Source organism: Colias croceus, chromosome 22 (assembly GCF_905220415.1).
Source record: "Colias croceus chromosome 22, ilColCroc2.1".
Lineage (NCBI taxonomy): Eukaryota > Metazoa > Arthropoda > Insecta > Lepidoptera > Pieridae > Colias > Colias croceus.
The window spans coordinates 4,312,424-4,600,781 of NC_059558.1; the positions used below are offsets into that span (position 1 = coordinate 4,312,424).

At 33.4% G+C, this 288,358-nt stretch overlaps 21 protein-coding genes, 2 long non-coding RNA genes and 1 other non-coding gene across 35 annotated transcripts; 11 read left to right on the forward strand and 13 right to left on the reverse strand.

Moving 5' to 3' along the window:
- The first annotated feature begins 14,813 nt into the window (after positions 1-14,813).
- On the forward strand, positions 14,814-16,196 carry LOC123701713. Its single transcript, XR_006752773.1, has 2 exons — positions 14,814-14,912; positions 15,288-16,196. It is a non-coding gene; the product is annotated as an uncharacterized LOC123701713 (long non-coding RNA).
- A 2,396-nt stretch (positions 16,197-18,592) lies between these two features.
- On the forward strand, positions 18,593-40,633 carry LOC123701965. The gene is made up of 22 exons (XM_045649600.1): positions 18,593-18,665; positions 22,182-22,275; positions 23,398-23,592; positions 23,965-24,182; positions 27,136-27,317; positions 27,788-27,969; positions 28,052-28,280; positions 28,355-28,513; positions 28,601-29,716; positions 29,793-30,047; positions 30,126-30,987; positions 32,166-32,198; positions 32,882-32,984; positions 33,247-33,447; positions 34,671-34,888; positions 35,782-35,963; positions 36,914-37,095; positions 37,447-37,675; positions 37,797-37,955; positions 38,075-39,190; positions 39,410-39,664; positions 39,738-40,633. Exons 1-22 carry the CDS (start codon positions 18,656-18,658, stop codon positions 40,587-40,589), a joined length of 7,032 nt encoding a protein of 2,343 aa, XP_045505556.1. The 5' UTR covers positions 18,593-18,655; the 3' UTR covers positions 40,590-40,633.
- On the reverse strand, positions 24,707-26,778 carry LOC123701717 (dynein light chain roadblock-type 2-like). The gene is made up of 3 exons (XM_045649224.1): positions 26,696-26,778; positions 25,961-26,140; positions 24,707-24,877 (listed from the first exon to the last, which is right to left on the reverse strand). The coding sequence occupies exons 1-3, from the start codon at positions 26,717-26,719 to the stop codon at positions 24,773-24,775; spliced, it is 309 nt and encodes a 102-aa protein (XP_045505180.1). The 5' UTR covers positions 26,720-26,778; the 3' UTR covers positions 24,707-24,772.
- A 638-nt stretch (positions 40,634-41,271) lies between the features above and the next one.
- LOC123701716 (dynein light chain roadblock-type 1-like) lies at positions 41,272-47,637 on the forward strand. Of its 2 annotated transcripts, XM_045649222.1 has the most exons (8): positions 41,272-41,390; positions 42,207-42,288; positions 43,692-43,792; positions 44,037-44,192; positions 44,443-44,523; positions 44,836-44,923; positions 47,002-47,102; positions 47,443-47,637. In XM_045649222.1, exons 5-8 carry the CDS (start codon positions 44,467-44,469, stop codon positions 47,575-47,577), a joined length of 381 nt encoding a protein of 126 aa, XP_045505178.1. In that variant the 5' UTR covers positions 41,272-41,390; positions 42,207-42,288; positions 43,692-43,792; positions 44,037-44,192; positions 44,443-44,466; the 3' UTR covers positions 47,578-47,637. The 2 variants fall into 2 exon arrangements, with proteins under 2 accessions (XP_045505178.1, XP_045505179.1); XM_045649223.1 differs by lacking the exons at positions 44,443-44,523; positions 44,836-44,923; positions 47,002-47,102; positions 47,443-47,637 and having other exon boundaries at positions 44,037-44,182.
- Positions 47,638-49,573: 1,936 nt separating this feature from the next.
- LOC123701674 (KH domain-containing, RNA-binding, signal transduction-associated protein 2-like) lies at positions 49,574-57,715 on the forward strand. 4 transcript variants are annotated; one of them, XM_045649164.1, is made up of 9 exons: positions 49,574-49,942; positions 50,500-50,624; positions 51,009-51,118; positions 52,188-52,393; positions 53,220-53,330; positions 54,625-54,791; positions 55,078-55,161; positions 55,785-55,934; positions 56,144-57,715. In XM_045649164.1, exons 1-8 carry the CDS (start codon positions 49,741-49,743, stop codon positions 55,899-55,901), a joined length of 1,122 nt encoding a protein of 373 aa, XP_045505120.1. In that variant the 5' UTR covers positions 49,574-49,740; the 3' UTR covers positions 55,902-55,934; positions 56,144-57,715. The 4 variants fall into 4 exon arrangements, with proteins under 4 accessions (XP_045505120.1, XP_045505122.1, XP_045505121.1 ...); XM_045649166.1 differs by having other exon boundaries at positions 55,785-55,917; positions 57,218-57,715; XM_045649165.1 differs by having other exon boundaries at positions 49,575-49,942; positions 55,785-55,906; positions 57,218-57,715.
- Positions 57,716-60,207: 2,492 nt separating this feature from the next.
- Positions 60,208-64,899, reverse strand: LOC123701675 (dynein light chain roadblock-type 2-like). The gene is made up of 4 exons (XM_045649169.1): positions 64,810-64,899; positions 64,663-64,741; positions 64,451-64,551; positions 60,208-60,396 (listed from the first exon to the last, which is right to left on the reverse strand). Exons 1-4 carry the CDS (start codon positions 64,810-64,812, stop codon positions 60,286-60,288), a joined length of 294 nt encoding a protein of 97 aa, XP_045505125.1. The 5' UTR covers positions 64,813-64,899; the 3' UTR covers positions 60,208-60,285.
- Positions 64,900-65,499: 600 nt separating this feature from the next.
- On the forward strand, positions 65,500-72,754 carry LOC123701966 (SH3 domain-binding protein 5-like). Its single transcript, XM_045649601.1, has 9 exons — positions 65,500-65,698; positions 65,930-66,121; positions 66,704-66,889; positions 67,298-67,419; positions 69,056-69,237; positions 69,669-69,841; positions 71,227-71,443; positions 72,086-72,239; positions 72,625-72,754. Exons 1-9 carry the CDS (start codon positions 65,648-65,650, stop codon positions 72,752-72,754), a joined length of 1,407 nt encoding a protein of 468 aa, XP_045505557.1. The 5' UTR covers positions 65,500-65,647.
- A 16,585-nt stretch (positions 72,755-89,339) lies between these two features.
- On the forward strand, positions 89,340-92,554 carry LOC123701736 (plasminogen receptor (KT)). The gene is made up of 4 exons (XM_045649247.1): positions 89,340-89,549; positions 89,843-89,973; positions 90,699-90,808; positions 91,269-92,554. The coding sequence occupies exons 1-4, from the start codon at positions 89,469-89,471 to the stop codon at positions 91,400-91,402; spliced, it is 456 nt and encodes a 151-aa protein (XP_045505203.1). The 5' UTR covers positions 89,340-89,468; the 3' UTR covers positions 91,403-92,554.
- A 2,934-nt stretch (positions 92,555-95,488) lies between these two features.
- LOC123701737 (mitogen-activated protein kinase 15) lies at positions 95,489-103,650 on the forward strand. 2 transcript variants are annotated; one of them, XM_045649248.1, is made up of 8 exons: positions 95,489-95,655; positions 95,902-96,265; positions 98,340-98,546; positions 99,820-99,960; positions 100,580-100,719; positions 101,552-101,750; positions 102,201-102,359; positions 102,706-103,650. In XM_045649248.1, exons 2-8 carry the CDS (start codon positions 95,937-95,939, stop codon positions 103,187-103,189), a joined length of 1,659 nt encoding a protein of 552 aa, XP_045505204.1. In that variant the 5' UTR covers positions 95,489-95,655; positions 95,902-95,936; the 3' UTR covers positions 103,190-103,650. The 2 variants fall into 2 exon arrangements, with proteins under 2 accessions (XP_045505204.1, XP_045505205.1); XM_045649249.1 differs by having other exon boundaries at positions 95,917-96,265.
- Positions 103,651-105,442: 1,792 nt separating this feature from the next.
- Positions 105,443-115,617, forward strand: LOC123701968. The gene is made up of 14 exons (XM_045649602.1): positions 105,443-105,611; positions 106,231-106,426; positions 106,662-106,734; positions 107,009-107,136; positions 109,390-109,461; positions 109,922-110,005; positions 110,191-110,236; positions 110,741-110,910; positions 111,640-111,707; positions 112,208-112,343; positions 112,648-112,757; positions 113,197-113,290; positions 114,072-114,191; positions 115,550-115,617. The coding sequence occupies exons 1-14, from the start codon at positions 105,465-105,467 to the stop codon at positions 115,615-115,617; spliced, it is 1,512 nt and encodes a 503-aa protein (XP_045505558.1). The 5' UTR covers positions 105,443-105,464.
- A 1,170-nt stretch (positions 115,618-116,787) lies between these two features.
- LOC123701746 (GMP reductase 1-like) lies at positions 116,788-138,086 on the forward strand. The gene is made up of 8 exons (XM_045649263.1): positions 116,788-117,012; positions 131,153-131,272; positions 132,407-132,497; positions 132,905-133,071; positions 133,776-133,841; positions 134,310-134,432; positions 136,769-136,985; positions 137,246-138,086. Exons 1-8 carry the CDS (start codon positions 116,926-116,928, stop codon positions 137,413-137,415), a joined length of 1,041 nt encoding a protein of 346 aa, XP_045505219.1. The 5' UTR covers positions 116,788-116,925; the 3' UTR covers positions 137,416-138,086.
- Positions 134,997-135,115, reverse strand: LOC123702048. The gene has a single exon (XR_006752805.1). It is a non-coding gene; the product is annotated as a U5 spliceosomal RNA (small nuclear RNA).
- Positions 138,087-138,098: 12 nt separating the features above from the next.
- On the reverse strand, positions 138,099-140,155 carry LOC123701969. Its single transcript, XM_045649603.1, has 3 exons — positions 140,085-140,155; positions 139,671-139,817; positions 138,099-139,336 (listed from the first exon to the last, which is right to left on the reverse strand). The coding sequence occupies exons 1-3, from the start codon at positions 140,152-140,154 to the stop codon at positions 138,099-138,101; spliced, it is 1,455 nt and encodes a 484-aa protein (XP_045505559.1). The 5' UTR covers position 140,155.
- A 1,673-nt stretch (positions 140,156-141,828) lies between these two features.
- On the reverse strand, positions 141,829-144,925 carry LOC123701970 (usherin-like). The gene is made up of 5 exons (XM_045649605.1): positions 144,781-144,925; positions 142,799-144,711; positions 142,578-142,717; positions 142,272-142,399; positions 141,829-142,085 (listed from the first exon to the last, which is right to left on the reverse strand). Exons 1-5 carry the CDS (start codon positions 144,848-144,850, stop codon positions 141,829-141,831), a joined length of 2,508 nt encoding a protein of 835 aa, XP_045505561.1. The 5' UTR covers positions 144,851-144,925.
- A 352-nt stretch (positions 144,926-145,277) lies between these two features.
- On the reverse strand, positions 145,278-150,104 carry LOC123701971. The gene is made up of 7 exons (XM_045649606.1): positions 150,035-150,104; positions 149,183-149,326; positions 148,078-148,863; positions 147,441-147,806; positions 146,953-147,174; positions 146,152-146,371; positions 145,278-145,568 (listed from the first exon to the last, which is right to left on the reverse strand). Exons 1-7 carry the CDS (start codon positions 150,102-150,104, stop codon positions 145,439-145,441), a joined length of 1,938 nt encoding a protein of 645 aa, XP_045505562.1. The 3' UTR covers positions 145,278-145,438.
- Positions 150,105-151,329: 1,225 nt separating this feature from the next.
- LOC123701972 lies at positions 151,330-177,937 on the reverse strand. The gene is made up of 22 exons (XM_045649607.1): positions 177,795-177,937; positions 165,000-165,059; positions 164,574-164,735; positions 163,289-163,402; positions 162,589-162,735; positions 162,030-162,143; positions 161,545-161,588; positions 160,561-160,737; positions 159,912-160,103; positions 159,087-159,245; positions 157,446-157,610; positions 156,974-157,105; positions 156,470-156,496; positions 156,262-156,297; positions 156,005-156,031; positions 155,757-155,798; positions 155,397-155,423; positions 154,987-155,019; positions 154,672-154,725; positions 153,585-153,735; positions 153,135-153,284; positions 151,330-152,609 (listed from the first exon to the last, which is right to left on the reverse strand). The coding sequence occupies exons 1-22, from the start codon at positions 177,853-177,855 to the stop codon at positions 152,473-152,475; spliced, it is 2,211 nt and encodes a 736-aa protein (XP_045505563.1). The 5' UTR covers positions 177,856-177,937; the 3' UTR covers positions 151,330-152,472.
- A 5,338-nt stretch (positions 177,938-183,275) lies between these two features.
- Positions 183,276-188,276, forward strand: LOC123701874 (EARP and GARP complex-interacting protein 1). Of its 2 annotated transcripts, none has more exons than XM_045649461.1 (9): positions 183,276-183,429; positions 183,522-183,653; positions 184,328-184,474; positions 184,786-184,872; positions 185,619-185,807; positions 186,497-186,618; positions 186,876-186,977; positions 187,536-187,664; positions 188,090-188,276. In XM_045649461.1, the coding sequence occupies exons 1-9, from the start codon at positions 183,388-183,390 to the stop codon at positions 188,250-188,252; spliced, it is 1,113 nt and encodes a 370-aa protein (XP_045505417.1). In that variant the 5' UTR covers positions 183,276-183,387; the 3' UTR covers positions 188,253-188,276. The 2 variants fall into 2 exon arrangements, with proteins under 2 accessions (XP_045505417.1, XP_045505418.1); XM_045649462.1 differs by having other exon boundaries at positions 185,622-185,807.
- Positions 188,277-189,902: 1,626 nt separating this feature from the next.
- On the reverse strand, positions 189,903-192,125 carry LOC123701875 (RNA-binding protein pno1). Its single transcript, XM_045649463.1, has 3 exons — positions 191,767-192,125; positions 191,206-191,368; positions 189,903-190,269 (listed from the first exon to the last, which is right to left on the reverse strand). Exons 1-3 carry the CDS (start codon positions 192,000-192,002, stop codon positions 189,925-189,927), a joined length of 744 nt encoding a protein of 247 aa, XP_045505419.1. The 5' UTR covers positions 192,003-192,125; the 3' UTR covers positions 189,903-189,924.
- Positions 192,126-192,548: 423 nt separating this feature from the next.
- On the forward strand, positions 192,549-197,024 carry LOC123701800 (NADH dehydrogenase [ubiquinone] 1 alpha subcomplex subunit 10, mitochondrial). Of its 2 annotated transcripts, none has more exons than XM_045649359.1 (5): positions 192,549-192,685; positions 192,754-193,459; positions 194,336-194,509; positions 195,334-195,549; positions 196,863-197,024. In XM_045649359.1, exons 2-5 carry the CDS (start codon positions 192,758-192,760, stop codon positions 196,971-196,973), a joined length of 1,203 nt encoding a protein of 400 aa, XP_045505315.1. In that variant the 5' UTR covers positions 192,549-192,685; positions 192,754-192,757; the 3' UTR covers positions 196,974-197,024. The 2 variants fall into 2 exon arrangements, with proteins under 2 accessions (XP_045505315.1, XP_045505314.1); XM_045649358.1 differs by having other exon boundaries at positions 192,646-192,685; positions 192,739-193,459.
- A 7,692-nt stretch (positions 197,025-204,716) lies between these two features.
- On the reverse strand, positions 204,717-224,239 carry LOC123701681 (glutathione synthetase-like). 5 transcript variants are annotated; one of them, XM_045649181.1, is made up of 13 exons: positions 218,751-219,147; positions 218,210-218,305; positions 216,981-217,097; positions 216,526-216,675; positions 214,327-214,460; positions 211,699-211,741; positions 209,777-209,947; positions 209,341-209,408; positions 208,377-208,481; positions 207,506-207,712; positions 206,992-207,127; positions 206,245-206,336; positions 204,717-205,344 (listed from the first exon to the last, which is right to left on the reverse strand). In XM_045649181.1, exons 1-13 carry the CDS (start codon positions 218,895-218,897, stop codon positions 205,215-205,217), a joined length of 1,596 nt encoding a protein of 531 aa, XP_045505137.1. In that variant the 5' UTR covers positions 218,898-219,147; the 3' UTR covers positions 204,717-205,214. The 5 variants fall into 5 exon arrangements, with proteins under 5 accessions (XP_045505137.1, XP_045505134.1, XP_045505136.1 ...); XM_045649178.1 differs by lacking the exon at positions 214,327-214,460 and having other exon boundaries at positions 216,506-216,675; positions 218,751-218,952; positions 219,068-219,122; XM_045649180.1 differs by lacking the exons at positions 214,327-214,460; positions 218,751-219,147 and adding an exon at positions 223,968-224,239 and having other exon boundaries at positions 216,506-216,675.
- An 8,713-nt stretch (positions 224,240-232,952) lies between these two features.
- LOC123701973 lies at positions 232,953-236,222 on the reverse strand. Its single transcript, XM_045649608.1, has 3 exons — positions 235,786-236,222; positions 234,275-235,555; positions 232,953-233,203 (listed from the first exon to the last, which is right to left on the reverse strand). The coding sequence occupies exons 1-3, from the start codon at positions 235,871-235,873 to the stop codon at positions 232,953-232,955; spliced, it is 1,620 nt and encodes a 539-aa protein (XP_045505564.1). The 5' UTR covers positions 235,874-236,222.
- Positions 236,223-245,397: 9,175 nt separating this feature from the next.
- Positions 245,398-246,913, reverse strand: LOC123701974 (putative nuclease HARBI1). Its single transcript, XM_045649609.1, has 3 exons — positions 246,843-246,913; positions 245,649-245,917; positions 245,398-245,558 (listed from the first exon to the last, which is right to left on the reverse strand). The coding sequence occupies exons 1-3, from the start codon at positions 246,911-246,913 to the stop codon at positions 245,398-245,400; spliced, it is 501 nt and encodes a 166-aa protein (XP_045505565.1).
- Positions 246,914-254,329: 7,416 nt separating this feature from the next.
- Positions 254,330-255,236, reverse strand: LOC123701975 (the record flags this gene model as incomplete). The annotated part of the gene is made up of 1 exon (XM_045649610.1): positions 254,330-255,236. A coding segment is annotated over one exon (789 nt), but the record flags the coding sequence as incomplete, so codon positions are not given.
- A 4,414-nt stretch (positions 255,237-259,650) lies between these two features.
- LOC123701682 lies at positions 259,651-260,920 on the reverse strand. Its single transcript, XR_006752768.1, has 2 exons — positions 260,631-260,920; positions 259,651-260,204 (listed from the first exon to the last, which is right to left on the reverse strand). It is a non-coding gene; the product is annotated as an uncharacterized LOC123701682 (long non-coding RNA).
- Positions 260,921-288,358: the final 27,438 nt, after the last annotated feature.

A 288,358-nucleotide genomic window follows, 5' to 3' on the forward strand; every position in this document is an offset into this window, starting at 1 on the left:
CGATTTATGATTTTTATTTTTCCTTTTCCTATTTTTCCTATAACTCATACCTACTCCATTATTAAGCACCACATTGTATTTAGCAAACATAAGATCGAAAAGTTGTAGACTACAGGCCCATGTTGGAAAACACAGAACATATACATAGGTGACCTATCTAGAACGATATAAGAGCATAAAATAATAAGATTCAGCACTATGCCGTCACTTGTAAGCTGTCCAACTGAGTGCAGATGAGAATTCGACAGTACAGGTAGAGATTTTTTCCCCTTGTCTCCATGATTTTTGTCCGGCGTAGCGGAATAATGGATTAAAAGCAGTATTAAAATAGTGTAACACAGATGCCGTACAAAAATGGTGGTCCATAAAGTCAGAATTTATTTTTATTTTCATTTGATCCGCTCCCGTTGGTCTTAGCGTAATGATGATTTAAACTTCCTCGATAAATAGACCGAAAGAACTTTTCAAATCGGACCAGTAGCAGTAAAAACTCACTGTCACTGAAAATCAGTGCTGAGGTATTATGCCTCAGGTATCTTGAGTGGCTTCCTTTTTTAGCGCATGCAACCACACAAATATTTATGTTTTCTAAGTATTACATATAATTTAAAATTTACAATGTGTGTTGTGTGTGTTGGAATAAATGGTTTTTCTTTCTTTCTTTCTTTCAGTATATTGTATAATTTGCTATGCAAATATAGTCAAGTAAACGTAACCACGAGTCATTACTAGTCAATTAGTCAATATAGTATTAGAAAATAAATATGTATATTCAGAGGAAATAATTCGCGAAGTTTTGAAAATCGCTTGGGACTTTTAATATGATCATCTAGACGTCAAGGAAAAACTGTAGTGATTTTCAAAACTACACAAATTATTTCCGCTGATGATCCATTTTCGGCTTCCTTTTTTTTCAGGCATACTTCATCTTCCCCACTAAAAAAAAAAGAAGGCATACTTCATCACTAACTACTTAGTATAAAACAAAGTCGCTTTCTCTGTCCCTATGTCCCTTTGTATGCTTAAATCTTTAAAACTACGCAACGGATTTTGATTTAAATTTTAATATTAAAGCTCCGTCAATAGGTATGTTATTAGGCAAGTATAAAGGTGACTATTTGAAAAGTTAAATGAGAGAATGAGATTGTCTGTCGTGTGTAATATGAATACTGAATTAAGGTAAAATGACTTTAGTTTGAAACACTCGCAAACACTATTATAATAAGTGATCCCTTGTTACGCCTGTCACACGAATTGGATAGTAAATAGTTAATTAAAGTTATTTTCGGACCATTTGTTAAACTAGTTCTGGCGAAATATATATAAACTTAAGAAAAATCTGGCGTTCTACTTCCTACTAATACTATAAATGCTAAAATTTGTGAGGACGGGTGAATGTTTTTTTACTCCTTTAAGCAATGACTACTGAATCGATTACAATGAAATTGGTAGGTATGTAGGTAGCTGAAGGCTCAAAATAAGACATAGGCCACTTTTTATCCCGGAAATCCCACAGGTATGGGAACTATGCGTGGTTTTCTTAAAATAAGGGGGTGAATCCGTGGGCGGAAATCTATTCTACAATAAGTTAATATTATTTTAGTTATACATTAAGCATACACTTGTATACGTAATATTGGGTCCACAAGCCTCTGAAACTTATCAAAATATGACATAAGAACCAAGAAAATTAGTTTAAACGTATATTCAATTATTTAGCATGGCTTGATATTTTTTATACTTACGTTACAAAAAATCGTTACGTAAAGTATTTATATCATCGTTTACCTTTCAATAACATAATAATATCTAAATTGTTAACAAGGGACCCAAACTCATCCATTACAAATAACACCTGAGATATTTCTATTCTTATAAAGATTATGAAATTTTTACTTACAAAAAATATATTTTTCTCTCTCTTTATTGAGGAAAAATTTTCGGAGCTTGATAAATGAATAAAAACTGTTTAAATATGTATATTATAGAAAGTAGTGCTCTTCGTCGAGTTTAGTATAGTGTTAGTATCCGCCTATTAGGTACGAGTCCAACAAAGTATTTTTATTATCATTACAAAACAACTATTCATCCTACTAATCTAATCTAATCTAATATACATCTACACTAATATTTTATAGAGGAAAACTTTGTTTGTTTGTTTGTTTGTATGATTGTTACGAATAGGCTCATAAACTACTGGACCGATTTTGATGATATTTTTGACTGGGAACTATGCGGGTTTTTCTTTGCAAACGCGGGCGAAGCCGCGGGCGGAAATCTAGTATTATAAATGCGAAAGTTTGTGAGGATGCGTGTGTGTTTGTTACTCTTTCACGCAAATTCTACTGAACCGATTACAATGAAATTTAGCACACATATAGAGGGTAACTTTGATTAACACATAGGATAGTTTTTATCCCGGAAATCCCACAGGAACGGGAACTATGCGGGTTTTCCTTTGAAAACGCGGGCGAAGCGCGGGCGGAAATCTAGTTTATTAACTTGGACTTTGAGTATACCGGTAGTCAATATAATTTAAGCTAAAATTTGTCTAAAATCACGTCAATTTATCCATTTACCTGACTAGCACCTATATTCTCCGATATATTCTAAAATGCAGTGCAAAATATTATTTCTTGGTTAACGCGTGGCGATAAGGGCGTGTTCCGGTGCCGATATACCGGATGCCAACCTTATCTGTAATGTGACTGAAGTTAGCTCGGTTTATTTTGCTGCTAATAATATTATGCTGTTTACGTGCAAACTTGTCTGTTATTAAATTTATTCTATTTTTATTTATATACGTATAATAGCTGTGCCCCGTGGTATTTCTTTTTGAATTGAAACTTCTTTATCGGGGTTGGAAAAAGATTTAGTGTAAAATTTTTTCGTTACGCGTGATATCTTTCCGTTACGCGACATCTTTTTCTTATCCCTACCACGCGTGATTCGACGTATTTCTGTAAAGTTGCATATAGTAAATTATTTTTTGAAAAATAAAGTCATAAAGAAGTTTCACTTCTTACGTGTGTACACTAGTACACGCACACATTTATTTTATTTTTAAGCTATTGCATAGCTTCTATCGCGGGCCTTGAGCGCGGGGACCGAATCGAGAAATTCCGTAACGAAAAATCCTCACGCTCCCCACTCCGACGGGCGGAGGTGTGCCTTGAAGGCATAGCATGCAATAGCTTTACCGCGGCAGTCCCCGAGTGCCACACGTCGTTTTTATTTATATTATAATAGCTGTGGCCCGCGGTTTTACTTTTTGTGTACTGTCTGTTTTACATATTTGTAATGGTGTTAACAATAAAGCGTTTTTGTTCATTCATTGATACTAACATGCACCTCTGCTGTCTGCTTTCACTGTATCCTGAGGTTATCACTGATCCCATTCACCAGTAACGTTATTATAATAATAAAGTTATTAAAAATAAAAAAAGAGTCTGTGTACAGTCTGTACACGCGTTAGAAGTTATACTTCTTTGGCGTATGGAAAAAATACTAGAAAATAGTTTGGAAAATCCAAAAGTGCACGCCTCATAATCTCATCCTTTACAATAAAATTGATTATTTATAAAGAGTACACTATAAATATAAAAAAGAAATAAAATAAAACAGTTGGAAAAGTAAAGAAAGCGGTACCGTAATAATTGAGATATTTTTCTTGTGGCCCCACCTAGATGTGACTACCAACTTATTTTTTTAAACCTTGGCTTATAGTATAAAGAATCGAGTTTATAATGGTGAATTTTGAGTACACTATAAATATAAAAAAAAATAAAAATAAAGAATATATTTAAGTTATGGTTATAAAAAAAAATTATGGAGAACAGTCGATTTTTTTTTGTTTATTTAATAACAATTAAACCACATCGAATCAGACCCTGAAAAATGAAAGGGTTCTATTCCTGAGCATACTCAAGCGTAAGAGAAAAAAAAAGACTCGATTAGTAAAGTATTTCGGTCGCTATCGTGTTAACAAGAAAATCCTCCGCACATACAGACACACGGACGTCCAAGACAGAACTTTTTAAACTGTTTTTTAACTAGTTTAAATAACAAAAATGACATCAAAAATATCATGAATGTTAAAAATAGTGTTTTTTCTTAATATGTGTGTGTATGTATTATCTTACAAGTGCAATGTATGATACATAAAGACATTTTAAGCTTGAAAAATCAGATGTTTTGCGCGAAGTGACAGTAGTACCCACCTCAACGCTTCGCTTATGAGGCGTGCAATATACAACTTGAACATAGTAATCAATTTTCATACCACCTAGAACTAACTTCATGCTGTTAAATTTAGGTGTCGGTGTGCGCGCGCATCGTAAAAATTCACTCTCATCATTTTTCTCCATCGCGCCAAAAGAAGTATAACTTCAAAAAACACAAATCCTTACTGTTTATTATAATGATTAATTATTATATTATAATAATAACCAATAGAGCTCTAGCCTTTATCCATAATAATTAATCAATGAATATTGTCATTAATCAAATTCGCACTCAACATTTTGATAGAAACATGCCGATCTAGGGAGGTATTTACTGTTAATGATTCCCGATTCTAATGAATTAGTTATGTTAATACATAAATAAGTCCTATCCTACTTCCTACTTCACTACATAGTATAAAACAAAGTCGCTTTCTCTGTCCCTATATGTCCCTATGTCCCTTTGTATGCTTAAATCTTTAAAACTACGCAACGGATTTTGATGCGGTTTTTTTTAATAGATAGAGTGATTCAAGAGGAAGGTTTTAGTATATAATTTATTAGGTTTTAGACAAAACGGGCGAAGCCGCGGGCGGTAAGCTAGTATATTATAAATGCGAAAGTTTGTGATGATTGATGTATATTGTATATATGTGTATGAGTGTATGTTTGTTAATCATTCACACAAATACTACGAAACCGATTACAATGAAATTAAGCACACATATAGAGGGTAACTTGATAGGATGTATCGCAGAAATCCCACGGGAACGGGAACTATGCAGGATTTCTTTGAAAACGCGGACGTAGCCGCGGGCGGAAAGCTAATCGTGTATATTATTTCATTTTTATTTCGGGTAATTTAGTATTATATTATGAACAACAATAAAAACTAATAAGTAATTAAATACCTATTTACATAGCGTCTCTACTCTCCTTGGACCAACCCCTTTTATAATATAATTGACTATCTCAAATAAATAATAAATTGTATTCAATTCCTCACTCAGCTTTTATATTGTTTGATATTATCTATTTTTATACAACTATGATCGTTAGGATATTTTTGTTTAAAAACCTTATTGTTACAGTGGGAAAAATATCCCGATCAAAATATAATATTTCATCATTTCGCTAACGTACATCACATACATCGTGGCCATCAGAAATACTGGACCATCTTTGTTAAGGTGTGGGTACACTGAACGGTATTTTATTAAATAGATCTAATAATAATATAAATATAAACATCACCATTGACTTAACTAGGTATAAGAAATAGAAACAATGCAATTAGAGAAATGTTATAAAAATTTTGGACATAATAACAGCGCTACAGTTGAGCAAAAGCCTCGGCATCGTCCCTAGATTAGGCATCTCTAATACATAGGGTTTTCTAAAATCGTCCTAATTGATATAATTATTTTCATGTAGTTTGTAATTTGTGTAATATTAATATAGCGTTTTGTCATCTTCATCTTCGTGATAATATTTTTTTTATTCTTTACTAGCTTTCCGCCTGCGGCTTCGCCCGCGTTTTCAAAGAAAAAACCGCATAGTTCCCGTTCCCGTGGGATTTCCGGGATAAAACCTAGCCTATGTTACTCGTGGATAATGTAGCTTTCGAATGGTGAAAGAATTTTTAATATTGGTCCAGTAGTTTATGAGCCTATTCATTACAATCAAACAAACAAACAAAGTTTTCCTCTTTATAATATTAGTGTAGATAATGCATTTGAAGGCCATAAAAATAAAAAAATAAAATTCAACGTTGCTCTAGGTATATTTTTTAATGCATTACCAGTACTATATAGAGATAATTTGATAATTTTACAGCTATATATTAAAAAAAAAAAGTTTATTATGACTCCTTGATTATTTTGAAGAGTAGATAAAGAGAAACAGAATTTTTGCTTGCTTGAGCTCCCAGTGTGTCCACAGACTATATTTGACAAATAGAACAATACGTTGAACTGTGGAAACCAAGTGGAAACGAAATATAACTAACTCAAGCGATGCTAGATAATACCATTTCATCGTAATTGCCTATATGTCATGTTTGATGTCGTTACTTACCAACTGTCACAAATACCATAACTTATTTCATCAACTTTTACTAGTCTATCTCTATAAGGAAGATGTTACTTAGGCTGGTTGCAGAGCTTGACCGACCGTCAGTGCGTACCGTCGGTCCTGACGATACGCCTCAACAATAAAATTGTATGACTATGACACTTAATGCGCATGACAATACGCGTGCGTATGGTCGGTCTAGATATGAAAGGTTTTATGAATTTCCATACATAATATGACAAGCGCGACTGACGTACGCACTGACGGTCGGTCAAGCTCTGCAACCAGCCTTAGGTTCGATTCAATTATGATTTAAGCAATTAAAATATAATATGGACAAATGCAGCTTTAAATTGAACATATAAACACAAAGTTTATTTAAAAGGTTATTATCACATGATAATTAAACTCACGCAAAAGTTATATGAACTAACACAATAGTTTTATAATTACAACATGCCACCCGATTTTGTTTTTCATTCGAAAATACACAAATTAACTTTATAATAAATACATAACTTACATTTTATAACATACACTAGAGCAACATATCTTAATATAAAAAATCCAAACAGCTTTTTATACTAGCTATATCTGACCAAAGGCGTAGTTCCCATAATGTTCCCGCCATTCCCGTACCTCACATGACGTAGGCGTCAGGTACGCAACTTCAGGTCATTTAAAAATGCTTTACACGGCGCGGAACGCACGAACGTTTAGGAATCTATTCCGATGTGGAATTTAATAAACCGTCGGTATAAAACTTCAAATGACCAGCAATATCGGACCTAGGGTTCAGAGTATTGAATTAATATCTATTACATCTATTTCTAGACAGTGAAGCGAAGTAACTATAAGTTGGTAGAGATAGAGAACGTTAAAACAGTCTATAACCTACAGCGATTATGTTTATATCAATAATCAAAGACTGAATATACGTAGAAGGTTCCAGAGCTAGAATAAAATACAAGACATTGAAATAATATAACCTAATAAGTAGTCAAAATATGTCGCGATTATAATACATATGCAAATTTATATCATCTCATGTGTTACAATCAATAGTACCCTGTACCACCATAGGGTGGTATTCTTAAATTCCTTGTGTTGAAGACCAGTCTGAACTCTGAAATTACATTAAAAATATGTATCTATAATTATAGCAAAAGTGGAACTTCTAAAAACACTTTCAATTTTAAAATAGAACGCGGAATGAAAGTTACATTTCCACTTATCTACTTGAAATAAGATTAGGTACAGTATCGAGTAGGGAAATACGGTTTTGACCGCTGTAATAGTTTCTTGAAATTCCGACCACGTGCTGCTAGAAGCGATTGATACGTTTCATGAATAACATATATGTATCGAATGTATGTATAAATGATCAACTTTAAGCAGTTTTTCCTTCGAATGTCAGTGTTTAATTCTGTGTGTTTTATAGAGATGGACTTGCATCACGCGTGTTGAAGATTTACCACATAGAAAGGCAACTAAATTGTATACTTAGGGCTTTACTTTTAAATCTATGATAAGCTCTCACAAGCGTCGACTTTTAAATTATTTATACGTGCGCAAAATGATCACAATTTAGTTTTAGAGTAAGCAATTATTTTGGCAATGATTTCTGTAAAAAAATTGCTTACTGAAAAGATAAATGATTCTTAGACGGCAAATATAGTTAAAAATATACTAACGCTAATCATAATTATTAATTATTGTTTACATTAACTACTGCTTTAAAAGTATTATGAAATAAGCAATAATAAAATTAACTGCGTTAAAAACAACCGACTTCAAAAACGGAAAAGTAAAAAATAAAAAAGATTTGATATTATTAATTACTACATATTATTTAGATGTGCTATTTATTAAATAGGTTTGATGTCGGTGCACGGGCTTAATACTAAGTGCTTAGTGTTTGGCACCGACTTCAAACCTATTTAATAAATAGCACATCTAAATAATATGTAGTAATTAATAATATCAAATCTTTTTTATTTTTTACTTTTCCGTTTTTGAAGTCGGTTGTTTTTAACGCAGTTAATTTTATTTAATACTTTTTAGTGTAATTTTCAACACGAATCAAACGAGCCCAAACTCGATAAAGTTGAGTCAATATATTACTGAGTTCCTATGGCCACCTTCCGATTCCATCATCAAATCAGCTCTATGTCATGATAATGTTTCATCGCTATCCAATTTACACACTTATACAAAATTTCAGCTCAATCGGTTACCGGGAAGTGAATCAAAGTTACTTGCTACATTCCAAAGTACAGACAAAAATGCTCATAAAATAAAAACTACTGGGCCTAGCCGAATAAAATTTTTATGGGACCAATTCGACACCATCCTGCATCGAACAAAAAAAGAATCACGTAAATCGGTTCAGAAACCTCGGAGTAATCGGTGTACATACATAAAAAAAAAAAAAAAAAAAAAAATATACCGGCCGAATTGATAACCTCCTCCTTTTTTTTGAAGTCGGTTAAAAATACCAAAGATTTCGTATTCTAATACCATAATAGTTTTGATGATAGATCGCTCTGGAGCTTAAAAGTAAAATGGTGATATATTGTGATTGATGGGCGGTTGAAACGTGACACTTTTATTAAAATATATTGTTCGTTTCTTTTATCCAAATATAGGTAATAGAAAATAGCTTGCTACGACGTGAAATATACCTGTGAAGACTAGGTATTTGATTAAAAACAACATTATGTACCTAACAAGAACTACGTGATAAAAATAATACATACTTTTATCTTTTATATTATAGACGTAAATAAATGAATGGATTGTTCGCTTGTGTATACATATAATTAAAATACCAATCAAAAGCTCTCCAAGCCAGCGTTACCTACTTTAACACGTTAGCTGCGAAACAGGGCTTGAAACACCCTGTCCGTGTCTCGTCGTTATAGCGGTAGGAAAAAACGTAAACTTCTCTGTCGTGCGGGAGGCATAACTTCCATCTGGTTCAGTGTAGGAAAGTGATATCTATATATCTGAGATGTGCTATTGATTCCTAGTTCAATGGTATACCGACCTTAATACCGGGTTTCTAAGACCTCGTGCCGCACTGAACAAATAAAAATTCTAACACAGTGCGGAACGAGGTTGCGAACACCTCGTACCACCGCGCACCTCGTACCGCACCCTAAGCTAGCTCACGCGGTTAGTGTTGTGCACCGCATTTGAGACTATTTGTGGAACAACTTATTGAAGCTTTTACAAAGAATGACTTGAATGTAGATACAGGTAATTTACAAACATCCTAACTACTCGTTATAATAAATATCGTTAATAGAAACGTGAATGTGAAATGTTGAGTAACTTTCTTCAAATAGGTTGATAATCATGATTACTATTAGTGTGTTTGTTCATTGAATCAACTAGCGGCAAATCCAAAACACCCGGCAATCGGTGTATGGCTCATCAAAATTTAACTCTTGCCCAAGTCAACAAGCCAACAAACAAGGCACATCATCTCTTAAAGGGATCAAAGAAGAGGAGACGTGTAGGATGTTACTAAAAACTCCGCACCTTCTTAACAAGTCGTGAGGCTGACAAAAAAGTAAAGAAAATTCTCACAGAATGCACTGGTTGCAAACAATATTACCTATTGTTTGGCCTGTTTTAATGAAAAACATCCATAAGTTTGATAAATAAATACAATTAAATAAAATCGATATTTCTTTTCCCATCACTAAATTGTATGAAAAACTGCTATTGTTCAGTGCGGTATGGGGTACATCAGACCCCACATTTTATTTTACCCATAGAATCTAAACTAACTAATCTAACCACGGGCGGTGGTAGATTTAGGTCAATCAACTCATTGTTAATAATAATCAGGACAAAGACCGCACACTTTGTCTTATTTGGCGCCAAAAAAAGGATTTTGGTCTCCAACGGGCGGTGGGGTTTAATATGCCTCGTGCCGCCACAATCTCTGGTATAGGACAAGGTTTAAAACGACCCGTAACGCAGTAATGGAAAGTACAGCTATATCTGTGCCGCAGTGAACGTGTTAAAATGGGATAAATTTTTAATCTGTTGTAACAACGGCTTGTATATTCTATTTGCAATTTATATGTGACACCGTTTATTTCCTAATTTACTAGTGATATAACTATTTACTGACACATATAACTAAAGAATATTTAGCTTATCAATTTATGTTAAACCACGTTAAACGGTTCAAAAAACGTCATTACAAACCAAAACAAAACTCCATCACCCAAGGGCTGCGTTAGCTTCCAATTGAACAAAACCAAGTCTAAATACATTTCCAGATTGAGCAGCTACAGTGGCTTTTCATGAAATATAATTTAATCTAAGCTGTGCAGTGACCAGGAGCAGGGCAGATTATTATCTGAGCTTTGTATTATACAATACAACCCGCATCCGAGATTTTGATAAGGCGAAGCTTATTTTCAGTAACGTTTCAGTCTTCGTTAGATTAACAAATGTATTTTTTTATGAATGTGGGTGCTTTTATTCTTACCTCTATGATTATGTAGAAATAGAAGGCATAATAAATTAATAAATTAGATATTTAAACGGATTTTAAACGCGATTTATTAATTAAATTATTATCTCGACTGCTGCAAAGCAAAGTGTGCGAAGTGAAAATGACTACCTACACAAAGATGGATTGTATCCTCGACTTACTCTATATCATCTCTCTGAAAAACTTAAAACTAATAAATTGATCGTCATGTCACCACACTAAATGGTTATAACGTTCCCCTTAACAACTCAAGGTGAGCAGATTAATAAGCAGATTTATCTCTAATCTGTTGAAAGGTTAGCGAAATTAAATACCCTATGAATGGGTGTTTATCATGGGCGTAGCTAGCCATGGGCTCAGGGTGGGGCAACAATAATAAAAAAAATTTAACTAGCAACTTTATCCGAGGTATAATCCCGTTTAATTTTTAGGGCTTCGAGCCTCTAAAAGAAAAAAAACGAAGCTCATATTGGATCACTTTGTTGTCCGTCTGTCTGTCTATCTAAAAATATTTTTTTCTCAGGAACGCGTCGCGGTATCAAGCTGAAATTAATATTGAACACTAAAATCTACCGTCTCTTGAAGCTGTAAAAAAAATCAAACTTATATACCAACGCAATCAAAAAGATACAGCCGTTTATGTTGCAAATTTTCACATATTTTGACATTTGCAAGGGAATCAAAACCTAAACGGTTCGCACTTCGTCCTTTATCTGCGCTATAAGACGTTATTTCATTGAAAATTTCAAAATTCTGGGTACACGAAGAAACCTGTAGGATTTGATTCCTTGCGATCCTTGCGGATGTCGAAAATTTTCAGCAAAAACGGCTGTATCTTTTTGATTGGGTTGACTAGTAGTTTGATTTTTTCATAATTTCAGCATGATACCTCCATGCGTTTCAGAAAAAAATGGTCTTGACAGACAGACGGACAACAAAGTGATCCTATAAGGGTTCCGGTTTTTCTTTTTGTGGTTTGGAACCCTAAAAATATGGTTTGGCTACTATATTATATAGTTTATCTTTCTATAGATACATTAATGTGATGTATTAATTTCTTTTTACCATGAAATAAATAAACATGTCTATATAAATGGTAAATTAAACCATTTTAAATGGTAAACATATCCCAGTAATTAAAGCATATTTTAACCTCGCACTAAATTTCCGATGCAATTTCGTTTTTGTTTTAAAGTTTAGGGTCACTTACTGACCATAAAAACACAAATTGCTGATAGATCCAGGTGGTGCTTCGCTCGCAATCTTAAAGAAAAATTTTTGGGCGATATTTCGGAGACTATCCACTTTAGAGCCAAAGTTATTTTGCCTTTTTTATAGGAAGTAAAATTTCGCATCTTTTTTGTAAAACTTACCGTGTACGATTTATGGCCCATTTAATGAACCGGTTTATCGTTTTGGCTAATAACTTTTAAAATATTGGATTAATCAATAAAATGCATTTATCAATTTTTTAAGATCACTTCATTCTCTACAACTTTTGTTCAACTACTAAATACTTAAACTTTTCTAGTGCCCATACTTTTTGAGTTTGTCGGCGGCCGGCGCTCGGCGGGTGACGCGGCCTAAAAATTTTTTTTTTACGGATGTAATGAAGACGAAAAAGAGATATCCAATGCAAGTGGATTTTTGATAAAATTTTGATTTTTTTTTATAGAAAAATTAATTTATAACACATTTTTCTAAATATCCTCCTTTCGTTTACTTTTATTTTATTCTTGCATCCGAATATAAAATAATATAAATTATAATATGTACTCAATATTATTCAGTTTTACGAAATACAATACCTAACATAAAATATTTAAAAAGTCCATTAGGTACTATTGCAGGTGAGGAAATTAACTATTAATTTTGAAGAACTACCAGTACATAATTTTTAATTAGTTTCTTGAATTTGTAGCATTATATGGTATGCAATATGCATAGGTAATCCAAAACTTTAAAATTGCATTTATATAATTATATTTATGGCATTAGAAAAAAAACTTTTTAACAAAAGTTGTAGAGAATAAAGTGATCTTAAAAAATGGATAGATGTATTTTATTGATTAATCCAATATTTTAAGAGCAAAAAACGATAAACCAATTCATTTAATGGGCGATAAATAGTAAACGGTGAGTTTTCCAAAAAGAGTTTACAGGATATAAAAGATGCAAAATTTTACTTTCTACAAAAAGCCATAATACAACCTAAGACAATAACTTTTGCCCTAAAGTGGATAGTTTCCGTTAAGATTGCGATCGTGGCTATATGGATCTGCTTAGGCGCTGGGCGTATGACAATTTGTTAATCAGTAAAATTAGAGGTAAATAATTGCACATAGGAATAGTGACTCACACAGACAAACGAAAAACAAAAGGATTACGTTTGTTTACGCATCGGGTCAATCTTGCACAAACTTTCGAAAGTGAGTTTTCTTGCGGATATTAAGTTTTGTAGTCAGTAGTTAGATAATTTAATTTTTTAGATTTGGTTAGGTACCTTCCAGGCCAGAGCCAGGGTGGGGACTTATGATTCACGCTTCAATAATGTATAAATTATTTGAGAAAGTTGTATCTAAACATTGAAATTTAAAAAATCAACTGCGGAGTCAAAAACATAGTTTTAGCACTTCATTGTGAATCTTAATATTAAATTCTTAATATATTTTTGATGAATATTATTTTGTATTTTGGTTTCGATTCTTTATTATTAACAACATAAGCCCATCTCATAATTCAATAATTATAGATCGCAATGCCTTTAAATAGATAATATGTATTTGTTAAATGTAATGCAACCGAAAAGGTACATAAATTAGGTATTTTATGCACCTCGTTATATCATATAAATATATAGGCGTTAAAATTAACGCCTGCCACAATTTAATAGCTATGATGAAGATAGTAATATTTTTACACATTAACAACTTTTTAAAATAAAAAGTAAGGATTCAAAGATGAAGTTGAACTATTTAAATTAGAAAGTAGCTCGTAGCTTTCTCTCGGCACATATATATGTGAAAATTCATGAAATATTTGATGAGTTTCTCTGGTATAGATATATATTTCTAAAATTATAGAAATACTTACAGTTTACCCGACAAACAACCAACAAACGTTTTTTAGCCATATCAGTTATAGATAGATTATACAGGGTGTCCCAGCAACGGTATACTAAGCCCCAAGGAGGTTGTAGTTTTGCATACGTAAAAAATACTTATAAAATTCCAGACGAATTTTTTTTTGACAAAAAGATGTATTCTTAAAACTCTATGTGTACACCGTGGTGGACGAAAATATGGATTATTTTGTTATTTAAGTATTTTTTACGTGATCAGTGTATGCAAAACTAGCTCTTAGTATACCAATAGTGGGACACCCTGTATAACAATAGTTTCAGACCTACATTTATACGCAAAGAAAATATAATACACTAGCTGCTGTGCTCCGCGGTTTCACCCGCATTGCTCCGCTCCTGTTGGTCTTAGCGTGATAATATATTAATTAGTGCGACGGCGAGCCTTATATAGTCTTCCTCGATAAATCTATCTATCAAACACCGAAAGAATTTTTCAAATCAGAAGAGTAGTTCCTGTGATTAGCGCGTTCAAAAAAACAAACAAACACACTCTTCAGCTTTATAATATTAGTATAGACAATACAAGCTGTTTGAATTTTGAACCTATACGTTAACAATGCTATCGGAATCTCAAATATTTGACGTTTTAATGTACATACTATTGAAGATTCACTCAATACGGATTAGAAACAGAATAATTCAGAGAACCAATATGATATATAATCCACACAACCTCGACCATAAAACACAAGGTATTGTTAAAACTACCGCACGGTAAAGTCTACTCTAAAATGTAGGGGAGAGTTGGATAATACCGCGCGGTTGATAATTCCGCGCGTATGCGTAATTCCAAAACTATCCACTAGATCTGCGAATCAGTGGGTACACATCGAAGCCGGACATGCCTACACCCCTCCCCGCGCACCGCCATTACGGTTCACGCAACGACGGAGATAGTACGTGCCGTAGTTGTTTTTTTCGTTACTGCTTGTAATTTTTCGTGTACCTTCGGAAAGAAGTAAGTAATACTGTATTTATATTGTAATGCTTTGATACTATACATTTTTAATGCTTGTATTCTGTAGAATTCATATCAGAATACGTTTCTACGTACTACAATATCTTCCATATAATTTTGAGGTTAAAAAATAAAATGATCAAGTTTGATAATTCCGCGCCGAGGGCGCGGTATTATCAGTCGAGGGCGCGAAATTGTAAACTATGAAAATTATGTTTTATTTACATTAACTTGTTTTTACCTCAACAAAAGAGTTATGTATGACATGTCTGTATGTAAATCTGTTTGTGGTATTTTATATCCTAACCGATAAAACCGATTTTGATTGAATTTGAGTAATTTAAGATAAATAGTTGTGTGTGATATCTGTTTTAGATGGACCAATCTGTGCCAAAGAAAAAGAAGAAGTCATGGGATCCCACAAAAGAAAATAAAAATACAGCGACGTGTTAAAAAACTGCACTCCATTATTCTCACTTCAACACCATTAAAAGAGCAGTTAGAGGAAAAAGAAAGAAAACGACAAATGAAGATAGCAAAAGAAAATAATGTTGCAGAGAAGAAAGTTAAAGAAAAGAAACAAATTAAAGGAAAGTCTGTCAAGAGAAAAGTTTTGAACAGTAGCGAAAATACTGAGGATGAAGATAATAATATGAAAAGCAAGAAGCAGGTCAGGAAAGGAAAAAAGAAAGACAAAGGGAAGTCTAAGAAACGTATGTATGTAAGTATGGATGATGTGCCCCTAACTGACATAGAGAATAGGGATATTTGCGCCGTATGTGAAGAGTTTGGTCGTAATGGAGAGCTGTGGTTCCGTTGCTGTAGATGCTCGAATTGGATACACAAGGAATGTAGCGGAAAAGATTCTGCTGATAATTTTTTGTGTGATTTTTGCTGTGATTAATATAACTTGATATCTGATATTTAATTGATATTAGGTATTTTTGAGACTGACTAGTCCATATATAATTTAAAGATTTACAAAAACTTCTTGTTATAAAAAAATATTTACGTTTAAGTTGTCACAAAGAATTTAAGTTTTTGTTAATTTAATTTCTAGAAAAAGATTTGGGTTTTTTGGACTTTTTTACTTCTATTACTCACCTATTTGTGTGGGATTAAAGTGGGCACGATTTTGTCAACCCAGGGCACGATATTATCAGACCAGTTTGACAATATCGCGACTTTATATTTTTTTGGTAAATGGCAATAATTACTTTTTGTTTAAATTTTGTAAGTTTGTGTTATATGGTATGCGTACCTGAATAAATGTCCTACTAATTACGCAATTTTATTTTTTTTAACAACAATCAGTTTCCTAACTATAGGCCCAAGTCCTTAGGGGCTCGGTATTATCCAACTCTCCCCTACATAGTAAAGTCCGTTATACAATATGCAAGAACGCCGCGGTACATAAATTCAAGATCAAAATTTCTGTACAAAGCGACACTGGCCGTACATGTTTTATTGAATGAAAATTAGATGTTAGGCGCGGGTCACACTGGACGAGCAGAGATGAAAAATTTTAAGGCTCATCCACACGATTTATTCTTGCTCTAAGTTGCTTTAAGTAAAGAACTGATTCACTAATACTTATTAAGTACACAGATTATCTAATATCTAATATTTATCTAATATATAATATAAAGGCGAAAGTTTGTATGGATGTATGGATGTATGGATGTTTGTTACTCTTTCACGTAAAAACTACTAAACCGATTACAATGAAATTTAGCACACATATAGAGGGTAACTTGGATTAACACAAAGGATAGTTTTTATCCTGGAAATCCCACGGGAACGGGAACTATGCGGGTTTTCCTTTGCAAACGCGGGCGAAGCCGCGGGCGGAAATCTAGTATTACATAAACTTACATTTACCTTGTAAACATTACCCATAGGTACTAGACTGTACTGTGCTTTTAAACCACAGACCACAAATAAAAAAACGGACTTACATTTTTAATTACTCTACATTACAGAAAATATACAATTCTAGCTGCCCCGGCAGACGTTGTTCTGCCCTATTGCCCCTTTTTCGTGTTTTCTCTCCTTGTGAACCTTGCTTGTGCCTTACCAAAAACGTTTATAAAATTTGTGCCGAATTGGCCGATTCTTGGGTTTTGCGCTTAGCAACACATTTTGCGATTCAGTTATATATTAGGTACATAGCCTAGCGGTCCGCCTTGGCTTCGCGCGTGGCACATGTTTACGTTTTCTCTCCTTACGAGCCGTCCTCGTACATACTTCAAGGAATATTATAAAAAAATAATTAACAAAATCGGTTCAGCCGTTCTCAAGTTTTCCTCTTACCAACACATTTAGCGATTTATGTTTATTATGTAGAAGATCCATGTATAACATTATTCCACATTCCCAAATACCTCATAAAATTTACGAAAAATTATAATTCGTGACATAATTACTCTCAGCTTAATATTTTGTAAATATTTCATATACCAGCACCTGTATGACCCTAAGCCTTTAAAATGTACCCTTTTGAATTGTTACCCTGTTTTCAGTAATTAGTGCTAACGTGATTATAATTTTATAATGCTCGGAATTAGGTCCTTAATGAGTGTAGAAATTGTGAGATGAAATATTTTTTCATATAAACTGTACCAGAAAAAGGGACCAGGGACGGCCCCTGGTCCCATAATACGTTATGACCTCTTATTTCTAGACAGTTTACGCCGTGAATTGAACTGACTGGCATAATATAATATAATTATAATATATATAATTAACCATGGCTGGTTATTGCGTTTTGAAAGTCAGTTCAAAAAAATAACATATACGGCCCCAGTCATGATAAGTAGGTACTCCCATTTTTAATTTTAAAATATAAAGATTTTTATGACGATTATTAATAATATACTCGTGAGTCGTGGCTTTGCTGTATTTTGACTGTACATCGAATATCAAATATTGCGTCTAACTTTGAACCTTTATCTATTGCCAGGGTAAATTTTATCAAAATCTCTTCTCTCTCGAATAATCGAATGTATGAATATAATATAGCAAAATCGATGATAATTATTTGCATTTTTTTTTTCAAAATCGATTTAGTAGCCATAAGAATGCAATATATTATCTCAAATAAATGATAAATACATGACTTAAATTTCGCATTATATTTTAATATCTATGGAACTTTGATCGGATAGCCATCGAATAAGCAAGCCAATTCACATCTTTAAATTTAATGTACATTATTAACGCAAGTAAACGAAGATATAGGTCTTATCTTTAGATAACATGAAGTACGCGTAGAGTTACGAATTAACAGACATTCCAAATTTTAGGTATAGAGTCATAAAAAATCTTAAAATCTCGTTAATATCGTATTAAAGGATTATTATTTATTATTATACCACGCCTATATTTTTGATTGCTCAGTGTTTACTTGGCTGATGCTATCAATTGAGATGTCCCAGCCTCATAAAAAATTAAAAATTAAATCACTTTTAAATGATTACAAACTTCTTTTAAATGTAAAGCTAGCAAACAACTCGTTAAACGAAATTAACATAACTCTTGACGTAAGAAACTACTCCATCCTTTACCAAAATAAACAATCCAGTCTATATACCTTCCTAACCCTACAACCAAGGTTATACAGGAAATATTTATCGATAATACCATATCGACATCAATGAGCCAATACTAAAAACGCTAAAACGTTGCCGTCTCTTGAAGTTAATGCATACATTAGTGATAGTGGATGTGTTTATATTGTAATTATGGAGAGAGGTTCGTTAATCCTTGTTTGATTTTGCATAATATGTCAGTGAAGTGTTGAAAACACCTTTTTGAAGTGACTTCTATAAGCGCGTTGATATTCAAATTCCAAGGTCGCGTCATGGCAATACCTTCACGTCATGGACAAAGGCGAGGATTTTGGTTATAATCTTACCAAAGAAGTTTCACTTCTGACACGTGTGCTCTGCACATTCTTTTGTATGTGGAGAATGTATAACTGCATTCCCGTGATTTGGTAGAGGGTCTGGGCTATGTCTGACTCCTATTGCTAAAGTAGAAGTGATCCTTACCCCAAGATTTGTATCAAAGTACAAACTTTATAACAAATTTTAAAATCACTGAAAAGGTATAGCTAACAAAACATAAAAAATATTAAGAACGTTAAAAACATATATAGAAAAAAAGCGCAATTTTTGAAAAGTAAAATAATTACAATTGGTAACTTATATGTCCTTTAGCTACCAAGTCGATACAAAAAACTTAAGAAATCGTTATTTTCAATAAAATCGAATTTCTACCAAAATTTAAAAACCTAACATCAAGATGTGCAATCTACCATATATATTATTCTGTAATCAAAATAAGATCGATTCAAGTCCATTATTGTAATATTAATATTATTTTAATTGCCTAAGATAATGCGTTTTATATTATAACTAACCTACCTGACGAATATGTGACTTAATTGACATCAATTAAAATAATAACAATATAGAAAATAATTCCACACACTATAAAAATCATCTATTTAAAATCAGTTACCTATAAGTTTTTGTGTCTAAATTTACTACCTTTCCGCCCGCGCCCTCGCTTGCGTAGTCACAGGAAATGGGAATGTTTCCCCGCTGTTAAAAGTAGCCTATGTCACCGTCTAGCCTCATCACTACATAGTATAAAACAAAGTCGCTTTTTCTGTCCCTATGTCCCTTTGTATGCTTTAATCTTTAAACTACGCAACTAACTAAAACTAAGCTAGTAATTACTAAAACCAGATTCGAATATCATACTAGAAATCGCTCTATAATAATCAAGTGAAAGAAAGACAAATAAACAAACAGACTTTCGCATTTAAAATATTAGTATGGAATTAAGGAAAACAATCGCTTTAATTTAAAAAATAAAATAGTCAAAATTATTGACATCATTTCCATAAAGAAGTCATGAGCATCAATGCAAAGTAAATATTATGTACTTATTTATTTAATCTCAGTGATGCAATATGAGAACAATTTTTCTAATCTTTTTAAAAATTTACGATTGGGATACGGTATAAGCGAGAAAATTAGTTTAGTTTAAGTATTTATTACGTTGAGAATTGATATTAATTGAAATACCTACAATCTACATTCAAGAGATTTATCGTAAAAACTATAGATAAACTGTGGTCTGACTAATAGTCTAAGTTTCATAATATTTCTTGTCTATTTTATTACTTTTTATTACCTATATAATATATTAGAGTTCTAATACATGTTTCTGCCCGCGGCTTCGCTCGCGTTCACGTAATGCTCTCACTAAAATAGTTAGTATTATTAGGAAATAATTCGTGATATTGTTATCAATTTATATCTAATATTTTACACATATGCAACTAACCTCAAAAAAAAATTAAACACCAGTAAATTTTACTTTAACGTTAATGGAATCACATTTAAAAAATAACAAAGATCTTTAAAACATAACTAAACATCATAATGTATGTAAAGTCAATAGTTAAAACACCGGTTATTCTTATGTAGTTTTCTATTCTTAATTTCTTAATAATTCAAATAAAATTTAGTCACACGATAACCATAGAAGTGAATGTTTGTGCTTAAAAACCTCCAATACGTATAGTGCGAAAAAAAACAGTGAAATTATTTTTGTGAAACTATGAAAGAAAATAGTTAAAGTAGAAGGGTTTAAATATGAGTATCTAGTCTATGTTATAGATATAATTCTTGTTATAATAAATTATGTTGGGTAATTATTTATATCTATGGAATAAAAAGACGTGTGGCACTCGGGGACTGCCGCGGTAAAGCTATTGCATGCTATGCCTTCAAGCCACACCTCCGCCCGTCGGAGTGGGGAGCGTGAGGTTTTTTCGTTACGGAATTTCCCGATTCGGTCCCTGCGCTCCAGGCCCGCGTTAGAAGCTATGCAATAGCTTAATAAATAAATCTCTACATTAGAAATAATCCCTCTATATATATAATTGTATTAAGAATAAAATATTTTTGATCATAGCATGTTAAATATGCAATTATTACCAGGCAATTAGGATTTGTTCCTAACTTTAATTTCACATTAGGTAGATATAATTCCATCTCTACAAAAGTAGAGATTCAAACTTAGTACAAAATTATATTATAGAGGCTCTAAGTATAGAGGTGATATTTCTTTGATTGTTTCACTTAAAATGAATACTTTAAATTAAACAAACAAATACAATAAATAGGCGTAATATATATTCTTATTTATAGATATACTTGCATGTAAATAATGTTCCCAATTTAAAATCTAACTAGTTAAATGTAAACGAAATTAAACTCTATTATTTAATGAACAGTGATGTAATTCGTTTAATCTATGTAAGTTAATCCATTGTATTTACATAACAAATGAGTCAACATTATCTATTATAATAACTACAAGGTTTAACTTAGCAATCTCACATATCTAGACTTGTTGTTATACTTAAGATAACGATGAGTCATGTCTACTTATTGTAATCAAAAGTTTATTTTTATTTATTAGGCTATGCCGGTACTTATACTATACAATACAATACTATATAGTACTCAGGGATCACGTACATATCTACGGGTGAAAAAATTTTTAAATAGGTCCAGCAGTTACGGAGTTTAACCTGATCAAACAAACAAACACTTCAATTTTGTATTATGCAGTGAAAATTGATATTCAAAGCAAATCAAAGAAACAAAAATAATTATTTGTCGCAATTCTTCTGAATACAGGATAAGTTATAAGAAACTAGGTTTCCGCCCGCGGCTTCGCCCGCGCAGTCAAAGAAAAACCCGCGTAGTTCCCGTTCCCGTTGGATTTCCGGGATTACGTCATTTTCCCGGGATAAAAAGTAGCCTATGTCCTTTCTCGGGTATCCAAATATCTCCATACCAAATCACATGAAAATTGGTTCAGTAGTTTAGTCGTGATTGAGTAACAGACAGACAGAGTTACTTTCGCATTCATAATATTAGTATGGATGGCAGCAGGTAAGAGACGGTAAATATTTAATTACTGTACACGCACTTATAAATTGGCTCAACTTAATAAGCTATTAAAAAAAAGGAAAAGGAAAAGTGGAAAGTCCACCATTTTATACATAAACTACATAACTGCCAACGCAAACTCAAAATTATGTTTGTATTTGACCGAGGTCACTAAAATCCTCATAATTAAACACTGATCTATTTACCACGACCCGTTTATTCTAATCTAGTAGTATCAAGCTCAATATCTTTAGGATGAAAATAATTTGTACTATATAATATTATTTTCCAGATGTAGAGCAGGGTATACCTGAAAGCCCGGAAAACGAACCGTTACTGAATCCCGCAAATGGCCGACCACTTCCGCAGCAGCAGCCAGTCTTCAGGTAAAGAATCTTAACTTGTTATTAAGAAAGGAAAAAAGATACCATTTATTCCAACACACAACAATAGCATTATATAATTATTATTAAAAAAAATTGGTTGTCTGTAAAGTCGGTTTACTGACGATAGTTGAACGTGACAACGTACGATTGTGCTTCTTTGTCGTTCGTTCCGCGCTCTCGCTCGCACTTCAAGCCTTACATGGAACGCCTCAGAGCGAGGTAACGCCGCATGAGTCATGTTTTTTCGTGCGTGCAGGCGGCTCTATCGAATTATAAGACGTTGTCACGTCAAAAAGTAATAAAAACACAAATTTATGTGTCGTTGCGTGCGCTTAAAAAGGATGCCAAGCAAGACTCAGGATACCTATAATAATTGAAAGAAAAAATACATGTCTTTGAAAACTCCATGTGAACTCAAAGTCACTAATTCTGTGATCAACTTAACATTACCATAAAAAACCATACCACAGAAACATTTATCAAGACCATTCAATTTTAAAATAAGCATATTCATTTTCCTTTCTTCTGTTTCATAATCATATCCCTAAACCGCTTTCATAATCAGATTACCTAAACCGCAGATGTAACACTATATTAGGCCTCGAGTAAAAATAAACTGTTATATTTATTTCATCATCAGTTTAATTTCATTTAAACCATTCCAATCTCTCTAATACCTGTGCGATCTGTGAACTTCACAAACAAAGACCTGAGGCAAGCTGAAGCCAACGCTATATTGAATTACTTTAGTCAATATTTTTCCCCCTGTTTGATCTGGAAAACTAATCTTTAGTACTTTATTACCTTTTAAATACAAGTAATCCTTTATTTGATTATTTTACTATGGAAATTAGGAAGAAATAATCCCTATTAAATGCTAACTAAAATTTGCGTTGTCATTCGAAATTGTTAACTGAAACCATCCCAAATCTTATTCATTTTAAAGATAAATGTATAGATAGGTAGGTATTCTAAAACATTGGTACATTAAGATTACATTACGAGCACTCAAAATAAAGTGTAAATAGACATGGATCGAGCGCTACATCGTCAAAATACAGTCATGTAATACCACAGTTATACCCATATACCGCTAAGATTCTTCCAAAACCTTTTTTCCAGACGCCCATTGCATCCCACGTTACAAAAGCTGAACTTAGAACCAGAGTCAGTTACATCCACAGCGGAATCCACACCCGCGCTCGACACATCAGAGACTTGGCCGAAAAAATGGCGCCGGAGTGACCGAAGGCTGAGGAGACTTAACACAGAACTTCTGGAAGCTATAGATGCACATGATGTTGAAGAGGCTGAAAGGTATACCACTTCATACCTACTATATCAGCAATTAAGGATTAAGGATTGTGTCAGAAGGTTCCGCTCTTCCTTGACTATTATAGAAATTACATAATATGATTGATTAAAAAGCAAAAACATGAAAGAAAAACCGAATTTGATAAAATCTCTGTGAGTTATAAAAATAAAACCATAACATTGCTCCAGTGCGGATTTTAAATCCGAACGACGAACAAAAAAGTTATTTTAAGCATTTACTTTATTAGTAAGGATTCAGTTTAGGTTCCCACCTACTATTGAGAGTCGAGAATTTTAAATAAACACTTTTTACAAAATTTTTCGTCTCAATGAGTCCAAAAATAGGTAAACACCTACAGGACCTACATTTCTCAGGCTACTAAAATCTGGAGCCAATCCGAACGCGACATGCCGCTTGGACAACGTATCAGCTTGTCACATAGCTGCGTTAGTTGGCGGGGATGCCCTGGGTCTGTTGATCAAGTATGGTGCTGAGAAACACCGCCTGGACAAGTATGGAAGGACCCCGCTGCACCTTGCCGCGTATGCTGGCAACGCACGACAGATGGCCATCTTGCTTGGCCTGTCTGAAGGTACGTTTTAACCTACGTGTCAGATAAACATGATTATTCCAAGGATTATTCTTTCATCAACACAATACCTACTTTAAAAGATAAATAAATAACAAGGTTCCGACATAATTTTATTATTTACACAAAACATCAATTACCTTATTTATTATATGCACACTGCACAGTTGCATGTTTCAATATTTCTTTTAATTTTTTTTATATTTTTCAATCAAATGAAATGGAAATTCAATCTATAAACTGAACAGAATTATCATAATAGTGGAATAAATTCTACGAAATAAATAGCAAAATATCCGCGCACAAATATTTGCCTCAAGAACAAACAGCGTTTCCGCCGTGCCCAGAACTTTTCATATTAAAGCCGTTCTTGCAAAGGAAATTATACTATAGATTTAAATTCAAACAAACAAACGTTTCACTCCTTGATATTAATGAGTTTTAATATACGAAGCAAGAATACTATGAGCACGCGCTATTTACGTACAGTCAACAAAATAGTGTGAAAGAAAAAAATATCATTTCAATCCTTTATTAATTTTATAAAAAGCAATTTTAAGCTTTGAAAGTATTAATTACAGTTACATTAAGATCTAATTTCTCATAACAACAATAAGATGAAATTCATGGTCTGGAGCGACCACCGCTTCAGTTTTTTTGGAAACCAGCCGCAAAACCATGAGCTCGTCAGTCACATCCTAGAAAGAACAAATTAAAGTTAAACACATTCAAAATAATAGTTACAGTGAGGTGATTAAAGTTACAGAAAAGTTTCCAAATTTGTTTTCTGTTTCTCATGTTTAAAAGCAATTTATTTATTTATCTATGATAATAAAAAATGGAATGGGGCAGAAATTTCTTGATGCTTTATCACCATACTAAATTTTCGTCCGCGTTTTTGAAGAAAATGCGCAAAGTTCCCGTTCCTGTGGGATTTCCGGGATAACAAGTAGCCTATGTTTTATTCTGGGTCTTCAGCTACCTACATAGCAAATTTCATGGTATCGGTTCAGCAGTATTTGCGTGAATGAGTAACAAACATCCATCCAATCATCCAGTCTCAGAAACTTTCGCATTTATTATATTAGTAGGATAAACAGTGCCCAACCAGCAAAGATGTCCTAAAATACACCACAACACAAAAATTACGCTGGTATAATATATGTTATAAAACTTTAATGCTATAATATTTATATTTCAAGACCGTCTGGACCGATTTTTATGTCTTTGATTTATTAGATTTGTCTCCGTCCCGAATAGCGACATTACTTTTACAACATCCAAACCATTACAAACAACTAGTACCTATCTACATAAAATATGGTAGAATATTCTCTCTGGTAAATTTCATTATTTACTTTTTTTATTTGCACAATAATGATTCACACCTGTATTTTTTAATAAGTGATATAGATCTTCATTATTTTGCAGTCAACATCCAAAAAGGAAGAGGTTCTTTCGACTATATTTTTTTTGTGTTTGTTACGTCAGAACATTCAACTCGATTAACCGATTTAAATGTTTATTTATTTAAAAGGTATCCCCCGTATGATTCTATTGTATATAAAATTATTTCAATTTTAAGGCACTTTAGTTTTTGAATTTATATTTTTGGTTTTATGGCATTCAAATGCTTTATACGCCCCGGAATGGCGCGAAAGGATGCGGGTTCGAGCCCCGCCTCGTGATCGAATTTTTTCTATTCTTTATAAATTTATAGTTTAGTTTTTGTTAAAAATCATTATGCTACAAATTCAATAACAATATCTACTAATACTTACAATTTCCTTCAACGCATTGGACGCATGGTGCGACAAATTGCGCATATGCGTAGAATACGTGGCCGCCGTCAAACTGTCTAGGGTCGTGGTCTCCGGGAATCCCTCGCAGTTCACAATGATAGTACCAACTACGTTACCATTTTCATTTATTCGCGTCATTGTGTTGGTAGCGAGCGGCCCCTGTTAAAAGATTATTTTTTTCAATAGCTACTTAGCCGCTTAGTTGTTTATATAAACAGATTTATGTAAACAATACTTCAATATGGTCCGAGATGTTTATCCATTAAAATATTACATAGGTACTGAGATTTCTAAGAAATGTCGGAAGAAATAGTAAATATTTATGATGAAACGATTACTTAGACATACTATGCAAATTTCGCTTTAAAGGCAATAAGTTTTGATATGTTTAGACTACACCATGCAGTCTAGACGTAGAAATGTTCACTAAGCTATAATATTACAATCTACCGATTCCTTTTTAAATCGATACCACATTAATATATTATTGAATCATTCATTCTACGAGGAAACAAGAATATTTTCCCAACAACAATTCCTTGATTATTCATTCACATTTTCTTATCTTATTTACTTAAGTCTTAATTTAACATTTTATTTAACCATAGCACCTTCAGTACCACGAAGCTTGATGAATTGAGGTCACGAAATTGCATAATAAAATGTTTACGATACTTTTAATCGCTTCCAGTATTACCATTTTTGAGTACTTACCATAAAATTCTGCGCTATTTCCATGATTTAATACTAAAAAAACACCTCGGAGCTCAATAAAGCAACAAAGTTTAATAACTTACGAAAACGCTTTTGACTCTGTCAGATTTTATAATTAATTTCTTCTTTCATGCTGTATTTCATGTCAAATTAAGAAAAAAACATTCAACCAGGAATATTTAGAAATTTATGAGCAAAAAATAGAAAAGCCTTTTGTTGTAAATCAGAGAGAAAGAAAACTAGTTTATTTGCGCGTATATAGTCTAATTGCGCGTTTCCACCTGCAAGTAGACTTGCAAGTTGCTGTCAGACAGACTGTCGGACATTTCTCGCGGAAGTTTTCTTGCAGGTGGAAACGCGGCCTTAGATTCCAGCCACAGAACAATTCCAGCACACACATTTTAACTACAGAAAAAAAGTATCTAATTATTTATTTACAGATATTCAGCTCCGGGTCAGCAACGGTGATATGTCGTTAGAAGCAGAGGAAGATGTAAAGAAAACATGTCAAAAGACACGAGAGATGGCAAATATGCGATGCGACCTTGAAGAAGTTACAACGCCGCTGCCGAAGAATTGGAAAGATAACATCGACCACAATTGTTTGAGCATTAAAGGCAGTGTAGGTTAACAATAATTATAAGTACTTTTGCTTATTTTCAATTCAGATATACATCTAAACTTGGAGACTTGTATTTTTTTCTGAAGTTTATACTTTAAAGAGGACTCGATATTTTTCAATTGGGTCTATTCTGTGTTCTATTTTATCAAGGTAAGGTTTTGTTTCAAATGAAATACTCAAAAAAATAGCTTAGTACCAATCCAGAGTTATGTTTGACAAAATAATAGTTTGAATATAACTTCATACCAATCCCACCCGTCTTCCTTACAATAAAGATAATATAAACACGTGATATAAGCTTTAATATAGTACCTATTTTCTTTTTTTATTATTTAACGCGAGTATATTATATCCCCGTGACTTCGCTAACTGGAAAGTATGCGAAATGTTGTGATAATAATAATATTATACTGAATAAATCGCAATTAAAATCCGTTAATATCTTAATTTTGAATCCAATTTCCTTACAGTTACCACTTCTCCAACCCGGTTGGTCTCCTTTACACATAGCGGTGTCTTGTGCACGACGTCATTGCACACGACTCCTCTTGGCAGCTGGAGCGAACCCCAATATATGTGATGAGATTGGTCGCACCCCGTTTGACGTCGTGGGCTCAGCGTATTATCATAATGAAGAAATAAACTCGGAGTAGTAAGATATCTATTAAAAACTAACATTGAATATTTTTCACAAAAAGCAATTTATTTATTACTTTTCTATAAAATAATTTCAGTTTCACAGAAGTCATTAAAATGCTATTCCTTGCTGGGGGAAGACACAATACCATGAAACCTAATGGTTTAAACGGAATAGATACCCCTCTTCATGTAGCCGTTGAATTAGAAAATATAGAAAGCATTAAAGATCTAATCGGTAATGGAGCATCAGTCAATTGTTTGAATAATGATGGTCTAACTCCTTTACATCTGTGTGTTAAAAGACGATTAGAAGAACCGTTACAGGTAATACTTAAATACCCAAAGTTTGAATATCGAGATGTATATAGATTTATAAAATTTGGTTTGAATAATTCCAGATATTAGCTAACTATCCCTACATCGATGCCGATCCACTCTCTGCTCTTGTAGATGTAAAAGACAAAGATGGTCACACAGTATTACAGACTGCTGTAGAAGATGCTTGGGTCCCTGGTGTCTGCATTGCTCTAGAAGCTGGAGCAGATGTCACTCTTAGCGTATGGTTTTACTTCTGGAACAAATGTTAGCAGAATTTTTCAATATATTTGTTATTATAAAATATTCCAATTTACTTTTTTTTCCAGGCAAATGATGGAGAAACCCCACTCCACGCCGCTGCTGATTTAGGCAATCTAGACGTACTAATGGAAATTCTTAGCGTAGCAAAAAAGCAAAATATTGTCGATTGTCAAAATGAAGAAGGCGAAACCCCATTGTTTAAAGCAATTATAAACGGACATGCAGAATGTGTAAATGCATTGCTTGAACAAGGAGCCTCAATCAAAATAGAATTACCTGGCAATGTTAATGTTTTACATGTTGCAGCAGAATATAACCATTTTGAAATATTGAAATTATTATTAGAACATAACGATGGTGAGGCAATTGATATGATAAATTCATTAACAGCTGGTGACAGAAGAGGTTTTGGTCCGGTTCACTTTGCAGTCGCAAACAATAGCGTACCTTGTTTCGAATTATTATTAGGGAAAAACGCAGATATTCGGTTAAGAACTACAAGTAGTCCCCACTTCTCATCCACACCATTACATATAGCTGCGGTAAAAAATTTCATAGACATAGCAAGTTTTATTGTAAAATATGATAAAACAACTATTTTTGAAGTAAACTGTAAAGGGTGGTATCCTCTCCACACTGCAAGCCATCATGGAAGTAGAGACGTTATAGCTCTACTACTCCAAGAAGGAGCGGATTTATCAGGATATACGGATGGCCCTAAAAAGTATAGAAGAACGGCTATCGATATGATTTTAAATAATTTATCAAAGCCGACCGAATTTATGGAACAAGTTTTTGATTCGTATATCACTTCAAATTCCCAAAACTTCCAAGAAGCGAGTTGTGAAATCATCGTAGATTACAGAATATTAATGCCTACAATTTGTGAAATGAAACAGATGAAAGTTATCGAAGCTCTCCTCAAAACGGGAAACAGATATGGCCAAAGAAAGCTATTGCTTCACCCGCTTTTAGAAAGTTTCCTCTATTTAAAATGGAAAGCTCTGTTACCCTTTTTCTACACAATAATTGCAGTATATGCCTTTTTTGTTTTCTCACTCACTACTTTTTCGATTTCCATTTTCTTTTATAAAGACACGAAACAGCACCCACCTCAATTTCTCAATCCAGGAGTTTGGGAAAAAATTTTAATTTTCTCAGTTTGCTTGATAATAATACAGGTAAGATCGTGAGAGTAGACAGTTTTTTACAGATAATATACACATCTTGCTATAATTTTCAAATATATTTTTACAGGAATTGCTATACATTAACAAAAAAAGCACAAGATATTTTAATCAGGTGGAAACATGGAATAAAATTGGCTCCATAATCCTTGGTTTTATTCTTCCGCCGGCAAATCTTATTTCTGAAGGTGCCGACTGGTCAAGACATATTGCGACTTTGGCTTTACTTTTGTCTTGGATACAGCTTATGTTTTTGCTCTCAAGATTTCCAAATTGGGGCTACTACGTCCTCATGTTTGGAAAGGTCGCAGGGAATGTCATAAAGGTTAGTATTTACAATCAACTAAATACATGGATAATTTTGTATAACGAGGAAGATTATTGATATATTTTCTTTTTTCAGATTCTTTTGACTTTTGCCTTCTTGGTGATCGGATTTTCATTAAGTTTCATGATACAATTCCGTTCTCAAATACCATTTGAAAGTCCGTGGGCGTCTTTTGTCAAGACAGTAGTAATGATGACGTCAGAATTCGATTACGAAGCCTTGTTTGATAAGGAACATTCAGAAACATTAGCGACATCCTTTATAATAGTCCGCTTAATCTTCTTAGTATTTCTTATATTGGCCGCTATTGTTCTAATGAATTTAATGGTCGGTGTGGCCGTCAGTGATATAAATGATCTAGAAATATTAGGAAATATAAATAGGCTAGCAAAACAAGTAGATTTCCTTTCAACGTTAGACAATTTGGTATACAACAAATTCTTTACTTTTATTTTACCTACACGGCTGAACGAGAAAATAAGACAGAGAAGGAGAGTTATGAATATGTTCACCATACATCCTGGTAAGCCGAGGTGGAAATATTACAAAACATTACCTTCATATCTAAAAGATTCTATATTAAATATGGCGCAGAAACAAAAGAAAATCAAAGAGCAAGAAACAAATTTAGAAGAATTTAAAAATAAGATAAACGAAATGCACGATGCAATCACTAAGCTTGACAAGAAACAAAACGAACAAATCTATACTGTTAGATCGGAGAAAGCATTGTTCCCTAAAATGAAGTTCGACGAAGTTCTGAAGCGACTAGATGATTTAGATGAAGGTTTAGATAAAGTTAAGGAAAGAGTAACTGATAACACGGAGGCATCAAAACGTCCCATTGAAGAAATGACTATGAAAGTAGATCAACTCTCTTTCGAAATAGAAAATATCAAATTGTTTTTGATTCGACTAGAAAGTAAACTTGATAGATGAAACAATAAAAGTATTCTATTTTTTTCTTACGCTTTTTATTTCATTGTTTATTTTGGTAGCAACAATAATTGTAAGCAGCATACAATACTCAAGCTAGAAATTTAAATGTAATTACTTCACAAACTAAATAATGTAGGCAACTCAATGAAAATATACATAATATGTGTGTTGCGGAATTGAATATGTAATTAATAAACCAAGGAAGCTGTTGTACAGGGCGCAAAAATTAAATATCAAATTATTAATTGATATGGGTCGTGAACTAAACTGACCCATGAATTATATGTGCATATATTATCAATCAACATAGGTAAAGTCACTCTATAGAGAAATTGACCCATATAATATACTAGCTTACCGCCCGCGGCTTCGCCCGCTCTCTCTAAAACGATTTGAGATTTAAACTATCCTATCTCTCAAGTTGGATCGAACTGCACATGGTGTGCGAATTTTATTATAATCTGTTAAGTGGTTTAGGAGTCCATTGAGAACAAACATTGTGACACGAGATTTATATATATTAAGATTATATTATTAAAGAACAATAGAAAAGTATCATCAAAAGAAGAAAAATAATTACCACTATACCCAAACTATACCAATTACCAACCATAATCCGCAACAAATCTTACATTATCATCGTCACTACATAGTATCGCTTTCTCTGTCCCTATGTTCCTATGCATGCTTAAATCTTTAAAACTACGCAACGGAATTTGATGCGGTTTTTTTAATAGATACAGTACTTCAAGAGGAAGGTTTTACATATAATATGTATAATTTATTAGGTTTTAGACTAAGAATGCTAGTCGGAAATAAACCAAATTAGACGCAAGCTATTTAATTGTATAAAGGTTTTCAAAACCTGTAGACACATATTATAATGCCTTAGTAAGGCATAATATAATTGCTAAATATGACCTTCACTGTAACGATCTCGCACTCAGATTTTGTTTGCATTGTTAGTCAGAAGATAACCATCGCCGATATAAATCGTGTGATGAAATTATAAATAACTCAAACAATGTACGCATTTTTATCGTTATAACAGTGTTTTATGCAATTTTAATAGTATATATTTTTATCTGTTAAGTGATTGAGTGCCTTGTTGAGTGCTATTAAGGTGTGATTTGTAAACTGTTTTTGGTTAATATCATGTAATAACGTGAGTAATAGTAATCAAAATGTTTTCCTCGTTATTTTGTAAAGGCGAGTGTATTTCATTTATTATATTATTCAGTTGTAACTATTAAGTTTACTTTAATTTGAAACTTTTCGTCTTGATACTTTAGAACTTAAAATGAAGGTTTTTATTATTAGAGTCTAATATTGATTTTTACTCTCTTTCTTTTACTGAAGTAAGTAGTAGTAGTTTAGATCATGAGTAAATTGTAAAATGGAGTCTACAAAATTGTATGAAATGTGCATTTTAAAATATTCAAGACAAATATGTGAATTATTACTTAAGCGTTATTGATAAATACGTAAAATGATTTGGAATATTTATATATTATTACTAGATGAGGGAAAAAATATTTTTTTCATAAAATAATAAATTCACTTATAAAAATTCTGAGTAAATGTTTCCCACTTTACCGTTCTCCACGTGGTTGCCTGGCAGAGATCGCTGCTTAGAGATAAGTTCGCCAATTGTGCTACATCTTCCTGGTACCATATTTTTTTATTTTTTTTTTTTGTTTTCTTTATTTAATTATGGTGTGCAATAACGGGTAATAAAATAAATAGAGATCAAAATTATCCAAACCAATCCAGACATTTTCGAGCTTTAGCGAAACAAATGCACAGAACTTTCTACATTTAGTTATACATAATATTATTAAAGCACTAAGTATTAATATTACATAATATTAATGATTTTCTACATATTCCAGACGTAGAAAAAGGACTTCCCGAACAGGATATTTCTCCCTTACTAGTCGTTCCATCTCTTGAAGATGGAAGAGAATCGCATACACATAAAAATAATAAATACCGGTAATTTACAAGAATTTATGAATTTAGAACTTGCATTGTAAACTAGCTATTCACGTTTTTCGACTGTTTTTAGTTTTTTGCTTTGTTACATCTGAACTTTTTACTGGGTGAATCGATTTTGATAATTTTTTTCTTGAAAGCTGGTGCCTGCCATGTGGTCTTATTTTTTAGATATTATAACAATTTTAAGGAGGTTTTTAATTTATTATGATATTATATTTTTGTTACAATTCGAAGCAATATCATCTGAATTATATTACAGAAAAACCGACGACAACAACATGTTGCTAAAGCTGAAAATCCAATCACCAGAATTTGAAACATGTCTACCAGACATGACTCCAATACCAGACACTGCTGGATCCATAACGAAGAATATCAGAAGGAATGAGAGAAGGCTGTTAAGACTTAACACAGATTTACTGGAAGCGATAGAAGCTTATAATGTAGAGGAAGTTGAAAAGTAAGTAATTTGATATGTTTTGTTACCTACCCATAATATAAACCAATCAGGTTGTAGTCCTACTACATTAAAAAAAAGAAGAGTCAAAAGTTCTTGACATATTATTTTACTACATTGAAAAAAGTAGAACCTAGTAGTTTACACTAATACTACGTTCTAATTAGTAATTAGTATAGTTACATAGATCGATAAAAAGTTTGACATCATATGTATAACTACATATTTATTTTATAATTATTAAACTTAACTTTTAATACGTGATTATACATTTTCTATGAAACTTTTTTCGCAAATTTTCCACCTGAAACCTAACGCGCTACTACTTTCTGTTGACTGTCGTATATTTAACTTCGCGTCTAGTTTTTATAAACAAACATCACCACGTCTAAACAATCTCGCTAACGATCTCGCTAACGATCTCGATCTAAACCGATCTCGGAAACGCAACAATATCGTAGATACAAAAAGGTATATTTAGTTCATCATTTATCATGACCTCACAATTCTAATATACACATTAGTATTATTACTTTTTCACTTGTAGGTACATGTATATTAGATTGTATATTAGATACGTGTTATTATAACAAGGAAAATAAGGAAACAATTTTTTCTTTATTAAAAACTGTTATTAAATGCAATATCGAAGGAAGCAATTTTTGATATCGTCGTCATAGAATGAGGGGTAAAAAGTGTACATGCGTTCAATTGATTTTTCATTTCAAGTATGAGTTGAGGGGTAATCCATAAAAGTATAATATTATCGTTAAAATCATCCAAGTATTGATTAGGATAACACCCTGAATTTTCCAAGCCTAAAATTTACATCCATCATGCCTTGCTGGTACTATTGATTTTCATTCTTCTTATATTTTAAGGTTATAACGTCGCGTCGTTGTTCTTACTATAATACCTAACTAAAGTACATAACTATTATACAATATAGGTACATGACTCAACATGAATTCAACCAAGACAAGGAAAGTCAATGACCCTAACGTGTCAAAACGTGCCAAATATTATATTTTGCAAATTCAGCTTATAAAGAAATCCTTTTTACATTGAATTTAAATACAAACGATGTTTCTTGGATTAGATTATTTGTTTGCAAAAACACCTATGCGTCACAAAATATCGCAGAAAATGCTATCCTTAATTTTGTAAGTACTTACTACAAAAATATCACAGATTACTAAATAGTTATCTGCTAAAATAATCAACAGACTCCTCAAAGAAGGCGCCAATCCAAATGTAACCTGCCGTGCTGAACTGGTATCAGCCTGCCATCTAGCCGCATTAACTGGTGGTGATGCACTAAGCCTACTCAACAAATATGGTGCTGAGAAGAATAGACTGGATAAATATGGTAGAACACCCTTGCACCTGGCTGCATATGCGGGGAATGCACGACAAATGGCTATACTGCTGGACTTTCCTGAAGGTATTTTTAATATAGCTAATCGGTAATCTTCATATTATAGTATAGATAGAGAATTTATAGTAGATTTGTTTCATCAATTAAATAATTATGATATACTAGCTGTGCTCCGCGGTTTTACCCGCAGTGCTCCGTTCCTTTTGTTCTTAGTGAGATGATAATATTATATAGTCTTCCTCGATGAATCGGCTATCTAACACCGAAAGAATTTTTCAAATCGGACCAGTAGTTCCCGAGATTAACGCATTCAACAAACAAATAAACTCTTCAGCTTTATAATATTAGTATAGATTAATCTTGTAGTATCTAATAGAACCTCCTACATACCTTTTTTAAGCTACTTACATTTGCATGGATGAATGAACTTATGCTACTCAATCACGCCAAAACTACTGAATAGATTTTCATGAAAATGAAAATTGAGGTTATATGATGGAATAAAACATAGGCCATAAAAAATATTTAACCTTTGCACGTGGCACGAATTCAATTGATAATCTAAAAAAATCATGGACAGCAGCATACTACAGAACCTCAAGAATCATTTCATCTATAATATTTTGAAATCTACCATTGATCAAACAATTGCACCAATGTATAATTATAAACAAAATATCCGTTTAAACTTTATAACCGACGACCTTCAATCCATTTTAACTATGATAAATCTTTTACCATTGTTTACTTCAGTCCCAGTATTCAGTTAATTGCTTTTCAATGAGAAAAGATAATAAACATTTAAGATTTCATAAATCAATGTTTTAAAATCATTTTTACACTATTTTTACGTAATGAAAAAATCGAAAAAAGCAACATAAAAATTTGCTCCGTTTTGTAAATGGTATTAATGAAAGAAGAAAACAATGTTATTAAAGATGATAAATAAACCATTATAGATATACAAAGCCGGGTAGATACCGAAAGAATGTCGCCAAAAGCCGAAGAAGATGTTAAGAAGATAAGCCATAGCATTAACGACATGATTAACATGCGTTGCGATATTCACGAAGTAACTACAGAACTACCGAAAGCATGGAAAGACGACATCGACCATGATTGTATGAGCACCAAAAGGAGCGTAAGTTTACATACGTTATTAGTTTAGCGCTGCTAATCATTAAAAATGAGTATCTGGTCTATATTTTTGAGAAATATTTTTCGTCATGCTTATAATTTGTAGCAAGGCTTTGTTATACCATTCATACATTGTGAAATAAGTAACTTATTATTGAAATTGATCAATTAATAATGAAGGGAAGATAATTTATTAAAATATCACACATCTGAAAGAGTAAATTATTTACTTACGTAAAATTTATCTTGGTATTGGACAGTCGATTAATATGTTAATCAATAATAATGTTAATCAATTAGTCATTATGAGTTCATCAACAAACATTAAACTCATCTTTTGCTCATCTTAGATGTAGCTACGATACTTTCAATTAACTGGCTGTTCTATACTTAGGTACCTATTAATGTACAGAATATACAGGGTTACTTGTAAAACACCAGCAACCTCGCAGGACAAGATAGCTAACATCATAAGTAACAACATTTGTTCTACGACTTTTGGCATAACACAATAAATTATATTTAAATGATTTTTTAAGCTTTTATTGTACTCTCCTAACATTTGTAAGTCTATGTTCTATTCATTATCTATAGGACGACGCGACGCCCCCTTCCCCCTCTCGTTCGCTTCTTGTTTACGTAATTTTTTTTTGGGATGTGTAGAGTTTATAATATTCAAACGGAAAATTAAATGAATATTTATTTTTGTATGAAAATAAAATCTAACAAATTATCTAAAGTCGTAGAGCAAATGTTGTTACTTATGATGTTAGCTATCTTGTCCTGCGAGGTTGCTGGTGTTTTACAAGTAACCCTGTATACAGACCTATTAATAAAGAGATACACCTTTGAGCTTCGTATTCCAATACTGGTATAACTTTGCCTGTGAATCCTGTGATAGCTCTCTTACAAGAACAATCACACGATATCTTCAAATGATCCCATACCTTCCAGCTACCACTACTTCAACCAGGATGGACTCCTCTCCACGTAGCAGTCTCCTGTGCCCATCAACACTGTACTCGGTTATTGCTAGCTGCTGGCGCCAATCCCAATATACAAGATGTACTGGGCAGAACAGCACTTGACATTGTAGGATCTGCATACTATAATAAACTAGAAATTAATTCAGATAGGTACGTAAATGGCAAATGGAAAATGAAAACAGAAAAGCATAATACTTATAATATTAAGTAACGGTTTATTATATTTCGAATATTTAAGTGACGCATTTAGATGCAAATAAGGATCAAACGAACATAGAGCTAGAGCAAAAAAGAATTTTACATAGTGGGGTAACAATGCGCATTCACTCGTTTGATCTAAATACACCGTAACATGAAACAAATCGAAATAAGATAAAACAATGTGTGTGAATGCGTGTATTTTTTTTAATAGATGCTCTTTAATAGGATATTTAATAGGATCTTCTTATACTCGTAATCTGTTTCTCTGATTTTCATTTTATCAACTAAGTACGTCTATAGTTTTACAGAGATCATCAAAATGCTGATCAAATCTGGTGGCACGCATAATTCTATGAAAAGTAATGGCTTGGATAACATTGATACTCCTCTTCACACTGCGATAGAATTGAAGAATATTGCCAGTATACATGAGCTTCTAGGCATAGGAGCGTCTATCAATTGTTTAAATTCTTCCGGACTTACACCATTACATCTTTGTGTAAAACTTCAGTTAGAGGAACCTTTGCAGGTAAATATGATGTCATTTTTATCAAACTCAAACATTTATTTATTCACTTAAACTTCTTTCATGTGTTTACTTAATATATTATGTTACAAGTATTAAATGAATATAAAGCAGTATCTTGCAGGTTTTAGCAAATTACTCGTATGCCGATGATGATCCATTTCTGGCTATTATCGATGCAAAGGATAAAGATGGACATACAGTTTTGCAATTAGCCGTCGAAGAGGCTTGGGTTCCCGGTGTTTGCATTGCTTTAGAAGCTGGTGCAGATGTTACTCTTAAGGTACGAATCTACATACAAAAATATATTTTTTTAATGTATACTTATTGGATAAATAGATAAATTAGAAAGCTTTTTTGAGTCCTTACACGTATTTATTAAACGTTTTAATTAAATTTTAGGCAAATGACGGTGAAACGCCAATTCATTCGGCGGCAGCATTGGGAAATTTAGATGTCCTCACAGAAATTCTAAGCGTAACAAAACAACACGGAATCCTTGAAGTTCAAAATGAAGAAGGCGAAACCCCACTATTTAAAGCAATAAGAAATGGCCATCTTGAATGTGTTAAAATATTGCTAGAAGAAGGAGCTTCAATGAAAGTTAAATTACCCGGAAACGTTAATGTTTTACACGTAGCCGCAGAACATAGTCACGCAAAAATATTAAAACTTTTATTAGAACATCAACACGGTAAAGCGCTGGATATGATAAATTCACTCACAACATCAAATAAAAAGGGCTTTGGGCCCGTGCATTATGCTACATTCAATAACAACGTTGATTGCTTAGAAATTTTGCTAGAGTACGGCGCTGATATAAAATTAAGAACTACTGACACTCCTTTTTATGCATCGACATCGTTGCATATCGCTGCAGCATTCAACTTGTTAAAAATAGCTTATTTTATTACTACATTTGACAAGTCAACCATCTACGAGATAAATAACAAAGGCTTTAATCCACTGCACGCGGCAAGTCATCTTGGAAGTAGAGACGTTATATTACTGCTTCTTCAAGAAGGTGCAGATTTGTCTGGATATACCGACGGTACAGGAAAAACAAGACAAACCGCTATCCATCTTATTATGAACAGTTTATCGAAACCAACAGATTTTATGGAGGATGTTTTCGATTCATACATCTCATCTAGTTGCGAAAACTTTGAAGATGCGAATTGTGAAATTACAATTGATTATCGAATACTAATGCCTACAGTTTGCGAAATGGAGCAAATGAAAGTTATAGAAGCTCTCCTTGCAACTGGCAATAGATATGACCAAAAGAGGTTACTAGTCCATCCATTGGTAGAAAGTTTTCTACATTTAAAATGGAAAGCCTTATTGCCATTCTTTTACACAATCATAGTAGTGTATGCAATTTTTGTATCTTCGCTCACTGTGTTTATTATTTCTGTGTTCTTTTATAAAGATACTAATGATAGTCCACCATTATTTCTGGGTTCGACAGTTTGGAGTTATTTCATATATGCATCAGTCTGCCTTATTATTTTACAGGTATTAATTTTATCTTATTTTTGTCAATATAAGAAATGTACAATATTCAGGTATTTACTGCTTAATTAGATGCAACTTTTTACAAGAATAAATAAATGAAGACCGTGTAATTAATTAACATTTTAACGACATTATAGCTAGTATAAGTACTTGTTTTTATAGTATAGTTGATAATAATTACGCATGTAAATTGTGTGTAAAGTTAAAATTGATTTGCAGGAAATCCTATACATGAACGTTAAAAGTTCTCGACACTTTTATCAAATGGAGACGTGGATCAAATTCGGGTCTATTGTATTTGCTCTCATTCTGCCCAGTGCCATCGCCGTGTTCTCTGATATGGAATGGTCTAGACACATAGCAACATTAGCATTACTCCTCTCTTGGATAGAACTCATGTTTTTACTATCACGCTTTCCAAATTGGGGCTATTACGTTCTTATGTTTGGAAAGGTAGCCGCTAATGTAGTAAAAGTGAGTATCATGTTTATCATTTTTGTAAGGTTGTGTAAGCTTTAATATTAAATTGATTATTTGTTTGTTTCAGATTCTATTAACATTTGCTTTTCTAGTAATAGGATTTTCTCTTAGCTTCATGATACAATTTCACTCAAAAATACCATTTGATAGTCCATGGGCGTCATTTGTCAAAACAATGGTAATGATGACTTCAGAGTTTGACTACGAAGGCTTATTTGATGCAGAGCATTCTCAAGATCTTGCAACTTCCATCATAATAGTACGACTGATTTTCTTAGTATTTCTCGTGTTGGCAGCTATTGTGCTAATGAACTTGATGGTTGGTGTTGCCGTAAGCGATATAAATGATTTAGAAATACTTGGAAATATAAATAGGTTGGCTAAACGCGTGGAGTTTCTTTCAACATTGGACAATCTAGTATACAACAGATTCATAAGTACTATTCTGCCAGTAAAAATAAATGAAGGTATTAAAAATAAGCGCAGAGTTCCCGATAAGGTTATCATATGTCCTGGTAAACCAAGATGGAAGTATTACAAAGTATTACCAACGAACATTCGAGATGCTATATTAACCATTGCACAGCATCAAAAAGTTTTGAAGGATGAAGAAATGGATTCTAAAGAATTTCGAACAAAAATCAATGAAATGCACCAAGCAATGAAAAAATTAGAAGAGAAACAAAATGAGCAAAGTGAGATGATTAAACAAGAGATGCAACTTTTACAAAAACTGAAAATTGAAGAGACTCTCAAAGATTTAAATTTGATACAAGCGATAGAATTCAAAGAAATTAGTAAAGAGATGAGTAGTCCATTGGAAAAAATTAACGTAAAAGTCGATCAGTTATCTATAGAAATGGAATCTATAAAACAGACTTTATCTAGATTAGAAAGCAAACTAGGTAGTTTAAGATAAATATTTGTATAAATAATTGTTAAGAAAATAAATGATGAAACATATTAATGTATTTTATTGAAACATGATTTCTAGCTAATAATATTTTGTAATATCTTAGGTATTGTTTTAATTAAACTATTTTATGTATAAAGCTTTCAATGATGGTAGGTACCTATACGATAAAAAAACAACATATACCTAGGTACTTACTTTTTATAAATTTAAAGACCCGATTTGTTAAAAAGATGCAATCAGACAGAAAGCGATTTGCATAGTTCTTCACAACTCACACAATTTTTAACCGACTTCAAAAAAAAGGAGGAGGTTATCAATTCGGCCGGTATATTTTTTTTTTTATGTATGTACACCGATTACTCCGAGGTTTCTAAACCGATTTACGTGATTCTTTTTTTTGTTCGATGCGGGATGGTGTCGAATTGGTCCCATAAAAATTTTATTCGGATAGGCCCAGTAGTTTTTATTTTATGAGCATTTTTGTCTGTAGGTATATTTTGTAAATTTTGCAAGTGCAAGTTTGAAGTCGGTTGTTTTTAACGCAGTTATCACTTGTCATAACTGTTATAATAATAATTAATTAGTAATTACACTAATGTCCATTTATTATTTGTACGGCAATGGCAAGCTTTCATACATGGTAACTGCAATTATGAAAATTAAAATTCAGAGCCCACTTGATACTGTGATATTTCATGTCGTATACATTTTTGATTATTTATTTTGTATAATATTTTGTAAATATTTTACATTATTATGGATAATTTGTTTAAAAAGAGAATATCTGACAGGGATATGCCTTCTGTGAGTTCAATTATTATTTTGTCTTTCACTAAAAATTACTACTATACTTTTTACTCATCATCAAAACCAAAATAAAATATATCCGATATAGCCTACTGCAGTCAAGTCAAGTACAATATAAGTTTCTATCGGTGAAAGTCGAAAGAAATAAAAAAATTGGTTACATAGTCAGTATTATTAACTATTCCGTGACATAGTTTTTTTTTTTAATTGTACACACAAAGAAAATATAAATAATCGTCCTAATGTCACGAATATGGTTTGAAATTACTTATTACCCTCATTTTATTACTTAACATAGGCAGCATAGCAATTTAGTTCATATTGTCTATTTTAAACCTTACTAACTATACATATACCTATGCGATCGAAAATGTATGGAAATGAGGAAACCGAGCAACGTCGCGAGAACCAATTCGTGAATAGATCACAATTCACATCTATAAGTAACAGCTATAAAAAATGTCTACAAATAAAACCTGATTCTTGAAGTATATTAAATCTTTATAATATGAATGAGTTGGTACATACATAATACATATTCGATAAAAAAGACGCGTATTAAAATGAGGGAACCGAGCAACGTCGTGAGAATCATACATAATATAACTACTACTACATACGAATATAACTTTATCAAACGTCTACAAATAATCACCTGGTTCTTGAAGTATATTAAAGCTTTATAATATGAATGAGTTGGTACATACATAATAAATTCATATTCGTTCAAAAAGACGCGTATTAAAAAGAGGGAACCGAGCTACGCTGGCAAGCAGTTAGTAAATAGATCACATCATTTTCGCTTCGTTTCAGGAGTTTTCCACGCACACGATTAAAGTAATAAATCGTATTGAAGAGCGTCCAAACGTGATGGGAATTATGTATTTCCGAAATGGTAAGCTTTTAGTTAAATTCATATTCGCTGGGATTATGTTGAATGCACGATTCAGCGGTATATTATGATAACGATAGTTAAATGTGTATATATTTATATAGGTTTTGCATTTATTTGGACAATACATAATAGGTAGGTATTATAGACTTAATAAAAGGTCACAGAAAATATATTTAGCTAGTGAAAAATGTTAATTAGGTACATATTGTTATAGAAGTTTCATATAAAGTTATCCAAACATTCATATTATCTAATAATATCTACATGTTTACTATTTATATATTTATGTGGATTTGGACCATTGTTGTACTGACTAATGAGTTATATTATGTACTTATGTGGATATAGAAGCTCATAGAAGACATTTAAGCTCGATTCGCCCTATCGATAAAAACGCAAAGCTAAATAAATAAAACGTTTATCAACAATCATCTAAATGTAAAAGCAATGTTTACGTAATATGTACCTATTTAGATTATTTTGACAACTCAATGTATCATTATCAGTACATTTGGCCGATAACGTTCAGTTAACAGATAACACAGTTAACACAATAAACCGCACAGTCAATACAAAATTAAGCTTGCCATACGGAATTTTCACAAAGATCGTGTAACAGAGTCAAACGCTATTAGCAATTCGACGGTTCCGATCAACCTGTGGTTACATTAACATTGGGATTGTGTTCGAATACAAATCGTTCTCATTTTCGATTAAGTTTGATTTGCTGACTGGAGTTAACAATTTATGCTATTAAATTTAGTTAGGTACACATGTGTACTTGGCAATTTGATGTTTTATCTATACCTACTAATATTATAAAGCTGAAGAGTTTGTTTGATTGTTTGTTTGTTTGCTTGAACGCGGTAATCTCGGGAACTACTGGTCCGATTTGAAAAATTCTTTCGGTGTTAGATAGCCCACAATAAATGTATCGAGGAAGGCTATAAGCTATATATTATCAAGCTAAGACCAACAGGAGCGGAGCAATGCGGGTGAAACCGCGGGGAACAGCTAGTAAACGTTACGTTGCTGTCAAAGTATTGTTATTATGTAAGCATTTTGATGGACCTAATTCAATTACTTTGTGCATCTTCTTTAGTGCTTATCGAGTTTATTTTTATTCTCATGAAATATAGCTTATTAGGAACATATTAGAAATATTACACTATGAAAGGCGCAATAATTTTCTTATTAAACTAATCTATACTACTTATGTAAATAAAATTTTCAACGAATTATACATAAAAATATTAAATGTTAAAGTATTTTAAACCAAATCGTTTTATTATCCGTGAAATATACTACTAACGGGAGTAATAATAACATAAGGGCCTTGATTATTGAAATTCACAAATGTTATTTCGCCAAATATAGGTAATCCTTACACCACAATATTACAGATTTCCTACAGCTAGCCACAGTGCCTGAAAATATGGTTTATCCGCTATCTAATAAACTACCCGCGCTCTCCTCAATTTTCCGACGAGTTATAAGCGAAATCGTAAGTATTTTTGTGTGTTGGTACAATTTTGGTTGTTATTAGTACTTACTTGTTTTATTTTTGAAAAGATTAATATTAACTTCCTTGCTAACTACGTTATCCATTTATGAAAACAGAATGAAAATCAGTGCAGTACTTCTAGCGTTTATCGCGAACAGACAAACAGACGCGGCGGAATACTTGTTTAATAATATTATGTCTGTAATGAATAACAGATAATTTATCATTATTTCATGACCATCAGGACGTGTTAGACGAACTGATCGCATTTAGAATCGAGACCAACTTGATGGAGATTATTGTCACCGGTAGCAAAGAATTCTCAGCGTGTGTGGTGCAACAAGTTGCTAAGAAAAGCAAGAAACGTGGCAAGAAATAGATTACCTATTAATTAATAGAGGTATTATAATATTATGAGGGTGTTAATTATATCATTATCATGTTTATTGTAAAATAATTAGACACCAGTCATCATAAACCTTTTGTAGATACGGCAATATCTGAATATCGTCACTTTATAAAGTTGTGTTACCTAGTACCTATACATCTCCTATCTTCTATTATAATAAAGCATTTATAAGATACATCTTGAAACAGATTAAATTTTAATAGGATGGATAACTTAATTAAAAGTTTTCAACTTCTTACAGGTAGATCGTTAAATATTAATTAAAATGAAAATAATTTCCAACTTATTAAAGAATTTTCAAGACGAATGGCTCGTTCGAACGGTGAGAACTTGACAAGTTGTTCATATCTACCTAGGTACCTATAATATTATTTACGTTCATCTTACTATAGTAAGATAGATTAAGCTCTCAGTTATACATCCTTCCTCTATGGAATAAGCACAGTATATGGAAGAAAATTGCTCGTAAGAATGATGAGTTTTAAAAATATTCAATCGATTTTAAAAAACTACATGATTCCTAAACAACTCGATAATTGTTGAACATTGGACGTTTTTATCATTAAAAGAGCGGGAAACCGCGTTATTAGGCTATTACGTCACAAAATGACCAAAAAGGTTAAATTATTTGCAGACGGCCTCTTTAAATGAGATAAATCCTATAGTCGACAGGATCATGGAGGACGAATCAGTAGAGGGTGTGGTCATGACAAATCAAGAGGGTGAGCTATAAATCTACGCACAAAAATTCAGAACGTTTTTGTTGTAAGAATTTAATTAGTATTTTTTTTTTATTAGTCCTGATTTTAGACATTACACCATACGTATAGAATCTTAGATTACAAAATAAAAGACAGATGGAGCGTTGCCGAACTAAACCGAATAATTTATCGTCAATTTCAATAAAGCTATGTGTGCTGTCATTTCGCCGCTGCACTGTACGTACACGGTGCTTCTGTGTGCGTGTAATGTTGCCAGATATTGAAAAATTTCCCAAATTTTTCCCCGACTACGGAAAAAAGAGGGTTATGTTTTTTGAGTTTATGTATGTATGTATAATATTTCTTTGACACGCCCTGCAGTATAAACCGTTGGACCGATTTTGAGTTGTGAGGTTTCATTGCAATGATCTGAATTATTATGTTAGTGGCGGTAGTGACGTAGGCTATATACATAAATGAGAAGTCAAGTTTTAATTTTTAATTAAATTCTTTTATTACATAAAGACGTACCTGCCTACTAAAGTTATATTATATGGACAAAATAATTGTATTCAATTTTTTATTAAATAAATTACATAAAAAAAGTTTCAATATTAACTATAATAATTATATTATTTTTTATTTTTCAAAATATATATGAATACGAATAGCGGTAGTTTTTAGTCGAGAATACGGGACATTTTATTTTCATCATATCCATCATGGAGTTCACATAAATTAAATCGCTATCGAAAACGACTATGCGTTTTTAAGCTTTATAAAAGTAACAAAATAATGTATTATGCTTATTAAAATAATCTAATAATTATCATGAACCTTTAGTGCACTATACAAATAATCACATTCACGATCGAAAAATCCAACAGCATTACCCTGAAGATCTTTTAACCATTTTACCGTTTTACCAATAAAAATGGCAAATTCATTTTCAAAATACTGGCAACATACGTTGAAGTTTTGTATTCCTTCATATCTGTAAAATTATTATTCGTATTAAAGAAATAAATCAGCCAAATTATCTACAGAAAACCTGTGAAACGATGTTTTATCTTTTTTTTTTGTTTTCGGGAACAAATTTTACACCGTTTTATTATCACAAGACGGCATTTTTTTACTTAAATTGCAAACCCTTTTTGACGTATTGCATGACACTATAAGCGCTATAGCACTGGTGCAGCGACGTATTTGTTTTTGATTTCGTATTTTCTTTGACAAGGGCGACGGGCGGTTGTCATGCTCCATCTGTACTTTATTTTGTAATCTAAGTATAGAATATTGTAATTTGTATCATATCGAATTGTGTATTAGATGCTAAATAGAAAAACTATACTTACATACATTATTCCTTAGATTTCTTGTTTTTCCAATAACTGGTGCTGTTTAGATTATTTCTATGTTTTCAAAAACAAATAAGAGCATTTTTAATTTAATAGTTTAATTAATGATACGCTTCAATCTTGCTACACCATTACTATAATGCGGTAAAGAAAATGGCGCTACAAATAAAAATATTTTTGTGGGTAATTGATAATATTAAGATAAAGGTCAAGGTTGACACATAGGTACGTAGCGCCTACTTCCAACCTACTTCACATCGTATGACTTACAAATAAATTTCAAATTAACGTTATCAGAGTCAAAATTATACGGGAAAGGAGACTATTTTTTGTGGGCCCACCAAGACTCGGTAACGTATAGTAATAAAAAAAACGTGGTAGGTATTTTTTCGTGTAGATAATATTTTTACGTTGTAGCCGTTCTCTCTCTACGGTTGTAGCCACAGTTGTAGCCAGTTGTAGCATAGGCACAGGGTTGACTGTATGTAATAGTTAAATGCGGTAATAGGGTAGGTAATGATAATATTATGTATAATTAATATGCTTTAATATTATAAAGCTGAAGAGTTTCTTTGTTTGAACGCGCTAATCTCAGGAACTACAGACTGGTCCGATTTGAAAAATTAATTCGGTGTTAGATAGCCCATTCATCGAGGAAGGCTATAGGCATCATCACGCTAAGACCAACAGGTGCGGAGCCACACGGGTGAAGCTAGTCATTTATATGAATCCTTTTTGCAGGAGAACCAGTTCTAACAAATATTAATTTAATGAATGCAACTAACTACGGCATTGCTATGCGTCGTCTGGGTATTATGACACAAACCGCCATCAAAGAGCTGGTAAATTCATCTATCTATATATATATAAAACTCAAAGGTGACTGATATAGTGATCTATCAAACCACTGGACGTATCGGGCTGAAATTTAGCATGCAGGTAGATGTCATAACGTAGGCGTCTCCTAAGAAAGAATTTCCCGAAATTCTTGCGGGAACTGGGAAAAACGGGGATGCACGTACAAAGTCGTGGGCGGAAGCTAGTTTAAATATAAGTTTTATAATATTATGTAAATATTTACCTTTTAATAAGAAATATTGATACCTACGTAAATAATTTAATCTATGGTAAAAATGAATGAAATAAATAAATGAATTAAATGTAAATGTATTTTATTCACAGGATCCATTCGATGAAGTTCTCATATTGAGGTTAAATACAAAGAAAATAGAAATAATGACGGCTCCACATAAAGAATTCAGCATTACGGTTATGCAGCATTCAAGGATAAAATCAAAACAAAAGAAAAATGGATAGTTTAATTACCTATTGTGCTAATAAGTCATTTTAATCTATAGTTTTATTAATGTTAAACGATTTTTAATACCTATAGCTATAACTTTGTAATAATTAATCAAAACTGAGAAATAAAATATTAATAAAGATATTCAAAGAACTTTTAATCCATCAAATTATTAAACATTTTTCGTTCTTAATTTTTTTTACCTACCTACTTATTTCAATAATTGTATAGGTAGGTACTTACATTATTTATCTCAAAAACTAATTATTTCGATAGATTTGATTAAGTCCAAGAACATACAGACCAAAGCTACACAGAGCACAGTCCAAGAACCTGTGCCAAGAACATACAGACCAAAGGTACACAGAGCAAATCGTCTTAATATAACAATGTGATAGTGAATAAAATTACACTTGAATTAGTACACCTATATTATTTTTTAAAAACAAAATCCTTAGCAATTTATATTTTGCCATTTAATTTTCTATCCCTAGACGTCTGCCCCGACTTCGCCCGTGGTACATGTTTACGTTTACTCTCCCTAAGAACCATCCTCGTACTTCAAGGAATATTATAAAAAAAATTAGCGAAATTAGTTTATATAATATGTAAAGCAGTTCTCGAGTTTTGCCTAAGAGTTTTGCGCTTAGCATTTAGTCCTAGAGCATCTGTAACTTATCTGTGACATTTGAATTTTCTGTGGCTGTCACCAAGGCTGTGATTCCATTGGCTAGTTTCTCTCAAGCTTAGAGTATATATACTATCTATAGAGTGCGAACAACCAAGTGGGAACAGTAGGCACAGGTGGGAACAACACGACGCTCCCGCCGCGAGCGCTCGCAGTCGTGGTTGAGTGCTCACGAAGTGCGTTGCTCTGGATTTTTTTTCATATTTACGAATAAACATGGTGAAATGTGCAGTTCTATCTTGCAAAAACGATACTAGAAAATACACAAAATTGGAATCCACTATTACATTTCATCAGTAAGTCGATTGTTATACTTATTTTTATGAAAATAAATTTAGCATCGCGGGGGTGAAGGGGAGGTGGGAGGCGGACACGCGCAGGCTCGCTCGCGCGCTTCTCGCGCGCCTCACTACCGCCACGTGATCGTAGTGATGTGAACTGACCAACGCTGTACCTACTCGATATAAAGTTTACTAGAAGCACTAAATTTTATCAAATTATTATTTTAACTTTAAAATTATTAAAACTCTTTTAAAAATGTATTATAAATAAATTTGTGGTGTGTTTTGTATGATACACTTTCTTATATTATTATGAATGCGACTGTATTATAGTACCTATGTAATGTTACGATATATTTTCTGAATCGCTAAATTGATTTTGAAGATTTTGATAGTAGAATGGATAAAATTAAATAAAAAAAATATTAATATTATTTATTATATTATCATTTTAAATTATTAATTATTCCTTAATATTTTTTACCATTTTTAAAACATTATTATTATTGTTTGATTTATTACCTATTTAAAAAGTACTCACGTTTTTCTGATATTCCAATTAAACATATTTTTTTAAAGTACTTATAATTAATACAAGAAAATTTCTTATATAATATTTAATATTCAAATGGAATAAACAAACTTTATTCAGTTGGTAAACAAATTTAAAATTACATATTTATACTTTATTCATATATTTTTCCTTTAATAACTTATTGAACATAAAATTTACTTATGATACATATTTATTTACATAACTTATCGATAGTTCAACACGCAATTGATACCTACCCATCCCTATTCGTCACACACACATCTATATAGTATCTATAGCTCATCTGCCTACGATGCGCACTATGCAATTTGTGCAATACACTCGCTCTATACTATTGTAATATATACTCTAAGCTCTCAAGTTTCTCTGTCTACGGCTGTCACTAATGAAATTGAAATATCGATTCTGGCAACACCAATTGTCTGGTGGCGTCGATATAGTCTATGGTGGCGTCCACAGTGGCGTCAGGCGTCCGCGGTCCGATTCTGTCATCTGTGGTCATTGGCGATTGTTGAATGGTCATTGGCACAGAGTACATTATTTTTACGGGCATTGGATTTGACAACGCGTGTGTTTGTTTTTCCAAGCTTTATATATTCTCAATTGAAGAGTAAAATAATTAAAACTAAGCATATTTTTACAATCAAGTAAAATGGGTGACAAGTACGATAAGAATGGCAGTGATTTCAAAAGGAATTCAAATCAAGGCCCTCAAGGAGATGAACACGAACAAGATGGCGAAGATACTTCAAAACTAAATGAAAAAGCCGGCGAATATATGCGAGAATTGTTGAGTGAGAAAATAAAACTTAACAATTCTAAATTCCCTGTTTCAGCTAGACTTATTGACCAAGGTTTGTCCTATTCTATATTACGTTAATTCTTATAGAAACTTTGCGGCATTTTCGTGCCAAATGGCTTTATTTCTCTTAACATTTATAAATTAAATGCTATAGACTTGAAGTGGATCATTAAAATAATATCGCTAGCCGACAACACTACGAAAACAGCTTTCATTATTATGTAATACATATTTTTTTAGTTGTAATGCTGTAGGTCATTGCACTCCATCTAACTGTACATATAGAACTTTTTGTATTTTTATTATGTCCACGTGGTATTTACGGCTATTTTATTAAACCCCATAGGTAGGTACTTATAAAATGATATTAAACTATCAAGAAATACCATCATACTGTGAAGTTATTTAATCTTCTAATTCTAATTATTAATTTTGAGTATATTTTTTTCATGGAAATATTGTTGTTAACGTTTAAATATCTTTACACTAAGTCCACTCAATTCCTAAAACAAACAATCATGTTATCTATATTAAAATGATCTAATTATAAAGATAAGAATAACTCAACTCCGAAATAAATTATCTACTAACACTACACTTCTTTCGCAGAAGTAGTAAAGGTTCAAGCTTCCGGAAGAATCCCGAACAGAGATACCAAGTATCTCGATGTCTTCCGTGAGAAACCCATCAAGGTTACAGTCAAAGTGCTGGTGCCTATCAAGGAACACCCAAAGGTAATATTTCTTGGTTCATAATTTACTAGCTTTCCATGTACAGCTTTGTTTGCTTAGTATAATTATCAACAAATTATTATGAATTATTTTTATACTAAAACCTTTCTCTTGAATCTCTATACCTATTAAATAAAACTGCATAGTAACCTATTTTGAAATTTTAAAAATCTAAGCATTAGGAAAGATTGGCAAGCGACTTTGCTTTTTGTAAAAACAATATGTACTTCTAGATTATTATTATGAAGTCTCCATAATTCAGAGTTATCAAGAATGACCCAAATTTTCTTTCTTTTGCATTGAATAATATTCAGAATAACATTTAGTTTCGTAATTTAAAGAAAACCTTGACGTATTAGAAATACATAAAGAATTATTTTGTTCTAGTTCAATTTTGTGGGCAAACTCCTTGGACCTAAGGGAAATACAATGAAACAGTTACAAGAAGAGACCATGTGCAAAATGGCTATTCTCGGCAGAGGATCCATGAGGGACAGGTAATAAACATTCATAATTTTAAAACTATAACTAATGAATAAAACACTCGAGTTACATGCAGCTGTTAGAAACCATATATTTTTGGCATTACTTCAAAATTGGCAACGAAAACAAAGATAACATTTCTTAGAGAACTTTTTGTTTTTCATAGTCTTCTAATCAAATACAGTGTAAACTCTATATAACGACACTCCATTTAACGTCAAACTCCGTATAACGTCAAGATTTCTCGACTTTGGTTGGTTTATATTGTTGTCTATACAATAATACACTCCATATAGCATCACGCTCACTCTAATTAACGACCACAATAAGACATTACCAACTACTAGGAAGTACTGACTAAGTTGCCGAAATCAATGAAAATGTAGTTGTGTACATTCTTTTTTACTGACATACCGAAGATTCTAAGAAATGCAGTAGTTTGTTTGTTGTGTGAATGTACTTACACATGTTCACCTCAACTACTTGGCTTTAGTTAGTTACACGTTAAATAAAAAATTCTGCATACTGAAGAAGATGGACGATCTGCCAAAAAATTGAAGAAACCTCAATATGAAGACCTTGATCAAGTGATGATAACATGGTTTCATAGGCAATGTCAAAATAATATTCCTGTCTCGGGACCAATCATGCAATTTTCCCTTTCTTTCCATTTAACGACCACTCTCTATAACGTCGAAAAATGCACGGTCCCTTAAGTGACGTTATATAGAGTTTACACTGTAGTATATTATTCCAAGTTTCATAACGCACTAACCACTGTACTAAGCAGATTTTTTCCTATGTAGAATTATTAAGAAGGCCGTTTACAGTGCATTTAGATCAAACAAGCGAATGCTCATTTTAACCCCACTATGTCAAATTCTTTTGATGTATACAGGCATAGAGCTTTCTTTCGTTGTTAGTAGTGCATTTGAAAAGATTCTATGCAATGTTCTAATACTGAACAACCCTGAATACTAGTTTTCGTTCACACTAAAAGATCACGAAAGAATGCTCCTGCTCTAGCTCCATGTTCGTTTGGTCTAAACGCACTGTTACATGTACGCGTTATTATTTTCACAGGCAAAAAGAGGAAGAGCTTCGCAACTCGCTCGAGCCGAAATACGCGCATCTAACCGACGAGTTACACGTAGAGATATCAGCACTAGCCCCTCCCGCGGAAGCGCACGCTAGAATCGCGTACGCACTAGCTGAAGTGAAGAAGTATTTGCTGCCGGACTCGCATGATATGATACGGCACAATCCAATGAGGGATATGATTGATAGAGGTATGTTTATAATGATGGTCTTGTGTATGTATCATTTTTAGGTAAGGAAATGTATGTAATAGGAAAGTTGTAGTCGAAGTCTTATAACAAAAACTGCTGAATATGAACATTCCCGAAGGAATCGTTAATATATAATAATCATATCTCGGGACAGAAGATTAGCCTCCTAATAAGCTTTTTTTAACATTTTGTTTTTTTACCCTTCATGCATATTCACTTTATTTTAGTTATTTATAATACACAAATATTTACATCATTCACACTTACACCATAATTAAATTTAAAAATTTGGCACAAAACATGTTCCTAATTATTGTTTGTGCCAAAATTTTTGAATCACTTGTGTTTGCATGAGCAAGTAAAGTGGTAGGTAAACTAAATAACCAGATATTTGAAAATAACATGTTTACACATGCATGTTGTTCAAATACACTAATGCAGCAAACAGTAAAAATATCTAAACCTATTCCACCACTATTATAGTCCAACAAGATGAGAGACATAATAATTAAACATGGTAAAGCTTAACCCACTTATAAACAAGAAAAACAATCCATTCAAACTTACATAAGCAACTCAATTATCAACCCTCAACTAACGTCCCAAGTCCACTAATATTCGCTTCTCCAAGCACCAGGGGACAGAAAAGGCATGATTCACGCTAATCCATGCCGGAGCCGGAAAATAAATGAATCAATCCATACAAATTTCAACGCCGTGCCCCATCAGAACCACGATCAGGCATAAATCACTTCATGCTAAAAGTATATGAGTATACTTTTTGTATGTGCGTAAATCAGCCTTAACATGGCCTGTTTGTCATCAGATACAGCAAGTAGACCCCCTCTGCTACAATTGCCGGGCTACAGTAAGGCAATTGTTTACAATGCGTGCACGGTCACAAAACGATCACTATCCTATCAAGATCCTGTGCAAGGTTCGGTTTGTGCTTTATTGAAAACGACACATATATAATACTCGACTGCGTGAATATTTAATGTCACATTGCATTGAATGGGCCCTCTTCACCGTGAGCAGCGTTGGCCCAACAAATGATCGTCGATAAACATCGTGATTGCCTCTACTTGCCCAACACTGCACATTGTGAAGAATGCCCATTATAAGTTTTGATACTGTTTATTTTAATAATATGGTTTTGATCGAAACAAAAGCCTTATGTGTTTTTTTTTTATTTGTTTTGTTTTTAGTTAAATACTCAGTGTTAGTCAAAATTAAGCAGAATCTAAATATTCTAGTCATCTCACGCAGTCGGGTAATAATCATTTATAACATTGAGTGGTTTTAAATACAAAACATGTCTAACATTTTTGGTAGATTATACACTACTTGAAAGATTAATATGATACTGAGCACTATAAAAAAAAGGAAATCACACTTTTTGTTTAAGTTATGCATCATAATATTTTAATTTTGCTGCAATGGCGTACTTTTTACAGCGATTTAAGATAAAAACAAAAGAACCCGCAATTATTTATGTTTTTTTTTTTTCATAATAAACTTGAAATCTGATAATAAACTAAACCAGTTAACTAGAGGGATAATATAATTAGTATATTAAGTGCTTTAGTGTAAATAATTGTGAACAGCCAATGTCGTCCACGTAATAGGTACACACGTAGGAAATACTAATTTCAAAACCCGATATGTAATTTACAACTTAAAAAATGTGACACACAAAACAATAAATATATGCAAAATGCTCGTTAGATTGCTTTTCCACCAATACACATTCTTCGCTACACATCCTCGCACATAATTGGTGGAAAAGCACCCTAATAATTGCCGTAGCAACGAAGACACATTTTCGTTTCTTATGCACCAGCGCTCCATACACAACTAAACTCTATTTTGATAAATAACTCAGGCCCTGGAATCACAGACACAATAGAAAATCTATTGTATCGTGGACCGATCGGGCCGCTCGGGGCTCAATCGGTTAACGAGCACATACAATTTTTGTTTCTTTTTCTAACCAATCACTTCTATCCCAGCAACCACTTTGACATGACGTGTGCTCGGCACACACGCTTTTTCTGTTTATTTATTTTTTACAACCAGCCAGCACTATTTACTCGCGCAATATTTTTTTTTTTTTCATTTTCCATTTTTTTCCAACCAGCCAGCACTCTTCTCGCGCCATTATATATTTTTTTTTTCGTTTTTCCAACCAGCCAGTTCTATTACGCTATTTTATTTTTTTCGTTTTCCAGGAGCTCCCCCACCGCCGATGCCGCGGCCGGCGCCGCCGCGCATGCCGCCCTCGCGGCCGATGCAACCGGCCAAGTCGAAGGTGTTCAGCATACTGGATAGGGCGCGTTCCGCTATGGAGACGAGCTCGTATGGGTACGACGATCCCTATGGGATGCCTGAGCCGCCGGTATGTATTTGTTTATAGTTTACTAGCTTGCCCGCGGCTTCGCCCGCTTTGTCAAAAACCTAATAAATTATCTACTAAAACCTTTCTCTTGAATCTATCTATTAAAAAAGCATACAAAGGGACATAGGAACAGAGAAAGCGACTTTGTTTTATACTATCTAGTGATTAATTATGTGGAATATATTGTATTGTATTGCATTAACAGACAACATTCAACACAAAATTCACATGAATTGCATAAGTATTAATTAACTTTGTTTTTATTTAATTTTATTGGTTTATAAAGGCAAGGCCACCTCGCGCGGCCGAACCGGACTACTACTACGAGCGCAACGCACCTGACCGTTTCTATGAGGAGGAGTACTATAAGGTATGTAGCGTTGACTTAAACAAAAAAATATATAGAGTATTCACTTCAGAAAATGTCAAATAACTGCGTTAAAAACAACCGACGTCTAACTTGCACTTGCAACATTTACAAATACAGACAAAAATGGGTCATAAAATAAAAACCACTGGGCCTATCCGAATAAATTTTTATGGGACCAATTCGACACCATCCCGCATCGAACAAAAAAATGAATCACGTAAATCGGTTCAGAAACCTCGTTGTAATCGGTGTACATACATAAAAAATAAACATACCGGCCGAATTGATAACCTCCTCCTTTTTTGAAGTTGGTTAATTAACCGACGAATTTCTTCGAATTGGTCCCATAAAAATTTTATTCGGATAGGCCCAGTAGTTTTTATTTTATGACCCATTTTGTCTGTATTTGTAAATGTTGCAAGTGCAAGTTTGAAGTCGGTTGTTTTTAACGCAGTTATCACTTGTTAATACTTATCTGTCAAATGTCTCTATACATCAAATGTTGTATAGAGTATACTACATATTTACTGTGTTAACAGCCTTATTGTAATAAGTTCAACGAGATTGTATGCTTGATATTTGAATAAATATTTTTTACTTTTACTTTTACTTATCTTTATCAGGAGGAGCCACGCGAGTACAAGAACTCGTCGCGCGAGGTGGGCACGCGGCGGCCGGGCCCCGGGCCCGCGCCCGCGCGCCACTTCCCGCGCCCCGCGCCCTACCAGCGCCCCAAGTAGTGCGCGTACGTGCCGTGTGAGAACACTACACAGTTAGGCCGGTTGCAGAGCTTAACCGACCGTCAGTGCGTACGTCAGTCGCGCTTTTCATATGTATGGAAATTCATAAAACCGTTCATAGCTAGACCGACCATACGCACGCGTATTGTCATGCGCATTAGTGTCATAGTCATACAATTGTTGATGCGTATCGTCAGGACCGACGGTACGCACTGACGGTCGGTCAAGCTCTGCAACCAGCCTTACACTCAAAAATTTGTGTGCACATTATATTCATCACTAGACATAACTCACTAATTGACCAGTACATAAATAACACACTAGAATACACATAAGTAAATAGAGTGACGAACGCGACATGTGAATAAGCACTTATAGGCTACGCGCCCCGCGCCCTATCAGCGCCCCAAGTAGTTCGCGTACGTGCCGTGTGAGAACACTACACAGTTACACTCGAAAATTACTGTGCATATAATATACATCTCTAGACATTACTCACTAATTGACCAGTACAGTAATCCAAAAGTGATAATGCGCATAGAAATCTTCGTCACATTATTATTAACTGTCATATTCCCGGAGCTTCTGAAGGCAATGCATTTCCTTCATGCATAATTTAGTAAAATTTGTTTAGTGAAATGAAATACATTTTGGAAATACGACAATTAGCGAAGATTTGCATGCGCATTATTAATTTTGGAGTACTGTACATACATAACACACTAGAATACACATAAGTAAGTAGAGTTACGAACGCGACATGTGCAAAAGCACCTATACTACTACATAATGCAAAACAGTACATAAAAATTTGTGTCACTTCGCACTTCTCGCGCCCCAAGTAGTGTGCGTAATACAGCTCTGGTGGATAATATACGACGTACACATACTTCGTATTATAAAATACATAAATTTAACATTAGAATACATTACATACTAACTCGAACGCACATATACATATATATAAACATATAATCACCTCACAAAAACATACATTTAACATCATTCCCATAACAAAAATAATCAAACCATAGTTTGAGATTAACTTATTTTTTATTTACTCCAAACACATTTTCAATCCTGCTAACCTTATAACATACATACTGAATAAACAACTACCTCAAAAACACCTTAAAATAATATAGTCACATATTTACAACTCTAGTAAAATAAGCCAGTCTTGACATATATTTTTTTTTTTTATTATTATTATTTTGCTGTTCTTTCTTTCCTCTGTTTCATTTCAAACAATTTAATGCTTCTTTTTGCTCATGTAAAAAAAGCCAGTGTGTTATTTAATAATAAAATATTTACAGGCCCATTCTAAAGAAACGCTCACACTAAAAATGCCGAACGAAAAATGCAACTCGCCACAATAAAGGAAATAAAATGAACCACATAAAAAGAAGACAAATACAAAGGCAAAAATCGTGTGATAACAAAATTGCAGTTTACACAAAAATTATAAAATCAAAGCTAAACAAAATATTAATTGACCATGAAGAATACTTTTTCAAAGTGACTAATGTATTTAAACTCTTATCGATAGCGCATGACGCATTTATAATTAATAAAAAAATTAGACTTAAATCGTTCAATATTGAACAAAAATCTTTTAAATGTAATCGTAAAAGTATAGACTTTTAAACGTAATTTCAACATGTTTTGATGATAAAATAAAAATATGATCACAATTAAGACAAATCATAATATTATGATGGACATTGCATTATTTTGAAACATGTTGAATAAAACCTAGATGTAATAATGATTCTTGTGTGGAACTTAATAAATAAATACTCTAAAATATGAGATATATGGATTTTTAATATTAATTTGGAACCTAATTTTCCCCATTACATAAAAAGCTAATAATTTTTAAACATTGATTGAAATTTTAAAGAATTCGTAATATTGCATCATGATGAATAAACCAAGAATAGTAATTTTAAATGCCTTTTATAAAATATTTTATATAGAGAATAAAATACTCTATAACTAGTATAGTAAATAATCATTCAACAATAGTAATATGGAAGTGTTATATTTCAATACAATATGAAGAAAGAATTAATATAATGTCCTAAGACAATACAATTTTTATACTTTTTCAAATATAATTTATATATTTCTTATAAGTAATTATTATTCTTCAACCAAAGATACAATTTGAATTATGAATTTCTCATTTTTACATGAAAAAAAACAATGCCCTTTGAACTTTCAAATGTAAGCTTTCGTTACAAGAACATAAAGGCAATGACAAACTTTAATATAAAAAGAAGATAAAAAATCATATAAAAATGAAAAATAAATTTACTTTACAGCAGCTCCAATGGGTTCATCTTAATTTCAAATAATTTATATTTACCCTAATAATACAATGAAAAAGGTAAGTGACGCATATTTTTTTCAGATCATCAGTATAATTACTTGTTTCCTCAATAAAAAAGATACAAAAACGATTGTCTTCTTATTTTTCTTTCCTAAGAATCATTTGGATTTGCTTATAATATTATGATATGTGTAACATTCACAGGGCCTCTCTAAGTTAAATTTGAAATAATTGCCTACAATTCTATTGTATCGTACTTTTAGTAAAGTGCACGCCACGAAAGTCGTACCATCGGCCTCAGCGCCTCAAATAATGTTTTATTGTTTGTGATGAGTATACTTATTTATTTCAAGCAAAAGTATATAAAGAGGACGACAGCAATATTATTTTATGTATAAAGCTTTTCTATCAGATTTTAGCACCCAATATTAATTTGTAACTCATTGTGTGAATTGTCTAGGGCCTAGACAATTATTCATAAAAATCATTCATCATCTAATAAAAGCCTAGACAAGTCAATCTTGAGCCAAATGCCATTTTTCATTTTTGTAGTGTTCAGAGTTCAAACTAGTGGGCTGTGGGAGCAGTGTTGCCAACCCCAATTTTAGAAAATTAGTAGATTATGTGCCAAAAGTTGGTAGAAGTTGGTAGAATGTAAAATGCAAAATTGGTAGATCTACCTCCTCAATTTAGAAGATTTTTTGAGGTTAAAAATGCATGAACTGATCTTAAAATGTTAATTTTTTAAAATTATACATATTTTTATTAAAAAGTTTTAAATGTTCTGGCACTAGGCTGCCCATTGTTTGTTATAAATCTTTTAGTACGCAAAAATCCCTTTAGAGTATCCGTGCAAATTTTATTTCTCTGGAAGGTTTTCATATTATTAATAATTGCAGAAAACAATCTCACGTTTGCGCTACTATGTGGAAGTGTGAGTAATTTTCTCACGAATTCGCATAGCAGGGGAAACATTGGAGACTGGTCTCCTTTTTTAATGGACGAAACGTGCTGTCAGAATCCATTATATAAATAAATACATGCAACACAGAACAAACAGCAATCAGCACCGTTAATACGTAGTTATTTAGTTTTAACAACAAAACGACACAACACAGGAACAAATATTCAATTCACCATTGATTCCGCAACAAACCAACCAATCGGCGCCAATCGGTAATGGGCCATTGCCAAAAGACAGAAATTGGCGCGAACGAACCATGAACGAACGAACTGTTGCTGATTTTTTATGGTTTTTGGGGTTTTTGGCCTGGACTCTAGCTTGACGCATCGTCGCATGTTGCAACATATCGCAAAGTGGTGATATGTCAAACAATTTAAAAAGTTGGTAGATTTTAGGTCTAGGGTGGTAGATAGGTAGACTGAAGTGAAAATAGGAAAATCTACCTAAAAATTGGTAGAGTTGGCAACACTGTGTGGGAGGATGGCAACTCGTAGGTAACCTTTTTCTACAATATGGTTGACAGCTACCTGTCAAATTTTTGTTAATAGCCTCGCCGGGGTCTTCTTTCGTGGCGATCACTATGATTGCGAGTTCAATGTTTATATATTAAAATTCTATCAATATTAACATGAAAGCATGCAAAAACCACTGAACGGATTTAATGACACTTTTAGCTAACACAAAAAAGATTTGGCTACTTGTTACCCCAACTTAATATAAAATAGAATAAAACAAACTGTATTTAGTATATAATATTTAATAAATACATGCTTATCCAATAAAAAATTAAGCTTAAATATTATTTTACTTTAAATAGGCTGCATTTTGAGTGATTAATACATTTTTTTCAATTATGAAATACAATTTTGAAAACTATTGTTTGGTGCAAACCTCATTTACCGAAAACAATATTTTTGAACAAACTTTACTTATTGCTAAGTTTGCCATATTTTTAATTAACTTTTAATTACTGCATTTATACAAACAGATTAAAGACCTGCTAAAGAAACTGATTATAATGCTTCTTCGTCATAAATTATATATAAACTAAAACTTTTGCTTATATCCTAGTAAATAAATGTAGACTAGTCTGATGTATTCTGTATTACAATGAGAATGAACTCCCGATCTGGAGCGATGAGTATCTCATGCCTTCGGCTTCTTACTCTGAGAAACGTCAACTCATTAGTGGAATCCTGGAAAGAAAAAATAAATGCATAAAGTTTATGAAATGTGAGTAATTACGAATATGATATCGGGAATGTATGGGTGTATGTTTGTTGCTCTTTTACACAAAACTGATCAGAACCACTGTACGGATTTTGCTGATACTTGTCAGTATTGTAGCTTAGTATGTAGTTTTGTTTTTTTCTACACAACCATTACAACTAGTAATTAATATAGTACACAGTACACAACATGAGTATGTTTTGGATGTAAATAAAAATGTACAAAAGCTATGAAAAGGTGAAAAAGGTGAAACACTACGAAGAGTTGCTTTAGGCTAAGCGCGCACCACGACTTTATGCAGCGTGATTATTTTATCGCAGAAATACAACGTATGAGTTACTATGGCAATGCGCGCACATGCGTTTAAATAATCGCAGCGATTTTAAAATTGTGATTTGTCACATTTTGCTGCGACTGCTCGCGACGCGATTGTCGCCAAAATGAAATGCAGAATATGAAATTGTATGGTACCGCGCGCACTGCGATAATAAAATCGCACACTCGGGCCCGGCCGCCACTTCACTTGTGTTTCGTCTGTCCAACAGTCAACATCGTAATGGTATAGGTAGGTACTGTTTGGTAAACATAAACTCAGTAATCAGTCAAAGGTTTGAATTTATTTATTTATTTAACACTTTATTGTACAAGAAATAAAATAATATACATAAAGGTTACAACAATAAAAAAAAATAAAAAAGCACAAAGGGCGGCCTTTTGGCGGAATTTTCATTCTATAATAGCCAAAGAATTTTTTGGGATACATCCGAAGTTCATTGTATTTCTGACCCGCGGCATCGCCCGCGCAGTCAAAGAAAAACCCGCATAGTTCCCGTTCCCGTGGGATTTCCGGGATAAAACCGATCCTATGTCCTTTCTCGGGTATCAAAATATCTCTATACCAAATTTACAGACAGATAGAGTTACTTTCGCATTTATAATATTAGTATGGATAAAAGAAACCTTTGACAATTCTATCTGCTGTAAAAGAATGAGTCCAATATAGACGAATTTTCTTTTTTTTTTTCTTCTTATCCTCCGAAGTAGTAAATAAAGACAAGCAACTTGTACGAAATCCACGATGAAAGTGAGTAAGGATCACTATTAAATTATCGCTGTGCGCGCACCGTACTCTCTGCGATTTTCTACAGCGCGATTTTGAAATCGTGTCGCAAAAATTAAAATCGTGGTGCGCGCTTAGCCTTAAAAATATAATTATCCTTTTTAATAAAGATCTGAGTAATTACAAAGTCTCCATAGAGATTGGATATGGCAAAAATTTGAAGCTATTTTTTTATTACTAAAACACAAAAAGAGTATATTATCTTACATATGGATAAAAATATCAAATGAAAATGTTAAAATGTAGACAATATGTTGCTTCTAACAATATACAGGGTGGTCCGTTTTCAGTGGTCCAAAAATTTTTTTCAGCTTGAGAGCATCATGAGTAATCATTTAAAACAAACTTTAGTTAAGCGAAAACTTATGGTTTAGAAATTATGAATTTTTTTTTAAATAATCCGAAGTTTCAATCTTTTTGACACAAAACTACTCTGTTATGAAAACTACTGGACCGAGTTGAATGAAATTTGGTACAGGTATAGCGCAATAACCTACCTATCGCGCTATAAGCTCATCTTGTGTAAATAATTACACTGAATTTTTTTAATTTAACTTTTTCTGTAGTTTTTTGAATTTCTCGGCAAAATGTAGATTTTTCGAAAAAATCCTGTGAAAAAAAAATGTACCACCAAGGTTTTGCTGGTACTGCTAAAAACTTCCTTAACATAAGGTTATTCTTAACACAAAAAATCATAGTTGTCCTTCGATTGTAACATCTTCAAAAACAATATCATGTGCATTAACACATGAAAATCGAAAAATTACGAAATTTACCATAATTCAATTTTAATCATTTGGAACGGCCAATTTTTGGTTAAAGAACCATTTATTGCCATAAAAGTAATTGCCATCAGTATTCACATGGCTATAAAAGTTAAAATGAATGTAATAAATTTTTTACCTACTAGCCAAGATAACTTTACTTTATTCTAATGTCAATTTATAGAGTTTTTTTTTGTTATTTAGTTTTTAGGTTTAAATCTTAATAAAAGGTTTGGAGAATCAATAAAACAACATTAATATTAATTAACATATTGTTTATTTTTTACAAAAGGTTTTCGAAATGCCGTCCGCATTTCGCTAAACATAATCTGCATCTGCGTAAGAAATTTCTTCGCAGCCTATTAAATGGCTGCCGGCTTTCTTTAATGGCTGTTATAGCCATTTGAATTTATGCCTATAAATAACCATAAATTCACTATACATAGGTACATTTGTATACCAGTTTATGGTATTATACCATTTAATACCATAGGTTCATACCTATCCGGAGAGGAGGATCGGTCGCGGTGGCACCATCCACTGGCCAGCCTGTTCACCCGACTTGAACCCCGTTGATTTTTTCATTTGGGGATACATTAAGGAGATTGTGTACGCATGGGAGAGCACATCGGAGCAAGAATTGGAGGAAAATTCAAGTGGCTATAACAGCCATTAAAGAAAGCCGGCAGCCATTTAATAAGCTGCGAATAAATTTTCTTACGCAGATGCAGATTATGTTTAGCGAAAGGCGGACGGCATTTCGAAAACCTTTTGTAAAAAATAAACAATATGTTAATTAATATTTATGTTGTTTTATTGATTCTCCAAACCTTTTATTAAGATTTAAACCTAATAACTAAATAACAAAAAAAAACTCTATAAATTGACATTAGAATAAAGTAAAGTTATCTTGGCTAGTAGGTAAAAAATTTATTTCATTCATTTTAACTTTTATAGCCATGTGAATACTGATTTGTAACGACTTTTATGGCAATAAATGGTTCTTTAACCAAAAATTGGCCGTTCCAAATGATTAAAATTGAATTTTGGTAAATTTCGTAATTTTTCGATTTTCATGTGTTGAATGCACATGATATTGTTTTTGAAGATGTTACAATCGAAGGACAACTATGATTTTTTGTGTAAAGAATAACCTTATGTTAAGGAAGTTTTTAGCAGTACCAGCAAAACCTTGGTGGTACATTTTTTTTCACAGGATTTTTTCGAAAAATCGACATTTTGCCGAGAAATTAAAAAAACTACAGAAAAAGTTAAATTAAAAAAATTCAGTGTAATTATTTACACAAGATGAGCCTATAGCGCGATAGGTAGGTTATTGCGCTATACCTACACCAAATTTCATTCAATTCGGTCCAGTAGTTTTCATAACAGAGTAGTTTTGTGTCAAAAACATTGAAACTTCGGATTATTTAAAAAAAAATTCATAATTTCTAAACCATAAGTTTTCGCTTAACTAAAGTTTGTTTTAAATGATTACTCATGATGCTCTCAAGCTGAAAAAAATTTTTGGACCACTGTAAACGGGCCACCCTGTATAAGAACAATTCTAAAGCAACAATAAAAGTGAAAGTTATTATAACATAAGAGAATGCATAAAAAACTATTATCTAATAAATAAGTAGTGTGTGACTTCAGACATTATTGTTTGTCTTTATTTCAATGAATATACCCATATAAAAATAAAATTAACAAGTATTTATGTACATGAAGAATGCTAATATGAAACATAAGTTTTGCACTTTCTATCAACTACTTGCAACTCAGCCTGGATGGACATTGGACATTTTTGTAATTTTTTATCCAAATCCAGGTGTAGACAAATCTAACACAAATCATTAAAATACATTCAATATTTTTATATTATAAAAGTATACAACAATGAAGTTGCCAAAAGAATTGTAAAGTATTGTCTTATTTGTAACCTAGCAATATTGATCACTAATTGTTTACCCACTTATATTTTATTTTAATTCTATCCATTTTTTTAATATCATATGGGTTAAATCAATGAAACAAAGAATCTACAGTTTAAGACTGATGTTTGTAAACATCCACCTGTGTGTAGAGTAAATAATTTGTAAATGAAATTTCAAGCTAAAATTATTGATTAGTTACCATCTCACGGACGACATTCCTTGCTTTTTCAGTAAGTTGACCAATTAAACCAGCGTACAACACAGATGTGGCATTATCTAAAGAACTCTTGATTGGAATTCCTGTAAGAAAATAGTTTGCATTCGATAAACGATAAACTTTATAAAATGAAACTACGTACATGCTATAAAAAAGTTAAATTCACTATGGAAACAAGTTAAAATTGATCAAACCTTCGTGGTTTACGATGACGACACCCATAACACCCTTATGGGCTTGGATTCGTTTGATAGTTTCTTCAACTTCTGTCGCCTGTAACAGTAAACACAATTAACTTACGGTTCAAATGAAATATCACGCAAATTAAAACACTATCATACCATGATTCAATGTTTATTTGCAACTGTTTTCTTATTTATTTAAAACTGTGTTCAACAGAGACTCTCACTTCGTACGCGGTACGATGCCAATTTATTTCAATTTCATGTTCAGTTGACAGTTCAAGAGTTCATCGTTGACACCTGACATTGACATCAATTGACAATTAATGACATCTATTATCACCACTAAGTTACCATAAACAAAAAGCTCCGCAAGTGTCCGCAATAAAATTTATTATAAAAAAATCCTAGATTCGTGTTCGCTCACGTTTACAAAATATTCAATACTTGTACTTGCTCTGTGATTCACACCAATCCTGAAAGAAAGCTCCCTAATACGAACACGAATCTCAAGCTTCTGAACGGCAAATACTTAGATTATACACCGGCAAATATCTTAGAAAACCGTGCACTTTATGTATAATTAATAATTATAATATACATGCGTGTTCATTTTTCACCTCGCTAAGTACATATATAAACGAACCAACAAGATAAAATATTAAATAAGACATAAAAGTTACAATTAAGTACTTTATTTGGGTAAATTAATTTCTTGCACCTTCATAAAACTATTTTCTTCGCTGTGAATCTGTACTGTGAATTGATAATTGATATGTATCTGTGCATATTATGTTAAAATAAATGACAGATTCATTTCTTTGACATTTCTGTATAGGTAGCGGAAGGATTTGTGCTAATTTCGTGTTTTTCGCAGCCAATATTCGCTTTTTAGCGATGGCGAATTATTGTATTGATAAATAAGAATATAAAACAATTAATTCATGCTTTAATATAAATGTAAGATTGGTTAAAATGCGCTTATTTTGATAGAAAAATGAACGATAGCGCAGCTGAATGCTCAGAAACTCTAGATCCTCGAGTACAGGTACAGTAATCAATAAAGTATTAATAGTACGTGAACAATACAAATTAACTATTCCCACACTCAATATAATATTTTGTAAGATATGAGTACGTGTTATATTTATAACTTAGTTAATACATTTTTCTATAGAAGCGGTTCTTATAAAATTTTCCACTAAGATTCCTATAGAATTACAAAATTAATTACGATAATAAAATCACTAATTAATGATATAATTTTTATCAATTGCAGATTGAATTGGAAAGATTAAATACAGCTACCGATGAAATAAATCGGCTCGAAGTAGAGCTTGATGAAGCTCGACTCGCTTTCCGGCGGCTTTTGGCTGAGGGTCACTTACGAATACAACAACTGACTAAGAAACTAGGCACCAGTGTGCACAAAGCACGGCCTTACTATGAAGCTAGATTCAGAGCTAATATTGTAAGTAAAATCCATACTTAATATTATAAATGCGAAAGTAACTCTGTCTGTCTGTCTGTTACTCAATCACGCCTAAACTACTGAACCAATTTGCATGAAATTTGGTATGGAGATATTTTGATACCCGAGAAAGGACATAGGCTACCTTTTATTGCTTAATATGTACCACGGGCGAAGCCAGGGCGGACCGCTAGTATGAAATAATTATCAAAATTATTACTATAACAGTGACCTGCAACAGATTATTTTGTGAAACAAAATGTTGTCTTTTATTAATTTCCTGTAAATTAATATCAATAGAAGAAATTTTATAAAAAGATTGTAAATCCAATATTGTGCTCAACATATTATAATCAGCAAAATTAACTTACTTGTTTCCCATATTTCTGTCAACAACAAAATGATTTTAGTATCCTAATAAATTGAAAAAGAGGAGTGAATATTTATTTAGGAAAATTTTATGTAGTGGTTTGCTTGTACCACATTAATGAGGATACAGAAAAAATATACTTATATTGTAGCTATAATAAAAATATAATTTCACACCAAACTACCTACCAATTTAAAAAATACTCTTGACAGACGTCCCAAGAGCTGCACACAGCGAACCTTGCTTACGACAAAGCGAATAGCGCCCATTCAGCTGCAAGGGAGATGGTGTACCTTGCGGAGCAGGGCCTCGCGCGGCTCGCCGACGGCTCTGGCGGGCTCACGTTGGACCCGGCGTGGCAGGAGATGCTTAACCACGCAACTCATAGAGTTAATCAGGTATAATATTAAACTTATTATAGAGGTTTGTAAAAATTTGTTGTAAAGTTTTTAGCTAATTTACCATCTCAAAAAGTCGGCAATGCATCTGCAGAAGAGCCTGTAGATGAATATGGGCGGTGGGCTCGCTTAAGAACAGGCGCTCCAGAAGTCCATTTGCCCACCATTTGCATTTATCTAAACAGGCATTGTTATAACTTTAAAATTAAAAATAAACTTATTATCGTAACTACACTTCTCAAACTAGTGTCTTAGTTGTGCCACAAACGTTTTTCGATCACCTTACTACTTACTTTTTACCTACAATTATTTATAGTTTTCTCTGTTTTCTTGAAATAGGTTCTCAATTTGTGTTATTTTTCCTTTAACAAACTAAATACATGTTCAAACACGTGTTCCGATTTCCAGGCGGAAGCCGACCGCACCGCCGCTGCGGTGACGCAACGCACTAAAGCGGCGTCGCACCGCGCGGCCGCTGCGTTGGTGCAACAACTACAGAATAGCCTCAAACGACATATTACTAAGTCCAGGTGAGCGTATGGGCGAGTTGTAGGTTAAATTACTGTAAAAAAAGTCAAAACATTCGATTCTAATTATAATTTTTACTTTATTTGAAAAGTTCAGAACAAGTATTACTTTTAATGGGATCTCTTCACAATGTGCAGCATTTGGCGAGAAGAGACAATCGCGATAGTGTAGAGGACCTAAATGTCTATGATCGGCCGTCATTGTACATGTTTATTCGTAATCGCCGTAATGCGATGATCATTTGTTGGTTGGATGACTCACTAAGTGTTCATTGATTAGGATTCATTTAAAGTGCTAATTCATTAAGCATAGTAGCTATTAGCATCACTCTTATACATTGTTTGCGCATGATTCTTATTCCAGAGTTCTATCTAGTTTCATTCCAAAAAATGAATTATTTGAATATTATTATGTATGTCTTAATTAGATTCAAAAATAATATTTAAAGTGTATTTGCTAAAATTAGCGTTATTTTGTATAATACGTCATTGTAAGTCTTAATAATATTATTAGCTGAAATTTTATGAGATGAGAGGTAAAAATATATTTTTTGTGAACATAAAATATTGAATTATGCTTTTAGAAAGAAAAAATAACATAGGCTTTGAACAGAAACAGATAAATAATTTTTAAAGCCGCTCCAGTAGTCCATGCAAACGCGAACAAACCAACATACTCTTTATCCTTATATTATTAGTATTAAGATTAAATTCAGTTAAAATTTACCCTTAATATTTTTCATTATTATTTATTACCTTTAAATCTACCACTGTATGTGTGCGTCAACGTATAAATAAATAGTACGCACACACACATGCTTGAATTATTACTTCTTTCTTTGTATATTGCCTTCACTACTTTATTAGCTCGAGACACAAGCTAATATTATTACAAAAATGTACTACATTTCTTGTAGTTAAGCTTAGCACTAACGACTTCTGTAGAACAACTTATGCTTGATTAGTTTGCACAGAGTAATGTATCTTCCACAGGCCGCACGCAGCCGTCCGCAAGAGCATTCTAATATTTGGTACAAATTTTTTGTTCATTTATCTATGTTCTTTGCTTATGCATGTTACAAATAAATATTTTATAAGGATTTTTCGTTATGATATTGAGAAATGAGAACATCACAATATATTATGTCGTTTTGTTGTATCATTTTAAAGATAATTGGTAAATGAAATATGAAAAAGTTTATTGACTTTCAAAAGCATGGTAATTTTTAACATTTTGTAGATAAAAGTATATTTTTAACGAAAAATCCATGTATTCCAATAGTGCATGCACAAGCACACATGCTAAAATGTAGTCTTTGTATTCCAATTTAAAAAACTCCTTTATTTTCGTCTCTTCTCTGTTTTTCTATATGTTGTGAAATTATTCTATGTGTTTTACTTAATTACTAAGCAAAAAACACATTTTCACAAAAACATTTTCTAAATCCGATGTGTATTGTAAATAAAATATATTATTAACAAAGGTTTGGGACATAGCTTATTAACAAATTAATACCTATGTGTGTTTAATACGCCAAAGACAATTTAGATAAATTATAAGAAAAAGAACATTCAACATTATCAAAATTGTCTTTGGCCACTTGCAAATATGGTCCTTCGAGCTCAAAATGTCCTACAGGCCGTATTTCGAAGAGAAAGCACGGATCAACGCCGCGTTAGAAGCGCAAAAGGCTCGTATACAAACACTAGAGGAACAAGTTACTGATGCCAAGCAGAAATATTCGTCTGCGCTGCGAAATCTCGAGAGAATATCTGATGAAATACATAGACATCGTTCTAGACGACAGTCTACTAGGAATGGTAAGCTATATTTTATATATGTGAAACAATAGCACAAAATAGCAATATATGATAACATGTATTATAATTATTCGTCTTTCAAAAGCTTAGCAATGAATTTTTGTACTACATTAAGAATGTAACATTGCCTGACTTTTTTTAACATTACTTCTTACTTCTTATGCTCTGCAACCTAATCAGAGGTTCCTCGATCGCGCACAGTTTCTTGCCAGAACTTACTATTATCGAACTTTATCAACATTGATGCTTAACATTATTATATTCTTTGAACTATTCATGAAACCGAATTAAATCAATGGTTTTTAAGTTCCATTCTATCCGTGAAGCTAATTTAGAATAAAAAGAATTTCATAGCTAGGCATATTTCAAGCCTTCGACTTGTGTCTCGATAAATTTTATTGTCTCTCGATAAATTTCCTACATTTTCACAGACATAGATCAATCAACAATAACAGACACGGCAAGCGAATCCAACGCCAGTGAGAATCTCGAAGAGGTGTGTTCGAATAACGATGAAAATGTAAGGGAATGGCTGCGGAAAGTGGACAGACCCGACCCGGATACATGGACGGAAATCGACCTCGATTATTCTAGCCCGGAAGAGGTATTTTGAAAATGTTAATATTGACTTTGAAGAATTTTATTTTTTATCTGTAATTTGTCTGATTGAATTGATTAAGATTTTTGTGTAAATAGATAAACGGTGTGTTACATAATTGTTGTTGATTTTTATATCATAAGAATTTATAATATCTAATGTAGAAGCACACCCCGGACACTCCATACAAAATTATCGTTTTGACAGTCAAACTGTAGAGACTGCAAAAGTGTGTGTTAACGCTTTATGGTTGGCACATTTGTGACTAGCGTAAAAAAAATTCGCGTTTTTCTGATGAAATACATCCGTAAACAGCACAATATCTAACCATTTTCTACGAAAAACGATAATCACAAATCCAAAATAATAAAATTACTTTATAGTCGAGCCAATTTAATAGGCAACATTTGACGTCTATCAATTTTATCTTCGAAGAGAGGTAACCTGCTTAAAAACATCGATTAAAGTGAATTAATCGATACGGATTTGAAACATTTGTCAATCGAATTTATTAATTTATGATGATTTTTATTCACAAGTAATCAATGCATTCGATTCTAGATGTCAGATTTCGATTTTTAGAGTAACGTCTCTGGTATTTAAAAAGAAAAAAGGTTTATTGACACAAAATTGTAGCGACGTCAGTTCTTCAATTCAGAAATTATTTATTATGTTTAGTATGGTTTATCAGTAAAATGAAATCTTAAAATTACTTGTATCGGTCATTATTATTATAAATATGTAATCATAATTGAAAAAAATTAAGCAAATGTGCAGTTCTAACAAAACGAAATATCATGTTATTCTATGTCGTCGTTACTAGGTTACGTTGTTGAATTTTGTTGAACTGTCAAATGTTGCCTATTAAAATGGCTCTACTATAAGTCAATTTGATTAATGTTGTCAATCTTCGTTGCGTATCGTCCTTGCAGACGGACCATTTTCAGGCTGATCGTGCGGGGTGAGGTAAGTGTTTAATTTTGGCGGGAGGTGGAGAGTGTCCGTTCTGTAGCGTTTAGCTACTATTATGTATTCTGTGGTAGAAGCTAAAAAATCTAACCACTATATACAAACAGACTACATAGTTTCTTATCGGACTTCTTGTAGAAAAGGCTTTCCGTATCAAATTTTATATTTGGACAATTCAAAATTGCTTCTTATTTCGTCTATTCAAATTCAAAATTCAAATTCAAATTATTTCTACCTTTTACAATAGGTCCTTAAATAATTTGTGATTGGAACACTAGTAAGCAAATAAATGCTTGTGTCAGGAGGTTCCGCTCTTCCTTAACACTATTAGACACAGAAACAGAATTCTATAAGATTTCTATAAGAAAGTCTTCTGCCTGAAAAAATAACTATGTTTTGTATTTTTTACCTTTTCTCCATAGATAAGTTTCGAAAAGTGTTCCCTCCGACCGCGTTCAAGTCCCGACAAGTCCCCGCCAAGTCCGATGGAGTCTAAAGTATCGGCCGCTTCACCTAGACGCATTATTCGAGTCAGTGATCGTACCGCTTGCCTCAGAGCTGAGTTAGAGAGGGGACGGCGACAGAGCTTGGACACACTGCTGCACGATACGGGCGAGAAAGTGAAGGAGATGTTCCAGGGTGAGTGCGAACTTGTGCCGCCCGGTGTTCACGCTAAATCAAATCAAATATGTTTATTTGCTCGTGTATGGTAATTTAAAGGTGTTATATGTAAGCTGTTGCCCGCAGCTTTGCCTGCGTGGAAACGATAAACTTTCATCCCCTAGTTTTTCCCTTTAGGGGATGAATTTTCTAAAATCCTTTCTTAGGGGACGCCTACGTTATGACATCTACCTGCATGTCAAATTTCAGCCCGATACGTCCAGTGGTTTGGGCTGTGCGTTGATAAATCACTATATCAGTCACCTTTAAGTTTTATATAATATGTATATAGATTTTTCTCACTTATACTCTAAGATGTAATAGAGCTAGATGGAGAGAGACGGCGACAGAGTTGGGACACTTTGCTGCATGTTTTTGTCTTTTATCAAAGGAAATATAACATCTGTATTTAATATTTATTGTATTTTTTTTTTATAATAATTATCTTACTATCCAAATAGATACATAACTTAACGTTTTTATACTTTTCAACGTCACGTCATTAAATAAGGCGACGATTTTGGTACCTTTGTATTTTACCTAAGAAGTTTCACTTCTGACACGTGTGCTCGGCATACGCGCTATTTTTTACCTAAATGTCAAATATACCTGTTCTTCCAGGATTATCGCTCTTTGGTGAGAGGCGTGGCTCGGGCCCGGGCTCCGCCCCGCGCACTCCGCGCAGGGCTTCGCCCCGTTCTCGCCGCTCACCCGCACCCTCTGGAGCGTCTTCCGCGTCTGATGAAATATACTCTGATACTGATAGTCTTGCAAGGTAAATTAAACGACTCAAAAGCATTTTTGATTAAAAAAAAATAAAAACATATTTTATGAAAACTGTGTATATTAAATGTGCTAATAATAAAAATGGCGATATGCTTATAAAAATACATCTTTCCTAAGTAAATTTCCCATTAAGATATAAAATGTAAAAGGCAATTTTCAAATAGAGAGATGTCAAAAGTTCAAATTCCTATGTGAAATTAAATTATTTAACGTATTACTTAATTTTATTCGACGTATCTTATTTTATGTGATGAGAAATCATTTAAAACGATAATGGTACTGTTTTTGTATGACTTGCGTATCGTAAATTATGATATACGCTTTATAAATGAAATTTATTTATCTTAGTAATTAAATTTTATTTATCTTTTCAGTGTGGAAATGCTAACAGACGATCAAATAGCGTCGCTAATGCTGGACGCCCAATTGGAAGCGGTTTGTGAAAAATTAGCGGGCGTGGCCCGAGCACCTCGTTCGCCGCATTCACCAGAATCGCGATTATAAACCTTATCATGTAGGAAATATGGTCGTAAATTCAATACATTATTGTAGTACATCAGCTCGATTATAAACCTTATCACTTTCACAATACGGTCGTAAGTCAATACATTATTGTTTTAAATGAGTCGCGATAATAAACCTTACTCCATAGACAATACAGTTCTTAATAGGATACATCATTATACTGTACTACCAAAATCGCGATTATAAATAAACCCTATTCCATAGCAAATACAGTCGTAAATACAATAATTTATTGGTGTGAAGGATTTCCACAACTATTATTCATTAATAATTACATTAATGCTCAATGTAACGATTACAACGGAGATCTTATAACTTAATTTAGCATAAAACCTAACAGCCTTAAATTAAGTCTCATAAATATAACTTAAATGCGCTTCGTAAACTTCAAAAAATATTAGTGACGTCATTAAAAGTGGCAAAATAACATCAGTCTAATATTATACATGAATACGTAAATGTAATTTATATTTCAAAGGTAGGTGAATTTTATTTAGGCGACATGCAAATATCGACTTTAAGTCATAGAAGTTAAAGTGCACTTTCGTTTATACAAGAAGGTAAAAATTCCTTAATGATAAATTAATGGACAAAATACTGTCGTCCCTTTCTAATATAACATAATTCGTATAACTACATCTCTTTCGGCTTAATACATTGTTATGTATTTTAACTCTTAATGCCTTCATCATAAGGTGCATTTTCAATTGAAACGTCGACAAATATTTGCCTAATATGTGAGTTGCGTGTGATACATAATTTATTAAATTAGTTAATAAAAATAAATAATATTCGTAGACAAATCCCGGTAGATATTGCTAGAATACTGCCCTTAGAAATTAATTGTTAATCTGTGGTTTGAAGTTTGACGTTTTGGCGGTACAACGTAGTTTTTAAATTAGGTTATGTCACTTAGGTAAGTCCGATCTTTGCCTGAATAGAAATTGATTCTCACTTGTATAAGAGCTAGCGCGCAAGAGCAACTTTTGTCTCCGCAACTATTTTGTCTCTCCCATCAACTCTATGGGCTAGTAAGAAAGTGCGCGCACGTAGCGACGCAACTTCCTATAGAATTGATGCGAGAGACAAAATAGTTGCGGAGACAAAAGTTGCTCTTGCGCGCTCGCTCATAATGTTTATTTTTATTTTTACGAAATATGATTAAGTATAAGTGGCAATTACTATTCTACTAAACAGAGATATAAGCTTGGCTATAATTTTATTTATTTATATTCAATTTGTAGTTTATTTTAGTTTGTGATTTATATAACAAAATAAAGACGATCACATAGTATGAATGTTATTGTTACATTTTACTACTGCACTTTTTTCATAAAATACATTTCAATTTTCAATAGTTAAAAAAATAATATATTTACTCTTTCGCTTATATTTATGTTAGTTGTGTATCAGTTTTTGTGGTATTTCTCAAAGATTTTTCCATAACAGCCACATTCCTAATCTAACCTCAACTGGAAATTTGCTTTTTAATAATAAATAGTGATAATCTAAGTAAGTACAACTATTATGGCTAGTGATGCAATACAAAGCAATAATCACACTAATTAATTTAATTTTTGATAATTAAAAGTGATCTCATAATCAAATCATTAACTTTTAACACAAAAAAAGGTGAGAAATTTTGAAAAAAATGGAAAATAATTGATCACGAGGCGGGATTTGAACCTACGTCTTTTTGCCATACCGGGGCAACGCCTAGCCTCTCGGTCACCCGTGATCCAAGTGAAATTCTACTCTTTCGGTTTCACCTGCCTATACAGGGTTACTTGTAAAACACCAGCAAGCTGGCAGGACAAGATAGCTAACATCATAAGTAACAACATTTGTTCTACGACTTTTGGCATAACACAATAAATAATTTTTAAATGATTTTTTAAACTTTTATTGTACATACATATCGCTTCTTGTTTACGTAATTTTTGGGAGGCGTAGAGTTTATAATATTCAAACGGAAAATTAAATGAATATTTATTTTTGTATGAAAATAAAATCTAACAAATTATCAAAAGTCGTAGAACAATTAATGTTGTTGCTTATGATGTTAGCTATCTCGTCCTGCGGGGTTGCCGGTATTTTACAAGTAACCCTGTGTAAAAGACCATTTATTTCGATTCTTTCAAAATTTCTCATTTATAAAGCATTTAAATTCTATGACATTAAATATTAAAAAAGCTAAGGTGCATAAAAATAATTTTGGCTCATTTCGTATGAGCTAAAGTTTGATCAAATGATCTTAATCGTTTAAAACGTAAATAAATAATTGCAATGAAATGAAACGGACCCTCTTCACATTGGGCAGCGTTGGGCGAGCAGAGGCAATCGCGATAGTGTAGAGGGCCTAAATGTCTTTGATCGGCCGTCATTGTAGACGTCTCATATTCATAAACGCCGTAATGGTGGCAAACATCGACGATCATTTGTTGGGCCAAAGCTGCCTATTGTAAAGAGGGCCTAAAAGATTCCATAGTCTATATTTTTCATTGTTCAAATTGCGTGTCAATAGGCTTGATCAAGTAAATTATATCGCGTGGATGTCAATTAAATAAGTGCATTGAGAAGTGACAATCGATTTTCGACTCTATTATCATGATGTTACAACTTTTAATCGTCATTTATTGTACTTTTCTTCAATTTACATCATCTTTTTAATACTTGATAAATATAAATCTGTGTTCGAAAATCATTATTTTACATTATTAACTACGCATTTAACTATTATCAGTATATAATTAAATTTAATTATTTAATTTAGCCGTTTATTGCCCAATTTCTATCATGACAATTACTAGTCGTAGGTATTTTTCCTGTTTTTTTTTCAAATAAATTTAAAGTACATATTTATTATTTTTATAGTTCATTCTTATTTATCATAACACAGACTAATAATAATATACTACGTAATCATAATATGTTTCTATTTACACACGATAAGTTTTACATTATTTTGAATACTTTTTTTTTTTTTTTTTTTTTTTATTATATACTGCTTCATGGCAATCTGTTGATCACAACAATAAGCCACTTTTTTGTGTGATATTTATCTGTTGGGTTTTTTTTTTTTTTTTTTTTGCTTAGAAGGACACATCTCAAATGGATGTATCATTCCATCCTTACAAATCTGCCCTGTAGTGTTGGCACACTGTGTCTTTTTAGCCTTCTGTACTGAAGGCCTTGATCTCCGCTTAATTTAAAGGCTAGCTCATTTTTATGATTTGAAAGTCTTTTCTGGTAGGCGTCACTAAATTTAGTTATCTCCTGTTTGACAGTGGGTAGCTTTAAGTCTAAGTATATGATCCTATTACTGATGTATGATGGGATGTTAAATATAGTCCTTAAAGTTTTTGTTTGGAAGCGTTCCAGTATCTCTATATTACTATTACTAGCTGTGCCCCATAGTTGGATGCCATAGGTCCATATGGGTTTCAAGATGGCTTTATATACTGCTAATTTGCTTTCTGTCCTCATTTGTGAATGGCGTCCAATTAACCAGTAAAGACTACGAAGTTTCAAGTCCAGTTGCTTCCGTTTTGTCCAAATATGTTTTCGCCATGTTAGCCTTCTATCCAAGTGCATGCCTAAGTATTTAGCATTATCCTCTTGAGGAATGTAATCATTGTTCAATTTAACTGGTGGACATGTGTCTCTCCTGAGTGTGAATGTAACATGTTTTGATTTACTCTGATTTGCATGTATTCTCCAGTTTTTAAGCCATTCCTCTATTTTATAAATGTGATTTTGCAGGTGATCTGAGGCTATTATTGGATTTGAGTGAGTGGATAACAAGGCTGTGTCGTCCGCGTATGTTGCGACTATGGTGTTGTCTGAAGTTGGAAGGTCGGCTGTGTAAATAATGTAGAGAATCGGTCCCAGTATGCTTCCCTGTGGAACTCCTGATTTGATCTCATACAGTTCTGATGTCACTTCATGAAACTTTACTTCAAAACAACGTTTGTAGAGATAAGATTTGATAATGTGTAGGAATGAGTGAGGGAGCATCTTTTTAACTTTGAATAATAAACCGTCATGCCACACTTTATCAAAGGCCTGGCTAATATCTAGAAATACTGCTGAACAGTATTTCTTTTCCTCCAAAGATCTGCTTATAACGTCTACAATACGATGAATTTGCTCAATTGTTCCGTGATTCTCCCTGAATCCAAATTGGTGGTCCGGGGTGATGTCGTTAAGATGTACTTTCAACCTGTTTAGTATGATCTTTTCGAAAAGTTTACCCATTAACGGTAGAAGACTTATGGGCCGATATGATGCAACTTCATTTGGTATCTTATCAGGTTTGAGTAACATTATTATTTGTGCTATCTTCCAGTGACCTGGAAAGTAATTCAATCTTAAGCAGGCATTAAAGATGTTGACGATTGCTACTATACCCTTTTTTGGTAAGTTTTTCAAGAGAACGCTATCTATGCTATCGAATCCTGGTGATTTTCCATCCTTAAGGTTTCGTATTTCATCCGCTACTTCGGAAGGGCTAGTGTATTTTAATGGAGGACACATTTGATCTGCGCTTTCCAAATAACTACGTATCTCAGAGCTATGCTCCGGTCTCAATTCTGGAAATGGTTGAAAAACGTTGCACAAGTGTTCACCAAATATTGTAGCCTTTTCCTGGTCTGATCTCGCCCACATCCCATTGGCTTTTCTGATGGGAGGGATCTGTTTTCTAGGACGATTTAGTTTTTGTGTTGCTTTCCACAACGAATAGTCTGTGTCCGGACTCGGGGTTAGGTTAGATAAAAATTCTTGCAAATTATTGTTGGTATAACTTTTTATTAGTTCCTTGAGTTCGTTAGAAGATTTATTGAACACAGTTTTGTCTGAGGGATATCTGGTTCTATGCCATATTTTACGTAAATTACGGCGTTCGAGTATTTTGTCTCTAATGGCTTTTGGGTATTCGTTGTTCATCAGTGGTAACCTTTTTCGTTGTTTCGTGGATATCGCTGCTGCCTCATGAATTGTTTTATTGAGTTTTTCAATGGCTTCTTCTATGCTTTCAATAGTTTTGAACGGGTGTATGAGCTGAATTCTGCTAGTGATTGCGTCCTGGAACATCTTCCAGTTAGTTCTTTTGTTGTACAATCGTTCTGCTGGCTTCACCATCACTATTGTTGTATTAAAATTCAATGTTACTGGCGTATGGTCTGAAGATAGATCCGTGCAAGTTTCAACAGTCAAGTAATTGCGGCTTACACTTTTGGTTATATAAAAGTCGAGGAGATCAGGAATTCGATTGTAATCTGTTGGCCAATACGTCGGCTCCTGAGGGGCGATACACGCTAGTTTTAAATCCTGTATAGTACTATATAGTTGCCTTCCACGGTGTGTGATTAATCGAGAACCCCAGTGGGTATGTTTTGCGTTCCAATCCCCACCGCAAATAAATCTGGAGCCGAGATTGGAGAAATACTCTATGTAGTCATTCTTGGTTATCGTGTGTCTTGGTGGGCAATACACTGCAGAAAAAGTTGTTTCAGCTTTTTCACTGATCATAACATTTATTGAAGTTGCCTGTATCTTATCTGTACGGTATTGTTCTAGTTCGTAATGTTTGATGTTGTTTTTTATTATTACTGCAGTTCCGCCGTGACTATTACCTGACGGATGGTTAGTTGTGTATACTGTGTAGTTTGGTATTTTAAAGTAAGATTTTGCAGTGAATCTTGTTTCAGAAATTAATGCTATATCGATTTTTTCTGTTTTAAGAAATGCTTGAAATTCGCGACGGCGTTCAGTTAAGCCGTTGGCATTCCAAGTGACTATTCGGATGGAATTAATCATTTTGTTATTAGGCTTGACACTAGCTGGATCATACGATCCATCATATTGTCCATCATGCTAAGCATGATTTGTTGGAATTTAACGAACATTTGTTCTAGTCTGTCGGAAGGGTTTTCAATTTCAGATAAATTCTTGATTGGTCGATCTTTTGTTACATCTGCATAGCTTCTCTTCTGTCTGTAATTAAACTGTCTTGGATTAGGTCTTGGTTGTTCTTGTGTTTTTGTGTCAGTACTTGACTGGATTGGGATTTCTTTTATGTTTGATTTGGTTTTTAGTAGTCTTTCTTTATATTGTTTATATTTAATGCAGCCCTTATAGCTTGCAGGATGCTTTTCTTGACAATTCGCACAAGTGGGATCTGTTTCGGGTGTTTTAGTGCATACAGAAGTGGGATGTTCGTTGCCACATTTAACACATCTGAATGGTCTAAGGCACTGGTTTTTGGTATGTCCAAACCTTTGGCATCTTTTACATTGCATTATTTCATTTTTCTTATAGGGAGCTTCAAATGCAACTTTCATTTGGCATAAATATTTTAATTTGAATATTTCTTTATTATTTTTATTTGGTTCTAGGTCCACAAAAAATACAGGTAATGCTTTTTTGGTTGACCTATGCAAGATATTTACTATTTGTCTAACTTCATGTCCTTGCTCTCTTAATTCTTGCTTAATTAGAGAAATGTCTTCAGTAGCATGTAGTCCTCGTAATACAACTCTGTATGCTCTCTCACATTTTAATTTATAAGTGTAATGCGATATATTATTTTTGATGAAGTGTTCTCGGATAGCTTTGTAAGTTTGAACATCATTTGGCATTAACTTGATAATATGCCCTGATCTTAAAGTTGTCATGTTGTATGATTTGTTATCCACAATTGTATTTAAAGTAGCTTTTAATGCTGTGACATCCATGACTCCAGTCACGAAAATTGGTTCAGGCTTAGGTACATATTCCACGTCCTTGTCAGGTACTTCTGTTTCCTCATCAGTTAGAATGTCGTATTTGTTATGTGTAGGTACATTGATGATTGAAGACGTGTGCCTTGATTTCTTTATGTTCTCATTATCTATTGGGCTTGTTTCTTTTCGTTTTTGTCTTATGAGAGGTACTTTGTCATTCTGCCACTGAATCGAACTGATCACTGTACCTTCTCTAGTGTCTAATTTCTCATTTTCTATTTTATTGTCTCCAGTTTTATTTACTGTTGGTAAACTGTTACTACGATTTCTAAAGAAGATATTTTTATTTAATTTTTGCTGTATCATATTATTCTTAGGACTAGAATTTTTTTGGGTGGTTTCGCTCATATTGTTCCCACGAGTAAGGACGAACTAAGTAGTCACTTGAAGGGTGACGCCTATTCCTCCAAGAAGGCTCCATACAACAACGTTGGCCGGGTCCGTTGAGGTTGGCGCTATCAGCTTGCTACCTGCAAGCCATTCATCCTTTCGGCGCGTATCCCACCTTAGGATTAGGGTGAATTTTTAGAGAGGCTTTCTACCTCGTGACACGGGCGATTAAGCCAATGCCCCCGATCTCAGGACTAGACCATGAGATTGCGGGTTGAGGAGGTCATTTCCTACCCCCAACATAACTTGTTTCTTAGGCAGGTTGCATCGGGTTAGTTACCGCCGCCCGAGACTCGGCGTTGTTGCTCGTTTGGCACCACCCAGGGGAGACGTGTAGGGTGAGTCTAGGAATAGATGGTAAATCCTACGGACGCGAGCAACTTCCTCCCCCTTTTGAATACTATTAAAAAAGTAGTTTTTTTCCCATTTTTCAGTTTTTCATATAATTATTTCGTCTTCCAACATAAAATCACAATATACAGATACAACCAGTAGGAAAACTTAATACAACACGTGCGTAATGGCTCACGCACACAAGCAAGCGTGTTTACGAGAATCGTATGGGTATTCTTATATCTGCCAATTGTCATAATACGCTGAGGGTGGCCGTACTCCAACCGCTTCAAGCAGTTGAGACCGACGGCTTGAAGCCGCGACCGTGCGGTGAACTATAGACATTCATTCACTGCCGTACACATGACTGCTCGAGCAGTCGCGACCGCTTCAAGCCGTCAACGAAGCTCGTCGCCGTCAAAAAAGCTCTAGCAGTCAACGACCGACCGCTCGAGCAGTCCGTGTACTTCGCTCAGCCATTAACTGCTCGAGCCGCCCGTGTGCACCGCTTTTACAATTCTCGTAAACACGCTTGTTTGTGTGCGTGAGCCATTTCGAACGTGTTGTATGAAGTTTCCCTACTGGTTGTATCTGTATATTATGATAAAATCATACTATCCCTGTTGCGTCTCTAAATATTTATTTATACATAACTTTAGAATATGGGAAAGACATTTGTGAGCACATGTTCTCTTTCTTTTTTCTCTTTCGTTTTTAATACAATAGAATGAAAAAATAAATACGTTAAATAAATTATACTTACTCATACGGGGAGAAGACTAAATCTAAATTATCGTAGTATCATAAAAAAGACCTATGTATTTGATTAAAAATCTATTCAAATTAACTAAATCAAACAAACAAGTCTCAAATTTAACTAAATCAAACAAAAAAATAAAACGTTATACACACTATAACTAATAGTATATTTTAAAGTAAAGAATATGTGCTCCAATATGTTAAATCTTCTTATTAAGAAGATTTGGAAGGCATTGTTAACTATTAAAATAGATAGGTATTAAGGTTGTTAATATGCTTTTGTCCTTACAGTGATACGCTTGGTAGATGTTTGCATAGGCATAGCTACGAAACACTGTTTCAAATTTTCATGAACTACCCTCAGAAAATAAACTCGTTTATACTTTGTTGTGAACAATCTTGTGTTTTGAGGATTGAATATTGATAAAAAATCAGACGGAAAATGAAATTTGAATCTCTATGGTCATTTAAAAATTAGTTAACATTATCAATTAAAAATATTCAGAAAGCTAGCGGGCATTTTTCACATTTAATTTATTTATGATAGATGAGGATTTTATGTATGAGACTCTGTCGAGCTTATTTTCTTAAAATTATTTTTTACAAATTCGTAATTTTACTTTATACATCTTATTTTTTCATTAGCAGGAATAAAAACAGTTCATTGCATAATATACTGAAAAAATAATTAGTTTTACTGATCGCGGGTACAAAAATTTAGGAGAACGTCAATAGACATAAGATTGTTCGCAAATTAAATCCAAATTAACCTTACATTATGTACACCTATAATAATTCTTAATAAAACAATAGCAACGTCCTGCAAAATTATATTTTCAATATTATTCAGTAGGTACAAATTGCAACATCAGAAAAGTATTTTTGTAAATTTTCACCGTAAAGAAATAATTGTAAGTGTTATAATTCGCACAAAATAATGGATAGCCTTCCATGTTCAACAGATAAGTTATAAAGTAGTTGAGCACGCGTATTTCCTTTTTTTTTCACTTATGAGTTTCAGTGTTGTCAGAATATTAAGTGCAAAATCGTGATTTTACAATATTTATTGACTAGGCTATAATTAACTCGCTATTTGTATACCTTCGCATTTTACTTTGCAGTATTATTTGTCTTATTGTTTAACATAGATTATATTTCTAATTTTTATTTATGTCGTAATTTATGAAAATATCATAGAAAATTTTTCTTAGTTTTTAAGAACGGATATTATTGCAGTTATTTACTTTCTGTACCTTGCCATGTAATTTTGAAAATTCATTATTTTGGAGCAATAAATAGTGGAGCATAGATAGCTATGCTATTGACGAAAATTATACTTTTAAATCAATACTCAATTATTTAGGCGTATAATATAATAGTTTTATTTTGGAGTACCAACATTTTAACAGGCGATCTCATCAGATGTAATATCAGTAAAATAGAAACCATCAGTGATAATAATGGAAAAAGCAATATTCATGACATATTTGTATGTTATAAAATTAAGTAATGTTATAGCATAATAAAGACAAAGAAAACAATAGAGTATCTAGTTAATGTATTAACAGAGATATACGTAGTATAACAAAATTTATAATTGAACCGCTTTTAAATAAAAACCATATTAGTTACTAAAAAAATCATATTACTTCGAAGAGAGAGTGAGAAAAGAATATTCAAACATTCTATAGAACATTTTTTTTATAATGAACGTACATTAAAATATCCCAGGAATGATTTTGATTTAATCAGTTTTGTCAGATTTTTGCCTGTATTAAAATTGCTTTTTACGTACGTCCAACTTTTTTAAACTGCATCGTGTTGCAATCATTAAAATGCTCTCATTCGTCATTTATTACATAAGACAAATATGTGAAATAATAAACATTAGTTAAGCTTATTATATCAGCTCTGTAGCTTGATCAGAAAATGCAATATTTTGAATAGATTTTAATATAAGTATGCATTGTAATTTACACAATATGTCTTGTAATTTCAGTAATAACTAGGACTATATCGTTAAGTATGCAGTGATAGCTTTAAAACGATATTATTTTTGCCTGTTGTGATATTATTCTGTACAAACGTAGCCATAAAGGGTGGGTTACCAGTAAATCTTATAGCAGTACTTATTCCTGTGTGAGAAAGAGACAGCGCTAGCAGACCCGTCTAGCTCTGTCACTTCTATAATATATACCGGTAACCCCCTGCAATAGATAAGTATGTAAATACATACAGTGTTGAATGACTTGCCTTCGATAAATAAATATAAGTAGTTATGTATTGTTTCATTTTAACCCGATCCCTATTTTCCTTTTAGTCAAATTTATAAGGTGTCTTTATTTTTTATGTTATAAATCATACAATTTTAGAGTAGAAATAATGCAAGCCGCCTATCTATTTTTATTAGAGAAGTAGAAGGATTTTTTTTTTATAAACGGTTAACAACCGTGAAATATGCCCACAAGGGTATCTTTGCCCGAAGCTCAATAGTCAATTCATAAGAAAATTTTTAAATTGCAAAAATACCTTCATACTTTGGCAACATTAATAGTATTTGGTGTAAAATCCATACTAATATTATAAATGCGAGGGTAACTCTGTCTGTCTGTCTGTCTGTTACTCAATCACGCCTTAACTTCTGAACCAATTTGCATGAAATTTGGTATAGAGATATTTTGATACCCGAGAAAGGACATAGGATAGGTTTTATCCCGGAAATCCCACGGGAACGGGAACCATGCGGGTTTTTCTTTGATTGCGCGGGCGATGCCGCGGGTGGAAAGCTAGTAGGTTTATATGTCTGACAGCACTGCCTATTGTGTGTGTCGCTTTCGTATTTTGAAATTAAGAAATTTCATTCATGGGCAGAATGTAAATGATGTAATGGCAACTTTTTACAATTTACAACGTGTAGATGGCAACACTGGTCTAAATTCTGCAAGAAATGGACTTTTTGGCGGGAAGTCAAACTAAGCGGGAGGTTTAATTCTTACTGCGATTAAATTTTTCAACATTTTGTATAAATACTGTAAATAATTGTGTATATAGTTAATTAATACGCACCAAAATATATTTTAATATTATGGGAGTCGATTCTGACGGAGGCGAAAGCCCCGTTGAAAAAGAAACGAAAAAAAGAAAATTGACCACGACGAAGAAAGATCTAGATTTCAAAACTTTTACCAAACCGAATTATACGAGACAGTTTCCAGATAATCATAGCACAGACTGTGTAGTATACGTAGAATCTCTCGACAGTGAAAAAATTGGTAATAAAAATCCAATAGCGCTTACTAAACTCTTCACTGAGCATGTTAAAGGTGTTGCTGGTGTGCACAGAGTCAATGCTTATAAACTTGGTGTTACATTTAAAAAAGCAGTATCAGCTAACAATTTTTTAAAAATGGAGAAATTTCTTTTAAAAAATAAATTAAAAGCATTTGTGCCGGCGCACTTAACAGAATCCACTGGGGTCATAAGACATGTCCCCACAGATTTAACAAATGAAGAGATATACAAGATTATCACTTGTGATGCGGAAGTGATTTCAATAAAACGATTCCAGAGAAAAGTAGATGGAAAACTGACACCATTAGGTACTATTGCAGTAACCTTTGCGACTACGACACTGCCACAATATGCTTATATACAAATGTTCAGATACCCGATCCAGCTGTACATCCCACCCCTGTTACAATGTTATAAATGCCTTAAGTTTAATCACTCAGCAAAAGCTTGTAGAGGTACTCAAATGTGCTCTTCATGTGCTGGACAGCACTCATACAAGGAATGCGATGTTGAAGAAATTATATGCATCAACTGCAGCGGTCATCACTTAGCAATCTCGAGAGACTGCCCAGTAAAACAAAAAAAAATAGAAGAAAAGAAAAGTAAATACATGAACCTCAGTCGATCATATGCCACTGTGGTGAGTACCATACCCACTATCCCTGATAAAAGATTCCCAGCTCTTAATAAACCGGTTAAGCCGATTGACACAGCTACTGGCACTAATTCAAAATCACTCAACCTTGAGCAAATTGTAGATAATGAAATAATTATAAATGCATTAGTCAAGTCTCTCATAATGCTTGGTAATAGCAAAAACAGTACTCCAGTAACAAATAAAACAATTAAAGATATTTTATTAAGTAATTTAATAACATAATGGATACATATTTAAAGATTTTACAATTTAATATACAAAGCTTACAAAGCAAAAAAGCCTTATTAAAAACATTTCTCTCGGAGCATGATATAGATATTTGTTTATTGAACGAAACCTGGCTTAAAAGTACTAGTATTATTCCTAATTTTACACCATATAACTTTATATATAAAAACTCAGTAAATACGCATAATGGAGTAGGTATATTAATTAAACAAAATTTAAAATACAATATTGTACAAACAACTTTTTATGAAAGCATTCAAAACATTTGCATATCAATTGATACATCTATAGGTAAATTACATATTCTTTGTGTATATGCTCCTCCAAATAGTAACAGATTTGCCACCAACAAAATGAGAAAGGTCTTACTCGAAACTCCTAAGCCGTGTCTTGTCATGGGTGATTTAAATGCACATCACATTTTATTTGGATGTGCGACTAATAATAATAGAGGTAACAGTTTATATAATCTTATTGATGAATTTGATATGTGTATTCTAAATGATGGTCAGGCAACAACTGTTCAATATCCCAATAGAAATGCTTCTGCAATCGATTTATCCCTGGTCACTCCCTCATTGGCTCCTCTGTGTGAATGGCATGTCCACGATGATCCAATGGGTAGTTATCACTATCCAACTATGGTTGTTATGAATGTGAAACCATCTATATATGAAGTACGTCCTGTGGATGAAAAATATATTTATAGCAAGGCAGACTGGTCTAAATATCATGAATTATCAGAAAACTGTTTTTCAAATTTAGATATAGATAACACAGAACCAATTGATTTGTATAATAGTTTTGTAAATATTTTGTATGATATTAGAATGTCAACTGTTCCAAAACAAAAACCCCAACAATCTTTAAAAGTAATGAGGAAACCTGCACCTTGGTGGAATAATAAATGTGAGGATGCAGTCAAAAATTCTAAGTTAGCCCTTAGAGAATATAGACAGTCACCAAGTATTCCTAATTTTATTAAGTATAAAAAACTTGATGGTCAAAAGAAAAGGATATTAAAAGAGGAAAGTATTAATTCATGGCAAAACTTATGTACTAGTTTTAATAGAATGACACCTGTTTCTCAAATATGGAGTTATGTAAAAAGATTTAAAAGAATAGGTTCTTGCCATAATAGGAATTTCAATGATGACTGGATTCCAAGCTTTTTAGATAACATATCAGATTCAACACAGTTAAATGAAGATAGGTTATATGCCATTTTACATAAATCTGTTGAAAACTCTAAAAATGCATTTCTCAATAGCAAATTTACCATCAATGAACTGTACATTTCAATTAAAAGTAGGAAAGATACAACACCAGGGTTAGATAGTATTCCATACTTATTAATTAAAAAGTTACACCCCAATGCGCAAGAAATTTTATTAAATATATACAATAAACTTTGGTTAAATTTAGTAATACCAGACTCATGGAAAACTCAATGTGTAATCCCGATTTTAAAGCCAAATAAACCTGCGAACAATCCTCTATCATATAGACCTATTTCTCTGTCATCATGCTTGGGCAAACTTTTTGAAAATATGTTAAAATTACGTTTAGATTACTTTGCTGAGACACAGCAAAAATTACCAGACATACAGTTTGGATTCAGAAAAGGAAGAAGTTGCTCTGAAAGCTTTGTATCTCTTATATCAGACCTTAAAAAGGCAAAATTGAGTCACAGTAATGTTATATGTGTCTTTTTAGATGTTAAAGGTGCATTTGATAATGTTAATATTGAGAGCTTGATAAATGTATTGCAAGAGTTGGAATTACCAAGACATATTTTAAACTGGATTTTAAACTTTTTATATAAAAGAACTCTATTTGTAAAATACAACAATAAATTACATGGACCTAGAACTGTAAACAAAGGGACAATGCAGGGAGCAACATTATCACCTTTATTGTACAACTTATACACATCTCAGATCCTTAATTTTGTAGACACATCAGAAGTTAAAATATTGCAATTTGCTGATGACTTGCTTTTATATTGTGAAAATCAAAATCTTAATATAGCTGTTGAAAATATGAATACAGCATTAAGACAATTGCATTATTATTATAGTTACATATTAAAACTTCAAATAAGTTCGGAAAAAAGCAATGTTCTTATTTTTAGTAAAGATCCTTTTGCACACTCTACTGTAAATATTAAATATAATAATGAAATCATTCCTAGTACCAATCAACATAAATTTCTAGGTGTAATACTAGATGATAAATTGAAATTTGATAAGCATATTAATTACATATGTCAGAATGCTATGAGGGGCATAAATATCTTAAGAAGCTTAGCAGGAACTTTTTGGGGATCTGATCCAAAAACATTGAGTATGCTATATAAAAGTATAGTCAGAAGTCATTTTGATTATAGTTCTTTAGCTTATATGAATGTTAGTAATACATTATTAAGAAAATTGGATGTGATACAAAATATGGGTCTGAGAATAATTAGTGGAGCCATGCGCACCACTCCTATTAATTCTATGGAAATTGAGAATTGCATACCTCCATTGTGTCTTCGACGATTACAGCTGGCTGAGAGATTTTGTTTGAAGGTGTTATCTTGTAATAATAATATTGTTCTAAATAATATCATTCATCCAATTCTACAGTCAGCTGGTACTCTCAACATCACGGCTAATACAATTATCTCAGGTAATTTGCCTGAAATTATAACAATAGTGAATTATGTAAAAAATCTAACACAAGATATGTACATTAGCAACAAATGGCCAATTTACAAATTCCCTTATGATACATTACTTAATTTTCTAGATATAAAGTGTGATTTAGATTCTGTTAATAACAAGTTTGAATTCAGACAATATATATCCAATAAAACTGATTTTTACATTGTATATACCGATGGCTCTAAGAGTGATTGTCATGTTAAGGCTGCATTTTATGACCCACAAATGAAAGTAACTAAATGTTTCAGAATGCCAAATAGTTGTAGTATTTTCACAGCAGAAAGTTGGGCCATTCTGGCTGCTTTGACATATGTAAAATGTAATGTAATTAATTTAAATATTTTGATAGTTTCAGATTCCAAAAGTGTGTTATCTGCTTTATGTAATTGCAATTTTGTATATAAACAGAATTATATTTTGTATAGGATTAAGGATTTATTACGAATTATTGGCAAACATATAGAATTTGTATGGGTTCCCTCACACAGTGGCATAACTGGTAACGAAATTGTAGACGAGGCAACACGTCAGGAGCATGATGAAGACCTGACAGGATCTTTCAAAGTTCCTTTCACGGATTATTATCATCACTTTAAAACTTTAATGAAAAATATGTGGCAAGATTACTGGGATTTGACCACAGAAAACAAAGGAAAATGGTATGCAAATTTACAGAGAAACTTACCAGCAACACCTTGGTATAATGATTTCAGATACACTAGTCGAAAGTTTATAACGATCATCAACCGTTTGCGGTTTGGGCATTGCTTGGTTCCAGCGCATCTTTATAGGATGAAAATAATTACAGAAAACATTTGTACCCATTGTTCCCAGGAAAATGCAGACATAAACCATATTATTTTACAGTGTCGAACGTTTGGTATTCAAAGATTGACACTTGTCAGTGAAATAAGTGATATCGCCCAAGAACATTCAATTAGTGTTCCCCGCCGGGTCGAAGATTTATTATCTAACAAAGATTATTTCATTCCATTATATAATTACATTGTTAATACTGTAGAGAAAATTTAATTTCTAATATTGTTTTGAGAAACGATCGAATATATATGTATAATTGTATTGTAAAATTAGTAAATAAGTTAAAATATTAATGTTAGTTCTGTACATATCTTATTATAATTATTTTATTATTTTTTAATGTATGTTTTTATATTATATTGAAATGTATATAACTTTAAGATTGCGACTGAAGGACTTGTATCCATGGTTATGAATAAATTATTAAAAAAAAAAAAAATTCTGCAAGAAATTCTGCTGCATACAAATTACAATATTGTGTCAAGTGTGAAGTGTCAATTGTCATTTGCACTGTAAATACTAAATTGTAATTTGTCGTAAATTTGTACCTAATGTTTGTAATTTGTCAATGAATAAGGTTGTAATTTGTATTACATTTTTGTAATCAGTTATCACAACAGAATAACGTCAAAATATCTATTGTTTTATTATTATTCCTTGTATAATTCAGTTAGCATCATTGATTAATAATTAATTTTTAACAAGTGAATTAAGCAATTAAAATGGGCAACCTTATATCCATTAATTTAGAGGATCATTATAAAAATAATGAAAAGTTCTTACAAAGCTTAAATGAAATAGCGGTATGTATTATAATATTACTAGCTTACCGACCGCGGCTTCGCCCGCTTTGTATAAAACCTATTAAATTATATAGGTAGGTACCTACTAAAACCTTCCTCTTGAATCGCTCTATCTATCAAAAAAACCTGCATTAAAATCCGTTGCGTAGTTTTAAAGATTTAAGCATACAAAGGGACATAGGGACAGAGAAAGCGACTTTGTTTTATACTATGTAGTGATGTAGCTATAAATTATTATTTTTTGTTTTTGTAATAGCAGCTTATTAATTTCTATTGTATTAAACACTTTTTAGATTGAAAGACAAATTCAATTGCAAAATCAAATGGCTGAAAGGCAAAGGGCTACAGCAGTGGCGAAAAGCAGGGATATATTTCTTTGGCTCACAGCATTTCATATTACTGCTGCGACTGGTTTGTTTACTGGGTATGTTACAATAATTTTATATTTATTCTTCTTACTAACAATACTAACTAAAATTATTTAAAATATTTAATTGATGTTTTATGTGTATTCCTGTGAATATTATATAATATGCAAGTAAAAAGAATATTAAATGCATCCCAAATAAAATCATAGGAGTAGTCTGTATGAAATGAGACATGAAACTTATTAGTACACTAGTGTACGTAGTGTTCTACGCACATGTACATGATTTATGAAACTGTCTGCCGTTCAGTAATCTATACTAATATTATTAAGCTGAAGAGTTTGTTTGTTTGAATGCGTTAATCTCGGGAACTACTGGTCCGATTTGAAAAATTCTTTCGGTGTTAGATAGCCTATTTATCGAGAACGGTTATAGGCTATATATCATCACGCTACGACCAACAGGGGTGGAGCCACGGGGGTGAAACCGCGCGGAGCAGCTAGTCGTGTATATGTAGAAACAGTGTTATAAGTAAAAAACACAGTTTTATAGGTTCATTTCAATTAAGATTATTTTATAAAATTATTACAAGTTCTCATAGGCTTGTGCAGTATATTGAAATTAGATTATTTTGTTCTGAGTATATCCTATCAAATAGTACATAGTTTACATTGATATAATTTGTTTACTATTGACTTTCCTATCAGTAACTAATTATGTAATAAGTAAGTATATATACTCAACTTATACGATACATAATGACCTAAAATGTTGTTTCTAGGTTCCGAAGGACAAAAAGGGCATATTTCTTGTTTCCTCTTATTCCATTGACATTTGTGAATCTGTATTATTGGGATTTGGCATATGGCAACAAGTTACACAGGATTAGGAGTAAGTATGAATTTTTTATAAATAAAAGTGATAATGAAAAAATGAACATTGCACCCAAGAAAAAAACTATAGTCTTGCCATTTCTCTAATAAGATGTGTCTTGTTGAGTGTTGCCAGATTAGGAAACAAAATTAATTATTTATTTATATCTATTTATGATATCTATTGTATGTACTGAAGTATAATTCATGGGAAGTAACTACCATCTCTAAAGAATACAATGTAGTTGAATTGAGAATATTCCCCTTAGTTAAACACATGATTTGTAAACATTTTGATTAATAAGTACATTAAATTATTTCCTTAGAAATAGAACTCTTATATTGAACTGCTGAGACTTTTATGTACAATTGTTACTAAAGTTTTTGTATAGTGTGTTATAATATTACACAAACAATTTCAAATTTTTATTTTTTATTATTCCGTTTCTTAATAAATAAATTTTTCATTTAATGAATAGTGGAAGCTGAGCACATAATGACACATGAAGTAGACATGCTCAAAGTGCCTTGCGGACTACCAACACCATCCTCTATTGACCAAGGCAGAGAGGCAGAGGAAGAAACTAAGAAAATCCACCCTCCAATGCCTTAAATTGATAATTATGACTGCACTTTGAAGGTAAAATAGACCAAAGAGCTGCTGTATGGAAATAATGTTTGTGTTTTTTAATATGGCAATATGAAATATGAAGGTAAAATAGAGCAAAGATTGCTAAATTGAAATATATATATATTTTTTATTGCGGCAATATGAAATATTTTGTTGTCTATAAAGGAATAAGTAAGGTAAAAAGCTTTTGTCAATTAAGTATAATTTTGCTATATATCATGCATTTAGTATTGGCAATTTAAAACGCCTAATTTATACGTCATGCTAATTTCCTATATAAAAATACTAATGTATTAATAATAATAATATTCCAAAATATTGTCTGAATAGGTGTTTTTGCTTGAACAAATAAAAATTTTAGAATTTCAAAGTGCAGTATTTAATATAATGCACAAAGATGTTCACTTGATAGTTTTAATATCTTAAATTAATTATGGCTCATTCAATTTGAAAGTGTGCCTTCAAGGCTTTTAGATTAAAATGGGATTATTCAGTATAAGAATATAATATAATGTATTTTTTTTTATTGTGAATATGGAAGCACTTGACCACAATCTCTTCTGATGTTAAGCTGAGATGTGGTCTAAGATGGTACGCTCTTCCCTAGAAAATAACTGTTAACTCTATGCTGATGTTGATTTACGTAGTGTGTCCTTTTTTATATATATTTATTTAAAAAAACATACAATGGCATTGAAATAATATGAGTTTAGTCAATAATTTTTATAAATTATTTATGTAATTAATATTTATGAAAGTATTAAAAATTGTGATATTTTTCATAAACAACGAAACTAGTGATCATATTGAGGAATTGTGAAGAAATGATTTACATACTTGATTACTAGAGTGGCATAGGGACCCAAAGTGGGTCTGGGCCTCCGACAATAACAGCCAAAGTCTAGTAAAGTTTTTAAGGGGTTTTGTATGGTTTTAAATAAAAAAAATAGAGATTTCAAATAGTCTGATGTTTTTAAATATTAGGAATTGTTATGAGAGAGAGAATATATGATTTCATTGTTATTGAATGCATTTTTTCAAAGATTTACTGGTAATGAATAATCCCATTCATAGAATTTGCTAGTTCGCTTAGTTTTATTATATAAGGTGGATCTGTATTCTGTACTTTACACATTATACTTATATTTTAAACCTATTATTAAGGAATTATTATTATTTTTTAAATTTTATTTACTCTTATACCTATGTTTGCTTTTATATTATTTTTTTATGTGATAATTATTTAACATAGGTACTATATTATGCTATTATAAAAAATATGTTACTTTAAAAACGATGTAATCTTGATGCTTTAGTCTTTACACATGTTAATACAATTTTGTAAACATATTTTTGTTATATAATTTTTAAGTTTTATAAACAATATGATTGTTAAATGAAACACCATTGAAACAGCAATAATTTAGTGATTAAAATAGTGATGATTGTTATAATTTACATTTTACTAATACATATAATACATAGTATATTTAAGACACATTTTGTTATATATGTATCGTATTTAATTGATAAATGTGACAAAAATAATTCAAATATTCAATTGTTATTGGATATATAATTCTTAGGCCGCTTTTCCATCTGCAAGAAAACTTCCGCAAGAAATGTCCGACAGTCTGTCTGCAAGTCTACTTGCAGGTGGAAACGCGGCCATAGACTTGCAAGCTGCTGTCAGATGGACTGTCGGACATTTCTTGCGAAAGTTTTCTTGCAGATGAAAACGCTGCCTTAGATAATAATCATAGACATTTGTGCGTGTCCGGAAATAATTCATATGAATATGAATACTCATACTATTTCAATCTCAATTATCTAAATTCTAAACTAACTTTCTATTAAATAATATCTCAACATCTCGAAAGTAATCTTAGTTTTAAGCATCTAGCTATTAATTAAGTAGAATTTAGCATATCATGCTTAACTTATAATATGTATGGTTACTGTATATTATATTGACAACTTTTTATATTATTTTTTATTTATAAAAGTTGCTGTTTATTCTTTTCCAAGGATTTTTCATAAGTGTCACCAACTCCATATATGTATGTTCAATATTATTATATGAATGTACTTTTTGCAAATAATTGTTCTTAGGAATATTTACTTTTATATGCTTATCGTTAACATGACAAATTTATATTTTTTTTTATGTTATTAACACTGTTTTAGCAATCGTTATATTATTATCTGTATAATACATAAGTACATAAAGGTTTTTTTTTGTCAAAGCTTAATTTTAAGTATTCAAGTTTTGATTCTGATGTTAATCTTGTTTTGTTATTTGTATAACTTACAGTTACCATTCAAACCAAGAAACTTTAATTATATTGTTACTGTGATCACGTAGTTATATGTAACATCCACACAGAGCCAATGTGTGCACTTAAATAATAACTTGTAATCAATACATTGTACTTAATGTGACTATAAATTAGAAATAATTTTTTCGCTTTTGCAATCAGAAATAATTGTGTAATTTGTAAAATGCATTATGATAATGGTTTCAGAAATACGTAAAGAATGTTTTTGCATAGTTTTAAGGTTATAGTTAAGTTTAGTTATAAGTTATAGTTTTAAGGCACTTAAGTACTTATTATATTACTTATAATATTTTTTTCAACGCTTTTTTATTTTTTTTTATTTTATTTTATTCATAAAAGGTACCTTACAGCTGTTGATAAGATAAATTATACTAATTACATATAAAAACGCCAATTACAAGGCACACCGATAATAGTAAAATTGTGTGACAAAAAACGGCAAATTACAAAGGTACTAGTTATAATTGTTTTCTTTTACTTTAACAAACTTAACTTAACTTTAACAAAAAATTCTTGGTGAAACACAAAAAAATCATTTTACCCAAAAATCACGTTATTTTGGCTACATTTGTTACATAACCTTTGGCTCTGTGTGGACACACCATTAGTGTAAGCTCGGTAGTGGCAAATTAAACTTATAACTGCAATTAATGATTCCTACATTACATATTCGCATTTTAATATTGAGCATTGAATGCTTTTTCCTATTACAGTATTATTGTTTTAGTATTTAAGAGTGTTAATGTCAATAAATCTTAAAACATTATTCAAGTGAGTTTTTTTAAACTATCCCCTTATAGTTTATACATATGCTTATCTACACTAATATTATAAAGAGAAAAACTTTGTTTGTTTGATTGTAATGAATAGGCTCATAAACTACTGGATCGATTTTAAAAATTCTTTCACCATTCGAAAGCTACATTATCCACGAGTAATGTAGGCTAGGTTTTATCCCGGAAATCCCACGGGAACGGGAACTATGCGGGTTTTTCTTTGAAAACGCGGGCGAAGCCGCAGGCGGAAAGCTAGTAGTTTATACAAATGCTTAAATATTAAATAAATGTTTTATTAAAATGAAGATGAATTTTAATAAAACATTGTATTAAAAAATATTAACTACTTACTTATGAGATTTTTTTTCAACCGTTTTTAAGAGATTTTCTGACAATCGTTAGGTAATAATTGACCAACTAATTATATTATAGTTTTGAATCGAATGAGCATTTCATTTAAATAGAATATAATAAAAAATTGATTCACTTGATATCCAATAACAATAAACAAGGTACCTAATATAAATGTATTTGATTGAACTTGATTTAAGGAGAAGACTTATAAATATTTTAATACCGACTCGAGGAGTACTCTACATTTCTACTGTAGGTACATAGTTACATCCATGTTACATCACTTTGTGACTTTATTTTGAACTAGCTTTCCACCCGCTGCATCGCCCGCGCAGTCAAAGAAAAACCCGCATAGGTAGTTCCCGTTCCCGTGTGATTTCCGGGATAAAACCTATCCGATGTCCTTTCTCGGGTATCAAAATATCTCTATACTTACCAAATTTCATGCAAATTGGTTCAGTAGTTAAGGCGTGATTGAGTAACAGACAGACAGACAGAGTTACTTTCGCATTTATAATATTATAATAATAAGTATGGATAATCGATACAATATCAGCAGACTACACAAATAATTTATCAAACTATCAATATGAAAGTTGACAGTTACGTTACCATAGCAACCATCATGTTGTTTAGCCGCCGTAAACAAAATATGAATTTCGGCAAGTCAACCAAGAAACGTGCTCAGAGTCCACTGTAAAAATATTTAGAGAAACAAATTTGATAATAACCATGTTTTCAGTGGTATTAGTTTGTTATTTTCCACGTAAGTACATGTTTTATAGTAAACATATTACGACATAATAATTGTGGTAATGTTAATTATATGTATTTGTTCAAAATCGATCTTCGGTTGCTTAGTACAATCAATATAATTTAAAATTCATGTTTGTCATGCTTTGCTATTCAAATTACTTTCATTCAAATTATCGTAAACCTATTGGAGACGTTTGCGTTTTAGCGAAATAACCCTTTTACCCTTATGAGTTATGAATATTAACAAAGCCTTTAGGTTTGTGTTTTGTAGAGGCATAAAATATAAAAACAATGAGTCAAAACCAAGCGAATATAAAAAAGGATGAGCACAAAAAGAAAGAGAAAGAAAAAGATGGACAAAAGAAGAGTCCTGAAAAAAACATGTCAGAGATAGATGAACATATTCTAAAGAGGTTTGATATTAAAAAGAGACTTGGCAAAGGCGCTTATGGAATCGTGTGGAAGGCGGTTGATAAGAAAAGCAAAGATGTTGTGGCGATTAAAAAAATATTCGACGCGTTCCGAAATCAAACAGACGCGCAGAGGACTTTCAGGGAAATCATATTTTTGCAATCATTCAGGAATCATCCGAATATAGTCAAACTTCATAGCATTCACAGGTGAGGTCGTAGTTAATATTAAAGTACAATTATGTACTTTAATATTTTTAATTTAAATTTTATACGAGTTGAGTCAGGGTAAACGTGGCACTTGAAAATAATAAAAACTTTTCAAGCAAAATATTATTCGTGGCATCACAGGATCGCATGCCAGTTTTGAATAAATTTAAATATTTCAATATACTTAGCCATTATTAGATACACCTGCTTATAAATTATTATATCATGTTTGTAAATATTATAAAGAGATTTTACTGGATTACGGGGATGTAACCACGAAGCGCTGAGCGCAGCTATATTCCTGACAGATACATAATTCACGCACTTTTATATTTTTTCATTGACTCATACGATTAACTATTTAATACATTATTCCATCTCCATACTTTTCTACGTTATTTCTTTTTCCATTTATTTTTATTCCGCACGCAATTTCAATACATAATCCAACTGGATTATATTGTATTGACTTTTGTTTGTAACTACAAATTCAAAATATTGGCTACTACACATACTACATTACATACTAATTAAAAACAGTGTCCGTGCCGAGCACACGTGTCAGAAGTGAAACTTCTTTGGCAAGATTCAAAGATACTAAAATCTTTGCCTTACTCAATGACGTGGCGGTATTGCCTTGACGCGACCATCAAATTTTACTCTCCATGCGCCTTAACCCTAGAACACTAACCTTATTTTTCAACGTTTAATACTAACCTTCGTCGTTTCGACTACGCTGTTTATTGGAGGGGATTTAGGGGTTTAATTTAAAAAATATATTTGTAGTTATGTCTTTATTTTAAGGACAAGGTATTAATCTATATATAAAAATATAAAAATATTTATTTTAACATAGTTTTAATTCAAACAGTCATCAAAATGAGATCACAGTTTACACGCTTTTTGAACATTCTTAATTTTTTTGAAAAATTCCGTACAAATAATATATACCTCTAAATTGCTCGAAATAAAGTATTACTTACAAAAATAATATCTGGAAAATTAATTAAAAATATAATTTTGATAATAGCTTAGGATCTAAAACATTTGTGACACACATCAAGTTTGTGTTCCCCACACAACGATTTTTGCACCTAGTGCACCTATTTTTAGGTCTACCTTTGCTTTACGGAGGGACATAATATAGCATATTATATGTTTATTTTAGTTTGCTATGGAGGCACATTAGCAGCATTACTTTGCTCAGTCTCATTTATAACTTTCACATTATTTATTTCTGGCATGTTTAAAATTTATGTAATTGAGTCCCAAAGTGTATCAGTAATGTCACCAGTAATTATACCTGAAAAACATTGAAGAGGATCTAAAATATCTTGAAAAAAGCGTCACACACAGGTCCACGTGCTATGTATCTATGTTCTTTGAAGGTCTTCTGCTTTGTGGCCTTGACTGTTGTGATGACCATAATATGTGTTTGTCTTTCCCAAGAAGAATGGTATGCGATGGTCTTGTAATCGCTAGGGTCAGCTGAAGTGCTAGGTATCTCATCTTCAATAGAACGTGGGGAGATGTATTACTACTTGCCTCATAATCTTGATCTGGAAATTGCTCTTTATTTACAGTAGAAACTTCATCATCACCCTCCGTTTCATGCCTCTTCAGCCTCAATGTGGTCTTCAGGCTCTCTCGCAGATGAATTTTCCTCATCGCTTTCAACTTCTAAAACTAACATATGAATCGTATCTAAAAATAAAATAATAGGCACCATTATAAAACATAAAATAACGTAATTTTAACTTAACTAAATAGTACGAAAAGTTACGTTAATACTAACCTTCGTCGATGTGACGAGCCATGGTTGCTGGAACACCGCGTGTGGACCTTCCACGCACAAAGCACTACCGTCCATCGCAAGCGCAACGGGTTGGCTGAGATTAGCTGAAGTCAGAAAACCATACGGTCGCACGCGTAAAAGTTATAGCGATTTTTTTGGTGACGCGTCGTCGAATCGACGAAGGGTAGTAATCTAGGAAGTTTCACTTCAAAACTTCAAGAACTAATTCTGGCTCTGAATAAAAAAAAATCCAAAATTTAAAAAATATCGGTCATCCAGGGCCACGAACAACCGCGACATCTACCTAGGCTTCGAGTATATGGAGACGGATCTACACAACGTGATAAAACGCGGCAACATACTGAAGGATGTGCACAAGCGGTACATTATGTACCAAATGCTGAAGGCGACGAAATACATACATTCAGGCAACGTGATACATAGGGATCAGAAGCCGAGTAACGTGCTTATTGATAGCGCTTGCAGGTAAGTAGTTTAAATATATATTACTAGTGGTCCGCCCCGGCTTCGCCCGTGATACATATTTCGCAATAAAAGGTCCTGGTCAATGTCCTTTCTCGGGTATCAAAATATCTCCATACCAAATTTCATGCAAATTGGTTCAGTAGTATAGGCGTGATTGAGTAACAGACAGAGTTACTTTCGCATTTATAATATTAGTATGGATTAGTATGGATTGTTTTGATTATTTTTTAATGGTGATGGAAAAAACCTGTTTTTTACGTCAGAATTTTTTAAAAATTAAAAATAATAATTAATTTAATTTTTTAATTTAGGCGAATGCATTCTTACTACTTTCTCGTATTTAAGCTGGAGCTGCTGGTCACATTAAAATATAATTCATCCTAAGCAATGCGTATAGGCTTCTACTGCATTGATATACATATTTTGTTGTTATTATTTCATAATTTATATTAGTTTCACGTTTTTTTCCTACTTCAAAACGCCGAATTTATTTTAAACTTTTCTCAGTAGGTATCTACATATTAAAGAATCAATGATGATGATGAAATCATAATATTTTAACCATCTGTTTGTCTCCATTATGAACAATATTTTTCGGGCTTTGCGATTTCAAAGCTGAATAAAATGAAGCGTGCATTTTATCTGTTTTTTTTTAAATTATCCTTTTATGCTTGTTTTCTTTGCGTGACAAAGCTAAGTGATACTTTTTAACGGCAACGTTGTTTATTGCTATGAACCCCGCGATTCTTATACACGCATAAGTAATTGGAGTCGATTTAGGAAATGAAAAGTTTTAATGGAAATTCTATTGCCATTTGCAAACAACGGAATATTACAATATAATAATAATTAATTATGCTATACTTTTTCAAAAAATGTCAGGTCGGAAATTGATAATTTTTTGTTCAGTTTATTTATAAAGTTGATGGTCCAATAGATAGGCTTTAATGCATATTATAAAATAACTATATAATAGAAGATATGTTGGTAATCCATATATTCTCTAGGACCTAGGTGCCTGTTTTTCGGTTGTCGGTTAATCAAAACGACCATTTTGAATAATATGAGAGACCGGCATTAGAAGAGACAAATTCTTTCTTTTGAAGTGAAACTTCCTTACCGTTGAGAGTGAAAATTTCAAGGTCGCGGCATGGTAATACCGTTTGGTATTTTTTAATCTTGCCAAGGAAGTTTCACTTCTGACACATACTCTCTTTTTTTAGTTGAAATGTACAAATTTCGTATACAAATTGATATTTAAATTACTCAAAAGGGTGAAACTAGCGGATTTTGGCCTGGCTAGATCCGTATCATCCATGTACTCCGGAGGGGAGGAGGGCGCGGACCCTTGCTTGACTGACTACGTGGCTACGAGGTGGTATCGGGCACCAGAAATACTGATTGCTAGTAAGAAGTAAGTTTTTTGGTTATTTATTCTTAAGTCCTTTGCGAATTGCGTCTTTATTAAAGTGAAACTTTTATTACATCGTCTCAAACTTTTTGGTCTGTGTAGCGCATGTCGCGTGTATCGCGGCTGCCGAGTAGGTATACCTACTCGGCACGCGACATGCGCTACACAAAGCAGTGTTCGGAACCGTTCGAACAGTTTCACTTACCGTGGTTTCATAAAACCACACAACATTTTTATTCTTAGAAGTTGCATAACGTTACCATGAGATAGATAAATAATTATAATTGTAGGTATCAGAATCAATGAATAATTAATGGTAATAACAAGCCAGAAAACTAACTTAATTTACCAATTAAAAGTTGACGATTGTTCTTACCTACTACTAAAATTATAGTTGAAGTACTAAGATTGTGTATTTCATTGAATATCATAATATTATCTCCTACTATGACTGAATGTAATTTTTGTAAGTTCTAAGGTTATCTTTTATTTATCCCTGAAGCCTTTTTTACATCGCCGCACGTTATCGCTTCATATGTATGAAATATAATATTATATGCTGTCACATTTAGATCTGGTATTATAGATAAATGTAACAACCTGAATAATATCATGTCCACAGCTATACAAAAGGCATAGACATGTGGTCGCTGGGTTGTATCCTTGGTGAGATGTTAACGGGATCTCCACTTTTCCCGGGAACGTCCACCGTAAACCAGATTGAGAGAATAATGGCCGCTCTACCAAGGCCTTCGACGGAAGGTAAATACTATTTGCTTATATTATGTTATTCTACTTTATAAAATCTAGTTAAATTCAGCTATCTATGGTATTATTTTTTCTAAGAATTTAATTAAATAAATGTTAGGTAAATTTAAAAAAAAATTGAAATTTACTTCTTATTATCAGCCATATTATAATGATCATCATGCATCCTTTTATTATTTAAATTTAACAAATCTAAATAAGTATATTAAATACCATCTTAACGATGTATATAAATCTATAACGATTGGGCACGTGGGCCACGATTATAGCGCTACCGCGCTACGCACTAAAACAAAAGAGTCGTGATGATTTTTCGTAACGCTCGCATCAGGCGCGGTCCCAGCCTGACATTTTGGGGGGGGACACGCAGCTGGAAAGGTATGGAATCCCCCCCCAACCGTACTCGCCAAATATCGTATTCAAGTGAAGAAGAAGTGATAAGCAAAAACTTGAGAAAATCGTACTCGATAAAATAGAAAAAAATTCTTATACTGTACAATATATTATAAAAAAACCGGCCAAGTGCGAGTCGGAAGCCGTTAGCTGCAAATTTTCGCAAATTTCAACATTTGCAAGGGATTAAAAACAGGTTTAAACAGAACTTTAGATGTGCGAGTGACTCCGATTTGCACCAGTTTTTTATATATTGTACAGTATAAGAATTTTTTTCTATTTTATCGAGTACGATTTTGGGGGGGGTCATGTCCCCCGTGACCACCCCCCAGGGACCGCGCCTGGCTCGCATAGCCACCTTAGCCACCGTACCGCATGCTAAGGAACTTCGTTCCAATAAAGCATATAGCATAATTATATTTCCATGCGCCAGATATAACAGCAGTATGCACGGGCTACGGATCCTCTCTCATCCGCGAGCAAGCGTCTACCAAAGCGGGTGTGACGTCACTCCACAACATGCTCTCTTGCGCGCCGCGTGACGCAGCGGAATTGGTTCAGCATTTGCTGGTGTTCAACCCGGCGAAGCGGCTCAGCGCTGAGAGGGCGCTGCACCATGAATATGTCGCTAAGTGGGTTAATTGATTGTTAAAAAATATAAATTATGTTTAAAACATTTTTTCTTGATTTTTTTTAATTAGAGTTGTGTTTTTCTCGTTATTATTTTCACTTTTGCAGACTTAAATGGTGTTACCACAAAAAATTTAAACAGTCTAACTTTAAACCAGGGATCTGTCACTTTAATATTGAATGTCTGAACTTGTCTATGTGAAATACGACAAAACCAGATTAAAGAGAACCAGAGCTTGACCTACCCTGTCTAAATTTTTTTGTGGTAAGAAAGAAAATATCCTTTAGAGTTATATTTGACCGACGTTCAATGAAGCACGCCCTCATTTTTTTTTCTATGGATATCTATTGATACTTTTACAATAAATGCAACTGTTTTCATTTAATTAGGAACTTCTCTTACATACAAACAGTATATTGTTATACTAAATTATCTAATTATTTGGATTCAGGTTCCACAGAGAGCGAGACGAACCAACATTACCTTCAGACGTGCTCCTTCCGCTACGAGATGATAAGCAAATGTCGGTCGACGACTATAGAAACAAATTATACAGCATCATGGCTAAAGGCTTCCAGAACAGTCCACAATTACGGAAAAGTCATTCTAGGTTAGAAGATTAAAATTTATTTGGGTGGGGAAATGTATGTATATATGACGTATCAACTGATAAAGAACTGATGCAGAAATTAAAGCGAAAGATTTTATTTCTATTGTTTTAATTAATTCTTGTTAATTTCAAGGAACTTAATAAACTTTGAAGAAGGTTTACCTTACTGAATAAACTCGATTTTTCGCATCCTTTTTGCAAAAGTTTTTATAATATGTAAACAACTGAACGTTTTCCATCATTTTTTTTTACTAAGTATATGTCACCCCTCCTACTCACCTTTACAACACCTAAACGCTTAAAGAAAATGTTATGTCTGATTCAATAAAGTAACTTTGATTTACAGCGTAAAAACCCACACGCTCACAACGCCCATAAAAAGCAAGAGTTTCCAAGAGCAATCCGAAATAAAGCATCACAAGACGAAACTGACGTCATCAGCGGACACCAAGAGCAGACCAAAACTATCAAAAACCCTCGACAGACCCGTCAAAGAATTCAGATCGTATCAAACTATAAGCGAAAAGGAAAAGAAACCAGTTAAAGCGACAAGGCTTTTCGAACACCAAGATTGGTTGGGCGCGAACTGCAGGGGCGATTATTTGACAGATGTCAAAAATAGCGGCAAAAGTCCAGGAAATTTTACAAGGGACTTCTTTCAGCCAGTAAAACAGAGTTTGGACTCGAAGAAACATTTGCAGCAAAGGAGGAATTCTACGTCGTTTTCTACAATTACAATTGGTGATTCTGAACTGGATTATGGGAAGAATTCCAGGCATGGGGTGATTACGGCAAGCGCTCTGATGGATCTTAGGACTAGCATACGATAGTTTGGCGGTTTTGAGCATTTTTTTGATGATATTATATTTTGTGGTTTATTTGTTTGTGTTATGTGATTATGGTTTAAATTTGGTTCGACATAAGTAAGGTATATGGGATAGACACTCAATTATTTGTGAAAACCGTGGTACAGATATTTTCAATGGAAATTTAACACGGAGGACCTTTTTTGCGCAGAATAGTTATTTGAATTTTGGGTAGTTACTTGAATTTGTATTCTACAAACACACAGAGGGTCCTTAGCTGGAATGAGAGTAAAATATGTAAATAGATATAGAGAATGAATGTACCGCTTTACATTGTTTTTTTAACATGTGTGAAACCCCTTTATATTTTTTGCCATTTCAAGTTATTATAACCAGTTTAATAATATTGAGATCGTAAATAAATTATGCAAAGCCATCGATTCCTTATTACTATAAAGAATTTGCTTATTTATCTTTTACAAATGTGAAAGTATACCTACATATTATTATTATATAAATATTAGGTAGGTATACTATCTCGTTAAATTTAACGTATTTATTACCTACAAAGAATGTCCCTACTCTACTCAGATTACCATTTTGATTAGGCAGACATCTTTTAGAATATATTTACTGAAGTAGGAGAATTTACATATGGTTTTCTTCACTGAAATTATTTAGAGAAACAAGCTTTGATTACCTATATGAGGCGTCGACACGAGAAAACATACGGTTCTTTATGATTTTGTTAACTTTTGGCAAATTATACTTATATATATTTTTTTTTTCATTCTTCGAGTCAGTGTAATCAATATTGATATTTATTATCAAGGTCTGATTTTTAAAATACCAAGATATAACACTATGCAAATAAAATAATCATAATTAATAAAAATATACTAGCGAACTTAGTCAAAAAACCAAAGCAATCTAGTCTATAGATACTAGTCCTGAGATTAATATAGGTATCCTAGTCAATATTAGTGTTAAAGTTAATAGAATTATGTGCAATAACTATGATGCACAAATTTTCAGCTGTAGATGTCCTAAATGAGATAATATTGTGATACCTAAACACTGCCATAGACTTGTAACTTCTTTTGTAACTAACATTTTTCTCTCTTCAATTCAGAATGAACAGAATATTATAAACTATTGTATAGAGTGAATTTTTGGAAGTATTTGAAGAGATTTCATCCATAGATATAAATCTGACATACTTTATAATATCCACCCTGTATAATAGAAATAAATAAATAAAATAATAAATAATAGACATTAATAAAAAATTTACATAACATAGGTACATTTTACTTATTCTTGAAATAGGGAATTAATTTATACAGTAAATCGTGTTTGTACGTTTGTCAATAAAAATAGATATATCCAATGTATTGTGGAATAGCAATTATAAGTCATGTGGTGTTTTTGTTGGTGCATTTGGAAACTTACACTTAGTTACCGAAAATATTTTTAATTAAAATGACTACGATCGAAACAATGTATTTCTGAGCAATAAATAATTATGTTGTAGAGGGGTTGTGAACTCAAAGACGATACTGATCGTAATGATTTTATTTTGCACACAATATCCGTATTTATACAAAAATCGACCAAAAACAAAACCAATCAGAATTCTAATGTTGAAATTGAAATTTAGAATGCGCTCTGATTATGAAAAAGAATGCGCCGGCCTGTACACAATATGATACATATAAACTCTATGCATGTCTCCCATAATGTATTTATGAACTTTTTATAATATTAACAATTAGAAATTTTTGTTGCTATTAGGTTGTCTTAGGTTTGGTTGAAATAAAAGAGAAGCGAACTGTAATACAAGTGTTTTATTTTTCTTTGTTGTCTATGTTTAATATATTCAGTAAAAATGAAGTGGTATTGTGAGTGGTATGAATGCAGATTCTCAGACCCACGCCCACCCCATCCATATGTATATAGATGTGTATATAGATTTACACATAATTCGGTTCAGCCGTTTTGGAGGAGTTTGGTTACAAACATCGCAACACGAAATTTGATTGTATAATATACAAACTAATGTAATTAGTATGTTTAAAAATCGTAACGAACTACTACTCTATTACTATTCTCTATTATGTCTACATTACATTATAGAGAATCAGTTACCTATATAAAAAAACATAGAAAATACTTTTTTAAATATGATTGATTCTGAAAAAGATGGCAATATGCTGACAGTCTTCTTTCAAGAAAAATAAACTCCCGTCAAATTTTATTAGTGTCAAAGAGTTAACGAAAAAAATAATAAAAAATATAAATGGCTGCTCTACTTTCTTTAATGTTCTTTCAAGTTTTGATAGCATTTTTTACCGTAAATGCTAAGAGCATGGTTCCCGTTCTGTCTTTGGATCAAAAACCTCCGAATATAAAGAATTTAACCAATAAGCCGATAGAGGAATTAAAAGTAAGTTGATGTACAGTCTGGGTGGGTTCCCACGGCCTGATTTCTTCACAGATCCGACCGCGCCAGACCAGACCACAGGCCGTGGGTATCGGCGCATCCGATAATGCCTGTCGATGCTACGTATTACGTATTTAATTTAGTCTTAATATTATATTATGAAAAAATGTTGTGTGGTTTTATGAAACCACGGTAAAAGTGAAACTTTTTTTCACACTATAGTCATTTAACTAAAATTATCGTATTTGTACAATAATTATCGTACGTATCGTGCGTCACACGACATGCGCTACACAGACCAAAAAGTTTGAGACGATGTAATAAAAGTTTCACTTTAAAAACCCTTTCACCTTTGATAATAAGAAAAAGAAACACCAATTTTGCGCATAGACCAAAATGCAGTGCCCTAAAACATAGGTTGAAGTTTTTCGCTCGTGCATCTTTAAATTTCATAATCTTTCATAATATATTCTTTAACCTAATTTCTACGAAACTTTTCTTATTAGAGCAAGTTGTACCAACTTCTCACATCCAAGTTACAAGTAATACCTTGTTCATAGTATATTATATGAAATTTAATATACTAAGTACCTACGTGAGGTTTATATCTTTTAATTTGCAGTATCTCCCCTTCATAATGCTCATAGACAAAGACATGGACACGAGTGAATTTTGGCGGGAAACAGAAATATTGTCTCTGGTCAGAAACAACGTAATGGACATAGACTATGAGAAATGTGAACAGAGTAATCAAGAGAAGACTCTTGTTCAATTTCCGAGTCGACGCACTGTGAGACCAATTTGCAGACAAGCTTATGGTATTTCTATGTTTAATGATAATTTTATGTTGCTATCTAATCAATTTTATAACTAAAATTTATTTATAGTTTATGGTCCATAATTTATGATTGAATTCTACCCTTAAATACTTGTCTGAAACACGTAGGTTACTAGGTATATGATATACTACGCTGTAGAGTGTAGGCTGTGACGCAGTTAAAATAGAGTTCGTACACGTTTTAACTCTTACTAACGGAATATATTTTTATATAGATTATCAACTGTGTCCGCAGTGCCCACGCTTCAGTAACCATACTGAATGCGAACTGTTTCGAGATTCTTGCAGGTATCTGTAACTATCTAATAAATAGGTCGTTACTATACATACCAAATTTCAACTTAGTTTCCTCTCCATCCGTGTAAGTAGAGTTAGTTTAGAGAATTATGTGTTCTGTTGTAGATTTTATCAGCGCAGTACTTAAGTTGATTATTTTATAGTAGCTTACAATATGGAGTGCCTATGCATTTTAAATCATATACCTACGTAGAGAGTAGAGGTGTCTCTATAAAACATTTTATTTCAAAATATTCTTTTTTATTTTCCCTATTGTTCTATGCAGAGAAAGAAAAGTAAAGCCATCTGAATACAGAACATATTGCGACAAGAAATATGGAAAATGGCGGACTATGTTTATTCCGTCTGATTATTCACAATGCCGATGCTGTGACGAGTGCGTTTTCTATCGAGGTAAATTAATAATAATTAGTAATCATGTTTTATTTTACTTACTATAAAATTTGATAGGATGCATTTCAAATACAAATACTGATGCCTTATAAGTATCAGCTTTCCTCTGTACATAAAATGTAGAGTCGTTTGACTCTATGGATACCCATGTCTGTATTTATAGTTTATGGTCTATGTAGGTACTGTTAAATCATTAATATGAATATATTTATCCCACCAAAAACATAAATGTAAAAATTGGAGCCGAGTTCAATCGTTGACTTAATTTTCCAAAAAAAGAAATGAGATCTAAATGTGTGCCAAGTTCTGCAGACAGTCCAGAAATTTATTTACAAAGATGTATTAAGTTCTTAGGTTGACTGAAAACTCAATTGTTTTATTTTCCCAGAGAACAATGTTTATTCCAAAATATAACTTTTTTCATTTGAATAATATAATTATTTTCACAAAGCAAACAACTAATGACCTATTGAACCCCATAATTTGATGAGGCTAGTTTTTAGAACCTCACAAAATATAAACAGTATGTAAAACTAGCCTCATCAAATTATGGGGTTCAATAGGTCATTAGTTGTTTGCTTTGTGAAAATAATTATATTATTCAAATGAAAAAAGTTATATTTTGGAATAAACATTGTTCTCTGGGAAAATAAAACAATTGAGTTTTCAGTCAACCTAAGAACTAAATACATCTTTGTAAATAAATTTCTGGACTGTCTGCAGAACTTGGCACACATTTAGATCTCATTTCTTTTTTTGGAAAATTAAGTCAACGATTGAACTCGGCTCCAATTTTTACATTTATGTTTTTGGTGGGATATCATTACTTTTTGTACAGAAAATTACTCTGCAAATTTGATTTACTTTATAAATATAATACTTTTTAAATACGATTTTTTTTCTTGCGGTTTCTCTGTATGGTTTGTTTAGTATTATTTTCTATATTTTCTTGTATGTTATGAATGTCAGCGCACATTGCCCCGTCATTATCTGCAATTTTTTAAACTCGTTTTCTGTTTGAAAGATTACCACATGATTTTCTAAACATCCAGCGTGAATTTGTACACACACTATTACCAAGATGCAAAGATCGTTGTAGAAGAATCGTCGCCTTACTCCATGACGTTACGGTATTGCCATGACGCGATCTTGAAATTTTACTCTAAACGCGCCTAAAGATGTTTCACTCATATTAATATTACGCAAATTAAATCATTTCGACCTTCGACGAAGCCTTCTTCCATTACACCATTTATGGTAATTATTTTTGCATGCTTGTATTGGCTAAACATGTTTGTGCTTTATTAATATAATTGTATCACCATTGAATATCATGTTTAAAGCAAAATAAAGATTTTATTTATTTATTTACACTGAAATTAAAACTAAACTAAACACTCATAAATAAAGAATAAATAAATGTGAATATGTAAAATTATATATTATTTTTAACTGTATGAGCAATAAAGGCAATATTTTTATTACAATTTTCTTTTATTTTACGTTTAATAACAGTTTTGAATAAAGAAATCATGCAATCGAAGTAATCCGCCCTAGCGATACTAGCGCGAGTGAGTGTGATGTCAGAGGCGCTTCGAATCTACAGATGTTTCGTCCTAAAATATGTAAACTTCAATAATCTATATCTTGATGGATTTCAAAATTTTTTTCGGCCACTGATTAGTTTTGATCTATTTTTTAAGACTAGTAAGGTGAATATACTATTTTCTTTTTTTTTAAACTTTTCCATTTTTCCATACAAACAAAATTAATGTCATTGAAAAAAAAATTAAATACAAATAAATTCAGTATTTTCTGATTTTTTCCTTTGAACACTCACTATTACCTAGTTGATTACAAAATTTGAACTTTCTAGGTCATCTGGAAGTGGGTTAGGTTTTGTATATGTCTATAAGTCAGTCAGTCTTAAAAATTGCGATTTTTGGATATTAATATCTACGCAACTGTTTAATCTGTATTTATGAAATTTAAGGTTCTTGTTTATCTTGAGGTCCTCTTGATATGTACCAAATTTGGTTTATATAACTTAAATAGTTTTCGAGTTATAAGGGGGTGAAAAGTGGCTCGAAATGGTTCGTGTAAATATACACACGGCTGCTGCTCGCCAGTTCTCTTCGCTTGAACTCGGCTTGACACGCTGCCGCGTGTCTAGATATGCCTATGGGTAATAGATATGCTAGTCATTCCAGTAACTACCAACCAAAAAATTATAACAATAAATATACTTTACAGAACTCGACCAATCTTGCATTCAAGATGATTATGATTTTGATGCTGACGAATTTTTACCAGTCACCACTTTAGGTACAGTTATTATTTACCTACTTCATACATTAGCACTTTACTAGCGTTTTTACCATTCAGTACTTTATAATAAGGAAGTTCGATTTTGAAGCAGGTAAATGCTTATGCTTATGCTTTATGTCGACTTTTTACCTAATTCATTAAAATGAGACTACGTGTTTACTTACCAAGTACCGAAACATACGTATGTAGCTATTTTAAAACTGTTTCTATAACAGTGCATTTACATCGATTACAACGAGCGAATGCTCATTCTAACCATGCTCATTCTAAACATTCGTAGAGCATTCTTTCGTTGTTCTTGCAATGTTCTAATACTGAACAACACTGAATACGAGCTTTCGTTTACACTAAAAGATCACGAAATAATGCTCTTTAGTCTTGCTCTGGCTCTAATATCTATGTTAGGTTGATGTAAATGCACCGTAACACAAAGCTTTACAAAAACATTGATTTTCAGACTTCCGCGCCGGTTGCAACCCGTACTGGGGTCACCCAGAACAAGAGCTAAGAGCTCTACGATGCGACAATATTTTACGCCGATGTAAATATTAACTACCGTATTATATTTTCATAAATACATAAAGATATAATGCTTTATGCTGCATAATTTTATTAATTTTCCTTTAGAATATAGATAATTAAATTAGAATATAGAAAAACTAACGAACTTCGCTAATATGTTTATTGTTTAGAAGCCTCTGACTGAGAGAGTTTTACATTGTACAGGTGTTCCAGTCAACATACCACTATTGCCAAATGAGACATTAACAATGTAAGTAATATAACCATTGAGCTTATTTGAACCACATAAAACTTATAATAAGAGCTATAGTAATTTATAGTACCTATGTCACAATTTCAAGCATCGCGTCTACGAAAGAAATAGCGCAGGTATGAGGTACAACACCTATAGGTAGCTTCGTAAGCTAATTGTATTCAAATTATGAAACTGACCAATAGACTGATCTTCTATATTTTAAAAGGCAGTGTTAATTTTATCATATACTAGCTGTGCTTCGCGGTTTCATCCGCATTGCTCCTGTTGGTCTTAGCGTGATGATATACAGCCTTTCTCAATAAATAGGCTATCTAACACCGAAAGAATTTTTCAAATCGGACCAGTAATTCCTGAGATTAGCGCGTTCAAACAAACAAACAAACTCTTCAGCTTTATAATATTAATGTAGATTCGGAGGGAGAAGGCGTTCGCCTTCGTTCGCCATTTACTAATTAAGATCTTACTAACAGTAACTATTAATCTCAAATGTTTTGTCAGTCGTCGCAGTTTCCGCTACGATCCCCCCACGGGAGGGGGGGACTGTCCCGTATGGTGCCGTGGTTACGAGTGTCAAACAGGCATGGTGAAGGAGCAGGATTGCGCTCCGGGTGCCTTCCTGCCTGATAAGGATCAGTGCAATTGTTGTGGACGATGCAGTTCTTATCAACGTTAGTTTATATTTATACTAGCTGCGCTCCGCGGTTTCACCCGCGTGGCTCCGCTCCTGTTGGTCTTAGGGTGATGATATATAAAGCCTATAAGCTTTCCTCCATGAATACTATCACCTATCTATCTAACACCAAAATAGGTAATTTTTCAAATCGGACCAGTAATTCCTGAGATTAGCGCGTTCATACAAACAAACAAACTCTTCAGCTTTATATAGTGTAGATTTGTATGATGATATTTGTATATTAGGATGTTAGGTATTAGTTTCGTGTTATATTATATACCTAGGTTATATTATTATGTATCTAATATCTACCCATGTATGAAGCTTGTACCGATCAAGGGAAAAAATGTTTTGGTGTTCCATTTTGTAAGTTGTTGCGCAAGATTATTTTAAAGTTTATAATAATGGTAAGTATAGATAGATTTGTAGAGCAATAGTTCGACACTCTAACATGGAAATCTACTTCATGTTGTTGCCTGACTATTGGGATTAGGCAATATTTTAATGAAACTCTTGATAGATAACCATAGACCTACCTACTTCTACTACTATACTATATGTATTTCGTTGAGAACAATAATTAGCGCCTCTGGTGGTGGAAACGAAACTTTACAAAATGATATTTGCATTTATCAAACTTCTATTTTAGTAGGTTACTTTCGATGTAAAATATATACAAATACGCATAAAAAATTGATATATGAAATCTGTTTTATTTTCGCAGAACTTAATGAAAAATGTGCGGAATTCAAAAAAAGTGTTCACATGGTGAACGGATCAAAAGAGACTGAGGTAATAATTAATGTAGTAATTAAATATTTGATAACTTTAAACAACTAACTATATAATTATGTTATAAAAATATTGAAAGCTATTTATAGAAAATTAATTTTCATAACAAACGCTCTTCAAAATTGAGCTGCTATTCGATACAGTTTTGATTTGTTAACGTTAAACGTAAAGGTACTTAATTATAAAAATTATTAAAAAATATATTGATTATTGGTCTCACAAAATTAATCCTAAAGATGGAAAGATCCAGTATGATGCGTAAGTATTTGACTAAAACCAAATTATATAAATTCTTATACTTAAGTAGTACAAACTACCATGGACCAATAATATTGGTCCATGGTAGTACAGAAGGGTAAGTTATACCTAAGTACTACAATTTAATAAAGAGAAAGTTAGCCGAATCCGAATTACTCAATATTGTTTGTAAGGCTTATGATAAAGTTGCGCTAATAAAATTTATAAGTGACATTTCGCTAAAGGTACACAACATTTTTAAGGTAGAGGAAGAGTTTCTGGAGCCAGGCTGTGATGATGGTCTGGTCTGTAGACACGGCTTCTGTCAGGACATTCACACAGTTCAGACGTTTGCGGGCGGGAGACGGAGGCGGGACCAGACGTTGTATGAGGCTAATGGTAACTAGCCTCATATTTAATGTAAAAGTTACATATTTTATCGTATATTTTGTTGTTAGATTCTTAAATTCATTTCGTTTTAAAATATACTTGAAGTAAATATTTTCGGACACTTACAACGACACAAATAAAAGATTTACGAAATTACAATACCTGAACACCTACACTGGTTTTTCCTACTTGGATTCAGACGGTTTTAACCCAAGAAAACCTATCATTTGCTGTGTATATTTTATTATTATTTACATTTATCGTTCCATGCACATTTAAGAAATAAAGTAAATATTAATTTCCACTCTCCTAGAGCCATGTAAACGTGAACTGAAGAGTTTCAAGAAGAAGTACGGACAAGACGGTCACTTGCACTATAACGCGCCACAGTGTACGCCCCTCTGGTTATATGCACCTGTACAAGTAAATACATTTAAATATTTGAATTATTTTATTTTGATTAAAAAGTCTATTTCATAATTTACGAATATCTATATAGAAATGCGTGGAATAAGTCAGAAATTAAAGAAAGTTAGTTTATGGACAGCCAAAGAATTTAAATTACGTTTAATGTAGTAATAGTAATATATAAAATGACGTGCAAACCTAATTTCTTAAACTGGTAAACTACTACAAATGTATTATTCTTACTTAGCATTTTTAATTAATTTACTTAAAAATTGAGATGAAAAACTGAAAAACGACGATCGAACCGTACTTTTCTTAAATAAATTTGGTATGGTAACTACTCGTGGATATTATGCAAGTATAGTCACAGGCTGACGCATCTTATCTTTTATTTATTTATTATAATATAGGTATTCATTTATTTATAAATGCATAATTTTTACTAATTCACTAGTGTCGTCGTTTCGTTTGCTACTGCACTTTAGAAGACGGAACTTTTATCGAGGGTATAAAAGTGCCTCGCGTTGAAGTGTCCAATATGAACTGTGGTAAGAAATTATCTTATATTTATACAGATTATTTAAAACTAGCTTCCGCCCGCGACTCCGTCCGCGCGGAAAAATTAAGATTTATTTTTTTCTACGTATTTTTCCGGGATAAAAAGTATCCTATTTTATGCCCAGGATAATAAGGTATAATTATACCAAGTTTCATCGAAATCGAACCGTTAGTTTTCACGTGATGCCTGAACATACAGACAGACAGACAAAAATTTTTTTAATCACATATTTGGGTTTTGTATCGATCCAGTAACACCCCCTGGTATTTATTTTTTCAATATTTTCAATGTACAGAATTGACCCTTCTACAGATTTATTATATAATAGATAGAAGATATGTTTTTAAATCACATATGAAGATATGATAGTAATTTTAAGACTCCTTTAAGTAGAGTTATATAAATTCAGTTAAAAATATAAAACATCTCAATGTCTCTAAAAATTAAAAAAAAAAACTTTAAAGAGCTCTTTGTCCATGCGACTTCGGATTCGCACGTTCGTAAAATTTTAAGTAGGTAGGTAGACTGACGACTGTAAGAAATAATTAATTTCTAAGTGTAACGGTAAGGATACTTAACAAAATGCGCATGTGCAGCTTATAATTTATACTTACATATACATATACTTAACTATGTACCCTAAGTTATTTCACAACTGCCTTCGCTCGTAATTTCAGACCTGGCGCTATATTTTAAAACAACAATTTGCCCATTTCATAATATGGTATTAAAACTTTATTCCTCGTAAATATTTGTATGTTTTGTTAAAGATTGTGCTCGCGAAAAGTGTAGAACTGGCTCAGATATAGATTGCGACGGCTATGGCAACTATAAGGATGCTCTGTTTACATCTGCCTTTGAACAGTGGAAGGAGGAGGCTAATACCACAGGTTCGTAGATACCTAGTCGTAGATAGTCTACCACGTTAAATATGAACAAATATTTCTCAAAAAAATACATTTGAACAGGGTTGGCACGTTTAAATCATTTTGATTTGAATCATGATTTAAGTCATCCGGTTTTTTCAATAAAAGTCAATGATTAAAACAATACTTTCTTTCATAGAAATCAACATAAAACATGCATAAAACAGATTAAGATATCCTCATTCTCGCAACCACCTTGACCTTGAATTTCTTTCTTGCATTTGTTACATACCTATAGCCCGAAATCCAGTTTTGTTGGTAATATTTTTTTCTGTGAAATGTTCCCAAATTACTATCTCTTTGACGAGGCATTTTCATTACTTACAACAACTAACTGAACCAATAAATGATTGTAGGAATGAAAGCTGTTGCTGCGCGGGGATTCCCCTTTTGTTTGACATTCAATAGCACGTTAGACTAAAGGGAAATCCCCTGTCTGTCTCTTTAGGCTGGCGGGGCATTCAGTTTCGCACAAAAATACAGTTACATAAATACCTAATAAAATGAAAATATCAAAATAAACTAATAAACTGATCAACTTATTATTTAAATTCATTTTTATTTATTTATTATCTATTGTATTATTTATCTGTTTATTATCTATATTATTATGTTATTATAATATTATTATTATTATATTTATCTGTTTACTATCTATATTATGATTATTATATAGCAGTGGAAAGTCGAAAGCACACCCTCCAATCGGTCTTGACAGAATACCAGCGCTGTAGTCGCAGCTTGCTGCGACTATGGCAGAAAGCTGAGTCAAGACCCTTTTCTGGAAATGCAGTGCACACACAGTACGAAATTCTCAGCGAACATGATGTCTAATTTTATGTCTAATTTTATGTATCGTACTTTCTTTCTTGTTCTATTTTGTGTTTTCTTCTTGTGTGTGTGTACCTTTTTCTAGGAATAAATATTTTTTCTTTCTTTCTTTCTTTCTTTCAAAAATCATGATTTTTTCCAACTTTGAATTTGACCGCATTTGAATAACTTACATGCGAAATAGAATTTTTTTTAAATCACGTTATTTCGCTTAGGGAGTACGGTTAGCAAAATAAAAGTACAAAAATAACCAGACAGACGTAAAATGTACCCCTGAAGTTTAAATGGCAGTTACGTTTTCACATTTTTTTTTTAATTTGGAGAAAATTTCCCGAGATTTTATAGGAGCTTTCTCCTGGCAATAACGAATACATTACAATAAGAATTATTAAAATCTGTCCAGCCGTTAACGCGTGATGCTATGACCAAGGGAAATGGGATTTATTTTTATATAGTATACCTATGTATAGCAGAATAATTATCTCTTTCAGAGCCGTCAAAAGCAACAACCAAATTGCGCACGGGATACGAAGCAGCGCTGCCAACCGAATCTCATTAGAAACTGTTTAACTAAATTATTTTATTTTGAATAAAAAAATTTGCTCATTTATAATTTATTTTAATCTTTATTTACCATTAGCCAAAATACTCTAGGGATATGTGGATGACACACACAGCTCTAAAAAATAAACGGGTAGAATTTATGTAGGTACCTAATAGGTATTTTACCTAGTTTTATTATATTCATAATCGAGATTTATGGCTGGTTCACACTTTGATTAGTGCGAGTGCAGGTGATGAGTAGTACTACGTGTGGACAGCGACTGTTTAGTGCAAGTGTTTAGTAGGCTGTGTAGTAAAGTGAATAGAAGCGTGTTCTATTTTTTTGCGAGTGGACTGCGAGTAGCCACGTCCCGCGCGCCCTCCCTTCCCCCTCACTCGCAGTGTGCCTGCCTAAACACGTCTGGACACGAGTGTTTAGTGTTTAGTGTTTAGCGTAGTGTGTAGCGTCGCGAATTGCACCATTGACCTGCACTCCCACTAATCACCTGCACTCGCAGTTGAATTGGACACTACTCGCACTACACACCTGCACTCGCACTAATCACCTGCACTCACACTAATCAAAGTGTGAACCAGCCATTACCTTCCGCGCCTGCGCAGTGAAGACACCAAACAGCTGACTGTTATGTCAATAGTATGCGCCAAAAAATAACAGAAATGATTGCATGATTTTTATGAAACAAACCAGTATTCAATTTACAAAATAATTTTTTTTTGAGAAAGTTTGAATAGTGACCTTCACCTAGCGCTGCAAAACGATATTTCTGTACGTCCTTGTGATGTAATTTTCATGGCACAGTTGGTGTGTGTTACCAGTTATGTGAATTTTCCCTATTTTTACCCTTAATTTTCTTTTAAAAATGTAGAGTACAAGGTCCATCAGAATTGTATAAATATTTCAAAGTATGCACCAGGTATTAATAAAAATAATTAGAAATGTTTATTTTGGTTAGTAATGCAGTTCATTAAAATATTTTTAAAGCTCTAATACTTAATTAAAATGTTTGATGTGATGGATTCTATAAACTAACTTATCGGAAGCAAAATGGAAGAAGTTTCTATCACAAATATTTTCATTTGAATTGTGAGTGCTATGATAGCATTAGTTCACATTTAGGTTGACTATAATAGCAACACTGCTATTCATACTTTTCGTTGTCATAGCGCTGCAATATACGCCTGAACACGAGTCTTGAGTCTTGGCTCTTGAACGTTTAGTAGTCGATACGTCGCGCGGGAGGTGTCTCGCCCCATAGTTTTTATTTTAAGAAAAATAAATATAGGCTAAAGTCTTCACAATAAAATGCCGAACATTATAAACGAGGTTAAATTAGACTTCAAGGATGTGTTACTACGACCGAAAAGAAGCACGCTGAACAGCAGAAATGACGTGAGTACAACTTTTTAATTAACATAATGGACTGAAAACTGAAAGATCAAAGTTCAATCTGAAATGATCTCATCTTAAATGAAAATGTTTAGGATTTGGCGTGAAAATGTATGTACATATTGTAATTGTGACGTACTTAGGTATGGATAGAGCAAGAAGGTAACGCGTATGTAAACATATTGATCCGATGTTAATTTGGTGTTTGTGTCAGCTAATTGCAATGGCTAATTGTTAATTTAGTGTTAGAAGCGATATTGAGATCACTACATTATTATATCAATAAGTATTTACTATATATAAATAATGAAATATAATTAAGACTCGTTATTAGCCTGATTAATTATTTCCCAAGACCAGATGTTTACATAAAGGTAATATGAATCTTCGAGATAGTTATAGATAGGTTTTAAACCTTTTCGGAATTTAAAGAAAATGTATTTCCTATGTACATTTTTCCCTTATCTATTGAAATTCTTATGACACATGCTAACTATTCTAATAATATTGAATGCGTAAATAAACAAAAACAAATATAGGTGTCGTTAGGGGTCATCCATTAATCACGTGATGTTTTTTTTGGTATTTTTTGACCCCCCCCTCCCCCTTGGTGAGGTTTAAGACTACCCCTCCCCCCTCCCCCCTATATCACGTGTATTTCTTCGTACCTGCAAAGAATCAATTTTTTATTTATAAAAAAATACTGTTATAAATATCATCTAATTTTATTATAGTAAATTAAGACTACTATAATAAACGTTCAGAGTTAGACAGAAAGATTGTAGTTTGTTTTTGAATGACATAAAAATAATGAAAGATATGCGAAAAAGTTGTACGCGTTTGACTAAAAATAAATACATGTAACGCCGCTTTTCGGTTGAGTATCGTGCGCTTGTCGAAAAATAAATACACGTGATATATTACTTTACCCCCCCTCCCCCTTGTGATATTTCGTGATGTTTAGATGGACCCCTCCCCCCCCTTTCGAGCCTCACATGATTAATGGACAGCCCCTTACATAACACAACAAACGTATTGAAAACTGTAGGTATAAGAAAATTAAACTGACTTTTATTAAGCTATTGCATAGCTTCTATCGCGGGCCTTGAGCGCGGGGACCGAATCGAGAAATTCCGTAACGAAAAAACCTCACGGTCCCCACTCCGACGGGCTCGGAGGTGGGGCTTGAAGGCATGCTATGCAATAGCTTTACCGCGGCAGTCCCCGAGTGCCACACGTCTTTTTTATTTATTAAAGGAACTCTGTTTATTACTCTACATAATATTATCATGCTGTATAATTTGCTTCGGGATTTATATGAAGCTTTATTTTCTTCGCATAATTTTTATGCAAAACGAACAGTGCACTCAGTTTCCTTTCTGCTTTGAATTTTACTATTAGATTATGTAAACTTGTTCTTTTATTGGTATAGGTACGTATAAACAAATCCTTTTTTTTGATATCTTGCTGAGGAAAGAAGTGGAAAAGAATGAAGCACAAAAAAGAAATGTTAAATTTGATTTACCAGTAGGTACCTATATATGTTTGTGTGCACGACGTACCTAGGTACCTACCTAAATAAGATTTTGTATTTCATCCTAAATAATAAAGTAAAATTTTCTCTACACACTCTACCTACCTACATTACTTTTTGCGATCCGAATTTGAAAAATAATAAACATATTTTGCTGAAAATACCTAAATCAGAAGAAAATATACCTTGTGTACTTTTATGATTTTTTATGATTACATTATTTATATGAGTCCTAGATTCATAGGTAATAGAAGTAATCAAATAACAAGATAATATCCTACAGGCTATAATATTCCTAACCAGAATTGTGGTCGTAACTCGGAGCGAATTTTTATTTTATGCCTATTTATGTGTTTTATGAAGCATTCAGTGCGTAATTGTTTTCGAAGATAAAATTTTATGTGCCTAAAAGAACTCGAAAATATATTTTTTTACTATAAGCTATAGGTAAATTTATCTTTAATATTGCTGACTCCCCGTGGTTTTTCTCAATTAACTCTTATGATACCACCTGGACCAGATATACGTATAGATGAATTTGATCGCTCTAAGCAAAAAAAATTCGAAAAATAGTTCATACCTAGATGCACACATTTATATATCATACTAGCTTTCCGCCCGCGACTTCGCCCGCGTTTTCAAAGAAAAACCCGCATAGTTCCCGTCCCCGTGGGATTTCCGGGATAAGACCTACCCTATGTGTTAATCCAAGTTACCCCTATATGTGGGCTAAATTTCATTGTAATCGGTTCAGTACTATTTTCGTGAAAGAGTAACAAACACACACACACACACACACACACACACACACACACACACACACACACACACACGTCACACATCCTCACAAACTTTCGCATCTTTGCATTCGACTTGTAATCTTACACTTACAATTTGAAACATTGTTTGAAACTTTATCCTTTGCGTATGTTAACATCTTACAGGGTGTACAATTTAAAAAAAATAGAAAAAAATTAGATCAATTAATTGTAGAGCATTTGAATGTTATAAAAAGTAAATACCACCGTATAAGGTTGTCTAGGCCGTTGACACTATTATAAAGAGCTCAAGTACTCTCTAATTAAAGGAGGGTCTTTGTAATCCCTCCAGTTACGATAGAAACGGCATTACCCTTTCTAAAAATTTGCTTTGTGCCTGTATAGGTACTACACTTTGAAAATTATTTACAAAAAATAGAATAATCGATAATAATGTTTAAATTGTTAGTATAGGTTTTGGTTTTGTTCGGAAGGATATGTTCTTTAATAAATGAATGGTTAAGCTTGATTATATTCATACATATACTAAAATATAATATTTACATGTACATATAGATAGTTAGATCTCAATTTTTAATGCTGCTAAACAAAATAGACTAAACACGCAATCCTAAACCCTCGGTAGATTTATGAAGAAAGGTTGGAAAATAGTTTCAATTTTATAGTTTCCGTTGCGCGGCGTGCGCTGCATAATTTTTTTTTATATCATTTTAAAATCATTCATTTTCCTTACTATTGACAATATTGAGTGTGTTTTAGAATAATCTAATAATTATAATATATGAATAAATTAAACAGTGCATATTAAAAAGGCAAAAGTTCACATTCTGTTTTTCATAGAATATTTCGACGAACTGAAAAAAAAAAACAATAAGCATACGAATGGTACTTAACATGTGCTTCAAATAACGTCTTTGGATAACTTGAGTGTTTACAAAACGGGTATTCCCCTATCACAGATTACTAAATAGTCGACGTAACCTTTACTCTATAATTTTTCGCTATGATTCATCCAAGTCTAAACAAAATATCTTTATTGAATCACAAAATATTGAATATGTACTAAAGTTATCAGAAATCATATAAACACTAACTTCATTAATTTCGATCAGTTTTTATTGGATTTTATGTAGAGTTCAGACTCTGTTTTCGTTCAGAAATTCTTTTTTTTTTATCAATGTCGCGTAAACGGGCATGCACTGGATACATTAGTATGATTAGTTAGCTGTTATTACCTAAGTATTCTATTTTGCTACCGGTTACCGTGGCGATAGCCTATATTTTTTATATGTATAAGTACTTTTGAGTGATAAGGATCAACGTTTACTGGAAAAGTTTCTGGGCTATAGGTCTTCGTAATAAATTAGGATACACAGAACATTAAACACTACTTATAAAATTTATACAATGTAACAAATTAAAATAGGCAGTATGCTGCACAAAGCACCAATACAATTAGAATGCTGCACACATTGTTGAATTTACTCTATTTTCACGTCATAGTTGGTTTTCACGTCAATTATAAATGGACACACACTAAACACATGATTAAATATACATGTCATTATAATATCATCCAGTTTATGAGTCAGTGGAGTTCATTTGTCGACATGTGACTATCCTCCTATTTGATCATAATTACTACTAGAGTTAATTAATATGTATGCTTAAATCTTCAAAACTACGCAACGGATTTTGATGCGGTTTTTTTAATAGTCACAGTGACAGGCATAGAACTCGAATTAACAAGGGAAGGTTTTAGTACCTATATAATTTATTACGTTTTAGACAAAGCGGGCGTAGCCGCGGGCGGAAAGCTAGTTATGAAATACCTACATGATGTATTTTTTTTAGAATTATGAGTCGGTTATTACTTATTAGGTTACGACTGGTTACGACTTAACTAACAAACAAGAATAATTTATTAAAGAGACGAACACTATGATACCATAAAACTTAGCCACAAAATAATTAGTCTTCTCTATAAATTTACTTTCAGTTTGCCGCGATGTAATTCAAGCGAACCCAGACAAATTGCTATGAAACAAGTTCGTTCATTATCCTAGACCAAGCAATAGTGAATTTGTAAAAAAAGCGCATAATTTACTGCAGCTATTTATTACGGTGAAAATACATCAAACGAGCGAATGCGAAATATTCGAAAAGATTCTATGCAATGTTCTAATACTGAACAACACTGAATACGAGTTTTTGTTCACACTAAAAGATCATGAAAGAATGGTCTTACTCTAGCTCTATGTTCGTTTGATGTAAATGCACCGTTAGACCAAGCAATAAGATATTTTTACGCATAGGTACTTTTTTTACTGCAGTTTTTATTAAATAATGATTTCCATTGTTTTTATTTGTTAGTGGTGATGTTGATATCCACTAATTCATGAATAAATAAAGCTAAAGAGTTTTTTGTTTGCTTGAACTCGCTAATCTCGTTCGATTTGAAAATTTAGTTTAGTATTAGACAGCCCATTTATCGAGAAGTGCTATTATAGGCAATATATAGGGTTAAAATTAAATTAATCGTTATTAGAAACAATTCCATTATTTTTATATGAAATAAATATATTTTACACCAATAAAGAAAACAATAACTGAAAGGTTACAATCATTCTGAGAAACATAGAGCCTTTGCACTATGATCGTTCTGTCAACAAAGGGCCGATTTTTCAAGCCCTGGCTAAAACTTACCCGTCCAATAAAGTATTACATGATAATATTAAAATGTCACTTGTAATCTGTCAATTGCACGCACTAAGAATACATTTTGAAATGGTAGTTTAATATGTTATCCGACGAATAAGTTTCAACCGAGGATTGAAAAATCAGTCCAAAAAACAATAATGCATTTGCATTAGTCATGTGCATTAGTAGAAGGCATAAAAAATGATTAAATCAACTCTATAATATTTGTTTTGCTGTGGTGCATGTATTGTTGACGATAAAAAAAAATTATAACCCTTAGCTGGTATCGCCTTTTTTGGCAACACTACCGGTATCGTGGGTCAAATTCTACCCATACCAAACAATCTGTTGTAGAACGTAGATTTTTTATTATTTGTATAAAATATGGTTAGAAAAGAAATAAAAAAATATTTTTTTACAAAATAACCTTATTTAATATTAGAATATAAAAAAAAAATATCATGTTTTACACACATTTGTAAATAACCTTATTTTTTGGCACTTTTTGGTTAATGTGAACTTAATACATAAAAAAAAATTGAAATGTTAGAAAAACTTTAACTAAAATATATTTATGGCACTTCTAATATCTTTATTATAACAAAAAAACAAATTGCTTCTGAAATCAGCATAAAATAAAGAAAATGACAACCAAAACCAAAATGACTTCTACCATCAACTATCATCCTCATCTTCTTCACTCTCATCTCTCGTATTTTCGTTCCTCGTATATTTTCTATTATTCTCGTATCTCCTCTTCGTTTTCACTGTCGTCAGAACTTACTTCAAATACACTGTCTTCTAAGCAACTAACAGATTAGGGATTGTCTCGATCGCTGATGATTTCGTCGTCACAAAGTTGGTTTACATTTGGTATTCTTTCATTTTTCAATTCCAAATCATCACTTAAGTCGTTCATCAACTCCTCGATTTGTCTGTCGTTCAAAAAGCCCTCCAATGTAGTACAAATAAACAATAAAACCAAAAAAGTAAGTAATTACACTCAGTGAAAAAAGTTACTTATTTGGTATCGTGGGTCGAACGTGACCCAGAAAGCTACTTACCTCCGCTCCTAAGATAGTCACAGTTCTGCACATCAACACCCCGCTGCAGCTAGCGACGCACTGAGAATACTTAGAAGCGCACAGTCGTTGCATAAAATATTTAAAGAATTATAACCGAAAATGTTCGCTTCTGGGTCAAATTTGACCCACGATACCTGCTAAGGGTTAACGCGAATGTTTCTCGATCTGTTTGTAGGTAAATCTATCACGGATAAACAACAGCGCTGATTTAGATGAATACTGGAATAAAGATAGTTGGAAACCCAGGTCAAACACTATAGACACACACTTACATTTTTTGTCAAAAATCAAAATCAAAAAAAAACAAAAGGATTGAAATAAGGGTTACGTTTTGTCTATGTTTTTATTTTTTATTTTAGTTGTTTATAAAAATGTTAAATGCACGTAAAGTGTACGTACATATACGAATCTAGAGTTTGAAGAAAATAAAGATTTTATCTTATCACTAAGAGATTTAAACTAGTGATATCATGTAGAGCCTACGGACACATTTTGTCTAGCCTAATTATTGTTTTACTTTCATCATCCATAATGAAATGAATAAGTAACGAAAAATTTAGTCAAATAAAAAGCGAATCTGACTTGTTTAGACTTATTATTCGGTTGGTTGGTATGACGATGAATTTGATTTCTTGAATTCGATTTAAAAATTCACAAACGTAAACGAAATATCCCAAACGCGTTAGTTGTCTCCTTGTAGCTAATGTAGCTAAACAACTATTTGATGGATGGGTATGGTATTGAAAGATAACTTCAATACTCAGTGAAGAAGATACTTCTCACTTATTAGCTTAATATCTCCATTACTCTACCACTAAAAGAATACGTACCAAGATTGAGATATTTTTGATCGAGTGCTTTTCAGTTTCTCTGTTCCAAGTGACCTTCTGGGAAACCTTGACACATTTTTTAAAATACACCTCAGTGAACATAATGTATCTTATGTAACTGTTTGGCGAGAAACGGTCTTTTTTGTGCGAAAATCGTTGTTTGGTAACCTAAATATTATGTGTTGTTTCTATACTTCTCCCTTTAAATGTATAAATTATCAATTCTTTTTACGAGGAAAAACAACTTACTGTGAAAATAGTCTCTCAGATGCAACGGAACTCATTTGGAAACTAAAGCATTTTTTTTTCAAATTCGGGTATAAAACGTCATTGCGCCAGAAAACTAATGGATCGGCATCTCCCGATATATTGGGATAACTCAACAACACACTCACAAGCGCATGGTTTCCCCGAGCATAGTTCATGCCTCGTTTGCAACGGAATAGACGAGACAACACGCTCGATTACACTACATTTTTAAATTAAAAAGTATCGTTGAATCGGTTATAATAATATCGTCGATACCGATATATCGGCTAACCCGAAGTATCGCCGATATATCGGTATCGGTATCAGATGCACCCCTAATAAAAACATACGAATAAAGAACCACCTTCACGGTAATATGAAAGACTGTGATCGCGACTTTTAATATCTGACTGGGATTTCTTCAGGTGTTTAACGTAGGTAAAATAAATAAACAATCAAATATTTACATTCATAATATTAATATTATGTAACTAAGCGGCACTCACTAATCACTCACAAATTGCAATCGATATAATCTAAACAGCGGGCGAGATCGCGGTCAAATACTAGATAAAATGAAGTAAAATTGTATACCATATTAAAACATAAGTATACCCTTATCTACTATCTCGAATCTATTAATCATCTAATCTATTCATATTGTGCTAGACATCACAATTCACAGCTAGTCGTGTCTTTGTGACCCTGACCGAGGATGAAAAAAAATTGTTACCCGCGAGTTTCGCTCCTGTTGGTCTTAGCATGATGATATTATATTATTATAGCCTTACTCGATAAATGGGCTATCTAACACCTAAAGAATTCAAATCGGACCAGCAGTTCTTTAGAAAAAACAAAAATTAGTATAGATTTTACTTTCTCAAGAATATTTATAGCGGTCGTGTTTATGTTTTTTAAAACGGTTCTATTTGTTTTATATCAATATCGTTCACAATTTAAAACACCTCATTTTGAATGTTCATCACAAAAATGTACAATTGTTCTCTTTCTTCTTGCCTTTCCGCTCGGCAAATCATTTGTCAACTCTAATTAACAAAGTGAACCATTTGTCCATTTTACTGTTCCACTTTTGTCTGGCGAATACCATTACGTTCTAGTTTTTTTACGCCAACTTTATTTCATAAAATTAATCTATTGGACTGAGGTCAACCTATTGTAGCAAAGTAAGTAAGAGATATCTGGTATTTGTTGTGAAGAACTAAACACCAGAAACGTTAATTTATTGTTTAAAAATGGAATAAAAAGACATAATAAATAGTTTATAACTTTATAGTATCATAGTGTAGAAATCCAATTTATAGTTTGTAAGGTGAAACAAGAAAAGAATAAAACTGTTGATTCATATTCATAGCGCTGCCAAGCTACTTACCGTGTTCCGTGTCCGTGTCACAATCAAAATATTTACATCAAACGAACATAGAACTAGCTAGCTAGCTAGAGCATCTGAAAACTCGTATTCAGTGTTGTTCAGTAGAACATAGAATCTTTTCGAACGCACTAAGAACAACGAAATAATTTTTGATGTTAAACGTTTGACAAGAACCATATCCCTGACCTTGGTCTTGAGACGAAAGCTTATCGAAAATTCGTTAATCTGTGCTCGGTGATCGGTCAAATCATCACGGTTACATTATTTTATTGGCACTATGTACTGTGTATTTATATCTTAATTAAAGGCGACAATGACCGTCAAATCCCATTGCTATAGGCTGGCCGGTCGCCAGGAAAAAATAATCTTTCGTTATCAAACAATTCGACTTTCCTGTTGGTTTAGGTATTTTCCGAAACCTCTGATATAACAAACAGCTTCAATTTCACTACAATAAATAAAAGGGTATGGTATGAAAACAACAGCTTAATACGCATTAATCTAAAGCTTGTGTACAAGTGTGGTGTAGAAGCAGCAGATTTATATATATTTATTTATATAATATACGTAATTTACGTATACTATACGTATGTATTCTAAATAAAACCTGTACTGTGTCAATTCTTCAGAAAGATTACCCAATATGTATATAAACTTAGGAATTCGAGCTGAAATTGATAACAGGATATGCCACCCTGACAACGAACTACCTATTAGGTACAAATTTAAATATAAGTCCCATTTTCCCTGTACTTTTTCTATATTTTAATTGTTTTACTACATACTTAATACTGGTTAATGTAGCATAATTTTCTTAGCTAATTGACATTTTCGTAATATAAGAAAAATTTGAAAATATTGTTAATGTTTTAAGCTATTGCATAGCTTCTATCGCAGGCCTTGAGCGCGGGGACCAAATCTAGAAATTCCGTAACGAAAAAACCTCACGCTCCCCACTCCGACGGGCGGAGGTGTGGCTTTAAGGCATGCTATGCAATAGCTTTACTGCGGTAGTCCCCTAGTGCCACACGTTTTTTTTACTAGCTGTAGTTCTGTGACCATTCCAACATTATACAGAAGAAAACTTACAACTTTTCCTCTCTATAATTTTAACAATTCTCGAATTGAAAAGTTAGTTCGATATAACATTATTGATTGCGTGTTATAAAAGATATCATAAGCTATTACAGTAACATCAATCAACAAAAATTCAAGGACGAATAAGCTAAGAACCCCGAAGAGATATTAATCTTGGAGCTATAGCAATTTGTCAATATCGTAATGCCGTAGAAAAATTGGCCCTGACTGAACGACTACGCAATTTGGAAACGTTAAAATGTTGGAAATTGGCGAAAGATTTTATATAGGGTAATTGCGCCAGTTCGCGTCCACTTAGTGCAGTTGGAAAGTCTGAAGGAGAAAATAAAAATGTTCCAGAACAAATTTCAACGCAAAATTTATGTAACGTGTTCATTACATAGTCTATTTTAAGATTTACTTTCAATTGTGTTGGAAATATCATGTGGTTTTTATTTATCTAGACAAATAGCAGAATTTGGCGTTTTACCCAGTTCGCGTCCAAAAATGCCTTTTTGCGTCCACCCGTGGACCAGTTCGCGTCCACCAGCTTAGAAAAGGAATTAAGAATGTATTGGGTGATATTTTATCAGATAAATGCAAATAAAAATTAGATTTTAATAAATTATTTATTTACGAATACAGTTATTTAATAAAAACCGGCCAAATGCGAGTGGGACTCGCATACCGAGGGTTCCGTATTAACCTGTCTTTTTTTATATGTTTTAACTGTAAATGATTATTTTTTCAATGTTTCCCTTATTTGTGCTATAAGACGTTGCTTCGCACCAAACTTCAAGTGTCTGTGTTCACGTAAAGTACCCTGTAGGTTTTGATTCCCTTGCGAATGTCGAAATTTGCGAAAATTGGCAGCATAAACGGCTGTATCTTTTGATTGCTTTGGCTTATAAGTTTGATTTTTTCACTGCTTCAAGGGACCGTAGACTTGAGTATTCAAAATAAATTTCAGCTTTATACCTCTACGCGTTACTGAGAAAAAGGGTCTTGACAGAAAGACAGACCGGCAGACGGACATACAGATGGACGGATATCAAAGTGATCCTACAAGGATTCCGGTTTTTCCTTTCTAGGTTCGGAACTTCGGAACCCTAAAATCAACATTATTATTAATATAATTCACTGTGTAAGGAAACTGGAAAAACTTAATTATATTTATCTTCTCATCATTATTAGAACCAAAAATTAACAAAAAACAAAGTTACGTTATGTAAATAAATAATAATCAGTTCTATTAAGATTACCTACCTACCCTATTTTTTAGTTTCTAAAGAATTAAATTTCTCTTTTGTATATTATTTTCTTAACCACAGACTCTCATTCTCAAAAATACTAGTCTCATTCTTAGAATACCCATTTTAAAATGAAAAAATAGCATAAAAATTTGCTAATTTGAATGAAAATTTAAATTATCAACTTGTGGTCTTAGTCAAAAATTTACAATCTATTTTAAATTACATATTTTAACAAACAATTCATTGCTACGTAATGAAAAACAATGTGGACGCAATATGTTCTATTGTTATGCACTACAGGTATAGTTTGCGCCCACCGTGGACGCAAAATGGAAGTTGTACAAATTCGGTGTAGTAATTCGCGTCCACCTTATTTTAGCTATTAATTGTAAAAGAAATAAGCTTATTTATAATCCATACTATTCCATGTTTTGTTAGCAAAGCAAAGAAACAGTTACATATTCAAAAATTCACATTTAACAATAAGATGCTTACCGTCAAACGCGACCCTGCGCACTATTTTTTTCTCAAAATCCCGCGCGTTTTAGCTCTCTCGTTTAATAGCCAAAATTAAATATTTTTTTTAAATAGGATAGGCGGTGCGCAGGCATATTTTGAATATGTGTGCATGTCTCTTATACATTGAGGTATTATCGGAAATTTTTCTTATTACAATTTTACATAAAGTATACTTATTTTCGTGAATTTTCTAAAAGATATCTGCAAAATGGACGCGAATAGGCAGGTGGACGCGAACAGGCGCAATGACCCTAGGTAGTTGAAAATGTTGAATGTATCTACATCTAGGTATACCTTGAGGTTCACATCTATGTATTAGGGTATACTAGATCTATTGAGCCCAAAAATTGCGTAATTTTCTCTCGTTTAATTTTTTGGCGCAAATAATGTAATAATGCTATTTATTGGTTTACAAATGAAAAAAGTTACTGAATACAGCATCCAATGTATAAAATTCTCGTGTCGCGGTATAAAGTAAAACTCCTTCAAGTGGCATGATCGCATCTCATGAAATTTTGTGTGCATATCGAATAAGTCTGAGGGATCAGAGTAAGGCAGAACAAGATTTGCCGGGATAGGTACATAGTATTACAATAAAAAGCATCAAGCTTATTATTTTGGTGATTCCCCTTGTTAGTACCGATGTTAAATTACTATTATCTTTCGTATAAACAGAAAAAGCTTTAAGCTAAATCTCTTTATAACAAGCTTTGTAATGACAAAGTAATTTACTGCGAACATGCAATGAAATAAAACATTTTATATCATCGTCACACGAAGAAATAAAACAAAAGAAATGACAATACCACAGTTGACAGATATATACTACGTACATACAGTGGAAACTAAGCCCCTGCGATGAAATTATGACGTATAGCTATAGGGCTGTTACTTTTTGATATTTAACCGACTTGAAAAATAAAGGAGAAGATTATCAATTCAGCCTGTATATTTCTGTTTGCTTTTTTTCACAGTTGATTTTGTGGTAATTTGGAGATTAAAATCGATAAAAATCCAATAATTATAATATCTATCTTTTTCTTCCCTAATATTTACGTAATTATGCACATAAATTTAAACAAGATTTTTTTAAGGTTTCCTTTTTGTATATTTTCGTGCTCTTCTAGATTGCGTAAAAAATAGATGCGATCTTTAAACAGACTGGACTCCTAGTAGGTACTATTTGTAGCTATCATTTTGGTAGAAAATATGTCAACATAATTTAAAACTCATACTGCTATATCTATAGAAATTAAAAAATAGTCTCTTTTTAACTTGTAGTCAGATACGGTATTTACAAATATATTTATTGAAAGGGCTACAAACTGAAACAATCGATATTTATTTAATGTGAAATGACATCACTTTAAACTTTTTTCTATACTATGTATCTTTGTTATTCAAAATCTGTGGATGTGTCACCCGCTATTATCGATCCCCCTCAATACCCTCGTTATAAGCCTCGTATTAAACACGCTTGATGGGGGGGAGCCATTTCGAACATTTTGTATGAAGTTTCCCTGTATGTATCTGTATATTGTGACATAAATTAAATAATGATAGACGCACAATTATAATGGGTCATTTAACGCTAATATTTCATATTATTTTTCCTAACAATTATGATGACCTCGGTTTAAGCTGTTCGAAGGGCAACAGTATAAAATATTTACTATTTAGTACTTTATGGATTACATAGATTCTACAAAAAAAAAAATACCTACTTGTTCGTTCACGTGGAATTTAGCAATTACGAATGCTTTGATAATAAAAATACTCTTATGCCGGGTCCAGACTGGTGAAACGTAACATGCAATGTAACATTCTGCCTTTCATTGCATGTTCGCTGCTGGTGTGGACGCATAGCGCGCTCATAACGCGCATTCACTACGAACATCCCGCGTTCGTCTGTTTCCGCCATTCTGCCGCGAACATACACGTTTTTTTCGTGCGCGTCAAACCGGTAGATCACACGAAGCATGTAGTCCGAAGACCACGTTCTTGCTATGACGATTATCAGTACTTCATTATTAATAATACCAAACATAAATTAACCATTCAAAATATACCAAAATATACCAAACAAAAATTCCACGCAGTCTCGTCCTCCATGTTCGTTGCGTTCTCAAACGACCGTCCACATTGGCTGCTCTGCGCACACTACGCACCCCTTTGTGTTCGTCGAAAAACCGACAAATTTCGGATCGCTCCGCGCGCGGCTTGTAATGCTCGTAGCATGCGCGTGTAATGCACAATTCGCGCGCGCAAGACGTCCAAACTATGAGAAATTGTTACAAAGTGTGTTACCTTTCATGATACATTGCAGCAATGTGGACGGTGAATTCTTTCATTGCATGTTACATTGCATGTTACGTTTCACCAGTCTGGACCCGGCATTACGTTGGTAAAGCATGTTGTATATATATTTATTAAAAAACTAACTGTTCCCCGCGGTTTCACTCGCATTGCTCCACTCCTGTTGGTCTTAGCGTGATGATATACTTAATTATAGCCTATAGCCTTCGTCGATAAATTGGCTATCTTTATCTAACACTGAAAGAATTTTTCAAATCGGACCAGTAGGTATAGTTCCTGAGATTAGGGAGTTCAAACAAACAAACAAACAAACAAACTCTTCGGCTTTATAATATTAGTAGGTATAGATTGCTGAAATTTACCTACAATAAAAATTTAATTACTCTTCATGTATATTATTTTAATTTCCAGGTGGATTTATTCCGCGAGATCACATTCCGTAACTCCGGCCAGACATACCGGGGCGTTCCCGTGATGGCCAGCAACATGGATACCGTTGGAACGTTCGAGATGGCTCGGGAACTTTCTAAGGTAACTTTGAACATTTGTATTAGTACATAGTTAGTGACAGACAATTTTAGTAGTCTACTACTTATGTGACCGTTTGTATTTTGTTTTCATCAAGGAGATTATGTTTATTATAGGTCTGAATGTTTTAAAATATTTGTTTATTACCCTTCTATGAAAAAGGCTGTTATTGTTATCATTACATTTAAAACTTGACCAAGTGTTCGTGGAACTGTTTACAGGCACATTTCTTAGTATTGTTTATTTATAAGTAACAGGAAGGGTGGACAGTTAGGACACATTAAGTTTGACAGACCCTTATAAGAACTTCGTCGAGCCTCCTTTTAAACCCAGAATTCCACGTAGATTAAAAAAAAAAAACATAAAATAAAATCGCATTTATATTATACATAGTTTGTCTTAATTCGATTACAAGGTAATCTCGACAATTCCTCTGCATATTACATAACATCATATCCCGTCTTAACTAAAAAAAGCGTAATTTATTTATAATTCAAGAACAACGATATACAGGGTGTCCCATTATTGGTATACTAAGCGTGAAGGAACTTGTAGTTTTGCATACACTGATCACGTAAAAAATACTTAAACAAAAATTAAAAATTACGCCAAAAATTTTTTGCTGAATTACCTTAAAAATTTTTTTGCTGAATTTTTCCATGTTTTCGTCTCTATGTAGCTTCGCGCAGCCGGCATATACCTACCGCTTCGCTAATGTGAGCATTTTGTCTATGAAAACATAATCTTAAACGTAAACGGAAAAATACGAATCATCGGGATACGGACCCACTATATGTTTAAATACTTAGATTATATTATTTAGGAATAAAGCATTGAGATAATATTACTTCGTATGGAGGAGACACCACGAACAAAATCTGTGCGCCATTTTTTTGCTCTAACTAAGTTTTAAAAATTATTATCTAGTTAGGTACTTACCGATGGAAGTAATTCCTTTGCACTTTTCCGTATTATTTGTGCAATAATAACACACACGAAGGCTTATTTGATGCGTTTCACTTTAAAAAAAATAAAAAATGGCGTATGTTGAGCGGAACATAAGTGATGTAGGCGGTCTCGTCTCCATATGTATATCTTTAATGGAATAAAGACGTATAATTTATTTTCACTTTTCAGCATGGTCTTTTCACGTGTATCCACAAGTATTATACAGTAGATGAATGGAAGAAATTCGCTGAAGACCATCCGGAGTGTTTAGCACAAATGGGTAAGAATATTTGCTTATAGTGGTTTAGGAAAAATAATAATAATTGTAGTTAGCCTTACTAATCCATACTATAATATTATAAATGCAAAAGTAACTCTGTCTGTCTGTCTGTTACTCAATCACGCCTTAACTACTGAACCAATTTGCATGAAATTTGGTATAGAGATATTTTGATTCTCGAGAAAGGACATAGGCTACTTTTTATCCCGGAAATCCCACGGGATCGGGAACGGGAACTATGCGGGTTTTTCTTTGACTGCGCGGGCGAAGCTGCGGGCGGAAAGCTAGTTACATTATAAAATAGTGGTAATTAATATTTGTTTTACAGTTTGTTAATCAACCACACAATAACCCAAATACGTATTATGAAAAAAAAGAATTTCTCATTTGAAAATTTTAATTTTCAGCCGCAAGTTCAGGCACAGCGGAAGCCGACTTCGATAGACTAAGTGAGATTCTGAATAACGTAAAAGAGATAAAATTTGTCTGTCTGGATGTAGCCAATGGGTATTCGCAGCATTTTGTTGAATATGTCCGAAGAGTTCGGGCTGCGTACCCTAAACATACTATTATCGTGAGTATCTTTTGATAACAGAATTAATTAAAAAAAAATGTGTACGTGTACTAGTGAACACACGTGAGAACTAAGAAATGAAACTTCTTTATGGCCTTATTTTTAAAAAAATAATTCACTATAAGCAACTTTACAGAAATACGTCGAATCACGCGTGTTAGGGATAAGAAAAAGATGGCGCGTAACGAAAAAATGTCACGCATAACGAAAAAATGTTACACTAAATTTTTTTCCAACCCCGATAAAGAAGTTTCACTTCAAAAATCGATTAAAAAAATGACATTCTAATTTCTCTTTTATCTTTTTATTGTTTTTATTACAATCTGTCATACTACCTTTGCTCAACAAATGCCAGGTGATAAAAAAATGAAGACATAATTTGGCGCCAAATCTGCCATTAATTTTGAATCCAATTTAGTTCATTGTCCCATCTGTGGTCCTATCACAAATTAATCGTTTTCATTTTAATGAATAATTCGTTTATTTATTAATAATGTTATGTTCTGTTAATTTATAATCAACCTTAATTAATTTTTAATTGCCTATAACTTACCTATTATTTGTACCTACATATTATTATGCACTGACAACCTTGTTCCTACTTACAACTATTATATTCTAGAACTAGTAACTAGTTGAAGTATACGTATTAGTAGTAGATAGAAGTAGTAGAAGTCTAAAAATAATATTATTTCTTTTTTCAGGCTGGCAACGTCGTAACGGGTGAAATGGTTGAAGAACTTATTTTATCCGGCGCTGATATTATTAAGGTATTTTGGAATTAATTTATACTTTCCTATTTAATTATTCTTTCCTAAAAAACAAACAACTGGCTGAATTTTAGCCTAGAAAAGAATATTTTGCTGCTTACACAATAATATAAAAAACAATATTTTGATGTATATAGCACACATCTATACTAATATTATAAAGCTGAAGAGTTTGTTTGTTTGTTTGAACGCGCTAATCTCAAGAACTACTGGTCCGATTTGAAAAATTATTTCGGTGTTAGATAGACCATTCATCGAGGAAGGCTATTTCGCTAAGACCAACAGGAGCGGAGTGCTGCGGGGAAAACCGTGGATCACAGCTAGTAAACTAAAATTAATAAGTTGTCTAGTTAGATAGTAGTCAATTGATTAACTATAAGAGTAAATTATCTGTCTCAGTTTATTTATTTTCTCTTTCAAGTCAAAAGAAAGAAAACATTAAGAAAGCTTCATCTTATAACGTTTCAGGTGGGCATAGGTCCAGGATCTGTTTGCACGACTAGGATTAAAACTGGCGTGGGCTATCCACAACTATCTGCTGTCATTGAATGTGCAGATGCTGCTCATGGACTGAAGGGACATATTATATCGGTGAGTCGCAAAAAAGAAAAAAAATAGGTATATGTTTTTTATGTTATAGGGAGGCAAATGAGCACTGCCTGGTGGTTAGCAGATTGTGTCGCCCATCAGAGGTTATGAGTGTTGCAAAAATAAGATAAGGGGGAAGACAGAATTATATAAATATGTATATAGATAGCGGAAGCTATCTTTTATGTTTGGTTTTAATAGGAATAGACCGTATGTTTGTAGATTTTACCGTACCTTATGTTACAGTCGTGCCTTGGGTAAATTTTGAAAGCACGTACAGGATTATAATATAGAATTTTATGTACTTAAAGTTTTCTATGCTGGAAAATCCAAAGGAAAGCTTATATTAATGGAAACTAATTCATTTAAAATATTATTATATATCACATATTAAGCTGTAACATTGTGATTTGTGACTTATTAGGTATATACTTTTATATTTTATAAAAACAATGTGTGTAATGAAGTGTCAAATAAATAAATAAATAAATAAATTATTTTATGATAATATTACTAAGTATTTAGTGCTTAACTTAGTTCACTGAACTATGTTCATTCGAATTATTTACCCTGATTATAAACCAGGGCATTAAAAAATTGAGTTAGACTCATTTGAGTGTCCCCCTCCACGGAAATCTTTAGTAAAAGGCGAAAGATTTATACGTTTTGAAGGGAAACCAGAGTAACTGTAGGTAACTCACTAAAATATTATATGTGTTCCGTAAAAAACTTCAATAGCGCGAGTTAGAAATGAAAAGTGTCATCTAGTTAATACAAGGTAAAACTGTATATAAATTTTTCATTCAGTATTTCTATTCAAAAATAATATTATTACACAAAGTAGGTATATATTAAAATAAATACTTTAATTAGAAGTACAATATTGTTCGATATCTGACATTATTTAATAAAAGTATTATAGGTCTACCAGAATCTGATGGCATATTTATATTTAAGAAATAAAAGATTTTCATATGGCAATTTTATTTGACAACTATCAAAATGGTTGTCAAATTATTTGTCTTCTTTGCAATTCTTGAATAATTTTTAGGATTTTGTCTAAAAAATCTTCGAAGATGTCGAAAAAGCCGCTGCGATCACAAGCAAGAGGTGTTGTTTATAATGTGTATAGAAAAACATTCGATGAAGAAGGGTCAAACACATCACAATTTTCAATTTTGAATATTTTATTGGTAAATTGGACTTACCCGTTTTGATACTTAAAATTAAAAATATTATAAGTAGGTAACTAACTATAATATTGTTTTTTGATTACAATATAATTTTATGAAAACTTATTACAGGAGTTTCCAATACGGCTATGCGTCAAGTCCAAGCTGTCCAAGTCAATTTTATAATTATTTTTGTATCTGTTAATACTTACGAAAATAAACATAGTTTTATTTTATTTTATTGTTATTTTATTTTATAAAAAAAAAATATTAGCATTATCTAGTTTTGATCTGCATTATCATTACATCCATATTTTTACATGGCTTAATGATAATGAATATACAAATATAGGTATGTGTAAATAATAATATGTATTACATAGATAAAAGTAATATGTATATTATACATGTAAGTAGTACCTACAAAATATTAAGTGGATATCTCATTATTTGGTACAGTATTGTTCACTTATGTAATGTGACTAATGATGTTGAGGACAAAATAAAAAATAAGCAGTATCAAGATAGGTCAGTCCATTTTCCCTAGGGTTGCACACTCAAAATTTTGATTTCCCCAATTGCCATCAGATTCTGGTTTACCTATATTAGTATTTATTTGTATAAGCGACATCTATCGGAAATAGTTAACACTATACAAACATGAGACGTAGTGTCATTATTTCAATGCAGGTGTCGCCACTTGCACATATAAATTTTTTTCAGAAACTTTTACCAATTTTTTTTATTATTAAAGAACGGCTGATTAAATTGTAAATGATTGTTGGTTTGTTGTATTGTCAGTTTGCATTAGGATGCTACATAAAGGAACTATTTTCTTTTTTTAAAGAAATCTATAACATTTCTTCTCGTGTAGAACCGAGGCCAGAAGATAGTAAAAGATAATAAACTCCTTTTTCCCTCTCCATTGCCCTATTGTTTATGTTTTACCAATAAAAAAACTTTCTCAAAAGCGTGGAGCACAGTTTTATCAAATTCAAAAACACCTATGTACACGAGTTCTTGGCACATAAGTACTCCCTTTTTAAATTAAATTATACTGTATAGGTACTATCAATTATATTCTGTCGTTTCAATTTTATTGTAAGAATTTGGGAAACTCGAAAATAAGATATTTAGTGACATATAAGTAAAAACTCTTTTTCTCAGGACGGTGGTTGCACATGTCCAGGAGACGTAGCCAAGGCGTTTGGCGCGGGGGCTGACTTCGTAATGGCGGGTGGTATGTTTGCTGGCCACGACCAGTGTGGTGGGGAAGTGGTCACCAAACCTGATGGGAGGAAGGTTAAGCTGTTCTATGGCATGTCGTCTTCTACGGCCATGTTGAAACATTCTGGGGGTGTTGCGGAGTATAGATCTTCGGAAGGTAAGAAAGGTTCTGAAGTAGAATTTTGGGGCATTTTTTGCTTATAAAATAGTGTGGTCACGTCAGCGGCTTGATAGTAGGTTATCACCTATATCAAGCCGTTATTTGCCTTTGGAAGATTAGAATAATGCCTATAAATAGGAATTTTTAAGGAGGAATTTAATGCCTACATAAAGAAGACAGAAGCAGAGTACTTTTTGACTAAAATTCAATAAGTTTCTTCCATTAAAAAAATGTTTTTTCAATATCTTTTTTTTTAGGTAAAACTGTAGAAGTGGAATACAGAGGTGACGTAGGTGTAACAGTAAAGGATATTCTAGGCGGTCTAAGATCGACCTGTACCTATGTAGGTGCAGCTAAACTACGGGAATTGCCCCGACGGGCCACTTTCATCAGATGCTGTAGGCAAGTCAATGACACCTTCTCTTAAGTATGCGCGCCTGGTACTTTAAAACGCAGATTTTAAAATTTAAACGCATAAATTATTGTTTTTTTTTTGTTTTAGTGATTTACTATTAAGTTTTTTGGTTCCTATAGTAATAGTGATGTCTCAAATTTTTTAGTTTATTAATAATTGTATTCTATGCCTACAATAAACTTGATGTTATTTTTGGAAATGGTGCTAAATTATAACAATAGTTCGGTTATATTTGTTTATGTATACAATAGTTTAGTTTATTCTCTAGTTAACAAGACCTGCGATGTTTATTCTATAGGTACGCAATTATGGCAGCCTTTAAAATTGTTAAACATTATATTATATACTATACAGTATACACAATATTATACATATTGTATTGTAGAGCGTATTATATCTAAATGCTATGTAGGCCTAGAAATTTTAGATAGCTGAAATTTTCTAAAATTTAAATTTAATAATGTCCAATTTATTAAAATCGTCATAAACGTTCTGCTTTTAAATTACTTCTAGAACTTTATAATTTTTTTTTTTGAGATTCCTTTTTTGAACATTTTAAATCGTTTATTTTTTGATACTTTTTTCAAATGTTTAAGGCTATGCACAGTTACTTATTTTCGTTCAAATTAGTTGTTAAGTTATTTAAGAATATAAATGATCAATTAATAAACAAATTAAATTAACATGTCTTTTATTTATCTCCGTAAAACGGGGTACACCTTGAATTTTTCTTTCCTACAATCTGACGTAGTACACATAGAATTACCATTTGCTAAACAAAAACACATATTACACTTGAGATGGAATGATCGGCCTTTTGGACAGCGATTTCTGCTTCTCAATTTAACTGGTACTATATCTACGGATATTGGTTTTGTATTTTTACAAATTTTGGATGTACATACAACTGTCTCGCCATCCGCTAAACATCTACACTGGTTGCAATCATCCCGATATGTATGGAGCGGTTCACAATACCCATTTAGGCTTTTTACATCAGAACTAAGACTTTTAGGTGATACAGTACATGCCTTATCAGTAAAACATGACTGTATTTTCACACCGTCTCTTTCTATGCAAGAACATTGCATACATTTCCAAATAAATGTTGTGCCTACAACGCAATCATTTTTTATTCTTTCTAAATTGCTACTTGAGTTACATGGTCTAGCAGTACATTGTACTAACTTTTTATTGCCTAAAGTCATGCATTTACATGTATTACAATCGATGATGAACTTTGTCCCTGGTTCACAATCTTCGTAGTCTAAAGGTGCAGGCACTGTTCTATGTTTAATATGAGAAGTCTTCGTGTATTTTATAGTATCTTTACTAAGACATTTTCTTATTGTGCAAACTTTTCGCATATCCATATCGCAATAACACAAATTGCAACCATCTTTGAAGATCGATCTTGGACAGGTTGTTTGAGTTTCATTACCAATCAGTTTATGTTTTTCTTTGCATGGTTCGCAAATAAGTCTGTTATTTTTTAAACATTTACAAGTCTTGCAACCGAACGAATACATTACATTCGGTTTACATGTCGCGTATATTTCCAAATCATCACTTATATCCTTACTTCTTGGCATTGTCTCAGTATTGTCCAACTGTGGTTCCTGGTAACAAGTCGTATTGGTGCATAGATTAGGGTCGATATAGCCTTCAGCACAGAAACAGACATGGCATCCTACAAGATAAAGTTTCATTGGAGTACATGAATAGTTAGTATCTGGTTGGGATAGTTCTGTGACTTCTACGGGGTGGAGCATTCGAAGGGCATCTCTACAGACAGGGTTAGGCCAATTTCCATCTTCAGTGCAAACGCAGAGCATGTCTTCACGATGATATTGCACTCCAGGGGAACAAGCGGAAGGGGTGGAACGCCAGACTCCATGTCCTTCCATACCAACATTTATCGTTTGAATTGCATCTGGAAAATCAAGTAGGAGTAAGAAATAAATCTTGAAAGTAATTCTAGAACTTTATAATGTTTCTGTAGAATTATTGTGCGTATTTTGAAAGCCTTATTAATATAAGCTAGCTGTGCCTCGCGGTTTTACCCGCGTATCTCCGCTCCCGTTAGTCTTAGCGGGATGATGTATAGCCTATGGCCTTCCTCGATAAATGGTCTATCTAACACCGAAAGAATTTTTCAAATCGGACCAGTAGTTCCTGAGATTAGCGCGTTTAAATGTGCCTTTATAATATTATGGCCTTTATAATATTGCTGCCAATTTTGAAAAGTAAACTGAGAAAATCGATACCTTGAAAATGTCCAAACATATCAACTTCTGAGCAGACCCTGGCCTTGCAGCTGTAACGGTTGCTTTTATCGCACCAACACCAATTGCAGTCGTTTAAAGCAACGTCATGCTTCTTGCACTTCTCATCCCACAACGTTTTATGTAGGACTAGAAAGTTTTAAAATCTGTTTTCTATTTGGGTTTTATTGTTAATTTATAGTTATCTATATAGAATTTGATCAATGCTCGTAGCATTCTATTGAAATAGTAAATATTGAATATATGTACTTAAAGCGGTATGAAGCGACTTGTGTGTTTTTAAAATGATTTAAATATGGAATACGGACCACAATATTGAAAATTCCACTGATTTGCTAAAATTATCAGTTATGCCATGACAAATTATAAGAAAATATCCATTATTTTTTCACTTACATTTCTGATGCTGAAGCGTAAATACTAAAGCACAATCTACTAGAAAAATAAGCAATATATTTACTAACATTTTGAAAACTACTATTTATATTCTTATGACTAAAAAACTTATCATCGTTAGTTACTATAATGAAATAAAAATTGAAACAATAACTTTGGTTCATTAATATTTTAATCAACTACAACTCTTACTTGATTCAATTTACGCACGTAAAATTAATGCTTCTATAAGCAAAGTTGACTTGAGCAAAGAATTTTGCCATTTTTTAAGCAAAAACATTTCTTACAACCGCTACTATACGTAATTCCTGGTGTACATTGTTTATTTTCATCAATCGTCAACATTGATTTTCTCATTTTCAAATTTAAAAACTTATTCAGTATTTGCGGAAAATTAATTTCAGCCAACTCAGGTTCTTTAGTCTTTATATTATTTTGTAAACCTGCCAAAAGCTTATGTGAAAAATCGTTATCTAATATTGAATCTAGTCCTTCAACATCTGAAGCTAATTTAACATTTCTATTATATTCATCAGAGTCATCATAAGGTAACTCAGTGATACCTACTTCTCTTACAGAATTATATTCATCATCATCATCGTCATCATAATCAGTTTCTCTATAGTTACCATTACGTTCAATATTTTTATTTAGATTTATATCTTTGAATATATCTTCATAGATTTCATCAGTATGTATTCCTTTAGTAGTTGTAGTGGTCCGCACTTTTTTGTGCTTTATGTTCCTTGCAACTTTTCTACGCCGTTTCTTTTTATTTATATGTCTTGAATGTTTTCCTTCAGCAGCTAGTTCTGATAGTTCTTGCAATAAATTAGTACCGCATACTGTAAAATCGAATTTGCCTAGAAGGAGCTTCTGTGGATCGTTATTACTGTTGCATATTAATTTATTTTTAACTACGCAATAGCAAAATTGGCAAGGTTCAGTGGAATACCAGGTTCCTGGTTCACAACTTCCATTGACGCTGTATGTTCTTCTAGATTCTTCTATATTTACTCTTGTATTTTCACATATTCTTTTGGTGCACATTTCATGGTTTATATTGCCTTTATCATCACATCGGCAAACGTTACATCCAACGATAACATAGGAATTGGGTTCACATATTTTTCTTGAATTTTCTAAAAGTTAAATTATTATATCATGTACTAGTTTGTTAGCGAAACTTACGAAACCACATGTCAAATTATTTTAATAATTACCTGCTTTCCTATATGCTGATAAACATAATATCGTGAATATTATGAAACTCCTTCTTACCATCATGCACTAATTCATTCTGATCTTAGATTCTGATATTTTTGAAATTAGTTCACTTAATCAAATTTACGCTTCAATAAAATTTATATACTGCCACCATTCCTCGATTAATTAACTACTTATTGTGAACTAGAAACATTAGCTTTCGAGTAAACCAACTAAGATTCTTGCAAAGAAAACAATTCAAAATTAACTGTATATTTTACCGAAACACTATTTGATCACCTTTTCGAATAAAAACTTGCAGTGAATTAATTAAGTAATATATCACTACATAGTATAAAACAAAGCGGAAAGCTAGTTGTTTATAATTGGAGACGTTTTAGAAGTCTTATTTCGGGCTCAAAGATTACGTTTACGTTTGTCTTGAAAATCAGCAATATCAATCAATATAGGCAAATAAAATATTGTCTTAATATCCTCTATGTTTTTTTAATTATAATTTTAAAATAAAACAAAATTTTCAAAGAAATATAAGTTTATTGTCATGCAAAAAGTAGGGTTTCGGAACATCTGTGCAGTTATCATGTTCACTTTTAAAGCAATGTTCTTCTATCACGACGAGGCGATTATCACTCTCTTCACAATTACATATAAAGCATTTATCCATTATTTTGCCAACTATATCACATTGGTACATTGTGTGTTTGTGTGTTACTTCGAGTACTATTGTTTCATTTACTTTGTGTCCATTTGGTCCAGTATTGTTTGTATTATTTGCTGGAATAAGAAGTGCAAGTTTAAAAAATATTTTAAAATAGTGAACATTTAAGTACATTGCTAAATAATATAGGGGTAACAATAATTTTGAGTCACTAAAGCTACAAATAAAGCGAAATTAACTTAAGTTAAAAAATTCGCAGACTGGAGTCTGTATGTCATAATAAAGATACAGTAAAATCTTACCTTCATATCTTCGACCCATCGGTAAATAATTAAAACCAGGAAAAGCCTCTTCGCAATGAACATTGTTTGGTAATGGACGACAAAATTTATTTATGTTTCCCATGTACGGACAAATGCATTGTTTACATCTGCAAAAGATAACTTAATAATAACTACCACAGTATAAAAATATATATACCTATATTTAATATACCTATTAAAAAAACCTTTTTATTTAATTGTGTGTAGTTCACAACATGTTGTAGAAACTGCTTCTTGTGTTTAATAATTATTTATATGTACAAACAAAATGATAAATTAGAATACCGTATAAAGTACATGGAGCCAGGTGTGCAGTGTTTTCTCTCGGGAGCCATTTTTATCTTATACTCCATACATTGAGCTAACTCAAATCTTCTAACCCGGTTATGAGTGGCTGAATTTATATCACTATCTGAACCAGTTACCTGTTTGATAAATACCATGTTAATCGCTTAAACTGACAAAGTATTAACACTATCAGGATGTGTTCAAATGTTTTAAATTACCGATAGCTTATTGCCTAGATCAGCCGTTGGTAAAGTTTCTTGACCATTATCACAAGCGATGGCTTCATTCACCTCGCAAGAAGCGTACATTTTCAAACCCATGTCTGGACAAACACAAATTTTACAATCTTGAGTAAATTCTTCACCTGGAAAGCAGTGGTCTAGAGTCCTTACTTTTGCGTTATTAACTTTATTCTGCAGTAAGTTTTGGGGTAACTTGAATTGGTTCCAAGGAGCTACGCCACACGTATGCTCAGTACAAGCCTTGTCAGTTTTATCTCCGTTCGGTGGGCAAACGCAAACATTACAGACATCTGTAAAGAGATGACCGGGCGCACAGTCATTGGTTCTTAGGAAATTTTTCTCGCATTGATTCTTAGTACATTTTGCGACGTTCTTTATACCATCTCGGGGACAAAAGCAGATGTTACAATCGACTTCGTAATAAGCAAGTGGTTCACATGTAAATCTATCCATGCCTATTTTTTTATCTTCTTCCTCTTCTTCGTAGCAGTTATTTCTAGTACAAGCGCGTTCTCTCAGTATCCCGCTTTCGGGACAAATACAGAAATTACATTTAACCTTAGATATTGATCCGGGTATGCAAGTTCCATCAGAATATACGTTGGTCACGGGAAGGACACGAGTCTTATGAGCTGCCTGTATAGTTTTCTTAGCGATGCAATCATCATAAGTGCACCACTTGTAGTCTATTACACCGCTTTTAGAACAATAGCATACATTACAATCGAACTCAACGTATGTGCCTGGTTCACATTCTGTACTTTTATTTTTTTGATCGCGTGAACCATGTTCACTTCTAATATGTAATGCAGTTTCAATCTTATTGTAAGAAATGCATGATTGAGAATTTTTGTATCCAGTTTCGGGACACAGACAGTATTTGTTATCTTCATAATATACAAAATTTGGTATACAGTTTTCTTCATAATGTTCTTTATCCAATTCATTTACATCTGCAAGTTCGTATAAGCTTCCATTAACAATGTTATCAAGAATGTGTAATTTACTTTGATTACTACAATTGTTTCTGCAATAGCTGCTATTAATTAAACCATTTTGAGGACAGAAACATTCGATACAAATAGGAACGAATTCACCGGGACTACAGTTATCTCTCTTTTGATAATTCTGAAGTTTTGTGTTCTTTGAACAATCAAGTTCTATACATTTTCTTCCATTTACAGAACCGTTCATATTGCACTCACAATAAAGACATTTTGATTGAAATGAAAAAGGAGTACATGAACCATAGCTTTCTAAGCTTTGAAATATTGGTGTGTTTGGTTTGATTTTATTGCAAGAAATTTCGCTACATAGACGGTCATCACGATTGCCATTTTTAGAACATAAGCATATGCTACAGCCATTTCTGTAATATGTTCCTGGATTACACCTTTTAATTTGCTTTTTAGTTACTTGACATTTATCTACACATTTATCGATAACGAAAATTCCGTTCTCTGAACACAAACAATGAATGCAAGGGAAAATATACATCACATTTGGTATACAATAATTGTTCTTGACCATTTGAAAATTGGACGTATTTTCTAGAGGACAAGATGAGTCCTTTGTGCAATGTGCTTCTGCTGATATCCCAGAAGCTGGGCACGTACATAGACTACAGTTAATATAGTATGACCTGAACGGGGTACATTTCACGTCATATGCAAGTAAGCTCTGACTCTCCAAGCAATAGGCATTTGTGCACGAAAATTGACCATTTTCTAGACACACGCAGCGGTTACAACCATCTCGGAATACTTGGCCGATTTGGCAACTCAGCCGTCTCTGTATTTTAGTGCAGCTAGCATCATTCCATAAACCGATATTATTACAGTAGCATAAATAGTTATTCAGTATGAACTGCGTGTTTGGAACGCACGCACCTGAAGAAACAAATAAATAAGAAATAATAAAGAATATTACATGTGAGAAAGAAACAACCATGTACTTACGTAAAGTGGTTATTTGATATGGTAATCGTGATAATAAAGTTAAAAATGCCACAGACATACGTATTTTCATAATGTGTAGTGCAACACTTATAAATGGACTATGCAACGAGGATTTAAAATTAAAAACTATGGATTAATTTCACGCTTATAGGTAGATACTGTAAGATTAAAAAGTTCCATGCTTTATGTTCAGTTTTTTATTTTTCCGCATACCTGAGATATTACTTGGAAATTAATTGGCTAGAAAGGCTTTTTAAATCAAGCAGATGATTGAAATTGTTTGATAAGACTACACAATTAAGCATTGTTGCATTCCTTATTACAAATTGATTTCACTAAGCTATTCAACCCCTTTCTTTCTTTTCTCAGAGTCACATACTTATGTTTCCACAAATACTTAGGTGCTTTTTAAAGTCACTTTTTAATTATAGATATATATTAAAAAGTGGTGACGTAAGCCAGACCATTTTTTATTAAATTTCATTATCTGCGAGAGAACTTCGGCTGTTAATTAGGTAATGAAAGCTACCTATTTTAAATTTGCATCTACCATTAATAACATAAAATTAATATTCATTCATTCAATAACATAAACAGCACAATTAATATATTTATTACTAAATTATAATATTGTCATTATTAATAATTAAACGTAATATCACATTCCTTGTTGCTCTAATTCTGTTACTTGGTTATGAAGTTTGATGACTTGAGCGTAATTGAGACAGGCCTTTTGAGTACATCTCAATGTAGAATCCCGTTGGCAATAACATTGGTTGCATTGGACCCTGAAATGAAAGATAAGAAAATAATCATTCAAATAATCATCATCACCATTATCGTCATCACCATCATCATCATTACCTATAATTTTTTCTTACATCCTCATCATCATCATCATCATCACCTTAATCATCATCAGCCCATATATTTTCCCACAGCTGGGACACGGGTCTCTAATCAGGGTAAAAGCCATAATCCACAACATTGGCCAAGTTGCCGATATTATATTTAAATGCTAAACACTGACTAATTTTTTTGTTCCTTGAAAATATGTACTATTATTTAAAACTAGGTTTCCGCCCGCGGCTTCGCCCGCGCAGTCAAAGAAAAACCCGCATAGTTCCCGTTCCCGTGGGATTTACGGGATTGCGTCATTTTCCCGGGATAAAAAGTAGCCTATGTCCTTTCTCGAGTATCAAAATATCTCCATACCAAATTTCATGAAAATTGGTTCAGTAGTTTAGGCGTGATTGAGTAACAGACAGACAGACAGAGTTACTTTCGCATTTATAATATGTATTATAAACTTTTAAGTATGGATGTCTCATGGAATCTTTTAAATTGAATTTCAATTAGAAAACATCTTACGTATACATCATCCCCGGTGTACACTTTTCCTTCTGCAAATTGAGAGCTAATGGGATCTTGTGAGAATTCCCTGATAATCTCTCTCGTTCCTCACATTTTGGTATACTTTTACATTTAGTCATGTTATTCACACATTTGCAATGAATACATCCGCGTGTTTCGTCGTTATTGCATTTCTTGCCTGAAAATTGGAAAATGGCTGTTGCAACTTGCAATAAACCTATAAGTTTTGATATATAAAGAACTGATATTTCTGGTGATAATGAACTCTATACTTGTTCTGGTGATTACACCCAGAACACCACGTAACAATTTAATAAAGATAGGTATCATAAAATTAAATAAAACATTACATTAGTAATTTTATGATACCTATCTTTATTAAATTGATCCGTGGTTTTCTCTTTGAATTTAATTTAGTTTTGAATTAAGATCAGCTGATCTTAATGCCTAGATCAAGCTTATGCCTGTTTCATCACTATCTTGTCCTCCACAGATTAAAAATTTGCTCATAAGTTCGTTCTTTGGCCTACACTTAAGAGTTTTCATAAAACACCTATTAGTAGGAGAGCCCGTGGGAGGGGGTCATCAAAAGTATGAAGGTGATGAAAAAAAAATCGATAAAAGGTAATTTAATTAAAAATAGCCATGACCACTTTTCGATAGGCAAGCAATTATAGGCATATTTGTTTATAAAAAATATTTAATAAAAAATACGTCTCATCTGGTTATCAGATCGGTGAAGGACGATCTCCCACGGGCTCTTAGACCATAATTTATGTTCTTTCTATTGTCACTTACCAGAACGTTTCTTAGCATCAAGTTTTGACAAAGCCTCATGGGACACGCAGAGTTTATTCTCACATAAGAGATTATTTGCTTCACGGCACAGACATCCATTACAAGCGATACGGTACATTTTCCCAGGAACACATTTATCAGATAAATGCTTCATGACATCAAAGTTGTGGACATCTGCAGGCTTGAAGGGAAACTTTTTGACTGGGTATTTCGAGTTCTTTACTATAAAACAAGATATTAAATAACTAAGATATTGTAAATGCAAATATGGTTCTTTCGTCTTAAATATATTTTTTTTTATTAAAGAATAATAGGTAATTAGAATCACTATTAATTACAAAATAAAGTGCTTTACTTATTCTGTCTATATGTTCGCGATAAATTCAAAAACTTGTGCACCGATTTTCATTTTATTTTTAACTATTTTAATAAGTTTTTGAGAGACTTACAATATTTCATTATTAAATTCATAATTATATTATACTTACATGACTTCCTTTCATCACACGTGCCCGTACAATTTAAGCCCTTCTTGTCATTACAGAAGCACGTCTCACACGCCCTTTCATAGATCTTCCCAGGAACACAATCTCCATTCTCTACCACTTGTGGTAACTTTCCATGCAACGCACCACTTCTTCCAATCGCTTTAGCCCATTTGGCCTTATGTGTTGGATGTTTCTGTATATGATCCTTCATAGTTTCTGCGAAAGCGTCTTTAATACAGGCCATTTTCGTACAAAGCAGTGTGCTGTTCTCACTACATCGGCATGTGTTACAGTCAGACTTGTAAAGGTGACCAGGCACACAGCTTTGGAACTCGTGGATTTCGGGGAGATGTTGATTTAGTTTTGCTAAAATTAAAATTTTAATACGTGTGTATTTTTTTAATTACTAGTTGTAATGTCTGGATTAACACGACAGAATATAAATTTTAGGATGTTTTGAAGAATGTTCGTTCGCGAACAGATGGATGAATAAGGTTTTCTTTTCTTAAGTTATTTTATTTTTTAGGTTTTCGTCTCATATTCATAACAAAATAATTGCAATATATAACGCATATATAATTAAAGTACTTTATCTATGTACTAAAGAAAAACCACTTCCAAGATCAAATTGTTTATTTTCCAATTTCCAAAGTATCCTTTAACATTAAACTCCTGTTCAAAGCTACACCGTCCAATACATAATCTCCTAAACATATCATTGTAGTACACGACAATTCCTTATCTGGAGTACACAAACACGTATTACATTTCAATTTATATTTCTGTCCAGGAACACAAGTTTCATTCTCATGTTCAACCTCTGCTAATTCGGTACTTATTTCATTAGCACTTCTTAAATTGGCTTTGACTTCACAATTTTTCGTTGTACAAACCAATTTTCTATTATCATCGCAAATGCAATGGTTACAATCATTATAATACTCTTTGTGTGGAGTACATTTATCGTTCGAAGCGTATTTCATATTCGTTAACGCTTTAACCTTATCAGCTTTTATTTCTTGAATCAAATGACCATTTATTTTAGTACACAGTGTATCAATATAATAGTTAACATCACTACATACGCAGATTTCATCCTGTGTTCGTAAAACATCACCGAATTTACAGGCATCAGCTTTACTACCAATTCTACAATTACGATTTGTGCATTGTGATCCCAGAATGTACCCAGATTTATGACATTGGCATATATTGCAGTCCATTAAATATAACTTATTGGGTTTGCAAGTGACATTGGTCTTTAAGTAGCTGAAGATAAGGGCTTTGTAACTGTGAAGCGTCCCGAAGATTTTCCTACAGTTTTCTGCGATCCATCGTGATTTATTTGAACATTTGCAAATTGTGTGATCTTTCTTGTATGTCATGTTTGGTTTGCATTCCTTTTGAATATGTACCGGCTTTTCTGGAAAAATGAAAATAAATGCATTTCTATAATTTGTAAACAAAGTAGTTAAGCAATGAAGCTTTTTTGAAAAATGTATTGCATTTAACAGTATAGACTGACACAGTTTTATATAGGATTTTTATTGATCATCTTAAGATATAGAAAGTAAACAAGAAGAACTTGATTCTCAGTTTGACAAAGAACATAAGGCCTCTCTGCTGCTCATCATCTGCTTTGCAATTCGGATGTGTGTTCTATAGTTTATATTACCGATTAGAGTGCAATATTACTCTAATTATCTTATGTTTTAATAGAAAAAGAACAAGTAACTACATACCAGGTTTCACACACTTCACAGGACGACAAACGAAGATCCCATCAATATTACAGATGCAAACGAAACAATTGCCTCTAGCTGTATCACTTGGTACGCATTGTGTGGCTTTTGGTAACCAGGCGGAAGCTGATGTTAATGATTTAACTGTGAAATAATGTAATGAATTACCTACGAAAAATTTCAAAGGAATCTTATTTTGTTGATAAAGTAAAAAGATGAAATAAAGCTTTAATATAAAGATAGTTTAACTTTAAAAAGCTAGCAGAAGCTTGCTTGTAAGCTTTTGCGTTTTTTAGCTTTTAAAGGATGGTTCAAATCATTCCAATGACAACCTAATCCTCACTAATAATACTTAATAATTAATATAATTGATAAAGTGTGTTTGTTTGTTTGCCTTTTCTACATCTCGACGTAGCTTTTTTATAAGTTTTTGTGCGTCTGGAGATAGTGAGTAAGCTGTACGCTGTACAGATTACTGTGTCTCGTGGTTTCTAGCTGTTGGTCTTAGTGTGATGATATTATATATCCTTCGTCGATAAATGGGCTATCTAACACCGACATATTTTTTCAAATCGGACCAGTAGTTACTAAGATTAGCCCGTTCAAACAAACAAACTCTTCAGCTTTATAATATTAGTAGGTATCGATTATACAATTAGAAATTCAATATTTTAATGGATTTCAAAGCTATAGAGTAATTTTGACTGCTGTGAAAAATCTCATCATCATTGTGGAATCTGAATAGGTAAGTAAGTATACGAAAAAATGTATCGCTTTACTTTTATAGCCGTCTTAGGTCAAATCAAACAGAAAATCAGAACGATTACAATTAATAAATAAAAAAGCACTTACTTTTAGATTTATTGTGCGAAGTCCATCCTAAGGGCACTGGTGAAAAACAATTCTTATTTACCAAGCACATTTTTACAATTTAATAATTTATTAAATAATTTAATTAGCTATATCTCGAATCGAATGTAGCCAACATATTATAAGTTACGATTCGATTAATTTATGAATTTAATGCATTCATCAACGTCACAGTCACAGAACTAATAAAATGAATAGAACTAATAATTCACTAGAACTAATAAAGTCACAGAACTAATAATAATATAACAGCAGTGTTAAAATACAACTAATAAAATGAATTTTTTTTTAAATGTAAACGTTTTCGTAAGAAAATGAACCAACGCTGATTTTGCAAATTTTTATACTCCCCGAAGTAGTAACTATTACCTATAATGTTTTGTAGCATTAGATAAAACTCTATCAAGATTTACGCGTTAACAAAATATACAACAAAAAATAGTTTCGTTCAAACAATACTTACATAATATAGCCTGAACATAAATAATATAAAACACAACAAGTGTGAATAAAATCGAATTATACGCCATGTTATCGACTGTATCGTATTGAAGATTATCGTCTAAAATTGTTTCCCATAAAATAGCGCTGATTAAAAACCTTTTATTACGCATTTAATATCCTGAAATTATAGTTGCGTGTTTTTAAATGATCTTTATTTTAATAGTACTAATTGTAGACTTTAATTAGAGATTAAACTCAATTAAGGGTAATTAATTAGGCAGATTGGCTTCTATCAAAAATCATGGTACAAACTAAATATTATCTTCATACTGCATTTTAAATTTGAGTAAATGTTATGATTATTCGTATTTTTATTCGATAATTTCTTCTTTTTTTTACCAAAATATACAGAATACCTACCTAAATTGATCTTATTATTTTATTTTAATTATTATATATATATGGGATACTCGGGCTCCTTGAAATACTTCGGTTTAAATTTTGAATGAAGATTAAACATTTAGCTCTTCTAAAATATCTAATACTAACGGCATTTTAGGAAAGACCTTGGAAAAGCACATGCCTCATCGTCTTAATATTTTTTTCTCTGTAGGAAACAGTGAATAAAAATAAGTGAATATAGGTAGAGATATTTAAATTTAATTTGTGTTACTTGTGTAATAATGATATCTACCTACAACCTACCTCATATTATGTGTACTTCAATCAATGTTAAATAGGTAGGTACTTAATAAGGTAAAGAAACCAACATTCAGAAGAAACATAGGGAAATTAAAAGAAATATTAATAGAAGAAAATAAAACTCAAACATATTATTGTAATAGTTTATTCGTTCGATCATTTAACGTTAAGTATAATTACGTATTGAGTAATACAATGTTTGCATAAAAACGACCGAAAACCAATTCAAAAGAAAACAACTATTCGACATAAAGTAGAATTTCGTTAACAGTTAAACCAGTAAATTATCATCCAATAATTTAACTGATCAATTCCTATTTACCTTTGTTCTTACTTATTCAACAAAAAAACTATAAGGACATGTTTGTGTATGCAAAAAAATTCCTTACTTATAATTACCTCTATAAACTATTAAATAATTACGCATAAGTGTGGATAAATAAGTCCTTATTTAATATCGTTTGAAATACTATATGTAGCTATAAACTTGACAAACAAAACACACCATTCTTACGAACTAATACCATACATATAATAAACTATTACATGTATGCTAATACTTACAAAGAAACACTTTACAAGACAGCCGCATATCCATTGATAAGCAAATAAATCAATCAAAAACTTAAGGTGCCAAGGGACACCTGAATGGAACGAAGTTACTAATTTATCTGCCTTGCTTTATATGAGAGAGAGAGAGAGAGACAGACATTGAAACGCGCGCACGCCGCACGGCTTACAAAGTTACAACTATAACAAAAAGTGTCGTTACAACTTTTTGTCCTAATTCCGTCTAGCCCCCTTTTCGTAACGCGCGATAAGCAACTTCGTTCCAAAAGCTATAATAGATTCTTAAATCTTTTATTAAGTTTTAAGAGGCCCAGCCCTTTTAAATAAACAGATTATTGTTAAAGTATTATACAAATTAAAGACGCAAAATGAAACCTACTTAGCAAATAAAACATTACCTTGAATGTTTCTGCAACGGAAAAATGTAACTAAAGTTGACTATAACATAGTCGCTACAACAATGCAATAGATACAAATCAAAGATATTCTAGATTATATTTCATTATTTTTCAGAGGCCGTTTATGATAAGAAAGCATATTCAACTCACTGTCTCTTGAATATTTGACAAATATACCGTAAAACTCGCGGTATAAAATACGCGAAGCCCCAATAACAGTCATCTTCGTACAAAACACAAAACGTTAAATAAGTATTATTCTCAAAGCGACAGAGACAAATAAATGCATCTATTTTGTTGGAAAGGTTACAACGACGGACTCATGTCTTGGTCGCAAAGACGCAAAGTGCAAAACACGCTTTTGCCGTCAGCAGAACATGTACAATCTTTGCAACCACGCTTGAACTGTTCCCCCGGGTTGCAGCGAAAACTTGGGTCCGATTCTAGAACAAAGAAACAGCATTTTTATTTTAAACTTGACAACGAGGTAAAATTCTTAAATTTATATAGTACCAGATCCCACCGCAGGATTACTTCGTTCATAATCTTTTTGATGAAACCAAAATTTTATGTATATTTATAATTAGGAGAATATATATGGTTAGCCGTTTTTCATCTGGCCGCAAACCCTTCGAATACGCAAATGACGACATTCGCAAATACCTAACGTAACATTTGAAATTAATGTTTTTACACCTTTAAGAGCGCAAACATTCGTGTAATGTACGAACGTTTTACGCACGCAAATGAGTGACCCGAGTAAAAATACACAAAACAAATCATTTAAATTAATTAAAATAAAATAATTTAAAGACAAACAACACAGACATTTATTGTGAACAATTTTTTTGCGATATGAAAAAAAATGTTAAAATATGATGATTCATAAGGACTTCTGGAAGAACTTTAATTGATTATGTAAATGTTTGAGTTTGAGTTAGAGTTTTAAAAAGTCCTGTAATCCTCACCTGGTGCATTAATATCATTTTCTGTGCTCTCTTGACATATTTTCATAGTGCACGTAGCGTGGTTCCCATCTGATGTGCACCTGCATACATTGCACCCTTGTTCGAACACACTCCCGGGAGTGCAGTCCGTATGATTTAGTGATGTTACTTCTGGAAATAATTTAAAGAAAAAATATTAAGGGCTAAAAATATTGATTTATGTACGTAGTTAACTGAATTGGAATATATTAACTTATTAAATAAATAATTTTGATGTTATATCAAAACGCAATAGTTCTGGATTATAGAGACAATTCTTTTAAAACAAGTTTATAATTACTGTCTATTGCTAATAGGTACCTTTTTTAAATATCCTATAACAAAACTACTACTAGGTAGTAAAATTATCAAAATTAGTAGACTTATTATAATTACATTCAAAACTTTAAAAAAATAATTTTAAAATCAAACCTCGCTTAGCCCGGTCCCCTCCATTCCCGTTGCTGTTAATAGCGGCACAATCGTTCCTTGTACACGAGAAGTTCTGCCCCTCGTTGTCGCAGAGGCACTTATTGCAGTCCATCCTGAACTCGAGGCCGGGCTGGCAGGCCTTCGGCGTCCCCTACTGGATACACCACACGCGTTATATCTCGCTTTATATAGAAACTAGCTTTCCACCCGCGGCATCGCCCGCGCAGTCAAATAAAAACCCGCCTAGTTCCCGTTCCCGTGGGATTTCCGGGATAAAACCTATCCTATGTCCTTTCTCGGGTATCAAAAATATCTCTATACCAAATTTTATGCAAATTGGTGCAGTAGTTAAGGCGTGATTGAGTAACAGACAAACAGAGTTACTTTTGCATTTATAATATTAATTAGTAAGTATGGATTAAGCCGTTTCGACCATAACAGATTAGGACTACTCCACACCAAAGAAAATTAACAGTTTAGGCCACATTTTTATTATAGCGCAATATATAGGTACCTACATAGTTATACTATTCATAAAAGTGATTCCAGTCGACATAATGGATCTTCTAATGGGAATACCTTAAGATGTTTAACGCGGGAAAAAGTAGCTTATGTAAGTGCCCTCCTAAGAATCTCTAGACATAAAAATTATACCAAAAATCGACTCGACATAGACATGTTAATATGATAAGGATTTGCCGTCGTAGTTATGAAAATTTTTTCGCTGTCAACCATGTTAACAATAAATGTTGTTTAAACTATAAATATAAATTATATTGCAGTGTTTTGATTTGCGATTATTTATAATTTCGTGATACAGGCAAATCTATGCAGTGATTTTAAAAGTAATTGCTGGACTTTGTGTTTGAGTGCACGTGCCATCAAATAATAATAATTAATTTTAGTATTAGAAAGTGCTACAATTGAGTGAAAACGAATAATTTAAATTGAAAGAAGTGATTAAAGGCATAAGGAAGAATAGGCTAGTGTAGTTTTATATTATCTGTGTGTTTTAGGCAAGTAATAAATTATCTGTGCTTGAGTGTTGCCAGATACAAAAAGAAGACGCCTCAAAATTATGGCGTACCTTTATGATTGGAGCAACCCTTGATTGCGTTGTTTCATCTGGATTTGATTTTTGCTGTAACATTTATTTTACCATGGATTTGCTATTATTATAGTTAAATATATACATATTTAATTAGCTGCTCGTTACGCACGGGTGGACATTTTTGCAAGATTTTCAAATTGTTAACAGTTCCCATACGAAGAGGAAATAAATTGAAATAATAATTAATCTAACAAATCAAAATTTAATTATATCAGTTTAGCCGTTCTTGAGTAACTAACAGGACTTTTATTTATATAATGTATGAGATGTGTATAGTGATTTATTAATTACCTGCGAAGACGACCGCTTTCTCCTTAGTGGTACCTTAAAATATACAAAAGGAATGAATATAGCTTCTAACTTTTCAAAATAGCAGTTTATTTAGTTAGTTATGAGTAATCTATAGGTACTAATATTGTTTGTTTGAACGCGTTAATCTCAGGAACTATTGGTCCGATTTGAAAAATTCTTTCAGAGTTAGATAGCCCATTTATCGAGGAAGGCTATATGCATATAAAGCCTTCTAATGCTGTGAAACCGCGGAGCACAGCTAGTTGTTAATATAACAATAAATTTTCTGCGGATTTTTTTATCACAGATGAAAAAGATGGTCTAAACTCTAAATATTGCAAGAAACTCGCTTCTTAATAATGTACGATTTTCTGTTTAGAAATATAATAATAAATAAATTAAATTTTTACCTCTGTCATGTTCCGGCTTAAAATAAACTGAAAAAAATTAAGTAATTCTTGTTATGTCGTATAGAAGAACATTATCATGTACAGAAATATTATTAGCTACATATCTATACTAATATTATAAAACTGAAGAGTTTGTTGCTGTGTGTTTGTTTAAACTCGATAATGTCAGGAACTACTGGTCCAATTTGAAAAATTCTTCGGTTTTATACATAGCCCATTTATCGAGGAAGGCTATAGGCATATCATCACGCTAAGACTAACAGGAGCGGAGTAACGCGGGTAAAACCGCAGGGACACAGCTAGTAAATGATATAATCGATTATCTTTACAAAACTATACCTTAATCAATAATTTTAATACCTCTAGCTCTGTGCTGTTCCATCTAACAGGAAATTCCGATTTCTGAAATAAAAAAAAAATATGATTTATAAAAAATTTATTAAATTATTGCTTTTAGTAACTATATTAGAATGAAAAATATTAACTTTTTTTCCATAGCAACAAAACACTCATCGGATCTCATCTCAAAATCGTAAGCGCTTCTTGACATTAAAAAATTATTAAATAATAAGTTATCTTTAAAAAAATTATTAAAGTGATGTTCTTACCTCTGTAATGTTTGGCCTGAAAGGAAGCTGAAAAAATGAAAAATATTACTTAATAGTATTTTTAAGAACAATTATTTATATTATTTGGTATAAATCATATACTAATAAAAAAATAAAAAAAAACTCCGTCCGTGGGACAAAAGCGAGTCTAAAGGTTTCGGTTAGAACAAACAAACAGAAAAAGCGTGTTAAAAATACGTCTCTACAAAACTAAAAACTATCTATGCTGAGTATAAAACATTGGATAATTTAATTACCTCTGTGCCATTCCGTCTCAAAGAAAATTCTCGTATCTGAAATAATAAAAAAAAGTTATTAAAAAAAATATTTTTACCTCAGTATGTAAATAAATATCAAGATTTCTTCCAGACAACTGAGACGAAAAGTAATCAGCTTGATAAAATTTAAATAAATGCTTATTTATGTCAACAAATAAATAATTAATTAATAGTATTAAGTGATTACCTCTGTAAAGTTTCTTCTGATAGAACTCTGAAAATAAAAAATAAAAATTAAAGGATTTTTAATATAATTTCCATACAGTATCAATCAATCCACCACCTAAAAATTTAAATATAACAACAAGAATTATTATTTAAAATAAAATTCAGTGTCCTAAAACAATAATGATTATAGAAATAAAATTTATGGGCCCTCTTCACGATGGGCAGCGTTGGCCCGGCAAATCATCGTCCATTAGTTAATTGCTCCAAGGCCTGTGTCCAAGGCAATGACGGTCGATCATAGACATTTAGGCCCTCTATACGGCGGTATACAGTACTGTCACAGTATGTATTACAATATTTCCTAATATTTATTGTAATATACTGTGGTACTATCGCGATTGCCTCTACTCGCCCAACGGTGCCCATTATAAAGTCCAATAGTGAGTCTAAGCTAGAACGCAAGAAATTTTGCGTAGTCAAATTGTAAGTAAATCATTACCATTCAGATTGCTGTACAACAAACCTTTGTACTATCTTCGGGAAGGCATGCACGACGAGTACAGTGAGAAGACGTACCCGTGGAATCACAATAACATATATTGCAATTCATTTCATACACACTGTTTGGGCGACACTGTTTTTGTGTGGGCAAATTCTGTTCGATAATATGGTAACACAGTAATGACATGAAATGACATGTTAAATGAAAGATGAATGAATGAAATGAATGCGAATGACATGATGTAACTGAGGCGGATTTATTTTTCAGCTTTTCTAATTAATAAACAATGTTATGTTTTTAAGTTGGAACACCGACAATTATTATTCCAAGGATATTCCAAACCGAATTGCCAGAAATAATAAAACGTATGCTTTACTTTTTTTTGGATGGCAACATTTTATTTTCTGTAAAATATACTGTCAAAATTTGGCGCCTTTAATTTTTTTATTAATAAATCCGCTACGAATTCATTTATTATGTATGAAAACTATACCTCGATTTCCTTAAAACTTTTGTCCAACAGATTGACACAAGATTTCCTCGTACAATAGAAGCTTGTACCATCTTCGTTGCACCAACAAGTGTTACAGTCCTTAATGAACATGCGGTTTGCCGCGCAAATGACAGCCTTCGTTGTGTTGCCACTTGTTTTCAATATCTATAGAAATGTGTGGAATGATATGTTAGAATGTGAGTGAATTCATAACAGAGAAGTTCGCAATACATATTATTACTGTTAGGTATACGAAGGAAAAATATGAATGCATTTCAATTTTCAAGTGGTAACTAGTATTAGGAAATTTGTTAGTATATTATTGTAAATTGTTATTGTGGTAAATGGTAATAGTTCAGGATACATCGCCCATTTTTGCAAGTGACTACTATCAAGCTAATTTTCCGTTTGTAGCTTTATTTTGATGAGACGCCCAATAATTTCGTGTACGAAAGTCTCGATTGTGGTAGCTAACAGAGATAACAAGGATAAAAATTTTTGATTTGATGGTTTTCAAATATTTATTACTAACTGAACTTTTTTTTTTGTTCAATCTCAAGATAATTACCTAAATTATTCGAAAAAATATTTGTCCTACAAAATCTATGGTTGGATCAAAGAGTCCCCCTTTCCAAAGTGTATCGATAACGAGGTCATCATAAATGATTACTAACAAGCTAATTTTTTTGTTTTCACTTAGTTAATGTTTATATAATTCAACAGACATATTGTCCTACAAATTGCGTAATAAATATTTGAGAACCATCAAATCAAAAAATTTTATCCTTGTTATCTCTGTTAGCTACCACAATCGAGAGTTTCGTACACGAAATTATTCGGTGTCTCATCAAAATAAAGCTACAAACGGAAAATCAGCTTGATAGTAGTCACTTGCAAAAATGGGCGATGTATCCTGAACTATAATAAAAACGTTTAAATCATTAATCATTATTAGATATGTATGTCATTTAATGGAAACGATTGTATTTCTCTTGCACAATGATTCTTAGTAAATTAGAATGATTGTATCAAGTGTTATAAAAACATAGTAGGTACACGACACATGAAATGTAACTGAAACCTTAGAAAATGCGAGAGAGAAAAAAATATAATAAATAAAACATCCGATATGCATAATCATTTAATCAGAATAATATTAGATATCATTTTCGATCCTGTTCATTTATTTCTTATGGTATAATTGGCTTCATATCCTGGAACAATAATTTTAATACAGTTAACACAGATTCTTTAAAAAAAAAATTCAGAGGTGTCAAGTGACACTCAGATGGAACGAAGTTAGTAAAATAACTTGCTTGCTTTCTATGAGAGAGAGAGAGAGAGAGAGAGAGAGAGACAGACAGAGATACACGCACAGATCTATTGATACACGCGTAATCCGCACGGCTTACAACTTTAGCAAAAAATGTCGCTACAACTTTACGTCATAATCCGTGTAGCCCGCTTTCGCAACGCGTCCACTAAATTAAAGGAACAGGTAAGATTGTTTTTCAGTGGCTACAACACTGTGCTATTGGAAAGAGATTTTTTTTAAGAATAAGTGATTGATTTTTTTTCTTTAAAAATTTTTCATTTATAAATGTTATAAAATTTAATATCTTATGCAATCTTATCTTATACCTGCAATTCACTAAATATTTCCACATCATCAGGCAAAGGACATGGCTTGTTGGTGCAAGCGTAGTTGCTGCCGTCAACATTGCATCTACAAGTGTTACAACCCATATAGAAGATACCACGTGGTTTGCATACCGTTTGTCGCTCTATGTGGTCTGGACCCTGGATAATATTATATTTCTTATGTACTAGATTTCCGGTAGATTCAAGAAATTCATACTAATATTATCGGCTGAAATAGTGTGTGGTAAATTAGTTGGATCCCGCTTGTGCGCATGGTATCCGGGTAAAAGGCATTAGATAATAATTATCGCTTCAGATAATAATAATTATCGATCGATATACCAAATTTCATAAAAATCAGGTCAGCCGTTTTTTTCGTAAATTTAACAAACTTGTATACATTTATTAATTACAAATTTTTGCATTTCTCAATAGCAGTAGATGAGGGTAGCAGGGGGTAGGCTGTTTCACTTCTTTTGTCTCTAACATGTTTACCCGTTATTTCTCATACATAAAAAACTAACAGATAATATCTAGTAATCTAGAAAGTGACTAGACTGTAACAACAATAGCAGTCTGTTTGTTGTCAACAAAAAGACCCCGTTCCCTCGTTACAGTATTGTAATTATATTGTAATTTGTAATCTTAGAAATAATGTTTCATATTAGTTAAGATGGTTGTTTAATCATCTCAATACATGGCCTGGGGTATCTCTTAGCACAGAATAGTTAATAGTACAACAAAAAACCGAAAGAATAGAATATCAGTATGTTTTCTATTGAGTATCAGAGTCTCTCTGTCGAAACCAGCATCGAACAAACTTACCCCTTCAGCTTTAAAAACTTCAACGTCATCATTGATCACTCGTTTGTCACAATCTTCAGCGGTACAAGAATAGCTCTGACCATCGATCGCACAGGCACAGTCGTTGCAGTCAATCCTGAATTTGGCATTTGGTTTGCAAACTGCCCGTTTTTTGATTTTATGTGATGTCACGTTTTGGTCAGTTAAGCTTTTCTAGAATGGAAGTTGGATAAATAATATATGGAAAAAGTATCAAGATCATGCATAGATAACTAGCAAGACGTTTATAACTGGCATTCTAATTTCTAACAACCCACAAACTAACGCACTTAATATTTTTCATAGTCTATTTATTATGATAGTAGATATGTACCAGATCGAATTCGGTATATAAAAGATTTTTAGATGAATATATTGTATCCTATCAATTATGAGGGGCGTCAGCTAATGCTGTCAAAAACAACCCTGTTTTGGCCTAGACTTTCTTGTATGAACTATAAGTTATAACCAACTGTAATGTACTTTGTAATCTTATGAAATATGAGAAGCAATAAACGATTTTTTAACAATTTTTCGGTCTGTATGTCAGCAACGTATCAGGCCAAAATTGAAAATTCGACAATTTTGAATAACATGAAATATGACCCTATAATTTTTTTATTTTACTAACCTCATCCGTAGCATTTGCTTCTTTAGGTTTATGACAAAGTTTTAGAGTACAAGCAAAGTTTTCGCCATCAGCACTGCAGATACATGTATTGCAATCTTCTTCAAATGTTGTGTTTGGTTCACATCGAGAACGCTTTTTTATACTATGCTTGTGTTTATGAATGAATCTATTGTAAACCTGAAATTGTTAAACGTATTATAATTTAATACTTCTTCAATGAAGTAGTAATATTTTCACATACTTCAAGAAACTTAAAACTACTATTTTTATGATACTTCATACTTTTTTAATGGTCTGATAAATCAGAACATATAAAAAAATGAAACGTTAAATATTATTTTGATATTTAAGAACAATACAAACAGAAAGTAAATATTTTAAATTTATACTTACGTATCTTCACATATAAAGGTTTACCTTTACCGAGTGATTGTGTAGATTATCACAAATGTAAACAAAAAACATGAAAACCCATCACCGACTATGTCGAAAAAATCACGATAGATTTCTTATTACCACCAAAAGATGGATTGTTATTCACTTTATGCCAAAACAGAAAATATGAATCGTCCATTGACGCACACTAAACAATAAAACAGACTCACAATCCCGCTCAAAAATTGTCCAAAACAAGACACTGCCCACGCGTGTATTAGGCAGAGTTTTTGTAATGAGCTCTACAAATGACTTTGAACATTACGGCCTGAATTTAATGTGCAATTTTCAATGCATGATTTAAAAACGCCGCACGAACTTTTTAACGGATTGTGAGTCTAGTTTTTGTATGTCATATACTATCAAAGTAATGACGAATTAACACAAATGGGCGGTTAAAATGTATGATATTGTGCCGGTGCAACGAATATGTTATTTAAAGACTGGGATTATGAAAAAAAATAGATTTCATTAAAAACCGTATGAACCGTACAAACGTCGTATGAATAAAAAATGTGCTCAAAAAATTATATGACTTAAAATACTTACGGAGCCAATTCTTGGTTTCACTGGTTTCCCATTCCAATCTGTTACTGAAATTAATTTCAATATGTTAATTTAACTTCAACGTTACACTCAATTAAAAAAGGTTATTTATAAGCCGTATAATATAATCATTCCGTCTAGATTCAAATAATGAATATTATTGTCAGTTGCCTAAATCCAGACTAAAAACTTATCAAAACAGGAACTATGGGGGTTTTTCCTTCACTATGCGGGCGAAGCCGCGAGCAGAAAGTTAGTAGAGCATAAATATTTTATCCACTATTCCTTTCTCTTAATCTATATTAATATTATAAAGCTGAAGAGTTTGTTTGTTTGAACGTGCTAATCTCAGGAACTACTGGTCCGATTTGAAAAATTATTTCGGTGTTAGATAGCCCATTTATCGAGGAAGGCTATAGGCTATATCATCACGTTAAGACCAACAGGAGCGGAGCACAGCTAATAATTTGTATGATCATAAGACTTACCATTCATTATAGGACAGCCCATTCTTGTGCACATCGCTATTCCTTCAGAAGTGCACCAGCATGAGTTACAATCATCTTTCCACACTGATTCTGGCGCACAACGGAATTCTAGCTCTGAAAATCATATAAATAAACATTTGAATTTATTCGAATAACATATAAATAGGGTGAAGGGGGACTCCCTTGAGTTCTTTTAATTAAAAAGTGAGCGTGTGCCGAGCACACGTGTCGGAAGTGAAACTGCTTTGGCAAGATTCAAAGATACCAAAATCGTCGCCTTACTCCATGACGTGACGGTATTAACATGTCGTGGCCTTGAAATTTTACTCTCAACGCGCCTAAAGAAGTTTCGCCTTCAGTTGTTTTTAATTGCAAATTAAAATGTGTTCACATTCGTTTAATTTATACAATTGGACAATTCGATAAAGGCTTGAAAAATGTGTCCGTGAAGCCTATAAGTACTTACTGAAATCGAAGTACAATCTGCAGTTAACAGACAATTTTGTGCGTCAATGTAAACTCATTTTTTAAATAGCCTATTCATTGGTATAAAACTTACCATTTTCTTGTCCTGGACACTCATTGTGTGAACACCTTGGGTATCCCGTCTCTGAACACTTGCAGTCATTGCATCGGCTCATCCACATTGTTCCGGGTAAGCACTCCTTTCCGAATGCTTCCTTGGATTTTGTTATTATTGGTGTCCCTGTAATATTGTTTAAAGGAATCTATCAATGTGTTATTGTTAGACGTAACTTTTGATTTTTGTGGAAGAATAGTTATTAATATAGTTGGTGTATTCCTTTCAGAACATGCTAAGCTGTCGATTACTAAATGCCGCCTCAGACGTTATTTAAAAGTCGTATGACACAACTACCCTCAGTTTGTTGTATCAACTGACTACATCAATTAGGCAGTTGTGTAGAATCGCAGTCAATTCTTATTATATTTAAAATTATATTGAACCCAACCCAGTGTATATTTCTAAAATTATATTATTGTGGTGGGGAATTTCACAGGCTGTTTTGGTCAGGGTTGTATAGTTCATATTATATGGTGTTGTATATTATATTTACAATAATAAATAAAAAAAGCTAATATATTAAAAAATACCTGCAGGTCCGTGGGTTTCTTTTAATTAATGCTAGTAGACAACCCTCAATTTGTTTCTTTTCCTTTTTTTTGTATTCGTATTTCTCTTTTAGTACTTCAAATTGTAATGTTTCGAGAAAATAAATGACTTTAACAGTAAAACTTACTCGATATTTTCACACATTCCTTCATCGAGCAAAGGCCGACACCGTTATCAAGGCACATGCACGTGCCGCAGGCTCTTTTGAATGTTGTATGTGGTTTGCACCGTAATGGCTCATCTGAAATTTTAATACTTGGTTAAAATTTATCCGTCCAATAAAGCATTACACGAACATATTAAAATGTCACCTGTAAACTGTCATATAATACGGACAATTAGAATACATTTTTGAAATGGTAGTTTAATACGTTATTCGATGAATAAGTTTAACCAAGGATTGAAAAATCAGCCCTTATTTAAATAACATCATAATTTTTGCATAAAGCATAATTAAAAACGAAAGAGCGTAAATTTCTCTTGTACAAAAAAAATAGATACCAATACATTTAAAAAAAGACGTGTGGCACTCGGGGACTGCCGCGGTAAAGCTATTGCATGCTATGCCTTCAAGCCACACTTTCGCCCGTCGGAGTGGGGAGCGTGAGGTTTTTTCGTTACGGAATTTCTCGATTCGGTCCCCGCGCTCAAGGCCCGCGTAAGAAGCTATGCAATAGCTTAAAAAATGATTTATTGTAACTTGAAGACAAGAGAGAAGTTAAAGGTAATTTAACTAAGCAAAAAAAATTAATCTGAGCCTATCCTTTTTTATCGAACTCATGTACTATAAATTAAAAACTATATAACCTCAGATCGCTATATCATCCCTTTGCGAAGTAGGGACAAGCCAGTAAGGGCTAGTCAATTATTAAAGATAAGGATATATTTTAAACTAGCTTCCGCCCGCGACTCCGTCCGCGCGGATGTCGGTCTTTGCGTAGATGGTTTATTTCTCCATTTTGAGTAACTCGGACAATGACATCTTATAAATATCGATTGGACCCAAATACGGCTAGGTCTATAATAATACGCAACGTGTGTCCGCGGTACCTACTACAGAACAACGTCTATGGATAACTGAAAAATTGAGATTAATTTTTTTTCTACGTAGGTATTTTTTCAGGATAAAAAGTATCCTATTTTACGCCCAGGATAATAAGGTATAATTATACCAAGTTTCATCGAAATCGAACCGGTAGTTTTCACGTGATGTCTTCACATACAGACAGACAGAAAGACAGACAGACAAAAATTTTTTTTAATCACATATTTGGGTTTGGTATCGATCCAGTAACACCCCCTGCTAGTTATTTTTTCAATATTTTCAATGTACAGAATTGACCCTTCTACAGATTTATTATATGTACCTATAGATACTGCTTCTATGTAGACGATATATTAAATAAACTCACCATATTCCATATGACAGTTTTCTTGCCGTTTACAAACCGCCCGGCCCATCTCAGAGCAGCGGCAAAAGTGGCAGTTACTCTCCCATTCACTACCCCCTAAACATTCCACCTCAGGCCCAACCTCTATGTATGTTATTAAATCAGATGATTTTAACTCTGAAACAAAGGTTTATATTATGTGAAATTAATCATAAGTACCTAATATAAAGATTGTTGAAAAATGGGATGCTGGCAACTCTAGCAAAATAATTAAAGCACACAAAAAGGGTAAATAATAAAAAACAGAACCAACAACTAGAAACTCAGAATAAGAATAAAAAGATTAGGCAGTGAAAAATCCATAGTAAAAAATAACATTTCAAGACGCTCCAATCCATTTGGTATAAAATAAAATTGATATTGGTACAAATTAATTTTCTCTGTTACCTTGTTCTGAAGATTCTGACATACATGATTTATCATTGTCGCCTGGTTTACATCTTATGGCTGAAACAAATAATTAAAGACATAAATAAAATAAATAAATATAAATTTGAGGATTTAAAATTGCTTTTACATAGGAATCGGCACGGGGAATCGGTCAAGATGACATTTTCCCGCCTTTTATTATCTGTGTCAAAATTCACGTGCAATAGACAAAGAGTGGATAACATTTTTAAACATTACAAATTGGTAAGTAGTAGGTACATCTAAAGAACGTTCGTTTTTTGATCACTATGTATTTCTTTACTTAGTATTTAATATATTTTAATGAGCAATACTTAATATCCTTAAAAATTTAATTGTTTCATATCTTCTTGCAAGTCTAACACTGAGTCAGTTTTTATAGTATTTTCCTATACCGCAGACATTGAATAATCTAGCAAAATTTATTATAACGTACATTTTTTTTATATATTGCTTTGGATTATTCTCTATTTCAGCATCATTTTTGTACAGTCATAAAGAATGTGGACATGTGTTAAAATTTGACGATATATTTAATTTATGAATCTCAGTGAAAACATTGAGCCAATTTATCAGTGTTTTCAGATCTAGTCTGAGATTAAGTTTACCGTTGTCTATTCCACTAAGTTCATTGAAATTTATAAGCTTTAAGCAAATAACATTATCTTTATATCCAGCATGTTTAAACTCTTAATACAAGTACTGCATTTATGCGCTGGCTCTCCAGCTATAACATTTCGGGCGACGTCCAGAGCACGACTGATCATCAATTTGCCCTTTAGCCTTCGCAATTATTGCAGTTCTATTAATAGCGGGAAACAATTGTCTCGATAATTAGCCCCTGCGTTATCGCTTTGGCTGGAATACCCAAATAGTTGAAATGTTACAAATCACTTAACCGTTACCATGATGTCTTAAAACTGTTTTAATTGCAGTGTGGAATATACAGAGAATATAGGAAGAGAACAACTATGGAATTTCTTGCCGGTTCTTCTCTGAAGAAGCTGCTTTCCATTCATGTCATCCCTTCTTGCCAATCTGTGGTAATTGGTATAACTACATACTATGAAGATTCAAAAGTGCTTCTAGAAGAAATCTTATTGAATAGATAAATGTTTGAGTTTGAGTGTCATCACTCGTCCACTTTGGAAATAATACTGCTAAGAAACTAAGATACATGATGGCATCTTGATATCCCCCCTGATGATATTAATAATCGTTATAATCTACCCTCTTTTTATTTTTATGGCTGCAAAAATTTCACTTGTGTGCGATTTTTATTAGTCATGTTCAGTATTTTTACTATATCAAAACAAAAAATATTATTCCACGAATGTATAATGCTTTATTTATTTACTTTTTATTGATTTATTCTTTCGGTTATTAGCAAATTAACATAAAGTTGTAAATAAAATAAATGAAGCTTAGGTACTTACATAATATTATTATCATCTCTGAAAATGACATGATAAAAGCAGAAAGTAATCCAATATTTTGATTAATAATGCAACTTATCCTGTAAATTCTTTATCGTAGCCAACAGTTAAGTGCAAACAATAATAATAAAGCATTAATCTCATTATGCGTTTCGTAGTAAACACACACATACATACGGAAAATAAACGTCGATTCTAGTAAGTCGGGTCAAAGATAAGGAGCCGATAACCGCTTCATTCAACGCGCTTATGAATTAAAATAATTAGTTTTATGATTACTATAGGTATAATAAATTGTTCAAATAAACGTAATAAAAAGTGATGAGCCTATTAATTTGAGGAAATGTATATTTCAAATGTTATAACTGTTACAGTTAAATTCCGACTGGTTTATCTTAGTTTTGGCCATCAGGCAAACCCCGAAATTCATTTCAATTTCGACCTTTGACTGATGTATTTTTAGTCAATAACATGAAAATATAGTATTTGTAGTCCATAATATTATAGACAATTAAATAACTTTCATTCTAATAATAATTATCTAGGTAGTATTGTTCAAAATTTTTGTACATTTTCAATTAGAATTTAGAAATCTTAATTTAATAATCTTAAAATATCGTTAATTCCTCTTCATAATATTTTATATTTAGTATCTAATATATTTTTTTTTAATAGAAATGGTATACCTAATAGTAGAATACCCATGGCCATACCAAACGCATGATATCGGTAAACGTGTAGTTTGGTTAAATAATCTGGAATAGTATAGAATATTACAAGTATTACCTACCAAAAAAATTGGATAAAAAGTTGGGATAATATTCGCGAATTGTACACACATATAACATCAAAAGTTGAAGGATTTCTCCATGAAAACTTTTAACTCAAATTTAGAGCACTTATCGTCTCATAACGTCTATTTTAAAGTGGCTATTTTTAGGTCGCAATTGTCGGTAAAATTGTCGTACTGATTAATTGGCGGCGAGACTAACAGACGCCGCTCTATTAAGTGAAGGCAAACATATTAGTGGCACGGTACATCTTCAAATAAAGAGGTTTCAGAAATTACAACATTATGGAGAAGACTGTTGTGAATCAAAAAAACGCACCTTTTACTTTATGAGGGAAAGCAGAAAAGCGTTTCATTGACGTCCTACTACCTAATATTTTAAATTCGAAAGTTTGTATGTTTGTTACTCCTTCGCGTAAAAACTGCTAACCGATTTTCATGTAATCTGGCACTCACATAATATAGAGGGTAACTTGTATAAACACATAGGTTTTTATCCCGATAAACGCACAGGTACGGGAACTACGCAGTTTTTCCTTTGACTACGCGGTCGAAGCCGCGGGCGAAAAGATAGTTATATATAAAACAATGTCTGGATTAACCTCTTTTCTCGGAACTGAACCCTTAGCAGCACCGGATATGACGCACAGGGCAAGCAAATGGCGTATGACTTCATCCGTTATCGATTTACTTGTAAATTAATATTACTCGTTAATAAGGTTAAAGTGTAAGTTCTAAGATTGCGAATATTATGTTAGGTTTGCGCTTGTGTGCAATTATACGATAAAATGTGTTAAATGTTGTTTTAACTTGGATAATTAAAATTGCCAAAAAAAGAAGCCGTCATATAGCGGTGAGGTAAACGAAGTTGATCAAAGTATAAAGGATAACTCACAAACTAGTGCACAGCTTTTAATATAAATTAAAAAAGGAGGTGAGTTTCCGTGTGCTCTTATAGGCTATATCTGTTTCACTGATCCATTACCTATAAGGACAAGTAGATTATCAGCCTATAACCTGCCAGACCGAAATGTTTTTGGAACGAAGTTACTTATCGCGCGTTGTGAAAGGGGGCTAGACGGAAAAAATTCTTACGAAAAGTTGTCACGACACTTTTTGCTAGAGTTGTAAGCCGTGCGGTGTGCGCGTGGTTTTCTGTCTGTCTCTCACTTCGTTCCATCCGGATGTCCCTTGACATCGCTCAAGTTTTTTTTTTCTGTAAGTCCCACCGGTAATCGAAATCAGGAACTGTATTTGAATTTATTATGCGTGCCTGTATTACCATTATCATTTTGAGAAATTCTACCCTCAGTCCTACGAAATGTTCTAATTTTGATAGTTACTTGAATAAATTTTAAATATTAATCCATGTATTTATTTGCATTTTTTAATACAATTATTAAAATCAGATTTATGAATGAACCCTGTTTTAATATTGAATTTTCCAGATTAGCTCATTATTGATAAGATTTCAATGCGTCAAACGTAGAAAGTTTATTTATTTATTTATTTATTTTAAGGTCAGCCAACAGTTATTTACATCAATGCAAACATACAGAAAAAAAGATTACAAAATAACTTACATAAATGTAATAACTACTTATAGGCTAACACCACATGCGAAAACGGTTACATGTTATGACAATACAAGGATTAATTGGAAAAAAAAATAAAATAAAAATAAATAAAACTGTGATAGTATCTTACATCTAAATTATTTTTTTTTTTTTACGTTGAGATCTATGAGAAAACAAAAAAATATGTAAATATTTAACTTATAAATCTAAATTGACTAAACATTTTAAGTTTGTATAAGCTAAGCGATCCTAAATTAAATTAATATAGTGTTCTGAGATTTTGTTCACGAATATACTGAGGCTATCATAGTTTATATCTATTAAATCACTACACTCATTCAGAATTTTATACATTTTAAGAAGTGGTGAATTAGAACCAAGAACAGTTCGTCGTATTGGAGGGTAAAAAGGTGTGATACAGTTACGGGGATATCTATATGGCACGCGAAATCTGATTTGGCTCAATAAACTGGGGCAGTCAATTTTATTTCTTAGAAGTTTGTATAGAAACGATGCATCAATAATTTTGTAACGTATATATGCAAAGCACGTATTTTAAAATGGTTTAAGCGTGTTTTATATGTGGGTAGTTGTCTCAGCTTCCCTTCAGAAAAAGCTAAGTGCCATAGGAATCTTTTTTGTACCCAAAAAAGTTCACTAATGATGCTATAAAATATACGTAATAACATGTATAGGTAGGTACTATATTACTATTCCTATCGTATTCACAAGTAACATTAACGTAGTATGTTTATAGAATAATATTATAATTATATAAACAACGCTCGGAATGCGCAGGGTAATTTCATAATTGACGTAAACATAGATAAAAACGGCTTGTGCTGAACATTAATAATTTTTTTCTTATGAATTAAATAGTATCTAATTTTACCAACGAAAAGATCAAACAGAAACCTTGGTTTAAAAGTTTATAATGGCGAAAAGATGAATGGATTCGCTTGTAATTATAGACAAGATTCCACTGTGAATGAAAGGAGAGATTATTTTCAATACGGTGTTTAGTCTACCTTAGTAATAAGAGATACATTGACACGCGGGCTGGCTCCAGTGTCTTTATTAAATTCTACTAATATGATAAATGCAAAAGTTTGTGAGGATGTGTGTGTGTTTGTTACTCTTTCACGCAAATACTACTGAACCGATTACAATGAAATTTAGCACACATATAGAGGGTAACTTGAATTAACACGTAGGAAAGGTTTTATCCCGGAAATTCCACGGGAAATATGCGGGTTTTCCTTTGAATACGTACGCGAAGCCGCGGGCGGAAATCTAGTGTTCTCTAAATACGATTGTGTATTATGGTCGAGTCTGATTTTCTTACAGTTACTCAATTTGTTTTGTGATTTATTTATAAAATCTATTAATAGATGCAATTAGATTCGGTGTTAAATGTTAAAAATATGTTATAACTTATAATGATTCAAAAGCGCTTCTAGAAGTCGGAAAGCTCTTGCGAAGAAATAGAAATAATTAATATTCACTAAAGGGCGGCACTAAATATTCTATCTAAATAACTACATATTACATTATGAATATATTGAGCCGTACAAAATGGACGATAGAAAAATAATAAAACCTCAAGAATTTATCATACTACTAGCTTACCGCCCGCGGCTTCGCCCGCTTTCTCTAAAACGATTTGAGATTTAAACTATCCTATCTCTCAAGTTGGATCGAACTGCACATGGTGTGCGAATTTTATTATAATCGATTTAGTGGTTTAGGAGTCCATTGAGGACAAACATTGTGACACGAGATTTATATTATATATTATTAAGATGACAGTTAATGCATTGTAACAAAGACCGCATTCTCTGGATATGCTCTTCCTTATATTTTACTGTACATATATTAGCAAGGATGTGTCGCTTATTTACTTATTCTGTCTTATCTAAAGTTACTATCTGAATGTTAAATGACATCCCTATTTCCCTATGGTCATGGTCGTGCCGATGTTCACTAATTACTTTTCAGTGTATTTTTGATCAGGAAAACCGAAAAGGTTCTTCTGAGGAAAAATTAGTGACAAAGAATAAAACGTCTGTTAAGTATTTAAATAATATGTATATTTATTGATCACTATCTGTCCCAGCAGTCGTTGTATAACTTTTAATATTGTCTCCTTGCTTGTGCCTTAATAGAAACGTTAAAAAATATCCGAATTGATCGAGCCGTTCTCGAGTTTTAAGCTTATCAACACTTGGCGATTCGTATACCTATTTCGTACTAGCGTGCCCCGCGGTTTTACCCGCATTGCTCCGCTCTTGTTGGTCTTAGCGTGATGATACTATAGGTACTAGGTATAACTACTATACTACTATACTCTATAGCCATCTCCCATAAATGGGCTATCTAACACCGAAACAATTTTTCATATCGGGCCAGTAGATTAGGGCGTTCAAACAAACAAAATTCAGCTTTATAATATTAGTATAGATTCGTTATAAGTTGTCAGTGGCAACCCTACATAGAACAGATGCAAGGCGCAAGCTCGAACTTCTCGCACAGTTCTAACGGTAAAGTAGGATCCGCCTGACCAATGTAAACGTTCCAGTTTATTTGCATTTCTCTTACGGTTTTCCATATTAACTGTTAAACTATACGACTCGATAAATAAATAACGCATTATCATATTTTGCAAACACAAAACTGGTTTTATTTTTATAAGTAGGTACAGCTTTTATCTTTGGACACTTTTATGTTTGGATACGCATTTGTGGCGATATGCATGACTTGGAGATTACTTATAAATGTATGTGTCACTATTATAAATAAATTAGTTACTAAGTAGGTAGGTAGTAGATAAATAAAAAACCTTCTTACAACTCATTACCAATTTATGTATATTCCATTGAAACATTTGGGGTTGCATTTCTTAGAGGACGCAATTTTATTTTTTTGATGTGTAGAGGGGGTTAGTGTGAAGCTATCACCAAGTTTGTGGGGTCGCCACCCTTGTCCCACGGCCGCCATCTTGAAAATAGCGGAACATATGGTTTATACGATATATCTCTTAAACTGTTTATCTGATAAAAAAAATTCTTAACATTATTTGTTGCAAATTAAATTCTCTACAATTTTGGTCCAGTAACTTTTTGTCGTAGAACTATAAATAAAAAAGTTATAAGTGAAAATGTTCAGATAATAGAGATATTTATATTTTTCAATAAAACTTTTCTTTATCATTTTACGAAGAAATGATATCAGACCATTTTTGTAGATTTTTTTTCGAGGAACAACTTTTACATACAACATTTTTTCATAAAGTCAATAGCTAAGGTTTTAAAGCGCTCCGAAATTAGTACTATTTTTCAGTACTCTTAGCTATACATTATACATATAAAATGTGTGTACTAATAATTATTTGTCATCAGTAATTGTTTTTTTTTGTTATTATCTATAATATTTTTAATAATTAATTTTGCAATATTATTAATAATTAATTATTGACTCTTTTCCTCACCACCCAGGAGGTAGAGTCTGGAAGCACGTTTTTTTTTACGTCGAAAAGCAGGGCTGAAATGTTCTGTTCTTGCAGTGCTGCATGGGAAAAGAGCCAATAGCCAATATATGTATAGTTAAGAGTACTGAAAAATAGTACTCACTTCAGAGCGCTGTAAAACTTTAGCTATTGACGTAATGAAAAAATGTTGTATCTAAAGGTTGTTCCTCGAAAAACAATCTACTAAAATGGTCTGATATCATTTCTTCGTAAAATGATAAAAAAACAATTTTATCGAAACATTTAAATAGCTCTAATTTCTGAACATTTTCGCTTATAAATTTTTTATTTATAGTTCTACGACAAAAAGTTACTGGACCAAAGTTGTAGAGAAATTAATTTGCAACAAATAATGTTAACAAATTTTTTAACAGATAAATAGATTATGAGATATATCGTAAAAACCATTTCAACCACTATTTTCAAGATGGCGGCCGTGGGACAAGGGTGGCGACCCCACAAACTTGGTTTTAGCTTCACATTGAACCCCCCTACACATCCAAAAAATAAAATTGCGTCCTCTAAAAAATGCAAGGTTAGGCCAATAAAATGTAACATTTCAATGGACTATTAAGCAACTAGTTGCAATGCCTAGTTATAAAGTTAGGGCATTTCATGGTATATTTATTATGGCAATAAAATATTTTTTCCTTGTATTTAAAACATCTTAAAATAACGGATAAATAACGGATAAAATAACGTACCACAGTGTATGGCGTGATATCCAGAAGCACAAGTGTGGGCTACGTCACTCGTTATCAAAGTTCACGTATTCGTGTGATGTCACTGTTACGCTACTGTTCGAACTTCCTAAACAGATTTTCGATGATGGCGGCGATGAACTTTATAGTCACCGTCTGCCATAATTTTCAAATTTAATTTTGTAAAGGCAGACGTCCATAGTCCCCATAGACCCAATATACCAGTCCAACTAACACTCCCTTCCATAACCCAGTTTTATTCATTTCCATTTTTCTGCAATAGTCCTACATTGACCGCGGACTGCCCAGGGCTGTATCTCTATAGTGCAGTCATGGGCAGGCTGCGGCTGGTGTCCCACAACACATTAAATACTCTAAAGGGCCTCTGCGTGTTAGACCTGTGTCCCCACGTAAGCCTTCCAAAGGACCGGGTATCTTCCTTCTGGTAGTGCCCGTGTATTATGGAGAGAGACATATACTTAAGTGGATGCATTCAGTATAATTCATCACATATTCCAGTCATTTTATAGAATAAGAGGAGGAAAATGAGCAAACGGGTCATTCCACTACTAGGTTTTCGTTTTTTACAGAGACACAAATATCTAATAGAAATGAGGAAAATTATTTTAACTTAGAAATAAAACACGTTAAAAACGCGATTTACACATTATATTATAAGCCCGACGTTTCGCATTAGAACTTTACAGAGAGCGAAGTCAATAATAGCAAAAATAGTTTATTTTTTACATACGTGATAATTATACAGGACCTCCGTTTTAATTGTTACGTATTCTAATAAAAAAAAAAAATCTTGTATAATACGATGATTATTCTATATTTAATTGACATGATAATCTTCGCAATCAACGTTAACTAATATGAAAATTTAATTAAATAATGACATGTCATGTTGTGATGACACTAAATTATCTATGACTGAAGAAAGTATTCTATCCATAGACAATGCCCTCAAGGAAAACTTTGTTTTCCCACAGTTAATGGCCCTATTGTTGTTCCTTAATTGAAACCCCATAATTGCACTATTTAATATATTATTATGTTTAGTTTGTCGTTCTAATTTGTATAACCGGCAATGTATGATTAAATCATGCAATACATAGTAATGGAGGACATATTTTCTTAATTTTAATTAAATTAACCTATTGTTAATTGTTCTAAAACTATAGATTAAGTATTACGTCTTGATTTTTACCAGATACATACCTGGATAGTCTTCAGGAAGACTAATTGAATTGAAAGAAAGGAAGGATAATATAATTAAAATTAAGAAAATGTCTGGCATCATCATGTATACACCCATATCAACCGTACACCCATAACATATTATGTATATGGTTTATATACATCTAATCCCACCAGGTGATCCATTTTTTTCTATTCCTTAAAAATTATATTATCAAATTCAAACTCAAACATTTATTTTATTCAATTAGACTTCTTATAGAAGCACTTTTGAAACGTCATTACATATTTTCACATTTACCACCGATTCGGAAAGCAGTATCTACGGAGAAGAACCGGCAAGAAACTCTATAGTTGCTCTTTTAAATCATGTCAGTTTCACAATTTAATTTTACAAAATACATACCTATGTAACATCATATATTATAATAATCTTTCTTAACGTTCCACTTCAAAAGCTTATCGGCCGCAGAAAGCTTTTATATAATTTTCCTGGTCCATGTTTACGCCAAGCGTATTTAGCCTAGCAGACAATTTGGATGCATCCATCCAAATTGTCTGCTAGTCTATAATTTTACGATTATCGAATTGCATCTTAACGTCTCTAATTTCAAAATCTATATTTAACTTACTCAAGGTTATCTCGACCGCAGGATTGCAATTAAAATATTCATAAGCTCTTGTTAAACAATTACGTCGATTAAAGCCCTATAACACGCAAAAATGCAATTAGCGGAGCATGTTCCGTGATTGTTTTACTATATTTATATATGCTATGTTTACATTTACTTGGGGTAGTCCCATTTAGTAGGTAATTGACGGTCACGACCAGTTATTTACATAAAAATTATATTGTTTACCTATTTGGATACTACTAGATGGTTTAGTGCAATCCTAATCTGATTAGAATCAAAATTTACGTGTCTAGCAGAATTTTTAGAATGGGAATAAATTGAAAATCAAAACACCATTTAGTGATGATGTAGATGATGCCTTATGTTTTCAAAAGACCTTAAGAGATGGAGTAACAGCAATCGCTTGTAGATTTGGTATTCCAAATACAAATGTGGTCTACGAGCAATGTTCAATAATTAAATCTCATTTATTCTCATTTATATTACATATATGTTTTATAAGGAAACTTTTCTAAAATATTAACTGGTAACTACAGTGGTACCTACTCAGTCATTTATTTCTTCAACTATGCATTTTTGAAAAGTGTTTTTGTATCGTCAAATATTATACAGGGATTATTTACCAGAAGTTTAGAAAGCAATTTATAGCATTTCAGCAAACCACGTAAATTCAAGGCAATTTAATATAGTACATTAAATGTTACAATTTAAGGACCGAATTTACCTACATTTTAGAACGATGTGCCTTAGACAAAGTAACAATTACAAAACGATAACGAAGTTAGAAATCGCAAAAATGTATGGGATTGACATACGCCGCGTTAGATCACGTGGTCTATCTAATGTCAATCCCATACATTTTTGCGATTTCTAACTTCGTTATCGTTTTGTAATTGTTACTTTGTCTACAGGCTCAGGAGAGAGACGGAAGAAAATTAAAACAAAAATATGAGGTATTGTTAAAGTGGGTTCTACTACCTCTGTATGTTTTTATATTACTGAAGGATTTTAAGTCTGACGTTCTGTGGTTCTATATGTGTCCAGTGTAATGCATAGAATACAGACCATGCTAAACTCCGAGATTGTTTAAAAAAAAAGTAATTATATATTTATCGAAATTATGCCCTTGCCCTTGGGGATGCTAATCTTTATTTTTATATAATAAAAATGAATCGCTGAATGTGTTGATAAGCGTAAAGCTCAAGAACGTGTGAACCGATTTCGTAATTTCTTTTTTTATTATATTCCTTCTAGTACGAGGATGGTTCTTATGGAGAGAAAACGTAAAAATGTACCACAAGCCGGAGCGGATCGCTAGGCTAATATAAAAAAATAGTCGTGTTGACGTGTAGGTATATTGAAGACTAGTACCTCCCGTGTCGCATTTAAATTTGCTCTAGTTCTGACAATTTGAAAGCGATTTTGGTGAAATTCTATTGAGTGATATGGTATTTAGTGATGATATTAGTCGACAACTGCAGCAAAAAGCGCTTCGCAAAATGAAAGGAAATAAACCTATCATATTATATAATTGACTGCGGTCAAAATATGAAGTTATGATATTTTGTTCAAACGTTTAACGATTCAATATACCTACCAAAAATTTATTTTATAAGCTTTCGATTTATTGGAATATGTAGATAGCTTTTATTCTTCGTTATTATTTTAATGATAACTAGCAAACCGGGCGAACTCCGTTTCGCCACCAGAGACACCTTTTCTTTGCTATAAACCTCACGGAGCCCGAGACCTTTCCAACGAATGTAAAACCGTGGAAATCGGTTCGTGCATCCTGGAGTTATAGCGTCAGGAAGGAAATCCCCGACTTATTTTTATATAGTAGATATGGATTAGATAAATTAAATGGATTTATTAGTAACTGGAACCAGTTTTATATCCTACAGTATAATTTTTGAAATAAACATCTGTTGGTTTTATCTTGTTGTTATTATAATAACTTCCATTATTTCCATACTCCCATTTCCACGAATTTCAAACTACCTAGGTATCTCTTAAGTATCACAAAGACCGGTTCTATGAGACGTTAATGCAAACAAACATCCTTATAAAATCAGCATTAGTAATAATTAATGATTCGAGAAAGTAGATATAGCTGTATATTATAGTCTTAGATTATAGTGTTCTAGATATGATTTGATTTTATTAACATTTACATAAAGTCAAGTCCCATGTCCCCTAGTGGGGAAAGGTGCCCCTTTGATGCATTATACATTTTCACTGATCGATTTTCTTTAGGGACAAGAAGGTGATCAGCCTTCTGTGTCCTGCCAGACCGAGACATTTTTTTTTTCGTCTCCACCGGGAATCGAACTCAGGACCTCTCGGTATTACGCTGACGCGTCAACCACTGTACCACGGAGGCGGTCAAACTGAAAACATTTACATACTTGCGGCTAATCTTCGAAGTCAATTAGCTTTTGCAAAACCAGAATTCTGCGGGGATTTCTTATTGGAATTTATGTACAAGTTTTTGCAGTAAGTACTGTTTTCGTTGTTCGCTTTTCTGATTTATTAAATTAATTATTAAATTATTAAATTAAAGTTAAAAATAAATAAACTTCTTTACGGAAATTAATTTAATGTAATTATTTTAATTTTATTTGAATAGTTCAAAATGTATATATGATAAAAGATTTAAAGTTTGTAACTATATAAAATTACCTACTCCATTATATTTTGTTATTTTGCTGCTAGGTACATCATCCTTAATATATTTACTAAATCTGATGCTTCCCAACTAAGTCCAGCATCGATAAACCGTTAATAAATTAAAACAAATCGATTCTAATAACTATCAATTACACACAATTGAATGTAATACAGGTAATTATATTAAATTATTTTAAAATTGTGTGTTTGTTTGTCACACAAGTGGGTAGACTTACCGCTGCTCATGCTAAGCTCCGCGCAGCCGAGGAACAGGCCGAGTGCAAGAAACCACTTCATTTCACACAATCCTTAAACACACAACACAATAAATCCTGCAGCACGTCCACCTCCCACCACGGTTTTCTCACTACTGATCCTACTTTGCTTACAATTATACTGATCAAATACGCTTTGCTGCTTCCATTTTCGGAACATTCGCTCTAAAGTTAAGGGAGCGATGGACTATTTTCGTTCGACACGTTTTTGTTCAGCTGTATGTAAGTTTGCAAAGCTGTACGCTATAATTATGATAAAGTTAATAGTTCGAAACTCATGTAATGCGTTGTGGATCTGTAATCAAAAATACTGATGGGGCGGGATCACTATGAATGACCCCCGATGTGACTTCAATAATAATATTGTCAATTAGAACGCATGTTTACTTTCGAGCGATCAATTGATTGATTGCACACGCACTTTATTTTATTATTTTATTATTTACTTATTTTTATATCTGTGTTTATATCGAACAATATTTTGATCAACTTAGACCGGACTCTCAGTGGAGTTTCGTTTGCAAAAATAGCGGACCTAAATCTGACTTCTGATATATATTGTATAGATCCCAGACATCCTATAGACAGATGTTGCCAACCAGTTTTGTGGTCCCCCTCCCCCCACCCCGGTAATTAAATATGGCATACAAAGAAAAAAATTAAAATTTCCAAAACATGCCGTGTGGGGTATCAAATGAAAGAGCTTATTGAGTAGATCACGAATATATAGCATACTATAACATTTCTTACACTTTCTCTAAGATTTTTTAGAAAATTTACGAACATGCTCCATTTTTGAGTTCACTTTGAACCACTATAGATTGAAAACTCATGAATATATTTTTTAAATTCTTATATTAAATAATTAACAATAGTCCATTGTTTACGATTCAATAGTTCGTACAGTGAAATAGTTGCATGGGGGAGTGAGGGGAGAATTCAAATATGGCGAGTATATTTTCAAGTTTATGCCAAAAATAAAGGCCTAATACAAAAATATCGGTGTCAGGGCTTAGAATAATTATCTCTGCACTGTCGTTGTTTTTGACAGAATGAAAAATATGGCAGAACAATATTGAATCAGCCTCTGTGTGATTAGATTTCAAATCGGTAACTTCAGTGAAAGTTGCGCCTTGCAATTTAAAACATTTTGTGGGGTCATCGAATCCACCACATACATATAGCTCACTTATATTATATTACGAACTTGTTAATTATTTAAAATAATAATTTAAAAAATATATTCATGAGTTTTCAATCTATAGTGGTTTAAAGTTAACTCAAAAATGGAGCATTTTCGTAAATTTTCTAAAAAATCTTAGAGAAAGTGTAAGAAATGTTATAGTATGCTATATATTCGTGATCTACTCAATAAGCTCTTTCATTTGATACCACACACGACATGTTTTGGAAATTTTAATTTTTTTCTTTGTATGCCATATTTAATTACCGGGGTGGGGGGAGGGGGACCACAAAACTGGTTGGCAACATCTGTCTATAGGATGTCTGGGATCTATACAATATATATCAGAAGTCAGATTTAGGTCCGCTATTTTTGCAAACGAACATCTGCTTGGAGCCTGCTCTAACTATGCATTACGTACATTCGCTTTTTAAAAAATTTAAATTTAACTTTTTTTTAGTTAGTTACGTTTAAGAATTAATTTAAAATGTTTAGTGTTTACTTTTTAATTTGTTTGGTTACTGTGCATATTAATAAATGATTATACATTTTTGCATTTCTAAAAGTCTAACCGGTCGATGCGGTAAATAAAGCACATTATTTATTTATACCCTCAATTCTTGAAAACCGATCGCGCTTCTAAAAGCTTTCCAAAACTCTTTTTTATTATTTTTGGCGGGCTCTGGCTGGAAGCAGATTCAAACTTTTTAAAAAAGAAAAAATCCACAGTTAGCAACAGACTGGAAACTTTAAAACGACAAAGATTTGAAAATGCGAATTCTAAATTTAAACGGATACATTCCAAACAGAACAAGAACTGTAGTCGTAAAAAGCGCACTAAAGTTAAGCCTCCGTTTAAGCAGTACGACATTGCAAAGTTTTTCCAATTTTATTTGCCAGTAATTTAACAAAAAGATAATGAACTAAATAATGATTAAGTAAAATATTTATTAAGCAAAGATTAAAAAACGTGTCATTCACAAATAAAAAAAGGTTTGATTAGGTAATAAAATGTGTATAAAATAGTCGTATCGGATCCGTATCGTTAGTTTTAAATGATAACGAGCGCGGAGCCTTTGATAGCGTCCCACGCGGCGATCGAGAACCCGAGATAGGCATGCATCGTAAGAATAAAGCCAGATTAGTGAATATTTTAAAACTTAACTTGAAATTCCGAAAACATCCCCGTATTAAAAGCGATAACGCAAAAATAACACGACAAAGATGCCGCACCACGTTTCAAGATAAAGGATATTTATATGCGACGCGCGTCACTTCGTATGGGAATTTTCTAAAATTGTCTACAAAATGTACGAGACGGTTAATTATAGTCTGTCAGTGATTTACGTGTCTCTGGTTATTTAGACTCTGCCAAGGACTCTGCGCAAACCTATACTCGTTTGACATTTCGGAGAACGATTTAAAAAAAAGTATTTTAAATTGTCGTAAACTGTCGTAAAGGTATCTCCAAAACTGCAGATGATAATTTGTATGGCGCTGTAAAAAAAAGTCGTGGGTTTGAGAGCAGACCAGCTTAATAAAACGAAAGAGAAAGAAATTTTAGAGGTACATATAGTTATACCGTTTACCGTGTAAAAATGTGGGTCATATAATATTTTGTAGTCATTTCGAAAGCTCAGAGAAAAGATCTTAGGAAAAGATAATCTAAATAAAAAAAAATGTGTGCGTGTACTATAGTCAACTAGTGTACAGTGTACACACGTAAGAAGTGAAACTTCTCTATGACCTTATTTTCCAAAAAATAATTTACTATATGCAACTTTACAGAAATACGTCGAATCACGCGTGGTAGGGATAAGAAGAAGATGGCGCGTAACGGAAAAATGTCACGCGTAACGAAAAAATGTTACACTCAACTTTTTTCCAACCCGATAAAGAAGTTTCACTTCAATAACATGAAAGAAAAAATGTTTCCGAATACGCCATGTTGTGTTTCATTTAACTGTAATTTCGATAAACAACGAAACATTCGTCATGTATGCAGATAATAATTGGCTAATAAAGGACTACAATGATTACACTCCAATCTATACTAATATTATAAAGCTGAAGAGTTTGTTTGTTTGAACGCACTAATCTCGGGAACTAATGGTCCGATTTGAAAAATTCTTTCGGTGTTAGATAGCCCATTTATCGAGGAAGGTTATAGGCTATATTTCATCACGCTACGGGCAACAGGAGTGGAGTCACGGGGGTGAAACCGCGCGGAGCAGCTAGTATTATAATATGGCGCTAGCAATGCGTCAGTCCTGATAAGGAATTTCATAATAAACGTCTGCCGACCGAGGATGTTCCCATGACTATCGTGACCTCAAATTCCGGTGCCTTCTATCTCTTTATATCCGTTTTGTTTATCCTCGCTTTTTCAATTATTTATCTAATGGAAAACCTGACATTTGCCAGGTATATATACCGCCATGAAACTATGCCGCTATGAAACTGCTCTGTATGCAGTGAAATGATATCTAGAGTCTAAACTGACGACTGCGTGATTTTTTTTACATTATTTACATTATAATCTTAAATTGTTATTTCACCTAATTTATTAACGCAACTAAACAATACGACACTTTTTTAACCGACTTCAAAAAAAAGGAGGAGGTTATCAATTCGGCCGGTATTTTTTTTTTTTATGTATGTACACCGATTACTCCGAGGTTTCTGAACCGATTTACGTGATTCTTTTTTTGTTCGATGCGGGATGGTGTCGAATTGGTCCCATAAAAATTTTATTCGGATAGGCCCAGTAGTTTTTATTTTATGAGCATTTTTGTCTGTAGGTATTTGTAAATTTTGCAAGTGCAAGTTTGAAGTCGGTTGTTTTTAACGCAGTTATCACTTGTCGTAAGTAAATATACTTTAAAAATACAAATCTTTATATTCTTCCCGGTAATAATTATAATAATATCTATTACAAAATTCTTTTTTTGTTCGATGCGGGATGGTGTCGAATTGGTCCCATAAAAATTTTATTCGGATAGGCCCAGTAGTTTTTATTTTATGAGCATTTTTGTCTGTAGGTATTTGTAAATTTTGCAAGTGCAAGTTTGAAGTCGGTTGTTTTTAACGCAGTTATCACTTGTCGTAAGTAAATATACTTTAAAAATACAAATCTTTATATTCTTCCCGGTAATAATTATAATAATATCTATTACAAAATTTTAATCACCACAAAGTTATTTCAGAAAAATATTTCACTGTCTGTTAAAGGTTACCTCGCTAAATTTGGTAGTGAAGTTTGAAACGTTGAAATGAAAATAGTAGCCCATGCAATGCCGGAACAATCAATCAATATACCAAATAATTAATAAAGCAAGGCTACAGCTGTCTTTCAAATGTAAACAGTTAGCACATTATTTATGCATCCATGCTTTGTGCTTGATGTCACAAATAATACCGTTCTTGGTAATGTAGACGGTCATATCAATATTGTGGACGGAATATAAATGTGTATTGTTATGTAAATTTCGATTTGAAATGTTTATTTCTTGGTTAGCAACCCTTATTATATTACGTCTGTATAGATTTAGTAGTAGAGAGGATATTTAAATACATTATTGAGGTTCATTAAATATTGTGTATACATTTTACAACCATTTTTGAATATAGTTTTCAATACGACGTATTTTATTTTTACTAGGTTTCTGAACTCGGATAAACGAGGTTCAGACACAATTTTCTACTACATTTTTAAAACATTCTTCTACTAAAATGGCGAGAATATATTGATACAATTCCAATAAGTGAATAATTGGGATACAGATGTTTTTACACGTATTTTAGTGATCGAATTTTCTTTACGGACAACTGGGTTATCAACCTTCTGTGACTAATCTGAAGTACAGACTCTTCTCGTAGAATTGTCTAGATTAAATCAAGAACATCCAGATATTATTATGAATGCGAAAGTTTGTGAGGATGGATGTTTTTTACTCTTTCACGCAAATTCTACTGAACCAGTAGAATAGAATTTAGTAGTACCACCAATGGGCTAGTATGAAAGTGCGCGCACGTAGCGACATAACTCCCCAATTGATGGGAGAGACAAAATAGTTGCGGCTCTAAGTCTGCATACAAAAGTATGTTATAAATCAGCCTCAGCCCTATAATAAGCCTAAAATTTACTTGAATTCGTCCTCTTTTTCTAAATTCTACAATATTTGTTTATCTGTGCTTTTGGAAATGTCATTGTTACTCTGTATCGATTGACATTTGACAGTTGTTCACCAGTTGTTTTGCTATCTGTACATTCTAATTTTCATTTCAAATGTAAACAATTAAATTTGCATTTTGCAAATACATACATTACAGTATTTGTAAATTATATTAAAACTTAATAACTGCTTAAATATGGAGGAAGGGAATTCAATTATTTACGGCTTAGAACATCAGGTAACATCACACAATAAGATACCAAATCGATATATTTGTAAGAACCATTGCTAATGATTAAAAATATAATCTGAATTCTTAATTTTTTTCAGACAAGAGCCCTATCACCTCAATATGAGAGTGATGCTATAAGGTTCCTTATTGGTACTCAAAGTTTGAAGCCTCAGTCGAACCAAGTACATGTTGTAGAACTCGAAGAAGATACAGGAGCCCTGCATACTAAGGCAAGTTGTTATAATATATCTTAGTATTTTTTATACTACATGTATTGTATGCCAAATGGATCTTGTCAGATAAATATACATATGATAGATGTGTTCTTGTTAAATATAAAATACTAGCTTTCCGCCTGCGGCATCGCCCACTTTGGCTAAAACTTAATAAATTATATTCTAAAAACTTCCTCTTGAATCACCAATCAAAGATTTAAGCATATATAGGGACAGAGAAAGTGACTTTGATTATTCTATGTAGTGAAGTAAATATTAAAAAGCATTATTAACATAAACAGGTATTTTATTTTTTATATGAATCAACAAGTAGATAACTGCGTTAAAAACAACCGACTTCAAACTTGCACTTGCAACATTACAAATACAGACAAAAATGCTCATAAAATAAAAACTACTGGGCCTATCCGAATAAAATTTTTATGGGACCAATTCGACACCATCCCGCATCAAACAAAAAAGAATTACGTAAATCGGTTCAGAAATCTCGGAGTAATCGGAGTACTTACATTTAAAAAAAACATACCGGACGAATTGATAACCTCCTCCTTTTTTTTGAAGTCAGTTAATAATAAAGAAATACATTCTCCAAGCAGATATGATCATAATAAATAAAGGCAGAACACAACCAAAAAATACTATAATAATAATAAATATTGATTTTCTAGGTCTATAAGCACAATATTGGTGAAATCTGGCATCTCCGATGTTCTCCCCATGATGCGGCAACACTCATGACCACACACAATTCTTACGACCCAGACACTTCTCAGTGCACCATGGGTGTGTCTATATTTAAACTGCCTACTTTGGATGTGAGTATATTATTTATTTTATTTTATTTATACAGAAAACAACTCGATTGTTTACCTTGATTTTAAACATATGTTTTACCGGTTTATAAACTGGTTCCTTATCTGTTCATGAAAACATAAAACCATTGGGATAATAATGTAATGAATAAAATAAAAATAATCACATTAAAAGTCTTATAAAATCTCTCAATTTCTCATTTAAAAAAAATCTTGCCTGTTTATTTATGTCTATGTCGCAATCACGACTAAACCATAGCACCTAAAAATTAAATAAAATAAATAAATATAATTATTGTTTTTTTTAATTGAAGGTAATACCAAAAGATGTTGATGATCTCAGTGCTATTCAAGGCCGAAATGCAGAGGATATGGAACATCTCATCACCATCACTCCTGAGGTAAGTGAGTAAGTGGTAAGTGGTAATTGGTAACAATTAATAAATAAATAATATTAAGAATATGAAATGTTTGTTTGTTTGAACGCGCTAATCTCAAGAACTACGGGTCCGATTTGAAAAATTATTTCTGTGTTCCATAGCCCATTTATCAAGGTAGGCTTTAGGCTATACATCATCACACTAAGACTAATAAGAGCGGAGCAATGCGGGTACAACCATGGGGCACAGCTTGTAAATAATATGAATGTGGTATAGGGTTATTTTGGTAGGGTACATCTAGATGTACCCTACCAAAATAACCCTATACACATATATAAAAAGCCCTAGGGCTTTTACTATATCTTTAATATGTCAAATTGATTTGCTGTTTTCATTTAGGAATAACAAATCTTTATAACACTAAATGAATTTTCAATAACAGTGAGTAACAGTCTTATAAATATCTTAGAAATATTCAATTCAATTTTTATGTTATGGCAATTTTGCCTTTTAAAATTATGCCCGTGTGAAGTTGGGAAGATTATACACGCATCATCATGTTTAACTGAGTTATAAATCTACCTCGATTTAACATACAAATGCAATTTGTGAGTTAATTGAAATCTCTCTTCAATCATTTCTTCTTGTGTTTAAATTTATAGAATATTTTATGCAATCCTAAACAACAATGTAATTGTAATGCTTGTTTTATTGTATTATTGTAATAATTCTAAGAGCAATAAAGTATCAATAAATAATAATTCCAGAAGCCCGAAGACGAGATCCGCTGCGCCGAATGGCACCCCACAGACGCGAATCGTATCGGCATAGTGCTCGACGCTAGTGTGAGTGTGCGTGACGTCACCACGGGAAGTGTCGTCACGGGCTTCGTGCCGGAAGGGCGAGCTAGGCTTAAGTTCACGGGTGGGAAGTGGAGTCCGCAGGCTCAGTATCAGGTAATATACACTACGGCTCCTACGCCGGGGGCCGTGGGTATCTTTGGAAGATTTCCCCACTATAAAAAAAAACGGTAATATACACTAGGACTTCATACACACACACAAACACAGACAGACGCACACATACAACAACACAAGGGCTCGTACACACAAGACCAAGACATATACACACGCATACAAATATACGTGCAGACAACCCACGCACACATAGATATACATAAACATAATCTATATACTAATAATTAATATTATAAACCTGAAGAGTTTGTTTGTTTGTTTGAACACGCTAACATCAGGAACTACTGGTCCGATTTGAAAAATTATTTTGGTGTTAGATAGACCATTTATTGACCAAGGCTATAGGCAATATTATTATTATTATATCATCACGCTAAGACTGACAGGAGCGGAGCAACGCGGATGAAACCGCGGGGTACACTAGTATATAATAAATGTGCACATAGACCACTATTTCAAACATTTCTTCATTCTAATACTCTATCGCCGGGAACGCTTTTGAATCATCAAAATACATTATTAATATTTTAGAACCGGTTCCACCGGTTAGAAACTTCGGAAAGCAGATTAAGATAATAATATAGATGATAACCGGCAAGAAATTGGTAACAATAAGTAGGCAAAATAAATTTAGCCCGTATTATCCTACTAATATAAATCCTTTTTAGTTCGCAGTACTGCAAGACACGCATATAAAGTGCTTCGACACGAGGACGGACTGCAAGCCGGCGTGGAGCATAGACAACGCGCACAGACAACTGGCCAGAGACCTCGACTTTAATCCTAACAGGTAACACACTCTTTTTTTTTCTGTAACTTTATTTGCTTATTGACAGTTAACTTTTTCTTAAATCTTTGATTAAAACATATATTTCATTCCCTTTATAAATTTTTTGGTTTTCTCAAAGGTCAAATTTATATCAAAATTTTATCTAACGATTTTGCATGAAAACAGAATAATCTGTTTTGTAGGTATAAACCTACATACAGAAGATTAATATTAACATGTAAAATAATAAATAATATGTATTGAATACATTGTTACAGACAATTTCATTTGGCAAGTGCAGGAGACGACGCGGCGTTGAATATTTGGGACTACAGAAATGGGAAGGAACCAATTTTCAGCAGAACTGACCATTCTCATTGGTAATTATTTAATTTATTTTTTTATGAATATCTCATTTCTGCACTAGATATTTTTAACCGACTTAGAATAAAGGAGGTTTTAAATTCGACAGTATATAATTTGTTATCTCTAGGCTTTTGACAGGGACCAGGGTGAACAGAGTTTGATGACCTTTTTTTATTTAAAAAAGATGGTGTTTGGTCGGAATTTGGTCTGTTTTTAACAATTTGAAAGCGTTTAAGATTTTTAAAGTATATACATTGAAAAATTCGTATTGTAATTAGGGTTAAATTCATCAGTTATGAAGTTACCAGTTAAAATATCTTTTATCATATACTACCTGTGCCCCGCGGTTTCACTCGCATTGCTCCGCTCCTGTTGGTCTTAGCGTGATGATAAATAGCCTATATCCTTCCTCGATAAATGGGCTATCTAACACCGAAAGAATTTTTCAAATCGGTCCAGTAGTTCCTGAGATTAGCGCGTTCAAACAAAATCTTCAGCTTTATAATATTAATATAGATAAAATAATATAAAATCATTTATAAAAGTGTATATTTCACTAAATATTTTTCCAGGGTATGGACGGTACGATATAACACGTACCATGAACAACTGTTAGTGACCGGCAGTTCAGATGGAAGGGCTCTGCTCACAGCAGCAGCTAGTATATGTGATTCGGATGACGAGAAGAAACTCAGCCAAGTGTATGTTATTTTGTTTTTGAATCAAGTGAAATTTTACGAATTTTCATAATGTAACGCCGTTAGTACACCGACGCATTCGCGTGCGGCAAGCCAATAATTGTATGTTGTTTTTGAAGTGACACTTATTTAGGCGCGATGAGAGCAAAAATTTCAAGGTCGCGTCATGGCAATACCGTCCCGTCATGGAGTAAGGCGACGATTTTGGTATCTTAGAATCTTGCCAAAGAAGTTTCACTTCTGACACGTGTGCTCGACAGTCGGCAAACACGCTCTTTGTTGCTTTTGCATTTATAATAAAAAAGATAAATAACCACTTTTACTAGTTGCTTTGCTCAATTGTGGAAGAGTTAACTTTTTACTAGTGTTTTAGTTTATCCAAATTTTTTGAGACCCATGTTTAAATTAATTGTATTTTTTTATAACAGATTGGAAGATGGCGTGCTTCAATCGTACGAACAGCACGAGGACTCCGTTTACTGCGTGGAATGGAGCACAGCGGAGCCCTGGACCTTCGCCTCGCTCAGTTATGACGCTAGACTTGTCTTGTCTAGAGTCCCGAGACATTTTAAATATAAAATTCTGTTGTAGACTGTTTAAATTGGCATGCCTGTTTGTTATGTGTATTATGATTTTAAGAAATATAAATCCATTATTATTATATTTATTTATATTACAAAACAAGCTTTTTGTAGTAAAAGAAAAACCTGCATCGTTCCCATTCTCGTGGGCTTTTGCGATAAGAACTATCCTATGTGGTAATCCAACTTATTCTGTTTGTGCCAAATTTCATGATAATAGGTTCAGCAGTTTTTGCGTTAAGGATTAACAAAACAAACAAAGAATCTTTCGCAATATAATGTTAGTAGGAAAAAAAAGAACAACATTATAATATTACTATAATCTTTATAAATGTGTAAACTTGGATGGTAAGTTGCTTTAACCTTTTAACCACCCGACTTCAGAACAGTTGGCGTGTCCCTAGCGCCCGGCACAGTGAATCGAAAATTAAATACCTAAAAGAAAGAGGGATGTGCGATACTTAACATTGTGATGTCGATATTTCGTTTTAATAACGACATTTGCATTTGCGAGCATGGTTAACTAACAACTACATCTCACCAAGCTAAGTTTGCACCTCGCGTCGTTTACGTCACACTGAGACTTAGGTAGGTACGGGCTGTAAAAAATGATTCGCTATGACTAAAAGTAAACAAATGTTTGTTAGATTTTACTTTGCATTTGTTGTTTTTAACATTATATTATACGGGTACATGCCGCATTCCAGCGAGGTGTAAACTTAGCTTGGTAGAGATATAGGTACCTACCTACTTGAATACTACTTAGGTACCTTACGAAATTATTCGACATTTTTCGCAAGTCAGTAAAACAAAGTGTTTAAAAATTTGAACGATTTATTAATTATTTTCATCGCCTTCTAGAATTCGTATTAACTCTTCAGTAGTCGTCATGATACATTTCTATCATGTACATTTATCGACATACGAACGTAAAACTTCATGCACAAGCACAACACTGATGGAAAATTCCAGAAGTCGGCACTCGTTTATGACGTAAGAAGCGGTCGTCTTTATCAAAGAGTATAGTAATATAGAGGGAAGTCTTTATCCGACAGTAGCGCAGGGCGTACTAACAAAGTAAGTTTCGGAACATGTAGGCTAGGGATGGGCACCATCAATTGAATCGCTGACATTTCATATGTAAATTTACTTAATTAACTTAATTTTAAAGGAATTAAATGAAATACTCACAAATATTTGTAAACAAATGTTTTAATGACAATTGCTGTATTTGTTTTAAAGTTAATTAGTCAGTATAACGAGAAATATTTTGATTTATGTTTATTTTTGTATCGAAAAATCTTGGCATATGTCCCGTCACTCATGTCGGATTTTGTCGTCATGGGCGTTGCACATCAATACAATTTTCTAAAAATAATGTTAGTAATTCATCTAACTTTGGACATTATTTTTAGGACTTCTAATTAAGAGACTAAAGTGTATTAAACTGTAAATGATTACTTAGTTAACTATTTGCCTAATATAAACATATTTTTGACAGAATGCAGCGTAATTAAATAAAAAAGCTGATTAAACGAGCAGTGATATTTTGGTCGTAAATATACGACTCTGGCGAAATGGGCCCGAAAATATTTTTCGGATTAATCCGACGTAGGCGGTTAAAAGGTTAAAATATATTTTACAAATAAAAGAAAAAACATTTGGATAAATATATTTATTAGCTAAAATCTCTCCGCCACTCGCTTCGCAACATTCCTCAAATTTCCGTACACTTTCGAAGGAGGTGATCCCATGATAAGGTTGCATATAGCCCGTCTTGCCAGAGCGATGTTCTGATAACTGCCTAAAATGTGAATTTTTGAGTCTGCCAACACTATTCTTGTCTTTGTCACATTCTCTATGGTGAATTTGGTACGACCGGCCTTGCCTGCTAATCTACCTATAGCTCTGCCGAGGTGATCGCCTTGTAACGTTTTAACATCTTTAATTTCAAAGGTCTCTACAAATAAATCGTCAAGCCTGAGCAGTGCTAGTGCGTCTTCCACTTCAAACCCACAGACGAAAGCCTGAAACAGTAATAAAATACATTTAAATTTGTTGAACTATCCGTTTATAATGACATTGAAGGGGAATATCAAACACGTCATAATAAACAGACGTCATACAAAGCATTTTGTAGAAAATAAACAATCTCCTGTTTTTGTTAGTATTTAATACAGAGAAACAAAATAGAGATGCCTACACATTGAGACTCAAAAAAATAAAGTGTTGACGGATATCATAATTTTCCCAAACAGAAACTAGTGTTGAAAGTTTTTATTCATTTCGGTCAGTATAACCGGACAATTCATTAAAAATTGGTCACTAGAAACAAAGTCATTTTATCCGACTTTTATTAAGAATTTTTTATGAAAACCAAAACTTTGCTGTATAATACGTCATAATAAGCGGTTGCTCAATATAACCGGAGTCACAATAAAAGGATTCTACTGTAGTTGGATTAAGAGGTATTAATCTCCTATCTACAATATAAAACTTGATTGCATGAATTTCTTTACTGTATCTATTTATTTAAAACAATCTGATATATAATATTATTATAAAATCTATAAACCAAATTATTGCAATTATTTATTTCCATAAGGAAACTATGAAAAACAACTGTTTTGCTTTTTCTTAATCAATTTCTAAGTTTGCATTAATTTAATTATTTCTCAGTAAGATAAGGATAAAGGTAACTTCTTTAACTTTTCCAATTAGCTGAAGTTTATTACAACTAGAATTCTTTATGTAGCATGTAATAGCAAACCTTAAAAACGACGTGTGACACTCGGGGGCTGCCGCGGTAAAGCTATTGCATGCTATGCCTTCAAGCCACACTTCTGCCTGCCGGGATGGACCATGAGGTTCTTTCGTTACAGTATTTCTCGATTTGGTCTCCGCACTCTAGGCCCGCGATAGAAGCTATGCAATAGCTTAAAAAAGTATAACAAAATATATACCTTAACAAAATCTGCAGCTTTCTGTAGATTTGCAATATCTTTTGTTTCTGGCCCAATTTTAATTTCTACATTCCTCGTTTTTGTGTTGAATCTGACTTGTAAAAGCAGGTGCTCCACAATCGGTGTGAATATCTTCAACCAATTTTCTTTTAATGGTGTGTATCTATAAAAATAAACATAATCAAAAAAGTTTTAGGTACTCACAAATTTTATTCTTATTTTTATGTTAGTATCAATGTAAGTCCCTGTTTATTATTTAAAAAAAAGGTCTTAAACATTAAAATTTACCAGAACCGTAACCTTGTACTCAATAGAATTGAACTAATCTACACTAATATTATAAAGAGGAAAACTTTGTTTGTTTGTTTGATTGTAATGAATAGGCTCATAAACTACTGGACCGATTTTATAAATTCTTTCACCATTCGAAAGCTACATTATCCACGAGTAATATAGGCTATATATTATCACGCTAAGACCAACAGGAGCGGAGCCACGCGGGTGAAACCGCGCGGCACAGCTAGTCTAACATAAAATTAACAGCAAATTTCTAGGTTATACCTGTGAGCTGGAACTGCTACTTTTCGCATATTTACTTTAGTTTCATTGGGTTCTGCGCTCTTCTTCGGTCTCTTTGCTTTAGATCGCTTACGTTTTGTTTTAGTTTCAGCGCCATTCTGTTGTTCTACGTCCATACCATCACCGCCTTCAGAATCTGCGGGACGCTTGAGATTTTTCAGCTTTATCGGATTTTTTGCTGGTAGAAATTCATCTACATTAATATTTTCCACTTCCATTTTGAAAAACTATATTAAATATTGAACAAAAGATTAGAATATCGTGGTTTTTAATTTTATTTTGTTTTCAATTATTTATCCACATGGCTTTTGACATATGCCATCACTGAAAGGAAATCTGACATTTTACGTTTCGTTTAGGAATCGATTGTACCCACTGTACCATAGACTATACATAGGTTTATACTTTTGTTAGACTCAGTTTTAACATGGTCTCGTCCAAGTTATAAAATGCGCTTTGGAAAGAAAGTTAGAGATCAAGGCAGTAATTTCCTGTTTATAACACGCTTTTATAGTAAAACTTGTTTCTTTTCAAATTTACTAATCATAGTAAAAAGAACCTTTTTTAAGTCGCTTTTCAATGTTTTCGTCTCGTTTTCAATTAGAAATCACTAAAATTGCGGAAATAATTTTCACTTTGACACATCAACAACTCAGGTTTTATTGACAATTACGTAATTATAAGTGCTGCCATATAAATTTTCGAAATAAAAAGCCAGTCTCATCTTTCGTTAGCCAGACAATAACGACGAAAAATACGATAAACAAAAATTGAATACAGATAAAACGAAGTTATAGTATTGTCTATGAAACGAATGTCAATTGTCAAATTTAGAACTGTCATCAAACAGAGGTGTTATGTCACACTTCTAGTTCGATTTTTTATTATGAATTAATTTGAGGTAAGTAAATTAAATACACACCGTTCGAACTCAATGCATTGTAAAAAACACAGCCTTTAATTTCACAGCAATATGGCCACACTTATTCGAACTACATTTGTGAAGGTGATCAGCCCTGCTCAGGGTGGCAAGATCGCAGGATGTACCATCTTGCAAAAGCGGAATATCAGTGGAAAAACTTTGAGGGAATCTTTCCCCCCTCGTCCACCTAAGCCCGCACCATTCGATTATGTTAACAAAGACTACACTTGGTTACGTAGTCTTTTCGACAGAACTACTCATAGATTCGATGAGAACACCAAAGTAGTCGTCGTCGAGGGCCCAGTGGCGGCTGGCAAGACTGAATTTGCGGCCGCGCTTGCAGAAGACCTTGGTATGAAGCATTTCCCTGAAGCCAACATGGACATCCATTACATTCAACAGGGAGTCGATCTGCGGACCTTTAACAATAAGTTGCCAGAGGACGCTAGAAGCTTTGAGCACATAGAATTCAACATGACACCTAATCATCGCTTGGCTGGTAACTACCAAATCATGATGTACATGGCTAGATACAGCCAGTATATTGATGCGGTGGCTCATTTGTTGAACACTGGCCAGGGTGTGGTATTGGAGCGATCCCCTTACTCCGACTTTGTATTCTTGGAGGCAATGTTCTCCCAGAAGTACATCAGCAAGGGTGTCCGTTCTGTGTACTATGAACTGAGGAACACAACCATTGAAGATTTGCTGCGTCCTCATTTGGTCATCTATCTAGATATACCAGTAGATAAGGTATGAATTTCCAGCAGTTGTTTATATTATTAACTAGCTTCCGCCCGCGACTCCATCCGCGCGGAAAAATTAAGAAAAGTTTATTTTTTTTCTACGTATTTTTCCGGGATAAAAAGTATCCTATTTTATGCCCAGGATAATAAAGTATAATTATACCAAGTTTCATCGAAATCGAACCGTTAGTTTTCACGTGATGCCTGAACATACAGACAGACAGACAGACAGACAAAAAATTTTTTAATCACATATTTGGGTTTGGTATCGATCCAGTAACACCCCCTGCTATTTATTTTTTCAATATTTTCAATGTACAGAATTGAGCCTTCTACAGATTTATTATATGTATAGATTATTTCTTAGGTTGTTGAAATGTATTGATTACATTCTCATTGGAACATAATATTTAGTAATAAATTAGTGTAAATATATAAATTTGCTTCAGTTTGCTTGTGAAATAATTTGACTCAATATATTAAAAAGATGCATCAATATTTTTGTTGTGTACTTTTAAAGATTTATACTATTTAGTGATAATGTTTAGCTGTAATTAAGTCAGAAGCTATCAAAGATTGAATAAAAAGTAAATTTTGGTTTTAAACTTAACAAACATAATAAATTAAAATAATAAACCTGTTATTCACTTTTAAAGTCATACTGTCTTACCACGAAAAACTTTAGACAGGGTTTAACTTTAAGTGCGGGTTCTCTTTAATCTGGTTGTGTCATATTTCACACAGATAACTGTTAAAGTGACAGATACCTTAAAGTTAGACTGTGTTTTAATTGTTTTGTGGTAAGACCAATAAGTTTTGATTGTATCATACCTATTGTTATGACTATTGGCAGCTAGTGTTTATAATTAAATTAAAACCACAGGTTGTAGAAGCAGTAAAAAAGCGCGGCCACAAACACGAAGTCGAGGGCAAAGCGCTCACCGTGCCGTTCCTCCAAGAAATGGAGCGTCAATACAAGAACAAGTACTTGCGCGATATATCCACACACGCGGAACTGCTTGTGTACGACTGGACCGGCGGTGGTGAGGTTGAAGTGGTAAGTATTTATTTGAAAGAAAATCATTTATTTGACTCCACAATATTGACAAACACAATTAACACACAATACAATAATAAAATTAAAACAATACAACACAAAACAAAACAATACAAGTACAATAAATGCAAGACGAAGCCGAAAAGTGGAGCCAAATCAGGTAACCGCTCAGCATAACACACACAGTTATATTTTATTACTAGCTTACCGCCTGCGTCTTCGCCCGCTTGGACTTAAACCTAATAAATTATATACTAAAACCTTTCTCTTGAATCACTCTATCTATTAAAAAAAACCGCATCAAAATCGGTTGCGTAGTTTGAAAGATTTAAGCATACAAAGTGACAGAGAAAGTGACTTTGTTTTATACTATGTAGTGATAAAATTTCCGGCCCGCGGCTTCAACCACGTTTAGAAAGAAAAAACCCGTATAGCTTAAGTTCCTGTGGGATTTTCGGCTTAAAATGTAGCCTAAGTCTTATTATGGGTCTTCACTCTTCAGCTACCTAAATAACAAATTTTATTGTAATTGTAGCCTATAGTGTATAAAATAGTATTACAGTAGTATTTGTGTAAGATCACAAACTTCCTCACAAATTTTGCATTCATAATTTTAGTAGGATTTGATAACAGGATGGGATTCAAACCATCATTCGTTTAAAATGTCTATTCTTTAAAATGATGTTCAATACATTATTATCTCGACGTTTCATACACTTTGCAGCGAGCGTACGAAACGTCGGGATAATAATATAATGAATAAATCCGTTAAAATCTTTAATTTCTAAACCAAATAGCTAATTTATATTCTAAAATAATTCCAGGTTGTAGAAGACATTGAGCGTATAGACTTCGACCAATACACACACAGGGACGAGCCCAAACTGAAGGACTGGAGGCTGCCACGTGAAGTCGAATGGGCCGACCAGAGGATGATATTCACAAACAGCAAGCACATATTCATGAATCAGTTCAACATACCGAGAACTGATGTGCCCGAATTGATAACTAGTGCAGATGATATGCATGCGTATAACCAGGTAAAATATATAAAGAAACTACCTTTTCGCCCGCGTAGTCAAAGAAAATTCACATAGTTCCCGTTTCCATGGGATTTTCGATACATATCCTATGTATGTAAACCAAGGTACACTCTGTGCCAAATTTCATGAAAATCGGTTCAGTAGTTATTGCGTGTGAAAGAGTAACGATCAAATATAAAAACTTTCGCATTTATTAGTAAGATAACAGTAAATCAGTTAAATTTAAAAAATCCGAGCTCATTTTGTGGGTTGACCAATTTTTATCAAAACTACTTTACTACCGACTTTTTCTCTTGCAAATAATTGATATATGTACAACTAGCTGTGCCGCGCGGTTTCACCCGCGTGGCTCCGCTCCTGTTGGTCTTAGCGTGATAATATATAGCCTATATTACTCGTGGATAATGTAGCTTTCGAATGGTGAAATAATTTTTAAAATCGGTCCAGTAGTTTATAAGCCTATTCATTACAATCAAACAAACAAAGTTTTCCTCTTTATAATATTAGTGTAGATAAATAATAAAGTCACAATCACGGTCAAAAATTGTCCGAAGGAAAACTCTGTTCACGTGTGTATTAGGCATAGTTTTGTAATGAGCGATACAGACTTTGAATGTTACTGCCACAAAATAATGTGATAATTTCAATGAATAAATGCCGCTCTTTCATTATTTGATGATTTTTAGGGGACTGTTAGTCTATCTATAGTAGTCTATGTAGCTATGGCCGATACGTACTTAAAGGAAATAATATGTAATTAATTAATAGCAAAAACTTTGTTTCGCAAAAAACGATAAGAAACAATACAACATACAAAAACTTTACTTTAGAGGTTTTCTAACTGGAACTATATGTATAACTTGCTAGCTGTGCCCTGCGGTTTTCCCGTATTGCTCCGCTCCTATTGGTCTTAGCCTTCCTCGATAAATGGGCTATCTAAGACCAAAAGATTTTTTTTAATCGGATCAGTAGTTCCTGAGATTATCGTATTCAAACAAACAAACTCTTCAGCTTTATAATATTAGTATAGATACATGTAAATTACTTACTGCTATACATGTAAATATTCCTCTTGCAACGGTTTATTCAAGTGATATATTGTACTATATAATAATACTAGCTTACCGCCCGCGGCTTCGCCCGCTTTCTCCAAAACGATTTGAGATTTAAACTATCCTATCTCTCAAGTTGGATCGAACTGCACATGGTGTGCGAATTTTATTATAATCGGTAAAGTGGTGTAGGAGTCCATTGAGGACAAACATTGTGACACGAGATTTATATATATTAAGATTATTTATTTTAAACAGGTTGTATACTCTCACCCACAACTTCAGTTCGCGCAAGGCTACAACAAGGAAGCCGGTGACACTGGCCTCGCCTTCAAAAACAAACACCCCAAATACACGGAGTACTTCTAAACGGGGATTAGATTGTTTATTGTGAATATGTAATAAAATAGTGAATGTTAATGTTGTTTCATTTCTCTAACAAATAATATAATATAATACTAGATTACCGCCCGCGGCTTCGCCCGCTTTGTCTAAAACCTAATAAATTATATACATAAACCTTCCTCTTGAATCACTCTATCTATTAAATAAAACCGCATCGTAATACGTTGCGTAGTTTTAAAGATTTAAGCATACAAAGGGACATAGGCAGAGAAAGCAACTTTGTTTTATACCTATTATGTTATATGTAGTCAGTAGTGATAAAAATGTATGGGAAGCGCATAACTCGAGAATGGCTGACCCGATTTCGTTAAAGCGTATCACACACGGTGAAGATACTATCATATTTTAAGTTAAGATTCTCTAATATAAAATACTAGGTTTCCGCCCGCGGCTTCGCCCGCGCAGTCAAAGAAAAACCCGCATAGTATCATATTGTTTAAATAAAATAGTTCCCGTTCCTGTGAGATTTCCGGGATTGCGTCATTTTCCCGGTATAATAAGTAGCCTATGTCCTTTCTCGGGTATCAAAATATCTCCATACTAAATTTCATGAAAATTGGTTCAGTAGTTTAAGCGTGATTGAGTAACAGACAGACAGACAGAGTTACTTTCGCATTAATTATAATATTATTATGGATTACAGTATCTTAAGGGCCCTTAGTAGGTGAAAACGGCAAAATGGACTGTTTTCTATGAGCTATAATTGAAAATATTGAAGTTTTTTCACACTGAAATTTCGAATATGTATTACTTACAGAACGTATGTGTGATGGGATGACTGTTTCCAAAACACGATTGGAAATATTTTGCTCGATATAAAAAAATCCTGAAGTTACCTCTAAAATATCATATAAATGCTCATTACAAACGTATTTTACGATAATAATTCCTATAAAATCACTAATACATAAATAGGTATTTACCTTCTCGATTTCTTGACTGTTTTAGATTTAGAAAATACTAAATATTCTCATTCACTTTTTGATAAAAATGTGAATGGCGCTTACGATTTTTAGTTTCGAGCACGTTGATTTCATACTAAACGCGGACCACCTCTAGGTATATGAATAGCCAAGACAACACGATAAAATTAATGCAACCATGTTGATCATTTATTGCTTGCAGTGAGTATAATCGGTAAAAGTATATATGGTTTTACCAGCAGTGCTCCACAGTTGTTGGTCTCAGCATGATGATATTATAGCCTAGCCTTCCCCGATAAATGGGCTATCGAACAACGAAATAATCTTTCAAATCGGACCAATAGTTTAATAGATTAGCGCGTACAAACAAACACACTCTTCAGCTTTGTAATATTCGTATAGATTTATGCAGCGAGTACAATACTAAGTATATTAGTTATTTTAGTAGATTGAGTGGATAAAAAATCTCTTCGCATACGTATTCACTAGGTAATTTCACAAGCACAGCGTACTTTAAAAAATATCAGCTTTATAAAGCTGATATTTTTTTTCAAAAATGAACTTTAGCTATTTTACATACAGTTTGATAGTAACCGAGTGTCCGAGTACTTAAGCTATAGGAGCTATAGGTACATAATACATTTTAAGACTTCGTATCTTTGTTATAATAGAATATTACCAAAATAATCTTGTAAGTTGAATACAAATTGTAGTGGGCCCTCTTGCAAACAGATTGTAGGTACCTACTCGAAAGCAGAGACTCTAGAGCAGTGGTGGCTCAGTGGTGAGACCTCGGACTTCGAATCGATAAGTCCGTGGTTCGAGACCAGGCGAGCGCGCAGGAAATAAATTGATTTTTCAATTTATCTGCGCATGTTGTAACATCACCACTGCTCGAACGGTGAAGGAAAACATCGTGAGGAAACCGACATGTCGAAGAATTAAAAAGTTCGACGACATGTGTCATCCGCCAACCCGCACTTGGCCAGCGTGGTGGATTATGTAGCCTGTACCCTCATAGGAGGCCCGTGTCCCAGCAGTGGGAACGTATATGGGCTGATGATGATGATGATGATGATGACTCGAAAGCAACGCTTTCCTCGGCCGAGCACGTCTACATAGAACGAGCCACAGGAACGAGCTGCTTCGTGGAGAAAATGCTTCGCCAAGCTACTCTGCGTTACGGTGCATTTACATCAAACAAACATAGAGCTAGAATTAGAGCATCGTGATCTTTTAACTCAAAACTCGTCTTCAGTGTTGTTCAGTTTAAGATTTTTCAGTGTAAACGAAAACTCGTATTCAGTGTTATTCAGTATTACTTAAAACATTAGGTACATAGAATCTTTTCGAACGGACTAAGAACAACGGAAGAAGTTCTCATTCTTATATCATTTTGTTGATAATGTATGTTATTTTAAATAGAAGTTTTATAGCCAAGGATAGAAAAATCGGCCCAAAATGAAGGAAAAAGAAAAACACAAAATTGGTATTCAAATATTTATTTCCATTTTCTACATTTCTAAAACGATTTTATATGCCAAAATAGCACCGACATCACCGTGGATTTTCTTAGAACTATGCACTTATACAATTTTATGTGCGTAAACCTAAGTATACCATAACAAACATATATTTGCATATAAATTCACAATTTCTATATAAATTACATGGCATTTACATTAGATTTAGGAATGTTTAATGAAAATACGAAAAGCATAAGTACAAGTCAAGATTTAAATCTATATAGTATTTATAATATAATTACGATATGAAAAAATATACAGTGTACAATTTGTATGTTTAACAATATAACAAAACAGGCAACGCAATAAGTACCTTTTTCTATACATATATTTATTATACAATATGTCGAAATTTTACTTAACAAATCTCCATAAAAATTACAATAATTGCATAAAAATATAAAAAAAAACCACAGAACAGTAAGAACATAATAGAAGTGCTATAATGTCATAATTAGTATGAAAACCAGTGTCGCCAAACCCACACATTTAAACCGATAGTTATACAGTACACTACAAGTAAACTATGCCTTTGATTGGACAGCTTAATTTGAGTAAAAACTGACTTAGGTTATAAATTCAGTATTTCAATATGTACCCTCACGCACCAGGTTACGGTTTATTTTAGTATAACATCCCTAGGTATATTAGCTGTTCTGTTTCTCTTTGCTCAGAAATTCCAAATTCGAAAACATTCAGCTATTCGACAACAGAGGGCGTTGGTTTTCAATACATATAACTTTGAACCACAACACATAAAGATAAGGTTGAAATTTGTGTCACTCTAAATTAATGACAACTAAAAGAAGAACGGAAAAAGGGTCGAATAGCATTTATTCAGCACGACAAACTAGTGGTCAAAGATGATGTAGGGACGTCACGTGATAAAAGGAAGAGAGAGCAATCCAACTCACCAAAGACACCTACCGACGTCAATGATGTTAGACCAAAAATTAATAAAATAAATGCATTTGAACGAATGTATAGGAACAGATCGCAATCAACGTCAGATTTAAATAAAGAATAGCAACTAATACACGTCGGAAACCGGAAGAACACAACAAACAAGACAAAACAATTTAACGACATTAACAAAATAAACTCCATATCGCCCCCAAGCCGGTTGGTCTCCGTGGGGGATAATGACCAATCCCTTCCAGCTCTAATAACAGATAATAATAAAATAAAACCAAAAGGATACAACAAATTTTATATTTCCACCCTAAATTGCCTAACATTAAGAACACAAGAAAAATTAATAGAACTAGAAGAAGCGCTTACAAAAATAAAATGGGACATATTAGGACTAAGCGAAACGAGAAGATTAGGAGAACGTATTGAAGAACACAATGATTATTTATTATTTTATAAGGGAGAAACAAAAGGAAGTTATGGTGTAGGCTTCATAGTTAAAAAATATTTAAAAAGAAATATAATTGAATTCAAGGGAATCTCGGAGAGAATAGCTATTCTTAATATGCATTTGAAAGGGTACAAAAATATGTGGTCTATTATTCAAATATATGCTCCTACTGAACAGCATGAAGATCATACTAAAGACCTTTTCTATGAACAACTATCATTAGTTTTGAAAGACGCACATAAAAACATTATAGTTATGGGAGATTTTAATGGTAGAATAGGCGTACAACAACCAGGGGAAGAAAAAATACTAGGCAAATACGGTTTTGGTAGAAGGAGTAAAAATGGAAATAGGATGATTAATATGGCACTTGAAAATAATCTCGCATTTATGAACAGTTTCTTCAAAAAAAAAAATCCTAACAAAAAATGGACATGGCTGTCTCCCGATGGATCATACAAAAATGAAATAGACTACATAACTTCAAACAATAGAAAAGCATTTCAAGATATAAACATTTTGAACCAGTTTAATTTTAATACTAATCACAGAATGGTGAGAGCAACTCTAAATAAAACCGAACCAAGAAAAAGCAGAAACAAATTCAATATAACAGCACATTTAAAAGCAAAGCAACATTTCACAAATAAAGCTAAAAATTTAACTGAAGAAAAATATATTGAAAAAATAACCGAAATTTTTGGACCTCTATTCAATAAAATTAATTCTAAACCAAAGAAAATTTGTATGTCTGATGAAACTAAAAACCTAATTGACAAAAGAAGACAGCTTTTAAAACATAGAAAAGACCAACAAACCCTAAAAGCAATCTCGGAAATAAGTAAAAGAATAAGTAATAGTATTAAGAAGGACAGAAAGAAACGTAGAACAAAAATTTTAAACTATCACATAGAAAGGACAGGTGGAATCAAAAAAGCTTTAAAAGAACTGACCGAAACAAAAAAATGGATACCAGATGTTAAGAATAAATTAGGAAAATCAACCACAAAACGAAAAGATATAATGAAAACTGCAACTGACTTTTATAGAAAACTTTACGCGGCAGATAATATTTCAGAAAATAATGTAAATATCGATTGTGATGACATAGAAGACATACCAGATTTCCTACAATCAGAGGTAGAGAACGCTATATTAAGCCAAAAAAATGACAAAGCCCCCGGACCAGACTATGTAACAAATGAGATGATCAAAGTTTCACTTACCAAACGAGAAAACCTAAAAAAACTTACAAAATTATACAACACCGTCTTAAGAACAGAGGATATACCATCTTTATGGACTAAGAGTATAATTATTCTGCTGCATAAGAAAGGAGATAGGGGCGTTATTGGGAACTATAGGCCTATAAGTCTCATGTCAAATATCTACAAGGTATTTTCTAAATTGATATTGAAAAGAATAACGGCACTCTTAGACGAACAACAACCTATGGAACAGGCTGGCTTTAGAGCGGGCTTTTCAACGGTCGACCATATGCATGTCATAAAACAGCTTGTAGAAAAATGTCAGGAATACTGCAAACCTTTGTACATCGCTTTTGTCGACTATACTAAAGCATTCGACTCAATAAAACATAACTCGCTCTGGAGGTCACTAGTGCATCAGGGTGTGCCAAAGAAATACATCCGCATAATTAGAAACGTATACACGAATAGTAGCGCACAAGTTAAACTAGAAACAGTTGGTGAAGAGTTTCCGATAGCTAGAGGAGTAAGACAGGGAGATCCTTTATCCCCAAAACTTTTTTCGGCCGTATTGGAAAACATATTCAGGCAATTAAACTGGGACAATAAGGGTATAAATATCGATGGTAAAAAACTTAATCATCTAAGGTTTGCGGATGACTTGGTATTAATTTCCGACAGTGGTAATGCGCTTCAACATATGTTAAAACAGCTGGAAGATAAGAGTGTTGAAGTTGGACTTACGATGAATAAAGCTAAAACAAAGGTGATGACTAATAGGGAAGAAATACCGATCGAAATTCAAGGTGAAACAATTGAATACGTGAAAAGCTACACATATTTGGGGCAATTAATATCATTTAAGGACCAGTCAGAGTTAGAAATAGAGAGAAGGGTGTCTTACGCGTGGAACAAATATTGGTCATTAAAAGAAATATTTAAAAGTAAATATTTTCCAATGATATCGAAAAGAAAAGTGTTCAACTCATGTATTTTGCCATGCCTTACATACGGGTGCCAAACATGGGCACTAACTCAAAGACATCTTTTAAAACTTAGATCATGTCAAAGGGCAATGGAGAGAAGTATGATAGGCGTAACACTTAAAGATCGTAAAACAGCAGAAGAAATAAGTTCCATAACCAAGGTGGAAAATATAATAAAGAAAATAAGGCAACTAAAATGGCGATGGACGGGACACATGACTAGGGATAGTAAAACCAAATGGACCCAAATATTAACAGAATGGCAACCACGTGATGGTAAAAGAAGAAAAGGTAGACAAGTGAAGAGATGGTTAGATGATATTAAAAAGATTGGTGGAACAGTATGGACCAGATATGCGAAGGATAGGAATGAGTGGAAGCGGCTGGAAGAGGCCTATGTGTCACAAGACACGCTGATCAACAAACCGGAAAATCCGATGTGTTAAATAATAGTGTTTAAGATAGAATATTTAGTTTTATATGTATGTTTGTATCAGCAATAAAGGCTTAAATAAATAAATAAATAAATTAATGACATTAACTTGACATTAACCTGATGCTATGCTCTAAGGGATGTCAGCCTTGTTATCGATAATTCACAAATAAATTTATTTTTGTGCAATTTTTTTTTCTTTCATAGATCATCATCATTCTTTGTGCATAGGATAATGTGTCACATTTTGGAGTATGTTTATTACTACTAAGTACGTCTTTTCATATTATTATATTTAAATAAAAAACGGAATAGAATAGTATAAATCTATATTTACAAAACAAACAGAAAATATGCATTATTTTAAATCTTGGAACTGCCGTAGGTTTGATATATCGGTGGCCTTTGTTAGACTGCTTATTGCTGTTCGGCATCCAGTTAACTCGTCACGTTGCATTTATTATCCATTTCTCTTTTAAATTGGGCTCTTTCGAAAATCTATAAATAAATAGGACAAATGAAAGCTAAGGAAAAATAGAATAAAATTTAATATTTATAATGTTTGTCTTTTCGAAAGTATCGATACTGTCGATATGCGCCACATGCATCACTAATCCGACATTCGTTTGTTTATTGCAATAATATTCCAGAAAGTCTTGTTTGCTGTTCAATCTATATTAGTACTTATTTCTTATGGATTAAGGTTCATTTTGACTTAATGTTTTTATAAATTTTTGACAAATTACGACAAGCGAAGTTGTAACATAAAATATATTTAAAATAAATTAAAATAAGACTTACCGATGGTATGAAATGCCTCGATTGCTGATATTATTTCGTCTGCTATCATTTTTCCACTCTAATACCGAACAACACGCTCTAAATAATGAATAAATATGGAAATAAGGTTTGACAGTTGACAACCGACTCGAATATTTTTCTGCGCACAACTGAGAGCGAGTTAGGTGATCTTACCTTACTAGTGACACGTGGGCCACGCCCACATCGCACTTCTATTATGTTCTTACTGTTCTGTGAAAAAAACGAATACGCAATAATTAACAACCAATCTTAAAACATCAAAACAGAAAATATCATAGGAATTTATTGAGTTATAATAAGTCAATACAATAAAGTACATTCGCTCCAGGCAAATAAATGTAAAAAGATTTATAGGTATATATATTTTCTTCACTACATAGTATAAAATAAAGTCGCTTTCTCTGTCCCTATGTCCCTTTCTATGCTTAAATCTTTAAAACTACGCAACGGATTTTGATGCGGTTTTTTTAATAGATAGAGTGATTCAAGAGGAAGGTTTTAGTACATATATAATTCAATAGGTTTTAGCGTGCGAAGCCGCGGGCGGTAAGCTAGTTCTTTATAAATAAAACGCGCACATACGTACTTACGTACGCAACTCTTTTAGGACAGCTATTGCAATTAAAGTGACTTGAATAATAAAAAAATATAGACGCATATTTTTGGTTACATTATGTTTCCTCTATTATTAGAAAAAATGGCCTCGAAAAATGCGTCTTATATTGTCCCAAATACCAACCTCATATTTTATACAACATAAAAAATACTATTTATACATAGTTCAATGCAATAACATTTTGAACATAGTAAAATCATTTTTTATTGAATAAGAAATATCAATGAAATGCAATTCCCACATACACCCATATAAACATCATATTTTTTTTTTTATAAATATATAAAAGAAAAAAGCAGAAAATTATTGAATATAATATCATGTTTTATTATAAATCAAGTAAATATGGTGAATCCAAAGCGCCGAGTCCCGCGGCCACGCCCCCTTCGTTCGCGTCCGCTAGTTTAGTTCGCAACATGTGACCAACTTGACGGTTGCAATATATCTTATCTTTGTTCCTAGAGAAAAAAAGAAAAAAAACATTAAGAAAAACCAAATTACAAAAAAAAAAATCTAGAAATTCACGCAGAATTTGTTTTAGTGAATATAAAAACAAATCGATCTGATTGATAGTATAAAATAATCATGATTTATTTTAGTAAAATGGAAAATAGATAAAATAAAAATACAAAAAAGAGCGTGTGTGAGCACATGTCAGAAGTGAAACTTCTTTGGCAAGACTCAAAGATACCAAAATTGTCGCCTTACTCCATGACGGGACGGTAATGCCATGGCGCGACCTTGAAATTTTAGTCTCAACGCGCCTAAAAAAGTTTTACTTCAAAAAGGCGAATAAAGAGAAGGTAACGGGCTTAATATCAATTGTCATTTTTTTTTCTATACGCCGTTAGTACACCTACGCATTCGTATGCGGCAGCGAATCTCTGCGAAACTACTGCGTAGCGAAATATCTGCGGAATGTTAGTACACAGCAATGTTTTCGCAACTTTTTCGCAATGATATGCCATTGTAATTTTCTCCATGTCTGAAGTTTTCTCCATGCTACCTCTTTTTTGTACGTATTTTTATAAACTGCGTGTCCAATTGCGTATAATACGGGACTAGCGAAACTTAAGCGTCTGTGTAACAGCCATTTCGCAGTTCCTTGCGAAACAATACTGACAAGGACGCAACTATTTCATCTATCTATGTGCTAGAGTGAGACATATCATATGCGAAAACCTTCCATACTACTGACAGTTTTTTCGTTGTTTCGCTGCCGCACGCGAATGCGTAGGTGTGCTAAAGGCGATATAGCTGATAAGTACTTGAATAAAAAACTTCTCATTTATAAAGTAACAAAATATTTCTTTCCCGGCAGAACATAAAAATTTCTAAATAAAAACGTTTTTACATACCCAATGATGACGCCGAAAATGCCCAATTCTGACACCAAATCACTCAAAGGCGGCGGCACGGTTGCACCTGGACGCACTACGTACCCAGATACCTGAAAAATAATGATAAAAAATTAAAGATTGTAACGGAATTTAGCTCCGTCCCCGTGACCACTTGTTGCAGTGTGCGAAACGTTGGGATAATAATACATAATGAATAAATCGGGTTTAAAATCCGTTAAAACCTTTCATTTCTAAATACTGGCGTAAAATCAAACAAGAGAAAAAAAAATCATATTTTAGTATACATAGGTAATTATTTTTAGTATTGCTGAGTCAATCTATTTACATATCAAGATAGACGAATGAAAAATAGATGGTAACAAACACACAAGATTATAGTATCGAAACAAATTTTATATGTTGAATTGTGACTTGTTTTCCTTCGTTTGTGCACAATTTTCCGACTTTAAAAAAAAGAGGAGGATCGTTGTTTGTCAATATGTACGAGTGTTTCGGTTATTGTTTGTGTATGTTATTCGAGAGTTTATGTTTCTTAAATCCCTACTTAATATTATAAATGCGCAAGTAACTGTCTGTCTGTTACGCCTTCCCCCTTAAACCTCTCAACCGATTTTTATGAAATTTGGCACAGACAATCTTTAGACCCTGAGAAAGAACATAGGTTACCTTTTATTGCGAAATATGAACCACGGGCGAAGCCGGGGCGGACCGCTAGTCTAACATAAACAAAAATATATAACTTACCAAAGGCGGTAATATTCTCTCCATAAGTATATAAGCAGCCCTCTCTCTACTGTGCCTCATCCGTAACAACGCTTCTTTTACATCAGCTCCATACAAGTTGTTACCGCCACCTTCGCGTTGCGGTTTTAAGACGAACCTGTAATAAATATACATACTTGTACACAATGATATAGTATATATAAAACGACATGCGTCATGTATCATCACATGTAATGTCATGTGTCACGTGTGATGACGTGTGTCGCGTGTGATATCTTATGTCACGTGTGATGTCGAGTGTCATGTCGGACAACGAGCGTCATGTAACTCATGTATCTTATGTGATGCTAATGTCAGGTGTGATATCAAGTTCTCGTGTGATGTCATGTTTCACGTATGATGTCATGTGGGACGACGAGCGTCATATAACTCATCTATGTTATGTGATGCTACTGTCACGTGTGATGTCATGTCACGTGTGCTATCATGTGTCACGTGTGATGTCTTGAGATGTCGTGTGTCACGTCATACTCACTTCTCAGCATCAGCGAGCGCCATTTCCACGGCCCTTTCCCCATTATCGTCGAAGTCAAGCGAGTACAGGCCCGTGAATATATCCCGCACTCGTGACGTCATCGCACCTTCTGACATGAATGTTTCAAGCACGCCGGGCGCGGCCAGAGCTTGCTGCACCTTCTTAGTGCCCGCCAGTTGGTAGTGGATGGAGGGGCATTTTATCGCTCTGTAGATAGAGAGATTGCTATCAATCTCTGTCTCTGTCTCTGTCTATACAGAGAATGTAATTTTGGACAAAAGGACGCTCAGTTTACGGACAAATGTTGTAATTTATGGGAAAAACAAGTACATTTAGGCGAGACATTATATAACATTTCATCTATACTAATATATTATTGCGTTCAAACACACACACACAAACTCTTCCGCTTTATTATAATAACTATTATTTATAATATTAGCTAATCTCAGTAACTACTGGTCCGATATGAAAAATTCTTTCGGTGTTAGATAGCCCATTTATCGAGGAAGGCTATAGGCTATATACCATTACGCTAAGACCAACAGGAGCGGAGTCACCCGGGTGAAACCGCGAAGCGCAGCTAGTATACTATGAATAGGACAGTTAAAAGCTTGCTCAATTTACTAAAAAAAGGAATAGGTATTAACAACGTATACTAAAAATAGTTTCTATCACTACATAGTATAAAACAAAGTAGTTTTCTCTGTATGTATGCTTAAATCTTTAAAACCACGCAACGGATTTTGATGGTGTTTTTTTTATTAGATAGCATGATTCTCGAGGATGATTTCATTATACAATTTAATAGGTTTTAGACAAAGTGGGCGAAGCCGTTGGCGGAAAGTTAGTAAAGAAATAAATAACATACGAGGATCTTTCCACGCGCAGTCTGGCGTCCCACTCCTTAGTGGAAGGATACTGATCTGGCTCGTACCCCGACCTGTAGTAAACTACCGCCACTGGCTGGCCATCTCTGAAATAATCCATACTAATATTATAAATGCGAAAGTAACCCTGTCTGTCTGTCTGTTACTCAATCACGCCTAAACTACTGAACCAATTTGCATGAAATTTGGTATGGAGATATTTTGATACCCGAGAAAGGACATAGGCTACTTTTTATTGCGAAATATGTACCACGGGCGAAGCCGGGGCGGACCTCTAGTATATTATAAGAAATAACACGAGGTGCCGGGTTAAATATTACTTTGAATGTAATAAGAACGTACTGCGATTCTACACAACTGCCTAATTGATGTAGGTAGTTGATAACAAATCGCAGCAAGTCAACGACTATTAGTAAAGTGAGGGTAGTTGGGTCAAGCATCGTGCAAACAATGTCCGAGCCCCTAGGCACGATTCGTACGAATGCGCCACGATTCAAAGGAAAGCGGCATTTATAGTATTCGACAGCTAAGCATGTTTAGACAGGAAATAGTGACAACTATTCATCCACAAAAATATTAACTCAAAAGTTACATCTAACAATATGTAAATCATGGACGGGAGAATAAACAGCAACATAGTCTGAAAAATAATGTTTGAACAATAAACTCCCTGAAATCAGAACTAGACTAAACCACGCTCGCTCAATGTCGCTATAATGAGCGCATGTGACTTTGAACCTTACTACACCGGAATAGGGTGTTAATTTGCATTTTTACAATAGCACTCGGAAATTTTTAGACGACAATTCTCATAGATTATTGTGTCAATAGACTATGTATATACCTACTTATAGTTTCGTTCCTTATTTATTTTAAATAATCTTAAACATTATTATTTATTTTATTATCTTATATATTTTTAATATACTATGTAAGTGTACTTACAAAATAAGTTGCTTTTTATCATTCAATTCAGTCTCTTCATATATTTCGCCCAACGTTTTCCTATAAATCTGAAACAAATAATTAAATTACTCTCATAAAAAATAACTGAAAATCTAATCATTTGGATAGTTATTTATAGGAATATTTTTGAAATTCATGCTTATTTTTAATTGATGCTAACATGCCACATAAAACACTTTTTTTGCACTTAGAAAAAATAGAATTACAATTTTCTTGAATAACTTTATGATTGCATCATTCATGTAAATCCTATATTATATTTGAAATGAGGTAAATAAAAAAGAGCGTGTGTGCCGACCACATGTGTCAGAAGTGAGACTTCTTTGGCAAGAGCCAAAGGTACCAAAAATCGCCGCTTTTTCATGACGTGACGTTAAAATTTTACTCTCAAGTTACACTTCAAAAAAAATCTCACCATAATGTCGGGCCGTTTCTCCGATATCTCAAATTCGTGGAACCTCTGGTCGCATATATTGTAAGAGACCTCCTCCACGACGAATATGACAACCGCTGATGGGACCGCGAAGAGATCGTACGCCTCTATGATGCCTGAACATAGCCCGGAGAGCGCACGGTTTTCGGGCATCTAAAAGATACAAGCTCTATCAATCTCTATCTAGCCCTACCCCTAGGTCTAAGTACCTCTAGTTAGAGCTGGAGCAAGAGCATTCTTTCGTTTACTTTTAGTGTAAACGAAAACTCGTATTCAGTATTATTCAGTATTTTGAACATTGCATATAATCTTTTCGAACGCACTTAGAACAACGAAAGAATGCTCTACGCCTGTTTACACTTACACCCGTATTCACAAACAGTACTTCCCGAAGTAAAGCATCAACACTGTGCTAAGGGTAACACTTCTCAGTGCGTTCCATTCATCGAGCCTTTCTATTCATAGACAAAACTTAAGTAATGCTTGGCAAAGCAAACGCACTGCGTAAAATGGCGACATGTGATTGGTCCATTTGTATTGCTAAGTTCATGGTAGAGTTTGACAGGAGTAAATGACAATCAATTAACAATCAATTAACCTCAAACCGTTTGTTTAGAAACATTGTTCATTTGATTTGTCGTGGTAATTTTCATATAATAAGCTTACACTTAAAATGTCGCAGCACCACGTGACTGGAAATAAAAAAAAAAACGTAACGGACGCAATGTGGTCAGAGAAATTTTGTTTTACTATCTTCACAAATTACCTAAGTTTAAACATTGTTATGTTATTACTTTGCTATTATGTATGTAATTTTAACTTGGTTTGATATGGCATATTGACTGGCAAACTAAGGAAAATTTAAACGAAAATTTTGAGTGACGTATAAAACAATATGAGTAGGTACATAATTGTATTCCAGTTCTAAGAAAATACCATTCACCACGTCGGAAAGGGGACTAATCGTGGCTCTAGTACGAGACCGACCCATTATTGAAGACAAGCGAACTGATTCAAAAAATATTGAATTAAAAAAGTAAGCTTGGGAGGACTTGACTGTTGCCTTCAACTCACAGCCAAGCCATAAACAACATCTTTCGAAAATCTATAACGTTTTCTAAACTCTTCCGAACTATAGTAATCAAATAAGGATCTTGAAAGTCCCGTACCACTTTTCTTGTTATTATTGTCCTTTGTTCAAATATCCTATCGTTGATATAATTACGAATTCTTCTTCACTGCTATAATTTCTTTTTGACTTTTGAGGTCGAAAGTAACAACAAATTAAGACGACAAAAAAATATAACTTCACACGTTTTGTACACGTGGCCTGTTTTTGGTCTACTATGCGTTGTCTAAAGTAGCTAACGAAGTTGCTTAGCTGTGCGTTCAGTTTATCGAGCGCATAGTGCGCTTCACCACTTAAGTATTGTTTGTGAAATGATTTTGCTACCCCTATGCGTCCATGCCTACTATGATACCTCACAGTAACGTTTGTGAATACGGGTGTTAATCTCTCACGCGTCCTACTATAAAATACAGATTTAGTTACGCGCGAATAACATGCGTAGGACGTGCGAAGGTTTGAGCTTGATAGTGAAGTAAGAATGAGCATTAGCTCGTTTGATCTAAATGCACCGTAATTTATCTGTGTTTACTAACTTTCTATTTGATTTCTTCATCATATCACAAGTAAGGAATCAATATTATTTAATATGGCTTTTTTTTAATTTTATCAATACTACTGTAATATAATAATGACGAGTTTGCTTTCTTATAAACGCGTTAATCACGGGAACTACTTAGCCCGATTTCAAAAATTATTTTACTGATCTCTGAATCCTATAGTAATATAGTTCATATAGTTCGTAAGCTAACTGGGAAGTTTAAACAGTCATACTTACATTTTTAATGAGCTCCCCATGGCCTAACTGCCTCAAGACATAACTGTAATGCAAAAAGGATTATTTTTAAGTGGCAATTTCATTATTTCTATAACTGGCAACATATTAAACTTTCAATAAATTTTGTTATCTATGGAAGAATGGCTGTAATATTTTATTTTATGATTATGTGCCCCCTTCACAATGGGCAGAGTTGGCCCAACCAATGGTCGACGATGTTTGCCGCCATTACGGCGATTATGAATAAACAGGCCGTTTATAAACATTTAGGCCCTTTCACTCGTGATACTACTCGCCCAACACTGCCCATTGTGACGACGGCCCACTACAAATTTTTCATTATCATGAATTGTATTAATACAAAGGGCTCATCCATGAATTACGTTTTACGTTTTCCATTTCCGACTAGACGACGAGATTTTTTTATGACGTCTATGTGTTATGTTTTGAATGTGTTAAGTTATGTTTTGGCGTGTGCGTGCGAACATGTGTGCGTGTGCGTACGTATGTGTGTGCGTGCGTGCCTGTGTGTGTGTATTTGAGTATGTATATTTGTATGTATAAATTCGACCCGTCGTTATTTACGAGTAGGTAACGTAATTTATGAATGTTCCCTTACATGCTCATTCACAGCTTCGATGATTGCAAGACTCTGTTTAATAAACTATTATTAAATAAAAGTAATAGTAATTGTTGCAATATCGAAATGGAAATATCGATTAATACAGAATACAGGACATAGTATTTAAGAAAAAAGTCAAACTAGAAATAAGAAAATTGTAAGAACACAGGTACTCGGTGATTGATAAAAATTGCAACGAAATATGATTAAGTACCTATGTGTTGACTCTCCAGATTAAACAAATAATTTATACAAGAAAAATAAATTATAAATAATATCAATCAATGATCGAGTACTTAAACATTTCAAGCGAAAAGAACAACCATAAATGAAACTAACAAACAACTCATACATTTAACTAATACAATAAAAATATTATTTTTCTAAAGAATACGAACAACACAAATGTTACACTAAATACATTACTATACTACATACATACATACATACTTTTTTATCATGTAAAATATAAGCATGAGTATGCATTTTTTTTATTTAAACTCCTAATAATACCTATGTATTTACGTTACGTTACGTTAGTGTCTCACAATTTTTTATATTATAATAAAATATGTAACCACACCATATATACCTTAGAACAAATTTTTTGTTGTTCAGATAAAATATGTATTTTTTTTATTCTCATTTTGTTGTTGGCAACACAGTATATTCTAATATTAGAATTATATTTGGAACATTCGTCAGACGCATCCACAGTTTAACTATAGTGTTATATTTAATTTTTTTAACACTTATTTAAGCTTTTGAAAGATGTCCGCTCCAACGTATCCCAGCAATGAATGGACAAAGTATAACAATAAAACAAATTGGCATAGACAATTTTATTTTTATATTTACCGACACTGCGGGTGGTCAGGGAACATCTCTCAATTAACCACAACAAGCCAATATCATCATGCACGCCAATACATTTTAAAATTACACAAAAAAATATAAATAAATACATCATAATATTCACACATACGTCCAAAATATAATGAAAAAAAAACATACACTAAAACAAACAAGCATGCTAGACATAGTCATAGATAAAGTGCATAGATAAGCAAGCGCGAATAAAAAGACAGGGCATAGACAAGCTTCTTACATACAGTGAAAAATATATGAGTGACAGCGTGCATAGACAAGATATAGCAAACACATGAGAGATGTTATCTGAACGTATAAGAACTTAATGAGCGTGTACCTTCTTTTTATTCGAATCGCTTCGTAGATTCGAAAATTAAAACAATTATTGTTTTGGAGGGAAAACTTGACTAGAGACAACAGAGACGTGTACGAAATGGTAGATAAAATAGATGTACAAGTAAATAATAGTAAGTATTTTATGTTGTTAATTATTATCTTGAGAAAAGGCATTTTATTTTCCATACATTACAAATAAACAAACCATGAAAAAGATACAATAATTTTTCAAATTATAAGTACCTACGACGCTCTGCCATCTCTGTTTCTCATCTTTATTGGGATAATACGATTTAGTGACACACGTAGCAACAAATTAATCAATTCAAAAATAAGAGAAAATATACAGTATACACAATATATCAATCGAATTTAATCTATACTAATATTATAAAGCTGGAGAGCTTGTTTGTTTGTTTGAACGCGCTAATCTCGGGAACTACTGGTCCGATTTGAAAAATTCTTTCGGCCCATTTATCGTGGAAGGTTATAGGCTATAATATATCATCACGCTACGACACACAGGAGTGAAGCCACGGGGGTGAAACCGCGTGGAGCAGATAGTAGTTCAATAACCCTGATGAAGAATTTTATTCGTTACCTTTCAAAATACAAAAATCTCTATTAGTTTCACAAATATCCGCAAGAGGCGCTACAAAAAATGTCATACAAATATTCAACGCCATCTATTGGTAAATGCAAGTGAATGAGTCAATCACACTAAAGTATACAGTTTACGTAAACTAAATCGTATTATCCGTAAAGGTAAACGCTCATAGCAAGTAACGCAATGCCGGTACCGATACATGGCGGGCAGGTTTGACGTGATGGCGCCAAAACTCGCCGCGACCGTGTTAAATTCCACTTGTTTTATCCGATTGCTGTCCGGCTGCTGCATCAGATAATCCGAACGGAACAGGCCGAGGCTGAGCGACTGAAAAATGTTATTACATCACACTTTGTCCAATCATTGGGACAGTTGACAAAGCGGAATCGTGACCGTAGCATGGCGCAAGACCTCACAGAAATCAGAATGGCACCGATGCAAAAAGAAAAGATTAAGAAATTTCGTAAGTTTTATGTTACTTTCTGAATCCACCAAAAACGACTTAACAATGCCATTTTTTATTCTTATATTTAGTGGTCAGTGGTCGTGCAGTTAAAGGCTTCGTCAACTGTAGAATAATTCTGCACATAAGTAATTTGTATGTTAACTATATAACCCAGTGCCTTATATTTAGTACCTTAATGGATATAAGATGTACTAGTCAATAATTATTTGTATTATTCTTTTTTGCACAATTATGATGACATCATCCTGAACAATTTATGAATATTAACACCGATGTATATACAAAAAGTTTTATAATCTGTATTTAATTGTGAGCATATGTATGAGACAATGGATCAGTTAATCATAATAAAGTAAAAAAATCGATGTTTTGTAATGAAATTTGCATTTAAATTGACATATACTTATATCACTCGAAATAACGATACATTCTTGTCAATATAATGGAAAGCGTGTAGTATCCAATAAATTTAAGATCCATACAGATATTTTAAACGTCTATTTTCACAAGATGACGCTATTCGCGCGACTTTACGCCTTTGACGCACAAGTTGATTGTAATAAGTCAATATTTACTGCGAATCCTTCCTTTGTCTTGCAGCACTGTAAAACTCGTCTTTTTAAGAAGAGTTTCTAACTTTAAATACTTATAACCTAAAGGATAGCCCCCTAAAAACTATCAACATACTTCCGGATAACGGACTTCGAATAAAAGTAAAATATACTTATTCTGTGATTTAAGTTTTTATATTAATATAGATACCGCAGAAAATAAATTAAGCTTCTCATATCACATAGCATTTAGGGTTCTCACACAGTGGTGTCAATTGTCTATTTTTAATTCTTTTTAATTTTAATTCGATTTAATTGACGATCTTATAAAATGACAAAAAATTGATCTTATAAGACATTTTTAACCACATACTTGAATGTTTATTAATTGTGTAGGTATACTTGGATGAATTTATATGTGCCTCAGCAACAGCACTATGTAACGTGACGTGGCATAAAAAAAATGCAATAGTTTTGCAATATTATGTCACTCAATGATCTGAGGATATTTTCATTTGGAATTATAAATTATCGAAAAAAAAAACAATGTAAAATGCATTCTTATTACCTACGCTTCTGTGTAAGACCTCTAAATCCTTGTGTTTAACATCATATAATTATAATAAAGATGCATTTATATATTCACACTAATGCAAAAGTTAGTAATGTTAACATTCATCTATCTACTGTAAGATGATGTCGTATAAAAGCCCACATTGCAAACTGATCGCTGTGCCAAGTGAAACGTGTATGTAAAGCCGAGTGCAATTTAAGCTTGAATTAAATTATATACGTTTAAGAATCCTTTATTCACAGCTATACTGTCTTAATACAGATAAACAATTTGCGGTACTAGGTACGTCAAAATATTTGCGACTAATAATCGCAGGTTACTCATCGGCCCTTAAATTATTAAAAAATAAAAAACAATAAAAATTGTATTCCGTTTATGTTATTTATCAAATAATGATATAAAATATATAAATAAATCTATGCTTGTACTGCAGAGTATACTGATCAAATAAAAATTTTCCACAGTTTATCGAGATATTAAAAAAAAGAAAACCCTGTAACAAATTTAAACACAGAAATATACTTCATTCGTCTCCACCATTTTTTCTGCTAATGCGTTTGTAAAACCTGTACGTCTATTTTTTCACATTTCATATTAAAATTGACAACACAAAAAATCATTTATTTCTATACAAAAAATAACCCCATTCCACCACCACATAATACCGCGCTAACTACATCGCCTACATTGCATATTGGTACAGTGTCGGCCATTCTATCCATCGGCACACCAATAACTAGACCATTGGCACAGCGATACAGCACACTCCACCGTGGGCTACCTTTGTATCTCCCGCGAGACTGGCCCAAGATGGCCAAACCCGGACGCAATGCTGTTGATTTCCACTTGCTTCCACGAGCAGTATGGCGTGTGTTTCGCGCATTGGCTCTCCGTGTGCGGACAACGCGACTCCAGCATGATGTCCGAACGCAGCATGCCTAATGATATCGGCTACCACGACACATTTTTTGTTTATCTATCACATCACCCCTTATGTATAACGAGAAAGCGAGCAAAGTAATCCATAGAGATAACAAAAATACATGTTCTAGCATTGATAGAAGGAATTTGGACAAATCGAAATAAGATCAAGGTTATAACTTTCATTTAAACTATTATAGATGCACAAGTTCCAAATTAAATATAAACTATCTTTGATTAGTAACTGAAATTATCTAATCATTATGACCTTGATTTAACTAAGAAGCATAGCCTGTTTAAGTTTAAATATATATAGTATCAATACTAATAAATACCTGTGCTATTCCCTCTTCACGAACTTTTAACCAAACATCATAAAGCTTAGCTGTAAAATCATCCACTTGTAGGGCATTCTGGAGTGTTTTCTCAAGGAATTCATCATCATGTGCCACCTAAAGTAAAAAATAAAAGCCCTTAGAATAACAATTATATGAAACAACATTTCATAATATGCTGACAGAATATGTTTATTTGATTTATCTGTTAAATGTTATTCAGTTATTTTCTTATCTATATACATATGTATATTTAAAAAGTGTGAAGTTCCCGTGTATCAATGTTTAATGGTTAAGTAGTTGATCAGCCTTCTGTTTCCCACCAGACCGTGCAATTTTTTTTTGGTTAGTGACCTCTGGGAACGGGGCAGTAATAATAAAATTAATAAATAAATATTTCTGGACAATTTTTATACACGGCATGATCTGATCCCATACTAAGGTTTCAGTTGCGTTATGGAAACCAGATGGCTGATAAACATACATATTATATAATTTTAACTAAGCACTTATATAGATAAAATCAACACCCAGACACAGAGCAAACATCTATGTACATCACACAAATATTTGCACTAAGTGGGAATCGAACCCACAACCTCTGGCTTGGAAGGCAGGGTCACTACCAACCAATCCAACTGGTCAGTCAAATTAAGTTAAGTCAAGTAATGTATATATTTGGCAAGTGTAATCATAAATTTGCTATAGTTGCATAAAAAAAAATTCCGTTCAATTTCCTATCAAGTTTAAATTACGAAAAATCTGGTTACAAAATATTTTGTAATTTGCCCTTTGTTTGTTAGTTTCTCTTTATGAAATCGATACATTGTCCATTAAGAAAACAGATAATAAATATTAATTACTACAACATTTAACATAAATTAGAAGAACTATTTGTCAATCATAAACATATCAACTAATAAGACTATTAATATTTAATTTCCAAAGATTGTATGCAATCAAATGTTGGTCATTACAAAAATATCTTAGGGGCGATTTTTCAATCCTTGTACTTGATTGTTCAATCCTTGACTGTTGTAATATTAAACTGTTTCGATTTTTAACCGACTTCAAAAAAGGTTATCAATTCGGACAGTACATTTTTTTTTCAACAACTACTATTTTCACTACTCAATGGCAAAATACAACATGGTATAGATTTCTTAGATTCCTCATTTAAAATTTAAATAATCATACTTATTTTACTTAATATATTGAAATGTACTTACTTTATGCATAAGTTCATTCAAAACTGGCTGCAAATCAATAGCTTTTGTGAATTCTGTGCGAGGAAAGGGGGATGGTAGCAAAACAAAGGGAGCAATCTGAAACAAAGTATTTAAACATTATTATAAAATGAAACACAATTAATTATTTTTTAATTACTTATGCAGTTTAAACAAGATGGCTTAAAAGTTATTAGTACTCTTTTGAAAAAACTTTTTTCTCTATTACTAAGCTGTTGAAAAAGTTATAATGTCTTTTAACCCATTGAGCCCCGAGCGGCCCGATCGGTCCACGACACAATAGATTTTCTATTATGTCTGTGATTCTGGGGCCTGAGTTATTAAATTATGTTTTAAAGACCCCACTCAACAAGAAAAACTATGAAAATGTAGCCATCTAAGAATATATAGGCAAAAGGTTTATGATTGCAATCATAGGATTTATTCAAATTATATTCTTGTGCTCTATTAATGTGCATACCATTAGTTAAAGAAACATTATCAAATTATTTTCAAGTTTATTACTAGAAAATGTGTACTTTACCTGTATCGAATCCTTTGAAAAATGTTTTTTATCCCTCATCCCGACACCATGCATTAGAGCCCAATCTTTTGCCTTTTCAACAACACTTATAAGTATTTTATTATCTATAGGCAATGGTATACATGATGCAAGACGTGATTGACTCATGTTTGTTAGTTTTTAAATACTTTTTTTACAGTAATGAATTGAACAGTTTAGAAAACAAAAATTACAGCAATAACAAAACTAATTTTAATGAAAAATATTGTTCAAAGAGATAGCGCGATTCATGGAGAATCTATTCAGTTTCTTATTACTTTACAGTAGTTAGTACTTACTACACATGATTTTATTTAGGTACGGAATGATTTCTGAAATGAATTAAGAATCAAAATTTTAATCGAATTATCGGTTTTGACTACTGACAATTTCGAATTGACATTTGACACTGACATTGTCATTACTACTTTAATAGAAACAAACATCAAAATTACCACATATAAAATATTACCTATTTATAACGATATTATAATATTTACTTGTGCTATTAATGCAAATTATGTACATAATTTTATTTATTTTTCAATTAACTTATTACTTAATAATCATATTGTCTTGATGAAACCTCTGGTCAAAAATTAATCCTATCCAAGAAGATCCTATCAGTTAAAATTACATAAAGTTGTCGAACAGTAAAAAGACTATGGATTGATCAATGACCTATAATACTAGGGGAACTATATTTTCTATCACCAAAATTTATATTTGTCATCAAGTTGTATCACCAGTGCAAACTTAGCACCCCATCTATGGAATTTTGGGTCGAAAATGACCTTGATCGTTAGGTCCCCGTTAGGTCCTTTAAGGTCCCACAATTTTTTCGTTAGGTCCCCTTTAGTTTTTTTTTTAATAATTTTTTAAATTTTAGGTATAAAAAAATGCAACTTTAGCACCCCATCCATAGAATTTTGGGTCAAAAATGACCTTAATCGATAGGTCTCCGTTAGGTCCTATAAGGTCCCACAATTTTTTCGTTAGGTCCCCTTTAGTTTTTTTTTTAATAATTTTTTTTTTAATTTTAGGTATAAAAAAGTTACACTTTAGCACCCCATCCATAGCAAAATTGGCAAATTTTATCAAAATCGTATTCTTTACCGTTAGGTCCGTATAGGCTTATCATTGAAATTGTTGAATTATTTATTTTATTAAAATTATAAAATAATAAAAACCTGCGCATGCGCCTTCGAGCATTAAGGCATGCGCACATCATACATAAACAATGCGAAATTTAAATTGGTATCGTTTCATTTATTAAATTTAAATCAATAAATAAATCTATACTAGTCACGTCCGAAAGATGAAACTGGCTTTTTATTTCGAAAATTTATTTGGCAATTTTAGCTTAGGATTTTAGTGATTTCTAAAAAAAAAATTTAAAAAAAATATTTTTGAAAACTGAGTTGAAAACATGACGAAAACTTTAAACTATGATTAATAAATTTAAAATGAAACAATTTGAAAGAGATGTAGTTTTCAAGGAAAAACAAGAGTGTTTACGAGAAATATCTCAATGCATTGTTAAGTGTGACTTGATATTTTGATGCTTTTCATCTTGATTGCATTGCACATTATTATAAGTAGGTATGATTTGTTTAATATTATTATTTTGCATGGATGATACCAGTAATCAAGTTAAAAACTATTCAAGCAACAATATAAAATTGAACGATCTGGTCCGTTCAAAATGTTTAAAGACACAAAATCAGTATCTCGACGAGATTTATTCTTTGACCAAACCATGTTATTCATGTTGAAGAGCAGTACAAAAAAAACAAGATGGAATAACTGCAGACATGGAAGAGTTAATGATGTCAGAGATAATGATAGTGATTCTTATTCTTTATTCGCGGCTGAACGCGGCTTTTAGATTTAATATGATTATATTAATTAAACAAAATTTAATTGTATTTTATTATGTTTTTTCTTACTTTCACTAGCTGTTCTTTTTTTTATCTGTATCAGATAACAGTACCAGATTACATACATATAATATTATATAGATGAAGAGGTTGTTAATCTCTCAAAAAAACAAAGCTCGTAATAATAAATTAAAGTATCAAAACTTTATTTCCAACTATAACCTAAGTTACCATAATTATGATGATTGACCCTACGCAGAAACGCCGCGATGACATTCCAGATAGTGTGGCCCTGTGGCCGCTACAAAAAATATATATACACCATAGATTGACACTAATACACTAATAGTTATTTTAAGTCTAGGTTGAAAAGTAGGTTTTTAATAAATAAGCACTCTCAGAACAATAGATTTATTTAATAAATGAAACGATACGATTTTAAATTTCGCGCTGTTTATGTATGATGTGCGCATGCCTTAATGCTCTAAGGCGCATGCGCAGGTTTTTATTATTTTATAATTTTAATAAAATAAATAATTCAACAATTTCAATGATGAGCCTATACGGACCTAACGGTAAAGAATACGATTTTGATAAAATTTGCCAATTTTGCTATGGATGGGGTGCTAAAGTGTAACTTTTTTATACCTAAAATTAAAAAAAAAATTATTAAAAAAAAACTAAAGGGGACCTAACGAAAAAATTGTGGGACCTTATAGGACCTAACGGAGACCTATCGATTAAGGTCATTTTTGACCCAAAATTCTATGGATGGGGTGCTAAAGTTGCATTTTTTTATACCTAAAATTTAAAAAATTATTAAAAAAAAAACTAAACGGGACCTAACGAAAAAATTGTGGGACCTTAAAGGACCTAACGGGGACCTAACGATCAAGGTCATTTTCGACCCAAAATTCCATAGATGGGGTGCTAAGTTTGCACTGGTAGTTGTATCACCTAATAAATAGATCTATCACCACGAAATATTTTCGTTCTCAGATAAACAAAAATTGTTCCCAGGTGTGAATTATCAAATTAATGTTAATATGTGTGTAAAATAAGAGATCGATAACCAATAAAATAATATTGCATTACATGAATATAAACCTCGTTCTTATAATAACAGTTTTATTACTTAAATAATAGCTCTGTGCTCAGAATGGTAGATCTGTCACCAAATAAATCGATTATCGATCCCTGACTGCGACTCCTTTTTATTTGATATTTTGTCACCAATACAGTAGTAACATTTTATTTCGTTCAGATATTAAATTAATAGTATAAGTTACCAATTTAATACATCAATTTATAATTTAAATGAAAAAATGATCAAAGGGGCGGAGACAAATTGGCGCTCTTTAAAAATTGACATATTATCGGATTAGCCATACAGCTTAAAGCTGACCAACCCCCCACCAGAAGCAAAAAATGTGCTTATCGGCCAGAAAAGAAAAAGGGGGCGCCCTTCGAAATCCAAACCAGCGCTGATTATTCAGTGATTATTGTTTTTTAACAATAAATATTGATTATTTTAACTTTAATTAAGTGTTTTATAAACAATTATGCTAACCATTAGCCAGCTATTAAACCAGAGCTGATTATTCAGTGGTTATTATTTTTAAGAATAAATATTGATTATTTTAACTTTTAGTAACATAATATGATTTATTGGTAATCTCTTTAAATTAGTTTGCTTAAATACTTATTAGGACACACCTATTATAATACATACAAAAACATTTATTTGGTACTAGACCTTATATCTCAGGATTTTAAGTGATTTAATGTGGAACTGATTTTGCATTGTTTGGTGACTACATTTTGGTGACAGATCTACTATTTTGAGGACAAAACCTATTATTTAATAAACACAAAACTAATTGGATTGGTGATAGCTTAAATGATACCCTTATACTAGTAGACGCGGCATACGCCAACATCATTGCACTAAAAAACAGCGTAATTATTACATACCTACTTACTAACGCATTATCACCAATACAGTTGTTCTCTCTTTCACTCTCACGCATGAGACATAATACATGTCTCACTCATGTACTTCGTAATAACAACTGCCGATTATAATACAAAAAGAACGTCCAGCCACGACGCTGAATGGTGCGTGACTAAGTGAAACTCGGGCACTTAGCTGAGTTTTTTCTTGCCAAAATAGAGAGCGGGTAACGTATCTAGCTCTTTTATAATATATCATAGGGATTGATACAAAATAATAAATAAAACACAAAAATACAAAAAAAAAAAACGACGTGTGGCACTCGGGGACTGCCGCGGTAAAGCTATTGCATGCTATGCCTTCAAGCCACACCTCTGCCCGTCGAAGTGGAAGTAGGAAATGTATAAAGTAAATGATTTCTGTAATAAAACACTGTATCGGTTAACAGTCTTACCGTAAAATAATAATAATAGGTATGTTCATATTAACTTACCAATTAACATTTCTTAAATCAACTTATATTCAATCAAATCAAATTTTCATTTGGTAAGTAATCAGTTCCCTCGTCCCGCTGTCCCCGTGTACACCTCCCAGTCGCATTGTATCTAAGAGCAATAAACCCATTGTATCATTGTATAATCCGCCGTATTACAAACGGCCGGCATTTTGTAATATGCCAAGTTCGTCTTTTTCCAAAATTCTACAAAAAGATGGTCGCGAGCCGACGGAGCCTCACTTCGTGGGGCTCCTATCTCTATGTCGTTTTAAAAAACATGAACCTAACCTAACCCACCCCCTTATCCAAACCAAAAATTTCTGATTACGAATTTTCGGCCCTCTTCTCTTGTCCCGCGTACCTTCCAATATCTTTAGATGTTTTACATTTCCGATTGCTATTTAGGAAATGTATAGATTTCCTAGGCAATATGTATAAAATAATTTATTTCACACATTTCCGTGCGATTTTAGGAATTACATACATTTCCTAGGAATTTTATACAATGACGGAGTACATACATTTTATTACTTTCCTCTATGAGTCTATGGCCTAGCTAGCCTCTCTAAGCTGTGGTCATAATTAAAAACTTGTTAAAAACTGTCATTTGACATTTGTATTTTGTTAATTGTGTCAAATTATTTACAATTTACATTACCTACATCTGAAAAGGGAAAATGGAAATATTTATTAGTCCTGTACTCTTGCTGTACTCTTTGAGGGGAATCTAAACCATAATTTTGGGCATTTACTTGGACTTTGGAAAAGTTGTGAGAGGAGTGGAGCCATTAACAAAGAAAATAAGTTACAATGAACTTCGGTAGACGGTATGAACGGTATGTATTGAATCAACCCTCTGAAGTACTTACCGTTCCAAACTCACTGGCCTACATCTGTGTCACGTTATAAACATCATTTTCATTCATTTTCACGGTCAGGAGTTCAATCGTTCATGACTCCAACGAGTCAACTGTGTTGCAGTCAATGCCGGACTCGTGCCAGTAGCGCTGGCCTTCATGGCGCCGCACTATATGTTTTTAGACCCGAAAAAGTGACATTCTTGTTTTATTGGAAATATCTAAGGAGCTTCTATAAATTGAATTGAAAAGATTCTATAAATCTTTTAACTGTTGTTAATTTATGCAAATTTTTTGCCGAGGTGTGATCACCGCCCCTTTTTTCTTGGACTACGGATCCTGTGCTGGCAAACGTTCGAGAAACTTTTCTTATCCTATGCTCGGGATTACCCTTAACCTTTGGCTGACGACCTGGTCTAAATGTAACTTTAACGCCGCAGTACCGTCTCATAGACGTTAAAAATTCAATTGAAATAAAATAATATAAATTAAACAATACTATACTGTAACGGTGTTACAAATTGATTCATACATGTTTTAGAACAATTTATTACAGATAAAATAAAACTACTGTCCTTAATTTAATAATAATCAACATTTATTCATGAATACACTATAATTGCTTAGCTAAATTTAGGAACTCTTTTTTTTTATAAATCTACTCATCAATCCACAAATGAACTTAAATAATCGTAACTTCTTTGTATTATAATTAAAAAATAACAAAAATAATGAGTCTTTTTTCAATAACAAAAAAAATGACAAGGCACATATTCGGTACATTTTCAACGTCGTAGTATACAGTCATTGCATATTTGAAGACAGCATGGACACATTGGCTTTCTGCATTGATAGCAATAGTAGTTTGTTCTTCTTTTTAGGCGACTAGGACATATTGCACACGTCTTCCGAGTTCCAGGTTCCGGATTAGCTTGGCTTTTAGAGACGGAGGAGGTTCAGGAATGTCGGTTGGTCCAATGCAGTGCCGGTGGAGAAGTTGATCTTTCAACTGGTGTTCTTTCCCGTTTTGGCATACTCCTAGCCAGCATAGGTGTTTGTGGCATACTCTTTGGGGCAGATTTCTTTTTTGTAGGCATTCTGCGAAATTGAATAAAATTAAAACCGATGTGACGTCAACGAGACCCTATGTAAACACAGAGGCTACCTACGTAAACACAGAGGTGACGACCAAGAGACATGCTTATTTTTTGTACATAAACACCGTACTTACGTCTGAGAGACGGCGATCGCTCCTGTGTGAACACCTGTGCACTCGGGGCGCTGGTGGCCGTGACTGGCCTCAACAAGATGACAGGATAGGAAGGTAGCGGGAGGGGTAACGCTGCACGTCGCGTTATTTCAAAAATATTATCATAATAAAAATAATGACGTCTGTGAGACGTATACCACGTCAGTTAAAGGTTAAATAGTTATGAATGTTTTTTGGCAAACTCTTATTAACTTCACTGAATTTCTTTTTCGAACAAATAATTTTGTTATATTTTGCGTTGGTTGGCGCTGACCAACTCTCGGCCGGCGTCTTTTAACCCTTGACACTTTGCAGTGCTTCAGTAATAATGCATCCTGGTCCTTTTTATTTTTTGTCCTATAAAATTCTTCATGGAAATTTGCTACATCGAGCATCGTCAATTTGCAACAGTTAAACTGTTTATTTTCAGCATCATGATTACAGCGTGGCAAACCTGGTGGCATTTTTGCAGAGTACCTATAAAAATAAGCGAAATCTAAAATAACTTGCATTTTGTGAAACCGATTGTGAATCTAAAATAAGACACTTTATGTGCTGATTGTACAAACACACGCCGTTGTAAGGAAAAAATGCTTCCCTTTCCACCTTTGATCTAGCCTGTTTCCATGTCTCTGGTGCTCTTTTCTTTTTGCGAGCGTGTTCTGGAGTCACTTCCACTACATTTTCTTCCATTTTTTATTGATTTTATCAGGAAATACAATTTTAAAAAGCAAAATAGTCAACACCGTTTCACAAGGAAATCACAGCCACGGCCATCTTGAATATGCAAGTTTTAGCGGTCTGTGATTGGCTAAAATGGACAATGGCGTGTTTGCAACTGATTTGTTAGGGACAGTGGCATTTTTGCATCTCAACTCAATTTTTGTGCGCAATTTTCTATGGGACAGTGGGAACATTGCATCTAAATTGTTATATTGTACTAAATTAGTTTCAACGAAGTCTACTAGATGGCATTCATAGTTTTCATTCAAAATGGACAGTGGCGGATTTGCTTTTAGACCCCTCACTAGTGGATATGAAAATACCATTCTCTTAATGTCGGCTGTGAAATATCAAAACCCAGTATCTGCATACAACTAAATTTTACAGGAGAGCCGTAAAACGTTTTCATATATTTGAGAACGTGCCGTTTCAATAATATTAGTCGTACCTTCTTGGGAGTGACTGCAAAATTTGAGGTACTTATCAGGCTTTATAAAAATGGAGTTTTAATGCGTCTATCATAAAATATGTACGTAGAGAAGCAGTTACTAATAAAAACATTGTTTCCTTAGACCAAACTTTTTGAGTGTGACAATTTCAAAACCTAGTAAGATCACTTGCTTTGTTTTCATTTAGGTCTGAATTTACTGAGTAGGAACTAAATGCAATTTTATATACCTAGTAAGAAACAACAGAATAAAACAACATAAATATTATGGCCAGTAATAAGCAGTTTTAATGAAAAAGATAAAAAAAATAACCTATAATCGGAAACCAAACACTTGTTGTTCACAGTAAAAAATCAAAAATAATCACTCAAAATATTTCAGAACAGTCAAATAAAAATATTTTATTCGCTTATTAATAATTGTCCACCAGAAACTAAATCAGCTGAATTATTATTAATCTTTACCTTTAGCATTTTTACTATGCCTTCCTTTTTACTTTCTTTAATGCCTCTTGGAATATTTTTTAAGGTTGGCATGGTCAAGGGATTGTATTTTTTAATAAGAAAATCCAATTCAGAATACGGAGATTCAAAATCATTCTTATAAAACATATTGCGGGACCCATTTACAAATTTTACTTCAACCAAAGAACTAAGAAAAAAATTATTCATGGGATCAAGGTCATCATTGCGTCGCGGTATGCGTTTCTTTTTTACCCACTCATACGATATTTGGACTTCGATAACTTCAATATTCGATCTGCAACCCAAAATTACATTCTTATAGTCTTCAAAATCATACACAGCATCTTTTTTTTTAATCTGCCTCTCTATATTGCCATGAACTCCATCAGCTGACATATGAGTGTGACCTTTAGTTAGGTATTTCAAAGTCAAACTTTCTAAATTGCAAAACCCTGAGTTTATTATAGTAAAAGTGATGTAAAGAGGATCCAATTTTTATTTTGAGCTGTGCAGTTATCACACCACAATATCAAATGATTAAGATCTCTTTCTTTTTCGATCATTGCTGCAATTGCATTAACAATGTCAGTAGCGTCTCGTCCAGAAAAGGCTTCATGCCAAAGAATACAAATACTATTAACATTAGTTTTCTTTCTGATCGGTGCAAATGTCAAGTTGAAAGTTATCATTCTACTCAAGAAAAAGGATTCTTTGACTTTAGGCATGTCGGGTAACAACATAACTTTTTGTAAATCCATCGAGTAGTATCTCACAGATGAAGTATTTTCTAGGGAGGCATCTTCTTGATATTTTTGTATTGCTTTATTTGCTTTAGCTTTGTGATGCTCGTATGCAGTTTTAACATCCTCTGGAATATCTGCACCTTCATTTACTTTAAGTCTTTCTTCCTACAGCCCACAATCTACACATTTATCGCCTTTTGGATATTTGAATGATATATTCATAGTCTTTAATGTCTGTCTATATATTTCTTTACACAATTTGAAATTAGGGTGTTTGTTTTAAATTTGTTGCTCGGGGTTATACAAATTGCGGAACTTGTCTCTTAGATGGTCTGTGATGGGTTGAATTTTCCGTAGCTTTTTGGCATGTGTTGAAGCTGTTGGGTCCACGTCAAGATTGTCAGAAAAGTGTAAAAATCGCTTTATCATTAGAAACCGCTTGTGCGGCATTATTTGTCGGAAAAGCGGCATGCTCGTGTAGGCCAAATTGGAATACCAGTATTCCCTTTCTACTGGCTTAGGGTCAAGTCCTTGGATTATTAGAATCGATAAAAATGTCCACATTTCCGGGGGTGTTATATCTTTCCAGAATTTTTCACTATTTGGAAAGCTTCGAGCATATTTATTGGTTTCATCGACTATTTGAGCGATGAATGTTTCGTCCCAAATTTTTTGTAAAGTCTGTAATGGGGTTCCTATTTCAGAGACTGGAAATGTTGGACCTGATACCGCTGTGAATTGTTCTCGAACTCCAATAAAAACAGATTTTTCCTTTTGCCAGTTAAACAATAAAGCGTCCGGTGGTAGCAATTGTTGAATTAAAGCGTCATTCTGTGCATCTATTCTCATCTGCTGGTTGATATGCGCTGGCTCTGCATCTTCCGGGAATTCGGCTGGGAAGACATCATTTCGGGTTGAGTTAATAACAACAAAATTGTCTAAGTCTTCATTGTCCTGCTCAATATCACTACCAATTAGATAAAACATCACTTTCTGTATCACGATCTAAAAATGTATAGTTTATATTAGTTAAAGTTTATTATTAACGAATAGGGAAATTAATATATTATCATACTGTGATATCGATAAAATCTATGCAAATTAATAACCTGCAATGCGTGGAGAAATAACTACAGCATCCTTGTTGAGATCACTAATGGAAGCCCCATCAGATTCAGAATTCTCGCACGTTGGAGCAGGTATATTTTCTATACAATCTATTTCAACCTCTTTCACATCATGCACTTGTATATTTTCTACTTCTGTATCACAATCTGAAAATGTTATATTAGTTTCTATTAGTTAGTTTATTATTAACGAATAGGGAAATTAATATATTATTGTACTGTGATATCGATAAAATCTATGCAAATTAATAACCTGAAATGCGTGGAGAAATAACTACAGCATCCCGGTTGAGATCACTAATGGAAGCCCCATCAGATTTAGAATTCTCGCACGTTGGAGCAGGTATATTTTCTATACAATCTATATCAACCCCTTTCACATGATCTACATCATGCACTTGTATATTTTCTACTTCTGTATCACAATCTGAAAATGTTATATTAGTTTATATTAGTTAATTTTATTATTAACGAATAGGGAAATAAATATATTATTGTACTGTGTTATCGATAAAATCTATGCAAATTAATAACCTGAAATGCGTGGAGAAATAACTACAGCATCCCGGTTGAGATCACTAATGGATGCCCCATCAGATTTCGAATTCTCGCACGTCAGAGCAGGTATATTTTCTATAAACTCTATTTCAACCTCTTTCACATGATCCACATCTTGAGATAGAGACACATCGTCTATATTCATCACTTGTACATTTTGTACAGTCACCTCTTCGCATTATGGAACACTTTCACTCGAGATCACAGGCACAATTAAGGAAGCGTTTTGTGTTCTATAAAAAAAGGATATATGGGAATTATATAAATAATAAAGTAAAGTAGTATACATCAAATACATTCACACTTACGTTGTCAAAGGCTCACTGAGTAAGACAGGTGTAGTGACATGCCTTCTGTAAAAAAAAAGATCAGTCAATGACCAATTGTAACAAAAATCATGAGTATATATCCACAAAAACAGTAATTACTTACTGGTTTTCAGTATTAAGCGCAGACTTCCTGGGCAACCACGGCTGCAACACCCTCTTAGGAGGTACAGTTGGAGTGCCATCCACTAAAACACACGGTACTCTATCAGGCGATAAACGTCTTTTATGTTTTTTTGGCAGATACTAGGTTTTAAAATTGGACAGCCGATGTGTGTATTTACTTTGCGTAAATATTGTACCATGGGATTATGCTGACTATTAATTTCAGTGTCAACACCTACGTAGTGTTTTAATGTCTTCTTTGTTGCAAATTTTACTAGTAACCAGTTTCCAACTCTGGGGAATTTGCTTTCTTCATTCAATTTTGAATCAATGGAGCCGTGATCTGAAAAATTTTCTTTTCCACAATAGCTTTGTTTGCTCTCGATCTGATGATAAAATCCATGTTTATTTCGTATTTGTCACTATCTTCAAAAAATACGTATTGAAATTTATCAATAGGATTATTTTTATGAAATTGTACCACCCTTAATGAATTAAAATTAACCTTACATTTTGCAGGTAATAAAGCTAGGCTTATTTCTAGCATTAGTAATCAAAGTTGGCCACTCAGAAGGAGCCCATACTGTTTTATTACGCACAAAACTTTCAATAGTGCTATGAATAGAGTCAACAGGCATCATGGTGTGTCCCGGTAAAAGATAAATTACCTTTATTTGTGTAATAGTAATTGCGGTTTTCAAGAAATGAATTAACATTGACATCATTGCTCGATTCCTATTTTGGCACAGCTAACGGGTGTTTTTTTTAGAGGTATAGAACTTTGAAATGGAATAAAACAAAGATGTTTTTTTTATTGATATGACATTTATTTTATGGGAAAGACAATCTTCTGGCATTATAATTTAAATAATAAATATGACTTCTGGCATATGTCCCCCAGGGCTGGCTCGGACGTAGTCTAATCTAGAGGTCCAATTTTCGACGACTTTTTCCAACATTTTGTGGCCGTATATCGGCAATAACGCGCCGAATGTTGTCCTCTAAGTGGTTAATAGTTTCGGGCTTATCGGCGTAGACTTGGACTTCACATATCGCCACAGAAAATAATCAAGTGGCGTAGATCGCACGATCTTGGAGGGCCAATTCACGGGTCCAAAACGTGAAACTATGCGGTTACCAAACGTTTCCTTACATAAATCAATTGTGGCACGAGCTGTGTGACATGTTGCGCCGTCTTGTTGAAACCACAACTCCTGCACATCATGGTTGTTCAATTGATGAACGAAAAAGTCAGTAATCATCGCTCTATAGCGGTCACCATTGACTGTAACGTTCTGGCCAGCATCGTTTTTAAAGAAGTACGGACCAATTATTCCACCAGCCCATAAAGCACACCACACAGTCAGTTTTTCCGGATGTAACGGTGTCTCAACATACACTTGAGGATCATCATTACTCCAAATACGGCAGTTCTATTTATTGACATATCCATTCAACCAAAAGTGAGCTTCATCGCTAAACAAAATTCGCTTGTGAAAATCGGGATCGACGGCAATCTTATTTTGGGCCCATTCACCGAATCTACGCCTTGCTAGGTGATCGCGAGGCACGAGTTGGATTTTGTAAGCACGCAAACCAAGATATTTTCGCAAAATCTTCCATAAAGTGGATGGACACATATCCAATTCCTGTGCACGATGGCGGATAGACTGATTCGGGTCTTCCTCTACGCTACGCTTTACAGTAGCAATGACTTCTTCTGTACGCACTGTTCCACATCTCTGTGGATGCGTATTATCATTTAGAGTAAACGTGGCGCGAAAACGTTCCATAGTTAATCGAATTAATTGCTCTGATGGATGATTATGTTGACAGTAAATTGGGAAGCGTTGTTCAGGCGTCAGTCTATTCATGTTGAAATGCCAAACCAAACTGAACATAAATCACTTGACAGCTGACAAAATGGCCGCCAGTTAAAAAAGTGTTGCCAACTTAAAGTTCTATATACCTCTAAAAAATCAACCTTTATCTACGAAGTCTTCTGTTCTCATTTCATGGAGGTCATATGGATTTTTCGAGAAGCTTTTCTTATAGTTGTATAGAATCCAGATGGATGAAAATTAATATATGTATATTCTTCTTAGCCAGTTCAATAGTTGCGTGAATGTTATCTGCTTTCATTTGACTGTGCCCAGGTTCAAAATAATTTTGGTTAATCTCTGGTATATTGAAAGCTTCAATGCAGTACAGCCCTAGAGCTGATATATTTACATTACGACATTGGCTCGCACAAGTATATTCTGACATAATGTTTTAACGGATGGTGGTGTTTCAGGCAATGGAAGAGTGTGGGTGCGTGATCGTGCCAGGAGCGTCTCTGTGCTTCGGCCCCACCGAAATCCATATTGATTATCCGTTAATACATTATTTTGTTCTAAAAAATTACTAATCTGTCCGACAATATATTTTTCTACAATTTTGTTTATAACCGACAATATTGCTATGGGTCTATAATTTGTGTAATCTCAAAATAGGTCTGATTATAGCGGATTTTAACATATCAGGATACAGCCCTTTCGCCGTCCCCGGAGAATAAAATGATAACTACAAAAATGTAACTTTTCAGGAAAAATAAAAAACATGTTTTCGTCGATTGCTCTTTAAATACTGAACGTAGACAAATGATTGTATGCTTTTAAAAAAGTTTATTTTTCGTTTGTTCTAAATGTTTTAGTGAAATACGAATAAGTATCAAAATAGAGATATTATTTAGAAAATAAGAAGTTAGTCAAAATTAATCATAGTCTAAGTTGTATAATGTCGTTTATCATTTTATTCTCCGTAAAGCCTGACCAGAATCAAGTATTGCACTCTTCGCTTATCATTTTATTCTACGGGTTTTTAAGAAGAAAGTGATACTGATAATACTTTAATATCGTCTTTCTCTCGTAAATATTATAAAAAATGTATATGATAAGGACTTTGAATTTGTTTTCTTAATAAAACTATGATATGATAATCAACGTTAGTTTTATTCAAACTAATAGTAATAAACAACAGTATTTTTCTTAATTTACTCTTATTAGTCTTTTATCAATTAAAATCAGCCTTATGATCACATATTATGTGAATTATGAATACAATACTAATTAAATTATTCAGAAATATAATCTTTTACACATTTTTTTATCTTTTTTTTTTTCTTTTTTTTTTTTTAAAACAGCCTCATAATTACAATTATCACATAAAATCAGTTTCTAATGTATAATGATAAAAAAATTAAGGTTTGTGATTAATCATCATTATCTTCCTCATTGCCGTCATTGTCACCAGACCAGGTACTGCCATAAGTCAAGGACTCGTAGAAACCACAATAGTAACTTGGAATATCTCCTGCCTTACAGAGGCTTATAAGATCATCGTATAAAGCCTTGCTTATTGGAACAGGTTCAGTGTACAACGTTTGGAGTTCAGGAACACAGCTAGGACTTGGGCCTGGTATCTGTCTGGTACCCCGCTTGCTTCTTATTCTTCGGACAGGCTCTGTATTTAATTGGGAATAGTCGGAATCAAAGTTGTATTTATATTTTAAAATTGATGGATTTGAATGTGAGGCATTCACTTCCATGATTTGAGTCCATGATATTTTTTGACCCTCCTCATTTTTTAACCAGTTTTTATTCTCTATTAACTCCTTTATATTGTAAAACTCTATTTGCGTCATCTCTTTAACTTGATATTTTTTTCCATGTACCTTCGCGTTCATAATGATTGTGTACATCTGATCAGGCGTGTATACAACTCTGTGTTTTAATTCACGTTCAATGTTGGAATGCATAGAATCTCCCTCACTCTGCCCATGTCCGGTTTCAAAGAATCTATGTGTAATGTTCAACTGAAGCTTTTGTGCAGCAAAAATATATAGAGCGAATATAAATCTGTTTTTGTTCTGCCCGCAACAACCGTCGGAGTAAAACGATATGTTCTGGATGCCTCTTTGTTTTTCATTAAGCAGAAATTGCCATAAGCAACTACCAATTTCATTGGCCCCCCTTTTAGCAATCTGACCATGCCAAACATAACAATAACCTTGACTCTGAGTAGCATCATACACAGTGAAATTATATATGGGATACTTTCTTTTGTAGTGAAACGATCCAACTTCATATTGTGGGATGCTCAAAACCTTTTCCAAATCGAAGATTGCCACGGTTGTTTCTGAAGGATCAACTGATTCTTTTTCTTCTTTTTTAATTTGCCGTACTCTTTCTTTGTTTTTTGTATGTGTATCATATTTTTCTTGCAATGTTTCTTGAGTTTTTGAATCAGCCTGTCGATAACGAGTACATTGAGAGCACTGATCTTTTTTCGGTTTAAAAAATGAAAAATTAAACTTGGTGTTAAATATTATCTCATATTGACGTTTAGTTGCCAAAGGACAGTCAAATCTTTGCTGTCCAAACCAAGCTGTGTAGAGGCGATACATCTTGGCTATGTTAAGTAGTTCTGAGAGGTATTTTCTTGAAGAATATTTTCTAACATAATGAGACTCAACAGTAGGGAACAATTGAATGTGCTTTATGATGCTTTCTTCTGTCAAAATGGGCATTTTACGTGGCCTATTTTCATGTCGCCCTCGTTTGTCCATAAAGTTTTCTTCAGGTTTGGATTTTTCTAGTGCTGTATATACAGTTTGATGTGAAATGCTTAGAGTATTAATGAAAAAGGTTTTGCACACTTGAATTTTGTTTGAATCTATTCTAAAGAAGTATTTGATCGAATGAGTTCGGGTGCGTTTTCGCTCTACTGTGATTCGCTTAACATCTTCGACTAATGTATGATTTACGATATATTGCCATTGTCTCTCGTGGTCTCCAATTTTATAATATTGCTGCATTATGTACTCTCTTTGCTCATGAGTTACCTTTTCACCACATTTCTTTGTGCACTTACAGCTAGCTTTTAAAACTTTTTTGTCGTACATTTTCTTCGATCTACAGCCTTTATAGGCTTCACCGGAATTTTTTAATTTCTTATTCTTTACATCTTGATGTTCATTTAAATTTCGTTTACGTTTTCTTGTATTTTTTTCCTGTGGTGTCGATTCTTGAACTGTACTAAATGAATGCATTATGGCTTGGTCTTCTCCATCATAGTCACCATTATGATCAAGGCTCTGATGGTCCACTACGTTACTGTTTTGTTCTGTTTGTGTCAGATTTTGAGGACTAGGGATTATGTTTTCATTGTTAATAATCGTTTTGTCCAATAATGTACAATCAGAAATATTTGCGGGTTGTAATGTTTCATCCAAATCAAAAAGAGATGGTACTGATGATTCTCCTTCTTTTTCACCCCCGTGATTATCAATAATAGTACTAGTATATGAGGGTGACGGCTGATTATCGTTTAAAAATAATTTATTGAGGCATCTTTTTGATGACAGCTTTGCTTTGTATCTAGACGGTCCATTATTTTCATGTGTTGAAGTTGGTGTCAAATCCAAAATACAGTTTGTGTCTGCTTTAGGATTGTCTTGCAACTTATTAGCTTCAAATATGACTGAAGGGGATGCTATGAAGTCTATTGTGTTCAAAACTAAAGATACGTTGGAAATAGTTGATGGTGTTTTTATTATCTTCTGACTGGCCGTTTCTATGTAATCTGAGTTTCCTCCAATACTTGATGAACTTCCGCTTTTCTGTAAAATTTTCATTCTTTCTGGGCTCGGCAAATACTCAGATGCATCCGGTGAGAAATCTTCATTTATTTCATTTTCGTTTTCCTCACAGTAAAATGCTTTCTTCGTCTTTCGTAAAATATATTCATGAGCTTTAGCAATAACTGCTTCAGATGTCGTAGTAACCACGTCGTTATTTCCTCCCTGATGTTGTTCTAAAAAAAAATAGAATAGATAAGTGATATATGAATAACAGTATCCAGATGACACTGAATAATTGCACTCATATTTGCGAAACTAAAATTAATTTAATGACACCCTAATCATTTAAGCATGGTGGCATTATAATTATCATCATAATACGGCACCAGGTATAGGGTATGAAACTAAAACTTAATGAATATTTTAATATAAATTGTGACTAGGTTCTACCAGTTCTACTTACCATTATTAAAATGATTTGGCTCTTCTTCAATCCTTTCTACATTATTCATAATGGCGTTTAAACGCGCGTACCTAGTTTGTTTACTCATTACCGTAAATAACTATTATTATTAAGCTATTACACTTCACTAAAAAAAATAAAAACAAAGAACTTAGCACTAGAATGTTTACGCAATGACGCATAGAAGCACACTGATTAATCGACATTAGGTATATTATCTGCCATTGCCGTGAAATCTAATTGAGCGAAGAGGATGACAATATGTCTTACTGTTCAAAACCATAACAGTCATTTTACTAACACATCTTATACGAAGCGACTGGATAGTTTTGAACGAGAATAAAATGATAACTGCGTTTATCATTTTCTAGTCGAAAATTATTTCACGGGAACATAATTGTATGACTATTTGTCATAATAACAAGTGGGAATACATTTTGATAACATTATATTAACATTTTATTCTCGTAATTTAAGACCTGTTTTAAATATTTGAATACTATTGAAATAACGTGAATTCGTCAATAACTGTATAAAAATTACGAAAAAAATTGAGCAGATGTATTAACACCCACAGATCCCAAAAATTACATAACACTAAGACTAAGATAATGGCAGTTATCATTTTATTCTCCGGGGACGGCGCTTTGTCTATACATAAATTTATAAACAATGCCAAAATGGGACTCAGTGTACTTTTTAAAATTTTTAATTATCCCTTTTACCCTTATTTTACCTATACCAGGCGATTTATTAGAACTTAAATTATTAATTATTTTTTCCAAATCCTTGGATGATGCTTTTTGAAACCTTAGTGACACTAAACTATCTTTAATGTAAGTGGATCTATCAAGGAATTTATAATCACAGTTGTGTTTAATATTTGAGATCTCTTTTGTAAATGCATGAGAAAATTTGTCACAAATGTTTACTGTAGTATCCGATTTACCTATATATTTGGTAGGTAGGCCGGTTGTCTTTCAACTGTGTGTGGCTTATATATGTTCAATGTTTTAGGCACTACTTCAGGCATAAAACAATAGAAAAAACACATGATTACATGGATTTAAAGAGATATTCTTACCTCCTGCTGACCGACGACCGGACCGCGTAGACATCTTGCGAAAAAGTGACACTGACACTTGACGTAACCTGTCTAACATGGCGAAACTGACCATAGAGTAAAGAATGATAAAAACCGTATTAGTGTTACCATTTCAAAAAAAAAAACCGGTAAAATGTCAGGTATGAACTGCTATCATTAATTTGTACTTGTATAAGTACGCGGGGACTTACGAGGGTGGAGTATGTAGGCATTTAAAACGCTAGCATTCATCAAACGTCTGAAAAACTTCTTGTACCATATCCTGGTGCGACTTCTTTCAATCGGGTACATGGCCAGCATTTGGTCCTTGCGGTCAATCAGAGACCCCCCATGCAGAGATTGTAATCTGGCACAATGCTGGGCTTAAGAACGTCTCCACACTGCGTGGGCGCGAGCCCATGGTACGTCGAAACAAAAGCCACTTGTCTTTTGTCCCTCCATACCACGAGATCGACGTCCCCCGAAGTGCAGCCACGCATCTCACCCGGCTGTAGTTCCACTTTCCCAAGGTTCGTCAGCTCGACGGGCACGAGTTGGCGTTCCCTTCTGATCGTCTCCACACAATCAAACCCCCTTAATTTCAATTCTCGCGCAAGCGCGGGAGAATTGTAGAACCGGTCCATCCAAACGGCCCTTATAGTCCGTTTTCTTATGGACATGCATGTATGGAAAGGTATACTTTTTTGAGTAAAGCAATGCCATTGGGTACGAATGTTGTACTCGTCCACCTAAGCCCAAATCGCCCGGTTGTTCGGATTCCTAGAAGTCGTCGTCGTCATCGTCGTGAGAACGTTCGCAGTCAACCGGTCGACACAGCTTTGGCTTACATGACTTGCAGATCCAGTGTTTATTTGTTCGTGCGTCGGGGCTTAGTTTGTGACATAGCTGGTCATATGTAACATTGCACTTGTTGCATTTAACGCCATCAGCGCTAGCGTAGAATTTGCCGCACGATTTGCACTTATTCGTCATATTTATTAGGTTATATGTTTTAAAAAGTATCCTTCAATATCACGAGGAGGAGGAGGATATTAAAATTTAGTTTTATTCAATTTTTCTTTGAATAGTTATTATAATATTGCAGCGATTATATTATCATAGCTTTATTTAATATGCGCAGAATTTTTACCGTTTAAACATTCACCTCGATCACAACTTGTTAAAGCGGGTAGATCTGTCAGCCTTTCTTTTGCCGTGCACTTTTAACTGTTTATTTGCACTGATACACTATATTTGACGAAGATAACACTTTATGTGGAAGTCCTGCTATAGTTACACAATATTTATTAAGTCAAAGAAAAATACCACTTCTTGCCTCTGTTCTTGTCTCTGTCCTGTACAAACAGATTCTCTGGTCGGATCTGTCCACCCCTACCATTTTCTCGTACTTTTTTGACGACAACTATATATTTCTTCTGTTGTTGTGAAAATATCTTTACCGTAGACACAGGCTGAATCGTATCAGAGTTTGATGCAACAGTCACAACACTGTTATCATTCCATTTGCAAAATAAATTTGTTCTGCTCTGGTCGATTGATAATTGAATGTACCTGGTGGTGTCTTTTTCAATTCTCAAAGGCAGCAGGCAAATTACCATTACCATATTTGTTTTGATTACCAACATCATTCGATTGTCCTTGGTATGGATCACACCAAACTATGCAACCTAACGGTGTCGCTCCGACCCAAAATTCATACCCCCATCTTATCGGTTTCCCTCTTATGAATTGCTTGCATGGATGGCCGCCATAGTAGGGCACCATGGCTTCGCCGATGCTGTGATGCTCTCCAAAGAGTGCATGCGCAACAACTGGGTTATGAATCACAAAATTTAACATGTAGACAAATCAAACTAATCAACTTCAAATCATAAAATGAATAAAAATTTTCATTGAACTTATTGATCATATCTTATGAATCATAAAATTTAACAACACGTAGAAAAACGAATGAATAAAATCAGTGCCATACAATTCGTTGGCGTATCTTGACGGCTCGGGCCTGTTGTGTATATTGACGTGCTTGTTGTGGTTGGTCGCTCGCCGCTGTGCACCTGCAATTGCATGTGCTCCGATAGGTAGTCGCTGTGGTGGAAGGACTCGCCGCACTCGGGCACCTTGCACACACACTTCTTACCCGTCTCGTGCTGGCGCTCGTGCCGCAGGCAGTTTCTTTTTCTTCTCTCATTTCTTAGCCTTAGAGTAAATATTTTGGACGAATACCTTTATTTTTAGCCAGTCTTTATTCTTAAGTAAATCTACATGTTGTTCTTTTAGTTTCTCACATTCATTTCTTTTAGGCGGTTGGTGATTTTTTATGTGAAATTTAAAGTGTTTCGTAACTACGTCCTTTTGTTCCTTTGTCCAAGGTACCAACCTGATTGAGACAAGGGATCATTAACATTTTGCATACCAGATGGTCCAGCCTTGGATAAGTCATTCAAATTACAATATGTTTGTACGTAATCAGAATTAGCATCTAAAGTAGGTTCAGGTTCAGGATCATAGTCTATAATTTCGTTGTTGTCCACGGGCTCTCCAATTAGCTCCTCATTCAAATCTAAATCATTCTCTACGAGAGATTTTCCTTTGTAAGCGTCTGCTTTACCATCTTCCATAAGAATGAGAAGCTTTGATATCTTAGCAGTTTGGTATATATCATCTGACAACCTGTATGACTTTTTATGTACTTCATTAGTATGGCCCATGAATGTAGATAGCTGCTCCATATCATTTTCAGACATGCTAAAAATTTGTGATAAGGTGGCTAATGTTTTGTATTGTTATAACCGGGATTACCGAACAAAAATTGATTTGGTGTCGAAGCAAAAAAAATATGCCTAATCGATAATAATAATTTAATATCATCTTGAACTTCTTTATTAAACAGAACTGGTACTCCGCGGCCACGTTTACCTCTAATGACAACACGTTTAAATTTCTTTACCACACTCAATCAAATATATCAAACTCTTCATACTTATTATTATCATTATTGACAAGTGTCTCAGGCTCTTCACGAAAGAAAAGTTAATCAGTATCGGAGTCACAGTCAGTTGTGTTTGTTTCATGATGGAAAACCAAGTAGTAGAACTTCTATTGGAGGAAGAAGATGACGATGATTTGCTATTATATTATTATTATTACAAATATACAAAACTAAAAGAAGATTGCCTATTAAAGAATTATATTTAAAAAGAGGCCAAGAAAGATCATTTTCGCTATTAGTGAACAAGCACCCAATGTTTGATGACAATGTATTCAGAAAGTATTTTCGGCTGAGTAAAATACAGTTTGACTACGTATTATATTTATTGAAAAAAACATGCGTGAAAAAGGAAGATCATAGAAAGAAAAATTAGCACTAACTCTAAGGTAAGGTTGTCAAATTGTGTAAATTGTTTTGGTCGAATTCATCGTTAAACATGTTTCCAAATGTTTCACTCGAAATATTTGGTAATTGTCGAGATGATAAATCAATCGATTCACTCTGTGTTCGGGATTCTGATTGAGACCTGTTCGGGACCTGTTAAAGAATATGAACTGTATGATGAATTTGAAATATATGGTAATTGGCGAGATAATAGATCACTCTGAGTATGATGTCCTGGTGAAGCTGCACTTATTGGAGAAGACGAATTGTGAGATGAAATGAAATGTATAGGAGCGTTCACTATGACCGTCGATATCTTCGATCTCATACTTAGAAACAATACTAAATGTTTCGGTTTTTGCCATTGCTCTCGAACGCGCGCTCAATTTTCTTAGCATCATTTCGATATGTTTTGTAAATGTCGATATATCATCAACTGATTCTGAAGATTTTAATGACTTGAGCTTTGCCGTTCAGAATTCGTCGTCGTTCGTTTGTTTTCTAAAAATCTTAACGTTTTATATTATTTATAAATTTATATTTATAAAGCATTTGAATGCCTTAAAACCAAAAATATCAATTTCACCGTAAACGTTCATAAAACTGCCACTTTGAATTTTTAGCTGATTCAGCACCAGGAGGACATATTTGAAGTAGAACAATGACAGTTCCACACGATAGTACTGGTGGATAGAACAAAGTTCCTGTATTGTAGCGCGGTCCCATGCGCTAATCATTCTAATATACTCAGCTACAGTGGCATAGCCCACGCCACTGGCTGCAGGCAATGGTATGGCTAGCGGCTGCACTGTAACCTTAAGCGCCTCTATAGTCTTCTCCAACTCAAGTGTAGAGTCGTCAAAGACTCTTCATCGCCTCTTCATTTCCCTCCTTGGCTTGTCAAGCATTCATCTTCTGTCTAAATTTCAATTGTTGCTTTGCTTTTGCGTTCGCGCCACTTTTCTTCTTGTGTTGTTTGTGTGTCAGGGTCCTCCTTGGCTATAATAGCTATATCTTCAGCTTCCATGATGTTGACTTTATACGTTCTAACTCGGAACGTAAAATTGTCCAACTTCTTCATTGCAGACCAAGAACAGCAAAGCTCTACCTCCCCAGAAGTTCGACATGAAGATACTCCTCCCGTATTCACAGATGCATCAGTGCATAATATTCCTTCAAGGGAGTTAGTAGAGCCCACTAGGAACTTCTAAATCTACACAAGAAAGATCTATTCCACTAAGTAAAAGTTCTGAAGAACGAAACGATGAATTTATTAAATTTTTCAAGGACAGACATGAAAACCGAAATAGTAAGCTGGAGCAATTAAAATCTTCAGAATCAGTTTATCAGTTATTTATACAAGTTGAATCAGAGATCCCGTAGAAGTTTTTTTTGCGCTTATATCTGTTGTAGGAGTCTGATTAATTTCCATTTCTTATGGCATTCCAAATCTGTAATACATAAAAGTATATATCGCACCCCTAGAGAAGACTCTGGTTACTCAAAAAAACAGATTTTTCAGAAATAAAGAAAAACTGATATTTCTACATTTAGAAAAGATATCAAAACTCTAACTATACACATTCAAAGATAATATTTTAGACCGTGTTGATTGTTAAAAACCTGAACAATATATTTTTTAGTTACCGGGGTTTTGAAGTAAAAAAAATTGAACTTTTTTGTACACTAAGAAAAGTTAGTTTACTTTTCCTGAAATTAAAATGAGTTATGTTACTTTTCACCTGAAAAAAAAAAAGTAGATTTTTGCTGATGAGTTTTGAGATATATTAATAGTTTTTCATTCATACCAGTAGGACCTCGGGTGGTAATAAGGTAAGTTATTTATTTATTTATTAGTATGCTGATTTTCATTAAAATAAAATAAAACACAGATTTTTCATAAAGAAGCCTTAATTTAGTAATAGTCGACATAACTATATTAATGCCCAAATAAATGTATAGTTCCGAATCAGACAATTCAAGTGATTTACCAGTCTTTAGGATATGAGTTTGATTCGATTTTTCGATAATTAGTTGAATCAGTTCGTCGTCAATAAAGTAAGCTATTTTAAATTCAGAAGAATCCACCTCTCTGTAAGCAGGTTGAAGAAACGGTACTTCAGATGGAATTAAATCTATCTTCGCCCATTCACGGCCTCCTTCACGAAACGAAGAAGAAGAAGGACGCTCTGAAACATCACGTTCATTTTGTACAATTCTAATTGTACTACGATATCTTGATCTTCCTCTGCTAGATGCAGCTTGACGAGTTCTACCAGATGCAGCACGGCGAGGCCTACCGGATGTACCACGACGAGATCTACCTCTATGTCTGCCACGTGTTGTTCTGAGATCCGAAAGAGGTCCATCGTCATCAGACGAGCTAGATTCTTCAGGTTGCCTTCATCTTAATTAAAATTCGTGCCCCAGGATTCTTGCAACAACTTTATATCATAAAATTGGTCATGTGTCATTTCATGCTCTTTGTATGCTGGTCCAGATTTTTTGGCAGTCCGAATTAGCGTAACACACTGCTGAGGTGTGTAAATAGGGCCAGATTTTATGTGCCTTTTTATTTGCTTCTCTATGACACTGTGCACATTGTCCCCTTCGTTTTGAGAGTGGCCTCTAATTAAAAACTTATGTGTTATTGATTTGACTCTTATATTGGACACAGCGTATTGGACACAGCAGATAATAAATACTTATTTTTCTGTTGCCCGCAGCAATTATCTGAATAAAATATCAGATCTATGTCTTTTCCGGGATGACTATTTAACTGCATTTCTATAAAATTTAAAACACAGCTTCCAATTTCTATGGCACCACGCTTCACTATAGTCTCATCCCAAAAAAAGCAGTCCACATTTTGTGTAATTTGTCACAATATAATTTTATATATTATGTAAATAAATAAAGTAAAAATTCATCAATGTTTACCTTATCTCTGTGTTAATGGTAACTGTATCTGATTTAACATAAATCGGAGCAAGAAAGCTATCCATGAGCTGATAAGCGAACCAATTTAAAAAATATCGTCTGTTGATGATCCAGATCGAGTAGTCACTAATTTTCTTTCTATAAAAGCGATATGTGCGCATTTATGATTCCCGCTTTTTTTAAATCTTCAATTGAAAAAATCATTCCCATATTTTGTTGTATGGTGCGCCATGCATGAGCTATTAATTTTTTATTTTTATGATCCTTTCAAGGTGCGCCCCATATTATTGGATGTGCTTAATAAAGTTCAATAACTTTTACATTTGTCCATGCCGGTGACGATTTTGCGGATGAGGAAGCCATTGTCGCTCGACGTACGCACTCGCTGCGTGTTGCAACTGAGCAAAGCGCCAACGTGTGGACAGCTCACGAACGCTCACGAACGAAATTTGCATATAGCATCCAGCGGTTACCAAACAGACCTGCATCACATTTAGCTGTAAACAAATAGATACACTCACCGGCACGGAATCTTGGCCACTGCAAATTTTTGCGTAAAATAACACTATTTCTTTTCTACTACAAAATTCAATAAAAATTTAATCAAAACTAGTTACTTTAATGTTTTTACTAACTTTTAGTAATAATTGGAAGTTAATAAGAAGTACTACCGAGTAGATATGAATTAAACAAGAATTTACGCTTTTCCTGTGAAATTTAAATGATTTCTTAAAAAATGCTAAAAAATTAGAAAGAACTTTTCCATAAAAAAAATTGAACCTTTTAATAAAGGGTGTTTCCTTCTCTTGCCTTAAACACTGTTTGCATCCAGTCTGGCATACTCTAGAAGACATTTTTGGAGACCACTTGAGCTATAGTGTACCAAACGGCCCCAGCTGTATTTCTAAGCTCATCTAACATTAGTGCTGGGTTGGAATCGAACTTTATGTTTCTTTTAAGCATGTCCCAGATGTGTTCTATTGGATTAAGATCCGGGCTACGAGCTGGCCACTCCAATTTTTCAATAATAACCTCTTGAAGGTACTCTTATACGTATCGTACGACACGCGGACGTGCGTTATAGTGTATAAGTAGCAAATTTTCTTCACTGATAAACCTGTAATAGGGCTGAAAATGTTCCTGGAGAATTTCCTCGATGTACCTGATCAAATTTAAGCCATTATCTACGATAAATAACTCCGTGCGAGCATCGAGCTTATACCTCCCCATACCATTATTGACCCTCCATGAAAAATCGCATTTTGAGTGTGGTGATGTGTGAAAACCTCTCTTCTCGTCTCCTGTATACTGACTGTTGGCTATCAGAAGCTCGTAAAGTGCCTTAGCAGCCATCTGTGAACACCTCACGAGCGCACTGGCTGTGGGTCCAGTTTTCATGTTCTCGTGCAAAACGAAGACGTGCTTCTCTGTGATGTCTGAGGAGTTCTGGACGGCGTGCTGGTCTGAAAACCTTCAAATTAACTTCTTTCATTAGTCTTCTCACCGATTGCTCACTCAAATTTATTATCCTGGTGTTTTAGAGCCGGTGGCGTATCCTAAAAACTGTCAGAAAGCCATTTCTGAGTATCTCTCGAACAATAAACGGGTCTTCTCGAGCTGATGTGCACCTCACACCTTCATTTCCTGGTCTGCACATGTGGCTGCCAGTCTCCTGGTATCTTCTCCATGCATAGTGCATCGCTGAACGAAGTACGTACTGTACATTAGGTACTTTACGTTGCGGCAGTCATTGGTCTAACATTGTGATGGCCTGAGTAGGTTGTTCAGATGTTAATGGCATTTTTTATTGTTTGTTATAATCATTGACTACAGTACAACAATAACAATATCTTAAAACGGCATAAAAGATATCGAAAAAAGTTTAAAACGAAGAATTCGTAACTTCGGCTTAACCGCAGAAATCACAAATTTCGAATAACTCTTAAAAAGTGGTAAAAGATTATTCTCAAACTCAATGATTTCTTACCATAAAATTAAACAAATAATATGTTAATATATCTGCATACAAAAAAATCGTGAAAAACACTTCAAACTTTTTTTATCGGCAAATTTGTAAGTGGCCAAGATTCCGTGCCGGTGAGTGTAATATTATATGTTTATATATATTTACTAATGTTTCTTACAACTTTTAAAAACATAAATAAGTTAGTAAAAGTTAATGCATAACTGAACATTATACGACTTTAAGAACAGAATTGTTGAAAATTGTGGCGTCATGTGTTGAACCTGGCCATCGAGCAACTACATTCATGAATCTTAGATCAGCATCACAGATTGCTGGCACATTTAAGGAAAAGTAACCCTTGCGATTTCTAAATTCTTCTATTATTTGACCTGAATGGAACCATAATTTAGGTCAGTACTGAAATAATAAAAAACTCAAAAGTGTAATAAGCTATCAAAAACTAGCTATCAATAACTTACACGGTGACTGAATACGTATATGAGTGCAATCAATTGCAGCCAGAACACGAGGAAACCGTGCAATTCTGTAGAATTTTTCTGCACTTTGTTGGTGAACAGCAATGTATTTATCATACAAGCTGGCGATTGCTGATGATATATCGCGAACGATTCGGCCTGTTGTTGATGTAGAGACTCCAACAAAGTCAGCTACAGAAATTAACATTGTGCCTAATGCGTAAAACCTTAATGTTAACAACAGTTGATGTTGTGGTGAAACTCCGTGATTCCTATAAAATATAAAACATTAAAGATGGCTAATTAAGATCTATGAAAAATGATAGGGCAAACTGGGGACATAATATGATCCCTCACGTTTGTTTCGACTAACCGATAGACAAAAAATTTATATAATAACATTAGGAAGAATATTGAGGTAGAATAACAGTTTAAAAAAAATATTGTAAAAAATCTTAAATAACGGTTTTGTACCATGTCTCTCAATATACTAGCAATTTGAGATATTTGATATTAGACACCAAATTAACAATGAAACTTCAAATGTATGTAGTTATTACTTGTATTACAATTTCCAAATAATAATCTATTTTAATTAGCTCAACATAACATTTGAACGATCTGTAATAACAAACAATCAACAACATAATTAAAAACAAACCCATTTAAATTCTGTACCATAAATAAAATAACAGCCTTTATTTTCATTTACTGATTATACTCATAACACTACGCGGGTTTCACTTTAATTAAGCCTTTCATCGCAATTTTTGCTCATTTATCAATTTTAAATTTTCGTAATGACTTAATGAACTCAAAAGTCTCGACGCGTTTAGATGTTGATTTAAAAACGGGAGGGCTTAGTTTTTTACCACTTGGTATTTTGCGATTTCGTAAAATATGTCAATTTTTCCGGCCACTTAAACTTTTTATCGTCAACTTTTTTAGCAAATTTTATTTCTAATCCCTGCTGTTCCACTTTCGTTATTTGGCCAACGTATCTGTGAAGAAAATTCTCAAAGAAAACAAAATTAACGACAACCCAATCTCCCACAGATATATTTTCATTTTTATAGGAGTCGTCATTTTCTGATTCACTGCTAGAGACGTGGTAATTATAATCATCATTGATTGATTATATTCAGACTCAGGGGATCGTCATCTTCAGAGCCTGACGTTACGTTTCCCTGCGTTGACCTTAAGTTCCTCTTCACTTTTTTAGCCTCAGCTTGGATTTTCTTTTTTTGCTTGACGCTCTTTCCACTCATTTTCTATACCCAGCTTTTCTGGCGTATCAGATACGTGTGCTGCCTGCCTCTTTTTCTTCCTGTTTGAGATTTTTCTTGCCGGTGCCTTTGGAAATGGTCTGATAGGCCTTAGCCACACTAGACGGAAAATCCGTCGCCGGACTTCCGCGGCGGTCAATCCGTTATATTCGGTACCAGCCACACTGAATCAATGAACTAAGGACTATATTACCAAGCAAAATACAAAACTTAGAACAGCTATACCTCCCGAAGAAAGGCTGACCGACATTAAGGTAAGAAAAATATTAAGCAAGTTTAAGTATGAAATTAAACAAATTATTGATTAATTACAATTATAAGTATACTAACTTTTTATTGGATTAAATTACTGCAACATTTCCACTATTATCTCAATTAAGTGGATCTATTTTGAAATATTTCGTCTATTTCCTCAATTGAGTGTGATGTTTCAGTTTCAGCAGATTGAATTGGACGTACTTGAGTTTCAATAGATTCAGGTGACTGTTTGGTCGAATAGGAGCTTGCACTGTTTGTATTCGTATTATATCCTTGGTACACCGGTGGTGACACACCTCCTGTAGGTATTCTATATGTTGTAGGTGATTTCTCCCTTAAATTGATTTGAAGTTCTTAATTTCAATAATTATTTAGGTATCCAAGTAAATGATACATTAAAATAAAGAGGAATAACTAAGTATGTTTTCGAAAAGGTTTAAACGAAGCAAGCAATCAACCGGTTTTTTTTTAAATGAGGTCAGTAAATGATATTGGGTAACAACCAATTATTGGCACTATAAGCGTCAAGTGTGACATAAAAAAGTATAAAATATAAATACTACACCAAATGCATTAATTATTACTAAAATTGTTTTTACATAGGTCTCTCGAACTTCTTAAATATCAATTGTTTTCAAAAACAAGATTTAAATACTAAAAAATGAATTAAAGTATATTTACATGCTGAAACCAAATTATTGGCATACTCTAACCAATGTATTGGCATCGGGTAGACCACACTGGCACTATTGATCTATATATTTCCTTTGTTTGTAACTTAAGTGCAGTGGTTACTGCTGTTATGCTGCATTTTTAAATTGGTACAATAAATTAAACAATATTTAAAAAAATCACAAATATCCATCATATAATCATTTTCTGAAGCCAATAATTCAAATTCTTAACTTCCTCAGGTAATAATTTCTTATAAACTTAAAAGAAAGATTATTCTCTGGATACATTAATCATGGTTTATGTATGTAATAAACAATTTGAAAATACCTACTTTCATTTATTTGTACTCATAATTCATTTTTATAATAATTGCTTTTAAAAATGCATGTAATCGAGTAAATAGTATGGTTTCTTCTTTTTTATTCCAGAACCACTTGGCAAAGGTTTTAAGTGTCTCATAAAAACAACACGCATATTTCGCCATTTTTCTTTGCATGCGACACCTGTAACAAGATTTAAATTAAAAAAAAAAAAAAACATTAAAAAGCGTCTTTCAATGTTATCTTTAGATTTTAGATTTACTATATTTATATTCTTCAATATTTAAATGTTTTACTTGCCTATATACCTAGCAATATTTGTTTTGAGGTATTTAGGAGGTACATCTACTACATATGTGGCATTGGGCTTATATTTCGCCAGAGGAGAATCCACGATTGCAAACACCGTGGCTGAGACAACTAAAAAAATATGGGAAACTTTAATGAATACGTGTATGGCGGTTCCAGACACAAATAAGTGGAAGCAAATTGCTGAACGATACTATACTTTGTGGAATATGCCTAATTGTTTTCTTTCCTTATGGCGTAATCCACCAACTGTACTGTACTTCTTTGTATTTGAATGATAAAGCGTAGGTAATTTGATTCCATCTTTTGTTTGCGAAAGATTCACAGAATTTTTATTCCATATTTTCAATTCCGAGTCCATTGTCGATTTTATCATCATGGAACTCACAACAAATCTTATCCATGAATAGTCTTGAGTATTTCAATTTTTTTTTCTCATCTATCACATCAAAACGTAATCTTTTTCAAAAGTGTCAATCCATTGGTTTGCATTCATACTTTTGCTGGTAAATTTTTCAATTACAAACTTTTCTGCAATGTGATTCAAGTTTTGATGTTTAGAATCTTGTGTATTTTGCATTAGTTTTTCAAATATTTTTTCTAATACTCCTGTTTCTCTATTTCTTTACATTTATTAAATTTTATTAAGGTTAAATGCAAATTTAACAAGAAAATATATTTCCCAGTATTTAAGTCGAGTGACTTTAAGAAAATTAACTTATCTAATCGCTCAGGATCTAAACGACTCCTTTCGTCAGTAGCAATATTTCCCCCAACAGAAAAAAGTCTTTCACATGGAACAGACGTTCCAACTATGCAAAAGTATTTGTTAGCAATCGGCGTTATTGAGCTGAACAACGAATTTCTTTGGTGATACCAATATGTAATAGGAGCCGTCGTTTTAAAATTGACGACAGGCTGTGTTAAATAATGTTTCAATTCGTCTTGTAAATATTGTCCTTCAGTTTCTGCTTGAAATAACTGTAGCTGATTTTTTACTAATATATTATGGAATTCCCAAATTTCTGCTTCCTTCAGCTGGCATTCCAAATTATTCTCTGAATATTCATTACTTAATTTATTCTGCAATTGTTTTTTGAAAGCTACAATCATACTATTATCATGGAGCATGCTATTCTGTCAGAAAAATGAATTTTCTTGAATCTTGGATCCCGTAGTGTGGTGATAGCTAACACATGTACTTGTTCCACTGTATCTTCTCTCATCTCTTTAATTAATTTTTTGGATGCAGCACCAACATCTGTCTTCATTGTGCTGTTACAGTACAATGAAGACAGATGTTGGTGCTGAAAAGGGGCTCATTTTATTTTGAACAGGCCTACAGTAGGCCTGTTCAAAATAAAATGAGCCCCTTTTTTCCCTGTGCCCTTCAATTGGGATGCAAATTTTACTTTCATTTTAGGTATCTTATCTTTATTGCAGTGATTCTCAGACAAATTTTTTATAAGTTTCAGTCCTTTGTAGGTTGGGTTGTTTTTATATAATAATTGTATGTGTTCCCACTTTGCAACTTTTTCTTGGCCATCCGTGAAGTATTTCAAATTTTTTGTGATGATATTATTTCGTAACCCTTTCAATAAATGATATTATAATGAAATTATAAAGGTCATAAGTCATCCCTTAACAATTAGTCTTCCCTTCAACCTAAAATATTGAGTGTTTTAAAATTTCATTGTTTCTTATGTAGTTCTGTCGAGTGTCTTCAATTGAATAATTGATTGCGCTTACATTTGAGATTCCCTGGTCACATACAGTAGCCAAAACAGTAAATCCTATTCTGTTCAATTCTCGGATTATTTTTTTAAGTCGTGCCAAAACTTCTTTTCGTGTACTTCCTACAGACAATGAGTAGTAAATGGGCTGTTTGTAGTTTTTTACAGTGCCTCTGATCATAAATACCAATGATCTCCTATTTTTCTTACTGATTCTCCTTCATAATTTACAAATCCCGTTATTCGGTAATTTATTCTGTTGTAGTCAAAATGCGGAGTGATAGCCATCTCATCGAATATTAATGTACACAATTTTTCATGTTATAATACCAATAAAAAAGACAAATATAAACTTTTGAACATGACATTGACAGAATATGTAATTTGTTTGATCAGATATGTTGACGTTCCGTTCCAACAAGTATGCGCAAATTTTTTTTTAAGCTATAGCATAGCTTCTGTCGCGGGCCTTGAGCGCGGGGACCGAATCGAGAAATTCCGTAACGAAGAAACCTCACGCTCCCCACTCCGACGGGCGGAGGTGTGGCTTGTTACGTATTTTCTGCTGCCTTTATGCCGCCTGCCTTTATCACTTCTTACTGCTGTTCTAAGTCCTAGCAACACAGTTGGTAATTCCGTAACCCAAGATGATGATATATTGCATAAACGAGCCGTTAGCCAATTTAAGCGACCTATGCCAACGCTCTACCGCCCCGTTACTCTGTGGGTGGTAAGGTATCGTACGTAACTTATGAATACCTAATAATTTCATTAGTGTAGCAAATAATTGACTTCGAATTGGCGTCCTTGATCGCATGTTAGCTTTTTCGGACAACCAAAACGAGAGATCCATCCTTCATATATGTGGGGATGGTGTAAATAAAAACGACAAATTAGCCCAATCAGTTTATTTCCCTTCCATCGGTGTTAAAAATACAATTCTCAATCCTCCATTTCTTTATCGAGACACCAAGTAATCTGTCATAGACACGTCATAGATAATCGTCGATCTACAGATAACATATTAACATATTCTTAATAGAAAGACACAGACTCAAAATAAAAAAAAAAACTAGTTATGAAATACATCTTAATTTATCATATTCCCACATATATTACACGCGAAATCGTTTAAGCAGTTATATCTTTCGTAGAAAAACATTATGTCCATCGCGTCCCCCTATCAACTATGGTTAGGTAATACCTAAGACCTTCTGGTGAAGTGGTTAAAGGTCCAATTAAATCAACATGAATATGTTCAAACCTATCGCACTGCGGAAGCGATCCTAAACCTGACATTGTATGTCAACGATCGGTTGATATTCAATGCATGTTTAAGCCCATTGGCCACGATCCACATCACGATTCATATTCAGCCAATAAAAACGATTTGAATCAATTTGCGTGTAGTCCTTATTCCGGGATGACATAAATTATGTACACTATCAAAAGCAATACGTCGAAATTTATCAGTCACATAGGGTCTAACTTTATCTTTATCTAAAAATTACAATAAATAAATGTACCGCTTTCAGGTAACATAATTTTCTTTAATCTATTAGAAATTTCATTCGAATTTGATAATTGTAACATTTAAAAATTCTGTTGTTGATCCTTAGCAAGTTCTGCGTAATCTATATTACAGTGGGACAACTTATTGTTGCGACTCGAGCTCTCGTTAGAGAGTAATATATTCTTTGGACTCGAGATAACGAATCTGCAACGACATTATCTTGCTCACTTACGTGTCTCAAATCCGTTGTGAACTCACTAATGAATATCAAGTGTCGTGTACGTCTGCGTAACTCTTTCTCGCTATTTACTTTAGAAAACGCATAAATAAACGGTTTGTGATCCGTATACACCGCTAACAGCTGTCTTCCTTCGACCATATTCCGAAAATGACGAATAGCTAAGTAAAGTATACATACTTGCGTTCAGTCCTAGATAAATTCATTATTTGTTGTAAAACTACACCTACATGAGTATCCGATGCATCCGTCATAAGTGCGAGCGATGCATCGGCCCGATGCATAGGGTGCTAAAAAATCTGCACCTAATATAGGTTGAGTTACCTCGGCGATAATTTTTTTTTTTTGTAGGTAATCTTTATTTTTCAAGGGACTTTGTCGCTTAGCGACCATGTCGTCCCGTAAATTCCATTATCAATCAACACTTACATGTAAAAAAAACATAAATACACACTACAGTAATACAATCATTTTTGTAATCCAACATCGGTCAGTCTGACCAGCACCCGCACCTCTCGGCGATAATAAATCACCATTTGTAAGGTCGCTGTAAACTGAGATCTAAAGTCATTAACTTAGTACCGAATGTCTTAATTACACTACCGTTTGCTGCGTATAGTTTATTATCAGTACACTCACTCGCGAATCGGTTATTTTTCGACACTGGTAAAACTGAAACATTAGCGCCGGTGTCCACTTAAAACTTAATAATACTCTTCCTGTCTTTTATACACAGGCGTTTATTTACGGTGAAACAAACATCCGCATCTGTCTGCACCGTATTTAGTTTTTTGGTTGGCTTTCCTGCTGCTTCTGCCACGCACAAGGTTGAATGCACTTGCTGGCGTTCTGTTTATAGCGGTGAAAAAAACTTAACCAATTAGGTTTTTTCTGTTTTGAGCTTCCTGCACAATCGTGACTTCGCGATTCGGAGCGATGCATGCGATTCCCATATCTTCGACCGTTAAACAATCTGCCTTTCGAGCCTGCAGATTCCAGCTGGTTTAACCGCTGCTTTAGCTGTGCTAACTGCTCGAGAAGGGTTAACTGTATCGACGAAACTGCTATAACTGGACCTGCCGGATTCATTTTTAATAGTATTTTTAAATTGTTCCCACTCGCGTTCAGTCGTAGGATCTAATTTTGAAACTACGATATAAATAATCAAAGTGTACCAGTATTCAGTGGGTTCCCCAAAGAATACGTAAATTTTTTTAAACTGTATCAATTAAGTTGTGTAATTGAAAAGCCGATTCTCTTGTGACGTTTTGAAGTGAATATATTGCCTTAATGTGACTTTGCTAGTTAACGCTTGTTATTAAACGGTTTAATAAAAGCTCCCATGCAAATAACTTTCGGATGAAAATTCTACGTTTTCTTCTTTTTTTTTATTCATGAATAGGTAAACGTTTGGCCGCTGTTTCACCTGATGGTAAGTGACAACGCGTCCTAAGTTGGAGCATGTTTACCTAGAAGGTGCCTATTCACATTTGCTTTGAATTTGGATATATTGTAAGAGGCTGGAAAATCTGTATTCGGTAGAGAGTTCCAATCCTTAGATGTTCGAAAGAGAAATGATGACGTGAATCGCTTTGTGCGAATTTTATGGATTGCTACAACATATGGATGGATCGGCGTCTGGATGTTCGATGGTGAAAAGGTGATGCCGATACCAAGTTATGTTACTCCTCAGCACATTCACCAAAGAATATTCTATAAAATTCCGATAAACTGGATGATGTTCGAGGCAGGTTTCTATAACGATTTTGGCATCGCCTTTAAACTTGCCTTTAAATAATGGAATTTTTGAATCGGTGGTATTGTTTTCGAATTATGAATTAAGGACGAAAACGTGTCGCGAAATTCTACCCAGTATTTATCACAGATATAGTCGGTGATTTTACTGATTCGTTATTAAAATTGTTACAGGTTGTATGGTCGTGCGCTAAGGAACAGTCAATGGATTTATTAAGGCTAAGTTCATATGACCGCGCGGCTCGCGCGGTAAGAGCATTCACATGACGGCAAATGTATGCGCGGCAGTCTGGCATCAACATTGCTTAAGAATGGACGTGGAGGAGGCAATTTGCTTATGGATTTTATACCGAAGGCTGAGACGTCGCAGAAGAAGACAAAGACGATACTGGGTGCATCCCATTTTAAGTGAAAGACTTTCTTCAAGCCTGTACATTACTTTATATCCCGACCTGAGACTACATGAAGAAAAATTTTTTAACTACTTCAGGATGTCTGTTGCATCTTTTGATTTTTTATATGATTGTGTTGAGAACGATTTAAAACCCAGTGAAGATGCTATTAGATATTGCATATCACCAAAAGAAAAACTCATAGTAACATTACGGTAAGTTAATTCTTTATTACTTAAAAGAAACAACCACTAAACAAAAATCTTTAAAACGAGAAATCAAATAGATAATTTAAGAAATGAGACTTTCCAGCAAATTATATTTTAATTATTATTATTGAATAAATCCAGTTCTTGAGAATCTTCGTATGACCCGGGTGATGTTACTTGTGAAAAATTTGTGGGAGGTGAAGTGTAGGAACTAGTTGTATAACCATATTGTGATGAAGCTTCTCTATCAGAATACTGCATCGAGTCTCTATATTGAGGACTTCTGAATGAAGTTGAATAGTTTCTTGGCTGCTGTTGTGAATTATATGAAGTAGACGGGTAGTTAATGTCTCCAAATGACTGTGCTTCTGCGGATTGGTAGCGCTCTAATAAATTATACATTTCAATTTTCAACTTCAAGCGCCGGTTTTCGGAAACTTTTTTTATTTCCTTAACCAATGAAAGACAAAATAACTTATCTTCATCATCTTCTTCTTTTTTTTCTGTTACATTTTTATTACGAGCATCTATACTCCTTTCTAAAATATTTGCGAAATGCTCATCGGCTGGGTTCAGTTTATATTTCTTTCTGGGCAAATGTTCAATTGAAGATGATTTAACGTTGTTCGAATCAACATTTTCTGAAGTTTCCACTAAGTCAAGGCTATTATCAGTTACTTTTTTTTGGACAACTTGTTTAAGGAATCCTAATCTTTTAAAATATCCATATGAAGTTGTTGAAGCTCCAGAACCAGATTTCAAATTTTTATTTTTTTTAAATTCTTTAACGTAGGCATCTCTTAAATTTTTCCACTTTTTCTGCAAAAATGATCCTAAAACAACAAAAAAATATTTATGTTGCAGGTACTTAGCCAGTGGTTGTTCATTAGCAGAGCTGCAGTATGGTTATAAAATTGGCAAATCTACGTTATCAGCTATAATTCAGCAAGTGTGCCAAGTTTTATGGAGAAACTTAAGAGCTATGGTCATGAGCCCACCAACTACAGATATGTGGATAGAAATATCTAAACAATTTGCCAATAAAGCCCATTTTCCAAATTGTATTGGCGCTTTGGATGGCAAACATGTTCGTTTAATTCAGCCACCACACTCAGGATCAATGTATTACAATTACAAACACTTTTTCTCGTTAGTTTTAATGGCTTTGTGCGATTCTAACTATTGCTTTATATGGGTAGACATTGGAGCTTACGGAAAAGACAGTGACTCGGGTGTTTTTAAGGAAACGTCATTTTACAAAAAACTATCAGAAAATTTGTTAAACATTCCTGAGCCCAGATCTATCACCGATAATGAGAACAATGCATTTAAATTACCATACGTAATTGTAGCTGACGAAGCCTTCGGTATGACTAAAAATCTGATGAGACCATATGGAGGTAAAATGTTGTCAAAAGAAAAAAAAATATTTAACTACCGTCTTTCTTTAGCACGAAGGTATGTTGAATGCACATATGGAATAATGTGTAACAAATGGCGAATTTTGCACCGGCCAATAGACGTCAAGATAGATTTTGCCAATGATATCGTCAAAGCCATTTGTGTTTTACATAACTTTGTTAGGACAAGAGATGGTATAAAATCCGAGGACATGAATTGTCCAGCGCCATTACCTGACATAAATCCCACTAACACTGGACGTCCAATTCATGAAGCAGATAATGTTCGAACTAAATTAACGAATTACTTTGTAAGTGAAGGTAAATTAGATTGGCAAGAAAAATATATATAACTCTTATATAATATTATACATACCGCACCTTTAAAGTAAAACCGTTACTAAACGAAAATTTTCATGAATTGAGTTATCAATGCCATCTATGTAAAATATACGTAAACTACAACATAAACTTGTCATTTTTGTAAAATATTGTATTTTACGCCATCTAGCGGTAAATTAAAGCGTTACCTACTAAACCGAGTTATGATCGGCTCGCGAAATACAATATTGTGTCTATATCAATAAGAAGGAACATGTTCGTAGAAGAGTCATAACGGAAGTTTAAAGTAACAGTGTTATTACCTATTTGGATAAACACGGCTGTATGTCACAGAAAAGGAAAAGTGTTTCAATTTATGGTAAAGTGTTACTGGTGTTACTATAATAATATAAATCAAAATAAATAATACTGTAAATGAAAAAAAATTACTTTCGTAAATCACGTGTCATAATGTAAACAGAGATCTATTGTTGTGGAGTGGACTGTATGAGATTTCATAACGGTTTTACTTTAAAGGTGCGTACGATTGTAACTTACCCAAGTTTTTCTTTTTTTCTTCAGAATCATTATTATTGCAGAAAATTAAAACTAATTCTTCCCAAGATCTTCTTTTTATTATTTTATTCGAATATTCCTTGGAGTTGATATTCCAGATAGCTTCTCTTTTTTCAATCTCGTCGATAAGCAAATCGATAGATATGTCGTCTTCGTCGGTGATCATATTTTCTGCAATCTATGCGACTATCCGTCTCAACACGCGCGGATCAACTGAACAGGTCGGTACAAGTTTGTAGAACTTGAAACGCGCGGTGCCGCGCGGTTTCTCGCGGTTCAAGAACCAGCGCGCGGGTCGGAGCGCGACGCGCGGTACCGCGCGGTACCGCGCGGTGATGTAAACAATACTAGCTGTTTACTTCGATCTTGTACCGCGCGGTCGAAAGATCCGCGCGGCTCCGCGCGGTCATATGAACTTAGCCTAACAGATCTATCCTCGGCATTATCTGGGTTTACCATGCAGTCCAGTATCGCCAGGACAACATAATATTCCCTCTTAAACTCTACACATTATTTTATGAGTCTATCTGTTTCTGACTCCAGGACAAGATCCTCGATTTTACTTTGAACTTGATTGAAATCGTTCATTAAACTATGCGCACCTGGTATACGTAGTTTTAATACTGCTCTTTTATGTGTGTCTAGATCCACATTTTCAAAACAAACGTATTTTTAAAATTCGTTAACCTACATTTAATGAATCCCCTTTTTTCCCTCAAATCCTTAAGCTCCTTTTGCTCGGATAGAGAGATAATGACTGAAGTAAAAAGCTACAAGTACTTACGTGCCACGTGAAGCAGATTCTTCGGTAGCGTAAAAGCACGTCAGGAGGCAATAAATACCAAAAGCTCTGGATTTTACAAAGCTCATTATCACTCAGATGAAGCTTACAAGATTGGAGCTGGCCATCTTACCAAACTACACTGTAATTTTGCGATTTCTTCGCCGATTGCGTCTCCAAAATCCAGGATCCGGGGTCAAAGGTCCAGAAATTACGTAGCGTACTGGTCGTTGGATTTTGGGTGGCGAAAGAAGTCGAGTAACTTTGTGCGTATAAAAATTTAATATTCAAAATTACAGGGTGCGTTAGAACAACGAATTTTATAGCAATGGAGTTTACTGCTCGGCGGTTGCGTGGCAAGTAGAAGTGGTAGTGGTAGGGTCATCCGCGGCCAATCGTACGGTGCGGTGACGTGATGCCGCGATCACGCAGTACCAATGCTTGCGTTCCGTTCCACTCGATTTTGTTGCGGCAACAAGTATCCTTTTTTATTAAGAATATTGTAAACTGTGAAATTTTATACTGAATATTTACGTTCATACTGTATATTCCTACTTCACTTTGAGGGATACTCAGTACTTTTTCGAGATCGAAACATTTCAAAACTTTGTATGTTTTTTTATCTTTTTCTTCGTCTTTTATCTGCCTTACTAGTTCCTTTTCTCTTAAATGTTTTATCATAGTGAACTTAACTTAGCTAAACTGTTCCTGTCTTATGTCGACTGTTTATTGGTATATTGAACACACTTCTCAGAAATAACCATTTCTAAGAATGTCAATTTTTTTACGCATGCTGTCGATCGTTGCAGCTTCGCCCAAAATGGGTACTAGATCTTGTAAAGCTTTCATTCTTTTTTGGTTATGCATATTATTTGCGCTTGAAACTAAATATCACGTAAGCGTTTTACGATCCAATTTGTCACATGATATTTATTTTTCACTAGATGATTGAACTAACCGGAAGATTTTGTCCTTAAAGTCAATTTTATTGTAATTTTAAAACTTATTCAACGTGATAAAAACACGTGAAAAGAGCTTCCTGCCATCAATAGACATCAATTACATAGTCTCGTTGATGGAAAATAAAAATTTCCATAATTAATTATTTTAATCAGTATGTTATAATTAATTCACTTATGAACTTGTAAAGCTTTCATTCTTAGTACATAGTAATTAATAATCATACATCATCGTTAGCTATTTTAATAAAAAAAAAATTGATACACATTTGGATCCACTCATTCCATTTGTACATCATCTTCCTTTGGTGAGCCATGTATGTGTATTGAAAGTGGATTTAGTGATGTAAAATTATATTTATACGGTGCTTCATCTTCACTGTCGTTTGGTGGACGATGTATTTAAGCATTGTGATAAATCAAGTTTGTGATGGATTGTGAAGATACTTGAGTCAGGAAATGTTGGTCGTTTCGAGGCACTGTAGACTGGGATGTAGATGGCTGTGGGGTTTTTTTTATCATAAAAGGTGTTTGCAAAGTTTGTTTTTTTTGCTATTCTTTGTTGTTGGATCTTGTGTGGTTCCCTTATAATATGTCCTTTCATCGTTAGCTTTAGATTTAGATAGTGTATATATAATTATCAGGGGTACTATATCAGGGGTACTAGTACCCCTCAAGTAGTAGCAACTAGTTGCTTGACCGCGATTTTGTTTATTTTTTTTATAGAATTCAATATATCCATCTGTAAATCAATTTTCTGGCTTTAATATGGAACAAAGGATATAAGGTGCCCCGGGGCAAATGTAACTAGAAAAAATAAGGTTCCAACTTTGATTTTGCACAGTTTAATTTTTACTGTAAATTTTCTTAATTTGATTTATCTACACGATTAACAATTTCATTAATAATACATAGAACCTAGTTCTAAAAAGAAAGTTCTTAAGGAATCGAAATAATGAAACGATTTTCTACTAGTGATAGAAAAAGTTGCATTTACCCCCGACAAGGGGCAAATGCAACTAATGACAATTCGCATTGTATCTGTAGGTCTAAAAATTATTATAAAACCGAGTTTTTCAACGCAATGTGATAACGTAGGCGAATTTGAAACTTAAGTTCACGTATCTAAGCTCAGTTCGGAGTGAAATAAATATTTCCTCACTTCAGGGGCAATTGCAACTATTTCGTTAATAGTTAGTGTTGTGAATTTACTTTAAATTTAGTCGATAACGAATTTTATTGAATGTTTGATACGAGGAAAATAAAATAAAAGCAGAATATATGGCACAGTGTTTTAATAGGAAAGATCAAAGTAAAAAATCACACATAACATAAGAATTTCTTGTTCCTAGAAAATTAAGTAACATTTTAGTTAATATTAAGTACTAGCTTCCGCCCGCGACTCCGTCCGCGCGGATGTCGGTCTTCGCGTTGATGGTATATTTTTGAGTAACTCTGACAATGACATCTTATAAATATCATCACCAGGGATGTCATTTTTAAACGGCGTAATAAAACCATTTCTTTTGATGTATTCGGATATCAAAACTTTGACTTCTTGCACCGTTAAAGGAAAACCAGTTTTTTCCATTACGTGGATATAGCCGGCTATTTTTGTTTCCGTGTCTTTGGTGAAAACAGTAGGCCTACCGCGACATGATTTTTTCACTCCTCGTGATCCGCGTAATCGGTGAACTAAAGTAGATCTCGGAATTCCGTAGACGTCAGCCGCTTGATAGGTGTTTAATTTATTGTTTCTAACATCTTCCAATGCTTTTAACAAATTGTCCTGAGAATATTTTATTTCAGTTTTTCGTTTATAATTCCGGACCATCTAAAACAAAGATCAGTGCAGCAGTTAAGTTGTGAAAGCATAGGTACTTAACATACAGTTAAAAATACACCTTTAAAAATATTGAAGATAAAAGAACCAGAAAGAAAGTAAAAGTATTTATTAGGACTCGCACAGGAATATGACAAACTAAAAATACTAATAAAACATACAAAATAAAAATAAACAAAACGAAAGTAAATGTAGGTACACAATATCAATAAAAAAATTTTTTCGCAGAAATAAAACATCGACATGGCACATCACTATTGTTTCATGGTTTCATACAAACCGACACGGGGGAAATGCAACTAACCTCAAAGTTACAATTACCCCAGTTTGTGTTATTATCAGGGAAAATGTAACTAAACACATATCTTGTTGTATCTTTAACGAATCCTTATGCAAAATATATTAATAGCTACTTACGGTTGTCAACAATGTACTCCACTTGAAACACCAGCAATAAAACACTCTAAAACAATTTTTTAATAAATTAGTGTCACCACGTGCGTTCGTAAAAAATTGCTTCAAAATAGTGGTTTGACAGATCAACCTGTTTTACCATCATTTTTAGCTGCAGCGCTGCCACCTAATATTTTCATGTAACAATTTGGTTTGCTCAAAAATCTTATAGATGGCGTTATATTTAAAATCCAATAATTAGCGGAGATATTTAATTTAGTTACAATAGCCCCGTAGTTGCTTTAGCCCCGGGGCACCTTAAAGAAATTATCATCAGGAGATGTGTGTCTTTCTGGATTTTAAGTTCTTTAATTATTTGCGATTCTGCTGCGAATATTTTCTAATTTTCTTGACGACATTGTAACTTTCTTAGTCTTCTTTTTGCTTGGTGTACGATGTGTGTCACCATAAATACAGTCTGTTTTATTATTTGCTGCAGAAGTACTATCGTACGGCGGGAGGTGGAGAGTGTCCGTTCTGTAGCGTTTAGCTACTATTATGTTTTCTGTGGGTACGTCGTGCATCGTCCTTCGCGGGACATAGAGCTAAATGGACCGTGTATACCCTTTACTTAACTTTTAGCTCGAGGTTTCAGTTAGAATATTTGATGGGTTTTAGGCAAGAAAAAGTAAAGATTGTTAAATAAACTTGAGATCCTTTATTAAACGATATGCGTAGCACAAAGGGTAAAGCGTAAGAGAAAAATTTTACGATGACATATAGGTATTTGACATAGACACATTCGTTTATATAAACTCCTTTCACTAACACTGGCCCTAAAACAAATGTGTCGGTTCACAGTACAAATATCTATAATAATGCAATCATGACAATTATAGAACATTAAACATCCTATGTTTTCAAAGGAGAGACTTGTCAAGGTGGCAAAGTGGTATTTTAATTCTCATACAAATCAGATTGCTATAGCTTAGAAAAATTTATGTGATTAGGTCCGGAGGATGACCACAAATATTTGAGTACAACAACAATATTTTCAAGAAAAATCAAATATTGATTCCAATGTTGCATTTGTCGAATTTGATTCAACTTCGTAATCATTCGATAGTTCTTCGAAAGGTGGGTTTGGTGTTCTGGGATTTGTCACGTTTGTTGCTGCATTTGTTAAAGTAGAAGTCGATGGTTAATGAATATTAATGACCTGTGTCTTGTTGCAAAATTTCAATTTAAGAAATAGTAGATAATACATCTCGACATGTGTACAGTCCCCTAACTTTAGTAGATAAGTATGTCAATGGAGAATTAATCCAACCAGGATCTTGGAGACAAAATTACACGAGAACATTTGATCCACTGCAACCTGTAGCTCGACGACCCCCTATGTGTGCAGTGCAATTAGTTATAAAAGTACCTAAAAATTCTGAAATAAATAAGATTATAAAAATTTTGTTTTCTTTTTACTTACTTTATCCTCCGAATTCATGACGCTTGCTGATTCATACACATTCGTCAAAAATGCCGCCATCACGTCGTAAAAAATCCAGACGGGTTGGTAAACTTCTTCAGCTCCAGCCCCGGAATTGATGGAAGGTATTTTTCTTTTTAGATTTAGCCTGAATGTAGCTAGTAGATTATCTTTTTTCTTTTTTAGTTCGTGTACACCCATCGCGTCAGCTATACGATTCCACGAATCATTAACCTGAATAATAAATATAATCATCATCATGTCATGTAAGTATTTTAGGTAGGTTAGATAAACAGAAGTTTTACAATATCCATTTACAGTAGTCTCAATAGAACAAATAAATCGAGATAGGAACTTTGTTAAATATTATACCATTAATACCATACTTACAACATTTTTATTTTGTGTTGTTTATTTTTGGGATTCCATAAGCAGTTTTCAGCTTGATATAGCTCAATTAACCTAAAAGTTTCCTCTGTGCTTATAATGTTCGTCATTTCGAGCGTTATCACGAATGATGCGACACAAAAAGCACGCGTGCACTCGCAGTTGCAACTCCGATCAAGCTGATGCGTCGGCAGACGTGTGGACAGACGCCGGATTCGCGCCGGATTTCCGGTTCGCGCCGAAACCCTTTGAGACAATTACTGACAACAAGCGGATTAAATTTAGCGACTTTAAATACCTACCACAGACGCACAAATCACCCCCTCTACACGTCGGTGGACGCCAAGAAGCTTATATCTGATACACTGGAGATTTCACTATGACCATTAACTTGTCACAAGAAAATATAACCTTGAATGAGTCAGTGTCGTCAGTGTTGTTTTTTGTCTCTTTCTGTGGGTGACCGCACTGGTTTGTATATTCAGGATTTTTCGAAATAGAAAAAACTAAAAATCATGATCTATAAATAATAACGACATATTATATTTTTAACAGTATTTATATTATAATATTACTGGTCAACTTACATGAATAATTATCATCTTTATAGCTACATACCATTTTAATTGGTAGAGAATGATAGTTTTAAATAACGCTTGATAACTTTTGATCTCATACTACGATTTTTTAATTAAAATGAGTGCTACATACATTAAAACATCGTTTTGGTTACTCAAGCTTCAGTCTAAAACTTTTCAATATTCCAAAGGGAGAGTTGCATCGCTAGTGTTGATGTGTGGTAACGATATTACAGTTCTCAGAAATTCGTATGTCTTTCAGGAGCTGTACTTACGTACGCACGTTCGCTAGTTCATCACTGTAATATAGGTGATCAGATGCGAAATAATACATTCAATATTTAATATCCACATTATTTATTATACTAATGTACTGTAATATAATTTAACTCGCTTATCTTTAAATAAATCAACAAGAACAAAGTATACAATATTATAAATCTACAATCTTTCTTTTTTACAGTATTTACAAAGAATTACTGGTAGAGGCATCTGTATACAGACTATTACATACATAATTATCATCATTGTACATACAATTTATTTTGAATGGTGGTTTTAATTTAAACTATGATTGAAAACTTTATAATCCTCAGGCTTAAAATGCAAACTGCATATTCTGTCATGTTGATAAATACCCTTGATAGGCACTATGGACAGCCATTTATTTCTTTTTATTTCATTTTTTGGAAAGCTGAAATAAGTAAAACAAAAAAAAAATTGGTAGGTAAGTTAAAAGAACTATTAATTTCTATGTTAAAGAAGAACAAACATAAAACCACATGTGAGTGCAATATCGATGTCGTGCGTTGTTTCATTACTAGTATAAAAATCTTTGAAATGGTGTTCTAAATGTTCATCATAATTTTGTTAACTATTACAATATTTTCTCTTCGCTATCCGTAAAAACTCGTCATCATGGTTACCTTACTTGTTAAATTGGTTTATTGAAAAATGATGTAATTATTAGGAAAAGAAGATAGATAGAAGATATTTAGCATGATTGATTACTAAAATGATGATAAAATTGAAGATTTTTGCCATGAAAATGATTCTAAACGGGTAAATGCATGAGTATTGAGGAATATTGTAAATAGCGTAAATATACACTTGCCTGTGAAATTTTATGCCACAATTTGGTGTCCAAAAACTTCTGCAATTTTTCACAATGCAATACATTATTTATATTCGGAAAATATTTATTAAATACGCAACAATATTAACTTAAATATTCGAAGCGACGCAATTTTTCTGACACTTATGCCATATTGTCAAAGTGAGAGTTGCTACAATTTTATTATGGTAACTACCCATAATCAGGGAGTATCGCTTTTTAATAATTGGTTCAGATACTTATTTTATTTAGCATAAATAATAATTGTCTCATCCAACAATGCTTCTGAATGACGTTGTTGGCAATTTATCAACAAACTCATGTACAAAAACTAACCTTTTGCACAGAATATTACAGCATACATAGTAGCCTTGGGAAAACTTCGTATTAACAGTGGCAATACCAAGCTAGGTGTGAAAGTGATAAAACACAACAACTGGGCAATATTTTCTTGTTACACGTCAAATGTTCATACCGAAATCTCCAGTGTATAAGATATAAGCTTCTTGGTGGACGCATCCGCAGATGACGTCTGCAGATACATCTGTTGACGTGTAGAGGAGGCATTAGTGACCATACACACGTTTAGGTATATTCCTGTCAGTTTGCATCTTGTCAGTCATACCGAGGGATTGCGTGTCTGTGGATGGGTATAATCCTAAAAGGGGTGATAGACGTGCGAGTAAATATTCGAACTTGTGGCTCGATGACCTTTTTCGCTCGTGTTCCAACATGTTTGAAATTTTACTCGTAGCCCGCATTCGCTCGCACGTCTGTCACCGCCGCGGCCGGGACTCGGGAGCCGCGAGCCTAGCCTGTCTAGCTATAATAGGTGTTACTAAGTGCAAAAGTTCATCATATAACAGCTCAGGCATCCTTAAATTATTACGCAAGTCTTCCTTCTCTTCACGTAACTCCTTCACCAAATTTACGTGGGATAAACGCTCTCATTTTGTAAGCCAGTTTTTCACCCACTTTCGCCGATTTCGTCTTCTTCTTTTAGTTTTATGAAAATAATTTAATATAATTAATTATGAATGAATATAATATAATTGAATATTGCCGAAGGTGAATCACGCTAAGGAAGTTTCACTCCTGACGCGTGCTCTCGGCGCACACGCTCTTTTTTTGTAAAGTACTCTCAAAATATAATAGTAATAACGAAAATGTCCTTAAATTTTTGAACATTTGTTTTGTTAGAATGCTATTAATTTAAAAATAAGTGCTGATTACTAAATTAAAAATGTCTATATTTAATTCCTGAATAACACAAAATTCCCTCCGTTGATGACATAGAGACATTCGATATCGGTGACACGCGAAAAGCTACTGACCAAGCTCTACGTGTGTCACCGACGTCGAGCCGAGTAAGTGCGCGAACTTTAAAACCGCGATTTTAAAGTTCGTACGTCTATCACCTGCTAGAGATTGCTATGCTATTGCTTTGAGGTTTATTGCGAGTGAATATCTATTTAAACCTAAAAGAAGACATATAATGTGGGTAAAAAAGTGGTTATTTGAAAAATGAAATATAGTGATATAAGACTGTAAAGAGATCTAGCATGCGATGAACCTGATGATTTTAGGAGCTATTTTAGAATGGATGTCTCGACTTTTAACGAACTGCTCAAGATGGTAACACCGTATTTGCAGAAAAAAACACCAGAATGAGAAATTGCATAACAGCTGAGGAGCTTCTTACAGTAATATTGCGGTTTTTAGCTACGGGTAGAAGTTATGAGTGTCTTAAAAGCTATAGTATATCTCCGGAAAGCCTGGGTCGTATCATCCCAGAAACTTGTGCAGTAGTTTTTAACATATTAAAGAAGAACTTCTTTAAAGTAAGTAGGTACATTTTTGTATTTAAACCACTACACATACACACATTATTTTTTAACTAGCTTCCGCCCGCGACTCCGTCCGCGCGGAAAAATTAAGAAAAATTAAGATTTTTTTTTTCTACGTATTTTTCCGGGATAAAAAGTATCCTATTTTATGCCCAGGATAATAAGGAATAATTATACCAAGTTTCATCGAAATCGAACCGTTAGTTTTCACGTGATGCCTGAACATACAGACAGACAGACAAAAATTTTTTTAATCACATATTTGGGCTTGGTATCGATCCAGTAACACCCCTGCTATTTATTTTTTCAATATTTTCAATGTACAGAATTGACCCTTCTACAGATTTATTATATGTATAGATATATAGATAATAATCCACTACATACTTACCTACCTTAACATTTTGAAAGCTTTTTAGAGCTTTTTTATTAGAAGTATTAGGGATATAGGTAAAATGAAAACACTGATAGTAAGTACAATTTTATTATTTGAAAATCAACTTCTAATTAATCATTTATCATTCGATGGTTTCATAAGATCCAACATTATCATAATATTCACTCGCTGATGTGTTTACCAAAGTAGTTGTTGGCGGATAAGCTACTGAAACTGACGTAGAAGAAGAGTAGTTGCTCGAGCCGGTATTTGTATCACGTAAAAAAGAATAATTTGTAATTATATCCGTAAACTCGCTCAAATTATTGAGTATAGTCTTAGGGATTTAAAATTAAACCTAGAAAGGTTTTATTTCTTACAAAATGATTTTATATGTCTACCTTCAACAATAAAATAATATTCGACTAAAAACTATTAACATAACCAAAATGACCGTTACGTCTGAGAGCCAAAAACAAAGTGTCAAATCCGCTGTTCAACTCATTTTTATAACCTCGGTTTGGGTTGCCAGTTTGGGATTTGTTTCTAACAATAGCATAATTCATTACTTTTGTTTTTAATGATTCCGCATACATTTTTTGCTCCGCATTCTGTGTTTTTTCAAATTTCTTACTAACGAATTTCCCAAACGCTTCAATATAAAATTAAAGCAAAATTAATAACGAGTATTTCCCCCTCTTGCTCTGATAACGGTTTCCATTCGAATGGGTATGCTACAGATTATGTTATCGATGATTTCTTGAGGCAACCGCTCCCACTGCTCAAATAATGCGTTTCCAAGTTCATTCAGATTGTTGGGGGGTAGCATTCTGGATTTAACCCTTCTTTTTAGCAAGTTAAAGATATGCTCTATCGGATTCATATCGGGGCAGTTTGCTGGCCACTGCGTCACCGGTAACAGATATGCCTGTATCGATTGTGCACTATGAGCACGAGCATTATCTTGCATTAGAATAAAGTCGTCACCAATAAATGGGGCAAATGATACATGTTCTTCTAAAATGTCTCTGATGTATCGATCTGCTGTCATGATCCCTCCTGTGACTAACTCCGTGCGAGCTCCCAAACATATCCCTACCCAAACCACGATCGAGCCGCCATTGTGTGTTCAAAATTAGACTGCATGTGGCATTCTCCTTTGCGTCTCCATATTCGCTGTCTTCCATCGATCTGTTTTAAAAGAACTTTGCACTCATCAGTCAAGAGAACCTGCTGCCTTTCGTTCAAATCCCAATGACGATGTTCTCGATGTTTTTTGTGTTCCGCTAATTGTGCCGGTGTGTATATAATATCAGTAGCTTCTGAACTCTGAAAAAAATAACCTTTATTAGTTGTGATGAAAAGCAAAATATACTTACTATTATTACTCTTTTTTTCAGTTCCCTACATCAGAGCGTGAATGGTTGGACATAGGCAAAATATTCGATGAGAGATCGCAATTCCCAAATATTCAAAAATTTCGGAGGTGCAATTGATGGGAAACACATAAGAATTACATGCCCCGCTGATACTGGAGCACTGTACACACAATTATAAAATTTTTACAGCGTAGTTCTCATGGCTATAGTTAATGCCAATTATGAATTTATATTCGCAGATGTAGGAAAAAATGGAAGGAATACAGATGGAAGAGTATTTGAATACACTTCATTTTGGCGGATGATAACAAATGACGGGTGTCATATCCCTAAACGTGAAGATAATGTTGCGTTGTCGTGCGCTATTTTGATCAAGAAGCTCAAAAGATATGTAGTGCATTTTGGGAGTTGTACAAAATTTTTAGGGAAACTGCCGATGCTGATGAATGATGATATTCCCATAGCCAACGGCGAGAATTTATACAGAGCTCTTATTGATTCATTCACCAGCCGTAATATCCTATTGACAAATGTTATAGGTTTTGGCTCAGATGAGTGTAATGTTATGATGGGTGATAACGACTCTGTAAAAACGAGAATTATACGTGATTTTCCAGGAATCATAATAACGAAATGCGTTTATCACTCGGCCCATTTATGTGCCAGTGAAGCATGTAAACAGTTGCTTGAAGGTGTAGAACAACTAGCTCGAAATATTTAACTTTTTTAAGCATAGTGATAAACGGCAATTCGATTTTCGCAATTATCAGTCCTTTTCTGCAGTGGAGAACCACAAAATACTTAAACCATCACAGACAATATGGATTTATTTACTGACAGTGGTTGAAAGGATATTTGAACAATGGGATGCCCTACGTCTCTTTTTTATCGATTCTACGACAAATCGTACACATCGAGCAAAAGACGATGTAAGAAATCTAGCAGTATTCATTATTGAAAAACTCAGCAACCCATTTTACAAACTGTATTTCTGTTTTCTTGAGTGCTCACTACCTTTTTTTCTGGGATTTCAAAGCGAGAAAGTAGTTGTTCACAATCTACATGGGAAAATTCCAGGAAATTCTTTTGCGTTATTCAACGCGAATATTTCATGAGGCCTAACTTAAGTGAAATAGACCCCGAAAGTCAACAACACCAGCTCCATAACGCTGCACTTTATCTCGGGGTCAAAGTGTATGAGCTCCTGAAACATTCAGATATTGCTGCCATCGAAATTTAAAAACAGTATGACATGGAAGATCCTGTCTTGTCAAAGCTACTTTAGCTAACTTCAGAGGTCTCTCCCATCACTTATGCCTCTTATTGAAGTGGTCTCGCCGACGATCAATGGAGGAGATTGCCCAACGCATAAGCTCGTCATCCTGAATTACTGAACCAGATTAGTTTTGGGCTCATTTACTGAAAGCTGAAGACTTCTCCGAATTGGCCCATTTTGCCTTATCTACACTGTCTCTACCCCATGCGAACGCTGAAGACTGCGAGGCGGTTTTTAGTAAAGTCAATTTAATAAAAACAGACAAGAAAGCGGCTAACTGTGGAAACTGAAAACGGCTCACTTCTTGCTGCAGAAAGCACAAAAGGTACAACTCGTGCTGGAAGCTGTGTCAATTTTGAACCATCGGAAGAGATGTATAGTCGTATGACTAAAGAAAAATTATACGGCAAGATAAAGAAAAACGATTCGATTGAAGATTTTCCTGACATCATATTTGGAGATGTACTCGGATGGCACTCGGCCAGGGTGTGATGAGCCGTGTCCAATTGGTCGCTGCAGTGGTGACAGGTGAGGGCCGTTTCCCGACCTATCCTGTTACAAATCGTTCTTACTTAAATTACAACTACTTTAATTTTATTCAATATACGTATCCTAAGGCGTACTGTCCACGGACGCGTCAAATGACGAATCCATGCCACCTACAAATGACGGCAGGCGTATTTTGCATATTTGTTATGTCCACGCTATCGTCATGCAATCACGCTACAAAACTTCTCAGTTTTCTTTCAAGTAGCATCGCGAAAGCACGTCTTTTCGTTGGGAAAATGTCAAGTGATGATGAGGATGTGATTATAGCATACAACTTCATTAGAAGACGACGAAACAGGCGAAGAATGTACTGGCTTCATCCATACATCGAAAGAAATATAAATTGTAGATTATTTGTTGCTGCCAGAGAGCTATCAGAAGATGATTCTGTATTTCAATCATTTTACCGAATGACTAAAAATACGTACCAAAATTTAGTCTCTATTGTTGCACCACATATACAAAGACGAAATACTGCAATGCGAGAATGTGTCAGTCCAGAAGAAAGGATACTTATAACTTTGAGGTAAGTTATATTTTAAATACTAGCTGGTGCCCGCGACTTCGTCTGCGCAGGATTAGGGCTTTTTTGACATCTTCATATTTTGGACAATTCACACAATATCTTTATAAATTGTAGCCTATGTGTTACTCTGATTTAGAAGCTATATTATTGTAAAGTTTCATTAACAAGAACTCAACAAGAACTATCCCTTTTGGTTCAGTCGGTCATTAATTAAATGCCTAAACGAAAAGTCAAAGTATCACAACAGGTACAAAAAATACTCTAATCCAATGGACCTGGTTACTTTTCAAATGTTACGTGACCGTTGCCAAAAAATGCTACTGACATGTATCAATAGACTTAAATCTGAGGCAAAGGCTCAAATAAAAAAAGACCCAAAATACTTCTGGTCCTTTATAAAATCCTTAAGATCAAATAGTAGGGACATTCCTGATGAAATGTATCTTCATGACCGAAACGTTCAAGGCGGGGACAATATCTGTAATCTCTTTTCCGAATACTTCCACTCCATATTCAATAGTAAACTTGCACCCCATTCAGTAGATTTCGCTATGACACCTTTCACTAACAATGGATCTCTCAGCTCTTGCAACATCTCTGAAACTGAAATCTACAAATCACTTCAACGAATAGACATTAACAAGGGACCAGGCCCAGACGGAATCGCTCCCCTGTTCTTAAAAACTTGTTCTGCGCAACTCACAAAGCCTCTGTACCACATCTACAATAAATCTATCTCCCTCGGCCATTTTCCGACTAAATGGAAAATTGCCCACATCACTCCAATACACAAAAAAGGCGACCAGAGTGATGTTAAGAATTATAGGCCGATATCAATACTGTCAGCCATGGGTAAGCTGTTCGAATCCATAATTTACAATAGATTTTATTTTCATCTCAAACCTCTGTTTGACCCCTGTCAACACGGTTTTCTTCCAGGGCGTTCAACCATGTCTAACCTTTTGGAATACGTCAGCGACATCAATGAAGAGCTCGAAAAACAAAATGAAATTCATGCTATCTACACAGATTTCTCCAAGGCATTTGACATGGTTGATCATAGCCTTCTTGTCCAAAAGTTGTACCACGCAGGTATTTGCGGCTCTCTGCTCAGATGGTGCGAATCATATCTTCGTAATAGGTCCCAATTAGTTATACTCAGAGGTTACAAGTCAGTCGCTCGACCAGTACCCTCAGGTGTACCTCAAGGCTCTCACCTCGGTCCTCTCTTTTTTTTACTATACGTTAACGACCTAGGTGCCAACATTACGTCTAAGTACCAAATGTTCGCCGACGATCTCAAATTGTATAGGGTAATAAAAAACCATGAAGATACTTTAGCATTACAAAACGATATCAACAGCATTACATTATGGTGCGCAAAAAATAACATGTTCCTTAACGTATCTAAGTGTTATCATATGAAATTCACAAGGAAACGAAATCCACTTCATGTAACTTACTCTATTGATAACATTCCAATCGGTGAAGTCACGAACATCCGCGATCTCGGTGTTGTGGTGGACAGAAAAGTCGACTTTCGCGAGCACATAGACTCGGTAGCAACAAGGGCCGCACGCCTTTCGGGATTCATCATTAGACAGACCAAATTCTTTAATGACTCTGAAGTACCAGTATTGCTTTTTAATTACTACGTACGATCTCTCCTCGAATACTGTAGCCCTGTGTGGAATCCTACTTATGCCGTACACATACAGCGGTTGGAACGGATACAGAAACAATTCCTGTACCACCTAACTTTCGCTCACAACCTTTGCCGTAACCTAACGTCTTATTCTTCTAGACTTATGCATTTTAAAATGAAATCGCTTGAAAGCAGACGGACCCTTTCTGATATCGTGTTTCTATACAAAATTATAAATGGTAAAATAGATAATTCTCAATTATTGGGAAAAATTAGCATACATGTACCAAGGCCATTCAGCCGTCCCACTAACATGAAAACGTTTAGTCTTCCCTTTTGTCGTACAAACTACGCTCAACACTCGTCATTGCACCGCATGTGTTCAGCTTACAACGAAATAGTATGTAATAACGTCGATATATTTAGCGCATCCCTAAATTCATTTAAAAAATTAGTTTCCAAAATTACATAAATATTGTATTTAAATTGTTCCATAATGTTATTTTTCTAAATTATGTTAATATTGTAATAATGTAATTATATGTATTCGCGTACATTATTGCAGGCTGTGTTCACCTCTAGAAGGTCTAGCACCTATTACTTGTTATGTATCATAGAATAACCATATCTATTATTTTTGTAGTGCTATGTCCAGTTTGGTGGACCTATTAAAAAAAAAAAAAAAAAAAAAAAAAAAAAATTAAAATCCATTCAGTAGTTTTTACGTGAAAGAGTAACAAACATCCATCCATCCGTACTTACAAACTTTCGCCTTTATTGGTAATATTAGTAGGATAATCAACGTACTTGTCTAGTAAAAAAAAAATATTGTAATAAAAATGTATTTTAATATTAGAAAAAAATTTAAAAAGAAACGTAGGTACTTTAAAGTACCGATTACAAGTTTTCAAAGTTCTCCAGTTGTGATAAGTCTTCAGAAAGATTTACATTTATTCGAGAATAATTAATTGGAGATACTGGAGGAAGCGATGAATTTGAAATAGAATCTACAGAAGATATTGGTGAATAGGTGTCCCTGTATTGTTGTGACTGCTGTATTGGATAATAGTGGTTGTCATGTTGCTGTGGCTGCTGTGATTGGTCTGACTGAATTTCTTCGAGTAATAATAAAACCTTGATTCTAAACTTTCTCATTTGCTCCTCTGATAAATTTTCTACGTCTGGCAACAAACTTAGTAAAAACATTTTTCTAGCACTGTCTGTCTTAATTTCTTTTTTTTTATCCAATCGACAAATGCTTTGTCAGCCTCGTTGGTAACTTTTCTTATTTTTGGCTTCTTAAATGTGTTTGAATCGACGGATCCAGAAGATGGCGTTTCCAATGTATTCGTAGTTGCTTGAGTATTTAGTGTAACTGTGTGTAGGGAGATGAAATTAAAGATAGCGGCCAATTAAATTTTATATTTCTTCTAAATTACACAAAAACTTATTATTTATATTCACTAACTACAAAACGTGGGTCGGTGGCGCGAGCTATGGGACAACTGAGGGGCGACGTTATGTGACTGTGCGACGCGGCCGAAAATCCTGCGTCAGCACAGCACCTACAATATTCCCCCCTTTTCAAAAAAAAAATGTGGAACATTTTTAAACAAAATCAAATTAAATTATCTATATTTAGATTACTGACTCGCACAACGAACCTTAACAATTCTGCTGACAGACAAAAAATAACAATGTGAAACATAATACAAGATTAGTTCAGGAGTCGGTGAAACATTTTTATAAACACACGAACATTTATTTAAAAAAAAAAATACTTAACATATAAAAATTACTAGTCTGCAGCCATGGTGTTTGATATAACGTTATGATGTCCTCTCTTGGCATCATTGCGGCCATTTGCCAACAATACAATCTAATAAAGTCCTACGATCGAACAACATAACATTACATACACACAAACATTATAATGTAAAGTAACATTATTAATAAAAAAATACGCAATGTATAATATTAAGGTATCATGCACCTTGTACATTAACATGCAAATAAAATCATTCACAATTAATACGAAAATATAATTAAAATTGTTCCCGTCTCTTACACTATGACGATAGATACAATAACAATGCAATATATGAAACGTCATGACATTAAAATTTTAATAACACACAAAGAAATATAACTTACACGTTTGTTAATACACAACTTTATTTAATTCTCGTGTTCTTTCCACCTTGATTTCAGGAACAGATAAACTAGTAGTACTCATAACTTCTTTTTTAAACCAATTACTAGCAACTTTAATACACTGTTGTTTCAAAACACAACAAACAAACATAGTTAATATAACTGCAATGAAAATTATTATAATTCCAAATATATTAATTTTATTTTCCAGCTTTGAAACATTGGAAATACTTTCGTTAATGACAACACTTTCCTTGGTTTGATTTAATCCCATAGTAAAATTGTAAAATATTGTATATAGAAAAATAATTGTATAAAATGTATATATTTAGTTGTATATAGTTTGAAAATAAAAATGTTGAATAAAATATTTAAATATAACCATTCTTTAAATTCAAAGAATTACGTGACCTAAAACAACAACATACAATTTGCAACTTTGCATGGTTGCAATAACAATGGCTATGTACATGATTAAAACATAAATTTACTTGGCGTTTTTCGTATTCGCCCTGATCGTGTAACATAATTTTTACAGCTGGATTTGTCTGTCTCAAACGTTACCTTTTTAATTACCTTTTTTGTATGTAGCGAATCATTAATTTTACTATCACTCATATTAACAGACTTACCTGTGAACTTAGTCACAATATTATTATCATCAGGTAAAACGTATGCAGGTTTTAACCTATCTACTGAAACGTTAAGTTGTCTGTCCATTAATTGAATTTTAAAAGTTTTATCCTTTCTACTAATGACACGATATGGCCCATCATACGGCGGTTGTAAGGGTTTCCGTACGGTGTCATTTCTTAAAAATACATATTCGCAATCAATTAAATCTTTATGAATGAACATTTTACACGGTAATTTATTAATTCTAGGTACCGGTTTCATACTGTGTATAATCGACCTCAATTTATCAACATAACTATGTTCGTCACACGGTTTAATATTACTTGTGTCATAAAAATCACCAGGCAGCCTTATATTACTGCCATAAATCATTTGAGCTGCAGTTACGCCTGTGTCTAATTTAACAGTTGTGCGTAACCCTAACAATACTGTTGCTAGTTCATCAACCCATGAATTACAATTTAAACGAGCCATAAGCGCTGCTTTTAAAGATCTATGCCAACGCTCTACTGCACCGTTGCTCTGTGGATGATATGGGGTGGTCCGCAACTTTTGTATTCCCATTAATAACATAAGCTGCTTAAATAAATTACTTTCGAATTGTCGACCTTGGTCACTTGTAAGCCTAAGGGGACAACCGAACCTACAAATCCAACCCTCATACAACACTTTTGCCACAGTCTCCGCAGTAATTTCTTTTAAAGGAAAAGCCTCGGGCCACTTGGTGTACCTATCTATGATTGTTAGACAATATCTAAACCCTTCTGATGAAATTGGCAATGGCCCTACAAGATCAATATGTATATGCTCAAAACGGCTCGAGCCTTGAAAACTTCCTAAATCGGATACAGTATGTTTTGAGACTTTAGCTCTTTGGCACTTAATACATGTTTTAGACCAAATTCCTATATCCTTATTCATTTCTGGCCAAAAATATCTATCTGTTACTAATTTCTTTGTGGCTCTAATACCCGGGTGACTTAAATTATGCACAGCATCAAAAGCTAAACGTCGAAATTGTTTAGGTAAATATGGTCGAATTCTATCTGTGGATGTTTCACAATAAATTTGTTTATTACAATCGAACATTGCAACACGCTTAAGTGTAAAATGACTGTTTACGTTTGACCGGTGTCGCATTTCTGCAAGTTGTTCATCCGTTTCCTGCGCTCGGGCGAGTTCTGCGAAATCTAACACGGTGGGACATGTTATTGTTTCAATTCTCGATAACGTGTCAGCGACTATATTTTCCCTACCTGTTACATGACGAATATCTGTACAAAACTCACTAATAAACATAATTTGCCTAGTTCTTCGAGCAGTTTCCCTATTTTTACCTATTTTACTAAATGCAAAACAAAGTGGTTTATGATCTGTATAAACTATTAATTCGCGCCCTTCAACCATGTTGCGAAAATGAATAATTGATAAATATATCGCTAACAATTCTCTATCATAGGTACTATATTTACGCTGAGCTTCCGTAAGTTTACGTGAAAAATATCCTAAAGGTTGCCAAATATTGTTAATTTTTTGTTGTAAAACTGCACCTATACACGTATCTGAAGCGTCAGTCAAAAGAGACAATGGAGCATCTAAGGAAGGATATGTCAACAAAACTGCATTTTTCAAATCGATCTTACATTGTTCAAAATTTTGCTCTGCTAATTTATTCCAATTAATTTTACTTTTGTCTTTCCGTTTCGCACTACCAAGATATTTATTTAACTCTGACTGATGTTCAGCCGAGTGAGGAATATGAGATCTATAAAAATTTAACATGCCTAAAAATCTTCTAAGTTCTTCTATAGTACTAGGCTTAGGAAAATCTAAAATTGCTTTAACCTTGTCTTCGAGCGGCTTAATGCCCTCGGTAGAAACTTCATAACCTAAAAACTCTAATTTTTGCTGACCAAAACTACATTTTGAAAAATTGATAGTTATACCGAATTGATTAAAACGATCAAAAACTTGCTCTAAATGTTCTCTATGCTGACTTTCTGATTCTGAACTGATAATGACGTCATCGATATAAATAAATAAGAAATCTAAACCTTTTAAAACTGTTTCTTGCATGAAACGTTGGAAAGTTTGCGCAGCATTTCGCAAACCAAATGGCATACGCATAAATTCAAATAAACCAAAAGGTGTAATAACTGCTGTCTTTTTTATGTCATTTTCTGCAACAGGCACAGAATTATAGGCTCTATTAATATCTAATTTAGAGAAAATTTTCTTATTACCCAAAATATATGTAAAATCATGTAAACGTGGTACTGGATAACGATCTGGTTTCGTAATTGCATTTAAACGTCTATAATCACCGCAAGGCCTAATATTACCATCTTTTTTGGGAACTATATGTAGTGGACTTGCCCAAGGACTACTACTCGGTCTACAAATCCCTAACTCTTGCATAACAATAAATTCATTTTTAGCCTTTACGTACCTGTCAGGAGGAAGCTGCCTCGCTCTCGCATGCACCGGCGGTCCTGTCGTCTCGATATAGTGACAAACATCGTGTTTTGGCGTCTCTTTGTAAGAAATAGGTTTAGTTAAATCAGGGAATTTATTCAATAAATCGGAATATGGACATTCCATAATTGTTTTTAAAGTGGGCACAGTAGAATTTGAGATATTTCCCTTAGTACTCAAATTAGTTACTTGATCAATCAATCTACGTCCGTTTAAATCAATTAATAATTTATGATTAGCTAAGAAATCCGCACCAATAATTGGTTGCTTTACATCCGCTAATATAAAAATCCAACGGAACGGTCGTCTCAGACCCAAATCTAGAGACAAAAAATGAATACCATATGTTTTAATTTCCGTTCCATTAGCAGCAAATAATTTATATTTATTACCTTCTGCATAAACCTTACCATACACCACACTACGCGGGATGACGGACACATTTGCACCACTATCAACTAAAAAGTTTAGTCCTGAATTTCTGTCCAAAACACTGAGACGGTTATTTCTGTAGACTCGGTCGCAGGCACCCGTCGCTGGCTGCACCGATGCTAGGTTTCCAGTTGCACGGTTTCACACATTTCGTCGCTTTGTTTTTATATTTGTAATGGTATTTACAAAGCCAATTGGGATTATGCCTTTGATTACGTTGAAATCTACCTCTTGACCTGGATCGTGACCTCGTTCTAAAATTTGATGTATTATTTCTTGTTTCCAATCTTCTCAGTCGATTATTTAATTTTTCTATCTCACCAATCAAATTATTTTCTGGACTGTTGCTTAAACTGGACTGTTGAACTGCTGAGTTTAAGGGTGTCATGCTCTCCATAACTTTATCTGCTATTGATGCCAAAATATCTTCACTTTTACTCTCGGATACGGCTAACACAGCTCTTATTGCCGGCGGTAATAAATTTTGCCATAAAACTAGAAGTGTTTCTGTTGTTACTCGTCCACGCGCCAAATCTTGCATTTTCCTCATTAATTGTGACGGTTTTTGATCACCCAATTCCATTTCGCCAATTAATTTTTTTATTTGTCGATCTTCCGATTCTTCAAAAATTTGTAATAATCTTCTTTTTAATTTTTCATATTTTCCTGTCTCCGGCGGGCTTATTAAAATGTCCGTGACTTGCTCGATGACTTCTGGCGTTAATTTAGAAATTACTATTTGATATTTCGCCTCATCTGTCATTTTCTGTGGCGATAAAACTGCTTCCGTTTGTATAAACCATATTTTCGGCGATTTCTTCCAAAAATCTGGGATGCGGGACGTAATGGAGATTGACGATAAACTTGCAAATTCTTCTTTAACCGGTTCCATGGTGATATTTAATTTTTATATTTACTTTTATGTGTTATTAAATTTATTTAGTTATTTAAATTTTACCGCTGCCACCGCCCTGTAGTTTCTTCTTGAGTTGTCCGTATATATATATTTATATATTAATTTTGAATATTTATTCTCCCTACTACACACTCACGTCGATATATCACACCGGTCGAGATCACGTCGGGGTCACCAATTTAGTGTAGCTGTGTGTAGGGAGATGAAATTAAAGATAGCGGCCAATTAAATTTTATATTTCTTCTAAATTACACAAAAACTTATTATTTATATTCACTAACTACAAAACGTGGGTCGGTGGCGCGAGCTATGGGACAACTGAGGGGCGACGTTATGTGACTGTGCGACGCGGCCGAAAATCCTGCGTCAGCACAGCACCTACAAGTACATGGGACTTCGTCAGTTAGAATTAGATTCAATATTTTCGGTGTTCACCTCAGGTGGCACAGGTATGTTCCCCGGTTGATCAGTGTGAACAATTGCTTTCATAAAAGGAAGAACAAACTGTAGTTCTTCATATATAATTATACATATTATCTTCGTATAATTTCTTTTGCTTTGTCGATGAACCACTAGGAGTTGGTTTCAGGCTGCGGACAAATCCATTCCTTATATTTCTCCACCTAGTTTGACAATCGGCCACTGAAAAGCAACGTGCAATTAATTCAATATGTCTTTTTTCAGATACCTATCAACTGGGTGTAGTTTTCGGGCACTTCAATTTTACTTTGCTCGAGGAGAATGCACTCTCGAGTTGTAGCAGAGACAACAGAAGTTATATGGGGCGTACTCAGAGACACCTACAATCTACATGCCTGTGCCAACAACTGATGAATGGAAGGCTATTGCAACCAGGTACTACGCACTATGGAACCTTCCAAATTGTCTGGGATCTCTGGACGGAAAGCACATACGGATTCAAAAATATCCTAATACAGGATCTGCAAATTATAACTATGAAGGATACCATTCCATTATTTTGTTGGGATGTTGTGACGCAGATGGTTATTTTACGGCTATAGAATGTGGATTTGCTGGAAGAAATAGTGACGGTGGTGTGTTCCAGGCATCGGCTTTGGGAAGGTGGCTAGAAAGAGATGGTTTAAATATTCTTCAATTAGGATCACCTTTACCAAACGATGGAGAAACTGGAAATATATTTCCATATTACTTTGTTGGGGACAACGCATTCCCCTTGAAAAAATATTTAATGAGGCCATATTCAGTGCGAAACTTGGACAACGTTAAAAGAATATTTAACTACAGATTGAGTCGTGGACGAAAAACAATTGAATGTGTTTTCGGAATGATGTCACAAACATTTCAAATTCTTTTGAAGTCTATTACATGTCGCAAATACTCCACTATAATTTCTATAATAAAATGCATATGTATTTTACATAACTACATACGTAAACATGAAGGAGTGCAGTACCAAATCAGTACATTCAATGAATCCACATCACAAAGACAACCGATTTTAATACCTAATATGACTTTTGTAAATACACCAAATGGTTTACGTAACTATTTATCAAATTATTTTTTGAAACCTGACTGTGCACTGCCTTGGCAGTGGAATCACTGTGTAATTGAATAAATATATATTATTACTTACCGGAAGCGTTTGTTTTTTGTGCAATTTCACTCCAAGCTCTATCCGTAATATCTTTTCTAGAGTATTCTGGTAATTTATTATTGTATAAACAAGGATATTGTTCAATAATATGAACGAAATTCACTGCCGCTATTTTGTAAAACAACAAAGCAAAACAACAGGTGTTTGCGTCTTACAAGTCGGTCGAGTAGTGACATGCTGCCACGCGCACCGCATGACGAACTGTTACGGGAGGTGAAATAAACCTTTTTTTTAAAAAAGATTTTATTATTAAAACTTAGTTTAAACACAATAATTGCTTTTAGAGAAATTAATACACAGACTTATATAGATTCGCCGGCAACCGTACTCTTAGGATGTTGGAAGTAGACTGGCTGGATTAGGAATGGATGAGAGACGCGCGGGGATCATGGCGGGAAAGGAATGTGCTGACGGGATAATTAGAGGGATGGCTGTATGCAGTAATGCATACAATCTTGGGATGTAACACCTCCCGGGGGTAGTCTAAACTACGGGGTTGAAATATTACGTAGTTTAGATTTGAAGCGGAACTAAAAGAAAGGTTAAAATTAGTAGTTAGCTCTTGTACTGGGACCTGATCTGCGGTTAGGTAAAGGGGGTGAATTCTCTATGGGAACGGACTTTCTCGAAGGGGTGTCTTGGATATTCGGCATTGGGATGTTTTCAATTTCAGGTGATTTGCGGAGGAGACAAGGACAGTTACCGGTTTTGAAACGTAAGACTAATTTATAAAATAGAAATGAGATTATTACACTTACTATTAGAACTAAAATTACGGAATAATGAGTCTCGTATTTCATTATAAAATGCTGATCAGTGATCTGATCCGCAGCGCTAGAAATCGCGTTCAACTTTAATTTTGTTTCTTTTGTAAAAACATCTAAATCAATATTGGACAGTTTTATAGGAGGCTCATTATTTAAACTTAACTTAATCTTATTTATGCTACAACAACTATCGTTTATAATGCTAAAGTCTGGGTTTATCTGGTGTTGAATATTATTTAATGAATAAATGACAGATTTGGATAACAACTTAATATTATTGGAGTGAGCTACACAGTTTCTAGGGATGGTTAAAATTCCGATACCAATGATAGTTTCCTCGACAACATGGGAATTTGGGCACTCTATTAGTAATTTGCTATTGTGTGATTGTACAAATAACCAATTGTTGTAATTTAATGATTTCCATATGTCTACAGTACCGTGAATAAAATCTGTTTTACATTGTTTTGGTAATTTATTAATTGTATTGGAAAGGATTTCGCTTTCACAACTAGGATTCGCGGCTGTCGAGAAGACGCTCATTACGTTACACAAATATTTACTATAATCTATCATTTTACAACTATTAATCGATTCTAAATTACAATATTCCAATTTATCGTTAGTCACAGCTATATAATTAAAATTTGGCAAAATAAAACTGAACACGGTTGGGTCATTAGCGTGAGGAGTAGGTAAAGTTATTATCTTGTATAAATTAAAACTATCGGAGGACACTAAGGGAATTCTTAAAACGAATATTATTTTATTATCTTGACTGTAACACGTCACACTTGATACATTAACTAGGCTGTGCATATTTCTTAGTTCTAAGTTAATAGGTAGCTTATGTCCTAAAGGCAAGTATCTGTAATTGTCGATAAGTTCTACATAAAGTTGTTCGGGAGATAAAATAGCAGGGTGAACAATATTTTGGCTACTGAGAATGATTGCGTAAGTGATGTCTGAAATCTGGAAGGATAAAGTAAGTATTGAGGCTTCTAAACTGTTTAGTATTGAATTGATCTTTGATTTAATAATAGTTTCTTCCGTAAATTGGGTTAAATTTTTCAACTTTAAGGAGAAATCATCGACAGCTTCGTTGAGAATAGCTTCGTTAATTTTAATTTTGTGTAGGGTTTCATTGAACTTTGTCAATGTAGTTGTTGTTACTAAAATGTTTTCCTTTATTAAAGAAGCCAACCTCTTTTCGTTATTCTGACTATTAAGTATCGCATTATCATACTTAACGGCGTCATCTTCGTTTAAAGTTCCGAAAACAATCTTAGCCAGAGAGCCGACGCCGCCTAACCAGGCTGAACGCTTATTTTTACCCTTACTGGTTAAGTGTGAAATGGAGGAAAACTCCATGGCAAGGTCGCGATACCTAACAGAGAGGGGTTCTAAAACATTTCTACATTCGAGGTCGTTTATTGTTTCTATTTCTACTTGAGTGCAGAGATATCTGATCGTGCCTAGAACGGAATTCAAGTTATTTATGTGCGGTTCAATGTGAGAAATATCAAATGGAGTTACAACGTCTAGATAACCGGTGTTGACCTTTAACTCTCCAATTGGATCAAAATAGAGTCCTGCACTATGGGTGATTGGATGAATAAATTCTTGTTGATACCGATCTGGAGTTGAACTGTAAGTGATAATATGTAAAGGTAAATACGACTAACTAAAGGTAAGTATTATATAAGTATTATATTACTAGGATAATAAGAAAACTTAACTAAGGTAAGTTATTGAATTTTATTTATAACTACACTTATTTCTAACACTAATCATTATTTTCCTTTTACAGGTTTACGTCAACATCGGCAGGCTTCACTTCATCGAAATGGTGGGTAACATGACGCCGATTGATTAATAGCGTGAGAGTGCTATTTCCGTTTACACGGATTATTTTATATGGACCCTTCCACACTGGAGAAAGGGCTTTCCTGGATCTTAAGTGATTTTTAAGATATACATAGTTCCCACTTTTATAGTTAGCCGACCGAGTGCGAGTATCGTAATAGACTTTAGATTGTTGTTTTGATTTCCTAATTAAGCCTAATGCTTTATCTCGGGAATGTTTAAGGCGACTTTGTAGCATACGCACATATTCTGGATAGGTAGCTCCTGAAACTTCTTCATAAATAGAACTAGGGATCACAGGCTTATGTCCGAACATTAACTCGTATGGAGTATAATTAGTTGTTGAATGTACGGACGTGTTGTAAGTAAGCATTGCGGTATATACATATCTAGGCCAATTAGATTGTTCAGGGTCAACAAAAGATCGTAAATATTCCTTGAGAGTGGAGTGGCTTCGCTCCAGAGCACCTTGTGTTTGCGGATGATATGGTGAGGACCATAGGTTTTTAATTTTTAAGAACTTACAAGTTTCCTTGAATAATTCTGAGGTGAAATTTGTTCCTTGATCGGTTAGAATTGTTTTAGGTATACCAAATATGGAAATATAATGAAGTAAGCACTCGCTGGTTTCTTCAGCCGTGGTACTACGTATGGGATATGCTGATGAGAATTTAGTGAGGTCATCTTGGATAGTAAGGATATATTTGAGCTTCGCCGGTCCTGATTCAGGCAAAGGTCCGACGATATCTAACGAGATTCTTTGACATGGTTCCGTCGAAGTACTAGTAATTTGCATTGGAGCACGATTTATCTGTCTTAAGGCTTTATTTATCTGACATTGTGGACATTTCTTAACATAGGATTCGATATCACTACGCATGTTCTTCCAAAAGAACATTTCTTGGATACGTTTTAACATTCTAGTGATACCGAGGTGTCCCGCGATTGGGATGTTATGATTTTCTCTAAGAATTTTGGGAATTTCGGAAAGAGTAGGGTATATGATCTTATCTCGGTACACATGTATAGTTATGCCTGAATTATGAAATAGGAACATTAACATATTATAGATTTTAACGAATTGATGAGTGTCAAATGGGTTTCTAAATTCTGTAATAGCTATATCTGGAGTGACGTTAGTATCAAGATTTATAACTAATTCGTCCCGAAGGGATTTAAGACTGTTGTATATATCTACATACGAAGATTTGTCAAAATGGTGAACCTTAAAGAATAATAAATAATAAGTGACATTATTATGGTCAAATGAAATGAATGAATTTAAGGTTCTTTCCTTATTAATGATTTCTGTACTATCAGGTAAACTATCGAGAACACCTTGAATAAATGGATTAGATTCGTCAAGATCTATAGAGGTTGGAAGAATTATAATTTTACATTTTGTTTTATTAATATCTTCATTGTATTCTAAAATTTTGGTATTAAACACTCTATCGTTTTTAGACATTATCTTTAAGAAAGCGGGATAATCATCATCAGGTAAGTTTAATTCCAGGGGGGAGGCTGGAGTTGGATTCGTGACAACGCGCTCATCAGAGGGTTGTCCAGGTAAGTTTTGCGTTTCAGGTTGGAGAGACGGTGCGGGTGTATCAACAGGGTTGGGTACGAGCTCCGGTGAGACATTATTTTCATCATGAGGAGGTAATGAAGGTAGGTGGATTTCGTCAGGATTAAAAGAGGGTGGACTTATGAGCAAGTCCATTAGATCTTGATCTAATGCCGGGAGTGCTTCCGCATTCGGATTGGCAACTAATGGATTTTCTGGCTGTACAGGGTTCACGGGATATCTAGATAGGGCGTCAGCGTTTACATTGAATTTGCCTTTCTTATACTGGATTTCATACTCAAACTCCTCAAGTTTGAGTCGCCAACGAACTAGACGGGAACCCGGATCTTTACAATTAAAAAGCCATTGTAGTGGCTTATGGTCGGTAATAATTGTAAATCGATGACCATAGATGTATGGTCTGAAGATCTTTGTCCCGAATACAATGGCCAAACATTCTTTTTCGGTGACGCTGTAATTGCACTCAGCTTTGTTCAAGCTGCGTGAAGCGAAAGCAATTGGACGATCTTGTCCAATCGGCCCTTGGGATAAGATAGCGGAAATAGCAAAATTTGAAGCGTCACACGTTAATAGGAATGGCCGTGAAAAATCTGGATAAGCTAAAATAGGCGCATTCACGAGTTTATCTTTTAAGGATTCGAAAGCTAGGATTTGTTCATTTTCCCATTTGAAAGGAACGTCCTTCTTGAGAAGGCTAGTGAGAGGTTTCGCCAATTTTGCGAAATGAGGGATGAAACGACGATAATAAGACACTAAGCCTAAAAATGATTTGATATCTTTTGGATTTTTCGGAGTAGGAAATTCTGTCACGGATTTGGTTTTGTCTGGATTGGGTTTAACACCATCTTCCCCAATCACATGCCCTAAATAAGTGACTTCTTTTCGTAAGAATTGACACTTATCAGGCTGGAGTTTTAAATTAAAGGACCTGAGCCTGTCGAATACAGCTCGGAGGTTATTGATATGCGTTGTTAAGTCATAGGAGTAAGTGACGATATCGTCGAGATAGACGAAACAACGGCTGCCTTGTAGTCCAGAGAGGCAGTTATTCATTAGCCTTTGGAAAGTGGCTGGGGCGTTTTTCAGCCCGAAAGGCATTCGATTAAATTGGAAATGTCCTTGAGGGACGGAAAATGCTGTTTTCTGAGCATCTGAAGGAGACATAAGAATTTGATGGAAACCAGAGCACAAATCAAGGGTAGAAAAATATTTACTTTTACCTAATTGATCAAGAATTTCATTGATTTGTGGGATTGGATAAGTTTCACCGATTGTTATATCGTTTAGCTTTCGATAATCAATTACAACTCTCCATTGTGGCTGACCTTGAGAATTTGCCTTTTTAGGCACCACCCATATGGGTGAACTCCATGGAGAACAAGACGGTTCAATAATATTTTGAGTTAACATTTTCTGTATTTGCGTTTCTACTTCCTTTTTATGACACTCAGGAAAACGATACGATTTAGTATGAATTGGAACGTCAGTACTAGTTTGAATCTTATGTTCTATAGCTGTAGTATTAGTTAGCTTGTCATCTGGAAGATGGAAAATATCTGCATACTGAGAACAAAGTTCTGTGAGAGAATTATATTCTTCGTCATTTAAATGATCTAATTTCAAGGATTTAATTATTTCCGGAATTCGTTTAGATACATTATGATAGTTATTATTTATCTGAAATGCAGTTAGATTTAAAGGAGCTATATCGAGATTTAAATTAGACTTCAACGTTATAGGAGATTCTGAAATGTTAGCAACCGTCAGGTTAACGCGATTATTTTCTTTAACTTTGACTATACAATTGGAAATTAGTAGATTTTCAGAAAGGTGCTGGTCTACAATCACACCTTCATTAAGATTGGCATTGCGGACTGAACATTCTATCACGGTTTCGGTCCGAGCAGGAATAATAAAATAAGGATCAACAAAATGCAATTTGATGTCTAAATTACCTATTCTTAAGGTGTCATGAATATAGTCAATTTTACAGCCAAAAGCTGTTAAGAAATCTGTACCTATTATTCCGTCATACGGTAGATTTATTTGCTTTATAACATGGAATTTAAATTTTACAGATTTGTTATGAGCTAGTTTAAGACCGAGTAAGAAGTGACCTTCCGTCAACGTTGGTTCATCGCCAGGGTCAATGCCCTTGAGTTTAATCGGTTCCTTAGTTAAATTAGGATATTTAGTAATACTAGACTGCTTGATAAGACAGATAGCGGAACCGGAATCTACTAATAAGGACAATGGAATATCGGAAACTGGAGACTCTAATAAAACATGCGGTAATAACCTTTTGGATGTATCTAAATTGATTTCATAAACTTCGCGATCGACACCTTTGGTTACTATAGGTGTCGATAACGTTGGGACTTGTGGATTTAGGAGTTGAGATTGGTTATTCTTCCGGTTAACCTTGGAATTTGAAAGGTGGCTTGTCAACCCTGATGTAGTAAGGTCGTCGGTTTGGGGCTGGCTACCCTGTTGATTGACCTTGGATTTCGAAGGATTGGCTGTCAAGCCGGATTTGATAAGGCCGTCAGTTTGGGGCTGGTTACCCTGTTGCATGACCTTGGATTTCGAAGGGTTGGCTGTCAAGCCGAATTTGGTAAGGCCGTCAGTTTCGGGCTGGTTACCCTGTCGCATGACCTTGGATTTTGAAGGGTTGGCTGTCAAGCCGAATTTGATAAGGTCGTCAGTTTGGGGCTGTTTACCCTGTCGCATGACCTTGGGTTTTGAAATAGGATTTGTGTCGACTTTGGATACTTGTCTCGTGCGACACTGAGGCGAGACCCTTATTCGTTTAAAGGATCTGGTGATGAGTCATCATAACCATTGGATGCGTCAATTTCGTCCTGGCCTACAGGATCGGATTGTGCTACATATGTTACTCTGGGTGAAGGTTGGTGCTGTGCTCTGAATCGATTATTATTGAATTCGCGTCTTTTGCATTGCGAGATATCATGACCAGGGATTTTACAATAACGACATATAGGATGAGAATTCTGTGGCGGACCGTTAAATCTAGTTCCGCGGAATGGATTAGGAGGAGGACCATTTTGAGGTCTGACCGACCTTGACTTATTGTCGTTATTATGATTATTAGGTTTTTGATCACCTTGAGGGCGTTTATAAAGCGTCTGCTGAATACGTTCTTCCGAGATTGCGAGGTTCACTGCCTCGTTAAGATTTTTGGGTGATCTACATCTAACGATGTTGGAAATTCTGGGGTGTAACCCCATTAAGAAGTGATGGAGGGCTAAGTCCTCCATCGCTGCTGTTCGACCCGGAAGTTCTTTAGCCTTCGTAGTGGATAATGATATCTCGGTAAGGAGTTGAGAAAGATTAGTCTCGACCCGCAATGCATACTGACTAACGGTTTCCTGTGAACCCTGCCTGCTTTCTTGCAGCTCAGTTAAAAGATGAGAATAATGTTTACGTTGACTGAACTGCGTTTTTAAGAATTCTTTTAATTGTTCCCATGTCCCGAATTCTTTAATGGAACAAGCTACTTCCGCTCTACCGCTTAGTTGACTCAAAATATATTTGAATAAAATAGGTTTCTGCTTATCAGATGCATATTCATATGCGTTATTGCAGTTCACGATAAATGAATTTAAAGTTTCCCTATTCCCATCATAGGGCTTAATGAATTTAAAAAGAATATTAATATCTAGTTCAGCCATAGCTAATGCGGCTGCGGCTTGTCTGGTAATTCGTGGTGAGCCCACGGGAGACTTTACAGATTCACTATCGCTAGGAATTTCTTCCGGAACGGGAATGAACAATTTACTATCGTCAGCGCGCGATCTTGACATAATATTTTAAGTTTAATATTTTATATTTAAAAAATGAGGGGAAACAATTTTAATTTAGATAAAACTGTACAAAATAACGGCATATAGAACAATCATAAATTATACACGGACTCTTAAGCTATGTTGATAATACAGACAATGATAACGACTTACAATGTTGCATGAACGGCGACAGTGAGCAATGCGACGATAAACATCCGGTACATTGTCTACGTTTGTCTTGTGTTTTGACTTCGTATTTCGGGACGCCCTCAGGGCGCGACGCTGCTCCACGGACAGGAACGGGCAGGAACGG

Excerpts from the sequence above, each read along its gene's own strand:
- LOC123701965 (XM_045649600.1), top strand. Across the intron at positions 30,048-30,125 it reads TCGCAGGGAATGTCATAAAG|ATTCTTTTGACTTTTGCCTT; the intron begins GTTAGTATTTAC and ends TTCTTTTTTCAG. Across the intron at positions 37,956-38,074 it reads GTGCAGATGTTACTCTTAAG|GCAAATGACGGTGAAACGCC; the intron begins GTACGAATCTAC and ends ATTAAATTTTAG.
- LOC123701717 (XM_045649224.1), bottom strand. The coding sequence starts at position 26,719 with ATGGAAATAGCGCAGAATTTTATG. Across the intron at positions 26,141-26,695 it reads AAATAGCGCAGAATTTTATG|GGGCCGCTCGCTACCAACAC; the intron begins GTAAGTACTCAA and ends ATCTTTTAACAG. Across the intron at positions 24,878-25,960 it reads CCAATGCGTTGAAGGAAATT|GATGTGACTGACGAGCTCAT; the intron begins GTAAGTATTAGT and ends TGTTCTTTCTAG.
- LOC123701716 (XM_045649222.1), top strand. The coding sequence starts at position 44,467 with ATGAAAATAATTTCCAACTTATTAAAGAATTTTCAAGACGAATGGCTC. Across the intron at positions 44,524-44,835 it reads ACGAATGGCTCGTTCGAACG|ACGGCCTCTTTAAATGAGAT; the intron begins GTGAGAACTTGA and ends AATTATTTGCAG. Across the intron at positions 44,924-47,001 it reads GGTCATGACAAATCAAGAGG|GAGAACCAGTTCTAACAAAT; the intron begins GTGAGCTATAAA and ends TCCTTTTTGCAG.
- LOC123701674 (XM_045649164.1), top strand. The coding sequence starts at position 49,741 with ATGGGTGACAAGTACGATAAGAATGGCAGTGATTTCAAAAGGAATTCA. Across the intron at positions 49,943-50,499 it reads AGCTAGACTTATTGACCAAG|AAGTAGTAAAGGTTCAAGCT; the intron begins GTTTGTCCTATT and ends CTTCTTTCGCAG. Across the intron at positions 54,792-55,077 it reads ATGGGATGCCTGAGCCGCCG|GCAAGGCCACCTCGCGCGGC; the intron begins GTATGTATTTGT and ends TGGTTTATAAAG.
- LOC123701675 (XM_045649169.1), bottom strand. Across the intron at positions 64,552-64,662 it reads CGTCATCGTAAACCACGAAG|GAATTCCAATCAAGAGTTCT; the intron begins GTTTGATCAATT and ends ATTTTCTTACAG. Across the intron at positions 60,397-64,450 it reads GGAATGTCGTCCGTGAGATG|GATTCCACTAATGAGTTGAC; the intron begins GTAACTAATCAA and ends TTTTCTTTCCAG.
- LOC123701966 (XM_045649601.1), top strand. The coding sequence starts at position 65,648 with ATGAACGATAGCGCAGCTGAATGCTCAGAAACTCTAGATCCTCGAGTA. Across the intron at positions 66,890-67,297 it reads CAACTCATAGAGTTAATCAG|GCGGAAGCCGACCGCACCGC; the intron begins GTATAATATTAA and ends TCCGATTTCCAG. Across the intron at positions 69,842-71,226 it reads ATTATTCTAGCCCGGAAGAG|ATAAGTTTCGAAAAGTGTTC; the intron begins GTATTTTGAAAA and ends TTTTCTCCATAG.
- LOC123701736 (XM_045649247.1), top strand. The coding sequence starts at position 89,469 with ATGGGCAACCTTATATCCATTAATTTAGAGGATCATTATAAAAATAAT. Across the intron at positions 89,550-89,842 it reads AAAGCTTAAATGAAATAGCG|ATTGAAAGACAAATTCAATT; the intron begins GTATGTATTATA and ends AACACTTTTTAG. Across the intron at positions 90,809-91,268 it reads CAAGTTACACAGGATTAGGA|TGGAAGCTGAGCACATAATG; the intron begins GTAAGTATGAAT and ends TTTAATGAATAG.
- LOC123701737 (XM_045649248.1), top strand. The coding sequence starts at position 95,937 with ATGAGTCAAAACCAAGCGAATATAAAAAAGGATGAGCACAAAAAGAAA. Across the intron at positions 96,266-98,339 it reads AAACTTCATAGCATTCACAG|GGCCACGAACAACCGCGACA; the intron begins GTGAGGTCGTAG and ends TCGGTCATCCAG. Across the intron at positions 99,961-100,579 it reads ATACTGATTGCTAGTAAGAA|CTATACAAAAGGCATAGACA; the intron begins GTAAGTTTTTTG and ends TCATGTCCACAG.
- LOC123701968 (XM_045649602.1), top strand. The coding sequence starts at position 105,465 with ATGGCTGCTCTACTTTCTTTAATGTTCTTTCAAGTTTTGATAGCATTT. Across the intron at positions 110,006-110,190 it reads CGACAATATTTTACGCCGAT|GTGTTCCAGTCAACATACCA; the intron begins GTAAATATTAAC and ends TACATTGTACAG. Across the intron at positions 114,192-115,549 it reads GGAGGAGGCTAATACCACAG|AGCCGTCAAAAGCAACAACC; the intron begins GTTCGTAGATAC and ends TATCTCTTTCAG.
- LOC123701746 (XM_045649263.1), top strand. The coding sequence starts at position 116,926 with ATGCCGAACATTATAAACGAGGTTAAATTAGACTTCAAGGATGTGTTA. Across the intron at positions 133,072-133,775 it reads ACCCTAAACATACTATTATC|GCTGGCAACGTCGTAACGGG; the intron begins GTGAGTATCTTT and ends TTCTTTTTTCAG. Across the intron at positions 134,433-136,768 it reads TGAAGGGACATATTATATCG|GACGGTGGTTGCACATGTCC; the intron begins GTGAGTCGCAAA and ends TCTTTTTCTCAG.
- LOC123701969 (XM_045649603.1), bottom strand. The coding sequence starts at position 140,154 with ATGTTAGTAAATATATTGCTTATTTTTCTAGTAGATTGTGCTTTAGTA. Across the intron at positions 139,818-140,084 it reads TACGCTTCAGCATCAGAAAT|TCCTACATAAAACGTTGTGG; the intron begins GTAAGTGAAAAA and ends AAAACTTTCTAG. Across the intron at positions 139,337-139,670 it reads TATGTTTGGACATTTTCAAG|ATGCAATTCAAACGATAAAT; the intron begins GTATCGATTTTC and ends TTGATTTTCCAG.
- LOC123701970 (XM_045649605.1), bottom strand. The coding sequence starts at position 144,850 with ATGAAAATACGTATGTCTGTGGCATTTTTAACTTTATTATCACGATTA. Across the intron at positions 144,712-144,780 it reads ATATCAAATAACCACTTTAC|GTGCGTGCGTTCCAAACACG; the intron begins GTAAGTACATGG and ends TTGTTTCTTCAG. Across the intron at positions 142,718-142,798 it reads ATCTAGGCAATAAGCTATCG|GTAACTGGTTCAGATAGTGA; the intron begins GTAATTTAAAAC and ends TTTATCAAACAG.
- LOC123701971 (XM_045649606.1), bottom strand. The coding sequence starts at position 150,104 with ATGTGCTTGGTAAATAAGAATTGTTTTTCACCAGTGCCCTTAGGATGG. Across the intron at positions 147,175-147,440 it reads GTGTGATGAAAGGAAGTCAT|TAAAGAACTCGAAATACCCA; the intron begins GTAAGTATAATA and ends CTTGTTTTATAG. Across the intron at positions 146,372-146,952 it reads TGATGCTAAGAAACGTTCTG|GTTTATTGCAAGTTGCAACA; the intron begins GTAAGTGACAAT and ends CAAAACTTATAG.
- LOC123701972 (XM_045649607.1), bottom strand. The coding sequence starts at position 177,855 with ATGAAGTGGTTTCTTGCACTCGGCCTGTTCCTCGGCTGCGCGGAGCTT. Across the intron at positions 162,144-162,588 it reads GTGTCCAGGACAAGAAAATG|AGCTAGAATTCCGTTGTGCG; the intron begins GTAAGTTTTATA and ends TATGATTTTCAG. Across the intron at positions 154,726-154,986 it reads GAAAGCGGTCGTCTTCGCAG|CAAAAATCAAATCCAGATGA; the intron begins GTAATTAATAAA and ends TAAATGTTACAG.
- LOC123701874 (XM_045649461.1), top strand. The coding sequence starts at position 183,388 with ATGGAGGAAGGGAATTCAATTATTTACGGCTTAGAACATCAG. Across the intron at positions 183,430-183,521 it reads TTTACGGCTTAGAACATCAG|ACAAGAGCCCTATCACCTCA; the intron begins GTAACATCACAC and ends AATTTTTTTCAG. Across the intron at positions 186,978-187,535 it reads AGAACTGACCATTCTCATTG|GGTATGGACGGTACGATATA; the intron begins GTAATTATTTAA and ends ATATTTTTCCAG.
- LOC123701875 (XM_045649463.1), bottom strand. The coding sequence starts at position 192,002 with ATGGAAGTGGAAAATATTAATGTAGATGAATTTCTACCAGCAAAAAAT. Across the intron at positions 191,369-191,766 it reads GTAGCAGTTCCAGCTCACAG|ATACACACCATTAAAAGAAA; the intron begins GTATAACCTAGA and ends TTATTTTTATAG. Across the intron at positions 190,270-191,205 it reads AAGCTGCAGATTTTGTTAAG|GCTTTCGTCTGTGGGTTTGA; the intron begins GTATATATTTTG and ends TTACTGTTTCAG.
- LOC123701800 (XM_045649359.1), top strand. The coding sequence starts at position 192,758 with ATGGCCACACTTATTCGAACTACATTTGTGAAGGTGATCAGCCCTGCT. Across the intron at positions 194,510-195,333 it reads GCGGTGGTGAGGTTGAAGTG|GTTGTAGAAGACATTGAGCG; the intron begins GTAAGTATTTAT and ends AAATAATTCCAG. Across the intron at positions 195,550-196,862 it reads ATATGCATGCGTATAACCAG|GTTGTATACTCTCACCCACA; the intron begins GTAAAATATATA and ends TATTTTAAACAG.
- LOC123701681 (XM_045649181.1), bottom strand. The coding sequence starts at position 218,897 with ATGAGTCAATCACGTCTTGCATCATGTATACCATTGCCTATAGATAAT. Across the intron at positions 207,128-207,505 it reads GCGCTCGCTGATGCTGAGAA|GTTCGTCTTAAAACCGCAAC; the intron begins GTGAGTATGACG and ends TATTTATTACAG. Across the intron at positions 205,345-206,244 it reads ATTTTCGGCGTCATCATTGG|GAACAAAGATAAGATATATT; the intron begins GTATGTAAAAAC and ends TTTTTTCTCTAG.
- LOC123701973 (XM_045649608.1), bottom strand. The coding sequence starts at position 235,873 with ATGAGTAAACAAACTAGGTACGCGCGTTTAAACGCCATTATGAATAAT. Across the intron at positions 235,556-235,785 it reads GCCAAATCATTTTAATAATG|AACAACATCAGGGAGGAAAT; the intron begins GTAAGTAGAACT and ends ATTTTTTTTTAG. Across the intron at positions 233,204-234,274 it reads GCGACATGAAAATAGGCCAC|AGCCTGTCCGAAGAATAAGA; the intron begins GTAAAATGCCCA and ends AATTAAATACAG.
- LOC123701974 (XM_045649609.1), bottom strand. The coding sequence starts at position 246,913 with ATGAGTGGAAAGAGCGTCAAGCAAAAAAAGAAAATCCAAGCTGAGGCT. Across the intron at positions 245,918-246,842 it reads AAAGTGAAGAGGAACTTAAG|GAATCACGGAGTTTCACCAC; the intron begins GTCAACGCAGGG and ends TATATTTTATAG. Across the intron at positions 245,559-245,648 it reads TATACGTATTCAGTCACCGT|GTCAAATAATAGAAGAATTT; the intron begins GTAAGTTATTGA and ends GGTTCCATTCAG.